The sequence below is a fragment of the Leopardus geoffroyi genome, chromosome B4, assembly GCF_018350155.1.
Source record: "Leopardus geoffroyi isolate Oge1 chromosome B4, O.geoffroyi_Oge1_pat1.0, whole genome shotgun sequence".
Taxonomy (NCBI): Eukaryota; Metazoa; Chordata; class Mammalia; order Carnivora; family Felidae; genus Leopardus; species Leopardus geoffroyi.
In genome coordinates, this window is record NC_059341.1 from 37,733,264 (window position 1) to 37,975,774 (window position 242,511).

General features: G+C 45.2%; 8 protein-coding genes, 2 long non-coding RNA genes and 1 other non-coding gene across 37 annotated transcripts; 6 read left to right on the plus strand and 5 right to left on the minus strand.

Moving 5' to 3' along the window:
• Positions 1–24,197: 24,197 nt before the first annotated feature.
• Positions 24,198–33,536, plus strand: FKBP4 (FKBP prolyl isomerase 4). Its single transcript, XM_045464290.1, has 10 exons — positions 24,198–24,543; positions 26,555–26,699; positions 27,172–27,314; positions 28,130–28,250; positions 28,794–28,950; positions 29,603–29,693; positions 29,786–29,869; positions 30,133–30,318; positions 30,872–31,111; positions 32,719–33,536. The coding sequence occupies exons 1-10, from the start codon at positions 24,439–24,441 to the stop codon at positions 32,824–32,826; spliced, it is 1,380 nt and encodes a 459-aa protein (XP_045320246.1). The 5' UTR covers positions 24,198–24,438; the 3' UTR covers positions 32,827–33,536.
• A 5,982-nt stretch (positions 33,537–39,518) lies between these two features.
• On the plus strand, positions 39,519–57,911 carry ITFG2 (integrin alpha FG-GAP repeat containing 2). 4 transcript variants are annotated; one of them, XM_045464292.1, is made up of 13 exons: positions 39,519–39,788; positions 44,883–44,978; positions 45,535–45,576; positions 45,763–45,934; positions 46,645–46,784; positions 47,253–47,401; positions 47,793–47,890; positions 48,070–48,123; positions 48,216–48,307; positions 49,042–49,159; positions 50,798–50,971; positions 51,063–51,222; positions 56,623–57,911. In XM_045464292.1, the coding sequence occupies exons 1-12, from the start codon at positions 39,693–39,695 to the stop codon at positions 51,164–51,166; spliced, it is 1,335 nt and encodes a 444-aa protein (XP_045320248.1). In that variant the 5' UTR covers positions 39,519–39,692; the 3' UTR covers positions 51,167–51,222; positions 56,623–57,911. The 4 variants fall into 4 exon arrangements, with proteins under 4 accessions (XP_045320248.1, XP_045320247.1, XP_045320251.1 ...); XM_045464291.1 differs by having other exon boundaries at positions 39,545–39,788; positions 45,733–45,934; XM_045464295.1 differs by having other exon boundaries at positions 39,599–39,835.
• On the minus strand, positions 52,306–60,562 carry NRIP2 (nuclear receptor interacting protein 2). 3 transcript variants are annotated; one of them, XM_045464296.1, is made up of 7 exons: positions 59,829–60,562; positions 56,055–56,207; positions 54,867–54,949; positions 54,392–54,513; positions 54,143–54,160; positions 53,630–53,804; positions 52,306–53,536 (listed from the first exon to the last, which is right to left on the minus strand). In XM_045464296.1, the coding sequence occupies exons 1-7, from the start codon at positions 60,078–60,080 to the stop codon at positions 53,434–53,436; spliced, it is 906 nt and encodes a 301-aa protein (XP_045320252.1). In that variant the 5' UTR covers positions 60,081–60,562; the 3' UTR covers positions 52,306–53,433. The 3 variants fall into 3 exon arrangements, 2 of the variants coding, with proteins under 2 accessions (XP_045320252.1, XP_045320253.1); XR_006708981.1 differs by having other exon boundaries at positions 53,423–53,536; positions 54,143–54,195; positions 59,829–60,559; XM_045464297.1 differs by lacking the exon at positions 52,306–53,536 and having other exon boundaries at positions 53,586–53,804; positions 54,143–54,195; positions 59,829–60,559.
• Positions 60,563–66,575: 6,013 nt separating this feature from the next.
• Positions 66,576–77,072, plus strand: LOC123592040. Of its 3 annotated transcripts, none has more exons than XR_006709566.1 (7): positions 66,576–66,674; positions 69,826–69,944; positions 71,271–71,349; positions 71,783–72,015; positions 75,852–75,979; positions 76,382–76,526; positions 76,961–77,072. It is a non-coding gene; the product is annotated as an uncharacterized LOC123592040 (long non-coding RNA). The 3 variants fall into 3 exon arrangements; XR_006709565.1 differs by having other exon boundaries at positions 66,584–66,674; positions 69,829–69,944; XR_006709567.1 differs by having other exon boundaries at positions 66,584–66,674; positions 69,829–69,944; positions 76,445–76,526.
• Positions 72,455–78,406, minus strand: TEX52 (testis expressed 52). The gene is made up of 3 exons (XM_045466839.1): positions 77,971–78,406; positions 76,359–76,909; positions 72,455–72,920 (listed from the first exon to the last, which is right to left on the minus strand). Exons 1-3 carry the CDS (start codon positions 78,103–78,105, stop codon positions 72,626–72,628), a joined length of 981 nt encoding a protein of 326 aa, XP_045322795.1. The 5' UTR covers positions 78,106–78,406; the 3' UTR covers positions 72,455–72,625.
• A 300-nt stretch (positions 78,407–78,706) lies between these two features.
• Positions 78,707–91,681, minus strand: FOXM1 (forkhead box M1). 6 transcript variants are annotated; one of them, XM_045466841.1, is made up of 10 exons: positions 91,493–91,681; positions 91,309–91,368; positions 87,978–88,526; positions 87,237–87,382; positions 85,944–86,135; positions 84,924–85,052; positions 84,203–84,247; positions 83,490–83,562; positions 83,167–83,342; positions 78,707–80,732 (listed from the first exon to the last, which is right to left on the minus strand). In XM_045466841.1, exons 3-10 carry the CDS (start codon positions 88,477–88,479, stop codon positions 79,707–79,709), a joined length of 2,289 nt encoding a protein of 762 aa, XP_045322797.1. In that variant the 5' UTR covers positions 88,480–88,526; positions 91,309–91,368; positions 91,493–91,681; the 3' UTR covers positions 78,707–79,706. The 6 variants fall into 6 exon arrangements, with proteins under 6 accessions (XP_045322797.1, XP_045322799.1, XP_045322796.1 ...); XM_045466843.1 differs by lacking the exons at positions 91,309–91,368; positions 91,493–91,681 and adding an exon at positions 90,572–90,836 and having other exon boundaries at positions 83,490–83,559; XM_045466840.1 differs by lacking the exons at positions 91,309–91,368; positions 91,493–91,681 and adding an exon at positions 90,572–90,759.
• On the plus strand, positions 90,840–98,303 carry RHNO1 (RAD9-HUS1-RAD1 interacting nuclear orphan 1). Of its 3 annotated transcripts, none has more exons than XM_045466867.1 (3): positions 90,840–90,937; positions 95,429–95,680; positions 96,961–98,303. In XM_045466867.1, exons 2-3 carry the CDS (start codon positions 95,513–95,515, stop codon positions 97,555–97,557), a joined length of 765 nt encoding a protein of 254 aa, XP_045322823.1. In that variant the 5' UTR covers positions 90,840–90,937; positions 95,429–95,512; the 3' UTR covers positions 97,558–98,303. The 3 variants fall into 3 exon arrangements, with proteins under 3 accessions (XP_045322823.1, XP_045322824.1, XP_045322825.1); XM_045466868.1 differs by having other exon boundaries at positions 90,875–90,937; positions 95,409–95,680; XM_045466869.1 differs by lacking the exon at positions 90,840–90,937 and adding an exon at positions 91,382–91,497.
• A 392-nt stretch (positions 98,304–98,695) lies between these two features.
• LOC123592046 lies at positions 98,696–99,044 on the minus strand. The gene is made up of 2 exons (XR_006709568.1): positions 98,931–99,044; positions 98,696–98,786 (listed from the first exon to the last, which is right to left on the minus strand). It is a non-coding gene; the product is annotated as an uncharacterized LOC123592046 (long non-coding RNA).
• A 290-nt stretch (positions 99,045–99,334) lies between these two features.
• Positions 99,335–164,855, plus strand: TULP3 (TUB like protein 3). Of its 6 annotated transcripts, XM_045466857.1 has the most exons (12): positions 99,403–99,535; positions 116,157–116,223; positions 133,118–133,169; positions 142,686–142,845; positions 143,508–143,684; positions 156,006–156,133; positions 156,766–156,963; positions 159,336–159,448; positions 159,974–160,088; positions 162,618–162,716; positions 163,118–163,289; positions 164,688–164,855. In XM_045466857.1, exons 3-12 carry the CDS (start codon positions 133,137–133,139, stop codon positions 164,819–164,821), a joined length of 1,329 nt encoding a protein of 442 aa, XP_045322813.1. In that variant the 5' UTR covers positions 99,403–99,535; positions 116,157–116,223; positions 133,118–133,136; the 3' UTR covers positions 164,822–164,855. The 6 variants fall into 6 exon arrangements, with proteins under 6 accessions (XP_045322817.1, XP_045322815.1, XP_045322814.1 ...); XM_045466859.1 differs by lacking the exon at positions 116,157–116,223 and having other exon boundaries at positions 99,344–99,535; positions 143,580–143,684; XM_045466858.1 differs by lacking the exon at positions 116,157–116,223 and having other exon boundaries at positions 99,344–99,535; positions 142,686–142,782.
• A 793-nt stretch (positions 164,856–165,648) lies between these two features.
• Positions 165,649–165,721, minus strand: TRNAK-UUU. The gene has a single exon. It is a non-coding gene; the product is annotated as a tRNA-Lys (tRNA).
• Positions 165,722–177,209: 11,488 nt separating this feature from the next.
• On the plus strand, positions 177,210–242,269 carry TEAD4 (TEA domain transcription factor 4). Of its 8 annotated transcripts, none has more exons than XM_045466851.1 (13): positions 177,240–177,346; positions 199,911–200,039; positions 204,714–204,968; positions 218,769–218,833; positions 219,305–219,367; positions 223,127–223,255; positions 224,346–224,389; positions 224,909–224,964; positions 227,400–227,587; positions 228,686–228,859; positions 240,777–240,917; positions 241,701–241,853; positions 241,975–242,269. In XM_045466851.1, exons 2-13 carry the CDS (start codon positions 199,985–199,987, stop codon positions 242,086–242,088), a joined length of 1,437 nt encoding a protein of 478 aa, XP_045322807.1. In that variant the 5' UTR covers positions 177,240–177,346; positions 199,911–199,984; the 3' UTR covers positions 242,089–242,269. The 8 variants fall into 8 exon arrangements, with proteins under 8 accessions (XP_045322804.1, XP_045322803.1, XP_045322807.1 ...); XM_045466850.1 differs by lacking the exon at positions 177,240–177,346 and adding an exon at positions 177,960–178,161; XM_045466855.1 differs by lacking the exons at positions 177,240–177,346; positions 199,911–200,039 and adding exons at positions 180,764–180,932; positions 181,243–181,351 and having other exon boundaries at positions 227,448–227,587.
• The last annotated feature ends 242 nt before the right edge of the window (positions 242,270–242,511 follow it).

Sequence of the window (242,511 nt, forward strand, 5' to 3'; positions counted from 1 at the left end):
CAGATCCTGGAGTCTACTTCAGATTCTGTGTCTCCCTCTCTCTCTGCCCTTCCCCTGCTCACACTCTGTCTTTCTCTCAAAAGTAAATAAATATTAACAAAAAATTGTTTTAATAATTTAAAAAATATTTTAAAAAATTTTTGTAGGAGCCCCTGGCTGGCTTAATTGGTGGAGCATGCAACTCTTGATCTCAGAATTGTGAGTTCAAGTCCCACATTGGGTGTAAAGATTACTTAAAATAAAATAAAACCTTTAAAAAGTAATAATAATTTTGTAAAATAATATTTAGTGACAATGTAAAACATTAATATTACATTAAGTTAAAAAAGACAGGCTACAAAAAGTATGTATCATACTGTTTTATATATATCCATATATATTCATATATATTACACATACACATATGTGTATACATATACACATATATACGTATATATTCATATATACATATATATGTATATATTCACATATATGTATATGTGTAATATATATGAATATATACGTATTTGTGTATATTATATAAACACACATGTAGTGGCACCTGAGCGGCTTAGTTGGTTGGGCGTCTGATTTCAGCTCAGGTCATGATCTCATGGGTTCGTGAATTCAAGCCCCACATCGGCCTCTCTGCTGTCAGCACAGAGCCTGCTTTGGATCCTCTGTCCCCCTCTCTCTCTGCCCCTCCCCCGCTTGCACTCTCTCAAAATAAAAAATTAAAAACACACACATATATTATACACACACACACACACACACACACACACACACACACATATATATACACAAACACATATGAGTCCACAGAAAAAACTGGAAGAGCTTACATCAAAATGGTAACATATCCAGATAGTAGATTTATAAAGAATTTTAATTTTCGGGGCGCCTGGGTGGCGCAGTCGGTTAAGCGTCCGACTTCAGCCAGGTCACGATCTCGCGGTCCGTGAGTTCGAGCCCCGCGTCAGGCTCTGGGCTGATGGCTCAGACCCTGGATGGAGCCTGTTTCCGATTCTGTGTCTCCCTCTCTCTGCCCCTCCCCCGTTCATGCTCTGTCTCTCTCTGTCCCAAAAATAAATAAACGTTGAAAAAAAAAATTTAAAAAAAAAAAAAAAAAGAATTTTAATTTTCTTCTAAGGACTTTTCTATAAATTCCATTCAGTTTAAATAAACATATGTTACTTTTCTCATCTAAAAAAATGTTATTTTTAAGTATGTTCTTTTGAAAATATAAACAGTTTGACAATTTAGAAAATGGTCTATTAAAAGCAAGGTTTATAGAAAAAGCCTAATTCAAGTGAGCTCAACAAAAATTTTTTGGCATTGTCTATATGATAGGTATTGTAAGGGTAATCAAGATAAATCTAACATGATTGCTGACCTCAAAGAACTTAGTAAAGAACACATGACAATTATAGGACAATACGTGCAATATTATAGGCATGTACAATGTTCTGAAAAAAATAGAGATGAGCACATAATTAATTCTGTAAGAGTTAGAGAAGCTTTAAGAAAGAATGGGCTGGTGAGTGTGGTTTCTCAGGATGAAACAGAGTAGAGGGGATGATATGGAGGGAGAAGGAACAAGATACACAAAAAGCCCTGAGGCATGAGACAACATGATAGGTAAAGGGAAGTACACACAGAACCCATCAAAAATGTATAATATCTCCAAATGATGTGTCATGTAGCTGTTAAAATTGATATCTTAAAGTACATTAATGAGTTCAATATTTGGTGGAAGTGTACAAAATGAAACTGAGGAGGAAAGACTTTGTTTGCCATGCTATGGCAATGGGGAATCTTTGAAGGGTTCACATACCAGAGGATCTGTGATTTAGAGAAATCACCCTTTGGGTAATGTGGAAGGTGGATTTGAGGAGGAGTGAGAAATAATAGTCACCTGATCTAAGGTAGTAGCAGTGGAGATGAAGAGAAAAGAACAGATTACAAAGATACTTTGGAGGTTAAAATAGGCAGAACTAGGCAGTTGATTAGAAAAGGCAACAGGAGGGGTGCCTGGCTGGTTCAGTTGGTTGAGTTTCTGAATTCGGCTCAAGTCATGATCTCACAGTCTGTGGGTTCAAGCCCCATGTCAGGCTCTGTGCTGACAACTCAGAGCCCGGAGCCTGCTTTGGATTCTGTGTCTCCCTCTCTCTCTGCCTCTCCCCCATTCGCACTCTTTATCTCTCTCAAAAATAAATAAACGTTTTTTTTTTTTAAAGAGAAAGAAAGAAAAGGCAAGAGGAAGGAGCACCTGGGTGGCTCGGTTGGTTAAGTGTCCCCACTCTTAATTTCAGCTCAGATCATGATCTCAAGGTTCATGAGATCGAGCCTTGTGTCAGGCTCTGCATTGACAGCATGGAGCCTGCTTGGGATTCTCTCTCTCTCTCTCTCTCTCTCTGTGCCTCCCCTGCCTGTGCATGCACAGGCATGGAAAATAAATAAACTTAAATAAATAAACTTATTTTGCACATGCATGCAAAATAAATAAGTAAACTTAAAAAAAAATAAAACGGAAAGGTGAGAGGAGGGGCCAAGGAGAAGCACTCCCAGGTTCAGACTTGAATAGGGTAAATGGAAAGGAAGAAGTAAAACAGTCTTACCCACAAATGACATGATCTTGTATATTGAAAATCCTAAGAGGCGCCTGGGTGGCACAGTCGGTTAAGCATCCGACTTCAGCTCAGGTCACGATCTCGCGATCCATGAGTTCAAGCCCCGCGTCGGGCTCTGGGCTGATGGCTCAGAGCCTGGAGCCTGCTTCCGATTCTGTGTCTCCCTCTCTCTCTGCCCCTCCCCCGTTCATGCTCTGTCTCTCTCTGTCTCAAAAATAAATAAACGTTAAAAAAAATTAAAAAAAAAAAAGAAAATCCTAAGAAATCCACTAAAAAAAAAAAAAAAAAAACAAACAAACTAGAATTAATAAGCCAGTTTGGCAAGTTCACAAAATCAATACACAAAAACCAACCGTATTTCTATACACTAGCAATGGACAATCTGAAAATGAAATTAATGAAATTAATCCATTCACAATAAGATAAAAAAGAATAAAATACTTAGGAATAAACTGAACAAAAGAAGCGTAAGACTTGTACAATGAAAACTATAAAACATTGCTGAAAGAAATTAAAGAAGACTTAAACAAATAGAAAGACATCCCATGTTCATGGATCAGAAGACTAAATATAATTGAGATGAATATTCTCCCCTAATTGTCTACAAATTCAACATAATCTCTATCAAAATCCCTGCTGTCTTTTTTGTGAAAACCGGCAAGCTAATCATAAAGTTCATATGGAAATGCAACGAATCCCAAAACAATCCTAAAAAGAAAGGTTGGGGCGCCTGGGTGGTTCAGTTGGTTAGTATCCAACTTTTGATTTTGGCTTAGATCATGATCTCACAGTTCATGGTAACCCCACATTGGGCTCTGCACTAACAGCACAAAGCCTGCGTGGGATTCTCTCTGTCCTCTCTTTTTGCCCCTCCCCCTGCTCATGCTCACTCACAAAATAAATAAATAAACATTTAAAGAAAGAAAGAAAGAAGAAGGGTTGGAAGACTTATACTTCTTGATTTCAAAACTTACTACAAAGATAATCAAGACAGTGTAGTACTGGCATAAATATAGACATACAGGTTAATGGAAATGGACTGAAAGTCCAGAAATAAACTCTTACATTTATAGTCAAGTGATTTTCTACAAAAGTACCAAAATTCAATGGGAAAGAAATCATATTTTCAACAAATGGTGCTGGGACAATTGGATAACCTCAGAGGAAAAATAATTTGGGCCCCTACCTCACACCATACACAAAAACTAGCTCAAATAGGTCACATCTAACCTAAATGTTAGAACAAAAACTTAGGAGAAAACATAGGAGTCAATTTCTGTGGTCTTGTAGTAGGCAAAAAGCAAAAGCACAAGGAGAAAACAAAATTGCAAATTAAAAACTTTGGCACTTCAAAAGACACATCAAGAAAGTGAAAAGATGATCCATAGAATGGGAGAACATATTTACAAATCATATAGATATATGTGACTTGTATCCTGAAGAACTCTTACAACTCAATAATAAATACATATAACTCAATTTAAAAATGGGCAAAGCATCTGAATATACGTTTCTCCAAAGAAGATATATTAGTGACCAATAAGCACATAAAAAAAAGCACTCAACCTCATTAGTCACTAGAAATCAAGAAGAAAATAAAAATAACTCCTTCTGACCAAAGATGAGACATTTTGCATATTAACAAAGTTAATAACTGCAATGTATTAAAATACATCAAATGCATTTAAATTCTGGAGTTCATAATGATTCTTAAAGGGGGAAAAAAGTGGCCACCTTTGAAGAGCATAATAAAAAAAAATTATTTTGAAAAATGGTAATAAAAATCAAGCAATTATTCAGGCTTTTCTATATAAATTGTACCACTGGGTAACAAAAACAGTTTATAAGGAGCAGTATCTCTTTCCAGAAGTATACCAACTAATAAAGGAAGAAGCAATGATATAATAATGCCAACATTTAAAAAAAACTTTTTTAATGTTTATTTATTTTTTGAGAGAGGGAGAGAGAGAGAGACAGAGTGTGAGCGGGGGAGGGGCAGAGAGAAAGAGAAACAGAATACAAAGCAGGTTCCAGGCTCTGAGCTGTCAGCACAGAGCCTGACACGGGGCTGGAACTCACAATCATGACCTGAGCGGAAGTTGGATGTTTAACCGACTGAGCCGCCCAGGCACCCTATGCCAACATTTTTCAATTCATAATTCATCAATAGCTGCTAACATACTAAAAAAAAAAAAAAGAAAAGACATCCAGATATGATTATCTCTGTTGCCCCCCGCATCTCTAACCAGAGTCTGATCAAGCCACCAGAACAAACTAATTTATAGTAAATACAAAGAACAGAGGGACATGTAAAATAACATCATGAGGCTATAATTAGCAAAATCCAAAATATGGGAAAAACAGTCCTTTTTCTTCAATAAATAAATCACAAGGGAGAAAAAAAGAGATGAAAGGGGAAATCAAAGTTCAAAAAAGCTAAGACAAATCAAACAATCATGAAGTGGGACTTTATTTGGATCCAGGTTCAAACAAACACATTATAAAAAAGATATATGAAACTGTAAATTTGGAGATAGCAGAATATTTGATGATATTGAAGAATAATTGTGTGGGGTGATTGGTGTGACAATGGTATTGTGCTTATGTTTTTTTAAAGAGACCTTATCTTTTACAGATACATACTGAATATTTATGGATGAAATTATGTAATGTCTGGGATTTGCTTCAAAATAATAAGCGAGGGGAAGAAATGGGTGGGAGTATATGTGAAACAAGAATGGCTATGAGCTAATAAACAGTACATTTAGTGATGGGTACAGGAAGGCTGACTACACTATTTTCTTGACTTCTGTATGATTAGAATTTTCCACAATAGAAAGTTTTTCTAAAAATCTACTTCATGACTTTGTAGTAATAATTATCTAGAGGGCTTATCACCATGGCTGACAGATAACCTCTAAACATTGTTTTTCACTTTTATATTCCCTTTCAATTAATTATTCACACCTAAAAGTACATTACTTAGACCAAGACCCATGGTTCATATGACTTTATCCACCTAGTAGTAATTTACTGAAGTTTCAAGTTTAGAATTAGGAAATGCCAACCTTCAGAGTCCCAAACCTACCCTACAACAGCAGAGGCAACAATCCCAAATGCCTCCCTATCACTACTAATAAATTATTGCTTTCCTCTCACCTTGTAGAAATACTTGCAATCATTCATTTAGTCATTATTTTTCATTAATTTATTATGCGTCCAGTATTAGGTGTAAGGATACAAATAAATACTAATACAGTAGACCCTTAGGGCACCTGGCTGGTTCAGTCAATAGAGCATGCGACTCTTGATCTAGGGGTGGTGAGTTTGAGCCCCGTGTTTGGCAGAGAGATTACTTTAAAAAAATACAGTAGCCCTTTGATTGAACGCTAGATGAATATTTTTGAGTGCCAAATGCATTCAAGAAACAGTGCTAAGTAACTGTAACAAATACACAACCTAACTCTCTCCTAAAAGGCAGCTCTACTGGGCACATAAAAATGAACAGAGATGGGAATGCAAGCTGGTGCAGCCACTCTGGAAAACAGTATGGAGGTTCCTCAAAAAACTAAAAATAGAACCACCCTATGACCCAGCAATTGCACTACTAGGCATTTATCCAAGGGATACAGGTGTGCTGTTTCAAAGGGACACATACACCCCCATGTTTATAGCAGTACTATCAACAATAGCCAAAGTATGGAAAGAGCCCAAATGTTCATCAATGGATGAATGGATAAAGAAGATGTGGTATGTGTGTGTGTGTGTGTATACACACACACACACACACACACACACACACACACACACACACACACACAATGGAGTATTACTCGGCAATCAAAAAGAATGAAATCTTGCCATTTGCAACTACATGGATGGAACTAGAGGGTATTATGCTAAGTGAAATTAGTCAGTCAGAGAAAGACAAAAATCACATGACTTCACTCATATGAGGACTTTAAGAGACAAAGCAGATGAACATAAGGGAAGGGAAACAAAAATAATATAAAAACAGGGAGGGGGACAAAACAGAAGAGACTCATGGAGAACAAACTGAGGGTTACAGGAGGGGTTGTGGGAGGGGGGATGGGTTAAATGGGTAAGGGGCAGTAAGGAATCTACTGAAATCATTGTTGCACCATATGCTAATTTGGATGTAAATTTTTTAAAAAATTAAAATAAAAAAATAGAAAATTAAAAAAAACTCTCAGTAAATTAGGAAAAGAAAAAGCTTTCTGATAAAGGGTATTTATGAAAAAATTATCACTGATGAGCACTGGAAAAATAAATAAACAAACAGAGATGTGGTACTCGCCCTCACATAGTTTAAAAACTGATAGAGCCCATGAGACAAGAACCCAAACAACCAAGAATAGAAAGCTGAATGTGATAAATGGTCGCAAAATGATTCAGTCACCAAAGTGGGAAGTGGTGAGTAGTTAAGGCTGGCGGGAGCATTTAAGTGTCTAGGTAGAGTTGGAAACTAAGGCTGGAACGGTACAATAGAGCCATTATGTGGAGTTAGGTTAAGGGATCTGAATTTTATTAGGCAGCAACAGAGAATTGTTTAATGTTACTGAGCAGGGCATGACACGCACAGAACTGTGACTTGGAACAATGCCTCTCGCAGCAAGTGGCAGAGCCCACAGACCACTCGTGGAAGACCAGTTCAAGCCTGAACTACATCTCCAGGCTCACAGCACACTCCCACATACATGTGAACAAGCTTAATGACTAACAGATTTATAGCACCTGAGATGCACTTGAAGCTTTTGGAGACCTCGCTCCAGAGTACAGCACCCAGACCAGCACTGAACTGCCTTGGAGAAAACTTCCAGCCACAGCCTAGAGCAAAGCTTAGCAAACTTTTTTCCATAAAACGGTCAGATAGTAAGTGTCTCAGGTTTTGCAGGCCATGTGGTCTCTGAGGCAACTACTCAACTCACTAACACAACCAATGACAACAATGTGTAGATGAAGGAGCTGAGTTGTGCTCTAATAACATAGGACTTGGCCCTTGAGCCATAGTTTGCCAACTCCTAGCCTAGAGTTTGGAGCCTCTTCCAGAACCCAAGTGACCAATCCAGTTACAGACCAACTCCAGCTCCTTCCAGAAAACTAGCGTCATTCATCAAAGACTAAGAAAGCTCCTTCAGAAGTACAATCCCTCTAGGCCTGAGAGTCCATCTGCCCACTGAAGAACCAGGGAAACTAATTCTCTGCCTAACCTTGTGATGGCTAAACCCCATCAGGCCCACACCACTGTTATCCTTGCTTACCCCCCAAGGATACAAGCCCCTCCAAACGTCTTACTCTCCCACATCTTCTTTGCCTTTGCTCTTACTGTCTCCTCTCCCTAGAAGGGATGCTCACCTCCTACTCAGCTCACATGTCAATGCCACCTCCTCAGAGAGGTTTTCCCTGGTCCCCCAACCTATTAAAGCTCCCCTAGCCACTCTCAATTACATTTCCATTTTCCATTGTTCATAGCACTTTGTACTATCTGAAATTATCTTATTTATTTTATGTCTCCTCCCACAAAAATGTAAGTTCCATGAGATTGGGAAACTTGCTCATCTTGATCGCTACTGTATTTCTGGCCTAGTACCTGGTCCTCAGTACCTACTTATTAAATAAAATGAACAAATAAATGAGTTGCCCTATTTGCTCTGTGCTTCTTCCCTCCAACTACCCCTCTGCCTCCACCCCTTCCAACTTCTCTCCAACGCCTTTGGAAAAGCCTCTGTATTACAAAAACTTCCTTCTCTCCTCAACTCTTTTTTTTTTAAAGTGTATTTTGAGAGAGAGAGAGAGAGAGAGAGAGAGAGAGAGAGCCCCAAGCAGGGATTCCACACTGACAGCGTGGAGCCTGACAAAGGGTCATGAGATCATGACCTGAGCTGAAATCAAAAGTCGGCCGCTTAACCGACTGAGCCAGGATATGGACCACCCAGGTGTCCATATCCTCAAATGGAAACCTGAGAACATGATTTTTCCTGCATGCTCTCAAGTGAAGGCTGCTTGTTTTCTCCTGTGCTGCACACCTTAGGGTCAGACACCACACATACCCCCCCCCTTTTTATTTCCAGTCTTGTTTAAACACTTTCTCTCCAGTCCCACCCCCACTGCCACCCACTCCCTCATTGGGTAAGTCTCTACTCATCCAGTTGAGCCCTGATGTCATTGCTCTAAAAACTCTGCCTGGGTACCTGGCCCACACTGCTGTCATCCAGATAATGTGCAACCCCCAGCCCCTGGAATGTTCTCACTTATGAGAGCATTTTTCATACTGTATTGCAACGATCAGCTTAAGGTATCTATCTCTTCCTTCACTCTGTCCCCCAGAACTAGGCCATAAGCTCTGTGGGGGAAGGAACTTATCATCGTGCCTGAATGTAATGGGCTATCCATAAACATTTATTAAGTGAAAGAAGTCGTGGGGCACCTGGGTGGCTCAGTCAGTTGGGTATCTGATTCTTGATTTTGGCTCAGGTCATGATCCCAAGGTCATAGGATCGAGCCCCGCATCAGGCTACATGATGAGCATAGAACCTACTTAAGATTCTCTCTCTTGGTTGGGGCACTTGAGTGGCTCAGTCAGTTAAACGTCCAATTTTGGCTCAGGTCATGATCTCACGGTTATGTGGGTCCAAACCCTGCACTGGGCTCTGTGCTTACAGCTCAGAGTCTGGAGCCGGCTTCAGATTCTGTGTCTCCCTCTCTCTTTCTGTCCCTCCCCACTCACACTCTGTCTCTCTCTCTTTCAAAAATAAGTAAACATTTTTTAAAAATTAAAACAAAAAAAAAAAGATTCTCTCTCTTGGGGCACCTAGGTGGCTCAGTCTGTTAAGCAGCCTACTCTTGATTTTGGCTCAGGTCATGATCTCGTGGTTCATGGGTTCGAGTCCCACATCTAGCTCTGTGGGATTTACTGTCCCTCTCTCTTCCTGTCCCCCACTAATGCACGCTCTCTCTATATAAAATAATAAATAAATAAATAAATAAATAAATAAATAAATAAATAAATAAAAGAAGTCATAAGCTATTCCAACAGTGAGAGAAACTAAACATGGTGAGACCTAACAGGAAGCCTCTGCCAGTGAGAAATGCTAAGGGTCTAGATTGGAGAAGTATGGCAGGAATGAAATGTAGAGTGGGACATGATGCCCCATACTTGTCAACGACATGCCATTTTTCTCACCAGATCTCTCCTCCTCCCTTCTGTTCATCTCATCAGCTGCCACCAGCACTCACCCCTGCCACTGAAGCCAGAGAAACCTGGGAGACATCTGCCCCCAACCCACTCCATCTAATCAGAGACCAAACCTCACGTCCAACTCTCCTTCCCCACCCCACTGCTTCCATCTTTGTTCAGAGCACCATCATCTCGCACCCCTGCCTGTTTCAGGTAAATCAGTCTTCAGGTCTGCCCTTCCTACAACCCTACAGTATCCCTCCTCTGCAGACCTGGAAGAGTGAACTTTTTAATTAACTATTTTTTATTTTTTATTAATTTTTATTTATTTTAAGAGAGAGAGTATGCACATACACACATAAGCAGGGGAGGGACAGTAGAAAGCGGGAGAGCGAGAACCCCAAGCAGCCTCCACACTGTCAGCACAGCACCTGACAGGGGCTCAATCTCATGAACCACGAGATCATGACCTGAGCTGAAATCAAGAGTTGGTCACTTACCCAACTGAGCCACCCAGGCACCCCTAAAACAGTGAACTTTTTTAAAGTGCAAATCTGAGTGTGTTATTCTCCTGATTAAACCCCTATGATGGCTTTCCATTTCCTTCATGGCTCTAGTTCAGGCTCCTTAGCATGGCAGCCAAGGATAGCACTGCATGATCCATCAGCTTCCAGAGGCTCTTCTTCTGCTCCCTCCCCAGCACCTTTTGCCCATAGTCAGTGTTATGCTCACCCTGGCTTCCCTGCCTGGGATGCCCTTCTTGGCTGTGTATGGACACATACATATGACTTCATTCTTTTATTTATTTATTTATTTATTTATTTATTTACTTACTTACTTATTTATTATTTTAGAGAGAGTGTGTGTGCATTAGTGGGGGAGAGGCAGAGAGAGAGGGACAGAGAATCCCAGAGAGTTAGACGTGGGGCTCGAACCCACAAACCATGAGATCATGACCTGAGCCAAAATCAAGAGCAGGCTGCTTAACTGACTGAACCACCCAGGTGCCCATCATCTTTCAAGACCTAGTTCAAGCATCTCCTCTAAGGAGGTGCTTTGTAATGTCTCCCCATCCTTCCTTGAGACACCGCAGTCCTCCAAGCAGCCTTCTGCCTTAGCACCTCACGCCATATCTGGCACTTTATGTGTTTCCATTGGCTTCTCCAGAGCAGGGTCCCATATCTTAGTCAGCTTTGCATCCCCAGTGCCCAGCACATAGTGGGCAGTCAGTAACCATCTGAAAACTGAATGGAATCCAAGGAAGCTCTGGAGTGATCACCTGGGTGATGGGGGAAATGATCTGCTGCCCTCTCCTGACAACGTGAGGCATTGTCCTAACCACAGACACCATCCAACCTTGCAAAAAAAAAAAAAAAAAAAAAAAAAATTGGAGGAGGAGTAAGCTGGAAAAGGGGAGGATGAAGAATAGAATTGGATTGAGGTGTTGGTGGGACACCTTTGTCTGCTCCCATACTGTCCCCATGTCCATGCAATCTAGGGTGCAAAAGCCAGGTCAGTGCTTCCAAAGGAGGGCATATCCTTAGAATGGGTCTGTCCCTGACACTGAACTGTAAACTCTAAATTATATTGTATTTGTTTTCCATTCTGTCCTGTTGTCATTGTTGTTGCTATTCCTGCTGTTTCCATTCATTTTAGTCGGCAATCACTAATTGTTTCCTCCATTGTTTTAAAACATGTTTTTTGGGGCGCCCGGGTGGCTGAGTTGGTTAAGCGTCCAACTTCAGCTCAGGTCATGATCTCACAGTTTGTGAGTTCGAGCCCAGCATCAGGCTCTGTGCTGACAGCTCAGAGCCTGTAGCTGCTTCAGATTCTGTGTCTCCCTCTCTCTCTCTGCCCCTCCCCCACTCGTGCTCTGTCTGTCTCATTCTCAAAAATAAATAATAAAACATTTTTAAAAATTAATAAATAAAACATGTGTTTTGTTCTTGTACATAGAAAGACTGAATTTGACCACTAGTTTCTCTTGATTTTAATTCAACTTCCCACTGGTCTAGTGTCTAGTGTTGTGTCTAGTGCTCTGGGTGTCTCTCCTTTCTGCCAAACTACAAACACCAGTTAGGATCCCCCACCCTTCACCCCTTCCCACAGCTTCAACAAGCCACGCGAAGTCATGGCAGGGGAGGGTGGCTTTCAGCAAGGAGAATCATTACCTTGCTCCTCTTGGGGCCATAGTCTTATTGCCTTCATTTTGACATGCGGAAAATTGTCTAACACCTAACATGAGAAATCGACTTGGTGAAGGAGCTTGAGACTGGAGACAGAAGTTGGTGAGTGATGTGTATACCCAGATAGGTAAAGACTCAGAGCAGCTAAGATAGCCACCTGCAGAGAAACATCACCTCTTACTCATCTTTGAGTCCTTAATGTTTACCACACAAGGTACTCAGTAAATATCTAATGTTTGTTGAAATATTGAAATGAGAGTACACACACACACACACACACACGAAAGAAAAAAAGGGACAAGGATGAGAGGCCCAACTTTTTATAGTGTGAATGATTAGAGCTGCCTGATAGATTTGCCCTAAATTTAGGGATTCACCCCACTAGAAAGGAAATGCCTTTTTCAATGAACAAATGATCTCTTCTGGGCTTCCAAAGAAGGCCTCCTCATCTCTTACTTAGTTCCGGTCCAATCATCCTACCCTTGAAGAGTTTACTGAACAACTTTGGAATGGCATCATAAACATTGTCTCCACATAAAACTGTACCTGCCCTCACGTGGTTTACAATATACTTGGTGAGACGTAGCGCAAATGAAGAAAATTGTTCCCTGTCCTCAGGAAGGGAACAATTGAGTCACCAATTCCTAAGTCATCTCACTGGAACACAAGGCGTCCATCTGCACCTGCCTTTTCAGAATAATTAGAGGACCCTATAATACATGATGAAATAGTCAACCAACAATCACTGGGCGCTGAAAACATGCACTGTAGAAAATAAGTAGAATTCAGGTGGAGCTACCAGGGAAAGCTTCCTGAAGGAGGCTGGGTTTGAACTCTCCTAGACTAGGTAGAAGTAGTAAAGAGAATGGAAAATTCCTTGTCCAGGGGTCTGGAGGCATCCTGGGTCTGAGGGACAGAAGTCTCATCAAAGCTCCAGAGGTGGGGAGACAGTGTAAGCCCGCCCGCGTTCTCAGCATGGAGTGTGCCACCAGGGCCAGAGAGAGAGGTGGAGAGGACAAGTGCATACCTCTCAAGATCCCAAATAGTGTGCTTTGGTGCCCTTTGAATATGGGCCCCCTCCAACAAAACCCATGCCTGTGCAGAGTGTAGTGAAGTGCTGGCCAGGCTGACAGCGCCACCTCAGAATGTCATCAGGGAGGCCTGCATTAGTTCAGAGACGACCGACGGGGTGGGGCATGCTAGGCAATCTGGAGAGCCAGAGTGTCTCAGACAGATGAGGTGGCCGTGACTCCCAGACCCCCCAACCTTCATGAACAGAGTCCCTTTGATTCGCAGAACTGTGTGACGCTGTTCTGGAATAACAGTCAACAGCATGCCAGGTTCGCCCTCCCACTAGGTGGAGTGAGAGAGGCTGAGTCATTTCTCCCCCTGCTCATTGCATCCCAGTCCAGCCAACACCCCCCCCCAAACTTCCAATGAACCGCCTAAACACTCCAATCCGAGTGGTCTCTTATCAGCGGAGGGCCAAATTCCTCTGCTTCCACCTAATAATCTCATCTCCCGCTCTCCGGCACACTCTACCCCATCCGAGGCCCATCTACTCTGTGCAGCAGGTGCTCATGTCCATTTTAGGGCAGCTCTCTCATACTGTTCTCACCTCCTGAACACCCTGCCCCCTCCACTCAGAACAGTATGGCAGAAACAAAATCAAGACTGGACACAGAAGCAAAGAAAAAGGCTCCGAATCGTTCCATAAACACTGAGTGCCGATACACCTCTGCTCTAGCAAATCACCGCAGATGTGGGACTTCAAACAACACAAAGTGGTTATCTTACAGTGCGAGGTCAGAGGTCCAAAATCAGTCTCACTGGGCTAAAATCAAGGTGTCAGCTGGGCCACATTCCTTCTGGAGGCTCCAGGGCGCCTAGGTGGCTCAGTCAGTTAAGCGTCAATTTCAGCTCAGGTCGTGATCTCACCGTTTGTGAGTTCAAGCCTCACATCAGGCTCTGGGCTGACAGTGTGGAGCCTGCTTGAGATTCTCTCTCTCCCTCTCTCTCTGCCCTCCCCCACTTGTGTGCATGCGCGCTCTCTCTCTCTCTCTCTCAAAATGAATAGTTAAAAAAAAATAAAAATAAAGCAGTGCCTGGGTGGCTCAATTGGTTAAGTCTCCAACTTCTGTTCAGGTCATGATCTCACAGTTCATAGGTTTGAGCCCCATGTTGGGGTCTGTGCTGACAGCTCAGAGCCTGGAGTCTGCTTTAGATTCTGTGTCTCCCTCTCTCTCTCTGCTCCTCCCCTACTCACACTCTGTCTCTCTGCCTCTGTCTTTGTCTCTCTCTCAAAAGTAAAAAACAACAACAACAAACAAACAAACATTTAAAAGAATTAAAAATAAATAAAAATAAAAATAGCATTTATAATAGCACCAAAACAAACAAAAAATTCCTAGGAATAAATCTAATAAAAGATGTGTGAGACCTCTATACTGAAAATAAAAACTCAAAACATTACTGAAATAAAAGTAAAGAATATCCAAATAAATGGAGGAATATATCATGTTCATGGGTTGGAAAACTCAGTATTAGATGTCAAATCTCCCTAATTTGATTTATAAATTCAATGAACTCTCAATCAAAATCCCAGCATTTTTTGAAGACATTGACAAGGTGACTATAAAATGTATATGAAAAAAATCAAAGAATAGAAAAACCAAGGCAATCTTGAAACAGAAGAACAAAACTGGAAGACCAGTACCACAAGATATGAAAACTTATTTTAAAGCTAGAGCAACTAAGATAGTGAGATATTGGCACAAGGATAGGTTAACAGACCAATGGAACAAAATAGAGTACACAAACAGATATAAATATATGGTCACATGTGACAGATGACAAAGGAGCTATAGAGCTACAGTAGTAATCAGGACAGCGCGGTATTGACAAAGGAAAAGACAAACAGATCAATGGAACACAACAGAGTGTGCAGAAACAGATCCACATAAATACAGTCAACTGATTTTTCACAAAGGAGCAAAGGAGATACAATGGAGCGAAGACCGTCTTTTCAACAAACGGCACCGGAGCAATTGAACACCCCGGTGCAAAAAAAACAATCCAGACACAGACCGTAACCCCTTCACAGAATTAACTCAAACTGGATCACAGACCTAAATGTCTATGGGCAGAACTACAAAACGCCTAGAAGGTAACACAGGAAAAAAAACCTAGATGACCTTGGTAATGGCAATGAGGTTTTAGATACAACACCAAAGTCACAATCCATGAAAGAAACAATGGATAAACTGGACTTCATTACAATTAAAAACTTCTGCTCTAAAAATCAATGTCAAGAGTATGGGAAGACAAGACACAGACAAGAAGGAAGTATTTGCAAAAGACACATCTGATAGCGGACTGCTGTCCAAAATATACAAAGAATTCTTAAGACTCAACAATAAGAAAACAAACAAATCTGATTTTTTTTAATGTTTATTTATTTTTGACAGAGAGACAGAGTATGAATGGGGGAGGGGCAGAGGGAGAGAGGGAGACACAGAATCTGAAGCAGGCTCCAGGCTCTGAGCTGCCAGCACAGAGCCCGATGTGGGGCTCGAACTAACGGACCACGAGATCATGACCTGAGCTGAAGTTGGATGCCCAACCGACTGAGCCACCCAGGCACCCCAAACAAATGTGATTTAAAAATGGGCCCCAAACCTTGACAGATATCTCACGGAAGATACACAGATGGCAAATAAGCATACAAAAGGGTGTTCTACATCATACACCACAGGGAAAAGAAAATTAAAATGACAAGAAAACACTACACACCTACTAGAATGGCCAAAATCCGTAACACTGACAAAACCAAATGCTGATCAGGATGTGAAGTATTAGGAAAGAGAGTTCCTAACTGTCACTGGTGGGAAGGCAAAACACCCACTTTGCAATATAGTTTAGCGGTTTCGTACAAAACCAAACATACTCTTATCATACAATGGTTTACCCAAAGACATCCAAAACTTATGTCCATACAAAAACCTGCACACAGGTGTTTGTAACAGCTTTATTCAGTTATTGGTATATGGTATGGTATATGGTACATACATGTCATTACAAATTTGTCCAAATCCATAGAATGTACCAGACCAAGAGGGAACCTGGGGTGCCTCGATGGCTCAGTCGGTTAAGTGCCCAACTCTTGATTTCAACTCAAGTCCATCTCGTGAGTTTGAGCCCCATGTCAGGCTATTTGCTAACAGTGCAGAATCAGCTTGAGATTCTCTCCCTCTCTTTCTGCCCCTCCCATGCTCATGCACTCTCTCTCTCTCCTCTCCCCTTTCTCTCTCTCTCAAAATAAATAAACTTAAAAAAAAAAAAAAAAGACCAAGAGTGAACCCTTATGTAAAGTATGGGCTTTGATTGGCGGTAATGTATTGATGCAGGTTCATTGATTTTAACAAATGTACTCCTCTGGTGGGGGGATGTTGATAATGGGGAGAGGCTATAGTGGGTGTGAGGGTAGAGTTCTAGGCGAAATCTCTGCGCCTTCTGCTCAGTTTTGCTTTGAACCTAAAACTGCTCTAAAAACTAAAGTCTATTAGAGAAAATCACCAAGCATAAAAAATACATTAGTAAACTGAACTTCATTAAAATTAAAATGTTCATCAAAACATACCATTATGTGGAGTGCCTGAGTGGCTCAGTCCGTTAAGCATCTGACTTCGGCTGAGGTCATGATCTCACAGTCCATGGGTTCGAGCCCCACATCGGGCTCTGCGCTGGCAATGGAACTTGGGATTCTCTCTCCTCCTCTCTCTCTCTGCCCTTCCCCACTCATGCTTTCTCTCTCTCAAAATAAATAAACTAAAAAAAAAAAAAAAAACACATATCATACCATTATGTGAGTGAAAAGTCACACTGCAGACCTAAAGATTATTGCAATATATCTGTCAAAGCAAATCATACCTATAATAAAGAAACTCCAAAATAACAAAAACATAGACAATGTAATCTTTTAAAATGGTCCAAAGATACAAACAGGTACCTCACAAAGATTTGAACGACCCATACAGATGGCCAATAAGTATATGAAAAGGTGTTCAATTTCATTGGCTATCAAGGAAATACAAATTACATAGCACTACTTCCCCCAGATAAGCTAAATTTAAAAGGACTGACAATACCATGTTTTGGCAAGAATGAGCAAGAACTAGAACTCTCAGACACTCTTGGTGGGAGTGTAACTTGATACCATGACTTCAGAAAATTGGCAGTATCCACCAAAGCTAAATATAAGGAAAACCCATGGCCCAGCAATTGTGTTTCTTAGGTATATACCAAACTGAAATGAGCACTTGTGTCTCCAAAAGTCATGTATAAGTATGTTCACACGGTGGCTGCGTGACTCAGTCGGTGAAGCGTCCGACTTTGACTTAGGTCATGATATTGCGATTTGCGAGTTCAAGCCCCACATTGGGCTCTCTGCAGTCAGCGTAGAGCCTCCTTCAGATCCTCTGTCCCCCTTTCTCTCTGCTCCCCCTCCCTCTCGCTCTCTCTCAAAAATAAATAAACGTTTAAAAAAAAAGAATGTTCATAGAAGCTTTGTACATAATAGCTCAAACCTGGAAACAACCCCAATATCATCAACAATTGAATGGGTAAGAAAATTGTGATACAGTCACAGGATCAAATATTATATAACAACAAAAGGTAATGAACTACTCCTGCCAACAAAAGGTAATGAACTACTCCTGCATATAACAAAATGGATGAATTTCACACACAATGTGGAATTAAGGAAGCCGGTCAAAAAAGTACATACTGTATGATTCCTTTTGAATGATGTCCAAACACAGAGAGAATTAATCTATGGTGATAGAGGTCAGAATAGTGGTTACTCCTACTCCTAGGGATGATTATTGCCCAAGCAGGGGACATGAGAGAGGCTGCTGGGGTGCTTAAATGCTCTATATCTTGATCTGGGTGGTAGTTAGGTGTATGTGTATATATATATATATATATATATATATATATATATATATATCTGTGTGTGTGTATACATTTATATAAATGTATATATACACACACGTGTGTGTATACATTTATATATATGTATATATACACACACGTGTGTGTATACATTTATATATATATATGTATATATATATACACACCTATATATATACATATATATATGGGTTCATATATATACATATATATGTATATATATACACATATATATGTAACAATTTATCAAGCTATACATTTACATATTTTTTAAGTAAATAGAGAATACTACCCATCTTTCAAGATCTTCCTTAAGTTCTAGCTCTTTCTGAGGCCTTCCCAGCATACTTTCCCCCTTACCAGATCTGGGCATTTTGCTCTCTGAAACAATGCCACACTGATTCGCCCTTGGTTTTGCTCTAACTTCTCTGTGTGAGCATCTCAAGGGTAGGGTACTTCTGTCGTAGACTCTAGGCACCCTACAAACCCTAGTGATGACCTTGGAACTCAATATGTGTGCAGTAAATAACTTTATACCAACTGGCCACTTATAGGAAGTAGTAGCAGCAAGCATTAGTGGGCACCAGTCTTGAGGAAGGGCTGAGGGATGTTCTCCATAACCCTATCTTTCCTTCCCATGGGAAAGAGAGGACAGTTGGGATGTCGAATAATTGATCAATGAAGGAGCAGACCAAGAACCCCTTTATAAAAGGATACCCTTCTCCCCAAAGGTGTGTGAGGCTCTCTTTGTCTGGTCTATCCCAGAATCTATGTGAGTATTTCCAACCTTGGTTAGGGTTCCCAGTATCATATGAAGTAATTAAACCTGAGGAAGCGAGCCCAAGGAAATACCAGAATAGTTTCCTGGAGGTGGCTAGTTGTGGAGAGAACCCAGGTGAAAGGTTAAAGACAGAGATGTTCTGAATACACATTCTCAATAAATGCTAAAGGAATAAACATTAAGCCAATATTTAACTAACTGGTAAAGCTATTACCAATATAGAACAAACTTCTGGGAAATAAGAATAAATCTGAACTTTCACATAAATTTTTTATTATTATTACAATTTAAACACTTTAATTTTTTTAAATGTTTGTTCAATTTTGAAAGGGAGAGGGTGAGTGTGAGTGGGGAGGGGCAGAGAGAGAATCCCAAGCAGGCTCTGTGCTATCAGCTCAGGGCCCGATGTGGGGCGCGAACTCACCAAACACGAGATCATGACCTGAGCCTAAGTCAACGCTTAACTGACTAAGCCACTCAGGTTCCCCCAGAACTTAATGTAAGCAGACCAACTATAGAAGTTTGACACTATACTGAAGGAAAAATAATTTCTTAATTTTTCAGTAATGACAGCTACTGGGTTGCTCCTTTGGTCACTACAGTGCACATTTATGATATTAAATATACATTTACTTTCAAATGAGGACAATAGAGGGCAAGATTGTATTTTTCCGAAATGAAAATCTCCATTTTAATTATGTTAATTAGACATGATGACAACCACGACAAACACCTGATCTTCAATCACACTCAAGTTTGGGAAACTAGAAATAATACCAAAGTACTTGGCTATATGACCCTCTGAAAAACAAGGCCGAAGCCATATTTCAGTGCATTCATAGATACAGGGGATGAAGACTGGCTACTTTTTATGACCTTAGGAGCAAAACAAAAAAATATATATTTATCTGTGGTGGGAAATTTTAGTTTTAAAAGGAAGAAAAAACTCTTTACTTAGCAGGATAACCACTAAATATCCTGTCCTCCTGTCCCCAGAGAGTTCAGATAATGGTGGAGCGCAAGGAAATATTAGGACCAAATCTTTACCATCACAGGATTCCAGGTCTCTTTGGAATGACACATTATCAGCACACAAAGATACTATGAGTTAGAATTAGGTAGATTCATAATTGAGTGTTAAAGAGCAAAAGGTACAGATACGATTTAACATCAGGAGAGAGCACTCCTCTGGAAATGACAGAGCAAACCCAGTGGCTCTCAACCTAAAGGCCAGAGCCAGGGTCCTCCAGGGCTTCTATTCCATGGTCCAGCAATCAACAGGCTGAATCAATAAAACGGGGCACTAGGGTTATTACGACTTACTTATTACCGTGTGCCACGCACTGCTTTGAGTACTTCACACATAATAATTCATTTACTCCTCCCAGGAAAACCACTGTGAGGTAGGGACTATCACGATTCCCAATTTAGAGCTCAGGAAAACTTGCCCAAGGACCCACGATGTGTTCAATGATGAAACCGAGATTTGAACCCAATCCAGAGCTCAAGAGCTTAACCTTTACACTATGCAGATCTCTCTTATGTGCAAACTTCACACAGACGTCTACCACTTTTCAAGTGTATGAAAATGGACCAGTAAATAAATAAGTAAATAAATGTATGCTTCATGAACTATGGAGCAGCTGTTTTGGTCAGTAGTATAGTTTGTATTTTCTCAGTCAAAAGACACCGAAAGTAGCAAGAAATGACGTAAGTCCTTAACATTTTTAGTATTACATTTTTTAAATATTCCAATATAGTTAACATACAGTGTTATATTAGTTTCAGGTGTACAATATAATGATTCAACAATTTTTTTTTAATGATTCAACAACTCTATACATTACTCTAAGAGTACTCAGCGTACTCTTAATCCCCTTCACCTATTTCACTTATTCTCCCAACCCACCTCCCCTCTGGTAACCATCAGTTTGTTCACTATAGGTAAGAGTCTCTTCTTTGTTTTTTTTTCTGAAATCCCACATATGAGTGAAATCATATGGCGTTTGTCTTTCTCTGACTTATTTCACTTAGCATTACACTCTCTAGATCCAGCCAGGTTGCTGATAATGGCAAGATTTCATTTTTTATGACTGAGTAATATTCCATTATGTGACTATACCACATCTCTACCCATTCATCTATCAATGGACACTTGGGTTGCTTCCATAATTTGACTATTGGAAATAATGCTACAATAAACATAGGGGTGCAAATATCTCTTCGAATTAGTGGTTTTGTATTCTTTGGGTAAATACCCAGTAGTGTTTGCTATTCTATTTTTAGCACAAATCATATTGGTGATATTCTAATCCTTAGGCTAAGTGGTATACTCCCAAGGTTCGTTATGTTGGTATGTTATATAAAGTGTGCATGTGTACATGTATAAACACACACACATACTCAACTCACATAATTTTAAGTGATTCATATGTGTATATATATATATATATATATATATATATATATTTTTTTTTTTTTTTTTTTTTAACATTTAACAGCATTGGCAGTCTAAGGTCAAAATAGCAACTTTAAAAAACAAGGGGGGTATTTGGGTACCTGGGTGGCTCAGTCGGTTGAGCATCCGACTTCAGCTCGGGTCATGATCTCATGGTTCGTGAGTTCAAGCCCCGTGTCGGGCTCTGTGCTGACAGCTCAGAGCCTGGAGTCTGCTTCAGATTCTGTGTCTCCCTCTCTCTCTGCCCCTACCCTGCTCACGTTCTGTCTCTGAAAAATGAATAAACCTTAAAAAAAATTTTTTTAAATAATGGGGTCTTTATGTCTGAAGGATGGGCCTAGCATTACAAAGATGAACCAGATAACTCAGGAAGGCTGATTTTGGTAATAACACAGCTTCTGACCACAGCATGAGTCATGTACAGTATAAAGTGGATTATTTAAAAAAAAAAAAAAAAAAAGTATGTTCTCTTCTTCAGCAAAAGGGGAAAATTTTGGAAGGGTTTTGAATGAGTGAATAATACCAGTGAAAATAATTACACTGTTAAACATCTTTAATGGGAGTACTAATTTAAATGGGCTAGGACAAACGGGTAAGTCAGGGGAGGGAAAGAACAAAACGTCTGCACACTTTCTACATTAAGTATGTGTAAGTTTTACAATCAGAAGAATATAATGTAAAGGACTGGGGGGAAAAATCTAGAAACAATAAGGCTCTGGTCTGGGAATTCAAAAATCCAATGCCTATTGCTTCTCCCTTCTCCTTTCCATTCCCTAGCTCCTCTAATACTCAAAAGGGGCCAGAACTTTCTCACTGGAAACCTGTCCCTCCTATCCTTCCCCTTTCCCTTCCACCCCATCGTTCTCCTCTCTAATAGACCTCTGTATTCTTAGCACTCTGCCCCCATCTCTACCATTACACTTATCACATAATGACCATTGTTTAGTAACCACCCACTTGAAGGCAGGCACTGTGCTAGACACCTGCCATGCGTTTCCTCTTTCCTAACCATCACAACTACTTCCATTGATCAATGTTACTATCCCTATAACCTGCCCCAAATCAGACAGTATGCCAGTGACCCAACTCTCTGCTTACTCCAAAGCACATGCTCTTTCTGTTATTATGTGTTCAGGCAATGGCAGGTGCATCTTAAGCACTCAATATGTACTGACAAGAACTAAAAGACGCAGACTTATGCTGTTTGCTTCCAATTAGGAAACAGATGCAAAAAGCCGTCCTCTAAAGGTGAACTTTTCTTTTCCATCCCAACTGGTTCTTCCAGATAATACCCAATGAACCTAGCATTAAAAGAAACTAGCACACGATGGGATAGCCCTGTGCATAAACCAACAGCAAGATAACTGCCAACCCAGCAAGCCAGCACCTTCCCCACCACCTCTGTCTCCTGGAGTTTTGGAGGACCTCCATTCACACTGTTATTTCCTCCTCTACTGAGGAAAAAAGAAAAAAAAAAATTTAACCCCCCCCCCATACCCTCCCGCTGAGGGTATCCCCAGTCATCTAATGAGAAATGTCTTAGTTGTGGCTAAAGTCATTTGCTGTAGGCATGCCTGGGTGGCTCAGTTCGTTAAGCGTCCGACTTCGGCTCAGGTCATGATCTCACCATTCCGGAGTTGAAGCCCCATATCTGACTCTGTGCTGACAGCTCAGAGCCTGGAGCCTGCTTCAGAGTCTATGTCTCCCTCCCTCTCTGCCTCTCCCACACACACCCCCCTCTAAAATAAATACACATTAAAGTCATTTGCTGTAAACTGCTGGAGAAGACGGTTTTATTTCTTCTGTATCCCCTTCCCCTCAAGTTCCATCAGAAAAGACTACAGTGAATTATCAAATTATGTTATGGTATTGAAATTTCATCTATAATAGGGCAAATTAAATTGCGTACCTAAATGGGAGAGCTTGCACAGGACCAGGCACATAGCAAGGACTCCAAAAAATAAATAAATATTATTGGAATACAAATTTATGCAGCCAATAACTGCTCACCAGGCACTATGTTAAACGGTTGAGTACTGAGCAAAACCGACTCTCCCTAGATGGATCTTTTTGTCAAAGGCTATTTAGCTCTGACTTGCCACACAAATGCTCGGTACTCCACAGGCAGTCGCTAAATACTTCGGAACCAAGTATTAAGAAAAGATTCCTTCCCACGGGCCTTTGATAAGATGGAATGACTTTTTTCGTGACTTGAAACCATTCTTATTTTTAAATATTAACCTAAACGGTCGTTTTATTATTGCCGGGTTAGGTCCCTTTAATATGTGCCCCATTTAAAGAGCCCTCAGCTCAGCGGGTCATTTCTTGCAGATCTGCTGCTTGTAGCATTTTAAAGAGCTGAAGGCGGCACGTGTTGCCGGCTCTGGGGCAATCAAGGCTGCTTTCCCCAATTCTGTGCACTGGGGTTACATCTTTTCACTCACTTTCTCCCCAATTCGTTAAGTATATACACCGAGTAAAGATGGAGAGATCATGCCGTCCGCGCTTACGACCGGCTTTTATAAAAATGCGCGTCTCGGGTCCGGGGGAGACGGACGCGCTGCCACTCACATCCGGCTACAAGGCTCTAAGCAAACCACGCTGCAAGATGCAATGTATAGGGCGGATCTGGGGCGGCTGGCAGGCTCGGTATTGGAGTGATGTAGGGGGATGGAGAAGGATCTGGAAGAATCCGGTTAGACCGGGAAACGGACGGGGGAGGGCCGGGGAAGGGCGCTGGGCCGGAGGGGAGCAGGAGTAGTGAGCGGGGGAACCCCCCAGAGTCCTAGAGTTTCAGGAGTGGGGGCAGGGGAGAGCCATGCAGCTAGGAGAAGGAATGACCCCCCCCCCGTAAAAAAAAAAAAATTAATATAAGCACCCTTAGTACTACAGCCCGAACGGGCTTAGACGCCGCCGTCTCTAGAAAGTTCTCCACCTCCTCCCCCTCCGTCCGTCGCTCCCGCCCCAGCTCCTCCCAGCCCCTCCCTCCGCGGCGGGGTGGGACCAATCGCTCCCCGCGGCCGCTCATTACCCACCTACTCCTGCTCCCGCGCCCGATCCGCCGCGGGCTGCGAGCGCGCCGGTAGCCAGAGGTACTCGAGCCTTCGATCGGTTCGCAGCTGGGTGGCCGCCGCGCTAGCGCCTTCCCGCCCGCACGCCCGTGCAGACAGGCCCGGACGAGAGGGCTTGGCTCGCGCCCAGTGCTCCCGGAGTAAACGGCGCACCGAGTGGCGATGACCGCCGAGGAGATGAAGGCGGCCGAGAGCGGGGCGCAGTCGGCGCCGCTGCCCCTCGAGGGGGTAGACATTAGCCCCAAGCAAGACGAAGGCGTGCTGAAGGTAGGGGGATGGGGGGCACGGCAGACGCCCATCGCAGCCGCCCTTCCCGCCGAGCCTGGGAGCCCCGGGCCGCCTCTGCAGCGTCCGGGCGGGTCGTTGAGCCGGGCCGGCGGCCGGTTGCATCGCCTTCCTGGATCTAGCTGCGTTGTTCGGACTGGGAGGGCAGCCGCACGCTCGCAGCGGGTGGCCGATGTGCGCGAGCCTCCCCACGGCCGTTCTTCGGCCCCCTAGGGGGGGCCCGCGATGCGGGTGAGGCCCCGGCCCCCCAGCCCTGCGGCGCCCGGGCCCGGGACTGCGGCGCCCGGGCCCGGGACTGCAGCGCCAACTCCGGCGTGCGCGGTGCAGCGCGGAGGGAGGGGCGGGGCCGCAACGCTGCACGCGAGCTGCAGCTAGGGGGCCCCGGGCGGCATGCACCCGGGCCCGCTCCGGCTCCTTTCCCTCCCCTCAGCTCTCCGCGACCCTGCGTCCCCGGCCAGGCCGCCCGCCGCAGCGGGAAGTCCCTGGCCGCCTTCGCTGGCGGTGCTGCGAGAGCTCGCCCACCCCACCCCCCGGGCAGTTAAACATTAGCTAGGACCTGAAGCGGGTCACCAGAGTTATTTCCTGGCCCAGAGGCCTTTGTACGACTTGGCGTCCTCGGCCTCGCCGTGAAAGAGGTTCTGGTGCCCTCCGTCCCCTTGGTTACCCTCTTCCTAAAGGCTGGGACTCAGCTAGGTCACCCGCTCGGCCATGCTGCCCCCTCCCCCCGGCCCCGGGAAAACCAGGGAGCAGTGCATGCCGGGACCTGTAGTTCCCCTCCCACCTCGCCCTCTGCCGTCTTGATTTGGGGCATGGGGTGTGGGGCCGGGAGGAGGTGCTTTGCTGGGAGCCTCGGAGGAGGGAAAGGGAGGGATCTGGCATTCGGGGAAGGGCATCTTGACCTGGGTCTGAACGACTGATGGTGCTTCAGAGCAGGTTTTGCAGAGTACAGGATGGCGAAATCAGCCTGGATTTCATACCTCCTCCTCAACCAGTGTTTCTTTTCATCCTGGCCTCCCACTGCTCAGTTCCACGTGTGTGTGTGTGTGTGAGAGAGAGAGAGACAGAGAGACAGACAGACCTGAGCAAAGCTAGAGATCTCGGCAAGCCCTTATCTGGTCCAGAAACGCTCCTGGTTTTGCCCCACATGTTCGAATCTTAAGCTGTTCTCCCAGTGGGCATGTGGCTTCCCCTTCTTTCCAGCATTCTGGTGATTTCTACAAGGTTATTCATCCCAGAAGGGCCATTTCCCCTTTTTTTCCTCCAGTCCTTCCCCTTTGCCTTTCTATTCCTCAAGTCATTTGTCCTTTTCCTTAGAAGGTATACCTACCCAGGTGATCCATGGAGTCTCCTTGTCACCTCTTTTAAGTGTTAAAGAAGAGGAGCAGAACTTAAGTTCCTGAGAAATGCTCTTAGCCCAGAAATAAAAGACTTAATTAGCCTACCAGTCAGGAATGGTGGTGTCCCAAGTCAGTTTAAGGGCCCGAGAGAGAGCCCCTGTGCTTATCAGTGACCTGGTATTTTAGGACTGCTGCTATCCTGTTCATTATTCATATTCTCATCCTTGTCTTATCTGCAAACCATATCTTGATCTGACGACCACTGGCATTTCTTTGCTGCTGCTGATAATCATCTTTAACTTTTTACCAATGTAATTCTCCAACCCTGATAGGGATTATTATTGCTAGTTTACAAATAAGGTCTAGAGAGTTGGACTTGTACAAGATCATACAGCAAAAACTTGAACCTCAGGTCTTTTGGCTCTAGTTTTCAAACCAAGTCGTTTTATGTTCCACCTCAAGTAAAATGGGGGGAGGGGGTGGGAGGTCAGTTGACTTCTAGCCAAACTCCATATCAGAATCATTTGAGGCTTAGTCCCTTGGCTTACAAGGAAGCAGACAATTCCTTCTGGGTTTCCATCAGAAGTATGCAGGTAGTGTGGGTGCCTCTTTCTGCCCCCATGCCTGGGTACTCACCTTCTCCCCCTTCCTCCCAGGTCATCAAGCGAGAGGGCATGGGCACAGAGTTGCCCATGATTGGGGACCGAGTCTTTGTCCACTACACTGGCTGGCTGTTAGATGGCACTAAGTTTGACTCCAGTCTGGACCGCAAGGACAAATTCTCCTTTGACCTGGGCAAAGGTAGGCATGGTTAGTGGGTTGGTAGCGTAGGCTCTGTGGAGTGTATAAGCTGTCACAAACAGAAACTATACTCTCAGAAGTTTAAGGAGGAATGGTTTGTTACACTCTGTTAATTTTTCTTCTGTTACTTTTTTTTTTTCTTCTCTTCTGTAACTACCGATCTCTGATCTCTATCTCACCTTCCCTGATCATCTCTGAACACCTCAGTTCCTGTTCAGGGATGGACTGCCTTATTCCTTAAACTCCTTTGTTCCAGAGTTGAGTGGGGGTTTTTTGTTTTGTTTTTCCTTTACTTTTCTCTTTTTAAGAGGTCTGAGACCTGACAGCACTTATTGCAACTAAGTTTTCTACTTTTCTAAGGAGTGTCTAGCCTCCCCTTGGGCGTGGTATAATAAAAGTCTTTTGGAGCCAGTGTTTGAGCCCAGAGTCGGATCCCTGCCAAAGAGGACCTGTTTGCTTTCTATACCTACAGGGGAGGTCATTAAGGCTTGGGACATTGCTGTAGCAACCATGAAGGTGGGAGAAGTGTGCCACATCACGTGCAAACCCGAATATGCCTACGGTTCAGCAGGCAGCCCTCCAAAAATCCCCCCCAATGCCACACTTGTGTTTGAGGTGAGTGTCCAGGAGCAGAGAGCAAGGCGAAGAACCAGCCTTATCTCTCCTGGGTCCTGGCTGCCCTCCAGCCCTTCCTGCCACTTGGAGACAATGTAGCCAAGACTAAGGGCCTGGCCTTAGAGGAGGAAGAGACAGGGAGAGGGCAGCTCACTCTGCTGTGCACATAGCATGCTGCTGCCAGAGAGCAGCAGCTGATGGAGGTCTCAGGTGGAGAGAGGTGGCCACAAACCCCTCTTCGGACCTGAAGCAGGGTGAGGGTTGAAGCATATTTAATGTCAGGAGCAGCGCCCAGAGATTGGTTATAATTTTGACTGGAAGAGGTCAGGAGGTCTATACATTCTAAATGACAGTATGGAATACCAGTGCTTTAGGATCAGAGGAGGGGAGGGATGCGCCCCGTGGGTCAAGGGGATGAGGAAAGCCTTCACTGAGAGGTGGAACTTCATTCATTCCGAGGATGGCTTAGCCCTCATTAGTGGATACTTGGAGAATGTTCAGAAGACTACTGAAAGATATTGGGTCATTTCCAATGCCTACCAGATTGGCCTTCTCAAGTAGCTGGATTAGGATAGGCTGGAACGTGGATAGGATAGGCTGGATCTTCTGAGGTCAACAAAAGCCGTGGGACGGGCCCACCCCTACCAGAGTTGAGACTAGAGCCCCCGGGACTTAGAACTTTTGCTAAGTGCCACTTTGTCCACTCCTGGTCTGGCAGTTACTAAGGACTGTTCTGAGTGAGGGAGAAGTTGCATCTCACTGCTGATGGAGTTAGTGCCCAAAGGAGTCGTGTTGCCTTATGTGTTGTCCCACAGGTGGAGCTCTTTGAGTTCAGGGGAGAGGACCTGACAGAAGAAGAAGATGGCGGAATCATCCGGAGAATACGGACTCGGGGTGAAGGCTATGCCAGGCCCAATGAGGGCGCTATCGTGGAGGGTGAGACAGTATAGTCTGGGATTTCCGTTCTGATTCTGGTACTTAGGCCCTGGGTGGTTCTGGGCAAGTCACTTCCTTTTTTTTTTTTTTTTTTTTTTTTTTTTTTTTTTTAATTTAATTTATTTATTTTTTTCAATGTTTATTTTTGAGGAAGAGACAGAAGATCGTGAGTGGGGGAGGGGCAGAGAGAGACAGAGGAGACAGACACTGAATCCAGAGCAGGCTCCAGGCTCTGAGCTATCAGCACAGAGCCTGACAGTGGGGCTCGAACCCACAAGCTGTGAGATAATAACCTGAGCCTAAGTCGGATGCTCAACCAACTGGGCCACCCACGCACCCCATGTCACTTCCTTTTCTGATCCTAATTTCTTGTCTGAGAGACGAGGGATTGGACCATTTCCTCTTAACGTCCCTCCAGCTCTGAGAACACGACAGACATCTTGGGGGCAGGAAGTGATGAGGTGATAGAGGGAAGCCAGTGGCATCCTTCCTCAATCCCCTGCCTGCTCACATCCCTGACACATTGCCTCTTTTTCATGCCAGTTACACTGGAAGGGTACTATAAGGACCAGATGTTCGACCGGCGGGAGCTCCGCTTTGAGGTTGGTGAGGGGGAGAGCCTGGACCTGCCTTGTGGGCTGGAGAAAGCCATTCAGCGCATGGAAAAAGGAGAACGTTCCATTGTGTACCTCAAGCCCAGGTGAGGAGTGGGTGCTTTGTATAACAGATGGGTGATCAAAAGTCCAAGATCCACATGTCCACAGTTAGTTGTGTAACTGGACACTTGTATCTTTTCCTCTGTGTGTGTTCACTACTCCCACAGCCTCAGTAGAGGGCCCTGCAACTCTGCACAGCAAACGTGATCTCCATATTTAGGAGCACGGTCACAGTTGTCCACATCTCAAATCAAAGGCTAACCTTTTCAGTCAAGGCTGCTCAAGATTCCCTCCTTTACCAATGTCAAAATTTTTATTTTCCATTAATGTTCTCCATCATTGTGATATTTATTAAAACAGCCTATTATGTGCCAGGTATAATGCTGAAAATTCCCAGGTATTCAAAGACCTTATTCCTGCCTTCTAGTGACTCATTGCTCAGTGATCTTTAGCAATTAGTAATTGAGTAATCATCCCAGTGTGTAGTGTGCGTGAGGAGGATGTGGAAGATGCTAAGAGACCAGCTAATTGTGTGAAGAGGTCAGGGAAGATTTTGCCAAACAGGAAACATTTGAACCAAGTCTCAAGGGATGGGAAGTTACTTTGCAGGAAACAGACAGGAAGCCTTTTCAGTAGGGAGCGGGTTAAGCATGGCAGCGGTGACCTAGATTTCTTTTGCCCCCTCCTTCCCCCCAGCTATGCTTTTGGCAGTGTTGGGAAGGAAAAATTCCAAATCCCACCAAATGCTGAGCTGAAATACGAAGTACACCTCAAGAGTTTCGAGAAGGTGAGCTTGCTCGAGGTCTTCTCTGTCCCGGAATCTGGTCGCAGTAGGTGGCCTTGAGGTAGCTCACAGCTTTGTTTCTGTCTTGGGGTTAGGCCAAGGAGTCTTGGGAGATGAACTCCGAGGAGAAGCTGGAACAGAGCACCATAGTGAAAGAGCGGGGCACTGTGTACTTCAAGGTGAGCCAGCATCTGGGGCCTGGGGGAAGGCCCCTCTGGGCCCATCCTTCCTCCTGATGCCTGAAGTCCTTTTCTGCCAGGGAGAGGATGGCGGCGGCGGGAATGCCTATAGTCTTCACCTAGTAGATCTGAGCTAGCTGCTCTTGCTGGAGGAGGAGGGGAGGCAGGACTTCTCATGCCCATACATCACTGATGTCTACAGAGTCTGACAGCCTGGTGCCCCTGAACCTGTGTCTATTGCCTAAGCCTCCCTCCCTCTCTAGGAAGGCAAGTACAAGCAAGCTTTACTGCAGTACAAGAAGATTGTATCCTGGCTGGAATACGAGTCGAGTTTCTCTAATGAGGACGCACAGAAGGCACAGGCCCTTCGCCTGGCCTCCCACCTCAACTTGGCCATGTGTCATCTGAAACTACAGGCCTTCTCGGCTGCCATCGAAAGCTGTAACAAGGTGAGGCCCTTTTAGAGAGGGCATGGGAGCAATGTTCACGGATTTGGCTGGGTGAGCTGCCAGCAGGTCTGAAACTTGGTCTCAGTGACTAGGGTAGGGGTAGGATAGTAGGTGGGCTAGTGGAAGCTCAGAGATGAAGGGCCCAGAGGCAAGGGCTCTTGGCTTTAGTGGTAGGAGAAGCAAGCACCTTGGCTTTAGTGGTAGGAGGCAGCTGACACAGGTAGAAGGTAACACTGGATGGGAAAACCTCTATGGCATTTTCTCGGCCCTGGTTCCTAGTCTGTCCCTCTTCTATACCTGCTTTATTCTAGAGAAAACGAAAATGTTGTCACGGGTCTTTCTCTTTCACCTAAAGCTCTGTTTTCCCTTTGCTTCTTGGACTAACTGGGATTCTTTCTTAAACCTTGGTTTGTTCATTTAGTGCCCCGAAACTCCTTTCTGGGGTGGAGCCAGCCATTTCCATTCTGCCTCATCCTGCGGAGTGAGGACTACCTTTGGAACCCAGTCTTGGCCACAGGCTGCAGGGACTGACGTCTCACTGTTGCTTCCTTAGGCCCTGGAACTGGACAGCAACAACGAGAAGGGCCTTTTCCGCCGGGGAGAGGCCCACCTGGCGGTGAATGACTTTGACTTGGCACGGGCTGACTTCCAGAAGGTCCTGCAGCTCTACCCCAGCAACAAAGCCGCCAAGGCCCAGCTGGCTATCTGCCAGCAGCGGATCCGCAAGCAGCTCGCTCGGGAGAAGAAGCTCTATGCCAACATGTTTGAGAGGCTAGCTGAGGAGGAGAGCAAGGTAAGGATTGGGACAGGGAACAGTTGGGATAGACAGAAGAGGCGGCTAGGCCTAACCCAAGTGCCGTGGCTGTTCATGCCTCTGGTTGTATGGGTCACTCCTGGAAACCAGAAGCTACCCTTGTCTCTGGAGGAAGAACATGTATGTTCCTTCAGCACAGAAACCTGTTGTGGGGGCCACACTTCCTCAGTGATCAGGGCTAAAAACCCACTCACAAGCCCCAGAGGTGGGGAGTTGGTTACTCTGTGTGTGCTTCCCAACCTGTACCTTTTTAAAGCCTAGGTTTTATCTGTTTGTCTATCCATCTGTCTGTCTGAAAGAGAGAACATGGCGGGGGCGGCGGGGAGCAGAGAAAAAGAGAGAGAATCTTAAGCAGGTTCCACACTCAGTGCATGACCCTGGGATCAAGACCCGAGCCGAAATCAACCAACTGAGCCACCCAGGCACCTGCTAAACCTAGGTTTTAAAAGCCCTATGTTTAAATAGATAATACAGTTACGTAGTTTTATTTAAACAGCACAGAGGCACCTGGTTGGCTGGTTAAACATCTGACTCTTGATTTCAGCTCAGGTCATGATTTCACAGTTGTGGGATCGAGCCGCACTTCAGGCTCTGCACGGGCATTGCCAAGCCTGCTTGGGATGCTCTCTCTCTCTCAAAATAAATAAACTTAAAAAAAAAAAAACAAAAAAACTTTAAACAGCACAAAAGAACATGTAGTAAAAAGACTGCCACCCCCAGAAGCAATTGATATTACCAGTGCTTAAATCATCCGTACATGCACAAGTAGACCGTTTTCTCCTTTTTCCCTAAATAAAAGGCCACATGTTCCACCTCTTTTCTACATTATGTTGTCTTCAGATCATATGTAGAAGATTGTTTTGTACCAACATAAAAAATAGCTTTCACGTTCTTCGCTGCACTTAACATGGTGTAGCATTGGACACATAACCTATATCTTCTTACCCAGTCTGATTAGTCTTCCAGTGTTCTAAACCAGCTCTGTCTGATAGGAATATAACGCAGTCTACACAGCGATTTTAAGTTTTCTGGTGGCTGTGTTAAAAAAGTGAACAGAAAAGATATAGCACTGGGTAAATTTTTTTTAATTGCATTTGTTGGGGGTTTTTTTTTCTTTTTTTTTTTTTTTTTTCCAGACTAAGTAAATCTCTTAAATATCCACTGTTCTGTTATACTTAAAACCCATCCATTTGAACTAGCTGTATTTGAAGCACTCAGTAGCCAATGTGGTAGTAACTGCCATGTTGGATGAGTACAGTTCTAAGTAGCACCATAGTGAACGATTTTGTAAATTTACAATTTCATGTGTGTGTGTGCCTTTAGGACATACCTGGAAAGGGAGTTGGCTGTGTTGGGGTAATTCTGTTGGAAGCTAGCATGTTTTTTTTTTTTTTTTAAGTTGGGATGAGTATTTGTGGTACAGACCCAACACAGTGTCAGCATGGTGGTAGGTGAATATAGCTGTGTCCCCAGATCAGTGCAAGCAAGTGGGAGTGGGGACATGAAGTAAAAGTCCCCTTTCTCATCAGAGGGATTGGGCCAAATGAGAACTGGAACTCATCCCCTTCCTGTCTTCCTTTCCGCAGGCCAAGGCAGCAGTAGCTGCAGGAAACCATCATGCTGACATGGAGATGAAGGATGACCAGAAGAATGATGTGGCAGGGAGCCAGCCTCAGGTGGAGACGGAAGCATAGCCTCTACCCAGCCCTACTCCTGCGGCTGCCTGCCTCCCCTGCTCCCTCCCCTCCTCCACCCTGTTAGTTTTGTAAAAACTGAAGAATTTTGAGTGAATTAGACCTTTATTTTTCTATCTGGTTAGATGGTGGCTTTGGGGGAAGGGGGAAAGGAGTAGGCTGGGGGATCGGTTTAGGTGATGTCACCCCCTCTTCCCTTCCCCCTTCCCCCATTACATGTGAACGAATGTCCATCCACACGCACACTCATCAGAACGTTAATTTATTTTGCTGCTTCTGTTTGCTATGTCCATTTTTCAAATGGTAGAAGGGAGTGAGTGGTAGGGATACTTGCGGGGTCTGATGTGAAACCAGGGTGGAGAGGGAGACTCCTGGGCAGCCATTTTCCTTGTCCTTCCCTCCTCCCGGTCTGTTCCCAAACATGTGGCCTCCATGTGGGTGCTAGGGGCATGGGGAAAACCACTGCTGTGCCCGCTACTGCTCTCTGTTCCCGTCCTCGCCCCAGATGGTATGGCTGAGATGTCTTCTGGTGTCCTGATGACCGCCTCTGCTGCCCCCCCCCCCCCCGGCCCAATATTTCCCTTTGGATCTGTTTCCCTTCTCAGCCAGGTTGTGTCCCCAACCCCCTCAGCCTTTTCTCTGCACGTTGCTGAAGGTCCAGGCTTGCCTCAAGTTCTGTGCTTGAGCAATAAAGTGGAAACGAAACCTGAGTGTCAGGCAACCTTTTTCTGTTTGGCCTCAGAGGGTGGGCATGGTGGCTGTGCAAGTGCAACAATGGAGGAGCATTCTTTGAGCATGGAGTGGTGCCCGCATACGGGGTCTCCTGGGTGCTGCCCAGACCACTGCCACCACCGCCACCCCACTCCCCACTCCACCCCCCACCCCCACAGCCTGGTGGGTTTTCATAGCTCTGCTTTTGTTCCCTAACACTTAGGAAAATATAAACATGTAAAATACTGGGACCAGTTGTGTGTGTTTTGGTTAGATTTGTCTACTTCTGCCTAAGTGATCTAGCAGAAAGCACAGCTTTCTTGGTTTCTCATCAAGGTAAAATTCCTGTTACCCATCCCTCCAGTTAGACCTTTTACACAATTAAGGTGAAGAACAGTAAAGCCAGGGAACGTGCGCTCAGGCCCGCTTTGCAGCTTCCTCCTTGACCTTAATAGAAAAAAGCTTATGCTTATGCTTCAAACTATGTGTTGACCTATGGCTCCTATAGCATGGGGCCCTCGGAGAAGCCAGGGGGCACAAATCTGTCTTCTCCAGATGATCTTGCTTGTAGGCTAGAGCCTCTGTCTATAGCCTTACCCTCTTCTCTCCAATGTATGCTAGCCTGCACAGTGGTGGAGGTAATCTGCCTACCTACATGCCTATACACTTCCTCCCAGAAGAAATTTCTCCAGGCTTTTCTATGGAAGATTCATTTCTGTGTGAAGATTTCACCCAAGTCCTACATCATGGTTGGTGCCAGAGCCAGAACTAATATTTGTTTTAGTCTCCTGAGTTCTCTTGCCGAGTTCACACAGTCCTGTGCCTCTGGGTCTTTTTGACATTTCAAGATCTGTCATGCCCCTATAGCCAACAACAGTAGCTAACTCACTAAGCACCTAGAACATAAGCCTAGCATTAAACCAGGAACCTCGTGTGAATTAACCTTTTTTTCTTTTAATGTTTTTGAGAGCAAGCGCACGTGTGCTTGCACGAGCAGGGGAGGGGGTGGGGGGGGGAATATAGGATCTGAAGTGGGCTATGCACTGACAGAAAGCCCCATGTGGGGTTTAAACCCATAAACCAGGAGATCATGACCTGAGCTGCAGTCAGACACTTGACTGAGCCACCCAAGTGCCCCTCATGTGAATTAACCTTAATCCTTGGCAAAAGAGTTAATGCCCCATTTTACATAAGAGGAAACCAAGGCTCAAGTTAAATAGAAAGGGGTCTGCCTGGAATAGCAGCTCTCTTGAACAAACCCAAACTCTTAAATATGAGGTTTACATGACCTTGGGCAAGTTGAGATTTCCTTATCTGCAAAAATAGAGGAGTGGATGAAATGCACTCCTGAGGTTCCTAATACCCCTGAATGGTTCTGTGGGATTCCGGGAATTTCAAACAATTGCACTTCTATGGAACTGGACAAGTCTTTTATGTAACATTAAAACTGTCTCGTGAAGATGTTAAGTGGCCAGAAGTCTTTAGGATTAAAAACAGACCCAGCACGTACTTACACTCTGCTCTGACCCACGTTCAAAGTTCATAACCTAGTCCATTGACCCTCACCAACCTTTAAAATCTTCCCATACGGAGACAATGTGCTTGAATAAAGGAAAACCAGTAGTGACCAGCACGGCTAGCTGTTCCTGCAGATTTGCAGTCTCTGGAAAATGTAAGATAGGGTTCATCTTGTCCTATTGCTGATCCTAATGTCAAGTTCTATACAGTTTATCTCCTGAGTATTTCCCATCTCCATTCCAGCAGCCCCTCTCCAACGTCACCATGCACCTCCAGCCCACTCTCCTGTCCTGCAAAAGGTTCCTCCTGTCTTGCATCCTCTCTTGCCCCAGGTGCACTTTACACTGCATCCAAATCCTACCTCTCCAACTGCTTAAAATCCTTTCCTATCCCATTTAGTCTGAAGGTTAGAAACTTTACTGTAGTCCACAGCCACTGTGGGGCCCAGCACAACCCTGCCAACCTCACACCAGCATCAGAGCACTGGACTCCTTCACTCTACACTGGCCACACCACCTGAAGAGTAGAAGGGGGAAATTGTGCATGTCATTTCACTTACAAGAGTGGAATCTCACATCTTACTCCTGTCTTCCATGTTTCTTCCATTCCCTTTCCAAGCGCAGATCATCTCAGAGCCTTGTAACCATTAAGCTGAAATGAAAGAGGCTAAGGGCAGTGCTGAATAAAGCCAAAGGAAAGATCTACGTAAGAGAACTTGTCCTCTTTCTGGAAATCATTATTGCTGACTTTATGGCTGTAGTTCCCCAGCTGCTTGCCAACCTCAGATAACTTGGATGCACCCACTATCCTCAACTATAAAATCTAAGGCTCATAATAAAACCTTGTTTAGCGTGTAATGACACAACACTAAATACACCAATTTGGGAGGCAAAGTAAGAATGAAAGATTCACAAAGTGGTTCTGAGGAGAGATGATCAAGAAAAAAAAAAACAATGCCAGGGCACCTGGGTGGCTCAGTAAGTTAAGTCTCCGACTCTTGGTTTCTGCTCAAGTCATGAGTTTGTGGGATAGAGCCCCCACAGCAGAGTTGTGGTCTGCACTGACATCATGGAGCCTGCTTAGGATTCTCTCTCTCCCTCTCTCTCTCTGCCTCTCCCCTGCTTGCTGTCCCTCTCTTTCAAAATAAACAAACATTAAAAATAATAATAGTAGGGGCGGGTGGCTACTGGGTGGCTCAGTCGGTTAAGTGTCCAACTTTGGCTCAGGTCATGATCTCACAGTTCACGAGTTCGAGCCCCACATCAGGCTCTGTGTTAACAGCTCAGAGCCTGGAGCCTGCTTTGGATTCTGTGTCTCCCTCTCTGCCCCTCCCCTGCTCATGCTCTGTCCCTCTCTCAAAAATAAATAAACATAAAATAATAATAATAATGCCTTCATGAACTTCCAGATTTCTTTGGCTAGAAGAGAGGACTGGCCATACCCCATCCCCCTCCCCCAAGACATGTGGGCTCCAGGGTCACCAGTCTCCTGTGCCCCTGTTAGGAGTGCTTCACACATAAAATTGTTGTTTGTATATATATATATATATATATATTTTTTTTTTTTTTTCTTAATTGAAGTGGAACTCACATAATATAAAATTAACCATTTTAATGTGAACAATTCAGTGGTATTTAGTCTAATTACAATGTTGTACAACTGCCACTTCTGTTTAGTTCTAAAACATTTTCATCATCCTTTGTGTTTGAAGCCCATGTCCTCATGTTTTGACTTCAGAGACCATGAAGGACCACTCTTCATCCTTAAGTGAATGGCCAGAAGAGTCTTTTAACAGGCAACAACTCTGGGGTGCCTGGCTGGCTCAGTTGGTAGAGCATGTGACTCTTGATCTCAGGGTTGTGACTGTGAGCCACCATGTTGGGTGTTGAGATTACTTAAAACATCAAAAAACAAAACAAAACAAAAACCAGACAACGCAGACAGGCTCTAGGATCAAAGCTTCCCAGAGTGGGTGGTCCCTTCTAACGGGCCAAACTTGTGAGGGAGGGGGTGGGACTCAAAAGGAGAGCAGCAAATAACAGCATTTCACTCAGAGCAGGGCTGCCCACACTGTTAATTCTACCTAATTTCTGGGTCAAGTCAGTCTGAGAAACAGGTTTCTGTCTTTGAGGACTTCTCAGAACCTTTAGTATGCTAAGGTGCACTGTAGATCATGAAGGAGAATGAGGAAGTCTCAAACTGAGCCCATTAGGAAGCCCTGGGCCCTGCCCCCCCAGGATGGTGAGTGACTCTGGACCTCACGTATAGAAAGCTGTGTAGAAAGTTTTAAAGGTCCTATTTCTTACCTGGCCTTCCTAAGCAGACAGAACTTGGACCCCTCTACTGGGGTCTACTCCTGGAGGAAGAAGTGGACAAAGAATCTCCCTAGAAATCCTTCCCACCTAACACCTCCCCCCCCACTCCCCACTCCCATAGCAGGTTTCTACTGAAGCTACCATTTGGCTGGTTGGTAAAGACTATGCCACTACCCACACAACTGTACCATGTCATCTAACCAGGAAGATGGCCTGGTTAGGCAGTTCTGGGGAGTAAGCCAAAACTGATACTGGAAGAGTGCTTGACTTTAAAAAGGCGAGCTCTAGATGGTGCCGGTGAAGACCCACCAACCATCCCCCTAGAAAGGGTCAAGAACATGTGTGCTCCTTGTGGAACCAGGGCTCTGTCCACATGGCTGTGCAACCCCTGTGTTCCACTTACTGTGAATATAACACAAGGCAGTTACAGTAATTGACACACAGTGGGGAGAGGGACTTGGTCCATGTCATATTTCCTGAAGACTTATCTTTCCTCCCTTTCTAAATTCATTTGGTTCTCTTGACAAAAGCTAAAAGGCATGGTATCCAAGTTGCCATGTAACATAATACCATAATGACATGACCTACAGGACAAACATTAGCAGGCACCCCTTGGCACAGAAAGGTCAAGAACAAGAAACTCAAGTAATGGAGAAGATAAAACTGAGGCACTGCAAAGTGCTGGGTCAGGGTATAATTTCAGAGAACTGGGTCAGGCCAGGGCACTTGGTGGCAGAAGCAGGGTGATCCTCATCTATTTTGTCCGGGTTATTTATGAATTTATTTATTTATTTTACAATTTCATTCAAAAGGCTGGAAGAAGAGAAAACAATGAAGAAATAACAGTGAGAAGAAACAGAACCCAAAACATTTTAACTTTACATTGAGAGGTAAACATTTTTAAATTGGCTTTTTATTTTCCTACCCCTTAAAACCAACAATGAAGCTTAAGGTTTCAGCTACAATGGGAGAAGGATAGAGACATGGTAGCCGGAGGTTGCATGCAGCCCCTCCGTAATTAGATAATATATTTAAAACATTAGGTACACCTGTGTGACACAGTACCTTTGAATAGACCCGGCCAACCCCACAGTATATGTATCACAAAAACAGAAACATGAATGTATCTGCAGTCCCCAGCGTTTGTCTAGACTGCCTCCTGTTTACCGTTTTGTTTGCTCTTCCTTGTTTTCATCTTACCTGGCTGTCAGATCCATTGGGACCTCTGGGACAAAATGTGTCATCCCCCTCTCACACTCCCAGGCAAAAATGTCCTGCTTTTCAGTGCCTTCTCCCATCATGCTCAGATATAGAAAGCAGGACCAGCCCCTGGTCCAACATCCCCAGGTGAGGTAGATATTATTTTTACAATGTTGGCTCCTGAAAAACCAGTGCATAATTAGCCTAGAGCTGCAGATCTGAACTTTAAAGTGTATTGAACAACTACAGAATTTTGCAAATAATACTTCTGATGCCCTGATTGATGAGGCACCCCAAAGAAAGACTTACTTAATCTTGTTGAACCTGTTTTTCTCATCCAAAAATACTGAATAATAATACAAGCTCTCAGGGTTGTTGTGCTCATTACGTGAAACAATATACATGAAATGTGCTTTACAGCAAGTGTAACTAAGGACCTTTCTAAGGACCACAAAAGCATATACACACCATTTAAAAAGTCATTTTCACGTGATAAGCCAGTATATAAAATATACATATATAAATATTTACAATTGAAACAAAGGTTTCACAAAAAGAATACTTACTACTCTAGAGTCACTTGGTATATTCTATTCTATTGTTTTTTTTTTTTTTTTTAAATGCTGGTTCAATTCACTACATTGTTTGCAGGGCTCCTAACAGGTAACTTATAGTTGTTTCAAAACAAAACAAAACAAAACAAAACACTGTTGGAAACCATACAGTTGTCAATTATTACGATTATTATGATTCCCTGGTTTAGTCTAATGGCCTGGAGACTTCAATGCTAGGGCAACAAAGGAAGAGGTCAAGGTTATTAGGTCTAACCCCGGACAGCCTGTTGCCTGGGGAACAGATCGCCCCCCCCCCCCATCAAGATTGCTCTACCCAGGCTAGGAGTGGCCCATGCCCCTGTCACTCACATCAGATAAGCCCGCCCCCAAGTTCAGAGGGCTAGGAAGACCCACCTCCTCTTTCAGGTTAAGCGAGAAAGGCCGCAATTGGAGGCTCGATCGGTGACGTGACTTTCCGCTTTGGCTGGCCTTCCGCTTGGGCTGCTCTCAGGAGGGGCTCGGGGAACATTTAGCGGGCCTCCCCGGTCGCTCGGCCCGTGCAAGTGCGATGAGGTCGGTTAGCTACGTGCAACGCGTGGCCCTGGAATTTAGCGGGAGCCTCTTCCCGCACGCGATCTGCCTCGGAGACGTCGATAACGATACGGTCAGTGCATGCGCACTGCGAGAGACGCGGCCCGGCTCTGCGCCAGGGTAGGGCGGGGCCGGGGAAATGGAGAAGCCGCCCTAGGCGTGCGGGGGGAGCGGAGCGCGTGCGCGGTGGGGCTGCGCGGTGACCTAAGGAGAACTTGGCAGATAGCTTACGTGCCTGGAAGTCAGGTCCGAATTGCACTGCTTCCCTGCCCTGGTGTTCTTTTAGGGACATAGATAACTGATCCTTTGCCTAAGTCAGTAACTGGTTCACAGTAGGAGCCTGGTAAACCGGTGGCCCGATATGCCGGCTCACTGCTTCTCTCCTTACGCAGGGGCATCACCTCAAATCACTTTGCCTTTCGAAGCCTCCATAGAAGCTTAAAACGCGCCTTTGCTGCTCTTACACGTGTCTCCTTGCGCCGGAACACACTGCTGTACTTTTCTGCTTCTCCACCCCACCACCCCATTCGTAATGCCGAGTTTCTGTAATGCCTGGTTTCTGTAATGCCTGCTGCATAGTACACCAAGCGTATGGCAACTTGAAAACGCTACACCTTGGTTGGATTACAAAAACAATTGACATCTACCATCTCCGCGGCTGTTCTTTTTCTCGTTGTTGAAATGCATTAATACAGATAAAGCAGGTAGAACTATGCCTGGCCCACAGTTAACACCAAGTGTTAGTGTTGTTAGTATTTGATTCTGTTTCTGCAAATGTTTATTCAAGTGCCCATTGTGTGCGCCAAGGACTCTGCTATATTCTGGGAATTCCAAAATGAACAAGACAGTCCCAGCCCTCAGCTAGCTCACAGTCAGGTAGGGTGATAGTCACCAGAACAACGAAATGTAAGGAGGTGCACTGATGAAAATATGTAGAGTTTTGAGGTGGAGCATCAGAGGGGATGGGGGCTGTTGCTGGTGTGAGACACTCTTAACAGACTCTTTTCATTCATTATTCCCTATTTTTAATGCAAAGCACCTTATTGCCATCCTCTCCTACCCTCTGCCCCACCTTCCTATTCTGCCGTCTTCTCATCCTCACGTCCCTAACTGTTCTGTGCTCTCTCCCCTGGGGGAAAAAAGGGCTAAAACATACCCCTGCCCCCAGCCTCCTTTGTGCTGTGATAGAGAAGATATTTTATGAAGCCTCTTTTGGCTCTACTCCCTGTAGGGAGGAAGGAGTTATTCTCATAAATTTGTATTGTTTTTTGGACTTTCACATTTCGTAATATGCCAAGCAGTACAATTTTATGAGAAAATCAAGAGAGGCATTTTCAAATAGTAAATTAACAGAGTGACTTTAGGCGTACATGATTTTCCGTGTTATCTGATGGTCTTCTTTGTTTAAAAGGGAAAAATACCTGCCTTTTTTCATAGCTTCATGGCATCAGCTTTTTTGGAAATTGTACTTTTCTGAGTAGATTGCACCAATACACTCAGTTCTACAATATTAGATATATTGTACTACTTTTTTTTTTTAACCCTGAGTTGTAAGCTCCATAAGGCTGGGGATTTATCTGCTTTTTCACTGCTATATTCCCAACACTTAGAATTGTGCCTGGCACATAGTAGGTACTCAGATGTTTGTTAAATAAATGAGGATTGTTATGGAAAGCAAATGTGATTATTTGTCTCAAAGCAATTTGAAGGGCTTTGCATGTTATTGATAAATATAATTGAAAGAAGGGCAAGTAGTTGAGATCGTTGCCTAGTGGTACATGTATCGTGGTACATTCAGCCTGCATGAGTGTGGATAGAAACACTGTTATTAGTTCAGCATTTGGGGCAGGAAAAAGACTTATTTCATCCTCATAAATCATTAGCCTAAAGTTCTTTGAAACTAATTTGTTTCCTGGTAAATTGTGGGGGAGGGGAAGCCAGGAATAGAATGCACACCCTGTAGGACTGCCCATGGAAGCCTGGCTACACCAGGGGAAAATCTCTAGAAGGCTATAGCAGATCAGAGATCTCTCCTCGTGCCTCCTTTAGTATTATATGGCGACTGTACCCTCTAGCTGGGGTTTCTTAGCGTCCGTGAGTGACCTCCAGAGGCCAGAGCCAGGATCAGCCACAGGGAAGCAGAACTGCTGGGAAGCATTATAGCTGCTGGGAAGCAGATGGGCTAGTTTGGAAATGTCCTCTTCCAGGAGGCCAGCCATTGCCTCAGTGTCATTGCTTGGTCTTGCTTGTCATTGCCTGGCTGGGCCACATCTACTTGGTCACTGCTCTTACCATACCCATGTCTGTGCCCTTGTTAAAACTGTAAGGTCCCCCTCAGTAGGGAGTCTGTGGCATTTATCTTTGTACCCCTAACTCACTATCTACCTTTACCTGGAAACTCCAGGGCTGACTGAGCATTCCCTTTCATTCTGATTTTTCTCTGTTTCTTAAAATCTTTTTTGTTAATTGTCTAGTAATTAAACATTTATCAGGGCACCTGGGTGGCTCAGTCAGTTGAGTGTCCAACTCTTGATTTCGGCTCAGGTCATGATCCCAGGGTCATGGAGTCAAGCCCTGTGCTGGGCTCCTCACTGAGCATGGAGCCTGCTCGGGATTCTCTCGCCCTCTGTCTCTCTGTCTCTGTCTCTCTGTGCACCTCTCCCCCACTCGCACTCTCTCTCTCTCAGATTAAATTAAATTTGGGGCACCTGGGTGGCTCAGTCAGATAAGTGTCTGATTTTAGCCCAGGTCATGAACTCATGCTTCATGAGTTCAAGCCCCATATTGGGCTCTCTGTGCTCAGCACAGAGCCCACTTCAGGTCCTCCATCCTACTCTCTCTGCTCCTTCCCTACATACGCTCTCTCTCAAAAATGAAAAAACAATTTTTTTAAAATCAAATTTAATTTAAAAGAAAAGCAAACATTTACTGAGGTGCTGGTATGGACTATGGCATTTGCTGAATGGATGTATAAAAAAAGAATAGATTGTGTGAAAGATACCAGGGTCCCTAGCCATGGAGGCCTTTTAACTAGAGGCTGAAAAACACCTGGTATTAGTGCTTGCTGTATGCCAGTCACTGGTTGGTTTGTTTGTTTGTTTGTTTTTTATTGTTTCTTCACTTTTGAGAGAGAGTAGGAGTGGGGCAGGGGCAGAGAGAGAGGGAGACACCGAATCTGAAACAGGCTGCAGGCTCTAAGCCGTCAGCACAGCGCCCATGAACTGTGAGATCATGACCTGAACCAAAGTCGGACACTTAACTGACTGAGCCACCCAGGTGCCCCTGCCAGTCACTGTTTTAAAGGCCTTCCTCTGTTAGCTCAGTTCTTAGAACAACTTTATTCAGTAAATACCCTTATGATCTTTGTTTTATAGATGACAAAATTTATGCATAGAGAGCTGGGTTCAAATCCAGGCAGCTGCACTGAGCCTCTGTGCTATGCAGCCTGCCCCCGGTGTGTCTGCCAAAGTCCTCTGGAGCAGCAGAAATGGAAACATCAGGTGGAGAGAGTTTAATGTCAATAAACTTGTTTTATGCTTCTGTGATCTAATATTCCCACCAGATACAATATAATAAATATAATATAATATAATTCCCATAACTATTAAAAAAATAAATCGATTCAAATCAAGTAAATCATTGATAAATCCCAATTCATTTTGAACTTTACTTGTGATCGGTTACGTCTTTGTTGCCTTTAGAATTAAATCTCTTGAGAATCTGATATTCACTCTATTTTGAGAATAGGAAGGGGGTGTTGGCTGCCCACCCCTCCACCCCTTCCCTCCCCACCACCCTCCCACTCCTCAACAGGGGAAATCAGAAAGCTACTTGTGGAAACAGGGTTTGGTGCTACCTTGTTATCACTGTTTACCCCTAGAAAGGCAGGCAGCCTTTGCCGAATGACTGGGAAATGGAGTACCCAAATACAAATAGGAAGAGACTCCCTTCAGGGAACCCCCCTCCTGAGAGCTGGGCCACCACTTGGGGGCGCCAGAAGCCCAGAGCACAGAGGAGGCTGACACCAGCAACCCCTTGGTGCTGTCCCCTCCAGCACCTCCATCCCCTGTATATATTCACTCATACACACCAAGTTCAAAAGGTCCCCTTTTCTTTGCAGCTGACTTGTGTTGGGGTTGGAGATGTTTGTAGAGGAAGGAGGGCCCCCAGAGCTGACCTTGTCTTTTTATTTGGCCCTTGATTAAGTACGTGGTCTGAAGTTCAATTTTCCAAAAGTTCAATGTTCTAGGTTGTTTTCAAAACGTGTCCCATTGGCAATGGACAGATTGGAAGAGCTGAAATCAGGCAAGCGGGTCATGGAGCTATTCACTTGTCAGACTTTTCTGGGAAGAGTCATAGATTCCGTGTTGCCCCATTCTGCTATCCTCCTCTGACACACACACACACACACACACACACACACACACACACACACACACCGACAGGGAAAAAAAGAAACTCTGGGAGGGGTGCCCGGTGGCTCACTCAGTTAATTTCGGCTCTTGATTGCAGCTCAGGCCATGATCTCATGGTTCGTGAGTTCAAGCCCACATCAGGCTTATCAGGCTCCACGCTGATAATGTGGAGCCTGATTGGGATTTTTCTCTCCCCCTCTCTCTACCCCTCTCCCGCTCAAGGCCACGCTTGCTGTCTCAAAATAAATAAACTTTAAAAAAAATTTTAAATATGAAATTTACCGTCAAATTGGTTTCAATACAACACCCAATGCTTATCCCTAAAATTAAAAAAATAAAATAAAATTGGGGCGCCTGGGTGGCGCAGTCGGTTAAGTGTCCGACTTCAGCCAGGTCACGATCTCGCGGTCCGTGAGTTCGAGCCCCGCGTCGGGCTCTGGGCTGATGGCTCAGAGCCTGGAGCCTGCTTCCGGTTCTGTGTCTCCCTCTCTCTCTGCCCCTCCCCCGTTCATGCTCTGTCTCTCTCTGTCCCAAAAATAAATAAATGTTGAAAAAAAAATTAAAAAAAATAAAAAATAAATAAAATAAAATAAACTGGAAAACTGTGGCTTTGTTGGTTGTAAAAGATTTTTACTAAAGTTGGTGAAGATACAAATTAAGGTCTTATGATGTCCCCAGGATGGGCCTAGAGAAAAGCTTCAGGTGGTTCCATAGGATCCCATCCTAACACTGTCTTCTCTCTCCGTTTGAAGTTAAATGAATTGGTGGTGGGGGACACCAGCGGGAAGCTGTTTGTGTATAAGAATGATGACAGCCGGCCGTGGCTCACCTGTTCCTGCCAGGGCATGGTCAGTATTCAACTTCCTGGGGCATAAGGGGCAGAAGGATCCTTTCTGTGCAGGGACTATCAAGGCTGAGCCATACAGAAACCCACCAGTGTGTCCCAGTTCACCAGCTATTCAGCCAGCCACTGCTTCAGGGTTCATTCCATTCAGGGAGGGAAGCCGCTGGGCACTGCGCCTCCAGCTGGTGGGTTGTTTTTTATCTTCTGTTTCCGCGTGGCTCTCAGTACTTTAAAAACTGCCAAGGTCATCTGATCTCATAAAGTATAGTACAAAATGGGGGTAATACTTTGCATAAGTCTAGAAATATGATAGACTGGTTGTATTAGATGTATCTTTTGTTTTGTCTTGTTCAGCCCAGACAGACTTAACTACTTGAGGTCTCCCTACTGCTCTAGGTAAACCAGACTTAGAGCACAAGAACGCGATTAACATGAACTATCCGTGTAGGTCATGTGGCACAACTTTTCAGCAAACGATGGTAGTTAGCAAACCCTCTCCTTGCTTCACTGAGATTAGAGAGTACTGGTCTCCTTCAGCATGTCTCCCCTTTTCTTTGCAGCTGACTTGTGTTGGGGTTGGAGATGTTTGTAATAAAGGAAAGGTAAGAACTCTAGGGGACGTTGGGACTTCGGTAGAACTCCAAGGCTTTGCCTAGATTGCTCCCCCTCTCCTGGTGGAAATCAGTTGAGAGTTAAAGGCTTTAGCCCTCACTTCTGTCCTTTAACGACCAGGCTTGTGCCCAAACTTCCCTCCCCAGCCATCCCTCCCATGCCTCTGCCTCTCCCAGAACCTGGTGGTGGCGGTGAGTGCTGAGGGATGGTTTCACCTGTGTGACCTGACACCTACCAAGGCCCTGGATGCTTCTGGGCACCACGAGACCCTAATGGGAGAGGAGCATCATCCAGTCTTCAAGCAGCACATCCCTGCCAACACCAAGGTCATGCTGATCAGCGACATCGGTGGGCATGGCTGTCTCCGCAGGCAGCCAGGGGAATAGGAGTCAATGGGTAGTAGAGCAGATGTCACGGGATTCAGGGAGGTAGTTAGTATTCATGGGTGCAATTATTATGCATTTTATGTTGAGTTACTAAGCTCCCATTATAAACTAGTTATCATTCTAAGCACTGTGATTGCAGCAGTGAATAAAATGGACAAAAATCACTGCCTTCTTGGACCTTTCCTAGGAAGGACAGAAAATAAACAGTGTAAAATATTGTAAGAAGATTAAATAGTATATTAGAATGTAGTAAGTGCCATGGAGAAAATAAACCACAGAAAGAGGCTAGGGAGTGTCAGGGTAGAGAAGTAGAGCTACCAATTCTAAATGGAGTTATCTGGAAAGTCCTTTCTGGGAAGGTGACATTTGATCAGACACTGAAAGTGGCAAGGGAGTGAGTCGTACAGATATAGGGCTGATGTTTCGGCCAGAAGCTGTCACGAAGGTGATGGTATGTGGCATGAATCAGGACACTCGAGTTTTGTGTCTGAGGGAAGAAGCACAGCACAAAGTGTGCGAGGGGACTAGCGCAGCTCTTGGGGTCTGAAGTTGTACCGGGTTTCGGCGCAAACGCTGGTGATGTTAGCAGGGGGCGGAGAGGACGTGTGTGTAGGATTCAAGCTGATGAACACGCATGTGGCTCCAAACTCGTCCTACTTTCTGGACCCACAGATGGAGATGGGTGTTGTGAGCTGGTGGTCGGTTACACGGACCGTGTGGTACGGGCTTTCCGCTGGGAAGATCTGGGTGAAGGCACTGAACATCCAACAGGGCAGCTGGTGTCACTCAAGAAGTGGACACTGGAGGGTCAGGTGAGAGGCTGAGCGGGGGGTGCTCAGGGAGCCCAGGGAGCAGGGAGGAAGCCCTCCTGTAGGGGCCCTCTTGAGAGAACAGTCGTGGGTCAGGGTTTAGAGTGGGAGGAAGGGAAAATCTTGTTGAGAGAAATCCAAAGAAGAGAGTTTCAAATCAGGGTCTTAGGGGAAAATTACTGATAAGAGGCAAAGAGCACCAGGCTAAGAGTTAAGAGTGTGCTTGAGGGTGTGATGTGCTTTGTGTCAGAGTGTGGACCCTGGTTGAGGCATGCACAGTGGAAAGCAGATGGGCTATGTGGAGACGATGGCCCGAGGCAGGAACCCTACAAACTCAAATTCTTCCTCCTGCTGTTGCCCCCCAAGCCTGGGATGCTGTTCCCAGGGCCCCTGCCCCACTTCTCTCCCATGCTCTCGGCAGGGTCCCATTTCTGTCCCCAGCCCCCTTTAAGGCCTTGTTCCCTGGTGCAGGTGGACAGTCTTTCAGTGACTCCAGGGCCCTTGGGTGTTCCTGAACTGATGGTGTCTCAGCCGGGCTGTGCTTACGCCATTCTCCTGTGTACCTGGAACAAGGACGCCGGGCCCCCTCCCACCTCTGAGGGGGCCCCGGAGGGCAGCAGGTAAGGGCGCAGACCTGTGGATGGTGTGGTTGTGTGGAATCTAGATGGGCTCCTGGATGCACTGGCAGTGGACAGGACTGCAGTGGGCAGAGCTGCTTCGGCTGGGTCCTGGCACAGCACCTTTGCCCCATTAAGAAAAATGATTTCAGGACCCAGGAAATCCTGGGCTTTAACCTCGTAGCACCTGGAAAAGATTCCAAGATTCTAACTTGGCAGCTCTGTACCTCTCTTTTCTACTCACCACATGGGCCAGACAGGGTCAGCAATAGATTTCCAGGCTGATTCACATCCTAGAAGCTCGTACAGAGATCGGGGCCACAAACGTCCTGCAGAACTAGGCCCATTTGGTCCCCACTTAGTATCCCTCCCACCCTACCCCACCCCCACACAGGGAGGCCCCGGCTGCCCGAGATGTCATGTTGCACCAGACTTCCGGCCGCATCCACAACAAGAATGTCTCCACCCACCTCATTGGCAACATCAAACGAGGTGAAGGTGGGGTGGGGACACAGGAGGGAGCTGAGGGGCAAGCATCAGTCCTGGGAGAGGGAAGATGCTGGGCCTTCCCTTCCTCCCTACCTTGGGCCGCCTCACACCCCACCCTGTGTGCTCTGACCTTGCCCTACCCTTCACATTTTCTTATTCCTGTCCTTCTGTCCCTCCTGCAGGCCACAACTCTGAGATGGGTGGCTCCGGCCTCTTTGCCCTCTGCACCCTGGATGGTGAGTTCCTGCTGGGGCAGGAGGCTGTGTGCCTGTGGGGTGTGCTCAGGGGTCCTTGTCCTGCCCACCCCGGCCTGCCTGTCACCCTGCAGGGACGCTGAAGCTCATGGAGGAAGCGGACAAGCTGCTGTGGTCGGTGCAGGTGGATCATCAGCTTTTTGCCCTAGAGAAACTGGATGTCACGGTGAGAAGAACATTCTTACCTTCTTCACGTGGAGAGATGTGATGCAAATGAGTCCATTCTCACTTCACAGTTCGCTCTCGATGTTTATCTAAGTCTCTTCAGACAGACTCTTAACTGCGTCTCAAGTGAGTCTTTTTCCTAACTTCTCAGGGCTTAGTACCATCTCTGCACCGCCGCGGAATCTCTCGGCGGCACCTTTTCCAGGAGTAATGGCTCCAAAGAGAAATAATTTATTAGGGTCCAGAAGTGAGTTTTTGGCCTCAACTCCAGATGTATGTTCTGTAATTTTGTTTCTCGTCTATCTATGAGCCTCTCTTTACCAAGGCTGCAGCCCCAGAATCTGCGACACGGGGGCATACTTTGCCGTTGTGCATGTGTGACGGTAGGAGAAAAGGCACGAGGCTTTGAAGTCGGTAGAACAGGCCTGGGTTTGAGTCCTGATTCTGTGCTGCCTCCCTTCTATGCTGTGTGACCACGAGTGAGCGACTTCATTTCTATAAGCTGAAGTTTCCTCCATATAAAATTGGGAATAATGGTGTCTCCTTCATCAGTTGTTTGGTGACTGGCGCATGGAGGAAGTTCAGTAAGAAACTTAGGGCTGCTTTCCTTCCCGGCTGTTGGTCACCCAGAACTAGGTCCACAAGTCCTTTATGTGCTATCCAGACCCATCGTTCGGGCTCTTCTATTTACCAGCTCCCTGCCACCCCTGCATCCTTGTCTCTGGCCTTTTTCAGGGCAATGGGCATGAGGAGGTGGTTGCCTGTGCCTGGGATGGACAGACGTATATCATTGATCACAACCGCACTGTCGTCCGCTTCCAAGTGGACGAGAATATCCGAGCCTTCTGTGCAGGTGGGACCCCACCCCATGGACCCTCTCTAACCACACTTGTCTGCCTCTCATTTCTACTCTCTCTGTGTCCCCTAACGTGCGTCTTCATAAACAAATGAGCTCTTCAGCACTTTTGTTAGAGGGTGATGGTGGGTACTGAATTACCGTCTGCACAGTTTTAAATAAGGAATGAGAGACAGTGACAGGTTCATCTCTCAATATCTTAAAGAATGGGATGAGTTCTTAGCATCTGCCCATCTGGGATGTGTGAAGGCATGGGAAAGTTCTCTCCCATCTGAGCATGTCAGAACTCTGTGAGGAGCATTCTCCCAGACAATTTGCATTTGTTACAAATCAGGGACTTGGAAAGCAGTCCTGGCTTTTTCAGGTGACATGGGGAGATCTTTGGTTGCTGAAATGGTAAGAATTGTACAGCGCTCTGGTGTACATACTCCAGTGACCCAGAAGGTTAAAATGCCTTTGAAGAAGGGACTGCCACCAAAGAGAAGCCTTAGTTTCTTTTCTTTTTCTTTCTTTTCTTTCTTCTCTTTTTCTTTTTTCTTTTTTCTCTTTCTTTCTTCCTTCCTTCCTTCCTTCCTTCCTTTCTTTCTTTCTTTCTTTCTTTCTTTCTTTCTTTCTTTCTTTCTTTCTCTTTCTTTCTTTCTTTCTTTCTTTTTCTTTCTTTCTTTCTTTCAGAGAGAGAAAGAGAGAGAGAGAGAGAGAGAGGGAATCCCAAGCAGGCTCTATGCTATCAGAGAGAGCTCACAAACTGTGAGATCATGACCTGAGCTGAAATTAAGAGTTGGGTCACTTAACCAACTGAGCAACCCAGGTGCCCAGCTTTAGTTTCTGATCGTGTTTTGCTAATCTACCCCTTGGACTACCAAGACTGTCCTTCATTCCTCCAAGGCTATCACTAAGATGGGAAAATCAGCAAAGCACTTTTGTGGGGCCATTCTGCCTGGTGAGTTTTTTTTCTTTTCTTTTTTTTTTAGTTTATTAAGCCATCTTACCATAACTCAACACCTATTTTTTTTTTTAATGTTTATTTATTTTTGAGAGAGAGACACAGTGCAAGCAGGGAAGGGGCAGAGAGAGAGGGAGACAGAATCTGAAGCAGGCTCCAGGCTCTGAGCTGCCAGCACAGAGCCCGACACGGGGCTGAGACTCACAAGCTGTGAGATTATGACCTGAGCCGAAGTCAGACGCTTAACCGACTGAGCCACCCAGGTGCCCCCCATGGTGTTTTTTCATATCTGAAATGGGGAGGTATTTTACCTATTTTACTGAGTTCCCAACACAAATGGATTAGAAAGAGGGCCTTTAGGGGCGTCTGGGTGGCTCAGTCGGTTAAGCATCTGACTTTGGCTCAAGTCATGATCTCACAGTTTGGGAGTTTGAGTCCCGCAACAGGCTTGGAGCCTGTAGCCTGCTTCAGATTCTGTGTCTCCCTCTCTCTCGCTCCTCCCCCACTCATGCTTTGTCTCTCAAAAATAAATAAACATTTTTTTAAAATTAAAAAAAAAGAGGGCCTCTAGCTTTCGGCTTGACGTCTGTGGGAGGGTCAAACTGCTGACTCCAAGGCCTGCATCTTGTTCTCTGCCCTTCCCCACTGGGACTCGAACTCTCTGACCTTTGTCTCACCCCCACACCCTGCAGGCCTGTATGCCTGCAAGGAGGGCCGCAACAGCCCCTGCCTCGTGTACGTCACGTTCAACCAGAAGATCTACGTGTACTGGGAGGTGCAGCTTGAGCGGATGGAGTCGACCAATCTGCTGAAGCTGCTGGAGGCTGAGCCAGAGTTCCAGAGCCTGCTGCAGGAGCTGGGCGTGGGTGAGTCCCAGGAGTGCTTCGGGCCCGAGAAGCCCCGTGCCAGGTGCCCAGGAGATCCACAGCCTCTGAACCGCCCCTTTCTTGCCCTCAGATCCTGATGACCTCCCAGCTGTCCGCGCCCTGCTTCACCAAACCCTCTACCATCCAGACCAGCCCCCACAGTGTGCTCCTGCAAGCCTCCACGATCCCACCTAGCTGGACTTGCCCTCTTAGCTGAAGAAGGAGCCTCCTGAACCAACCCACCCCCCAAGGTATCCATAGTGCTGGCAGGATTGGGAGTAGACATCACAGAGGAGTGTGGAAAGATGGCAGCAACCTTAGGGAAGCTGTGAACTATAGCCTTCATGGTCTCCTTGGTGAAAGAAGAGGCGAGTTGGCCCTCGGCCCTATTTCCTTATGTACCTCACCCAACACATCAGAATCATAGAACCCCAGCCTCATTCCGCATCATCTGGGACTGCCCCCTTCCTAGACCCCCCGCCCCCACTTCCAACTCTCATTGTGTGGAAAACAGACTTGTTCATGAGGAGGGAGCACAGATCCTTTGCGTGGCTCCGATGCCTATATAAGGAAACCAGGCTTCGGAGCCAGTAGGGCTATGAGATAAGGGCTCCCCGCATCCCAAGCTCCGTCTTCCATGGCACAGCTCCAAGTCACTGACATTAGGGATTATTAACAGGAATGGCACACTGTTTTGCTTTTGAAGCGGGGGTCTTTAATCATCTTACAGTCTGGTCTTAATTGTTCCCAGCAACCCTGAGATGATTGTCTTCTTTTTACCAAAGAAACTGGGCTAGCACTTTCTCATTTTGCCATGTTGCTTGTGCAACTTTGTGGGCCTTGCCCCCACATCCCCCCAAAACACCTTTAGAATCCAATGCGGGTTTATGATCCAGACCACAATCAGAATTCTGTCTTGGACCATTTATATTCCTTCTGCTCTCGATTCTGTGCACCGTCAGTTAGTGTTTTTCACGTTACAGGCTGCGATTCTTTGGTGGGTTGTGGTCAGCATTGTTTGAATAAACGAAATGGGGTAGAATAAAATAGAAGGAAAAATATCAGAGTGTCATACTCACAGCATAGGGAAGTATTGTTTTGTTATAACTGTACATGTGCATGTGCGTGTGTATGCTAACTGCTCTGTAAAATGTATTTCCCGCTGTGAGTTGTGTTCAGAGGAGTCAGAAAGCCATTGCTCTCAATTATATTAACCCAGCCAGATGGGTCAACCTGGGGAAAGCTCCACATTCACATCACCTTTCTGTAAGGGAACAAGGGCAGAGTTACCAATTCGGACTCGGAGCGACATGGAGGGAAACCAGAGAAGGACATGAGCATAGAGAAACAGGTGTTTATTCAAGTGGAGAAGCAGCTGGGCTGAAGGCCTGCCCCTGGGTCTGGGGTCTGCGGTTATAGAAGCAGCAGGAGGCAGGAAGGAACAGGCAGAGCCAGGAAAGCAGAGGTTATGGGGCAAGGCAGTGAGGGACCAGGGTACCCACATTACACGTGTGGTGGTGAGCCCCCTCCTCTTCTCTTGAGGTCAGGGGACTCAGCTGGGAAAGGCAAGACCAGATGTCACAGGGCAGCTGGTTCTCCTCTCATCTACCCCAGGCTCACAATCTTGTTCCCACCCCAAGGTCCTAGTTCCCTAGCTGAGGTTAGTTACACCACTGTCTTCCTCTCTCCTTCGTCCGTGACTTGAGAGACTCAAACCTGCCAGAAAGACGCTCAGGGTGTCTGGCTCCTTAAGGTTTGGGTTCCTCTCTTTACAGTGAAGATGAAAAGCCTCCTTGTTTTTGTGCTTTGGCTCAGAGCCTGGCAAGGGATCAAAATAAGATTCCAAAATAAAACAAGCTCAAGCTCAGGAGGCCAGAGATGAGGGGAAGGAAGAACGTCTAATGAGGTGAGTAGTTCTAGAAATAAGAAAGACTACTGGTTAGGTTCCAAGTCTGAGTACGGCCAGGCCCGGCCATCCTGTCCACCTTGTGGGGGCAGTTCCCAACAGGGCTCCTCGCCATCCCCCTGAAGTGTAAAAAAGCAAGTGGAGGAGGAGAGACACCTGGAGAAATGCTAGAGGTACACCCAAGGTTTCGCACAGGGAAATCAAATAATAACTGACTTCTGACATTTGCAACCCCAGGAAAGGTAACTGAGAAAGCTTCTGAAGCTCCTCTGCCAACTCGCCTTTCTACTGTACCGGAGTATTCTGTTTCCTGTTTCTTTCCCCACTCAGCTGTGAGCAGATGTGCGCAGAATCAGAAAGGCAGGCGGCAGCAGGGACAGGATCCCTGGTGGGTGAGATGTGGCAGTCTAGTTGCAAGAGGTACTAAGCCCCAGGAGGGGAAGGGAGAGGCATGGGAGTGAAGGCCACCGAGGGGTGTGTGGGGTGGATCCGGAGGCAGGTAAAGGACAGTACGGGCTGCAGCCTTTGACTTGGGCCAGTTCCTACCACGCCACGCTTACATCCTTTTCCACAGTCCTGATTTGGAGGGGAACGGGGAGGCCAGTCCCCTGAGATCATGGGCCCTCTTTCTGGAAGTCTTCTGGAGGATTGGGCAGTTGCTGAGAAGCAGAGAGGAATGTGGCTGACTGAGGCCAATGGGATGGCAGGGTCAGGGTGGTGACAGAAGGGACAGACGTGGTAGTCCCAGGTACCTGGCTCTAGTAATGCCCCATTCCCCAACATGGCTCTTCCCCGAGGCAAGGTCCTTCCCCCGGGGACTGACTGGTTCATCAGTCACTGGCCAGGCTCTTGGTACAGAGGCAGGAAGGGCAGCTCTGGGAAGGGGGCCCTCAGCCGCAGCACTCCATGCTCGAGGTCGATGCAGCACTGTGGGGGTGGGGGGAAATGTGTGCTTCTCTCAGCAGGTAGCCTCTCCCTCAGCCCTCCCCCCCCCCCACTTTCCACAGCCCCCAGCCCCCTGCTCCTTGCTCATCCCCCTATTTCCATTCACCTGGAACTCTGGGGTTGTGGGCAATGGGACCTGGTTCTTATGTTTCACTTGTGGGCAAATAAGGAACCTCTAAGGAAGCAAGGTGAAATCCCACAACTCTGAGTCATTCTCATCAGAAGCTGGCCCACGCTTCCTCACCTGTGCCTTTTACCTCTTTATCCCAGCCCTTTGGGTCAGGCCCGAAATGTGGGTCAAGCGCCCGCATCCTTCTTACCTTGAGAGAAAGCAGAGTCTGCAGTCCAAGACAGAATTCAGGACTCTCAACATCTGCAGGAATCGTTTGAAAACAGAAGAGGCTGGAGGGCACCCAGGGGTCACGGTGCCCTGTGAGCACTCACTCCTTGTCTGCCCTCCCCACCCCCAGCTCTGAGGATCTGGGCCCAGAGATTGGGGGCACCTCATATGGTGCCAGGAGAGGAAGGCGGAAGAGGAAGAAGAGGCTGTGAATGAAGGGAGGACTCACCCACAACCTGGGCTGAGCAGGCCACCGTCTCCTGGCCCAGCTGTAGCTCCAGCTGCTCCACCTGCATGGGGGGCCCAGGTGCCACGTCCCCACCTGGGGCTTTGAGGACCTTCTTCCCTAACCTGTGGTTGAGAAGCAAGGGTTATGGCCACCACAGCCCCCAACCCCAACGCCTTTGTCAGCTGACGCCCCTCCCCCTACACGTGGGTTCTCATCCAATCCCTTGCCCCCACGTGGGGTCTGAATCCTTGTCTTCTCTACCAGAGCCCCCATCCAATCTTTTTTTTTTTTTCCAATTATAGCTCTATCGGTATATAGTTCATATACCGCAAAAACTACCCTTTTATAAATGCAGAGGTTTTTAGTATATTCATAGAGTTATGCAACTACCACTACTATCTAATATCAGAATATTTTCATCACCCCCCCTAAAGAAACCCCATCCCCCATCCATTCTTTTAGGCCGCACTCTTACCCCAGGCGGCTGAGGCACCCAGCTGAGATCTGGTTGTGTTGGGTGCCTGTGTCCACGGCCACCCGAAGCTCCTGGTCTCGGCACTGAGAAAGAGGGTCGCGGGGAGTCAGTGAGAATGGATTGGGCTTGGATCCTTCACCTTTCCCAGCCCTTTGATGAGTCCCTCTCAAAAACGAGTGAAGGGAATGAACCAAGCCTTTCAGAGTGATCTTTATGGCACTCATGCAATTGAGGCAAAACTGGCTCTTAGATGGAGGACTCAAAAAAGGAAGTAGAGCTGTCTATGGGGAGATCATACACTTGGGAACCACTTGACCAGAAATGGAGATCTGTTTGTGTAGAGGAATTCTTGGGACGCCGGGGGCTTAGGTTAGAGAGGTCCAGGTGAGGGATACAGGAGGGGTGAGAAGACCAGACTGTCTCGCCGGGAAGTTCAGATGAGGGTAAGCGACAGGTTTACCACGGAAACAGACGGGTTCACTTTCTTCTGGATATATACAGACATTTGTGGGTACACTTGGACATCCCAAATGCATGTCATTTTCTCAATCCAGACTTCTGCTGAGCACCTGCTATGTGCCAGAGATGTTGCTGGAAGGTACATCAATGAATGCTGTGCTCGGGTGTAGGGGAAGTGACATGTAACTAATGCATGGTAGAAAGTTTTAAAGTCTATGAAAGGGTTGTCAATAAAGTGTCCTGGATATTGAGAGGGAGGGGAGGCTCTTTCTCCCCTGGGGAAATCAGAAAAGGTTTCAAAGAAGAGGTAACATTTGAGGCTTTAAAAGGTTCTAGAATGTGGCCAGAGACTGGAGAGCAGGAAGAGGAAATGCCACACAAAAGTGGTGGCAGAGGAGTGGTGGGTGTTCAGTACCGCTGGGGTGGTCAAATGGCTCTAGAGAGGACAAGGCTGTCATCAGGAAACACTGGCAAGTATTTACACATGCGCATTTGGAGATTACATTTGATAAAAGGGTTGGCATGGACACATGGAATTGCACGGAGGGAAGATGAGTTGAGGTAGAAAGTAGAGAATGTACAGGATCCCATTTTTAGGTCCAACCTCGGGGGAGAGGTGCTCTTTCTCCCTCCCTCCTTCCCTCACCACCCAGGGGAGGAAGGAGAGTGGTGGAAGTGAGCCGTTCACAGGATCATTCATGAAAGCCAGTGCCCTGGGAGGCCTCTCACCTTGCAGTTCACCAGAAGAGCAGGAATCTGTGTCTTGCTGGTCTTCCTCCTGCTCTCCTGGCTGTGAATCGGGGCCTGTGCGGGGGGAGACTCCCCCTGAAACCGACTCTGGTTTCCCTCCACCAGGCGTCTTTGGATCACACTATGCGGCTGCTGGCTCCGTCACAAAACAAAGAAGGCAGACAGGTCTAAACCCAAGTATCCAGGCCACTCAGCTCTCCCACCTTAGATCTCCCACGATGTTCAACCCAACCCCACCCCAGTCCCGCGTCTCACGGGAGTAAGAAAGGGGCAGGATCTTACCCAAGTCCCAGCCGTCACATCATTATAGCAGAGTGAACCCTCGTATCAAATCATACCGTTTTGCTGAGACCCCAATAGATTGCTCAGCAATGAAGAAATGAGAAAAGAACAGTCCATTCTAGGTTAGACCAACCTATTGACTGCCAAGACCTCTCAGGAGCTAGTATTATGCTTGGGGAACTTTTTGTCTCAGGTCTGCAACACATTTTTAACATTTTTTTCCCCTTTGTTTCCCCTTCTGACCTCATCCTTCAATGGGCTGCAGATCCCAGAGTTGATGTTGTGATGGAAGTCAGAGAAAAAAAGTCACATCTTCGAAACTAGGATGCTTGAACCATCCCTCGCCTGAAACCACCTTCACTCCATCTGGTCAATTTACTAAGTTCTGCCAGCTTTGTCTCCTGTATTTATAGAGTCCAACCCTGCTTTGTACTACTGCCTTTATTCAAGCCTCACCTCAGCTGTCCCGGATCACTGGACCACCTCCCTAAGTTCCTAAGAACTGGCCTCCAGTACTGCTGTCTCTCAGATACACCTGCTTGAAGCCAGTGATTATCTAAAACCCTTGCTACTCGGGTGCTTGAGTGGCTCTGTCGGTTAAGGGTCCAACTCTGGATTTCAGCTCAGGTCGTGATCTCACAGTTCATGAGTTCGAGCCCCATGTCAGACTGCACTGACGATGTGGAGCCTGCTTGGGATTCTTTCTCTCCCCCTCTCTCTACCCCTCCCCAGCTCAAGCTCACGCTCTCTCTCAGAATAAATGAATAAACTTAAGAAAAATAAAGCCCTTGCTACTCAAAGTGTGGTCCTCAGATATGTAGCTTTAACATCACTTGCCATCACTTGGAAGCTTGTTAGAAATGCAGAATCATGACCTACTGAATCAGAAGCTTCATTCTAACAAGATGCCCTGATGATTCGTGTGCATGTTAAAGTCTGAGAAGCAGAAAAGGAAAACAAAACTAACCATATTACTCCTGTTTAAACTCCCATCAAAACATGCCTGCTTCCTGTTGCACGATAAAGCCCAAACTTTCAGGGGATGCACAGCCCAGATGACCTGGTCACGGCCTCGTCCTGAGCCTTGTCCTTCACTCCGCCTATCTGCCCCCATTGACCCTACTTGTACCGCTTGTACCAGGCTGCTTGCTCCTGGCCTCCACACATTTGCTCCTGTTCAACCCCCTTCCTGAGACGACTCTCATTCTTCTGTGGGCCAGACTGGATGACTGGTTCAACGTACTTTGTTCCAGAGCTACTCTTTATTTGGGAGAGAGGTTTTTATCTAAGTCTGGAATTCCATGTGTGTCCTGTAATTAACACAGGGTTTACCTCCTCCAGGAAGCCCTCTCTGACCTCTTTGTACTCTTCATTCCACACGCCAGGCTGGGGCCAGCATCCCTTCTCTTAGCTCCCTTTGTCATGCTTCTCACAGTTGTTATTTGTGGCTTTTACTCTCCCATTAGCCTGGAGAGCCTGTGACATCAGATCTTTATACCCCAAGGCTTAGCTTAACATATAGTAGGCACTCAATAAATGCTTGTTGAAGAATGACTCTATCTGTCCAGGCTCCACACATCCTTCTCCACCTGCCCTTTCTTCTTGGGAACGTGGGATTGTTTTTCTACCCTTGATTTAATGAGCCCCTTGAGACTTGCTGCTCCCGCCAGCAAGGCTGCCAGCAGGAGACCCAGGTCTGGGAAAAGGGCAGTGAACTCCAGGGCAGGCCGGAAAGAGCAGCTCTGCGGTTCCCAGCTCTCCTCCCACCTTTCCCACGATGGACACAGCCTTCAGGCCCCCACTGCTGTGAGGTTTGCTCCAGAGTTATCCTAAGGAGGGAGACGGTGGGGTCCCCCCAACCTGTTGTGTCTTCCCTGCCAAAGCCACACAAGGTAACTGCTTGAGATCAATTTGGGACGTCCTGAGGCAGTGGGGTGAGGTGAAAAGCTCAGGACTTATCAGAAGGCTGGACCTGCCACGCTGGGATGGTAATGTTAACAGAGCCTCTAATCCAGGGCCAGATGGATGTAGGGTGGTCTCCAAACCATAGAGGCTCAGAGGTCCTAGCCACCGGGAGCCAAAGCACCAGCTTCCCTGCTGTCCCGTTTCTCCCTGTTTCTCAGCTGTGCTCTCTGTGTGTGTGCAAGAGCAGCCCCGAAGTTCCCTGAACTGAGATCTCGGTCTGGTCACTTTTCCTGTTTGGGAGCTGCTGGGATGAGGCTGGGAATCTGCTGGCCTCTGGGTTGGGTTCCTGGAGGAGGAACATTTCGTCTGAGAGGAATCTGGTAGGGCTGGGTCAGGAAAGGGAATGAGGGGCTGCATTGGCTGAGGCCCCTAGAGTTGACTTCGTGCCCTTCAGGTTGGAAGAGTGTCCTCCTCTCAGACCTTCTGATGAGGAAATGGGTGAGGGAACAGAGTGCTTCCAAGCAAAAGCCCTCCTTTCTTCTAGAAGAGCCACAGGCCACAGAGGGTTCCATTTTCTCTGGGCCCTACAGAGCTTATTTTCTCCCTCAAGCTAAATGGAGTCGTAGCTGGAGGAACAATCATACTCAGACCTTAGATAATGCTTTCTATTTTCCAGGCTCTTTTCTAAGCCCCTTATAGGCATTAGTTCGTGCAACTCCCACAGCAACGCCATGAGGGAGATACTACTAATTTCGTCCTCATTTAGCAGATGAAGAAACAGGTTCAGAGACATCAAGCAATTTGCCTAAGGTAGTAAGTGGCAGGGCCAGGATCTGAACCCAAGCAGCGTGGCTCCAAAGCCCATGCTCTTCACCACTGTCTCGGTGGGGGCGGGGGAGGGATGAGTGTACGCAGCTGCCCTGACCCACTCACCTCCTTGTTACACCCCCACCCCGTTCCCTCTGGAGCCCTGCTGCAGGGAGATGGAAAGAAAGAAGCCTGGAAGGGCCATTGCCCCTACGAGGAAGTAAGGGGGCACTCAGGGGGCTGGTGGCCCAGGCAAGAGCCATATGAGGCCCTGAGGCTCTGGAAAGGACAGAGGCCCTTAGTGCTTCCATTCTGGAGGGAAAAGGCAAATGGATGGTCAGAGCTGGTAGGAAGGAATCCGTTGTTTAGGGACAGGAGAGAAACCATAACCCTAAACTGGCCAGGACTCCAGGCCCTCCCAGCAGTAAATGACTGCTCCAGAAGGTTCCTGTGTCCTTGTAAGCCTCTTCTCCTAGAGAGCACAGTTCCTCATCACCCCCAAGATAAGTCTTGAGCTGTGTGAGAGAAGCTGACTGAGCAAGGAGACTAGGCCCCCCAGAGCCACCGAGCCACAGGAGCACCCCCAGTGAAGAGTCTGAGGATGGTCGGGGTGGGGCCCCTCCACCTGGGGACTACCTCTGCCCCACTCTCAGCAAGGAAGGGGGGATCTGAAGGTTAGGGTCTGCAGTTTCCGGCCCTCCGCCCCCTCCCCAGGATATAGGAAGAGAGAGGGGAAGGGTGGGGAGAGGGCTGCCTCACCAAGTCCTTGGAGGTGCCGAGCCTCTTGAGGCTGTCCAGGGGGAGCAGGTCGGCAGAGTCCTTGTGCAGGAACTGGGTGGCCTGTCTGAGCCGGCGCTGCTGGCTCAGGGGGGCTCGGTCGCGAAGCGCTGCCTCCTGTCCCCTCCTCCTGGAGTCTCCCTCCACTCTTCTGGCCTCCTGCCGGGTGGCCCCTGCGGGGCTCCCGGAGCTTGATGAGCAGGGCGGGGGCTGCTGAACCGTCCTCGTCTCCATCCCCTCTGCCCCGCCACCCGTGGCCCCGCCGCTTCCCGCCTCCCTCAGTTCCGGGTCGCAGCTCTCCTGACAGGAGGGTCTCCCCGGGGGACAGAGTAAATCAATAAATAACGTGCTGGAGCAGCCGCGTCAGACACCAATTTCCCCGAGATTGCAGTAGAGGGAGTGAGGCTCCGGCTGGAAAAACCCAGCACTCCAGGAGGAGGGGCGGGGGTGGGGGGGTGGGGGTGGTGGTAGGTTCTGCAGCGCGTCTAACTCTGGGGTCCTGGTGGGAGCGGTCGGTGGAAGGGGTGTGTGTGTGTGTGTGTGTGTGTGTGTGTGCGCGCGCGCGCGCGCGCGGGCGCCTGCAAGCACGAGGGGTGTGACGGTGTTGTAAACTGTCAGGGTGTCCGTGCCAGCTTGTTTGAAAGGCAGTGCGTGGGTGTTGGGAGGGAGTCAGCCTGCGTGTGGGATGCGGGCACGTGCTGCCCTGTGCGTGTGTCCTCCCGTCTCCTCTGGGGCTGCCCGGCTCTTTTCTCCCCTGGGGCCCTCTGCATTTCGGACTTGGGGGGCAGGCCAACAGCCAGGTTCAGAACAGAGACGGGCGGCCTCAAAATGGTCTTCCCCCCTCTCCTTGTCAACAGGAGAGGCTTCACCCTTCTGGGTCTCCACCTTTCGGATGTGGCGGATGTCAGAGTCTTATTTATTCTGGGTTCTGGATTCCAGGGGGGCAGCAAGAGCAGCTCTGAATCTCCCCACAAGCAGCGCCCCAGCATCTCCCTCTTCTTCTTCTTCTTTTTTAAAGTTTATTTATTTATTTATTTTGGGAGACAGAGACAGAGCACACAAGCGGGGGAGGGGCAGAGAGAAAGGGAGAGAATTCCAAACGGCTCTGCACTGCCATGTGGGGCCCAAACCCACCAACCGTGAGATCAAGGCCCTAGCTGAAGTCAAGAGCCGGTTGCTTAAGTGACTGAGCCACCCAGGCGCCCCTTCCTCTTCTTTATTTAAGGCTTCTGGAGTCCTGGCTCTTTAAAAAGTATTACAATTCAAACATGCAGAAAGTTGTAAAGAATAACCTTTACCTTTTGCTGGCCACCCCAGTTAAAAAAAATAACCAAACTATTGTAAATATAATCGAAACGCCCCTTGCACCACTCCTTCTCCCCAGATAACATCCTTTTCTCACTTTGGCATTTTAGCATTCCCACATTTGTTCACTCTTTATGCATGTACGTATATGTGTATCCGAAGCAACATATCATTTAGTTTTGCCTGACACATTATATATGACCTTCTGCAGCTTGTTCTTTTCTGCTCAATACTTTATTCGTGAGATTCATCCCTGAGCTATGCATTCTCTCTAACAGCTGTATGTTTTTCCTTTATATGAATACATCACACTTAGGAAATTTAGATTATTTTTCTACAAACAATGGTGTTTTGAACATTTTTACACTTGTGTCCTGGGCACACATATGAGCATTTCTCTAGAGGACATACCTAGGTGTGGAATGGCCAGGGCATCAGCTCACAGCTTTCCCCCTTTGGCATAATGCCACCTTGCCCTCCAGAGGATTTATACCAGGGTGCGCCCCAGGCAGCAGTGTCCGGGGGTTCCACGCCCTCCCCTTCCTCACCAGCACTTGGAATCAAACTTTTTTATAGCCCTGGCTCACCTGTCAGCAGATATCTCTCTCCAGCCTTTTATCTTCACCATCATCAAAAGGCATTGGTCAAGCACCTGTTTACTTGTGTTGGACACTTACAGGCTGGGAGCCCCGACTGAGCCCTGCTCCTTAGAGGCATAGTCTGATCCAGACATCCACAAAGCACACACACGTTCAGACAGACAAGATGTCCTCTGGCCTCCTGCAGACCCAGCCTTTTTCAGGTATTTTCACAGCCATGACAATTATATGAGGAAGAATTGCGTTGTGATCCCTGTTTACAGATGGGAAAAGTAGTTAAGGTGTACAGGTCAAATTGTGTCTCCCATAAATCTGTACGTTAAAGTCCCAACTCCCAGCACCTCAGAATGTGACCTTATTTGGAGACAGGGTCTTTAAAGACATAATCAAGCTAAGATAAGGTCACTAGGGTGGACCCTAATCCAATATGACCGTATCCTTGCTAAAAGGGGAAATTTGGACACAGAGGTACACACAGGAAGAATGCCATGTAAACATGAAGGCCGAGTGTGAGTGATGCATATATAAGCTAAGGGACACCAAAGGTTGCCAGCACCACCAGAAGCTGGGAGAAGGGCCTAGGCCAAATTCTTCCTCAGCACCCTCAGAAAGAACCAACCTTGCCAGCACCTTGATCTTGGACCTCTGGTCCCCAGAACTGTGAGACAATAATCTTCTATTGTTAAAGCCATCCAGTTTGTTATACTTTGTTATGGCACTCCTAGGAAGCTAATACTGAGACTTAGAAATCTCACCTAACATTCAGTTACTGTATGGCAGAGCCAGGAATCAGCCCCTTATGTTCTGTCTCCCAAGTCCTGCTCAGTGTCCACTATGCCGCAAAGAGAAGACTGACAGAGGTGAAAATCATGGAATGAAAACTAAGCTATAGTATGATTCCATTGATTGAGTTCTGGACCACCCACCACCTGGCTTCATTTAAACACAGTTTCAGTGGACTATTCCAGCCCCTTCCCATGCCTTGGCATCCTTTACCACCACACGTTTGCCTGGGATAGAGATCCAGGAGGGGCCACTGACATGTTGCACTGGTTCCTGTGATTGTTTCGATAGGATCAACTGTATGCATTGATAGATGAGTGAGTGGCCTACATACTATGATGCTGGGCAGGCCAACACTAAGAGGTATCTCCTTCAACTTTATTCTTGGCAATTCATTCTTTAGGTTTGAAAAATCCTTCAACATCTTCAAGAGTCCTTCATTAATCCATTTCTTGGAAAAGTAATGCTATCGATGAACAAGAATGAGATGATTCCAGAGCACTTAGCAAAGTTGCGTTAGGCCAGGCTGACGACATGGATGGGATGTCTCCAAACTCATTGGTGCACTTAGGTCTGCAGACAAAACCCGAGGGAGGAGTAAACATACCTGTGGTGTAGAATGGAGCCTTTGGAGTTTACAGTTTGGATGCAGTGAGGTTGGGGATGGCATCACCTCTTTTCCAGTTCTGACAAGGCTTTTGTTGCCTGGCGCTCAGAACCACTAGTGCTCAGGAAATGCCATTCTTTGGAATATAGCTGTGCAAAAAGAGTCAAATTGGTCCCTGTGTTCTGTGACCCAAACTAATACTGTCTCATTCATTATCTAGCACACCATCTTTGAGTGGGGCTAAGGGGTAAAAAAAACTCTCTTTTGCCTTTTTTGTATTCTTTGTTTCCTTTGTTTGTAAATTTGCTTTTCCTCAAATTATAGGGAGAATGAGAATGTTTTGGCAACGGAAAGCCGAGTTTTTTTAAGGAGCTAAAGAACTCCCTTTGATAAGATGATGAACCCAATGCAATCCACAGATCCAGTGAAATTCGTATCAAAACACCAGTAGTATTTTTCACAGAACTAGAACAAGCAATCCTAAAATTCGTACGGAACCACAAAAGACACTGAATAGCCAAAGCAAGCTTGAAAAAGAAAACCAAAGCTGGAGGCATCACAATTCCAGATTTCAAGTTATACTGCAAAGCTGTAGTAAACAAAACAGTATGGTACTGGCACAAAAATAGACACATAGATAAATGGAACAGAATAGAGAGAGCCCAGAAATAAACCCATGGTCAGTAAATCTACAACAAAGGAAACAACACACAATGGGGAAAAGACAGTCTCTTCAACAAATGGTGCTAGGAAAACTGGACAGCCACACGCAAAACAATGAAACTGGACCACGTTTTCACACCATCCACAAAAATAAGCTCAAAATGGATTAATGACATAAATGTAAGACTTGAAACCATTAAAATTTTAAAAGAAGACAAGGCAGTAAACTCATGGACATTGACCTTAACAATACTTTTATGGATCTGACTCCAAAGGTAATGGCAACAAAAGCAAAAATAAACAATTAGGAATACACCAAAATAAAAAGCTTCTGCATAGCAAAGGAAACCATCAATAAAACAAAAAGGCAACCTACTGAATAGACATTTTTCCAGAGACATACAGATGGCCAACAGACACATGAAAAGGTGCTTAACATCACTTATCATCAGGGAAATGCAAATAAGAACTATAATGAGATATCACCTCACACCTGTCAGAATGGCTAAAATCAACAATACGAGAACAACAGATGTTGTGAGGATGTGGAGAAAGGGGAACCCTCTTGCACTGTTTGTGGGAATGCAAACTGGTGCAGCCAGTCTGAAAACAGTATGGCATCTCCTCAAAAAACTAAAAATAGACCTATCATATGATCCAGTAATCCTACTTTTAGGTATTTACCCAAAGAAAATAAAAACACTAACTCAAGGGACATCAGTTAAGCATCTGACTCTTGATTTCAGCTCAGGCCATGATACCATTCATGAGTTTGAGCCCTGCATCGGGCTCTGTGCTGACAGTGTGGAGCCTGCTTGGGATCTGTCTCTCCCTCTCTCTCTCTGCCTCTCCACCACTTGCATGTTCACTCTCTCCCTCTCTCTCAAAGTAAATAAATAAACTTAAAAAAAACACTAACTCAAAAAGATATATGCACTCTATGTTTATTGCAGTGTTATTTATAATAGCCAAGATATGGAAGCAACCTAAATGTCCATCAATAGATGTATGGATAAAGATGTGGTATAAAATCTCACTACTGGGTATTTATGCACAGAAAATGAAAACACTAATTTGAAAAGATATATATACCCTTATACATATTACAACACTAACTACAATAGCCAAGATATGGAAGCAATCCAAGTGTCTACCCATAGATGAATAGATGAATAAAGATGTAGTACACACACACACACACACACACACACACACACACACACACACACACACTGGAATACTACTCAGCCATAAAAGGGATGAGATCTTGACATTTTCAGCCACATGGATGGACCAAGAGAGTAGTGTGCTAAATGAATTAAGTCAAAGGCAAATGTCACATGATTTCATCTATATGTGGAATCTAAAAAACAAAACAAAAGAATAAACAAAAAGCAGGAACAGACCCATAAATACAGAGAACAAACTGATGGTTGCCAGAGGGAAGGAATTAGGGGGATAGGCAAAACAGGTACAGGGGATTAAGAGGTGCAAACTTTTTTTAAATGTTTTATTTATTTTTTTGAGAGAGAGAGCACAAAGGGGAAGGGGCTGAAGGAGAGGAGGACAGAAGATCTGAAGCGGGCTCTGTGCTGACAGCAGCAAGCCCAATATGGGGCTTGAACTCACAAACCATGAGACAATGACCTGAGTTGAAGTCAGATGCTCAGCAGACTGAGCCACCCAGTCACCCCAAGAGATACACTTCTAACTATAAAAAATAATTCATGAGGGTGAAAATTATCTCCTAGGGAATATAGTCCATAATATTTTAAGACTTTGTAGGGTGACTGATGGTAACCACACTCACAATAGCAAGCACTGCATAATGTATATAATTGTCAAATCACTATGTAGTACACCTGGAACTAATAGTGTATGTCAACTATACTTTGGCTTAAAAAAATCTAGCCTCGTCTAACTCTAAAAAAAAAATGATGGTGGAGAGTGCCAGGGAATGTTCTGAGGTCACTTTGTATCCTTAGCTGGGTGTTCTGTGTCTTTGCCAATAACTTACCTCTGAAGGCAGTTTGTATCCTCAGCTGGGTGGTCTGTGTCTTTGCCAATAATTTACCTCACTCCCCTCCCCTGGTCATTTTTTTAGCTTATTTATTTTAAGTAATCTCTACATCCAACATGGGGCCTGAACCCACAATCAAGAGTCACACACTCTTCCAATGAGCCAGCCAGATGCTCATCCCCTGGTCATTTTTTTAACCTAAAGATTATAGACTTCAACAAACCAATTCATTAACAAGGGATAACTACATTGAGCTCTAATGATGAGACACAGGGGGAGAAAACTTCCAGGAGCACTATTCAGGAAGATTAAACCAGTCTTCTACAGTGAGGAACAGAGGAAGTGGAGATATTCCCTTCCAAGATACTTGGGAAATATCTGTAATTTCTCTCATTTATTTCATCTTGTGGTTCACATAGATGTTGAAGTGAATGGATCCAGATTCAGAAATTTCATGAGGAGAAAAATGGAAGTGTGAGATTTGGCTCCCTCACTGCACTGGTTCTCCTCTGAATTATAGCAAGTTTTCCTTTCATTCAGTCAAAAAATATTTATTGAGCACCTACTATGTGTCAGACACCGAGGTAGGCTCTGGGCCTAGGATGGTGAACCAAATGAAGGCCCCACCCTCATGGGGTTCACATTGTAATGTGGAAGGCAGACAAGGAACAACGACATTTATAATGTCAGGTTGTGGTAACTGCTGAAGAAAACTAGAGCAGGATGAGAGGAGAGAGAGTGATGGGGGTAGGGTGGTGGTGGATGACACTGTGCCAAGATGAGAACAAGGTGAAGGCTGTGCACATACCTGGAGGAAGGGTGTCTCAGACAGAGAACTCAGAATATTGCAGGTAAGATAAGGTAGGCTGAGACAGTGCTTGTCCCCACACACACCCCAGACAGGGTAGACTTACACCTGTCCATCCCTTCTGTCCAGCCTGGCTCCTCTGGTGACCAGTCACTTGCACCAGGAAGACTGACTGAGGTATGGAGCATTGTCTCCTGCCATAGAGAGAATAGAGCTACCTTGTCTACCCCAGGATGAACCCTTTTCCTTGCTCTGCTTGGCGCAGTGCTCTTCCCACTTGGGTTGACTAGCCGCCAAACCCCAAGTCCAACAGACCTGAGGAAGTTGGGATTCCCTCTACTGAAAGAGAACACAGAACACTGCTGTGTGGGTTCTAAGAACAGCCAGAGGGTGATGGGTCTTTGTATTTCTGGCAATGAGGAAGGCTGAGAGGGGCTCCTAAGTTAAGGCTTTCTTGACTTTTACCCTCAGAGGCTCTCAGGTCTCTAGAGAACTTTCTGCCTTCAGATAAAACCAGATCACACCTTATACTTGCCATGGGGTGTCAGACAACCCTTAGCAAGTCTAGATTTGTGCTGACCAATATAGCAGTCACCAGCTACATACAGTTATTGAGCACTTGAGGTGTGGTTAGGCTGAAGAGATCTTTGCTGTAAGTGTAAAATATACACCAGATTTTGAAAACAATACAAGATAACAATGTGAAATATCTCAACTATTTTTACATGGATTACATTATTTTATATTCATAATATTTCAGATCTATTGTATTAAATAAAATATAGTACATTATAAAAAATCAACTTCACTGGTTTATTTTTACTTTTTTTAATATGGCAACTAACAAATTTGAAGTTACATATACCGGTCTATTATATTTCTATTGGATGGCACTGGCCCAAATAGACTCACAGCTGGTTCCTTGAACCTGATCTAATCTATGCCAGCAACTCTCCACTGACTCAGGAAGTTCTTTATATCTAATCTAAATCCCTGTACCTATATTCAGAATCCCTGCCTTCCTGTCCAAGCCTTAGTAGAGATGGAGATGAACTGGTTCCCACCTTCCTTGTGATACACTTTCATGCCTCTGAATATCTTTATACCTCTTCTTGTAACCTTTTTTCTTCAAGGCTGACTAGTACCAATTCTTATCTCTGATGGTAGGGATGGGGAGGAGAGCTCATTTGGCACAGTGAAATCACCCAGACATTGCTCTGCCACATAAGGAAATTCCCAGAATATTCTTCATAGAATGGGTTATTCAGAGCTAGACAAACAGCTCCCTTGAGCCCATGGAAGGTTAAAGGCAGCCAGTTCTATTTCAGTCTTTATCCTCTGGCCCTGTCAGATCTGCTGAGGACAGGAATGAAGCTGTTTTCCAGAATTCTCCTGTCCAGCAAAGGTCCCAGGAGGTCATACCAGTTTTGAAATGTATCACCCTACCTCCACCCCAAAAACTACCAGGCTAAGACATTAGTTGAATGCATTGGGCAGCAGGACTCCAGTGGACACAGGAGGAAACATGTTGTTATTACCCCATCTAAGCAGGTGATGAGACACCAGAACAGCCTGTTGAGTTCCCCACCTGAATTTTTCAGCCTCAGAATCCAACTAATGCCCTAGGGGATCATTCAAGACCCTATTCTACTAATCCCCTCTTTCCTTTGCACCCATAGGATTTATTTGCCAACTCTTCTCACCGCCGGGGTCTTTGCCAAAATCTGGATCCTGCAAATACCCTTAGAGAATCTGACCAAGCTGCCCAAAGCCACCAAATATTCTGGACCTCTGAACTTCAGAGACGCCTGTTTTGCCTTTCGTCTGGCTTCAATACTTCTCTTCCTCCCTCTTGTGTTTATCTGCTTCCTTTCTTGCTACCATTTCCCTCCATTTCCCCCTTCCTCCTTGCCTAAGCTTTGGGCCTGCCCTTGGCACCCCTAGACATGACCTCCATTTCCTAGTGACATTCATGCTAACGAAGTCAGCGACTATTCTCTAAGAACCATATATGATACCTAGTGTCAGTGTTCAGTGGACATCCAGTGGGAGTGATGGTGGGCCGAGGGGAGCCACCCAGCAAAACCTTTGCCTCTGAACAATGGCAAGATGCAATAGCATTAGCTTACAAGCATGGAGGCATTTGTGAGGTTCTGTCCTGGGACCTGCAGAGTGTGTGTTGGCTTGAGACTACCATGAGATGGGGAACTGTATGAGTGGCCACAGAAAACCACTAAATATGAAAAATAGGAAGAAGCATTATTTACATTGTAAATAAATACATATATGTGGATCAGCAGACAGTACAAATAGGAGAGGGCTTGGAGGTGGAAGAGAAGCAAGAAGACAAAGGGCTTGGAGTAAGCAAGTCAGTGATGAGTAGAAATGACAGGGCAGAGGGCCCTGAGGAAGGTGGGAAGTGAATCTGGGGAAGCCTGGAGAGAGGATGTCTGATGTGTCACATTGGGGAGCAGCAATGGGGCTTTTTGAGGGATGGCAATTAGACAGGACAACACTGGCAGAGAGCCAGATGAAGAATGAAGACTGAAGATCATGGTTGGCAAAACCCCTGCATCTCCTTCAGGGGTTCCCAGCCCCACAGCCTCCAGCACTCACTGACCCCCAACCGTCCCTCAGGCCCTGGTAACTCAGGGACCTGAACTGGCCTTGGCCATCCAGCTCATGAGACTATACCTGGCTTACGGATAGGGTGGTTGAAGAAGGGGAGGTGTTGACCCGGAAGTGGCTCTGAGGCCTCTGTGCTGGGTGAGATTAATCAGTTTCCATGAGGCTGGTGGCATTCAGCAGGTCATAAGGTGTCCCATGGGGTTGGTGATATGTCGAGGGAGGGATGCTCACCCTGCTTCCCGTCAAAAGTTGTGGTAGGATAGTAGATCTCTAAGGCAGGTCTGGGTTACAGGAATCCCCCACTCCACCCCAACAGAAGCTTTCGAGGATGCCATATTTATTAGTGAATGTGGGGTTGGGGGATGAGGGGTGTTCATGGTTGCCAGCAGGTTGAGCTGGGGCTTGCCTTGGAAGAGACCCTAGGACCAGGAGGGTGTATGGATGCTATCATTGTCCCTCAGATCTCCACGGCCCACCGCATCAGGAATTTCCAGGGTGTTGCTTCTGCAGTTTAGGGTGGCCAGTGGACAAGAAGGCCTCTGATAATGCTGTGGTCTCCTTGCCAGCAGGAAAAAGACTGCTATCCAGAGAACAGAGCAAACAGCTGGTGGGAAGGGTGGAAGTCCTTCTGACATGAGGCTAGCAACCTCTTGAGTGGTCTTGGTCGGCGAAGGCAGGAGTCTGTGTAAGTGCACCTTACCATTCTGTTTTCCTGCACCTTCCAGGCCAGGGGGTAGGCAGCCTTCTCTGAAGAACGCCAATGGCCTACTTCCTCCCACCCCCCAAACCTTCATACCAACCTTCTAAGTTTCCCCAGGGCCTTTCATTGTGGAGGTGACAAAATCCATGCATCATGGGCAGAAGTAGAATAACGGAAGAGAGGCTGGATGAGAAAACAAGCCCCCGAGTCCCAGCAACCAACCTCCTTTCTACTGCCAGGAGGGGCAGGGACTGCTTGGCTTTGTGGCCCCGAGCAAGTCACTTGCCCATGGGCCTCGGTTGGCCACCAAAACACTGAGGGGATTCGACTTGTGTCCTCATGGCCTGCCCAGCTCTGACATGTTAGGATCCTAGGTGAGGGGACCTCCTGCTTTCCACCATTATTCCTAACCCAGAGTGGGGAGAATGGGCACATTCCCAGAGCTCTGGCAAGCCCCTGGAGTACTGAGAGAATTCTCCTTCACCCTTTGGCTCTGGTCGCCCCCACCCATCCCCCATACATATCAGGGGGAGAAGTGTTAAGGAGAAGAACTATTAATAGAACTTTAGATTTGGAACTAGAAGAAAATTTGGAAACTCACTATATCACACCCTATTTATTGTAATCATTTTAATTTTATTTTTAATATTTATTTACTTTTGAGAGAGAGAGAGAAAGAGAGAGAGAGAGAGTACAAGTGGGGGAGGGGCAGAGATAGAGGGAGACACAGAATCAGAAGCAGGCTCCAGGCTCTGAGCTGTCAGCACAGAACCCAACACGGGGCTCAAACTCACAGGAGCTGTGAGATCATGACCTGAGCAGAAGTCGGACGCTTAACCGGCTGAGCCACCCAGGCTCCCTGAGCAATTACCATTTTTAAAGTATACAATCCAGTGGCATTTTGTTCATTTGTGATGTTGCGCAACCACCACTTCTATTTAGTTCTGAAATATTTTCACCACCCTAAAAGAAAACCCTGTACCCACTGAGCAGTCAGTCCCCATTTCCCCCACCCCCAGCACTTGGCAATTCACCTTCTGTCTTTATGGATTTGCCGATTCTAGATATTTCATGTAAATAGAATCATACCATATACAGCCTTTTGTGTCTGGCTCCTTTCCCTCAGTGTGATATTGTCGAGGTTCGTCTACACTGTAGCAGGTATCAGTACTTCATTCCTTTTTATGACTGAATAATAGCCCATCCATTGTTTTCATCCCATGAGTGATTGGTTGATAACTTCGTTTATGGAGGGCCTCCAATGTTCAGACACTTCGCGGGTACTTCACTTATTTTATTTATTCCCCTTAGTTGTACCCTCGTAGCTCCCACTGAGCCATGGCTCCCACTGTGCCGAGGAAGAAACTGAAAGCCTGAGGTCATATAGCTGGTCAGTGCTTAAACCAGGGCGAGAACCCTGGTGGGGTTTTGATTCGCAGGTACCTAGGGGGCTCGAGAAAAGTGGGTGAGAGGGCAGTGGCCAGAAGGCCAGGAGAATCCCAGCCAAGGAAGATGACCAACTTGGGGTATCATAGGGGCAAGAGGAGGTGAGGTAGGCTCCCACCATACAACTTCTCCCCTTCCAGCCACCTCCCTGCTGCCCCTTCCCATACCCAATCTCCACCCCAGCTGGGGTCAGCACATTTCTGACCAACCCGATTTGCCTGTCTCTACTCTAGGCCTTTTGTCTCTGGCCCCCCATGACAAAAGCTGAGGCATTTGGGGTCAACCACAACATAGGCCCAAGGCCCTGACATTATGTTCTGGGGTGACTACTATTTTGCCTTGAATCTCCACTTTGTTGTACTCTTGTTCCTCCACAGAGACCTGGTCAGCCTTCCTCAGACCTGACTTTTCCATCTTCCAGAACCAGCCTTGGCCTGACCTCTGCTCCCCCAGACTCTGCATGGGAACTGCAACCCAGCAGAGTTGCTTCTGGTCTCTGTCCAACATTAAAATGGTCTAGGGAGGTGTGGAATTGAGGTTATTTTGTCTAAGAAGCTTCCTGTACCCTGACCAATCCCAGTTTTGTTCCAAATGGATTATGGGAGTAAAGGTAATTTCTTATTCACATTTCTTTATATTTAAAAAAAAAATTTTTTTTTTCAACGTTTATTTATTTTTGGGACAGAGAGAGACAGAGCATGAACGGGGGAGGGGCAGAGAGGGAGACACAGAATCGGAAACAGGCTCCAGGCTCTGAGCCATCAGCCCAGAGCCTGACGCGGGGCTCGAACTCACGGACCGCGAGATTGTGACCTGGCTGAAGTCGGACGCTTAACCGACTGCGCCACCCAGGCGCCCCTTCTTATTCACATTTCTTACAGTGCCTTTCCCCCCACCCAACACACACACACACACACACACACACACACACACACACACCTTCTTCCTCCCCACTCCTCATTCTGTCCCTAAAAACTGTATCCTCCTCTGCTCTCTCTGCTCTACCTGATTCAATCCTCCCACCTGCTATGAGAGCATCCTCCAAGGAAGACAGATAATCATTTAGAGTTTAAGTAGAGTCTCTAGAAGCCTGGGGGACAGAGGTGGCCTGCAGCTGGAGGGATGGTGCAGAGGTTCTGTTCTGCAGAAGCTTCTTGTTGAAGGTGCATTGGCTGAGAACACTATAGCCCACAGTGGTCCCTGCCCAGCTGGAGGCTTTTCTAGCTCTGTCCAGGTCTTCTCTTGGTCTTCCTCACTAAGGTTTTACCAGGTTGTGCCTTGGAGAGTTGATAGAGGGGCAAGGCAACCCGGTTCTCTATCAGGGTTTGGTAATTCCTCAGGAGGTCCTGGCTCAGGGGTGCACTAGGCAGGAAGGCCAGTTTTAGCGCCTTCTCCTGGTAATGAGGCAGAGGGTTTGGGCAGGGCCAGCCCCTGGCAAAATCATTGGGAAGTGGGTTGGGCATGAGCTGGAGGCCTCCAGGCTCAAACCTTCCACCAGCTGAGATGTGCCGGTACCTGTTGGGGGAAAGGGGTGTGGAGAGAACAAAGAGGTCAAAAGAGGGATGCAGGCATGGTGGAAGAAGAAGGAAAAGTTTGATGCTTTTTTCATAGCTTACTCAAAGTTTATTTTCACAATGCTACAAAGGTAAGCCCCCCAATTTATAATTCTTCATGTTCCTCTTGAAAAAAAAATTTTTGAAAAGCCTTAGTATTAAATATCAAATCATGCTTAAAAATTCTATGGACTTGGGAAGCCTGGCTGGCTCAGCTGGTAGAGCATCCGACTTTTGATCTCAGGGTTGTGAGTTCGAGCCTTACACTGGATGTAGAGAATACTTTTAAAAATTCTGTAGGCTTTTTAAAAAATCTGAATCATTTCAACTTATGACAATGATAAAATGCTAACCAATCATGATCCCAAACTGAAATCATTCAAAATAAGAAAGAATCATCATTGGGATCCTGTTAGATTTTTGATGGTGGCAAAGGGTGACCAACTGTTGTCATTGATGTGAGTGCCACAAGAAAATAATGCATTTGTATTCTGAAAGTATATTTGTCGTGCGCATCCTGAGACTGAGGCATAAAGCCATGTTTTGCCAATATGTTTCTATTAAGCTAACACAAGCTAACGAATGATCAGGTTGTAGGGAATCACTTCTGTCTCTCCTCCTGATTGGATATTGGCCTATCCAGATAGCATGCACCCTGTGTGTGTGTTTGGTGTTAAGATGGTGAAATTATGTTGTTTAGATGGTCAGTCTCCTATCCTTTTTACATATTGTATCTCATTATCCAGATTCTGTCTTTCAGTCCCACTTCCTCTGCTAACACAGTGCCAGCAGGAAGAAGAGAGAATGAAATGCAAGGGCCCCTTCTCATCTGGTGAACTTGATGATGTCTCAGAGCCCTTCCTGCTCTGACCTGCTGCCATATGACACCTGATCTGATGGCTCCCTCTTCTACAGGCCTGTAGTGTTAGGTTCAACTGAAAGAAATGGACCTTTTAAAAAACATAGTTGAATAGTGGCAAATTTCCTGTTTCAACATGCTTTGCACCTCGTCCAGTAGATGTCCTCCTGTTTACTGTCTTTGGTTTACATCAGACATTCTCAGGCCCGGCTGCACATTAGAATCACTCCTAGGAGCCTTTTGCAAATTCCGGTGCTCAAGCTGCACACCCCCCAGGCCAAGTAAATTAGAATCTCATGGGTGGGTCTCACACATTTTTTTAAAAGACCCAGGTGATTGTATGTACCATCAACCAGAGTTGATGTATGTATAAATGGGTTTATGTATATGTACAAATGTTCTATTTATGTATAAATGTTTTATTTCTCAACATCATGGGTTTATGTATAAATGTTCTATTTCTCAGCAATATCATGAGTTTATGTATAAATGTTCTATTTCTCACCAATATCATGGACTTCTTGAAGCTTAGACCTGTCTGAAGTCCTTTCTGGGTCTCTCATGTTCAAAATGTCCTTGGTCGCTGATCTAGAGACATTTTTAACTATATTTTAATGCCTTAGAGAACTGCTCGAAAGGAATAACAGGACTGGATGGGCCTTTCTTCCCAACATCCTGTCTGGTTCCCACCTGGTGAATTTGTACACATTCTTCAAGGTCCACGTAGCTCAGGTACCACGTCCTCCATGAACAGCAAAACCTTGCCTGGGACTCTTTCATTCCTGGCTCCAGGGACTGGGCCTCCAGCAGCAAACAGAGGGAAACAAGGATCCTTCTCTCACGGGGACAGTGTACTAATGACACGATTTACTGAGCCCCCTTCTCTACACCAGGCACTGTGCCTTTTTGTCTTCTAACAACCCAGCAAGGTACCAGGTACATCTCCAATCCAGACTTGAGGAAGTCAGGTTTAAAGAAAGTCAAGTTTCTTTGTTGTATAGCAAGTTTGGGATTGAGCTGGGGAGACTGCAACCTAAGATGTGTTTGGCTCTTGAACCCACAAGGCTTCCACCATCACACACAGGTTTCCTGTTTGCCGAGCATTGTGCTAAGCTCTTTATATGGATAATTGTATTTCTCTTATGCTGTCTTTATAGAACATTATATCACATCAGGAGTAGCTGTGAACTTGTTTGATTCCCCAGGTAGACAGGAGGGGAAGTGGAGCACAGAGGTTAAGAACACAGTTCTGAAACTGAGCTCTCTAGGTTCCAATCCCAGCTCTGCCACTTACTGGCCATATGAACTTGGGTGAAATAAGTGACCTTTCCATTTCAGATGCCCCCTCTGTAAAATGGGGTTGATAGTAATAGTTTCTATCTGGGGTAGTGGGAGGGTATAAGTAATATAACTCAAGTGATTAGAACATCTGGCGCTATTATTTCACTGAAGTTTATTTTTATTTTTTGAGGAGTGATCTAAGTCTTATCACCTTTGTATCCCTAGTGTTAGCACATACTAGCAACCAATAATCTGTACTGCGAGGGCTGCAGAGAGAAGCCAAGGTCCTGAATAATCTTCTCTCAAAATCACCAACTGTTGGCATTAAAAAAAAAAAAAATCAAAAATCTCCACAGCCTCCCCTCCAACCCTTTAGTGCTTCTGTTAATGCCCTTGGGATTGGAATTTGAGATATTCTGTCCGTATTCCCCACCCCATTTCCTGCCTCTTATCCCCTTGACTAGACTGGAGATTTGTGTGTGCTCCCACAGTGGCAGGGAGGGAGGGCTGTTGGGTACTCCAGTAACTCCTTCCACACTGCTGTCTCTTCTCGGACCAGTCAACCCTCTACCCCCTTCTTTCTACCTTTCTGAGGGCTTCCTACCCTTCCAGCCTTTACCTGGTTTCCCCACAAAGCCTTCCTGGGGGAATGCTCCAGCCCACAGCACCTCCTCGTTCTTCTGAATTTCTGTAGTAACATGTTTTTTTGTATAGTGCTCTCATATATTTATTACCCATTTTCTCTTCACTGAGGTTGGAAGACATGGTGTTTACTGTCCCCATTTTATCAAGGATGGAATTGAGTCTGGAAAAACGAAACAATTTGCCTAGTCTGGACTTTAACCTAAACCTCTGACTCCAGATCTCAGGACTTTCCACTAGTAATTGATGTTCTTACCACACTCTCTATCCGTGTCACATTTTGGGCACGTAGCACGCGTGGGCTTGAATGGTCAGCTGCCTTTCCATGTATGTAGGTAGGTCTCTGCCTTTCATAAGCTCCCTGTAGGAAGGGACTGGATGACATCTCTCTGTACTGCCAGGGCCTAGCAGGTGTTAAGCACCTAGTTGTATCCCCTGCATTCTAGTTAAACGGTTAAGCCTCTCCCTTGGCTGTCCCCTCTCTTGCTCCCATACCTTCCTTCCAGCTACACTCAGAACAGAGTTTAGTTGTCAGATGCCCAAAGGCGTGAAGGTCAGAGTACCAAGGTAGGCGTCATCAGAAAACAGGAATCAGAGAGAGGAAGGAGCTCTTCTTACTTCTTGAACTTCTTTGAGGGCAGGATGTTGCCCTTGGCGTCGAGGGGAGGTGCCCTTGCTTCACTCCTCAGCTTGAGTTTCTCCAGCTCCCTCAGTTCCTGCACCGTCCTGATGGTCACCTGGTTCTTCCTGTTGTCGTCCGCGAAGATGGGAGTACAGCAGATGAAGGTCAGAAAGCTGTTGGGACCCATCCAGGAGGGAGGAGGGATGGGAGGCTCCGCTGGGGGGCGGCCGTGGGCCCCGGAGTCCGTCAGCCAGCGCCACACGTTGCTGTCGTAGGGCCTGTCGGGCCTGGTGGGAAAGGTGGCTGGCAAACGGCCCACATCGAGCCATGTGTGAAAGCCCCACGTGTGCGGCGCCGCGTCCTTCCAAGGGCGGATCAGTCGGCGGCGCACCTCGGATTTCGTTTCGGTGCAAGGCGGCGGCTTCAGGGCCAGCCGGTGGTAGGCCTGCCGAGTGAAGCCAGGCCACTCCCCGGGCTCACTGGGGAGGAGGAACTCACGCCGGGCCAGCGGTTGGTGGGTCAGGAGGGGCTCTCGGGCGTGGGCCATCTAGGGAGAGACAAAAGGGTGCCGGGGGGACCACTCGGCCTCTCTTTCCAGGAGCAGCCGCAGAGACAACAAGCTGCCGGCCTCCTCGGACCCCGGACTCTCATCAGGACACGGTGGCCTGGCCGGAACCCTTCTCTCCGCGCCTGCCCTGCCGTCAGAAGTTATGTCCGTTCTGTAGGATTCCTCAGCTTTCGCTCTCTCCGTCTGTTGGGTTTTGATTTCCCTCCTCTCCACTCTTTACTCCACATCCTCCGCGCTCTGGCTCTCCCGCGCCCCTGCCTGGAGCTGGTGCTCCTAAGCCTGAGGATACTGAGGGGTGGGGGTGGGGGTGGGGTGGGGGGTGGAGTGAGGGGTAGTGCCCATTACCGGGCAACGCGCATAGAAGGAAGAGCTTTCTCGGGAGAATGCAGCCCAGGTGCTCTTCTCTCCCGGACTTGACCTGTTACTGTCATTGGTGCATTTCCCTTACTTCTCATCCAAATACAAGCAAGTATGGAAAACATCTAGAAGGCTGCCTCCTTCCCTTTTCTGTGTCCCACCTCCCGTGAAATAAACAGTAGCAAATATGTATTGACACTGTGCTAAATACACCTACAACTCAGTTAACCCTATAACCCTGTGAGCAGGTGTTGTTACTGTCCTATCTCAAAGATGCAAAAAGCAAGACACAATGAGGGCAAATAGCTCACCCACGTGGCAGAGCTGGGACTCGAGCCATCTGTCTGCACTGCTTATCATATATGCTCTTCTAAAGTGCTTCTCCCTCCTTTCCACCCTAGGACTTTATTGATCCTAAAAGCTCACCTGTCTCTTGGGCCCACTCCTCTGTCATTTCCACAGCATCACCCTAGTAGGTGGGGCTGGGAGGTGTAATAACCAGGCACCTCCTTTCCTCTGTTCTGAGCTCTGTGTTCACAATAGTACAGGATTAAGAGAGGAAGTAAGTGGAGAGCTCTGGGCCAATCTACTGACCAGAGGAAAGTATGGCCCATCCCAGGGGGCGGCCTTAGTCCAGCAGGGTGCAGACAGATAGGCTGTGGAGATGGGGCCCCACCTCCTACCTGCAAGAAAGGTTCTTGGACATGGAGTGGATTATTCCGCCCTCTGGGTTGTCTCTGTGGGCTACTGGCCATTCCTCTTCTGGGCCTGACTGCAAGGAGGAGCAGCTTGGTAAGGGAAGACTTTCCTGGCAGCATTGTTTGCTGTTGGGGGTTGCTATGGTGATGTTTCTTGGATGGTGTCGCAGGAGGAGGCCCTTACCTCTCCCTGGGAGCACTCATCAGTCCCCTGGGCCCTGGCTGCCTTTCAGGCGAGACAGGCATGGGATAGGACTCCTAAGTTTTGATTGCAAAAGATGGTAACCAGAGGGGCTTCTGGGAAGGGCTTGCCTAGAAGGGCAGGAAGAGAAAAGAAGCAGAGCCAGCTGATTTCCAGGCCCTGGATTAGGGTGGAGGTGGCCATGAGGCATCTAAAACTGTGCTCATCCTTCCCTAATCCTGCAGGAGGGGAGGGTCCTGCCCCTCTGCAGGCCTTTCCCTTACAGGGATCTCTAAAAGGCCTAAGTTAACCATCAGTTTCAGGGGTTCTAAAGAGAAAGCTGGCAGTTTCTGTGCTAAAAATGTGTGCCCGTGCAGTGTGGGAGGCAGTCCAGGCCAAAGCCCTTAGCATTCTCCCTCACCTGCTTCTTCTCAGCTTCAGGCCTTACCTCTTCTTTGTCACCACCATGTCCAATATTTCTCACGTTCTTCTCCAACCCCTCCTTACGCCTCAGGGACCAGACACCGATGCACCAGAGACCACACTTCCACCCTGGATTTTATTGAGTTATGGTAGTGTTCTTGAGCTGGCTCACATGCATGTGGTCAGCTGGGGCCTAGGGTGGCTCTTTGCAAAGCTGAGGTGTGAGTGAGCTAAGGAAGCTAGGCAGGGCAGGACAGGGCCCTTTTAGTCTTCTCAAGCCTTGGGCCAAGTTCTTGGCAATGCTAGTCTCTCTGGCATGATTAGGGATATTATCAGAGAAACATCTCTTGGGAGCACATCTGGACACCCATTCTTTGCTTCAGATGCATCCATTCCCCCGCCCCCAATTCAACTCTTGACCCATTACGAGACCTTTTTACCTTTTACCAGGATTTCTTTGTGCAGGAAAGCTGACTTGGAAATGTGGGAAGGTGGGAGGGAGGGGCAATAAGAGGGACCCTAGGAAGCAGATCTGCTTGTCTGGGTGCCTACAGTAAAGAGCCCTTGAGGCAAGTACCCCAGGCCTGGAAGAAACCATGCACTGCAGGTCCTCCCTTCTCTGGGAATTAAAAGCAAGGAACAGAAGCAAACTGAAACCCCTTGTCACTTTACCCACCTTCTGGCAGTCTCTAGATAATGATCTAAGGAAATAAGCTTATATTTATAATTAGAGGTTAAATTGGAGAATATACACTATTTACAAGGAGCAGGGAAGGTGGGGGACTGCTGGGCACAGGCACAGTTTGGGGGGGGTTCCTAATCTCTTTCACCCTTTCTTTTGCTGTTCTCACCCTTCAGCTCCTAGCAGGGAGAGTGAGGAGTCAGATTTTCTCGGGGAGCATCAGGTGGCCCAGGGACCAGTCACCAGGCCCTCGCGGCTTGCAGAGGGCCCAGTGGCGGCCACGGCGTGACATCTGCCTTGGCATAAGCAGGCAAAGTGGAGCTAGAGGAGCGGACGGTCCCTGCCTGCTGTCCTCACTCAGAGGGCTTGGATGGCCCAGGTGCACGAGCTCCTGGAAGTGCGGAAGGCTTGGGCAGCAAGGGTAAGGTCAGGCCTCTACCGCAGCTCGGGAATGAACTGAGCCCAGTTGATGCTGTCAGGGCCCAGAGGGTCCTCCTCCAGGCCAGGGAAGCTGATGTCCAGGAGGACCTTGCTGAGGCTGTCATTCATTGTGTCCAGAACCAGGCCTTCCGTCAGAGAACGGTTGGCTGAAAGGCTGGCAACCTGTGACCCGGGGGACCCCGGCTTGGGGACTTCCATATCTGAGGGGGAAGGGCTGCTGAAGGGGTCAGAGGTGAGGTCAAAGGGCTCTGAATTGAGGAGCTCTCGGGGTGAGTCAAAGAGTGGGATACTTTTCAGCGGGGTGGTGCTAAAATCCGTTAGCCCCAGGGAATCAGGCAGGGGGCCAAAGGCAGCCTGGGGGGCTTGTACCGGACTGAAATCCAGGCCCCCTACTTTGGCTGGGGGTGTGAGCCTCCAGGATTCAGGGGTCATGGGGAGGGCAGACTTGCTCGGGGTGGAGGAGATGGGCGGTGTCTCCTTAATGGGTGTCTTAAAGGGTCCTCCCTCCTCCTGGCAGGAGCCAAGCCGGGAGGTGGGCTCGGAGGACACTGCGGGCAAAGTGAGCTCTGTGGCTCGCTGGGAAGCCCTGGGGCCCTCGGAGAAGAGTAGCTCAGGCTCATCCAGACAGGGAGGCAGGAGGTGCTGTTTTCTGCGAGACCGACTCATCTCCCGTCCCTCCCTGCGTTTGATCACGAGCATTTCCGAGACACACCGGGCTGGGGACTTGAGCCCGCTGTAGGACTTCTTGGGCCTCGGGGTGGGAGAGTGGGACGAACCCTCCCAGGAGTGCGACAGTTCCTCTTTAACAGATGGGCATGGTGAAGGCCACTCCTCCAAGGGCGGGCTCTCTACTTTGATGGGTCTCCCCAAGAGTGGCATTTCCTCCCCGGGCTGGATTTCTTCCTCCTTGATGGACTGAACTGGAAGCAGAGGAGACAGCCTTTCTCCAAGCAGGAATTTGTCCTCTTGCACAGGCCCTGCGGTGGGCAGAGGGGCCACCCCATCATCAGCTAGCAGCACCTGCAAGCGAAGCAGGGATATGGTGAGACAGAGCTCTCCAGGCCTTGAGATTCAACCCGGTCACCAGGCGGGACACAAGATCCTGGCTAAAGCAAGCCACATGCTGGTGCTGTTCCTCTTTTTTGTCTTTTTAAAGTTTTACAGACTATTAAATAGGAGAATATAGGATGAAGGCGGTGGTTCAATTCCGGGGAGTAAAAGTGCATTTAATATGGTGCTGGTATAATTAGTACCCATCAGAGAGAAAATAAAATTGGATGCCTGTTTCATACCATGTACAAAGACTTAAATAGAAGAAGTAAAACCATACAAATCCTGAAAGAGAATCTAGGAGACTACATGTACAATCTGAGGGTGGGTGCGACCTTCTTAAGCAAGACTGGAAACCCAGAAGCTGTAAAAGAGAAGAGAGACATATTTGACTACATAAAAACTTAAAATCTTACTGTGGCAAGAGATTCCATAAACAAAGAAACAAACAACAGAAGTAAAAGAAGTATCTTCAGCATAAAAGACTGAAGTTAGTATTTTAATAACAAAGAATTTTCACATATTATCAAAACCCCATAGAAAGATGGGCCAAGCCATAAATAAGTATCTGATAGTGAACAATTCCAAGTGACCCAACATAATTAGAAGGTACTCACACTTACCGATAAGCAACGAAAGATAAAATGAAACAAGGAGATATCATTTATATATAGCAGATGGGCAAATATTTAAAAGACTATACCGACTGCTGGCAAAGATATAGGTCTTGTCATATATTGCTGGTAGAAATGTAAAATACTGTATATGATTTTGGAAAACAATATCTAGCAATATTTAATAAAATTGGTAACACGTTTCCACTCAGGAATTTTGTGCCTGGTTTTCTATCCCATGGAAATACAAGCACTTATAAGAAAGATACTTGCAAAGATATTTACTGCAGTGTTGTTTATAGGGCAAAAAAAAACTAGAAGCAAAATGTACCCATAAAAGTGGAATGGCTGGAAAATTTTTGGCATAGCCACACAGTGGAATGTTAGGTGGCCATTAAAAAACAATGAATTAGAGCTAATGCCAAGTGAATTAGAAGAATTTCCATGTGGCAGAAAAGTGCAACGAGATCCCGTTTTTAATGTTCTGCGTGTTGTATGTGCCTATATAAAATGGCTATGGCAAGATGTATGTATGGTACACAGAGAGCACGGATGAATTATAAAAGCAAGCATACTAAATTGTCAACGGGGGGGATGTCAGCAGCAGGGATGTGGGTGAAGTAAAAAAGACTGCATTAAAACAAGAACAGTATATGTGCTACAGTCATATGGATACATTTAGGTAAAATGACTTATGGTAGTATGTATAATTTTATGTATATTTAAAAAGTATTTTTTAAATAAAAAAAAATAGGGGCACCTGCGTGGCTCAGTTGGTGGAGTCTGACTCTTGATTTCAGGTCAGGTCACGATCTCACGGTTTGTGAGATCAAGCCCTGAGTCAGGCTCCACGCTGACAGCACAGAGCCTGCTTGGGATCCTCAGTCTTCCTCTCTCTCTGTTCCTCCCACGCTCGCACATGCATTCTCTCTCTCTCTCTCTCTCTCTCTCTCTCTCTCTCTCAAAATAAAGTTAAAAAAAATAAAAAAAACAAAAACAAAACTAAAGCAAAGCCAAGTCTCTCTGAACTCCAGAGCCCATGCTGTTGCCATCTCAGTGGAGGAGGCAGGGAGGGCCTTTTCTTCTGCTCTATTAAAGGAGAGCTCTTGCTCACAAATCCTTCTCTATGTCCACACTTGATAGCCCATCAAGATATGGCTCCTCACCTTCTCCTCAAGCTAGACCACTGATGCTCAGCCAGGGGCCATATATGCACTCTTCCGCTCCCTATGGGATATTTGGCAATGTCCAGACACATTTTAGTGGGGAGAGACACGGGGTGCTGCTAAAGATCCCTCAGCACACAGGACCACGCCTGTCTACCCCCAACAAAGAATGATCCATCCCTAAATGTCAATAGTACCAAGGATGAAAACCTGACCCAATCATTCTGCTGTTACTAGGTATAAACTGGCATCTCCTGCCTCCATGGCACTGCCAATTAGAATGCTCTTGCTACACCTGTTTATCCAAATGTACGTCTTTCTAAAACCTACTTCCTGTGTGAACTCTTCCTTACCCAAGCCAGCCCATCTATCATCATCCCCCTGGTCTGAATTCTTATAAACTCATTAGGTATTCATGGGTCTTCTGACACCACTCATATTGTAATCCAAGTTCTTTTTTAGCTCTTCTAATGCTCTTGAATTTTCCTTTGTATTTATGCCTTGTCTACCCATATAGATTTATAAACTTCTCAAGGAACACTTAGCAGAGTGCTTTGCAAACTAGAGGTCCAACACTTTTAATTGACTGCGGTCTCTCCTTGGAGAAAAACCGAAGCCACTCACCTTGGGGGCAATACGGACCCGCTTGCTATGGCGGGCAAGCTCTGAGCTCATGAGTGAAGCTGCCAGGGGCAATGGCACCTTTACTGAGGGCTGCAACACCAGCGACTGGTTCACCGGGAACTGGATAGGTACCAGGTATGAGCTGACCCGTGGCAGCAGTGGTTTCATCTTCCGCCCTAAGAGGAAACAGGGGAGATCAGGAGCAGGGGTCCAGGGATAAACCCCTTCTCAATCCCAGGAGCTTTGCTCTCCTTCTCTGGGCTCAGACTCAAAACACGCCCCCAGAGCAAGGACTAGCCTGATGCCCACTCTCCCATACTAACGTGCGCCCAGTGGGAGTTCAGTTTTGATGGTCACGTTCCGGCGGAGCTCAGGATTGGGTCGTTTCTGCTGCTGCTTGTGGCAGATGGGGAGAGAAAGAAACCTGGGTTAATAAGGCAGGGGGAGAAGGCAGGAGAACCCACCAGCTGCTCTGGGACTGTGCACCGAGCTAACCGATGGCCCAGAAAGAAAAGGCCGTCTGGGGCAGATGCAGGTGAGCACTGTCTCCAAAGCCTGGTTAGTGGGAAGAGGTGGACGGCACACAGATCTATGATGGCAGGACAGTCCTACCACCTCATCTGGTGTCCTCACCACCCCCGGGGGATGCTAACGCGTGTTGTTCTAGGAGCGACAAAGAAAAGCCAGGTAGAAAAGGAAGAGAGAAAACTGCCACCTGCCAGGCCCATGCCATGCACTTGTGGTTGCCATCTCGCACGAAGCCCGTGGCATGTCCTGCTGCCACACCCCGCTCTGCTCAGTGAACCTTCGTCATGCCCAAAATGTGGGGTGTGGGGAGGGGAGGGAAGTGGGCAGAAGCTGGTGGGGGAATGAGGTGGCGGTATAAATTTCCTTACTCCCAGAAGCTCAGGGGTGCTCTGCCTTCAGGGCTGGAAGTCACATAGCCCCAGGCTCCCTTCCCCTGTCCACTAAAGTCATGCTGAGCAGTGAAAGGAAAACAAGGCCAAGCCCCGAGCCAGGAGGAAAAGAATCTTACTGATTCCAAGTGCTCAGGCGATTGTGGAGACCCTGGGTCCAGTGGCTGGTGGCGGTCAGGCATTGTGGGAAAGAAATGAAATGAAGTTACCACCAGCGTGGCCAATCTGACCAGGTCGGGAAAAACAGCTATTTCTGTTTGATACTGAGGGCCACCCGGGACAACTTCCCCTCCCAGGAGAACAGTTAGAGCTGATAGCGGCCTTATGGGCACCCTGAAATCCCCAAACAATCATTTCTGAAAAGAGGTTCTGATGGCTCAATTTCTGGTCTCCAGGCTAAAGAAGGGCTCTTTTAAAATGGTTTTCCAGACTTTCTCTGTAAGAATCACCAAAGATGCCTGTTAAAAATATGTATTCCTGGCCCTGTTCCAGACCCACTGAGTCAGAAGCCCCCAGGGAGGGACCTGGGAAGCTGTATTTTTTTTAACAGGCGGCAGGCAATTCTTATCTGCAAGGCAGTTAGGGAAACACTGCTCAGAGTAGTCCTCTGTTTGGATCAAAACGGTCTCCTCCACGGCCTGGTCTGGCACAGAAGTGTGTCATTTGGTATCTGTCAACTGTACTGAATTCAGCTAGTTTTATACAGCTCATCTCTGGGCTGGCTGGCTTTTAACTCGGCCCTGGCCAGGTAAGATCATCACAAGGAGGACTTGTTTCCTTTTGAGATGGATATTATGATGACCAACTCTGGCCCTATTGAGATGAAGCCAGGACACTCACCTTAAATACCTGGTCCAATGTCAAATAGCGATTGGCACTGGGGTGGATAGTCCAAAAGGAGACTTTGCCATTGGCAGATGTCTCCCGAACAAACATGTCATGGAGAGAAAGGTTGTGGCGGATGGAATTCTGGAAGGAGAGAAAGACAACTAGTTACCAGCTACTTCAGCTTCTGAATTATCACCTTTGATGTTTCCTGAGGCTGAAAGCAGCCTCAGGCCTCCCCCACTGTGGCCAGCAGGATCCTCATGATCTTGCCTATTGGCGACTCTCTCCCCTGCCGCTCCACACTGCAGAGTTGGCAAGCTGGGCCATCAAGCCATCAGTCCATAAAGCCATCAGCTGGTGATAAAGGAAAGGACTGGATGGCTGTCAGCAGCAAGGAACGGGTACGGAGGCTATGAAGCAATCAGTAGCAAGACAAGTAAGTAAAGCAACTAAGAAACTAGGAAATTTCTTTGAGGTAAGACAGTGCAGTTAAGAATTCTACTGTGGAGGAAACAAAACAAAAAACCCTTGCTTGGAGTTGCCCACCTGTCAGAAAATCAACACTGTAGCTCTGACAGTGTGGAGTGAGCTACAGCAACTCCAAGGGACCTCAGTGTTCCCACAAGTACAATGAAGAGAAAGTCCCTGCCTTCTGGAGATGACATGTGACATTATAGGAGGTGAATCTCAGGTCACAAGGCTCAAAGACAGCATTTTTTCATTGCTACTTAGTCACTCCAGCTGCCTTTCAATGTAGTGCAAAAGTAGGCTTAGTGTTACACTGGAGAGACTCCATTTAGGTAGGGACCAATGAAGTGCTTTGCAGAGCTGTTGTTGACCATTTTTTGCCTGGATTCAGCAGGATCAAGTCACAGTCTAAAAGATACAATTGTTTATAATTCCAGCTTCCTTTGCATTTAACTGCTTCTCAGAGTACCAGACACAGAACTGCTGCACATCTGTGTAGACAAACTGCGGGGTCAGAGTGACCTTGACTTTGGTTGCTATGGGTTGTCATGGGTTGTTATGTACCTTCCAGCCTGGCTTGGCAATGTGCTTAAAATAGGGGAAGTGGTCCTCAATCCAAGTATAGATGTCTTTCAAGGTCATGCGTTTCCTCTCGGTGCTATTGATGGCGAATTGTATCATGGCCATGTAAGAATACGGTGGCCGCTCAGATACAGAGTCCTGCCAGGAAGTTGATGCTCCCGGGGGCTCCTCAACCTGAGGGTTATGAGAAGCCAAAGGCAAGGAGAAAAAGGAATGACATGGAAGAGTTCATAAGACCTCCCCGGGGCCCCTTAAGAACATTCCCTAGAGAAAACTTTAACCTGCAGAATTATACTAGAAACCAACTCATCTGAGACCACTATTCCATAGAATCAAATTTTAGGATTAGGAACGGTAGCGATGTCCCTAGACAATGTGGAGCCATTTCTCTGTCACTGTTCATTTTGTCGAATATACTGTCCAATAATAAGTGGAAGTCCAGTACCCATCTTTCAGACCTGGGAGGTCAGGAGACCAAGGTCTTCGTCTGCATTCTACTAATGTGATGTGAATAAAACTGTCTCTTTTCAGTGTTTCTATGAGAGACATATTCCCAAGAGCATGGGACAGACAAACGTCTGCAAAACACACATCTGGCTAAGTCTTAGGCAAAGAGCTGATCATTTACATTTTAAAAAACGGAGCTCTAACTTTAGAAAGTGCACAAGTTTGAAGCAAACAGCTGAGTTTTTACTTATGCACACATCCATGCAAATTTTCACTTTCATAAATGTTGTTGAATGAATGATTTAAGGATGTATGCAACAATGTGGTAACTGTGAAAAACAAGCCTGGGCCAAATCAAATTTGATTGCTGGGGAAGTATTTAAAATTCACACCTCAGTCACTTTATTTGCTATTTACTGTATCTTCTAATAAATCTATCTTGTTAAAAATGCTCCATTCCTTTCATGCTGTTGGGGGTGTCTCTTTAAAGTTCAAGTGGCTTTCCACACTAAGATCTCTTCATCATTTCCTGAATACCTACTAAGTACCTGCTAAGGGCAGAGTACTAAACTTCGTGTTAATGGAATACAGAGTGAGCCAGGGGAATCTGCCCTCAAGGAAATTTCAGAGACCGGGCAAAAAAAAAAAAAAAAGATTCCAGGCAGAAAGGTAGGTAGCTCAAAAGTTATGCAGAATCACAGTAAGTGAAGTGCTAATACCGGAACCTGGAAATTCTCCTCCACAGGCCACTTGATCCATTTCCCTTCTTAGAAATTTCCTGCATTGGCCCTGACTTCCCTGGTGAGTGACAGAACTGTTCACCTTTACCTGACTCTGCTCCAGGTGACGATTCTCCTTTTCCTCCGTCTCTTGCTTGATGCTGCTGGAGCCCAGTCCATCAGAACTCACCTTTCTGAGCCACTGGATGTTGGTCAAGCTGTTGTCGAGAGTGCAGCCTGCTGCCTCACCGCCAGCTAGAGGGGAAACAATCCGAGATGCCACTTAGCTGCCCGGTCCACTGCCTGGCAGGCCCACTGAAATCGGTGGTTAGGGAGCAGCTCTCTAAGACCTCTACCCTTAGGGACAGGGAACACATGCTCAATCTAATGTGGCCCTCAGATACTCTGCCCCATTATGGATTTCAGGAGAAATTCAGGAGCATTGCTCCAGCTGCATTTCAGTGAGCCTTACGATCAGTCAAGGTAACCTTACAAAAGAGTTACTGGGTATTGGCACAAAGAAAGTCACTTTTCCTCCTCATGCTTCAGTTTTCTCCTTTATTAAAATGGAGAAAGATTCTTATTTCCTTATATGGTCAATGGGAAAGATAACTAAAAAAAATAAACATCCTTTTCTAATATGAAGAAAGTAGTAGAAATGCTAAATTATACTTGGGGCACTTTCGATGGTGCCCAAAGGATCTGGGTCAAGGATTCGAGATGAAGAAAGACAAGACGTTCCCCTGGTTCAGGCTAGGTGCCTGTTAGGTATCAATGTGACGGACTGCGGTCCTTGCTACCAGAAAGGAAAGGCTGGGCTCCTCACTCCTTTGCCTTGCAGGCCACGTACCACAGCTCTCCCATCTCTGCCCAGGTAGGGCTCCAGGTGGTCTAGGTAGATTCACATCCCTAGTTGCAGGCTTTGGTCCCAGGGTCTCAGTGACCACTTCTGTCCTCCTGGGATCATTGCTGGTTTGGGCTTGAGGCTGGTGTCCTGAAGGGTGCGTGGGGGCTCCCCCAAAGCTGATGAGGATGAATTTGTTGGGCCCACTGCTGCCACTCTCTTTTCCTTTGGCGGTCAATGCTGTGATGATGCTCTGGATATTGGCATTGTTAGGGATGGCCACCACTTGGGTGTTGGGCATGGTGGGGTGGTTAATAATCTTGATCCCAGCTGGAAACTTGCAAGAGTTGGAGTCTGCCGCCCCCTTGGAGGCCTGTGCTTGACCAGGCTCTTGCTGGGCAGGGGGCCTCTTAGGTTCCTCTCCTGATGTTTCACCTGGGGCATTCTGAACAGGAAGGGGCAGCCTCCGTCTTTTCAGAATCAGTGGCCGACGGGGGCTGGTTTTCATTATGAATCTGTGCTTTCACTCTCCATTGAGAATCACAAGTATAGACCCTGGAAAGTGCAAGGAACAGCAGGATGTCAGAGATTTGTTAGGCTGAGAAGGAGGTTCTGTTAGAGAAAGGCGTTTTCCTCTTTCCATGATGAAAAACATGAGCCCATGTGCCCAGGTTAATGATCTCTGGGCCTCATAAAGGCCTCAAACAACGAGGAGATGAGTTGTACGACAAAACAAGGCTAAAACTGAAGCACTTCAAAAGGGGAAAGTGGGATTGGGTTGAATGTAGGTCAACATGGCCAAAAGTCTTCTGGAAGCTTAAGAATGTTTGGCTACAGAAACGAGTGGGACAGTTACAAAAATGTGGAAGTTTCTATCACTGTCTCCTATAATACAGATCACTTGTAGTGACTGTAGGGACAGGAATGCTGGAATAGGAGGACATTGGCAATTTTAGGAGTCCTGACAAAACTCTGCTCCCATAATCTATTTTACGGTTGATAAAGCCGGTATATGTTTATAGCATCTTAGTTATAAATAAAAGAATCAGTGCCCATAGAGGAAAGGAGGGGAAGCGAGGGGAGGGGAGGGGAGGGGAGAGAAAGGCAGATTGTAATCTTGCTCTCATGCCATCACCTCCTTCACAAAATCTCAAGACGAAACTGCTCTATTCAAGGCCCATGGTGTTATTCATTTCCCAGGCCATTATCCTTGCATTTATAAAAAGTTCATCTTTCTTTCACAATTTACGATTTATTTATTTATTATGTATTTATTGTACTTTTATTTTTTATTGAGATAGAATTGACACATAACATATTAGTTTCAGGTGCACAACATAATGATTCGATATTTGTGTGTATTCTGAAATGATCACCACAGTAAGTCCAGTTAACATCCATCACCACACACAGTTACAATTTTTTTTCTTGTGATGAGAAATTTTAAGGTCTACTCTCTTAGCAACTTTCAAATATACAATATAGTATTATTAAGTATATAACCACCATGTTGTACCAATTTACAAATTATTTATATAGTGACATTTTAGTACTTGCATGTGCTTATTCATATTTTAACTTTCTAAGCATGTTACTGTATTGCTTAATTTCTCTTCCAGAACTAAGACTATAATCCATTATCTCCTGACTGATAGAATGCGCTATCATCAATATGTTAAGGTGATTTTGCAATGTTAAGGAAAATAGATACACAGGATACTCTGCTATCATGTAACATTGTGCAATCCTATTTAGAGGCACTTTGACAGAGGAATGGGTTGTTTTAGGACATCTATCTCCCTGAAAATGACTGTGACACCCCTATGACATTTGCTGTCTGCTTAGAGCTCATAGGCCCTCTCCGCTCTGCCCCCGTCCCTTTCCTTTATAACCAGGTTTCCTCTACTTTAAAATCTCAGTTTTACTTCTACCTCCTATCTCTTCAGGCCTCCCTCTCCCCCCTGCCAAACAGTAGATACTATTATTCCTTCCCCATTCCCAAAAGATATCTTCCTGGTCTAAGGCTTAATTTTGCCTCCTACTCTCTGACCAGTCTTTTCTTATCATTGCCAACACTTTATCTAACCTAGGGGACTTCCAGACTGACCCCTCCGACACCACTGCCCATCCGGACCAGAGAAATCTTGCAGATTCTAAGGATCCAGGAGAAGGGCCCTGGAAAAGGGTGGAGCGGAGGCAGTGTTGCTTAGTGGTGAGAGCGCCTGGGAGCAGGGGAGGATGTGGACAGGTTTGTCTTTGACTTAATGCAGAATAAAGCCAGTCTTCATCCCAGCCAGTCTGCCTAGAAAGGTAGGCCACCCCAGCAGCCCTCTCAAGGTTGTGGGCAGGGTGCGGAGGTCAAACTTCCAGGGAAGGCCAAAAGGTGCTTTGAGAAAGGAGTGAGGACTAGGCCAGGAGGTTGGATGCAGAAAAAGTTTGCACCCTCTCTCAGCCCTGGTTTCCGTGTGGCCCCAAACCTCCACTCGGGTCGCGTGCCCTGCTACTAGACCCCCTGACCTCGGCGCCCGGGCCCGGGCTCCCGGGCTCCCTGCCTCTGCCCGGGCCGGGCCTCAGACTCCATTCCTCCGCCCCCCGCTCACCTCCCGACTGCAGCCGCCGCCGCTGCTGGGCTGTGGCTCCAAGGGCGGGCTCCGAGCTCCTCCAACCTGGGGGCCGAGCCAGGGGCCCGGACAGGGACTCGCGCCAGGCCGGCCGGGTCCCCGGCGGTGCGGGAGGGGTGGGGAATCCCGGGGGATCCCGGGAGGGGAGGGGTCCCGGGCCGGGGGGCCGGGGGTGGGGTCGGGCACCGGAGCTTTCAGTTTGTTCCGCTGTTTGAAATTGGCGCCGGCGGAGCGTTGCGGTCACGTGACGGAGCGTCGCCAATCGGCGGCCGCCCTTGTCTCCGCGTTCCGGGCTCGAACGTCGCGGCGGCGGAGGGGAGCTGAGGCCGGGAAGCCGCCGGGCGGGTAAGGCCGGACGACTACCGGCTCGTGGGGAGGGAGCGGCCGTGGGCGGCCCGGAGGGCTCAGGGGGGCTCCCGCGGCGGGGGGCGGGCGGGGACGGCCGGGGCCCTCGGCCTGCGCTCCCTCGCGTGTTCCCAGTCCCTACCCTGATCCCGCCCCCGACGCCGCTCCTCCCGCCTCCCTCTGGCCTTTTCCAAAATCTCTGAGGCCTTGGCTTCCCCGTCAGGGGACACCGTACTCCATTCACCTAACGATCGGCTAGCTATCTCGACTAGTCGCCTAGCCTATCATCTCATTTCAGCTTCCAACATCTTAAATTCCATACCATAAAGCTCTTTGACTAATGTAGTCAAGAAATTTTGTTGAGCACCTACTATGTGCCAGGACCTGCTAGGATACAGTGGCCGCGGAGATTCTTTTCTTACCCTGGGTACCTGTAATGGGAAGAGAGAACAGAACAGACGGTTTTGAAGAATCAAATAAGCAAACGGAGAATTACAGCTGTGAAGGGATAAATTAGAGGTCACTGATAACTGAGTATCTACAATAAGATCTTACCTTAGGTAGGTCAGGAAAGGCTTTTCCGAACTGAAGCTTGTTGGGAGATCTGATGTCTTTGTGCAAAGAAAGGAGTGAAACCCTCAAAGCAAAAGGATTAAGGTGTGCAAGGAGGTGGTGGGAGGAAGATTGGTAGGTACAAAGGCTGAAGACCATCTGAGGAGTCTGAGCTAAGAGGCCTGAGTGGAGTGTGGTGTGAGATGAAGCTGGAGCCACAGAAGTAGGACCTTAGCCGTAACTAGGGGAATTTGGTCCTTATCCAGAAATCAAACATTTTAAGCAGAAGTGAGTCAAGATCAGATGACGCATTTTCAGGGCATTTTGGAGTGGATTAGGGTAGACCACTTAGGCTATTACAATACTCCGGATCAGAATTGTTGGAATTGAAGGGTGGTGGGGAGAGAAAGAGAGTGACAGGGGAGAAAGGGGCATTATTGAAGACCTACTTAAGAGGTAAAATCGTCAGGGCTTGGTGCTATTGGATGGGGAGACAGGAGGGAAATGTCAAGGTTTCTGGCTGCATCACTACATGAACGGTGATACCATTCCCTGAGCAAGGGCCTTGGAAGGTAATCACCTGTGGAGCGGATGCAGGGGAAATGATCACGAATTCAGTTTTAAACGTATTGGGTTTTGAGGTGCATTTGAGTCCTCTGGTTGCTGTCAAGTAGGCAGCAGGTATATGGGTCCTGAGCGTGGAGAACTCTAGGCTGAATATATAAATACTTAAGTCACCTACTTTTAGGTGCGAACCGATTGCCTAAGAAAGGTGTAGAGTAAGGAATGCTCTGAGGCACAGCCAGAGGGCAAGGTTAGATAGTGAAGGGACTGATCTGTGATTGTCACATAAAGAGGATGGATACGGATCTATATAGGTTTGTATGTTTGGTTTCTGGAAAGTGAGAATATTTTCTTTGGTGTCTCCCGGCTTCCTTGGAAGTAGGAAGTAAGGTCATTTGTTAAGAGAGAAGGGAAATGCCACTTGGGTGGCTCAGTTAAGCACCCGACTCTTGATTTTGGCTCAGGTCATGATCTCATGGTTCCTGGGATTAAACCCCCTGATGGGGCCCTTGAGTGCAGAGCCTCTTTGAGGACTCTCTCTCTCCTCTCTCTCTGCCCCTACCCCCTCTCGTGCTCTCTCTCTCAAAATAAATAAGCATTTATTATTATTATTTTTTTTAAAGAGAATGGGAGTTCTGAAGTTTTAAGAAAGTGGAAACATCTTTTTTTTTTAATGTTTATTTTAATTTTTAACAGAGAAAGACAGAGCATGAGCAGGGGAGGGGCAGAGAGAGAGGGAGACACAGAATCCGAAGCAGGCTCCAGGCTCCAAGCTGTTAGCACAGAGCCTGACGCGGGGCTCGAACTCACCGCGAGATCATGACCTGAGCCAAAGTAGGATGCTCAACCGACTGAGCCACCTAAGTGCCCCTGAAAGTGGAAACATCTTAGGATAATCATTGCGGATAATGAGCTGATGAAGGAAACATAATAGGGTTGCTGTTGAGCACTGTAGTGTCCATTGCAGGCTGGCTAACGTCACCACTTTTGACTGGAGCCATTGCTATTGCTGTCAACTCTCCCCTGAACTCCTGTAGCAACTCTTTAGGTTGTCCTGCTGCCTTTCTCCACGCCCGCACTCCCCAACACACCTTTTCTCACAAACCACCTCACGTTATCTTTGAAAAGTATAAATCACATTATGTCCCTTACCTGTCCAGGGCCTTGTGGACACTCTAGGAATAATTCCATCACTCTAGGAATAATTCAATCTGGAGTCCTTAACCTTGCCTGTGAACCCATTCACATCTGTTACTGCTCTCCAGTTCAGCCATGCTGACCTTACTGTTTCTTGAACAAATCAGACATATTCTCACCTTGTGATTTTTGGATTTACTGTTCTCGAAGCCTGTAGTATTCTTCACTCTGCCTTTCTATTGATTGCTTATTCTCCTTTTTTCATTTCAGGTATTTGCTCAAATATCACCTTTTTTTTGTTGTTGTTAAAGTTTATTTATTTTGAGAGAAACAGACAGTGCAAACAGGGGAGGGACAGAGAGAGATGGGGAGAGAGAGAATCCTAAGCAGGTTCCGCACCGTCACCACAGAACCCGATGCAGGGCTTGAACTCACTAAGCTGTGAGGTCATGACCTGAGCTGAAACCAAGAGTTGGACGCTTAACTGACTGAGCCACCCAGGCACCTCTCAAATATCACCTTTTCAGTTACCTTCCCTGACAACCCTGTCTAAAGGAGCACTAAGTAGGCTCAACCCCTTATCCTGTTTGACTTTTCTCCATAGTCACTTCCCAACTAGGATGTAAGCACCATGAGGGCGGGATTTCATTTTGTTCTCTGGCATATATTTCCAGCACCAGGAGCACTGTTGGTACTCAGTAAATATTTGTTGAGTGGCTGAATGAATGAACAAGTAGATGTGTGTATTACCTGTGTTCTCCCTAAAAATGTTTAGCTGCTGAGGTAGAGAGTTTGTTCTTCCTTTTTTCTTTCCCTATATTTCCACGGCCTAGTGACATAAATCAGAGCAGGTTACTTTTGATTGTTGGCTGTATGAATGCATCACGAATGGCCAGTCTGCCCTATTGCCAGACTTTCTAGGATGCCCGGCTGTTCCTCCCATTCACTGCTCTGTTGAATTCAAACATCTTTCCCACTCTTCCACTGATGAAGTTCTTATTAAAGTTGATCTGGTTACTAGAGTCCGTGGACACTTTTTTTAGACTTTTTATTACTCTGTGGGTCCTCTTGATCCTTAATCCTGCCTCTGTCTCTAGCCTCCCATCTCCACTGACACAGCCCAGATTCAGGCCTCATCGTTTCTCACTTAAGTAACATAGCAAAACCTCCTAAACTGGTCCCTGTATTTCCAGGGTACTTCTCTCCTTTCCCACAGTTGCCAGGATGATCTGTCTAAAAGACAACAACCAACTGTGACATTTATGAAACTGCTGAAAAAATTGAACATGTCTGGATATGTAATAATGTTAAAGAATACGTATATGTAAGGTTTATTCATGGGAATGGTACAAAGACTGGGAATGTCATATTTTCTTCAAAATAATACAGGTGTAGGGAGGTGGATAAAGGGTGTGGATGCATCCAGATTGGCTATGGGTTAATGGTTGTTGGAGGCTCATTATATTATTCATTCTGCTTTTGTGTATGTTCAAAATTATCTGGAGTAAAAAGTTAAAGAAAAAAATCCAGGTGTGATCACATCCTTCTGCTTGAAAATCTTCGGTGATTCCTTAGGCTAACGTCTAAACTCCTGTGGCACTCCTGGCTTTTCTTATCTGACCCTGACACCAGGTCTAGCCTCTCAGTTCCTATATTCATCTTTTCATACCTGTGTCTGGCTACATAGTCTGCAATACCCTGAATTCACAGTGCCCTTTCAAGTCTCTGGGCCTTTGTATGTGCTGCTCCGCAGCCCAGAGGGCCTTGCCCTCTCAGCTTTTTGGCTTTCTGTAGCCCTTTCATACTAGGTCAGATATCATCCTCTCTAGAAAGTCTAAAAGCCTCCTCTGGGATGAGTGGAAGCATTCTCCTCATTATTGTAATTGTCTCTCTCCCCCTGCTGGACTCTTCAGCTCATTGAAGAAAGGGACAGTCTCACCTATGAGTCCCTACAAGTACTTGGCACTTGATAAATGCTTGTAGAATCAATGGTTCTTCATCTTTAAATTCCCAGCACGCAGCATGGCACTCAACACGTGCTTGGTCAATTGTTCATTGACTGAATGTTGTTGAATGTGAACTACCGTGTTTTTACTTGGTGTAGGAATAGGAAGCTGTGCCGTCCAAAGTATTGAGGTAGGAATGGTGGTTGATAGAACTGGCTGGCAGAGTATGAGGAAGAGCTGGGGACGGAATCATCGGAATTATTTTTTCCCAGCTTTTGTTTCTTCTCTGCAGGCATGGGTTGGAATCGGAGCCTGTACCCCGACCTGACTACAGCTAGCATGATGTGGTTATTAACCGCTCTTCATTCACCTATTGATGCCTCCCAGAAAAAAACGCCGCCAAGGGTTCCAGAAAGCCCAGCTGCTATTCCAACAACCACCACTGGAGGGCCCCAAACACCACTATGGATCTGCACAGCTTCCCATCACTCACACTAGACAGGTGGCCAGCAAGCCCATTGACCACAACACCATCACTTCCTGGGTAGGCCATGGGATTCTAACTTTGACTTTTGCTCATTTAGGCTTCTCAGGATGCTGACTCTTCTGCCCCTTGAACCAGGGCCTCCAAAGAATAAGATTTATGGGGCAGGGACAAGGAGGCAATGTACTCTTTTTGTCATCAGCCATCTTCTCTGGTATATATCTTTTCTAAGTTCAAGCTGAGGGCTGGTTGGAATTGGAGTCTTTCCCCCCACATTCTTCTTAAAGAGTTCAGTATAAAAGTTTCATTAACCAGTAGCTGGGTGAAAAAGCCAGACAAATGGCAGAATGAGTAAACAATGAGATTATTCCCTGAGCTTCATGTGAGAGGTAAAATATTTAGCTAGGCACTATATTTAGTGTTTCATAGAAAATGGCGTGTCCTATTTTTTGTTTTTAAATATTTGTTTATTTTTGAGAGAGAGAGAGAGAGAGTATGAGTAGGGGAGGGGCAGAGAGAGAGGGGGACAGAGAATCTGAAGCCGGCACTGTGCTGACAGCAGTGAGCCTGATTGGGGCTCAGACTCACAAACTGTGAAATCCTGTCCTGACCCAAAGTTGGATGCTCAACCGACTGAGCCACCCAGGTGCACCGTGGCATGTTGTGTTTTGACAGTTTCGAAGCGCTGGGAAGAGAACAGAACTACTATATTTCAGGGAGGTGGTATAGCCAAGGGCCAGACAAAAGCAAAAATCTCCACGTAAGAGTGCTTGATTAATAAAACTTGTTCAGGATTGCCTGGAAGAACCATAATACTTGCTTCGGAATTGTAGAAGAAACTGAAATGCTAGAATTCTGTGGATGAGAAGAGGAGTGAGCATTTATTGAGAACTCATCACGTGCCAGGTCTTAGGCCAGTTGCTGTCCATATGTGATCTACTCCCTATTCTTGCATCCATCCATTCACTTTCCTGGGGGCCTTCTTGGTGCCAGGCACTCTGCTGGGTGCTGGGGATCAAAGGCGAAGAACACCGCCCGTCTCTGCCCTCAAGGTTTAAAGATAATTAAGCAAATTGCAGCCATGTGGTGTGATAACGTGAAGGTGGCATTGTCCCCTTTCTTACACATGAGGAAATGGAAAACCAGATCGAGTAACTTGCCCACACCTCCTATCCCTTTCTCTTAATGTCCCATTAGACAGATGTTTTGTTTTGTGTCCATTACTATAATGGGCCCCCATTTAGATTCTGGTCTTTGGATGTAGTTTCCTCCTTCAGGTTCATACCTGGTACCTAGCCCTCCTCACTTCTTTTTGGTTTTTGTTTTTGATTCTTACTTAGGTTTCACCTCAGTTTGATACAACAGGAGAAAGCTGGTTCCCAATGAACCAGAAACACCATCACCGAAACCAGGCAAGACTTTCAAGTCGAAAATCCATCACCTCCAAGTTTCCACATCTAACATTTGAGAGCCCCCCGTCTTCCAGTTCAGCCACACTTGGGATCCCCTTAACCAGGGAGTGCGCCAATCAGTCAGAAAAGTACATTTCTGGAAGGCCCTTAGTTCCAGTGCTCAGTCCTCAAAGCTGTGGGGAGCTGTCCACACATACACTTCAAAACTTACCTTACGTGTTCATTCCACCTGATATTCAGACCCCAGAGTCTTCGTTTGTGAAGGAGGGGCCCATTCCCCCAGATCAGAGGGAAGATAGCCTTCCAAGTGGCTCCTTTCACACCAGTACTCCCAAGACCCCAGGGCCTGGGCCTGTTCTAGTTAAAGACACTCCTGAGGAGAAGTATGGGATCAAGGTCACATGGAGGAGACGACGCCACTTGTTTACTTACCTCAGGGAGAGAGGGAAGCTGAATAAAAACCAATTTCTTGTGAAAAATTCACTGGATTTCTCAGACAGCAGCAATCTCAAGAAATTTTCATAGAGTTGCTAAATTACTTTTCTGGCTCACAGAAGTGTATGTCAGAAGAATAAAATGCAAATACTGCCAATAACATCAACAGAAAAAAGATAGTTTAACTAGAGACTTGGAGTCATAAGGGAATTTGATTCCCAGCTTTGCTTTTTAAAATGTCTTTTCCTAAAAAGTTTTTAGTGTCATAAACAGTTCACTTTAAATTTTTCTTCTATTAACTGTTTAAAATTTTAAAGTATCTTATAGTAACTGTTTAAAATGTTTGTAAATAAATGGTTGCAGAAAGGTTTTAGAGAACCCTGCTCTTGATTACTGGTCATGCAGCAATACTGCCTTCTCCACAAAAGGTCTTCATTGTTTTTTTAAGCCACTAATTAATCCTCTAATCGCCCCATTCAACCTAATTCATTCCACATTTTTGAGTACCAACTCTTGTGTCAGGCTCAGCGGCAGCTTCCTTTGTGGCATGGTGGATGGAAAAATCAAAGCAACCTTTTTAGAGCTGAGCAACCTTTTTAGACCTCTGCAACCTTGCTCATCTGCTAAAAAGTCAGGATGAGGAAAGGTGCCAAGCCCTGTGTTAGTGAATACAGTGGGATCAGGGGCAAAAAAAAGGGGACAGAGATGTTACTTAAGCTTGCTGTGTTTTGGTTATATTTCCATTCAAACAAATCTGAAAATACCACACAGGGTGGGAAAATGATTTCTTGTAATGATTGTTTAAAATATGTAATTAAACATGGAAACTTTTCAGAAAGACTGCTTACCATAACTAATGCGAAACTACCCAAAAACTGCCTCCATTGCCCTTTTGCCAACACGGATAGCGTCTCCTTCAACTGCAGCCATTCAGCTTTAAGAACCTATTCTGTTCAGCCCGAGCTAAACAAGCAGGGATTATTTCGTTTTATTTTATAGATGGGGATCTGAAGCCCAGATAATGAACTGTGTTTAGGGTCACACAGTGAGTGGAGGCTGACACATCAAGGCGATGCTCTGCTCTCCCAGCTTGTGCCAAGTCCTGTGCCTCTTAAGCGAACCCGATGTGGAAACAGCTGACCTCGCAATGCTATAAAATGCGATAACTTTTACCAGGATATTTTGTAGAGGTTATAATGATATGTGTAAGTTGGTGGTGAGAAGGAGGTGACGGTTGGCGACAACGTTTATTGGAAACGAGAGTACATATTTAGATAGCGGATCTCACGGGATGTGGATGTTTGAAGATCGTTCATAGGCTGTAGAGAAAGATAAATGGGAAAGGTTCCTAGAGTCTGTAGAGTCGGTCTAGCAATGCTTTAAAAGTTTGGGCTGGAGGAAGGGGGCCTGAAGTTTTGTTCAATTGGAGTGAGAGACCAGGTAACTATGAAAGATGCATTTACCCGGGAATGACTGCCGTAGTGGGTACAAGTGTGGTTCCCGGAAGGCTCTGGTGTCAGGGGAGGGGCTGGACTGTGACGGAGTCGGCGGACGTCTATGAGTCCTAACATTACATAGACCTCTGGAAGCGCTCTGGGTGGTCTTCGGGTAGACACTGCTGGGATGTGGGGAAGCCGCTCCGTGGGTGGCGGTTAGGGGGATGGGCCACTCCTCCGACAAAGTGACTTCGCAGCTGGAAGCCAACACTGCTGAAGCGAACACATCCCTCCACCCTCGGCCCCTTCCCCGTGCCGCGGTCCGTGGACCCAGCCCTACTGGCGCGTCACCAGAGCTCCCGCGCAGGCGCCTTTAACTCCTAGTGCCTCCGCCCCTTAGAAACCCTCCCGCATCTGGGGGCGGCAGCAATAGCCAATGAGAGAAGAGCGGTGGACACGAGGGCCAATAGGCGGTGGCGACAGTGCAGAGTGTGGTTGCCAGGGGGCGGGGCCCGAATGCCTGCCAGGCTTGCCACCCTAGCAGCGGAGTCGGGGATTGTGGACGTGGTCGCCACTTCCTGAGCTGCGGGGATGGAGGCGTCGCGCTGCCGACTCGGACCCCGCGGGGACAGGTCCGAGAGGGGTGGTGGCTGGTTTCGTCTCGAGCGGGGCGGAAGAATGGAGTGAGACTGTGGCGCTCCTCTCTGGGAGCTCTGAAGAGAGAAGGCGGTGGGCTTGGGTTGGGGAGGTAGGGACAGATTTGGCGGCAGGAGGCGAATCCCCTATCCCCTACTCGACGGTGGAGGATCCCCTTTTTATCGGTGGGCGGTAGGAGGCAGCGGTTCTGCAGCCGGTACTGAGGGCAAAGACTTTGTGTTCTGGTCCCTGCTTGGGAAACTCTTGGAGTTTTGGTTACGAGCTCGCCTTGCTCTCTGTGGGCCTCGCTTACTCAAAATGTTCGGTATTATTGCTTCTCACGCACTGCCGAGCAGTGTCATCATAATTGAAGTGGATGAAGTCTTTTCTCGGGGTGTCGCAGGGGAAGGCTGTGGGTGATATTTAATCATTTGCTCTAATGCCATTGTTTTTGGCAGGCGGTGCTGAATTCTAGAACAGAGTCCGAGAACTGAAAGTGCAAAACTGTTCTTTAGCTTCTATCTATCTGCTTTACAGTAATTCTTATTTAGGATTGTTCGTCTTATTTGTCATCTACCATACCCCTTGTTTGTGCTTCTTTTTCTCTGCGGTGCCGTTTTTTCCTGCCTCCGCCAGGGGGAGAGCCTGGGAAATACAACAATCTGAAATCTCAGTCTGTCAATTTCTTGTTAGCTAGGTTAATGAAAAGTTAACAGGCAGCGGCATGAAATCATTGGCTTCGAACTTTGGTATTGTCTGAGGATTGAAATCATACACGCCAACTGTATTCCCCGCTTTTTATTCCATTACCAAAGCAAATAAAGATGTAGCGTGTAATGATTTAGTCTGATGTTTAGATTAGTAGATATTTAAGCAATTCTAAATCATTTAAAAAGTCACGAAGGAGGCGTTGGGGATAGAGAACGCCCATTTTCCTCTTTTATCTTTTTATTTACGTGATAGCTGCTCTCTGAGAAATTTCTTTGCTACGCTTTCTTTTTCTCAAGATGAGAGAAAAATAACCCACGTTTTCGGACATAAATATGGAAGTGCTAGGAGGAGGTAGAGCTAAAAATCAGCGTCTTCGTTGAATTCAGATGGTATTTGTTTACTTGTGGGCATTCAGTAAATTAATTAAATGAATTTACGGAAGTAAATTTCATGGGTACCAGATGTTGATCTATGACTCATGATTTTGGGGGGAAAAAAGGAATTGACTTAGAAACCGAGACCATGAGGCAAAATGGTTTTTAATTTATTGGACCTGAAGTTTAAAGGGATAATTTTAAAGTTTCCCTCCTTTTTCTTCCCAAAGAAAACAGCTCTTTAATTTAAAAGCAGACATCAAAGGAGAGTGAGTCACCAAATGTGTCTCCTGCCCTAGGTAATTTTAAGTGCAGTTTCTATCACTACTTAACTCAGTTGTTGCTGAGAGGGAGTGGAACATCTCTTCTATTTTGGCTTCAGGTTGTGTGTTTAATGGTTTCAATGAGTTTTTGGTATTAATACATTTCAGTGTGAAGTATAACATCTGACTTTTAAATTTCCTGTGTTTTTTTTTTCTTTGAATTATGTGACTGTTTTCCCATGAAACAGGTTTCTTTTTTTTTTTCTAATTTTTTTTAATGTTCATTTATTTTTGAAAAGAGAGAGAGAGACACAGTGTGAGCAAGGGAGGAGCAGAGAGACAGGGAGACACAGAATCTGAAGCACGCTCCAGGCTCCAAGCTGTTAGCACAGAGCCCAATGCAGGGCTGGAACCCACGAGCTGTGAGATCATGACCTGACCTGAAGTTGGATGCCCAACTGACCAAGCCACCCAGGCCCCCCCCCTTTTATTTTTAAAATTTTTTAACGATTTCTTTTCAACAAAATGGAAAAATTACTAACCCCAAATATTTCCTATTTCTGAAATATTTAGTGAAAATTGGAGATGGAATTTGAAACAACACTCAGGACCTTTGGTGAAGCTAGGCATTTTATAGTCTAGATTCCTTGGAGATGCTTGTGGTTGGTTGGTGCTAGAACTTGAGCTCTTTCTGGCCTTTTATTCCTGATAGATAATTGAAGGTATGGTGAGAGATTTCTTGGTGTGATGTGACCTTGCAGCCCTGTTGATTTAGAAAGTCATCTGTGGTTTATCCACACGCCATGCTTTCTCTTTAGAAATATGAACAGTAGTAGCTGGAGGTTATGTATCATCCAGGCTTGGTATCCTCTCTCATGTTCTTTCTTTTTTAAATGTTTCATCGGATCAACTACTTGTTGACAAATAAAGAGACTTAGGGTTTAAAGATACTCAGATTATCCAATACAGGACTGCAGTATGTTTGGTAAATACTAAAAGCTCCCAATATCAATCATGAATGTATTTTTCCAAATGTGAAAGCTAAATACAGACTTAGAAAGGAGAGAATAATCCCTGCAGTAAATTCTCTTTTTTCTAAGATCCTTCTGTTCCAAGCAAACAATTCAGACAGTTTTTGGAATAGTTTTTATTTCTGATTTCTCTTATTTTTTCCTATGGAAACTCTGCTGTTTTTCCTGCATTTGTGCCTGTTGAAAGAAAATGGTAACGTTTCTGCTTACTAAGGGGAAAAGTATGCTTGAAATTAACTCAGAGGAGGAGTTGAAGTTGCTTGCTTGAGGATTTTAGGACTAGAAGGGGACTTGATAATTCGCCTAGATCTCCTGTTTGAGAATAGTGGATTATGGCTTCTTTAAAACTAGAATTTCTTGCAGTCTGCTTTTGCTTTATTTTCTCTGAATCAATTCACTAGAAATAAGCTCTTTGTTCTACTGAATCTGTTCTGCCTCATCAGACATCCTTACTGTTAGTAATAATGAAAGCTGCAAAATTTTCCTGGCCTGGTTACAACTTAAATCCACTTATGCTTGAGAGAAGACGCCCTATCCACATGCCGATTGATGTGCTGTCTTTATTCACTTACTTTAATACCTGGTATGAGGCTTGATAATGAAGATTGCCATGTCTGTCTCTGCCTTAGAACTTCTGTGAAAACACGAATGATTAGCATTGTGTCATATGCGTCACCAGAACCCCCTGGAAGACCACAGTTCTGAAGAGGGTTAGAGTAATGCTTTTATTTTTTATAAGATGGCATTTGCTGTTTGACCGCATGGTATTGTGGGAGGCACTGGAAACTTCCTCTGGGTTCCTGAGTTCTAATCCCAGCCTTTTCTCTCTGTAGCAGTGTGATGTTGAGCCGCACATCTCCTTCTTTGGCTTCAGTTTTCTCCTCTGGAAAATGAGGCTTCCTTGGATGCCCTAAGTGATTTATAACGAATTAATAAATAGCAAATATATATATATATTTAACAGCACATGGCTCAAATTTCAAAAGGTACAAAATGATTTTCAGTGAAAAATGTGTCTTTTCTTATTGTCTTCATGTCACCTAGTTCATTGATGGGCGTCTTATGAGAACTTTCAAAGATATTATATTAAAAAATCTTCAAATATTCTTTCCCCACTGCTAATACTGGATGATTTTGAGTTTTAGGGTAAAATATAATTAACTAAACTCAGATTTCTACTTTCATCATGGGCAAGATGTATTTTTAGAATATGAACTATAGCAGGGCGCCTGGGTGGCTCAGTCGGTTAAGCATCTGATTCTTGATTTTAGCTCAGGTCATGATCTCACAGTTTGTGGGATTGAGCCCTGGGTTGGTGGAGCCTGCTTGGAATTCTCTCTCCCTCTCTCTCTGCCCCTCCCCTGCTTGCACACACACTCTCTCTCTCTCTCTCTCTCTCTCAAAATAAATAAATGAAAGCACTAAAATAAAATTTTAAAAAATGACCACATTAAAAAAAAAAGAATATGAACTATATAGTTACTGCAAGTTTTAATTTTTTTCCTGTAGTAATTAAAGTATGGAAAATAGAACTGTAAGAAGAAAACAAAGATTATTTTTCAGTCTTCAGGAAGAATAAATCATTGCTATTCAGCTTTTCAGGAAGAAACTTCAATAAATCTGCAGTTTGCCTTTGATTTTAGGTTTTATTTTATTTTATTTTTTTTATTTATTTATTTTTTTCAACGTTTATTTATTTTTGGGACAGAGAGAGACAGAGCATGAACGGGGGAGGGGCAGAGAGAGAGGGAGACACAGAATCGGAAACAGGCTCCAGGCTCTGAGCCATCAGCCCAGAGCCTGACGCGGGGCTCGAACTCACGGACCGCGAGATCGTAACCTGGCTGAAGTCGGACGCTTAACTGACTGCGCCACCCAGGCGCCCCAATTTTAGGTTTTAGAATGAAACAAATTTAATAGAGGATTGACCTGTTTCCCTATTCTAACAGTTTAATTTTGTTACAGCAATGCCATATGAGCCAGAGACAAAGTAGAAAAGAGTGTTTTGGCTGAGTAAAGTTCTTAAGCTGTGCATTAAGGGAAGATCTGTCAAGATAAAATTATCAGTAATAAGGGCTTACATTTGGGTAGCTTTTGCAGCCTTCATAGTGTTTCACTCATTTGATCTCTTTTGAGCTTCATAGCCCTGAAGAAAGCAGGGCTGTCGTTGTTATCTTCATTTTATAGATGGGGAAGTTTAGGCTCAGAAAGGATGTGATGTACCTAAGGTCACATGACCAGTAAATGATGTAGCCAAAGGTAAAATTCAGAAGTAAAATCCAGGCTTTTGATTTCTTCTTCTTTTTTTTAATATTTTAATTTATTTTTGAGAGGGAGCAAGCATGGAAGGGACAGAGAGAGGGGGAGAAAGGATCAGAAGCAGGCTCTGTGCTGACAGCAGCAAGCCTGATGCAGGGCTGGAACCCATGATCTGTGAGATCATGACTTGAGCTGAAGTCAGCCACTCAATCTGAGCCACCCAGGTGCCCCTGAGGGAAGTCTCCTCTTCCCTCCCCACCCTCCATCCCCCACCACTTTTCAAAATATCTATTCCAAATATTCTGGATGCCATTTTTACATATAAATGATAACAACAGATACTGATTACATTCTGATTATTTTTAGGATGAACAGTTGAAATCATGTTTTAGTGAAGTACAAATGAGTATTAATTTCATCCATTGTAAAGGGAATAGAAATACTTCTTTGGTATTGTTAGACACGCGCGCGCGCGCGCACACACACACACACACACACACACACACACACACACAAATGCACTTTCATCTCTACCCAAGAAATAGAAGGGAAATAAGTAACATTCCTGAAGAGAGAAATGTAACCCCTGAGGAAAGGAGAATCAGGCAAAAGGTAGAATGAACTTAGATTCTGAGTAACATGCCTTTTTAAATCTAGAAAGAAGAAATGAAGTTTTTTGACTTCTGAATCAAATTATGCAATTAAAATAACCTTTCTGATTGGTTCACTCGAAAGAATGTTGTTGCTTTTGTTCTGTGGAACATGCAAACGGAGAGGGTTCATTCTGAAGTAATTTTCCTTGCTGCATATTTGGGGACAAACTGATGATTTAATCAGCTGCCAACTTTTCCTTCTCGTTGCCTCTATCCCCAAACAATTCCCCCTTCTTTCTGAAGGAAAGAAATGGGCCCCACTAAATGGGCCTCTTAGGAAATGGATTTTCATTCCCTAGGTTCAATTAAGTTAGTTCCAGATTGTGGCAGTCATTCAAGTAGAAGACAGCTGAGACTAGAATACTAACATTCGTCCTCAGAGGAGGAAGGATAGCTTTCAAAGGAGTCTTTTCTAGCAGTTCTAATTTGACCTTTACATACCTTTCCCCGGAAGCAATGTTTTGTTAGAGCCAGAGGTATTCTTGGTGTCTCAGTACATGTGAAAATATGGCCTTCCAATATTAACATTTGGGATTTGGGATTTGGACAAGGCGAATCTATTTGTCAGTTGACTTAGAGAAAATTACTTTATTGATAGCTCTTGCCCCAACTACCTGTCACCGTAATCAGTTCAGACCATGAAATCTGATGACTCTTTTTCACTTGTATATACTATAATCCATTCCTCCCATGGGTTTCTTCAGCGTGCATACACTGGGTTGGAAATTCTGCTACCTAACAATTCAAATGAACTGGCATTTTGACTGAAAAGATTCTTGGCAGACTTATTGAAATACCATGGTAGTGAAATTCCAGACTCTGCTGACCGTTTGAGTGTGTGTGGTTGGGGTGTGGGTTAGCATGCTGAGTTGTTCCACTTTTTGACCGTTTTGAATAATACTGCTATGAACATTAGTGTCCAAGTCTTTGTGTGGACATATATTTTTATTTCTTCTGCATATATACTTAAGTCGAGTTATTGGGTTATATGGTAACTCTATGTTCTACAACTTGAGGGGCTATCAGACTTGTTTTCCCAAAAGGCTGCAGCATTTTACATTCCCACCAGCAGTGTGTTAGGGTTCCAATGTCTCTACATCCTCAGCATTACTTGTTATTGCTATCTTTTTGATTATAGCTATCCTAGTGGATGTGAAGTAGCATCTCATTGTGCTTTTTTGGATTTGCATTTCTCTAATGATGAATAATGTTGAGCATTTTTTTGTGTGCTTATTGGTCATTCCTATATTTTTAGAGAAATATCTGTTCATTTACTTTGTAAACTTTTAAATTGGGTTTTCTTTTTATTACTTAGTTGTAAGAGTTCTTTATATGTATTCTGGATGTGATTCCCTATCAAATAAATGATTTACAGATATTACCTCTTGGTCAGTGGATTGCCTTTTCACTTTCTTTTTTAAAAAAATTTTTTAGGGGCACCTGGGTGGCTCAGTCAGTTAAGCATCTGACTTCGGCCCAGGTCGTGGTGTCACAGTTCGTGAGTTCAAGCCCCCCATCAGGCTCTGTGCTGACAGCTCGGAGCCTGGATCCTGCTTTAGATTCTCATTCTCCCTCTTTCTCTGCCCCTCCCCCGCTCATGCTCTGTCTCTCTCTCTCTGTCTCTCTCTCTGTCTCTCTCCCTCCCTCAGAAATAAAAGATTTTTAAAAATTTTTAAAAAATAACTGCTTCCAGCTTTTCTGATATAGAATAATGATCTCAGACTGAGTAATCTTGGTCTGCTATGTGCTAGACATATTGTCCCATCTAAGCACATAACTAAGAGGAAATTTAAATGAGAAAACCAAAGAATAGAGCAGAAGTCTTTATCATCTCTGGTAATGTGTAAAGCCAGTAGGGTAGGTACTATTTTATTAAGTCTGTGAAAAGTTCATACACAGTTTTAAACTAAAAATAAAGGTTTTTTTTTTTCACTAAAAATGATTTTAAGTTTACAGTAACTTCTGTTCAGAATATTTCTCATGGTTAGGCAGGGTAACTTAGTGATCCTTTCTCAGTTTCTTAATTATTTTCCATAGCCATACAACTATAAAATGGGGACAGTAGTATCTAATTTTTACCTACTTTGGAAAGTCCAAAAGTAAGAGATAATGAATTAGAATATTTCTTTAAGGCATACATAAAAGGAGTTTTTTCATCTAACTTTAAAATTAATTTATTTATAAACATGTTTCACGTCTTCCATGTTCTAGACATCATGTGCCATTGCCAATGTTGAGTAATGTTAGAAAGTACTGGTGTTCATTAAGTTTCTTTTGTAATTTTGCTTTTCTTTTGAGTGTTCGAAGTGGTCTCTCAAAAGTCATAAAAGAAATTACTGTGGGTGTCACTTAGCTTAGCAGAGGCACTGTTTTGGCAGTTGCTCTGTTGTGGTGAAAACAAGAGAATTCCCAGGGAAGTGTAGAGTGCGTCTCCTGACAGCACAGCCATAGCATAAACACCCTATAATTGACACTGATGTGGATAAATTTAGCTTCAGTACTCACAAGCTTGCACTTGAACCAGAAGTATGCACACATTCCCTTAACAGATCTCTCCTAAAAGCGTCAACTGTATTGCTAACACAGCACGGTGCTCCTGTGGTTGTTCTGGGGGTTCATGTTGCTAACTGGGATAATGGCATCAGTTTTGATTTCTAGTTGAAAAAAAATCAACAAAAATTCTCAGGGTCATGAGTTCAAGTCCCACATTGGGCATAGAGCTTACTTTAAAAAAAAAAAAAATTAGGGCTGACTGGCTGGCTCAGTCAGTAAAGCATGCAACTCTTTATCTTGGGGTTGTGAGTTTAAGACCCACATTGAATGTAGAGATTACTTAAAAAATAAAAATAAATAACAACATTTACAGTCTTTTTTTTTTTTTTTCATTTTAAAATGCAGCCATTTAAGAGCCTTCAAGCATATTTTGAGTGAACACATGTAGCAATTAGTGGAGATCAGACCAGTGTGCTTATAATTGAGACATGGGGTTGAGTAATACATAGCAGAACATTGCTGGATCCTATATTAATTTCAACCATTTATAGTTTCAAATTGTTTTATTCTTAGTTACACCTAATGAGCTAAGAAGTTGACTTAATAGGGTTACCTCGGTGGCTCAGTCAGGTTGTGATCTCACGGTTTGTGAGTTCAAGCCCTGCGTCAGGCTCTCTGCTGTTAGTACAGAACTCGCTTCAGATCCTATGTCTGCCTCTTTCTCTGCGTCTTCCTCGCTTGTGCATACATGTGCTCTCTCAAAAGTAAATAAACATTAAAAAAAAAAAGTTGACTTAATATATATTTTTAAAATGCCTTTACATGGTACTATTACAGAAAAATTCAGCTTTTTCCTTTCCAGGTAGGGGAAAACCCAGTCCTTTCCTACTGTGTGTTTCTTCCCTGTTGTGTCTTTTCAGCTACTCACACAGAACACTTCTGACATTTCTGATCCCCAAATGTGGGGGGTTTTGTCCGTACAACAAGCAATTTCCCTGTGATACCAGGTGGGTTCCCTACAATTCAACTAAATTCTGACACTGTCTACCCAAGGTAGTGTCTGATCCCACAGATTTAAAGGCTGGGTCCCACAAGACTGTCCCCCCCACCCCTAGTTTCAGATGTCATTCACAAGCCCCGGTTATCACCTGTGCTTCTGACCAACTGGCTGTAGACTGTATGTTCCAAAGACCTCTTCCTTGGGTTCAATTAATTTTCTAGAACAGCTCACAGAACTCAGGGAAACACTTAACATTTACCGGCTTATTAAAGGATATGATAAAGGATGTGGAAGAACAGCCAGATCAAGAGATACGTAGGGCAAGGCCTGGGAGGGTCCCAAGTGCAGGAACTTCTGTCCCCGTGGAGTTGGGGTGTATCACCCTCCCAGTGTGGATGTGTTTGCCAACCTGGAAGCTCTCCAAACTCTCTACTTGTGGAATTTAATGGAGGCTTCATCAGATAGGCATTATCAGTCATGAATTCCATTCTCAGCCCTTCCTCTTCAAGAGAATGAGTAGCCGAGCTGAAAATTTCAAGCTTCTTATCAGGGCTTGATCTTTCCAAGCTTCTTGCCAGGTGATCTGCCCTTCACAGGTACAAAATTCAAAAGGAGGAAAAGAGCACATAATGAAAAGTAAGAATACTTCCCATCCCCTACCTGTTTAGTTTTCCTCCCTGAAGGCAACACTGAAACCAGCTTACTGTGTATCCTTCCACAGATATTTTCTGCATTTCAGATGAAATATCTGTATATATATTTTTCTTTCATAAATGATGGTAAATACTCCCCAATTTTCTGCACCTTGCCTTTTTCAATTAATAAAACATTCTTGGAAATTGTTCCAAGTTAGTATCCCTATGTTTCTATATATTTCCGTATTTTATTTATATCAGTGCTTTTTTTTTTTTTAACAGCTGCATGGTATTGATTGTATGGATATGGTATACTTAATCTAATTAGTCCCTACAGATGAACATTAGATTGTGCTATCTTTTGCTGTTACAAATAGTGCTGCAAAGTCATGTAAAGTTTATAATCATACTGGACAGTTGGCTAAAGTTGGGAAATAATAAGTTAATAAGGAGCATATATTTCCCTAAAGATGAGTTTCTCTAAGAGTATAAGTTGAATTCATTAGTGATCAGAAATTTTACATTTCATACCAACATATTTTTTAATATTTCAAAAACTAATGTTAGAACATATGTGATCATTATCCACAGCTGAGCTTATTTGTTGAGCTTATTTGTTAAAGAAATAATGGAACTGTGGGAGCTATTGGAAGGTTCGAGTCGGGGAGGGAAAGAGTGGGAACTTGTATTTGTTACTTTTTTCTTCTTACTTCATTGACACTAGGGGCCCGGGGTAGCTCAGTCGTTGAGCGTCCGACTTCGGCTCAGGTCATGATCTCGTGGTCTGTGTGTTCGAGCCCCGCGTCGGGCTCTGTGCTGAGGCTCAGAGCCTGGAGCCTGCTTCAGATTCTGTGTCTCCCTCTCTCTCTGACCCTCCCCCATTCATGCTCTGTGTCTCTCTGTCTCAAAAATAAATAAACATTTAAAAAAAATTACTTCATTGACACTATGATAATTCCTTATGGAAGGTTCAGAGTAAAAATCACTGCTCCCTCTTTGATGCATTATATTAACAGAGGCCACACATTTTATTTGTAGCTGCTTGAATTTATTGAGTGCCCATTATTCTTTTATAAGTAGTAGGCCATTTTATTTTAACACAAAAATTTTCTTTAACATTTAATAATGTTAGTGTCATTAACTATATCTTTAACTCTTAACAAAACACATAGGCAAGTTAGAGATTCAGAAAATAATACAGATTTAATGTGTGCTTCCTATGTACCTGACACTATTCTAATCATTTTCTACTTACTATTTTGTCTAAATTTTATATAGTCATATGAGATAAAAATTATTATTATCCTTATGGTGTGCATGAGGTGGGCAGAGGTGAAATAACATCAGAGGTAGTAAGGAGCCATGATATTAAAAAGCCAGGGAATCTGGAGTCTGGATCCAGAGCCTGTCCTTAGTTTATTCTTCTGTAAAGCTGATTGACTTTACTTTCATTCTTAAATGTTTTATGAGATCGTTATTATTATCCCTTTTATTAGGGAAGGAAAATGTAGAAAAGTAAGATTGTTTGCTTCCATGTTTATGGAAGGCCTAAGGTTAGTGCTTTCAATTTAAGAGTATTGATAGGTGGGGCGCCTGGGTGGCTCAGTCAGTTGAGCATCTGGTTGAGCATCTGACTTCGACTCACGTCATGATGTCACAGTTCTGAGTTCAAACCCCACGTTAGGCTCAGCTGACACCTCAGAGCCTGGGTGGGGCCTGCTTCGGATTCTGTGCCTCCCTGTCTCTTTGTGCCCCTTCTCTGCTCGTGCTCTGTCTCCTTGTATCTCAAAAATAAATAAATGTTCAAAAAATTAAAAAAAAAAAGAGTATTGATAGGTAAAGATCCTAGGGGGAAGATGATAGGTTTTTCCTCCTGGACTTTGAATAGCATAGCTGTTGAGCAATCACTGGTTTGACTATGGCTAAGACAGCAATTTATATGTTTAAACAGATTGTTCTTGTCCTTTCTGTTTATCTGTCAACTAAGAAGCTTTTTTATATTTACACTAACAAAACAATTCACAAGGAAGGGTGTGTGGCTTAAAAATATAATAGAATTGAGGTAGCAGGAAACAAGAAATGATCATTCACTCTGCTCTGTAAAGAGGAATTGTATTATGTTTCCATGACAGCTCCAGAAGGAACTTTCCAGGAGTCATGAGAATTATGGTCTGTGAATTTCACTGGTTTTTAAATTCAACTTTGGGATTCTTGTAAATCTATTGCAGTCTTGAAACGCCCTTTCTCTTTGGTATTTTGTCATTTGATGTCCCATACAAAGGGGTAAAATTCAGTATGATGTTGATCATTGAAAGAATTGGTCAAGGGGCACCTGGGTGGCTCAGTCAGTTAAACGTCTGACTTTGGCTCAGGTCATGATCTCAGTGGTTGGTGAGTTCGAGCCCCACATTGGGCTCTGTGCTGGCATCTCAGAGCCTGGAGCCTTCAGGTTCTGTGTGTCTCCCCGCCCTCCGTCCCTCTCTCTGCCCCTCCCCCGCGCTGTCTCTCTCTCAAAAATAAATAAACATAAAAATTAAAAAAAAAAAAAAAGAAATAAAGAATTGGTCAGGAAAAAAGAGAAGGAAGCCTCAAGAAACAAAGACCAGGCACTACATTTGGGGGAAAAAGGGATCTCTTCATTGGTGTTAGTAAAGGTCTGATATTTATTAAAGTAAATACTTGCGGAGCAACTCTAGGGATGTGGGTAAAATGGGGATTTGGGGGTGGATACGGCAGCGGGGAGGGAATGCTTCCCTGTTCCCTTTTCATTGACTTTCCTAGTCCCTGATTCATCTACATCTTTTCAGAAGTTTATCAATTCACATCCATATTCACATTTAAAAATGTTTATCATATGCATATAAAACAATGAAAATAACATATATAGTTCATTAAAATTATTCTGATTTCTTTGTTACAAATGCTGTGTATAATCTCACAGGTACACATGCCAAAATTGCTTGGCAGTGGGAAATAAGGAAGCTAAGGATGTCACAATATGACAAAATATTATGACTCAGTGATTGGGAATAAATGTATTAAAATATCAGGTGCTTTCATTTGAAAGGCATATGGGAAATTTAGACTTTTCAAAGGAGTTCTAAAGGAAAAAAATTTTAGAGAGAATTGTATTTTGAAAGGGTCTAAAAATATGGAGTACAAAACCTTACTTTGCATTGGTTGATGGTATCATTGAAGGTAATGCCAAGAGGGTAAAAGGCAGTATCAATTCTCCTAAAGAAAATTACCTGTTTATGAATGTTTCTATATATCCATATTTTTTCTTAGATCTCAATTCTGTGTCCTTTCTAAAAGAAAGTTTGAATTAGAGATGGCAGTTGTAACTGACCTATCAATTTGTGTCAGATCCAGTTTTAGGTGTCCTAGTATTCTTGGTTACAAATAAAATGTAAAGTAAAATATTCTTTCATATAAGGGTTGAGAGCATAAGCTTTGGAACTAGGCTTCCTGGGTTTGGATCCTAGCACTCTCATTTACTGATTGTGGGACCACATAATTTAGCTGTGCCTCAGTTTCTCCAACTGTAAAATAAAGGTTGAATTACTTTTTGAAAGGTTGAATTACAACAAAATAGCCTATACTGTACTCAGATCTCAGATCTCTCAGAGCCAATTAAAAATCCCAGGAGAGTCTGATTACTTCAGCCTTTATCAGGTGTGTATTCCAGTCTGTCAGTTTATGGCCGTGGAAACAGGCCTATACAGAATAATAAGCCATATAAACATGTTCCAGACGTCCAGTCTTGTCAGAAATAGGGGATTATTTTGGTCAAGGCAGGAACTTAAAAGCACAGTATTGATACTATCATTGTTTTTAATTAATAGATTTTACTTTTTAGTGCAGTTTTATATTTATAGAAAAATAAAGGGAAGTACAGAGAGTTCCCATATAGCCCCTCACCCACTCACCCCATTTCCACTGTTATTAACATTTTGCATTAGTGTGATACATTTTTTATAATTGATGAGCCAATATTGATATGTTATTATTAACTAAAGTCTGTAGTTTACATTAGGGTTCACTCTTTGTATTGTGCATCCTGTGAGTTTTGACAAACGTATAATGGCATGTATCTACCATTACAGTATCATAAGAATAGTTTCACTGCCCTAAAAATCCTCTGTACTCTACTTACTCATCTCTCCACTGATCTTTTTGTTGTTATTTATTTTATTTTTTAAAATTCAAGTATAGTTAACATACAGTGTTGTGTTAGTTTCAGATATACAATATACTGATTCAGCAATTCTATACATTTCTCAGTGCTCATCAAGATGTGTATACTTAATCTCCTTATTTTTTTTCATCCATACCCCTACTCACCTCCCCTCTGGCAACCACCAGTTGGTTCTCTGCATTTAAGAGTCTGGTTTTTTTGTTTGTTTCTTTTGTTGTTGTTGTTGTTGTTCATTTGTTTTGATTCTTAAATTCCACATAAGAATGGGATCATATGGTATTTGTCTTTCTCTGGCTGACTTCACTTAGCGTTATACCCTCTAGGTCTGTTTTTACTATCTCTGTAGTGTTGCCTTTTCCAGAATTTCATGTGGTTGGAATCATAAAGTATATACAGTTTTTTTAGATTGGTGTCTTTTAGCGGTGCCTGGGTGGCTCAGTTGGTTAAGCATCCGACTTCAGCTCAGGTCATGATCTCACAGTTTGTGGGTTCGAACCCCGTGTTGGGCTCTGTGCTGACAGCTCAGAGCCTGCAGCCTGCTTTGGATTCTGTGTTTCCATCTCTCTCTACCCCTTTCCTGCTTGCTCTCTATCTCTCTGTGCCTCTCAAAAATAAAGAAATGTAATAACAAAAAAAAATATTGGTGTCTTTCACTTATCACTAGACCTCCATGTCTTTTTTTTTCTGTGGCTTGATAGCTCATTTCCTTTTATCACTGAATAATAATCTATTGTGTGGATATACCACAGTTTGTCCATTCACCTATTGAAGGACATCTTGGTTGCTTCCAGTTTTTGGCAATTATGAATAAAGCTACTGTAACCACAATGAAAATATTCATGTGCAAGTTTTTGTGTGGACAAAAGTTTACCACTCATTTGGGTAAATACTAAGAGCACAATTGCTGGATCGTATGATGAGAGTAGGTTTAGTTTTGTTAGAAACTACCAAACTGCCTTCCAACGCTGCTGTGCCATTTTGTATGCCCACCAGCAATAAACGAGATTTCTCATTGCCCCACATCTTTGCCAGCATTTGGTGTTGTCAGTGTTTTGGATTTTAGCCATTACAAAATAGGGATGCAGTGGCAACTCATTGTTTTGTTTTTGTTAATTTGCCATTCCCTAACGGCATAAGATATGGAACATCTTTTCATATGCTTATTTGACATCTGTATATCTTCTTCGGCAAGGAGTCTGTTTAGATCATTTGCCCATTTTTTAATTGGGTTGTTTTCTTATTGATGAGTTTTAAGAGTTCTCTGTATATTTTGGATATGACTCCTTTATCAGATATGTGTTTTGTAAATATTTTCTCTCAGTTGGCATTATTTTTCACCTCTCCTGGCCTCTGCTTTTCTATGGTGATTTCCTAGTTGGCAGGGCTACACAATGCCTTATACTGTTGGTTAGCGAGGCTCCATATCACCAGCAAGTGGTGATACTAACATTAGGCTTCCTAGCAAAATCCTCACATATGTATCACAGGATATATAGGAAGTTGTAAACTTCCTTTTTCTAATATTCGCCCCCTCCCCGATATAACAGAACAAGAAAAAAGGAAAGGTTACTCCCAATTCTAATATCTCCTCTTTTTCCTGCGTTCTCTTCACTTTTCCATATGGGAAGTAGTAAACTTGATGATCTTTTGAGGCTACCACAACAATTTGCCACCTTTAAAATTTATTTTCATATATTCTTAGCTAGTTAAATAAGAAATCCATATTTTTGTGTTTCTTTTATTAGTAAGATGGAGGTTTTGAAAGATTGTGGGAAATAACTCACTTTGTCAATAGCAGAGTAGAAAAGAGGCTCTCTTCTCTCTCTTCTCTCTACTCACTATTCTGTTGTCACATCCATTAGAATTACTGTTACTGTTACATTAACACCCTGTCCTTGCTGTAAATGCTGATGCTGTCTGGAGTGGACTGTATTGCCATTGTAGCCTCTGGTACTTTTTTTAAGCACGAACTTTGGTACTTCAGGTGAGTTTATAAAGATACACGGGTAGGGTTGTCTGGGTGACTCAGTTGGTTAAGCATTCGACTTTTGATTTCGGCTCAGGTCATAATCTCACAGTTTCACACGTTCAAGTCCTGCATTGGGCTTTGTGCTGACCCTGCAGAGCCTGCTTGGGATTCTCTCTCTCTCTCTGTCTCTCCCCTGCTCATGCTCTCTCCGTCTCTCTCAAAATAATTAAATTAATTAAAAAAAAAAAAGGATATATGGATAGTTCCCCAATTTATAGCCGTATTTATGTTCCAAATGTTAGTATGAATTGGTTGTTTGGCATTTAGGATGTTTTCCTATAGAAAAATCTTTCAAATGAAATTGGATTTCCAGAGCAATACATAAAAGTAAATATAACTCAACTCAAGTTTATGAAACCATTACGTGATTGGGGCACCTGGGTGGCTCAGTTGGTTAAGCTTTTGACTCTTGGTTTCAGCTCAGGTCATGATCTCATCGTTCTGTGGGTTCAAGCCCCACATCAGGCTCTGTGCTGGCAGCACGGAGCCTGCTTGGGATTCTCTGTCTCCCTCTCTCTCTCCTCTTTCCACCCTTGCTCTGTCTCTCTCGAAATAAATAAATAAACTTAAAAACCCAGTTGATTATTTATTTACCATGGTTTGAGGCCTTTCTGAGCTTGACTAGAAACCTAAACATTAATTATAAGAATTTTTATGTAGGGGCACCTGAGTGGCTCAGTCGGTTAAGTGTCCAACTTCAGCTCAGGTCATGATCTCATGGTTCCTGGGTTTGGGCCCTGCATCGGCTCTGTGCTGACAGCTTGGAACCTGGAGTCTGCTTTGGATTCTCTGTCTGTCTGTCTCTCTCAAAAATAAATAAACATTAAAAAAATTTTTTTTGAGAATTTTTATGGAGAAAATTGTTCTATAATTGACTTAGATCATGGTAGATAAAGGCATATTGTTCATTTTTTACATTACTCATCTAGGATTACCTACTCTGAGAATGATTTTGTCATTTGTATGTATAGATGTTCCAAAGTTGAGGATGCCTGTCTAATCGCCTAAGGGGAGGAAATGCAACTAAACTTCTACTGGGTAGATTGTACCTATGTTAATGTATTTTTCACAGGGTATTGCAACCATCCAACTATATTTGGTATTCTCATCAGACTTTGACTAGTCAGTACTCAGTAGACTGGTCTCACCAGACTCACTGGTCTTCTTTCCTCTGTATCACCAGGGTACTCTATGGTCTTTTTTATATTATGCTCAGTATTGTCAGAATTAAACAGTGAATTCACTGTACTGGCCTGTGGCCTACCTTCGGAGCAGTGAACAAAGTGGATGCTTTAGCAGCCAGTTTCCAAAGCACTTTTATGTATGTCTGCATATACTTTCCACACATAACTATCTGATACTTACAAACAACGTGAGGTAGATATTACTGTCCACATTTCATAATTGAGGCAACTAGGGCTTAGGTGTATGAACTGATTGTTGAAGATTAAACAGTGAGGAAGTACCAGAATCAGAATTTGAACCCAGATTTTCAGACTTCAAACACTAAGCTTTTACTACTATTATCCTTCAAAACCATTGATTTTTATTCTCCTCAAATATAAGATGTGGAAAACATCAGGATTATTTTGGATAATCTGGGCTATTTGGCCATTGTGGTGTCATGGAGCATTGCTTGAATTAAAAAGCAATGCAGTATTATTTTAAAAATGAGAAAATAATGACACTTTAAAGAGCTGCTGGTTGTACCTGTTACATTTTTTCTCCCTACAGTAGCCTTGGCTTTTATTTTATTTACTAATTTTTAGCATTCAGGTTTAAAATTTTTATGTAATAAAATCTATCAGTTGTTTCCTTGATACTTTCTGGGCTTTATGTCTTGCTGTGACTTTTCTATAGTTCACACTATAAAAACATTAGCCTATATTTTCTCAAATTTATGTTTAGTGTTTTTTTCTTTTTTTATTGTGTTAATATATACATAGCATAAAATTTACCATTAAGCTTTTCTCTTTTTTTGCCATTAACCATTTTTAAGTGTGCTGTTCACTGGAATTATATTCATTCACGTTCTTGTGCAACCACCCCCGGCCCCCCTCCATCACCAGAACTCTGTTCATCTTGTAAAACTGAATGAAACTCTATCTGTAAGACAGTACCTTCTCATTCTCCCCTCCCCCCCCCCACACCCCACCCCCAGCCCCTGGCAACCACTATTCTTTCTGTCTCTATAATTTAGACTATTCTAGATAACTGCTATAAATGGAGTCATATAGTATTTGTCTTTCTATAACTTTGTGTAGCATGTGTCAGAATTTCCTTCCTTTTTAAGGCTGTATAATATCCCACTGTTTGTATATGCCACATTTTGCTTATCCGTTCGAATGTTGATGGCCACTTGGGTTGCATCTGCACTTTAGCTATTGTGAATAATACTGCTGTGAACATGAATGTACAAATATCTCTTTAAGACCCTGCTTCTTTAGGGTAAATACTGAGAAGTGGAATTGCTGGTTTACATGGTAATTCTGTTTTTAATGTTTTGAGGAATATCTGTACTGTTTTCCACCTTGGCTGTACCATTTTACATTTCTACAAGTGGTGTACAAGGGTTCTGAGTTTTTCACATCCTTGCCAACTTTTGTTTTCTGCTTTTTGGATAGTAGTCCTCCTCATATGTAGGAAGTGGTATCTCATTGTAGTTTTGATTTGAATTTCCCTAATGATCTGTGCTGTTGAAGATCTTTTCATGTGCTTATTGGCCATTTGTATATCTTTGTAGAAATGTCTTGCCCATTTTTGAATTAGACTGTTGAGTTGTTGTTGGTAATTGTTGACATTTAGGAGTTCTCTATATATTTTTGGTAATAATCCCTTATCATATATATAATTTGCCAATGTTATCTCCTATTCTGTGGGATGCCTTTTTATTCTGTGTATAGTCTCTTTTGACATACAAATTAAAAAATTTGTCATGAAGTCCATTTTGTCTATTCTTTTGTTACCTGTGCCCTTGGTGTCACATCCAAGGAGTCATTGCCAAGTCCAATGTTGTGAAGATTTTGTCCTGTTCTAAGAATTATTGTTTTAGGTCTTATGTTTAGGCTCTTGATCTTTTTAAGTTAATATTTGTATGTGGTGTTAGGTAAGGTCCAAATTTATTATTATTATTATTATTTGCATTTGGATATTAAGTTTTCCAGCACCATTTGTTGAAAGACTATCCTTTCTCCACTAGAATGGTCTTGACACCCTTGTCAAAATCATTTGACTATATATTTGAGGGTTTATTTCTGGGATCTCTATTCTATTCCTTTGGTCTGTATGTGTCTTCTAGCAATACCACACTAGTTAGCTTTGTGTAGTAAGTTTTGAAATCAGGAAATGTGAATCCTCCAGTTTTGTTCTTCTTTTTCAGGATTATTTTGACTATTCAAAGCCTCTTGAGATTCTTTATTAATTTTAGAATGGGTTTTTCTATTTCTGAAAAAAACATCATTGTGATTTTGACAGGGATTACTTTGGGTAATATTGACATTTGAACTATACTGTCTTCCAACCAATGAACATGGGATGCATTTCCATTTATTTATGTCTCCTTTAATTTCTTTCAGCAATGTTTTGTAGTTTTATTTGTACAAATCCTTCACCTCTTTGGTTAAGTTAATTCCTAAATATTTTATTCTTTTTGATGCTGTTGTAAATGGAATTATTTTTATAATTTCCTTTTAGGTTGCTTATTGTTTGTGTATAGAAATGTAATTGATTTGTGTGTGTTGACTTTGTATCCTGCTACTTTGCTGAGTTCACTTATTAGGTCTAACAGGGTCTCTTTTGTGTGAGGTCTTTAGAATACTCGGTGTTTAAGATCATATCATCTGCAAACAGAAGTAATTTTACTTATTTCATTACAGTTTGGATGCCTTTTATTTCTTTTTCTTGCCTAATTGCTTTGGTTAGAACTTTCAGTACCATGTTGAATAAAAGTGATGAAAGGGGCATCCTTGCCTTGTCCCAGATCTTAGAGGAAATGCTTTCACCATTGTGTATTGTTTGCTGTAGATTTTCATGTATGGCTTTTAGTATATGGAGGTAGTTTCCTTCTATTTTTATTCTGTTGAGTGTTTTTATCTTGAAAGGATCTTGAATTTTGTCAAATGCTTTTTATACATCAATTTTTTTTTTTACTTTATTGATGTGTTCCTGTTTTTGAAAAGCAGGGTGATGGAAAGAACAGGGAATTTGGTGTCTGACATATTTGCATTAAAATTTGCTTTGTTTTTTCTAATTTATATGACCTTAAGCTTGGCTTAGTGAGTAACTTAATCTCCTGGGCCACCGTTTTTTCACCTATAAAATAATATCAACCTTCATGGTTCAGATGAATAGTAAATAAGGTTTATATGTATAAAGCCCCTTAGCACTCTCCCTAGCAAATAGTAGAACCTCTGTCTTACCCTTTACCCCAGTGACATGTGATTATTATTATTGTATTTCTGTTGTTGATAGGCTTTTGTTATACTTGGCATTGGTTGGGCATTGGTTAAAATTATAGACAGGTTTTTTTTTACTTTTATTTTAAGGAGAATTGTGAAGTTATAGTAGACTTAATAAGAACCAGATGGCTAAGTAAATTTAAAACTATTTTTAAAGGTAAAGTTAAAATATCTATGGTGTTAGGATACATATGGTCAAGGTATTTTTTTTTTATACCTGTAAACAGGTTATCTAAATGTGGACTACCAAGAAAGATAATTTTCACTTTATGTGTGATCTGCAGTGCACTGCTGGTGGAATGTGAATTGATGTAGTTTGTTTGGGAAGCTATTTGGCAATAAAACTAGTCATAGCTTTTGACCAGTCTTCTCATTCCACAAAGGATTTAGATCCACCCTGTAACTTAGTAAGCCTATTTCTGGGAATCTGTGTCAAGAAAAAACCTTGAGGAAGAAAAAAAAAGAAGAAGAAACCTTGAGGGGTGCCTGGGTGGCTCAGTCGGTTGAGCATCCGACTCTTGGTCTCAGCTCAGGTCTTGATCTCAAGGTTGTGAGTTCAAGCCCTGCCTTGGGCTCTGTTTTGGGCATGAAGCCTACTTAAAAAAGGAGAAAGAAATTTTGAAATGCAGATATAAACTGTACATTTTATTTATTTATTTATTTATTTATTTATTATTGAAGTATAATCTATATACAGTAAAATACACATTTTAAGTGTACAGCTCAATGACTATTTTACCTATGTAGATATAGAACATTTCTGTCACCCAGAAAGTTTCCTTTGCCCTCTTTCTGGTTATACTCTACCTGTCACCTCACAATGGTAACCACTGCTCTGACTTCTATCACCATATATGCTTTTGCTGGTTCTTGAACTTAATATAAGTGAAATCATGCAGTGTATACTCTTTTGTGCAGGGCTGTTTTCAATCAGCCATAATGTTTTTGAGATTTAACGATGTTGTTGTGTATATTACCAGTTTGTTCTTTTTATTGCTGAGTAGTGTTCCATTAAATGAATATGCTACAATTTGCTTATTTGTTCTCCTGTTCATAGATATATGATTCTAGTTTTTGGCTTTATGAACATTCATGTATAGGTCGTTTTGAGGATGTATCTGCTAATTTCTCCTGGATACATACCTGTAACACTTATTGTTATTAAATTTAAAACAACATAAGTATCCAACAATGGAGAATAGATTGGTGTAGATCAGCATGTAATCCTGACTACAATAATGGTCAGTGGAAGAGGACGAAAAATACGGGTGTGAAAGTATTGTGAAGGCTGAGGTGAATTCCTTGTTCATTCCTGTATCCTTAGTGCCTACCTCTCAGTGCCTGATATGTAGGACATGCTTAATATTTGCTGACTGAATTTAATGAAAGGAGACTAAGCAGCAGCTAGGTAAGGGAGGAACCAAGGAGTTTTCAAGAAAACAAGGGAGGAACGTGTTTCAGTAAGGAGCCTGTGGTTATTTTTGTCAAATACTTTAGGCAAATCAAGGAGGAATGAAGGGTGAAAACAAAGTGTTATTTTTGGCAATCAGAGAAAGAGTTTCAGGAAAATGAGAGAATAGAGCCAGGCTGCAGCGAGTTGAGAAGTGAATTATAGTTAAAAAAGTGACAGTGAGTGTTGATAATCCTGAAGTTATTTAATGATGATGGGAAGTGGAGATAGATTCATAGCTTTATAGATAGATAAGGTCTAGGAAGGTATCTTTTTAAAGAAAGATTGTGAGCTGAGGAAAGCCACTACTAGAGATTGAAAGACGGAGGATACAGGAGCAATATGCATTGTTAATTCTGGGGAAACGGGACAGAATCAATTCACCAGTATCAGAGTTCACTTTAGGGAGAAGAACATCTTCCTCTGTGATAGGAAGAGAAAGTGTGTTTTTATGAGTAAGGTTGGAGAAGATGATGAAAATTTGCTTCTCAAATTGTTACCTCACCTAAGTAAAGAGGAGCTATGTGGCCCTTGGGCCCTCTTGGGAGAAGAATAACAGAATGGCTGAAAGCTAATTCACATGGTATGTTTCATTCTCCAACTTACATGCTTTTAAAAAATTTTTTTTAAGTTTATTTATTTAAGTAATCTCTACACCCAACGTGGGGCTCCGATTCCTGACCCTGAAATCAAGAATTGCCTGCTTTTCCAACTGAGCCAGCCAGGCGCGCCTCCAATTTACATGCTTATTTATTGTGTGAATTTTTGTGGCAAGCCTGACCTTAGATCTTTATGTCCAAATATTTATAAAATGTCTGAAGTATGTGCATGGGAACACATTTAATATATTGGAGATATATTTAATATGTTGGAGATTTTTCATCATGATAGTTTGCAAAAGCTTAAAATATATGGTTTGCATTGATTTAACACTCTATTGATACTCATACTGTAGTTGGAACTGGATTGTGAATTATTTACTTGTTTAATTCCCTTTGTAGGTGGATTTAAAAAATAGCTTTATTGAGGTATAATTGATATACGTCAAACCCCACATTTAAACTGTATGTGTTCATGAGTTTTGACATATGTATACACCTGTGAAACCATCACTACAGTCAAGATAATGAACCCCAAAAGTTTCCTTTTGCCCTATTATAATCCAATTCTTCTCACTCTCAGAAACCCACTCCTTTTTGTCACTACTGATTTAGTATCTTTTAGAATTTTATGTAAATGTCATCTTATAGTATATTTTCTTTTTTGTACTTAGCAGAATGATGTTGATACTCATCCATTTTGTTTGTGTGTCAATAGCTTTTTCCTATTTATTTCCAAACGGCATCCCACATTAAATTTGTGTATCTTTTCATCTGATGAGGGACATTTGGGTTGTTTACACTTTTTGGCTATTGCAAATAAAGCTGCTATGAACATGAATATGTAGATATTTTTTGTGGACATATGCTTTCATTTCTTAGGTAGATTTCAGAGTGGAGTGGTTGGATTAATAGTTGGTATAATTTGACTTTTGTTTTTAATGTTTATTTATTTTTGAGAGAGAAAGAGAGAGTGCAAGCAGGGGAGGGACAGAGAGAGAGGGGACAGAGGATCCGAAGCAGATTCTGTGCTGATAGCATAGAGCCTGATATGGGACTTGAACTCACGAGCCAGGATATCAAGACCTGAGCCGAAGTCGAATACTTAACCGACTGAGCCACCCAGTTTGGCGTTTGCTGTTTTAAAAAATTACCTGGAAGTGGTTGCACATTTTGCACACAAATACTGGTTGACCAGCAATGTGGCTTCAAGGTGCTCTACGTCTTCACCAACGCGTGGTATGGTCTGTCTTTTAATTTTTAGCTTTTCCAGTGGTTATGTATTGATATCTCATTTTGGGTTTTTTTTTTTTTTTTTAAGTTTATTTCTGAGAGAGAGACAGTGAGAGTGAGCAGCAGAGGAACAGAAAGAGAGAGGGAGAGAGAGAATCCCAAGCAGGCTCCATGCTGTCAGTGCAAAGCCCATTGTGGGCCTCCAGCTCATGAACCGTGAGATCACAAGATCATGACCCAAGCAGAAACGAAGAGTTGGGGACTTAACCAACTGAACCACCCAGGCGCCCCAATCTCATTGTGGTTTTAATATGCATTTTCCTAATGATTATTCATATTGATCATCTTTCCAAATACTTATTGACCATTTGTAGATCTTATTTTATGAAATGAATGTTGAAACATTTGTCCAATTTTTAATTGGGTTGTCTTCTGAGTAAACTGGTAAGACTACCTTTGATTTTAAATATAAATCCTTTGTTGGATATGTATTTTGCAAAAATTTTCTCCTCATCTGAGCCTTGTCCTTTAATTTTCATAACAATATCTTTTTGTACAACAAAAGCCACAGATGAAGAGAACATATTTTTTATTGAGGTATAATTGACATATAACATTATATTAGTTTCAGGTGTACAACATAATGATTCAATATTTGTATATATTGTGAAATGAACACCACAGTGAGTCTAGTTAATGTTCATAACTATAGTTATAAAATTTTTTTCTTGTGATGAAAGCTTTAACGATCTCCCTTGGCAACTTTCAAATATTCAATACTTTATTATTAACTATACCCTAAATCTCCATCACTTATTTTGTAACTGGTTTATTTTATAACCTTTTGACCTCCTTCACCCATTTTGCCTAGCCCCCACCCGCTTCTGGTGACCACCAATCTGTAAGCTTGGTTCCACAGATAAGTGAGATACAATATTTGTCTTTTCTCTGATTTACTTCACTTAGCATAATGCCCTCAAGGTTCATCTATGTTGTTGCAAGTGGCAAGATTTCATTCTTATTATGGTTGGATAATATTCCATATTACATCTTTATTCATTCATCCATTGATGGACACTTATGTTACTTCCATGTCTCGGCTGTTGTAAATAATGCTGCAGTGAACATGGGGGTGCAGATATCTTTTCAAGTTAGGATTTTCGTTTTCTTCAGATAAATGCTAGAAATAGACTTACTGGATCATATGGAAGCTCTATTTTTAATTTTTTTGAGGAACCTTCATACTGTCTTCCATAGTGGCTGTACCAATTTACACTTTCACTAACAGTGTACAGGTTCCCTTTTCTCCACATCCTCAACGACACTAGTTTTTTTTGATAATAGCCATTCTGACAGATGTGAGGTGATATCTCATTGTGGTTTTGATTTGCATTTCCCTGATGGTTAGTGATATTGAGCACCTTTTTATGTATCTGTTGGTCATCTGTCTGTCTTTGGAAAAGTGTCTGTTCAGATCCTCTGCCTATTTTCAAATTGGATTGTTGGGGGGAGGTTGCTATTGATTTGTATGAGTTCTTTATATATTTTGGGTTTTAACGCCTTATCAGATATATGATTTGCAAATATTTTCTCCCATTTGGTAGGTTACCTGTTGATTTGGTTTATAGTTTCCTTTCTGTGCAGAAACTTTTTAGTTTGATGTACTCTCTCTAAAAGTTTCCTTTTAAAAAATATATTTTTTTTACATTTTATTTATTTTTAGAGAGAGAGACAGAGCACAAGTGGGGGAGGAGCAGAGAGAGAGGGAGGCACAGAATCCGAAGCAGGCTCCAGGCTCTGAGCTGTCAGCACAGCACCCAGTGCGGGGCTCGAACTCACAAACCATGAGATCATGACCTGAACCGAAGTCAAATGCTTAACCGACTGAGCCACCCAGGCGCCCGTAAAAGTTTCTTTTTGATGAAGACTAATTTGTTGATTTTATTGATTTTTAGTATGTGTATTTAAGTGAAAGGCATAATAAAAATGTACAGTTTTTCTCCCAGAAGTAGGAGTCAGATCTTTTATTAAGTATGAATAATGGACTAGATTTAAGAATTAAAAAATTACATTGCTTTATGTAGTTATTTGTCTTCAGGTAAACCTTTTTTTCTTCATTTTTCCTGTAATATCATCTAATAGTTCGTTGTCACACATAGTACATTTATTTCTGATTGAGTTGAACCAGATTTTCATAAATTGCTTTATTGTAACTTCACACAGGCAGCTAATTACTAACAATTTACAATTATGAATTCCTCTAACTAAAATGAATAAATTGCCTTCGAAGTTGTCTCCTTTATCAATCCCCATTGGCATTTATTGAATTTATGTAATAAAGCAGGGTAAGCCTTTCCTTGTTTCTTAACTAATTCCTGAGACTAAAAATGATCATTTGTGATGTTATGAAGCAATATTGCAATCAGTAAAGGAAGTACTCACTCAAGTTACTATTAGAAGAGCCGTGGACTGTTCATAGCCTTCATTTTTGCAAGTCTTAGCCTGCTGTGTTCCTGGCAAGAATGGTGTTTACTCCCTCCGGCACCACAGAAGGAGCTGTTTAGCCACCTGCATCCCTGGCCAAATTGCAGCGAAGTGCTGATTACAGCATCCTTATTATCTGGCACCGTGTAGGAGACGGCAAGAAGCACTCCCTGACTGTATTGCAGCAATGGATTTTGTGTTAGAAAAAATTATCCTTTTTTTTTTTTTGTATGCGTAGAGAACTTGACAGGAATGCTAAAAGTGTAATCATAGAATCTAGCATGTCATTGATACATTATTAAATGCTTCAAACTATTTGGCAACATGGTCTGTTGGGTACAGCTCTAGACTAGCAATTCAGTGAATAACATTTTCAGGTGGGCTCTTGAGTGTCTCAGATATTTGATCTTGGGCAAATTTCTTTATTGTTCATACCATCTCCATTCCTTAGAAATACTATGCATGTAAATTAGACCCTCGACTAAGGGGCATGTGGATTTTTTTTTTTTTTTTAATTATTTTTAGGGAGGAGGAGAGGCAGAGACAGAGGGAGAGAGAATCCCAAGCAAGCTCCTCACTGTCAGCATGGAGGCCAATGCGGGGCTCAATGTGGGGCTCAAACTCACAAACCATGATGAGATCCTAACCTGAGCTGAAATCAAGAGTCAGACACTCAACTGGCTGAGCCACCACGTGCCCCGGGGCATGTGGATTTTTAAGTGTACACATTTAGGAAAATGTCTGGTTTTTTGTTTTTTCCCCTCAAGTTTCTTATTTTGAAAAAATTTTAATATACTGAAATCAAGCAAGGAAAATAAACCGATAACCTATGACTTTTACCTAGAGTCATTACTTATTAACATTATCTCTTAATATCTCACTTTTAAAAATCTTTTAAATGAGACTTAAAAAACAGTTGTAAAAACGTAAGAGAATTCCCTGGCTGAGCTTCCCCTAATGTTAATATCTTACATAATCATAGTAAATTATCAAAACCAGGACATTAATACTGATTCAGTACCATTAGCTAATCCACAGGTCTTCTTGGAGTTTTACCAGTTTTCCCACTAATGTCTCTTAATAATTTGGGATCCAAATCCAGGATCCTGTAGTCTACTTAGTCATCATATCTCTTTAGTGTTCTCCAACTTGCTTAGTATCTCAGTCTTTCTTTGTCTTTCTTTTTTTTTTTTTTTTTAGTGTTTATTTATTTTGAGAAAGAGATGGTAAGCAAGCGAGTGGAGGTGGGGCAGAGAAAGAGGGAGAGAGAATCTCAAGCAGGATCTGCACTGACAGTGGAGCCCCGACATGGGACTTCATCCCATGAACTGCAAGATCATGACCTGAGCTGAAATCAAGAGTCAAACACTCAACTGACTGAGCCACCCAGGTGCCCCTTTGCCTTTCCTTTTTTAAAAATCAAAGTATAGTTGACATACAGTGTTACATTAGTTTCAGGTGTTCAACATAGTGATTCAGCAAGTCTATACTTTATGCCATGCTCACCATAAGTGTACCTACCATATGTTGGCATACAAGGCTATTCTAGTATCATTGACTACATGCCCTATGCTGTACCTTTTATCTTTGTGACTTCTTCATCACAATTGGAAGCTCGTACCTCCCATTCTCCTTCATCCCTTCTGATCTTGACAGTTTCGAAGAGTACTGGCCTTTTATTTTGTAGTGTGTTTCTCAGTTTGGGCTCCTCTGTTGTTTCCTCATGATTAAATTAAGGCTGTGCACTTCTGGCAAGAGTGCCACAAAAAAATGATGCTGTACCTTTCTCAGCACATCATATCAGGAGGAGCGTGATGTTGCTGTGTCTTCTTACTGGTGATGTTAATCTTAATCATTTAGTTAACGTGATGTCTTCCAGGTTTCTCCATTATAAAGTTACTCTTTTTCCCTTTGCAATCAGTAATTATCCTGTGGACAGATACTTTGAGACTATGCAAATATCTAGTTCCCATCATACTTACACCTACTAATTTTAGTGTCCATTTATGGTTCTTGTCTGCAATGGTTATTACTGTGTTTGCCTTTGGTGACTTTCTATTTCCATCATTCCTTTTATCTTTTTTTTATTAGAAAATTTTTTAACATCTATTTATTACTGAGAGACAGAGAGAGACAGAGCATGAGCATGGGAGGGGCAGAGAGAGGAGACACAGAATCCGAAGCAGGCTCCAGGCTCTGAGCTGTCAGCACAGAGCCTGACGCAGGGCTCGAACTCACAAACCAGGAGATCATGACCTGAGCTGAAGTCGGATGCTTAACCCACTGAGCCACCCAGGTGCCTCCCTTTTATCTTTTTTAATTGGATTTTTTTTCTGTAAGGAAGAGGTGTACCTTCTTCATTTATTTATTCATTCATTCATTGATTCATATCATTATGGACTCATGGATACTCAGAGAAATGTGGCTCCCCCCATCCATACTACCCTGTTCCATTATTATTTCCACCTTATTCCCATGCCTACATGGCCACAATACTATTATCACATTAATACGCTAATACTCTTATTTAAAGCACAGTTCAGAGTCAAATATCCTTAGTGCACCCATAATAGTCTTTACTGTGTGTATGTTATGATTAATATTCAAAGATTATATGTTATATTTTCTTGCCAGAAATCTCTTAAGTCTCTACACTTTAATCTAGAAAAAAATTTTTTTTGGTCTCTCTTAATAAGGATGTTTTTCTCAAGAATTCTGAGAGTTGTCTTGCAGAATTTCCCTCCATTTGGTTTGTTTCCTCTTGAATAGATTTAGGACAAACATTGTTGGCAGGAATATTGCATACGTGATATTGTTTTCTTCTCGATACATCACATCAGGAAATACCTTATGTCAGTCTGTCCCATCATTGCTGAATCTGTTCATTTGGTTAAGGTGATATCTGCTAGATTTTCTCATTGTAAGGTTACCTTTCCCTCTTTGTAACTAATATAATCTGTGGGGAGATACTTGAGATTGTGTTGAATATCTTATTTTACTCAATGGTTGTAGGATCCATCAATGTTTCTTGCAAGAGTCAATTATTAATATGGTGGTTATAAAATGGTGACATTCTACTTCCATTATTCATTCTATATTTATTAGTTGGTTATTCTGTAAAGATCTTTGTTGTGCCATTTATTTAGAATTAGTATAGACTCATGAATTTTTTAATAATAACAGCTTTATTGAATGAAATATAATTCATATACCATACGATACAGCCATTTAAATTATACACACTTCAGTGCTTATTGGTATATTCATAGAAATGTGCAATCATCACCACAGTGAATTTTAGGACATTTTCATCCCATGCCCTTTAGCTATCATCCCTCAACTTTGATCCCCACAAGGCCCTAAGCAATCACTTACGTACTTTCTGCCTCTATGCATTTGCCTATTCTGGACATTTCATAAAAACAGCATTATATAATATGTGGTCTTTTGTTGATTGGCTTCTTTCATGTAGCACAATGCTTTCAAGCTCTTCTACTTATGGCGGAATAAATCCCATTGTATAGATAAATCAGATTTTGTTTACCTATTTATTAGTTGATGGACCCTTGAGATGTTTCTACTTTTGGGCCCTTGTGAATAATGCTGCTATAAAAAATTGTATGCAAACAGCCATGTAAATATACTTAACACTGCTGAACTGTCCACTTAAAAATGGTTAAGGTATTACATTTTATGATACATGTTTTTACCACAATAAAAAATTTATGGAATGTCCATATTTTAGAATACTAACCATTTAATATTATATTTCAAAAACCTATATAACATAAAAGATGCTTATGATATAATCTTGAGTTAAAATGATATAAAAATCATAAATTTTATTTCAAATATATAAAAATTACTAGAAATATTTGTAAAGATATTTTCTTGTTAGCAGGGATTATTATCTCATGATGGTAGGATTATGAAGAGACTATTTCTTTTTCTTTATAAATTTTTACAAAATCTATAAGATGAATATGCTTTATTTTTACAACCAATGAAGAAAAAAACTAGAAAGAAAAAAATCATACAAAAAGAGTTTGTTACCAGCAATCTTCTTGTAACACATATATTATCTCAAAAATCCTTTCAATTAAAGAAATAATAGGGTGAATAGGTGAAGGGCATTAAGGGGCATTAAGCTTCCAGTTATAAAATAAGTCATGAGGATGAAAAGTATGGCACAGGAAATATAGTCAATAATATTGTAATCATGTTTCAAGGTGACAGATATGGTGACTACACTTATTGTGGTGAGCATTGTGTGTGTGTATGTATAATGCACATAAATATAATGGAGAGTAGTTCAAGAGAATGGCGTTCTGTGGGTATTATTCTATGCTGCACTTCAATGTTGGATCTATGTTGTTTTTATAAGATGTGTATTTAGGGTTTTCCCTGTTTGTATCCAGTAAATAGGAAATTTTCCATGAGAAAAATGGGAGGAAATATAGTACGTAATTCCATTTCTTTTACACTGTAGGAATTCTTCTTGTTTTATGTTGATTTATGAACCAGGCTTGGTTAGGCCTGCCATTAAACAACTTTGTTTTAAAGGAAGGCGAGAGTATTGAAGGAAAAATGCAAATTTAGTAAGATCATGTTCCAGTTTAGACCAGAAATTCTAGTTCAGATTAATGTAAGTATATAAAATATGTTATTTCTGGTAAATTACAATTTAAAACTAGAGCTCAAAGGAAGCATAGCTCTTGATGTATAGGAGGTATCTAAATGTTATAATTATATAGCATATTTTTAGTGCTTCTTTTGTTAAGGTCAAAACAAAACCTGTTCAGCTTGCTCAGGCTTGATGAAAGGAATTACGTGGTGTCAAGATTGGCATTGAAGATACACCTGGTTTCCTCACTCTTAGCGTCTTTAACAGAAGTGTTTGAGGACTTTAGATGTGTGTGAGAATTTAGCATGAGTGAGATTTTAGCTGTGTGTGTGTGTGTGTGTGTGTGTGTGTGTGTGTGTGTGTGTGTGTAGAGGTGGGGTTGGGGGTGGGATAGGATGATTTATTTTCTATGCCAGGGGGTTTTGCAATTCTAGTTTAGTGTTGAAGGCAAAGTGAGTTAGAGGAGAAGCAGGATTCATAGCAGTAGCTGTTGAAAATACCAGCACGTAACAGTGCATTTTTTTTTACCATGTTACCTGTTCCTGTGTATTCATACTTTTTTCCCTATATATCCTAATATTCTTAATTTTTTGTCTTAGTTGCTTTATAGAGTTTTTCAAATTTATACTACTATCCACTAAATACTAATAATATTCTAGTACTGTAGTCATAAAGCTAGGATTTAAAAATATGTGAATGAATATTCAAAATATTAAGGAAAACAGGAACATGTCTAGGAGAATTGTCAGGGACCTACAAAGTCAAGGCCTGAATACATCATATCTGAAATTTTTGTTTGTTTGCTTGTCCCTCCCTCTTTTGAACTGGGATAAAGGAGATGATTTATTTTAAATACCCAACAGGTTTTTAAGCATATAGTTTAGAAGGAAATTAATAGAGGGAAACTGTCAGAGAACCAGGATGTCATCTAAATCTAAGGGGTTATGAAATATGCTTACAGGTTCAGGCTGTAAGCTTGGGTGGCTCAGTCGATTAAGTGTCCGGCTTCAGCTCAGGTCGTGATCTCACTGTTGGGCTCGAGCCCTGCGTCAGCGCAGAGCCTGCTTGAGATCCTCTGTCTCCTTCTGTCTCTGCCCCTTCCCTGCTCACGCATGTGCTCTCTCTCTTTCTCTCTCAAAAATAAACATTAAAAAAAATCTGCTTACAGGTTAGTAGGCAGGAGGAGTCTTGGAGATAGTACACAAATTCCAAGTTGTTATGCATTATTAAAATGCATGAAACCTTCTAAAATGTGTGAAGGTAGTGGTAAACCACTAAGGTGTGGGTAGATGCTTTGGTATTTTTACCTCAAATGCAGAAAAGCCATGCTTCCCTTGGTAACCATGGAATTTATCTTCTCAAATAGATTCTGATAGTAAGGTCCAGAAAAAATTATAATTAAATAATAATTACTATTATTATAAATAATAATAACTGAGAACCACTTCTGCCTTGTTTTATTCTCTACTGTTTCCAAGAATTCTGAGTCACAAAATAAAATCTTAAGTTAGAAAATTTTCAAAAATAGAAATGGCTTCAGAGAGAGTTTTTTTAAAAGTTCAAAAGCATTTGGTTTATCAGTTGAAAACAGTCATTGGATTCCATTTTTGTTGTTGTTTTCTTCCATCAAACAAATCTGTCTCCTAGTGGTGTTAAGTCTTGTCTGTTCAACTGTACTTATAGTCTCCTTCCATAACTGGCATCATATTTTATTAATGGCAAACTTGCAAAGTAAGTTAAATGACTTGCCTAAATCTTTTTATGTTTATTTTTATTTTTGAGTAAGAAAGAGTGCAAGCTGGGAAGGGGTGGCGGGGGGCGGGGGGGGGGGGGTTGTGGACAGAGGATCCGAAGTGGGCTCTGCTCTAATAGCAGTGAGCCTGGAGGAGCCCAATGCAGGGCTCGATGTGGGGCTTGAACTTACGAACCATGAGATCATGACCTGTGCCAAAGTCGGACACTCAACCAGCTGAGCCACCCAGGTGCCCAACTTGCCTAGATCTTAAGGAAATCAGTAGGCTGTAGTCAGATGCTATACACAGTTGTTGGGGCTGGGGGGAAATTCCCCCTACTAATCTTGGTTCTTTGGGCTGGTCTAACAATTAAAATGACCCAAAATAGATTAATGGGAAGAAAAATTAATTTTGTACATATGGAGGTCTCATAGATATGGAACCTAAGAAATGACCAAAGCAGGCAGTTTATATACCTTTTAGAGAAAGAAACAATAAATTTGTGAAGAAATGACAAGACAAAGAACCTTAGTCTTGGCTACTAATTAGTGAAGAACTTAAGCAGAGTTTGTGTACATTGACTTCTAGGCCTTGAATTCTCTATCTCTGGTGATAAATGTTTTTTTACCTCCTGGTACAGGAAGAGTACCTTTCACATGGGAAATTGACTTCCTGCTTCTGGGGGACAGAAAGGAGGGTCAGAATGTGCTTGCATTGGCTGTTTCTCAAGTAAACTTTAATTCAGAATTATCAGTGTGCTACTTTGACGTATTTGGGGCAGCCTGCCACAATCCCCATCTAGTCTAATTCTTCATTTCCTAGAACTAGCTCCAAAAAAGAAGAAAAATATATTGGATTTTTAGGTGGAATTTAGACTCTGGAAAGAGACCTGGATTAGAGTCTGTTTCTGCTGTTTAACCTTATGCATAGCCCTCTAAGTCTGTTTCTCCATGTTCAAAGTGTGAAGAATAATAGTGCCTAATTTGTAGGATTGTTTTGAGGAATAAATAAAATAATGCATGTCAGATACTTAGCACTGTGTCTGGGCTATAGTTAGTACCCAACATACGGTTTAAAAAAAAAATTCCTGCATGCATGTGAGTCTATGTTCTACATCTTTTTTTTTTTTTTTCTTTTTACTCTTTGGGTACTTCAGTCTCCTGAGGTTTTCCATAGAATAAGCATGGCAAGTCCTCCTGAAGCCAGTGTCAGGTAACATCTAGAAACTTTCCCTAAGGCAGAATCATTTGGCTGAAAATAGCCCAGGGGAGTAGATACATGGAGAATACAAAATTGACATGTTTTTAACAGAATTTTCTCTTTACATGCTTTTTTTTTTCCTTTTTAAATAGTGCCTTTGAAGATGAGACAATGAAGCTTCGACAGCTGAAACTAGATAATCAGGTGAGCAAATCAGGAGTCTCCCTCCTGTTTTGAAATAAGTGAACAGCTGTACTGACCATGATGATGATGCATCTGCTGATGCAGAGTCTTGAACTCTGAAGTCTTGGCAGGGTCATGGAAAGAAGACAGGAAAGGGAAAGGTTCTGATGTTGTAACTAAGTAGTGCTGAACCAAGGCCCTGGACTCTGGCAAGACCCAACTGCCTTCAGGAGCACAGCGATAAAACTGGCCTTGGATTTATAGTCACTGGAAATTCCTTGGCACCTTTCCTAAGAATTAGAAGAATGTTAACATTGTACTTCTGTATAGTAATTTGGTCCTGCCGCCTTAAATATGTCTCTACATTGTACTTTCATTGAACTACAAGAATGAACTACAATTTCACGGAATTTTATTCAATTTCATTGAACTACAATGTTTTTCTCATTCTCAAATACAGATCTGAGCATGCTGCTGTGCCTGTTTAAAACCCCGATTGCTTACAGCACAGTTTTCTTCACAGCACTGGTCCCAATGTTCAGTTACACATTCATTCCTTTCTTCAGTGATTTGATTTATGTTTGTTTCCTCCACTAGGCTAAGCTCCATGAGAATAGGAGTCAAGTCTGTTTATGATGACCAGAAGTTCCCAGCATAGGGCTGGGCACATAATAATCCTTCGTTAAATATTTGAAGGAAGGAAGGAATAAATGGACACTTGTGTGTTGTTATATGCTATGATCATCATTGTTAGTCAGCTTAGAACCTATGCCCAACATATTTTGCTTTCATTTGAGCATGTTTTCTAATTTAGGACATTCTATAGCTCTAGTCTTCCCATGTAGTGTCTAGACTCTAGGTGACTAAACATACCTCTAAAGTTTTGCCTTATTTATGTTAATGTTGCAATTAATAATGGGACTTCTAGTGTAATAAGTTGCTTTAAAGGTGGACTCATTAAAAACTGGGGAAGAGGTCTCTTTGGGGCATGTGGGGATGTGCAGGCCTACTCTCCATAGGGCAAGGCCCCTGTGGGTTGGAACGTCACGCTGGCCCCAGGAACGGCACTGGTGCTTGTGCTCATGTGTGGCCACCCCTGAATGGCACCTTCTGAGTCTTTCATGGTGATAGCAGAAACTGTCATCACATTCCACTGACACTCAAGTCACCAAATGTTGGGGTCTAGTCTCCTCACGTGCAGCTGGAAGGGAAATGTTGCCCAGTGGTCTTCAGAGACCCCCTGTATGCAAGCCTGTGCCACCATAGGAGACATTTGGCTTCTAGGTGGCCGTGGTGGCCTCCATCATCAGCTGTGCCATCATCCTGCTCAGGCCCTAGCCCTCCTCACATGCTGCATCGTGAAGTATGCAGAGAGGAGCAGCCACGGTGCTTGGACAGGGTGGCCTGGCTGTGGCTCCACCCATCTAGTTCTGTCACCTTCAAGGTCTAAATAGCAACAGAGGCCTATCTGGAGCCACCTGGCTAGGCACAGGACAACCACAGCTTCTCCACCCCTGGCAAGGGCCCTGGAGGGCTGGCTGGCAGGGACAAGTACTACTGGGCCTAGCGCTCTGGGCCCCAGCTGCCCTGGGCTCTCCCTGCACCCAGGTGAACACACGACAGAGCTTGCCTGTCCCTGGGCCATTGTGGGAGTGCTTGTGCAGCCTGGTGTTCAGAGCCCACCCTCCACGTGGGGAGGGCCAAGTGAACCCCAACAGCCTGGCACCTGTATCTTGGCATGTGTCGGTGAAATCCACTTTGGGGCTTAGGGATCCCCAGGGCAGGTGGGCTTGGAAGGCTGGGGACCCCAACATGAGTGACCTGTCCTGAGGGAGCCTGGCTGTAGCACTTTTATAAGTAGGCTTCCTTGAAACCACTGCTGAGGTTAATATACCAGCTGTATCCTCTCTCCAACCTGCTTCCTTTAAAGAGACACAGGGACATCTTAAGCAAGTCTAGTTTTGCACAGCCAAGCAGGAAAATGGCAAAAACCTTCTCAGCAATTACAGGTGGTTGTCTCAGCATTTTCCTCTGCGAGGCAGGCTGCCTCTAAACAGAGACCCATCTAGTGTTGTGCACACATCTGTAAAGTTGCCGGGTAAAGGGTGTGAAATAAACAATCCTTTCGAATACTGGGAAAACATAAACTAAAACTAGGAAGGAAACTAATCTAACTGGGATCATGGGGAAAATTCTGATTATATATATATATTTCTACTTATACTTACTTCCCCACCACACACAAAAGAGATTGAAATACTTGAGATGGGCCCTTTAGTTTCTATATTCCATTGCATAGCAAACTCTATTTAGGGAGATGTGCCCATAAAATTGTAGATCTTTGTTTGATTTATTTTTATAAGGCTAACTGGTACATACTGTGCTAGCATCTAAAATCTATGGTCATCTATGAAATAACATAGTAGATGGAAGTTTTTGAATTTTGCAGTTTTTGAATTTTGTATAGAGATATATTTTCTTTTATTTTAAAAGTATGGATTCCGGTAATACAGAAAAGATATTTCATGAACAGTCTCTCCCTCTCTATATGGCTTAGTTCTTTACCAGAGGCTGTCACTAACTTCTAATGTATCTTTCCAGAGGTGGTCAATGAATATCAAGGCATAAAATTTTGTAGGAGTATTTTAAAATTCAAAAAAATGTCGAGGCCTGATGTCAAATGGTGTTAAATAGTGTGCGAGAATACTGTAAGGGGCCTGAAATCCTGTCTTGGGCATAAGAAGGAGGTTGCTCAGCAGGGGGCAAGGGAATTTCCACAAATGCAAACTGAGTGTTCAAATGGCCTGTAACAAAGGCAGCACTACAGAATGAATAAAACATAGGGCTGGGAATCAGAAGCCTTTGGTTCTAGTTTTTAGTCTGCCATTAATTAGCTATGTGATCTTAGAGAAGATTCTTTTTAATACTTTTTTAGTGTTTGTTCATTTTTGAGAGAAAGAGAGAGACAGAGCATGAGCAGGGGAGGGGCAGAAAGAGGGAGACACAGAATCTGAAGCAGGCTCCAGGCTCTGAGCCGTCAACACAGAGCTTGACACGGAGCTCAAACTCACGAACTGTGAGATCATGACCTGAGCTGAAGTCGGACCCTTAACCAACTGAGCCACCCAGGTGCTCCTGATTTTAGGTAAGATTCTTAAACTCTGGGGCCCACTATTTCATCTGTAGAGTGGGGTCAGACTGGATAACAGAATGTTAGATAGGATCTTAGACTAAGTTAGAGCTGAGATGGAAGTACATTGAGGAAGGCTAGGTTGCTGCTCGGTCTGGGCCTCGCAGGCTGGTAGGATCTTGATGGCTCATAGTCCAGGGCCTGCCAACCTACCCGAGGTATACCATGCTCTCCCATCCATGACAGTGGTTTACTGTGGCAGTGATTATCAGTGGAGGTGGGAGAGCCTAGGGAACCTTATTCTCCCCACTCCTGCCTGAAGTATACAGTAGATTAACCTCTTAGGAGTCCTGCTTTGGGAATGTTCCCATGGTTGAGTCATTGGTCATGAATTTTGTAGGATGAGAGATAGTTTGATAAGAGCAGCCAGAGGTCATAAGTCTCATGAGGATTGGTTCATACTAACCAATTTCATAAGTGATGAGCCTAAACCAGGGGATTAATTTATTAATTTCTAATGAACTATATATCAGAATCAGCTGGTCATCACATTCCTATCTGTGGGAGGTTTGCAATTATTAAAGTGGCCTGGTAAGTTTGAAATCAGAGCAAGTGGAGTCTGTAAAATGATATCTACAGTAAATATCATTGTGTGAAGGTATAATTAATTCATCTCTACTAAAGGGATACACCTGCCAGCAGAATGAGATATGTGAGTATCTGGCCAGGCCACTCGCTGCCTTGTATAGTATGAGACACACAAGGTAACTCTTGCTCTAAGTTTTATCCTACCTTATTTCCACACTGACCATTTTCCTTCTCTTAACGCATTCTTTCATCATCCATGTTTCAGCAGTACTGAGCAGGTTTGCTTCTTTCATATCTGTCTTTTTTTCCCTGATAGTATAATCTTAGTATTTAATGTTTGAAAATCCTAGATTCACAGATAATTTACACATGGCTGTTTTTTGTCTTATATAGGTTTTTGAACAGCTTTATTGAGGTCTAATTCACACACGGTAAATATACACCCAGTTGAAGTGTACACATGAAGGTTGCCTGGGTGGCTCAGTCAGTTGATCATCTGGCTCTTGATCTTGGCTCAGGTCATGAGCTCACGGTTTGTGGGTTCAAGCCCCGTGTTGAGCTCTGTGCTGGTGGTATGGAGCTGCTTGGGTTCTCTTTCTCTCCTGCTCTCTCTGCCCTTCCCCCACTCACACACACCCTCTCTCTCTCAAAATAAATAAACTTTGGGGCGCCTGGGTGGCGCAGTCGGTTAAGCGTCCGACTTCAGCCAGGTCACGATCTCGCGGTCCGGGAGTTCGAGCCCCGCGTCGGGCTCTGGGCTGATGGCTCAGAGCCTGGAGCCTGTTTCCGATTCTGTGTCTCCCTCTCTCTCTGCCCCTCCCCCGTTCATGCTCTGCCTCTCTCTGTCCCAAAAATAAATAAATGTTGAAAAAAAAAAAAATTAAAAAAAATAAAAATAAAAATAAATAAACTTTGAGAAAAAAGTGTACAAATGATTTTTAGACCTCATATAAAATGGAATCATATAATATGTAGTCATTTGTGTCTGGCCCCTTTACTTAGGAAAATGTTCATCCATGTTGTCACATGTATCACTGCTGCAGTCCTTTTTATTGTTGAATAACATTCCTAGTTGTGGATGTGATACTCCACCTTTCATTTATCTATTCATCAGATGATGGACATTTGCATTATTTTCACTCTTGGGCTATTACAAATAATGCTGCTCTGAACCTGTGTCTAAGTTTCTGTACAGACATGCTTTCATCTCTCTTGTCTGATATACCTGGGGTAATAGGAGTGAGGGAGTTCCTGGGTCATATGGTAACTCTGTTTAACATGTTAAGGAATGGCCAGACTGTCTTCAAAAGTCACTGAACCATTTTACACATGTCTGGGGCCTCCAGCATCTCCACATCCTTGTCAGTACTTATTATTTTCTGTCTTTGATTACAGCCATTTTAGTGGGTATGAAGTGGTATCTCATTGTAGTCTTGAGTTGCATTTTCCTAATGACTACTGATGTTGAGCATTAAAATGCACTTAGTGGCTCTTTGTATGTCCTCTTTGGAGACATGGAGAAATGGAGAAAACCCATTTTTAAATTGGGTTATTGTCTTTTTGTTGTTAAATTATAAGAGTTCTTTATATAGTCTAGGTCTAAGTTCCTTATCAGAAGTATCATTTGTGAATATTTTCTGCAATTTTTACTTAATGGTATTGGTTTCAGCATAAAGTTTTCATTTATTTTTTCTCCTGTCTCTTGCACTTTTGGTGTCATATCTAAGAAACCATTGCTTACCCAAGATTTACCAAGATTTGCTCTTATGTTTTCTTCTAAGAGTCTTACACTTCCTATGATTTGCTTTGAGATAATTTTTATATATGGTGTAAGATGAGAGTCCAACTTTTATTCTTTTGCATGTGGATATCCAGTTGTCCCAGTACCATTTATTGAAAAGGTATTCTTTCTCATTGAGTATATTTTGTTTTTATTTTTACTTGTTTCTCTAGGGTACTCACTTTTTTTTTCAGGGTATGTGAACTCCTTAGCTGGCTACAGATTGTAAAGATTTTTAGATTCCTCCAGGGATGTTACTCAGCCACGGATGCACATTAGGTGGAGAACATTTATGCCATCTGGTGGACAAGGGATTGAAGTACAACATAGTCCTTTTTGGTCAGGTTGCTCATCTGTTTTTTCCTATCATTATAACAGATGTGGTCATTCGTGCACTGAATTGATATTTCAAGAAGCGTGATTTAGGGATGCCTGGGTGGATCAGTTGGTTGAGCATCTGACTCTTGATTTTGGCTCAGGTCATGATCCCAGGGTCGTGGGATTTAGTTCTGTATTGGGCTCTGTGCTGAGCATGGAGCCTGCTTAGGATTCTTTGACTCTCTCCCTTAGCCCTACTCACTCATTTCTCTCTCTCTCTCTCTCTCTCTCTCTCTCTCTCTCTCTCTTTAAAATAAAAAAAAAGAAAGAAGTGTGATTTAAAAATTTTAGTCTCGGGGCACCTGGGTGGCTCAGTCGGTTAAGCGTCTGACTTCAACTCAGGTCACGATCTCGCGGTCCGTGAGTTCGAGCCCCGCGTCCGGCTCTGGGCTGATGGCTCAGAGCCTGGAGCCTGCTTCCGATTCTGTGTCTCCCTCTCTCTCTGCCCCTCCCCCGTTCATGCTCTGTCTCTCTCTGTCTCAAAAATAAATAAACGTTAAAAAAAAAATTAAGAAAAAAAAATTTTAGTCTCGTCTTCTTTTGATCTCACTTTGTGTGCTAGGGAGATTAGTTATGTTTAGCCAAACTGTTAGATTGCAGGCAACCATTCTGATATTGCTGGTTGCCCCTTGTGGGCAGCCAGTCTATTCCAGAAGTGTCATACTGTAACCAGCCCATCACTTCTAGGGAGTCTTTCTGGAAAATTGAGAATCAGTGAAGTCAGACTCTTACTAATTTGAGGCTTGCCTGAGCTTTATTATTTTATTGCATGAAGCCATTTGATGGAATCCCCCCCTCCATCTAATCTCCTTTATTTCCTCATTTATTTTGGAATTACCATCCAATATTTTGCTCCCGGGGAGTGATAATAGGACATACCACTGCATTCTGGAAAAGATGGATTCTTTGAGTTATTGTTCAGTTTCCAAGGGAATTGGGAAATTTAAAGGTTTGGCTTATGTGACACTGAAGGTCCTGAAAGCAACGTATTTTAATTGCATATAGGGTATCAATCAGTCACCTGTGGCTCTCTTCCTGACTACCCATCCTTCTTTTAATATTGTAAAGAATCCTTTGTTTATGCAGCCTCATTTACAGCTTTTTAAGGAAAAATGAACTCAAATCAAATGTGAGTTGACATTGTTGCATTGAAGCTCAATTAACACCTACTATCTCCCTCCTCCAAACTGTGTGAGGATGATTAGAATGCTAAATCAAGAGACACTTTTCACCAAAATAGCAATTTGCCCGCCAATATTTTATGATTTTTTTCTCGTTTAAACATTTGGACAATAGTAGGTTATATTCAGTGCTATCATGTAGTAGTGGTGGCTACTACAATCTACAGTTGGTGTATTTCCCTCAAGTTGCTGATCTAAATAAGTGTGACTGGTGTTGAAGTTGATAGAGAAAGGCTTCACCAGATACACTGGTAGAATCTGTGGCCAGGAGTCTGGTCTGCCCTTTACAGGTCTAAAAACTGGGTTTTGTCAGTGAACCTAATATAACCAGGTCCTTTGGCACAAACTCACACTGGTCAAACTCGCGACAGTCAGGTATGAAACCAGACACCAATTTATTAATATACAATGGGAACTCCAGCTCTTCCAGTGTATATTCATCTCTGCTGCTCATGCTTCCCTGCTCTGGGAACATGATACCTAAGAAATTAATTGAAAATTAGAATGCTGGTTGGTAAGAAGGGAATTTGAGGAAATGAAATTAGTAGTCCCAAGGGACATTTCACCAAGGCCAAGAAGAAGCCCTTATATGGTTTCCTGTCCACAAACAGACTAAGGTCTCCCAGGAAATTGGATACTCTTGGCTACCAGATTCAACATTTCTCTGTCTTGGGACAGGTTGGATAACCTCTATCAAATTCTTGGTCTTTGGCTGCTCTTTTCTGGACCACCAGCAGAATACCCCTTTCCTGTAGAGCATTTTTTCTTTACATATGTTAACAGAATGGATTGGCTGTGGCTTGCATCTTTGCTTCATCAATTGTTGCCAGTTATGAGACTATATGAGACTATATGAGACTAGATAACTGTGGCCACATAGATGCGGCAGTTTCTCATGTCTGTTATGTTTCGTGTCCCATCTCTTCAGCCGGCTTACTTCCGATCCACTACGTAAGACTTCTCAGTTGCTAGAAGCAGCTCATTAGGGCCTCTTATGTATTTAGTGTTCCTTTTACATTAAGGTCCATCTATTCATATCAATTCATGAGTCTCAAAATAATCTGAGAAACCTCAGTTATTCCTTCCCAGCTTGCTCTAACCTTTATTCATTCTTGATGGAATAGTCCATTTTGGCACATTATCTTCGCTCCCTAGTCTTTTTTCTTATTCACGGGGTTGGGTAAAGAGTAGTTCTGTTTCTTCTGTGTCCTCTGAATTTATCTACAAGCTTTCATCAGCCCAGTTGAGGGAAAACATACATCCTTTTCTACTGATTGTCACCCCGTGGAGTAACTCTTCTTCTCGTGGCACTTTTTAAAAGCAGTATCAGTGAAAAAAAGTAAATAGACAGCTTTCTGCCTAAGAAACAATAAAGTAGGTTATAATATCTTTGCTTTAAAATCATGGTTTAGTTTTTTTAGCTTGGGGCTTAGCACTTTCCTATTCTGAGATATCCCAGATCCATAATAATTTCCAGGTATTATAATCTCTTATTTGTCAAAGCTTAAAAATAATATATGTGCTAGTATCTTCCTTTTCATCATGTTGGGTTTTTTTCTCAGAGTTTCTCATGCTTTTTTCCTGACTTTCCTTGCTACCATATTCTCTATCACTTTTATCCATAAAATTGATTGCTTTCTATTTAGAATGTCCCGACTGAAAGTTTTCTTCCCCCTCTTTATCCTTGGTTCTGATTTGTTTTATTTCTAATTATGTAAAAATGAGCAAGAAAGGAAAAGCCACTGCTCCATAGTTGATTAAAATATGGAAATAATTTGAAGTTTAGAGGATACGAAGTTTTATGTTTTTTCAATTATAAAAGTTAGAAAATTTAGAAAATACAAAAACTAGAAAAAGGAAAAAAAATCCATAATCTACCACCCAAAGAAATCACCATTACTATGTTTCTTTATCTTTTCTCCTATGCACATTTATGTATTTTAAACTTGTGATCGTGCTTTGATAATAATATGATAATTACTATAAATATTTTATATTTATTTATTTTTGAGAAACAGAGTGAGACAAAGCATGAGCGGGTAAGGGGCAGAGAGAGAAGGAGACACAGAATCTGAAGTAGGCTCCGGGCTCTGAGCAAGTGGTCAGCACAGAGCCTGATGCAGGGCTCAAACCCACAAACTGTGAGATCATGACCTGAGCCGAAGTCGGATGCTCAACCAACTGTCACCCAGGTGCCCCATAATTACTATAAATATTTTAAATAGACTTGGATCACCGCCTCAGCTTGGCTAGAAATGCATTTGTATCATTTTAAATAGATCTTTAAAGGTGTTTGGTAAATATATAGTAAACAAAATGAGTGACTCATTGTCCTTCTCTGTGCCTCAGTGTTGCCATGTCTCAAGCAGGAGAAATTAATTCACAAGAGGTTTGTGAGGATTAGTGAAAAACTGTAAATGTTCGAAGCAGCTAGGTCCTGTCATAACTCTTCTGGCTATAATCTCACAATTTTTTCCTAGAGAGCACTGCTGGAGAAGAAGCAGAGAAAAAAGCGCCTTGAGCCACTCATGGTACAGCCAAATCCAGAAGCAAGGCTACGTCGATCAAAGCCAAGAGGTAGCGAGGAGCAAACTCCTTTGGTGGAACCTCATACCCCACAGAATGATGTCATCCTACATGGTGTGTGTTTAGGCAGCACCTCTTCCCACTAGGGTATAGTTTTCACAAACCTAGGAGAAGGCAGGAGGATTTTCAGATGGACCAGAGGGACAATTATTAGCATCATTACTAGGTACCTTCATAAATCTTTTAATTACATTCTGGATCTTTGAGTTAAAATAAAAGCCATAGATTAATCAGTGGAAGATACGTTGAAGTTCGTGTCCACCCTAGAACTGTTGCTTTCATTGCCAAATGAATTAGTCCAGAATGGCCTATTTGAGGAAGGGATTGTCTTGATTGTTGCATCATGACAGAGTTAACCATGAAGCCAGGAGTAGTAGAGACCATCCATTCTTCCAATAGATAGGACTCAACGGACCATGTGAGATGGTGAGCTATTGACTTGGACAGGATCTGAACTTTGGAGGACCTACTTTGTTTTCATGGTCTCGTTCTTTAGTTTCTAAAGCATACAACCAAGTACATTTTATTTAGTGACAGTCACAATGTTAATAACTTGAACACCAGTCCTGAGTTACTTTATTAACAAATATCTGTGTGAATGTTAAGGAAGGAGAAGCGAAATGGTTTGGTGGTTCTTAATTCGATCACATACACCAAAACCACCAGCTGAATAATGGATAATATTTTCCTCTTTTTTCCTTTCTTTTGGACCATAGGCATTGATGGTCCAGCTGCCTTTTTGAAGCCAGATGCTCAAGATTTGGAAACCAAACTTCATGTTCTTTCAGTAGGCTCTTCTGCTACAGAAGAGGATACCGAAGGAAGTGTTGATGGGGAAAGCACTATGGATACTGCGCCTAAGCCAGATCTCCAGGAGATTCTCCAAAAACATGGTGAGGATTGGTAATGATTGTAAGGCAGTCAATCACCTTAGCCACGTATAACTTTTCCTTTTCTTTTTTTCATTGTTGGTTAACAATCTACATGATTCAAAACTGCTTGGGGGCGAATGGGTGGCTCAGTTGGTTAAGTGTCTGACTCTTGATTTCAGCTCAGGTCATGATCCCAGGGCCATGGGATCAAGCCCCACGTTGGGCTCTGTGCTGATGGTCATCAGCCTGCTTGGGATCCTTTCTGCCCCTCCCCTGCTTATGCTCGCTCACTCTCTCTCTCAAAATAAATAAATAAACATTAAAAAAAAATTGCTTGGAATGTGGCTTCTGGCTTCACAGAGGTAATATCTGAGAACTGACCATTGTCAACCATAGTATTTATCCTGTTGCTTGAGAAAAATAAAATAATTAAATATATATTAGAAGCATTAGCTACTATATGTGACTATTTCTTTTTGATATTTTATTTTTAAGATTTTATTTATTTTTAGAGTAGCAACAAAAATTTATTTAAAAAAATTTTTTTTCACATATAATTTATTGTCAAATTGGTTTCCATGCAACACCCAGTGTTGGTTTCCATACAACACCCAACAGGTGCCCTCCTCAATGCCCATCACCCACTTTCCCCTCTCCCCCACCCCTCATTAACCCTCAGTTTGTTCTCAGTATTTAAGAGACTCTTATGGATTGCCTCCTTCCCTCTCTATAACTATTTTTTCTCCCCTCCCCTCCCCTCCCCCATGATCTTCTGTTAAATTTCTCAGGATCCACATAAGAGTGAAAACATATGTTAAATCTTTCTCTGCCTAACTTATTTCACTTAGCATAATACTCTCCAGTTCCATCCACATTGCTACAAATGGCCAGATTTCATTCTTTCTCATTGCCAAGTAGTATTCCATTATATATATAAACCACATCTTCTTTATCCATTCATCAGTTGATGGACATTTAGGCTCTTTCCATAATTTGGCTATTGTTGAAAGTGCTGCTATAAACATTGGGGTACAAGTGCCCCTATGCATCAGCACTCTTGTATCCCTTAGGTAAATTCCTAGCAGTGCTATTGCCGGGTCATAGGGTATATCTCTTTTTAATTTTTTGAGGAACCTCCACATTGTTTTCCAGAGTGGCTGCACCAGTTTCTATTCCCACCAACAGTACAAGAGGGTTCCCATTTCTCCACATCCTCTTCAGCATCTGTAGTCTCCTGATTTGTTCATTTTAACCACTCTGACGGGTGTGAGGTGGTATCTCATTATGGTTTTGATTTGTATTTCCCTGATGAGTAATGACGTTGAGCATCTTTTCATTAGCCCGTTGGCCATCTGGATGTCTTCTTTAGAAAAGTGTCTATTCATGTCTTCTGCCCATTTCTTCACTGGATTGTTTTTTGGGTGTGAAGTTTGGTGAGTTCTTTATAGATTTTGGATAATAACCCTTTATCTGTTATGTCATTTGCAAATATCTTTTCCCATTCCATCAGTTGCCTTTTATTTTTGTTGATTGTTTCCTTTGCAGTGCAGAAGCTTTTTGTCTTGATGAGATCCCAATAGTTCATTTTTGCTTTTAATTCCCTTGCCTTTGGAGATGTGTCGAGTAAGAAATTGATGTGGCTGAGGTCACAGAGGTTTTTTCCTGCTTTCTCCTCTAGGGTTTTGATGGTTTCCTGTCTCACATTCAGGTCCTTCATCCATTTTGAGTTCATTTTTGTGTATGGTGTAAGAAAGTGGTCTAGTTTCACTCTTCTGCATGTTGCTGTCAAGTTCTCCCAGCACCATTTGTTAAAGAGGCTGTCTTTTTTCCATTGGATATTCTGTCCTGCTTTGTCAAAAATTAGTTGGCCATACATTTGTGGGTCCAATTCTGGAGTCTCTATTCTATTCCATTGGTCTATGTGTCTGTCTTTGTGTCAAAACCATACTGTCTTGATGATTACAGCTTTGTAGTAGAGGCTAAAGGCTGGGATTGCGATGCCTCCTGCTTTCATTTTCTTTTTCAATATTACTTTGGCTATTCAGGGTCTTTTGTGGTTCCATACAAATTTTAGGATTGCTTGTTCTAGCTTCGAGAAGAATGCCAGTGCAATTTTGATTGGGATTGCATTGAATGTGTAGATTGCTTTGGGTAGTATTGACATTTTAACAATATTTATTCTTCCAATCCATGAGTATGGAATATTTTTCCATTTCTTTGTATCTTTTTCAATTTCCTTCATAAGCTTTCTATAGTTTTCAGCATACAGATCTTTTACATCTTTGGTTAGGTTTATTCCTAGATATTTTATGATTTCTGGTGCAATTGTGAATGGGATCAGTTTCTTTATTTGTCTTTCTGTTGCTTCATTATCAGTGTATAAAAATGCAACTGATTTCTGTACATTAATTTTGTATCCTGCGACTTTGCCGAATTCATGTATCAGTTCTAGCAGACTTTTGGTGGAGTCTATCGGGTTTTCCATGCATAGTATCATGTCATCTGCAAAAAGTGAAAGCTTGACTTCATCTTTGTCAATTTTGATGCCTTTGATTTCATTTTGTTGTCTGATTGCTGATGCTAGAACTTCCAACACTATGTTAAACAACAGCGGTGAGAGTGGACATCCCTGTCGCGTTCCTGATCTCAGGGGGAAAGCTCTCAGTTTTTCCCCATTGAGGATGATATTAGCTGTGGGCTTTTCATAAATGGCTTTTATGATGTTTAAGTATGTTCCTTCTATCCCGACTTTCTTGAGGGTCTTTATTGAGAAAGGATGCTGTATTTTGTTAAATGCTTTTTCTGTATCAATTGACAGGATCATATGGTTCTTTTGTTTTATTCATGTGATGTATCACATTGATTGATTTGCGAATGTTGAACCAGCCCTGCAGCCCAGGAATGAATCCCATTTGATCATGGTGAATAATTCTTATATGTGTTGAATTCGATTTGCTAGTATCTTGTTGAGAATTTTTGCATTCATCTTCATCAGGGAGATTGGCCTGTAGTTCTCTTTTTTTGCTGGGTCTCTGGTTTGGGAATCAAAGTAATGCTGGCTTCATAGAATGAGTCTGGAAGTTTTCATTCCCTTTCTATTTTTTGGAACAGCTTGAGAAGGATAGGTATTATCTCTGCTTTAAATGTCTGGTAGAATTCCCCAGGGAAGCCATCTGGTCCTGGACTATTATTTGTTGGGAGATTTTTGATAACTGATTCAATTTCTTCACTAGTTATGGGTCTGTTCAAATTTTCTATTTATTCCTGTTTGAGTTTTGGAAGTGTGGAATTTTTTTTCGTTTATTTATTTTTAAGAGACAGAGTGTGAGCGGGGGAGGGGCAGAGAGAGAAGGAGACACAGAATCTGAAGCAGGCTTCAGGCTCTGAGCTGTCAGCACAGAGCCCTACACAGGGCTTGAACTCACAAACCATAGGATCATGACCTGAGCTGAAGTCGGACACTTAACCAACTGAGCCACCCAGGTGCCCCTTTAAAATTTTTTTTTAATATTTATTTTTGAAAGAGAGAGACAGAATATGAGTGGGAGAGGGGCAGAGACACACACACTCACACACACACACACACAGAATCCGAAGCAGGATCAAGGCTCTGAGCTGTCAACACAGTGCCGGATGCAGGACTTGAGCCTGCGAACTGTAAGATCATGACCTGAGCTGAAGCTGGACACTTAGCCAGCTGAGCCACCCAGGCTCCCTTTAAGATATTATTTTTAAGTAATCTCTACACCCAGTGTTGGGTTCGAACTCACAACCCCGAGATCAAGAATTGCATGCTCTACTGACGGAGCCAGCCAGGCAACATGACATTTTATTTGTAGTTCCCACTCCCTTCTTTTGACAAAGTTGCCACTCAGCACCCCTACTTGGCCTCCATTTCAGTTTATATTGATCTAGTGATAAGGGGAAAAACAGGTAACAGCTGAGCAGAAATACAAATTGTATCAAAATATCCTTAAGCTAATACTTTACTAGAGCTAATACTTTTACTAGAGGCTACTTTCTGCTAGTTGGAGTTATCATTTCCGTGGATATTCCCATACATTTTGGAGATCTCTTGTAGTTTATTTTCCTTCTTAGAAAAATAATTTTATAGTGGAAGGAATTAAGTGTCCTTTTTTCTGCTAAGAAGACTGAAATCGGTATGAATACATGTTTATCAGGTCCCTACTTTGTAATAGATGGACATCGTAGGTCCTGGGATGTGTGAAGCAGGAGATTCTACCACACAGTAGTAGAACAGATGTACACGCAAACAAATTCACATACTCATCTAAGAAACATGTATTGAGTATATACTATATATTAGGCATTGTTCTAGACACTTGGGCTACAATAGTAAACGAGGTTCCTGTCCTCCTGACGTGTGTATTCTAATTGAGGCATCATGTACATAAATAGCCAACGGAGCATTGAGAGGGGTACCTAACCCAGAGCTGAAGGTTTGGAAAGCTTCCCAGAGAAAATGATGTCCAAGCTAGAGCATGATGCAGGAAGAGGTACTGGCCAGTTCAGTATGGCTAGAGCAGAGTATGAGGGGATAAGATGTGGGCGGAGGGATTAGAGAGGTGAGCCTGGAGGAGGGGTAAGTGGGCTCTGATCATATAGACCAGACTTATGTTCATATAAGCTGAGTTCTTTCTATAAAAATGGAATTTGCAAACATAGTACTAATGGAAGACATCCATATGATGGTGAGATCTGAAGAGTTTTACGCCTTTTTGCTACAAAAGAGAAAAAGGGTTAACATTTTAGAAAACAAAAGAAAAAATCCCCTTCACAAACTGAAGAATTTTTTAAATAATAGCCTTATTGAGATATACTTAACATGCCATACTATTGACCCATTTTTTTTTTTAATTTTTTTTTCAACATTTATTTATTTTTGGGACAGAGAGAGACAGAGCATGAACGGGGGAGGGTCAGAGAGAGAGAGGGAGACACACAGAATCGGAAACAGGCTCCAGGCTCTGAGCCATCATGAGCCATCAGCGCAGAGCCTGACGCGGGGCTCGAACTCACGGACCGTGAGATCGTGACCTGGCTGAAGTCGGACGCTTAACTGACTGCGCCACCCAGGCGCCCCTATTGACCCATTTAAAGTGAACAGTGGGTATGGAGGGGGAAGATGGCAGTGGATTTGGAGTACCCTAGGCTCACTTCGCCCTTTGAACACAACTAGATAACTATGAAATCATCCTGAATACTCCAGAAATGGACCTGAAGACTGGCAGAACATACTTCACAACTAAAGGTAGACAAGAGGCCATATTCAAGAAGTTAGGAAGTATGGAGATAAAGTTTGGGAAGGAAATGAATCGTGGCTGCTACAGTGGGGAGGGAGCTGTAGTTGCAGAGAGAGACAGACTAACACAGAGGGAAGCGCATGGAGAAAATAAATCCCCATAGTGATTGATTTAGAAAGTGAGAGGGGCTGAATTGCGTGTTTTTGCAACCAGTGGGGCTTAAAGCCTAGAGTTCTAAATGTCAGCTGGCTTGGCTCAGGGAGAGCCCAGAGGGCACTGCACTGCTCTTGGAGAGAAGGCAGGCAAACAACCTGTGGACATAGAGTATGGAAGCAGTGATCTGAAGAGAGTCTAGGACACACAGTGGGGAGGTTAGTTGCTCATCTTGGAGCATGCCCCAGAGAGACAGCATTCACAGAGAGACCCCCTCCAGGAACAAAGGAACTGGCAGGCACCAATTCTCTCCCCCATCCCTCAGCAAAAGCACACAGCCACCTGCAGGAACCAGTGCAGCGCTGACACTCACTACCTAACTTGCTTACACTAAGCCCCACCTGCCCCCATGCTTGGGTGGAATTGCCTTGCTCAGTCATGCATGCCTCAGTCCTGGCATGACAAGTCTCCTCCCCCAGAAGACCAGCCCAAACCCTGCCCACACCATATCTCCCTGACCAGAAGTTTGGTGAGGCTTCGATTCCAGTAGTGGTGGCAACAGGACTCATTTCACAAGCAGACCAGAGCGTATCTAGTTAAGACGCATCTCGTTCAGGCCAGGGACCAAACACTGCCCACAACAGGAGCCTCTTCAGAGGACTGGCCAGAGGATAAAGTGGCTAAGACACAACAGTGGGGCACATGTAGGACACATTTGAGACACTCCTAGAGGCACCAGGCCCTGGGGAAGAGGGGGCGGTACACTGCAGGGCACTAGAGGATCTCTTCTTCATAAAGCCATTACCTTCAAGAACAGGAGACATCGATGACTTTCCTAACACAGAGAAACAGGCACAGAGATTTAGACAAAATGAGAAGACAGGAATTTGTCCCAAATGAAAGAACAGAACAAGGCCAAGCAAGAGATCTAAGTGAAATAGGTGTAAGTAACATGCCTGATGGAGAATTTAAAGCAATGATCATAAGAATATTCACTGGACTTGAGAAAAGAGTGGAGGACATCAGTGAGACCATTAACACAGAGATAAGGAATAGCATAGCAGATATAAAGGGCTCAATAAATGAAATGAGAAACATGCTTGTTGGAATGAAAAGCAGGCTAGAAGAAGCAGAGGAACAAATTAATGACCTAGAAGACAGAATAAACAAAAGAGAGAAAAAAGAATTATGCAGAATGAGAATAGACTTGGGAACTCAGTAACTCCATCAAACATAATAACATTTGTATTATAGGAGTCCCAGAAGAAGAAGAAAGAGGGAAAGGGGCAGAGAATTTATCTGAAGAAATAATGGCTGAAAACTTCCCTAATCTGGGGAAGGAAATAAATATCTAGACCCAGGAAGCACAAAGATCCCCCAACAAAAAGCAGATCTACACCAAGATATGTTGTAATTAAAATGGCAAATATATTGGGGCGCCTGGGTGGCTTGGTTGGTTAAGCGTCCGACTTCGGCTCAGGTCATGATCTCATGGTCCGTGAGTTCGAGCCCTGCATCGGGCTCTGTGCTGACAGCTCAGAGCCTGGAGCCTGTGTCAGATTCTGTGTCTCCCTCTCTCTCTGCTCCTCCCCTGTTCATGCTCTGTCTCTCTCTGTCTCAAAAATAAATAAACGTTAAAAAAAATTGTTTTAATTAAAAAAATGGCAAATATAGTGATAACAAAAATATGTTAAAAGCCACAAGACAAAAACAGTTGCATACAAAGGAAACCCCATAAGGATATTCAGTGAATTTTTCAGCAGAAACTTTCCAAGCCAGAAAAGAGTGGCATGAATGGGAAAAACCTACAGCCAAGAATACTGTATCCAGCAAGGCTATCATTCAGAATAGAAGGAGAGATAGAGTTTCCCAGAAAAACAAAAACTAAAGTAGCTCATGACCACTAAACCAGCCATGCAAGAAATATTAAAGAGGACTCCTTGAATGGAAAGGAAAGACCAAAAATGACAACATTAAGGTAGGAAACATTTGAAAGCAGTAAAAATGAATTTTTCTGTAAAAAATCAGTCAAGGAACTCACAAAATAAAATGATGTAAAATATAACATCATATACCTAGAGTGGGGAAGAGAGGAGTAAGGAATGGGTTCAAACTTAAATGATCATCAACTTAATATAGACTATATAGGCTGCTACATGCAGAAGAGGTTATATGCAAACCTAATACTAACCACAAATCAAAAACCACTAATAAATATGCAAAGAATAAAGAGAAAGAAATCCAAATATATTATTAAAAACCCCAGCACCAGGAAAGAAAGACAAGAAAGGATCAGAGAAAATCTTCAGAAACAACCACATAGCAAGTAATAAAATGGCAATGAAGACAAATCTATCAATAATTACTTCGAATATAAATAGTAAACACTCCAATCAAAAGACAGGGTGACAGAATAGATTAAAAAAAAAAAAAGGCCTATCCATATGCTGTTTAAAGAGACTCGTTTTATACCTAAAGGTACCTGCAGATTGAAAGTGAGGGAATGGAGAAACATTTATCATGCAAATGGATGTCAAAAGAAAGCCAGAGTAGCAATACTTATTTAGACAAAATAAAGGCTATAGGGCCTGGGTGGCTCAGTTGGTTAAGCATCCGAATCTTGATTTCAGCCCAGGTCATGACCTCACTTTTAATGAGATCGAGTGCTGCATCAAGCTTTGTGCTAACAGTGCAGAGCCTGCTTGGGATTCATTCTCCCTCTCTCACTCTCCCTCTCTCTGTCTCTGTCCCTCCCCCACTCATATGTGCTCTCTCAAATAAATACATTTTTTAAAAATCCTTTAAAAAAAAGACTGTAACAAGACAAAAGAAGGACACTATATAATCATAAAGGGGACAGTACAACAAGAAAATAATAACAATTGTAGGGGTGCCTGGGTGGCTCAGTCAGTTGAGTGTCCAACTCTTGATTTCAGCATAGGTCATGATCCTAGGGTCGTGTGATTGAGCCCTATGTTGGGCTCCATGCTGAGCGTAGAGTCTGCTTAAGATTCTGTCTCCCTCTCCCCCTGTCCCCTGCTTGTGCTCCCTCTCTGTAAAATTAAAAAAAAAAAAAAAAAAAGGATATAACAATTGTAAATATGCACCCACATTGGAGTACCCAAATATATACAACAGTTAACAACAAACATAGAGGAACTAATCAATAGTAATACAATACTAGTAGGGGACTTTAACACCCCACTTATATCAATAGACAGATCATCCAAACAAAATCAATAAGGAAACAATGACTTTGAATGACACAATGTACCAGATGGGTTTCACAGATGTATTCAAAACATTCCATCCTAAAACAGCAGAATACACATTCTTTTCAAGTGTACATAGAATATTCTCCAGAATAGATCACATATTAGGCCACAAAACAAACCCCAACAAATTCAAAAAGATTGAAGTCATACCATGCATTTCTTTTCTTTAGAGAGGGAGAGGTTCAAAACCTTTGGGATGCAGCAAAAACCATTCCAAGAGAGAAGTATATAGCAATACAGGACTACCTCAAGAAGCAAGAAAAGTATCAAATAACCTAACCTTATACCTAAAGGAGCTAGAAAAAGAACAACAAACAAAGCCTAATAACCATCACAAGGAAAGAAATAATAAAGATTAGAGCAGAAATAAATGATACAGAAATTAAAAAAAATAATAGAACAGATCAATGAAACCAGGAGCTGGTTCTTTGAAAAAAGTCAATAAAATTGATAAACCTCCAGCCAGACTTATCAAGAAAAAAAAGACAAAGAATTCAAATAAATGAGAGGAGAAATAGCAACCAACCCCACAGAAATACAATTAGAATATTATGAAAAACTATATGCCAACTAATTGGACAGAAAAGTGGGTACATTCCTAGAAACATATAACCTACCAAAACTGAAACAGGAAGAAATAGAAAATTTGAACAGATTGGTTACCAGAAAATAAATAGCATCAGTAATTTAAAAAAACTCCCCAACAAACAAAAGTCCAGGACCAGATGGTTTCAGAAGCGAATTCTACCAAACATTTAAAGAAGAGTTAATGCCTATTCTTCTCAAACTATTCCAAAAAATAGAAGAGGAAGGAAAACTTACAAATTCATTCTATGAGACCAGCATTACCCTGGTTCCAAAACCAGATAAAGATATCACAAAAAAAGAAAACTACAGGGGCGCCTGGGTGGCGCAGTCGGTTAAGCGTCCGACTTCAGCCAGGTCACGATCTCGCGGTCCGTGAGTTCGAGCCCCGCGTCAGGCTCTGGGCTGATGGCTCAGAGCCTGGAGCCTGTTTCCAATTCTGTGTCTCCCTCTCTCTCTGCCCCTCCCCCGTTCATGCTCTGTCTCTCTCTGTCCCAAAAAATAAATAAACGTTGAAAAAAAAAATTAAAAAAAAGAAAACTACAGGCCAGTATCTCCAATGAACATGGGTGCAAAGATCCTCAACAAAATACTAGCAAACCAAATCCAACACCACCTTAAAAAATTATCCACCACAATCAAGTGGAATTTATTCCTAGGTTGCAAGGGTGGCTCAATATTTGCAAATCAATCCACATCACATCAATAAGAGAAACAATAAGAACCATATGATCATTTCAATAGATGCAGAAAACTCTCAACATGATAAAAACTCTCAACAAAGTAGGTTTAGAGGGAACATACCTAAACATAATAAAGGCCATATATGAAAAACCTATAGCTAACATCATCTTTAATGGGGAAAAACTGAGAGCTTTTCCCCCAAGGTCAGGAACAAGACAAGGATATCCACTCACCACTTTTATTCAACATACCACTGAAAGTATGCGAACTGAATAGATCATAGTTGTCCATCCTCTGAGATGGTTGAATGTAAGCAGAAATGGTTTGAGAAAAAAGCCACACTGCTTATTTTTAAGTCTACTTGTAAATTCATAATTTGGATATGAGGGATAACTATCCTAAAGAGAAAAGGGAATTTAGTTTCAGTCTTGGCTCTGCGTCTTTCTCTTGGGCAAATGATTCTTCCTCAGCCTGATATTATCACATATAAATTTGAGTACTATACTTCTCTTACAACACACATCACACTTTATTTTATGTCTGTGTTCCTCCCTAGATATGATCTATAAACAAGAAACAAAACAAGAAAGACTACCAGTATCTCCTCTTTGAACTCATATAAATGTGAGGATAAAATGAGAAAATAGTTTTTAATCAAATAGTTTTTAATTTTTCATAAAAGATGCTTCATAAAAAAATAAAAATAAATGGAATACTACGTGGCAAAGAGAAAGAATGAAATATGGCCTTTTGTAGCAACGTGGATGGAACTGAAGAGTGTTATGCTAAGTGAAATAAGTCATACAGAGAAAGACAGATACCATGTGTTTTCACTTTTATGTGGATCCTGAGAAACTTAACTGAAGACCATGGGGGAGAGGAAGAAAAAAAAAAATTAGAGAGGGAGGGAGCCAAAACATAAGACACTCTTAAAAACAGAGAAAAACTGAGGGTTGATGGGGGGGTGAGAGGGAGGGGAGGGTGGGTGAGGGGTATTGAGGAGGGCACCTGTTGGGATGAGCACTAAGTGTTGTATGGAAACCAATTTGACAATAAATTTCATCTTAACAAAAAATAAAATTAAAAAATTAAAATTAAAAAAATGCTTCATAAATCTAAGGCATTTCAAACATTCCCAACTCAAATTAGTTAACTAGACTTAGACATGAACAAAATTCTGGAAAACGAAAAAGTAACTGGTGTAGTAGAGAACAATAGATTATTTATTTATATATATTTTTTATTTATATTTTAATTTTTTTAAGTTTATTTATTTTTGAGAGAGAGACAGAGGGCAAGCGGGAGAGGGGCAGGGAGAGAGGGAGACACAGAACCTGAAGCAGGCTCCAGGCTCTCAGCTGTCAGCACAGAGCCCAACATGGGGCTTGAACCCACGGACCGCGAGATCATGACCTGAGCCGAAGTTGGACGCTTAACTGACTGAGCCACCCAGACGCCCCTCTTTTATTTACTTTTTAACGTTTATTTATTATTGAGAGACAAAGAGAGACAGAGCATGAGCAGGGGAGGGGCAGAGAGAGAGGGAGACACAGAATCTGAAGCAGGCTCCAGGCTCTGAGCTGTCAGCACAGAGCCCAACGCAGGGCTTGAACTCACAAACTGCGAGATCATGACCTGAGCTGAAGTCGGACGCTTAACCAACTGAGCCACACAGGTGCCCCTAGATCATTGAATTTTTAAAACTGTGGTAAAATACACATAACATAAAATTTATTATTTTACCCATTTTTAAGTGTACAGGTCAGTGACATTAAGTACAGTCACATTGTTGTGCAACTATCACCACCATCCATCTCCAGAACTTTTTCGTCTTCCCATAAAACTCTATATCATTAAATAATAACTCCCATTCTTCTATGCCCTGCATCCCAGGTAACCACTATTCTACTTTCTGTCTCTATGAGTTTGACTACTCTAGATTTCTCATATAAGTGGAATCATAAAATATTTGTCCTTTTTTTTTTTAATATTTGTCCTTTTGTGACTGGCATATTTCACTTAGCAGTGAGCATCTTTTCATGGGCTTATTGGCCACTTACATATCTTTTTTGAAGAAATGTCTATTCATGTTCTTTACCTATTTCTGAATTGGGTTGTTTGTTTTGCTATTGTTGTAGGAGTGCTTTATGTATTCTGGATATTAATTCTGTATCAGATACATGACAACAGTGAAAACGGAAAACAAGGGATAGATCTGAGTGAGAATATGAAGAAAGAGCTGTCAAAATTTGGATAAAATAGCTACATTTTAAGTCAGAATAGCTGGGATGTTTTAAGCAAGAAAATTAAAATTATTTTGATTTGAAGATTTAGTTTTTAAACCAGTGTTGGCAGTTTTGACAGTTCTTCCTTTCTTCCAGGTATCTCAGGTAGTTTGAACTTTGATGAAGAGGAGACTGATGGGGAAGAAGAAGGAAAGAAATTATGTCATTCGCCATATTCAGATGCAGAGAGACCCAATTCTGCATCCAGCCAGAAGTCAACCACAGTACGTAGTTCTGAAACTTCTTCCTTTGGAACTTATTTAACTATTTCCCAAATGCATCTCTAATATTTAAACAGGATTACTGAATGAGGGTTCCTTCAAAAGATTTTTAAAAATGTTTTATTTTTGAGAGAGAGAAAGAGAGAGTGCATGCACATGCGCATGTAGGAAATGGGCAGAGAAGGGGAGGGGCAGAGAAGGGGAGGGACAGAGGACTCAAAGTGGGCTCTATGCTAAGAGTGGAGAGCCTGATGCGGGGCTTGAACTTATGAACCATGAGATCATGACCTGAGCCTGTCAGATGTTTAACCAACTGAGCCACCCAGGTGCCCCTCTTTCAAAAGATTTAAGCTCAAATTTAGTCTTAAAGTTCATGACCCCCCCCCCCCCCCCCCCCGCTAAATTTCTTGTGTCTCAAGCCAGCTATTGTGAAGTTATATCCCATTTTTGTACTTGGCTCCTTCATTATTCCCAATATTCATATGCCTATTTCACTTCTCAGAGTTTCCCTTTATTTTGTCAGAAGACTAGAGACATAGGGATAAGTCACTAAATTATTTTGTATGTTGTTTCTTGACAAGAATAACAAGTTTTCTGATCCAACCTCTATCGCTCACGTGTGGCTGTTCTTTCAGGATACAGGAGCTTATGGTACTGCAGCCCAACAAAGTGATAACCAGCTGGGAGAAGTGGAGAATTTGGAGGACTTTGCATATAGTCCTGCCCCTCGGGGTATTACAGTAAAGTGCCGGATAACCAGGGATAAAAAAGGAATGGATCGGGGTCTCTTCCCCACTTACTATATGCACTTGGAAAAAGATGAAAATCGGAAGGTATGAGAAATGATTCTTTAAAAAAAATTTTTTTTTTTTCTGTTTAGGGGTGCCTGGGTGGCTTAGTTGGTTAAGTGAATGACTTTGGCTCAGGTCCTGATCTCAGAGTCCTGCATTAGACTTGGTGCTGTCAGCCTGTCAGCATGGAGCCCACTTTGGATCCTCTGTCCCCCTCTCTTTCTGCCCCTCCCCCGCTCACGCTGTCTCAAAAAATAAATAAAACACTAAAAACATTTTTTTAAATAATTTTCTTTTATTTATTTGGGAGAGTGAGTGTGGGAGAGAGGGACAGGGGGGAGAGTGAGAGAGAGAGAGAGAGAGAGAGAGAGAGAGAGAGAGAGAATCCCAAGCAGACTCCACACTCAGCACAGAGCCTGACATGGGCTCAATCCCATGACTCCAGGATCATGACCTGAGCCAAAACCAAGAGCTGGACGCTCAACCTACTTAGCCACCTGGGCACCCTGAGAATTGATTCTTTGTTTTTTAAATATGAAATTTATTGTCAAATTGGTTTCCATACAACACCCAGTGCTCATCCCAACAGGTGCCCTCCTCAATGCCCATCACTCACTTTCCCCTCCCTCCCACCCCCCATCAACCCTGTTTATTCTCAGTTTTTAAGAGTCTCTTATGGTTTGCCTCCCTCCCTCTCTAATTTTTTTTTCCTTCCTCTCCCCCATGGTCTTCTGTTAAGTTTCTCAGGATCCACATAAGAGTGAAAACATATGGTATCTGTCTTTCTCTGTATGACTTATTTCACTTAGCATAACACTCTTCAGTTCCATCCATGTTGCTACAAAAGGCCATATTTCATTCTTTCTCATTGCCAGGTAGTATTCCATTGTGTATATAAACCATAATTTCTTTATCCATTCATCAGTTGATGGACATTTAGTCTCTTTCCATAATTTGGCTATTGTTGAGAGTGCTGCTATAAACATTGGGGTACATGTGCCCCTATGCATCAGGACTCCTGTATCCCTTGGGTAAATTCCTAGCAGTGCTATTGCCGGGTCATAGGGTAGATCTATTTTTAATTTTTTGAGGAACCTCCACACTGTTTTCCAGTTTGCATTCCCACCAACAGTGCAAGAGGGTTCCCATTTCTTCACATCCTCTCCAGCATCTATAGTCTCCTGATTTGTTCATTTTAGCCACCCTAAGAATTGATTCTTAAGACAAACCTTGAAATAGAGGGGAAGAATGTTGTGGGAATAGATTGTTGAAGGGCCTTAGGATAGAGGAACAGCACTGGTAACAGACTAAGTCATCTGGAAGCAGATTGTACTTCCTAACTCCCAGGTGCTGTGTTCTGTCTTCAAAGAAGAGCTCATAGTCTCATAGGCAAAATCTGTTCCACCCCAGAGAAAAAAGTTTTATCCAGAATATAAGAAAGTAAAGGAGAATATTTGAATGTAATTATTTGCACCTCTATCCAACTTTTTGGCAGGGGGAGGGTGTTACTGTGTGCTCTTTGGTTTTTATTTTAATTATGGTAGAACATGACATTGTGGAAGAAAGAGCAAGCTTTAGGGGATAGGAGGAAGTGGAAATACGGAACAGCATGCAAGTGAAATGTCTTATTTCTCACTTTAGGAATTCTAATTTACTTTAAATACAAATTTGAGGCAATTTAATACTTGCTAATGAACAATGTATTTTGTATTGCTGCTGCCAGGTCTAAGTGGATGATTTTAACAGCACAGAAATGAGATGATGATTTATATCATTGTTGTTATAACCACTATTTATTGTTTATGCTGTACCAGGCATGTGCTAAATGCTTCATGTATATAATATCTCCTATAATCCTTATCACAATCTTGTGAGATAGGATTTCTTATCCCTGCTTCATAGATGAGTAACTGGGGCATAGAGAGTGACATACCCGCCTCAAGTCACACTAATACGTGGCAGAGCCAGACTCAAACCTGTGTTTGATTTCAAAGTCCCTTCCTTAGCTACTGCCATTCTCCTGCTTCCCTGTCATTGTCCAAGTCTAGTGGGATTTAGGAAGGATGCATAAATACGACAGTATTCATATCACTGAAGATACAAAAAGGCATATGAGGAAAGCAGCTGCAGTAAAGAATTGGAAGGATGGGATGGGGCACCTGGGTGGCTCAGTCGGTTAAGTGCCTGACTTCAGCCCAGGTCAGGATCTCATGGTTCATGAGCTCGAGCCCTGCATCAGGTTTGGTGCTGACAACGCGGAGCCTGCTTGGAATCCTCTGTCTCCCTCTCTCCCTGCCCCTTCCCCACTCATGCTGTCTCTCTCTCAAAAATAAATAAACTTAAAAAAAAAAAAAAAGGAATAAGCCACGGTGGTTCTCTTGACATTTTTGGCTGACATTTTTCTCTTTTTCCAGATATTTCTTCTTGCAGGTAGAAAGCGGAAAAAGAGCAAAACATCCAACTATCTTATCTCCACTGATCCAACAGATTTATCTCGTGAAGGGGAAAGTTACATTGGCAAACTCAGGTGAGTGCAGCCTTGTTTTACTGATCTATTCTTTCTGATACTTTTATTCCTGTTGTTTTAGAACAATTTCTTTTTTTCTTTTTTTTTTTTTAAATGTTTATTCATTTTTGAGAGAGAGAGAGTATGAGCAGGGGAGGGGCAGAGAGAGAGGGGACAGAGGATCCCAAGCAGGCTCTGAGCTGACAGCAGAGAGCCTGATGCAGGGCTCGAACTCAATGAACTGTGAGATTGTGACATGAGCCGAAGTCGGACACTCAAGAGACTGAGCCACCCAGGTGACCCAAAACAATCCATATCTTCTTTGCAATGAGCATGTACTGATGTTGTAATCTTAAAAAAACATAGAAGTTAACAGAAAATCTAAGTCCCTTCCTTATTTAATGAGTGATCTTTGAAAAAGTAGTGATGAACATTTGGAGAACAGGCAAATGGACTTCCACTCTGTTACATACCTGTCCTAGATTTGTATTTGTGTAGGAGCAAAAATATAGATCATTAATGGCGACTTTTTCCTCTTGATTCTAGATCCAACCTCATGGGGACCAAGTTTACAGTTTACGATCACGGTGTCAGCCCAGCCAAGGCCCAGGGTCTGGTAGAGAAGGCCTATACCCGGCAGGAGCTGGCAGCCATCTGTTACGTACGTGCCAGTCTCGGAACGCACTCTTTTCCTGAGTCTTTTCCTTAATCTCCTGGGTGTCCTGCTGGCCCTTCAAACCTAACCAATACTGAACTCACTATCTTCCCTCCCAAGCTTGTTTCTATCTCTATGATCCCCCTTTTCTGTTGCTGGTATCGTTTTTCCTGTGTATTCATTTTAATTATTTATGAATTACCAAGTTTGGTTGTTTTTAATTTTTTAAAAACATTTCTTGTCTGCTCTTTTATTTCCTAATGCCATTGTATTAACTCAGTCCTTTATTATCTCTTACCCACTGGCCAGAGGTTACAACAAAGTAAAAACTGATCTCTCCTTACTTTTAGTGTTTCCCTGATTCACTCTGTACTGCTGCCAGATGGATCTTTCTAAAACACAGTGCCAGTAAATCCTGTGGTTCTCTTGCTTCACAGCATTTAGTGACTACCCACTGCATACAGAATAAAGCCCTAATGCTTTGGCCTTTCCTCCAGACTCTTCTAACAGCCCTGGCCCTGTCCTGTTCCCATAATGGGAGACATAACAGCCCCCTGTCATTGCCTAGCTGCACCATGTGATCTTTCCTTACCCAAGAGCCTCTCCTTTCCCCCTCCTTGTCCTTTGTCTAACCAACTGATGCCATCGGAGAAGTCTTTTCTGACCATTTGATAGAGTTGACCTTTGTATGTATACATCCCCATGGTCCCTGTGCTTCCTCTAGTAACTCACACATTATACTTGTTACTGCTTGTGCCACACGAACCTTCTCTTGTAAACTCTTATTCTCTGCTACATCCCCACTAGCACAGGGCCCGGTGCATGGTAAGCACTCAAAAGTCATTGAGTAAAAGAAAATAAGAAGCAATTAACCTGACTTAACCTGTTGCTTTGATCCCAAAGTCACAACTTTTTCATAAATTGGAATTAATCTCATCATTTCCCATGAAATGTTGTGAAACTAAATGGCTAACTTAATATTTTTATAATGTATAGTGTTTTTTTCTCCTAGCTTCATTTCTCCATTACATGTTTTAACTATGCATAACTTCCAAATATATGTATGTACACGTGTACATGTATATATGTATAGGTATACATACAAACGTGTATATTTACCTTTTTAATGTGCTTATTTTATTCATATATAATCTGCCTGGCCTGACAGGCATTTAAGGTTTTTTAGGTTTTTTTTTTTTTCATTTTTAGTTTTCATTTTATTTATTTTAGAGAGAAAGTATGTGTTTAGAGAGAAAGCGGGAGAGAGAGTTAGAGGGAGAGAGAAAGAATCCCAAGCAGGCTGTACCCTCAGCCACCCAGGTGCTCCTAAGTTTGTTTTTTTTTAATTGACGTGTAATTGGCATATTAGTTTCATACGTATAATGTAATGATTTTATATATATGTATATATTGCAAAATGATCATCACATTCAGTTAATAAGTTTAGTTATTAAGTTTAGTTAATATCCATCACCACGCATGGTTACAGCTGTTTTTCTTATAAGAACTTTTAAGATCTACTCTCTTAGCAACTTGCAAATATACAGTATAGTATTATAATCATTATTTTTTATTTATATAGGTGACACATAATGTTACATTAATTTCAGGTATACAACTTAGTGAATGACAAGTTTATACATTATGCTATGTTCACAACAAATGTGGCTACCATCTGTCCTGAATATATGGCTATTACAATACCACTGATTATATTCCTAATGTGGATACAGGCATTTGAAGTTTTTACTTCCTGGTACATTCCCTATATAATTTAAGCTGTAATTCTCATTGTATATCATATGTCCTCATTGGGAAATAAATATTTATTGATGATGACAAAATTAAAAAATAAAATATTTTTTAGTTTATTTATTTATTTTGAGAGAGAGAGACAGTGGGTTAGGGGCAGAGAGAGAGAAGTCCAAACAGGCTCTGTACTGTCAGCACAGAGCTTGATGTGGGGCCTGAACTCACAACTGTGACATCATGACCTTAGCTGAAACCAAGGGCTGGATGCTTAACTGACTGAGGCACTCAGGCACCCCCAAAATTAGTTTTTTTAAGTTTATTTATTTATTTTGAGAGAGAGCATGTGCTCATGAATGAGGGAGGGGCAGAGAGAGAGGGAGAGAGAATCCCTAGCTGGCTCTGCACTGGATCTCACTACTGTGAGATTATAAGCGGAGCTGAAATCAAGAGTCAGACATTTAACTGACTGAGCCACCCAGGCGCCCCTGTGTTGAGGACAAAATTGGAAAGTGCTCACAGTTGTCTCAAGTTTCACTTAAGAGTAAAGAGAATAAAGTTTCAAGCCAATAGAATCTGTTTTAAATTCAAGTGTTCAAATTAGGTTTAAAAGGAGGTACAGTATTACCTTCCTTGTTTTGACTCTCTGTCTCTTTGTTCACCTACAGTAAAGTAATAAAATAGTTTTTAGTGTTTTTGACATCATCACTGGACATTTTACATGCCCAAGAAAGTCATGTGTTTTTCCTTTCCGTTTTCAAATTCCTGCCTTATTCTGTCTTCCAGGAAACAAATGTACTTGGATTTAAAGGTCCTAGGAAAATGTCTGTGATCATTCCAGGAATGAATATGAATCATGAACGGATCCCATTTCGGCCACGAAATGTAAGTAAGAACGTATTTAATCAACAAAGGAACCTCAAAGACAAGAATACAGTACAGATGAGATCAATACAAAAAAGTATTGATTCTTACAGAATCCCAAAGTGGAGTGTGGCTCATACCGTTCTTCACTAGAGTGATCAGTCCCGAACCTCAGGATGAGGGCCGTTGCAGCAGAATTGCGAAAGTGGTTGATTTGAAACCACTTGGTCTGCCAAGAGCAATGCTAGATAATCTACCACAATTTTTAAAAGCTGCCTTCACTGTGGGCTTTCTTTGTTTCTGTTGTACCCTTTCTGCAATGGAGGAAATACTCTCCTACTCTACCTTCTACTTCACAGAGCTGAAAGTGAATGATTTCCTGTGGTTCTCAGTACAAAGCAGTGATTTTTCTCTTCAAACAGGACCACGAGAGCTTGCTTTCCAAATGGCAGAACAAAACCATGGAAAACTTGATTGAACTGCACAACAAGTCCCCAGTCTGGAATGACGACACACAGTCTTATGTCCTGAACTTCCATGGCCGGGTCACTCAGGCATCTGTGAAGAACTTTCAGATAGTCCACGAGAATGACCGTGAGCCTACAGGAAGGGTTGGGTGGGAATAGGAGGAAAGATGCTCTTACACGGTGGGGAAATGAGCACTTCCTATCATTGACAGGAAGTTCTGCCCAGGGGAGAATTATTGTTATTATTAGTTAAATGTTTATTTATTTTTGAGAGAGATAGCATGAGCTGGGGAGGGGCAGAGAGAGAGGGGAGACAGAGGATCTGAAGTGGGCTCCGTGCTGACAGCAGCAAGCCTGATGCAGGGCTCAAACTCACAACCCATGAGATCATGACTTCAGCTAAAGTTGGTTGCTTAACCGCCTGAGCCACCCAGGTGCCCCCCCCCCACTCCCAGGGGAAAATTATTTAAGAAAGAAATGATTTCTTTGGAAAGATTGAAGTGTAGTTTAAAATAAAACTTCTTGGGGCGCCTGGGTGGCGCAGTCGGTTAAGCGTCCGACTTCAGCCAGGTCACGATCTCGCGGTCCGTGAGTTCGAGCCCCGCGTCAGGCACTGGGTTGATGGCTCAGAGCCTGGAGCCTGTTTCTGATTCTGTGTCTCCCTCTCTCTCTGCCCCTCCCCCGTTCATGCTCTGTCTCTCTCTGTCCCAAAAATAAATAAACGTTGAAAAAAAAAAAAATTTTTAAAATAAAACTTCTTTTAAAAAAAAAAAATGTTTATTTTTGAGAGAGAGCGCACGAGAGAGAATCTCAAGCAGGCTCTGTGTGCTGACAGCTTGGAGTCCTGTGTGGGGCTCAATCTCATGAACCTTGAGGTCATGACCCGAGATGAAATCAACAGTCAGAAGATGCTTAACCGATGGAGCCACCCAGGCAGCCCTTTAGAGTAAAACTTCTGAACCACTGTTTGGGAAGCAGATGCAAATGACCCTCATTCAAACTCTGGTCCGTGGAGCTTATACTGTTCCCTCCTCTTGTCCTGTCATGCTAGTCATGAGTGGTCTCCTGCTCTCTGTATTTGAGAGGAATAGTAATAGAAGCTTGGCTCATGGTTAGCAGATACTCTTGTCAATGCCTCTTTCCATCCTTCTCAAAGTTTCCCATTTTTTTTTTTTTAATTTTTTTTTTTCAACGTTTATTTATTTTTGGGACAGAGAGAGACAGAGCATGAACGGGGGAGGGGCAGAGAGAGAGGGAGACACAGAATCAGAAACAGGCTCCAGGCTCTGAGCCATCAGCCCAGAGCCTGACGCGGGGCTTGAACTCACGGACCGCGAGATCATGACCTGGCTGAAGTCGGACGCTTAACCGACTGCGCCACCCAGGCGCCCCAAAGTTTCCCATTTTAAAGAGACTTGGTGATTAACTTATGGATTTGAAGGATTTTTTTCCCTGTATCTTTCATAGGCTTTTCCCCAGTACAGCCCCACTATTTTCTAATGTCCTAATTTCTTTCTTTTCCTAGCTGACTACATAGTCATGCAGTTTGGACGTGTGGCAGATGATGTGTTCACCCTGGACTACAACTACCCATTGTGTGCACTTCAGGCCTTTGCCATTGGACTTTCCAGCTTTGACAGCAAGCTAGCATGTGAATAAGAGAAAGAAAAAGGGCTGAGTTTTCTCACTCACAGCTTTGAGTCACTTCCTTTGCTTTTGCCCCAGGACTGAAGAGTGACTGCCTGCCCCTTTGGGAGTAATCCCTGTATGTATGTATGTGTACATACACGTGTGCATGTGTACATAGGTACATGTGCATACACATGCGTATATGTACACATGCACCCAACTTCTCTGGGTTTCACGGACCTGGTCAGGGATCACAGCTTAACGTGGGGGACAGACTGTTCAAAGCACAGAGAGCTTCTTGTTCAGGGCACATTGGCGACTCCGGAAGTTATTGCCCAACAGATTCTGTGCCCTCAAGAGTCCGATTTCCTGTGCTTGGAAATGTACAGCTAGAATCAGGTTCTAATGAGTAAATACTTGGGTCTTTTTTCTTGAAGACCTTTCCTGAGTGGGATAGTTCCCTAAATTGCCTTCGGTCTTCAGTCTGCAAACTGTTTTTGTAAATGGTCAGAGAGGCTCTCACAGCTGCTCAGTTCTGTTGTTGTATTGCAAACATAGCCATGGCCAGCTCATAAACGAATGAGTGCAGCTGTGTTCCACTGAAACATCATTAACAAAAACAGGCAGCAGGCCAGATTTGGCCTGTGGGCCATAGTTTGCTGACCCCTGCTCCAGGTATATTTCTGTAAGTTACCTGGGCATCTTCCAGAATGGGCCCGTGGTCATGACACCGTATGAGTGGGAAATGCATATCTCTGGGAAGCAATGGTCCCATAAATTGGATCTGAAAAGGCTACATCCATATAGCTTTTACCTGTTTTTTATTTTTCTATTTTTTATTTTTTAAATAAGTTTTACGCCCAACGTGAGGCTTAAACTCATGACCCTGAGATCAAAAGTCACATGCTCTACCGACTAAGCCAGCCAGGTACCCCTTAAAAATTTATTTAAAAAAATTTTTTTTCAAATAAGTATTATGCCCAACGTGGGACTTAAAAATTTTTTTATTTTACCTTTTGTTGTTGTTATTAAGTAAGCCTTGCTTTTACCTTGTTTTGGTGACAGTGGTTTCCAGAGCATCATTTACCCTCAGAACTGGGAAAACCCCCCATCAGTGATCATTTTGAGTCCACACAGGTGGCTTAATTCTGCTGTCCTACCTGAAGTACCCATGGGGGAAGCCAGTGCCAGCCACTTTACCCTCCCTATGGGAAGAAGTTCTGCTCACTAGGAAATAAATCGGGCATTGCACTGCCTTTATCAGAGGGAGTGTGGTATTTCTTTGGTGGGGCTAGCTTACTTTCCCCCTGGGGCTTGGAAGGCACTGATGTCACAGTCCCCCTCTTCCCTTTCTTCCCTCAGAGTAGGTCGGCCAGCAGCAATCTCAAAGTGGCTGTGGCCAAACTTGTTGTGATCAGGGATGTGAGAAACGTATGCAGTTGTCTTAATTTCAGTTTAGGCTGAAAGCATAAAGTCTAGGGGTGACTTAGTCTAGTTAAGACAGGGTGATTTGACAGTTGCCTTCATTTCCAATCCAGGAGTGCTTCCTACAGCTCTATTACATGGAGCCATTAGTATAAAGGGACACACACACACCTATAGACCATGTAAGAGGTAAGAGAACATTATATCTTGAAACTTGTTGTTGTCATTGTGCAGAGAGGTGGCAGGGAGGCTTTGGTGAGGACCAGCTAGCTGACTCTGAGCTCTGTGGACCTTGTTAGGTGGAGCTTTGGGCCTCTCTTCTTAACCTAAATATTGTCAGCTCCCTAAAGCCTGGCTCATTGGTAGAGATCACACTCCTGTCACTTTTCCTCACAGATCATAAGAGTTTTGCCAAGTCTTTCAGATTGTTAGCACCTCCCAACAAACCATATGACTCTGCTTGCTACCAGTTCACCAGTCTCAGAATGCATCTGAATCTTGAGAATCCAAGAACTTTGTGAGTTCTACATTCAGCATTGTTCAACTCCCAGTGTGCACTGAGCTGTTGGCCAGCGTGGGGCAAGGGATCAGTGGCTGTTGGTCCATCATATTTCCTTTCTGTGGATTTCCTTTTCGTCCCCGCTTCCTGTTGTTCCTTGCTCCACATCAAATAGCAATGGGAAGGAAAGAGATGTGGGAGATGAAAAGACTCTTTACTCATCCCCCGCTGGCAAATCCTATCTGCTTGGTTTTGACATGGCTGGTTTCCATCTCAGGCATGCTTCCTATCAAGTGCCTCATTCATAGAAGTGCCCTAAAGCCCTTCAGGCCTCTGGCACCACCATCCTGATGGACTGTCCGATCAACCCTTGTTGAAAACAGAAAGCTGTTCACTTCTCTCCAGTTGTGTATATGACAGTGTCTGGGGAAAGGGAGCCTGATGGGACTACTGGATCTAATCCTGCTTCCTCCTCTCTGTTCAGCTCAGAGACATCTATCCCCCAGCTCCTTGTACTTTCTGCTTAAGCGTGCAGCTGATTGGTTTTACATAAATCATATTTATACCTTTTGTATGCTACAGAAATAAAGATAATTTATATAAAAATGTGTCACCGTCTTCTTTGCAAAGTCCTATCCCTTACAGAGTTCTTGCAGTCATGTTCTATAATGATCATTTTCTTTGTTTTTAAGTTTATTTATTTTGAGAGAGAAGGCATGGGTGGGGGAGGGGCAGAGAGCGAGGGAAACAGAGATTCCCAAGCAGGTTCCACACTCAGCCCAGAACCTGATGTGGAGCTCGATCCCACAAACCATGAGATCGTGACCTGAGCCGAGATCAAGATTTGGATGCTTAACCAACTGAGCCACCCAGGCGCCCCTGTAATAATCGTTTTCATCATGTAAATCAGCTCATCCCAGGACAGCAGGAGTCTGCAGACTCAGAAGTTTGTATTCTAGAGACTGTCTAGACTCATCATATTCATGACACCAAGAATTTTCTAGATAGATGATGGAGCCAAAAACTGAACAAAGAGGGGGCCACAGAAGGGTGGGATTTTATATTGTTGTAGATAACCTGCACCAGTCGGCCTCCTGGATCTTCTTCATTGGTACTGCTTACTGATTCAGCAGCAAAACAAATTAAATATCTAAAACCGAAATAGACCCTATCTCTTGCCTCTGCACGTTCACATTTTAGAGCCACCTTATAGAGACAATTTGAAAAAAAATGTGCTCACAAATCTTTACCAGGCCTTCCTGCTCTTATCAGTGTCATAGTGAAAATGAGTCATGTGGAAGGAAGCAGGAAGTGCCTAAAAATTAGGAGGAGAACTGGAGTCAGAATTTAATTCTTAGAGCTTGGTTTTTCTTTTTCACATGGTTCTTTTTGGTTAAAGTGCATGGCTAGCTAAACATCATTTGTGACACAATTTTGTGTACTTTTCAGTGACCAGGAATAATATCAATGGTCACTGACATGAAAGATATTAGCAAGTGTTTTTTAAAAATCTAAAACAGGCCTTTAAAAGGTTATTTTTTCTTAAGTTGTATTTATTTAGAGAGAGAGAGAGGAAGAGAGAGAGAATCCCAAGCAGGGTCCGCACTGTCAGCACAGGGCCCAAAGCAGGGCTCAAACTCACAAACCACGAGATCATGACCTGACTGAGCTGAAGTTGGACACTTAACTGACTGAGCCACCCAGGTGCCCCCAAAAGGTTCTTTTTAATCAGAAGTTTAGTAGATCACACAACTAGCATCAATTCACTTCCTTTAGATAGCATTACAGGTACAGAAATGAAGGGATGGTTTGATTGAGGCCAAATCCCAGGGTTCTGGCCCCCTTTCTGCCAATGATTTGCCATGTGCCCCTTTCCTCATCTATAGATTGAGAGATTTTGATATGATCTTCAATTCTTGCGTATGGTTCCTCCCACTCATCTGGCAACAGTGTGGAGGTCCATCTACTTGTGTTTTGAATTGAACTCTGGTTACCTCCTGGACAGCTTTATGCCTTTCGTAGCTGATGATACTTCTGAGAGGAGTGCCAGATACCCCAGGAAAGGACCATGGATGCTTAAACTAAGGAACTGGAGAGGGGAGATTCTCAATGTGTCTTTGGTGAGAGATTTTGAAATGGCAGGGGTACATGATGTGGGAGAGACAGGGTCGGGTGCTAAGGAAGTGCAAAACCTCAGAACTGCTTTTCCCTAACCACTGGAGACATCTTGCTCCACTGAGAAAACCTGGGGTGTTGCAAATTGCCCTTTCCCTCAGCCTCCAGATCCCCCTCTAGATAGAATGGCTCCTGCCTGTGTACTCATGCCATATGTCTAATAGCTGCTTTACTCCCATCTATAGCCCTCCTTTCATCTTCCCAGCTAGGGGCTTGCCAAGGACTGGCCAGATCCTGTCCCACCCCCTCAGACATTTCTTGACCAATTGCATAATGGATTGTTTTGCCTCTTCTTCCCGCTTTTCACCTAGCTATCCTGGTCAATGTACATTCCTTAAAAGTCTCACACACTCTTCTCATCCACCAAAAGCCAGGGAAACCACAATAAATGGAGGATTTGCCATTGATGCTCAGAACTTAGGCAAGCCTTAAACCACAGATGGGTTCATGGCACCACCTACTGACCAAGGATGTACATTACAAGTACATTAAAATGACTGACTAAAACTGATTCTGTAATCCAGAAGAGGAAGTTACAAAGGGCTCAGTGACTGTAACGACTAGTCCCTATTACCACATATTTACTAAGCACCCTTGTGATACGGTGTGAGTCTTTTAAAGGTTTGAGAACAGTAATATTTCCGGAGTTTAGAAGCCGTAGAGGTATTCCAGGTAAAATGCCCAGGAGCGGGGTGGGGCGGGTGGGCCGGTGCCTGGGTGGCTCAGTCAGTTAAGCGTCTGACTTAAGCTCAGGTCATGATCTCGCGGTTTGTGAGTTTGAGCCCCATGTCAGGCTCTGTGCTGACAGCTCAGAACCTGGAGCCTGCTTCAGATTCTGTGTCTCCCTCTCTCGCTGCCCCTCCCCTGCTTGTGCTCTCTCTTTGTCTCTCAAAAATGAATAAGTGTAAAAAAAAATTTTTTTAAATGCCCAGGATTTGGCACATAAGTATCAATATCACTTATATTAATATCCTTTCAAAGTGGAGCAATACATTCCAGATAATTCTGCTAGCCATGCAGTTATACAAAATGGTTTATATGCACTCATAGATTGCATATAGTCTATGCATCATAGACTATAGATGGTTTTCTAGGGACTATGAGGAGAGGAAAGAAAAACACAGTTTAACTGGGAAACTAAACATCCAGGTTCAAGTCTCAGCCCTGATCCTACCTTACATTCCTTTCTTTGTACCCATCTCTCCATTTCTACTTGAAGGAACAGCCTAGGCAAACAAACAAACAAACAAACAAACAAAAACCCTGATGTTAATGGAAATTTTGGAAACACTTCAAATATGAAATGGGCCTCCAACGTTTTTTACAGCTCTGCCTAGTCTTTTGGTCCATCGGGCCCAAGCTCCTTTGCATGTTACCTTCTAGGGCTATGGCCCAGGCATCTGGAGGGCAAGAAAAGAATAAGCCCCAGAAAGCGCAAAGGTGGCAGGGGCCCATGTGGGAGTGGGGTTTTTTCTGGCCTATTACCACCTTTTATCAAACATTTTCGTTTAATATAGTGGTTTTCAAGCCTCAGAGTGTTAACATCTAGTTAAGTACTTACTATCTACCTAGATTCTGTCCCTTATCATGATTTTCAAAGATTCAAAGAATAATCCAGTAGTTCTCTTTATTCTGTAGTCTGGGGACAGTAAGACTAGGGAGGAAGAATGGTCCGAGAGAGAGTGGCAGGTAGAGGAGGGCTAGGATTTAGATTAAGATTTTAAAAATGAGGTGATGGGAATGCAAGCTGGTGCAGCCACCCTGGAAAACAGTGTGTAGGTTCCTCAAGAAACCAAAAATAGAACTAGCCTACGACCCAGCAATTGCACTACTAGGCATTTATCCACGGGATACAGGTGTGCTGTTTCGAAGGGACACATGCACCCCCATGTTTATAGCAGCACTATCAACAATAGCCAAAGTATGGAAAGAGCCCAAATGTCCATCGAGGGATGAATGGATAAAGAAGATGTGGTATATACATACAATGCAGTATTACTCGGCAATCAAAAAGAATGTAATCTTGCCATTCGCAACTACGTGGATGGAACTGGAGGGTATTATGCTAAGTGAAATTAGTCAGAGAAAGACAAAAATCATATGACTTCACTCATATGAGGACTTTAAGAGAGAAAACATATGAACGTAAGGGAAGGGAAACAAAATTAATATAAAAACAGGGAGGAGGACAAAACAGAAGAGACTCATAAATATGGAGAACAAACTGAGGGTTATGGGAGGGGTTATAGGAGGGGGGACGGGCTAAATGGGTAAGGGGTACTAAGGAATCTACTCCTGAAATCATTGTTGCACTATATACTAACTAATTTGGATGTAAATTTAAAAAAATAAAAAATAAAATTAAGAAAAATGAGGTGAATATGCAATTTCTAGGGCACAAATACACTTAAGGACAAAATACATACATATGATAGAAATATGACCTTAAAAAATATGTCCTGATTTTGTCTTTAGTCAATTTTATGTTCTATATCAGATATATAGAGACACAAATTTTAAATATTAATAATTTCATATGGCCCAAAAGAAACTTTAAACACTATAGTTAAAAAAAATAAAAATTACAATTAAAGCCTTTTCCCATATCTGTCCCCTTTTTCCCTTGCCCTGCCTTCCTCCTGTAGTTAACTATTTTTAATTTCCCTCTAGTGTATCTTTATGCAAAAATAAATGCATTTGTGGGTGCCTGGGTGGTTCAGTTGGTTGAGCATCTGACTTCGGCTCAAGTCCTGATCTCACAGCTCATGAGTTCAAGCCCTGTGTCAGGCTCTGTGCTGACAGCTCAGAGCCTGGAGCCTGCTTCAGGTTCTGTGTCTCCCTCTCTCTCTCTGCCCATTCACTGCTCATGCTCTGTCTCTCTCTCCCAAAAATAAATGAACATTAAAAAAAATTTTTTTAAACCCCGCATTTGTAATTCCCCAATCTTTGTGCACAAAAGGTAGCATACTATATACTCAGTTCGATAGCTTGCTTTTTTTTACTTAACCCTGGAGATAATTCCAGATCAGTAAATGCAGGCCTTATACTTGTTTGTGCACCACAGTATTTCACTGTGGGAAGTACCACAGTGTTTTCAACTAATCCCCTATACATGGACAATTTGCACATTAAGAAATTTTATCAGGGGAGGAGGTGAAAAAAGAAATTTTATCAACGTGTTTTGAATATAAGCAGTGTTCCAGGGACCATGTTACCTATTGTAATCTTCTTCTTTTTCACTCTCCATACTCAGTAACTACTACAACGTTACCCCTTTACACTTGGTGCCTCCCACAGCCCTGAATTCTCCCCTTTGCTCTGCAAGTGTCCCCTGACTGCTTACTGAGCATCTCCTTGAGGGTGGTCCATGGCTATGCTGGCCAACACCATAGCCACTTGTCCTGTTCAGTTATTCAAATTTAACATAATCAAAATAAAAGTCAGTTCTTCGGTCAGACTAGCTACATTTCAAGTTCTCAGTGGCCGCAAGTGGCTAGTGACCACCCCATCAGACAGGGCACATACAGAACACTTCACTGTTGCAGAAAGTTCTGTTGGAGAGCACGGGTGCACAGAAATCTCAACCTCAGGTCTAAAGGTCACTCTCTACCCTTCTGCCATGTGGAAGTTGCTCCTCTTGTACCTCCCTCGTTAGACTGTCAGCATCTGGAGGGATGATGAACTTTCCTCTGTTTCTCCTTAGTGCTTACCTAGCACAGTGCCAAGGACATCATCCATGTTCAATAAATGTGGAGTGAAAACATGAGTGACGAGGACACCGAGGCTCCTGGTCTAAGTATGCCCAAGGTCACAATCAGGATGTGCCTCAGCTGTTGAACCCAGATTATTTAGCTCCCTGGGTAAGGTTATAAGACATGACTTATGTTAACTTTCATTTCAAGATACTGAATCAATAGCTACCGAAAATGAAAATTTTAGCTGAATAACACTGGAGAAAGCTTTTATTTCCTTTTGATTTTTTTTTTTCCTGGAAGTTTTGGATATCTGATCCTAAAGATCCCTTGGGAACCTCAGAGAAACTCTCTCACTTGAGAATTGGGTGGGGAAGGCCCCAACCTCTGGTCTCTGGGAACCAATGGTTTGTTTTGGTCTGTAAATACACTGTATTGGTTTGCCAAGACTGCCATAGCAAAATACCACAGACTGGGTGGCTTAAACAGAAATTTATTCCTCGAGGTTTGGGAGGGAGGCTAGGAGACAAAGATCAAGGGGTTGGCATGTTTGGTTTTTCCTGAGGCTTCTGCCCTTGGCCTACAGTTGGCTATCTTCATCTTGTGTCTGCACGTGGTCCCTCTGTGCTTTGTCTGTGTCCTTCCTAATCTCTCTTCTCATAAGGACACCAGTCAGATGGGATTAGGGCCCACCCTAAAGACTTCTTTTTTAACTTAATCACCTCTTTAAAGACATTATCTCCAAACCACTCACATTTTGAATCCTGGGGATTAGGGCTTCAACATGTGAATCTGGGGGAGGCACAATTCAGCCCATAAGTGTACATTGTTTCCTAGATAGACCCAGAGTCCATTCTCTTCCACATTTCTCTTTGACAAGAGATAGCAACGAATATTATGTTTATCAAATTATAGGCTACTTTTATTCTATTGAAAGAGAAAGACTCCAAACACCTTTGCTAAAGGTGTGCTTTGTTCTCCAAAACACAAGATGCAGTCCAGCTGATATGGAATGAAAAGTCTTCTTCAGGGAAAGCAAATAGAGGTGTAGTATGGAGAAGTGAAAAAAGAAAAAGAAACTGAGTCATGGATACCACAACCACGGTAGGGGTCAGCCACGTGATAGTGTTGAAGGGGGGCGAGGGTATGCTTTGAAGATATCCGAAAAACAGTAGAGATGCCTCTTACCTAAAGGCGTGGGAACAATCTTTTCCTGGTCAACTTCTTATGAGGCCATTAAATCCAGTAGTGGGTGTTTTTTAAAAAAAAAACATGTGGAGAAGTTAGGGAAGGGTTCTAGTCCCATTTTTCTCCCTGATTATAAAATTTGTTGTATATAGAAGAAAGAAGAATAAAGAAAATAAAATATAGAATAAAGAAGAAAATAAAAAATGCTTGAAACTAATGTAACATTGTGTGTCAAGTCTTCTTCAGTAAAAAAAATAAAGAATAAAAATGAGAAAATTAAAAAAAGATCCTGTTTATCTTTAACCTGTCATTCTCCAACACTTTTCAATTTAGTTTTCAAAGACAGGATCATCCCACATATACTGCTCTTAGAATCCATGTTTCCATTCATTATATCATGACCAATGTTTGTCTAGATTATTTTTAAAAATCTTGTTATTAATAACTGAAAAGAATTCCATCACATAGATGTGGTTGAATTTGTTTAACACATATAGATAATTTGTTTAACCATGACCATGTGGGTTGGAAAAACAAAATTTATTAAAGGAGTGGAAATAATACCAAACAACATGTGATAATAGTAATTAATAAAATTTTTTACTATAATTTTGGAGTACAGACAACACAAATAGCCTTCCCACGTGAAAACCAGCTCTGACCACACCCCTGCCCTCCTCTTTCTGCGCTACTGAACATCAAGCCCTGGGTGAGAGCCATTTGTAGGACCAGGTAGAGTGGCCTGGATTGCTAAGAAGTGAGGTGAGCTGTGGATTATATGGTGTCATTTGAGGGGAGTCACATGCATCTCTTCTAGCTTGATCCAGACAGATGCAATACTTCCACCAACAGATTCATTCCTGAGGGTCAGTGAAAGAGGGTCCTGTCCCTTAAGAAATGTACATACCCTTGGTAAGGGCAGGGCATGTATGTAAAATCACTGCTAGTCTTGAATCTTTGGAATTTCCATGTCTGAGAACTTTCTTCTACCTAAAGGGACCATAAAAGCTTGGGAAGTGGGATTCCTGAAGACACAGAGCTCCCTAGCCTGTAAGGGTGTGGACTAGGAGGCTGAGGTCCTGAAGGCACACTATTCCAGCCTGGATCACTTAGGGTCTTGGATAGTTAAGATTTGGGGGTAATAAGCCAGTCTGAGCTCTGAATTTCCTCTCAGCAATCTGGGTTGGATGTGATACTCCAAGGTTGCTTTATTGTCTCCATTCTGGACTCTGTCCTGTCTTCCTCTAAACCCTCTGAAACTTGGCTGGACTCAGCTCCCAACTAACCTATTTCTTCTTGTGTTTGAATTGTTATCTCGGTGAATGGCACCACCAATTGTTCAGTTGACAAAGCTTAGTGATTCTGGTTTCCTCTCTCACCCTCACAGCCAGCCTAGTTACCAATTCTTGTTGATTTTGCCTTTGGGCTGTTTCTAAGAGCCTTTCCCTCATCCTTAAACTCAGGAGCATTGCCTGAGTTTAGGGTATCCTGACTCTCCAATCCGGCCAGACATTGTTGCCAGAGGGGTCTTTCTAATGGTACTGATCGTGTCACACCTTTGTCTAAAGGGCCTTTCTGATGCCCAAACTCTTCAGCATGGTATATAATGATCTTCACAACCTGACACCCACTTATTTGTAACCTCTTCTTCCAGCACACCAGTTTTCCTAAACACCCCGTGTGTACATGCTCCTATACCTTTGTGGGTTTTCCACCCTCGAGTTGGTACGTTCTCATTTACCCTTTAAGAGCTGGAGCAAATGTAACACCTATAACTTGGAATTCACTGTTCCTTCCCTTGGGCTTCCATTGAGCTCTGTATAATTGCCTTCTTACCTGGACTGTGAACTTCTTGAGGGCAGGGACCTGAATCTGCACTTAGCATGGTGCTCAAAGTCAATAGACATTCAACAAATAATTATTCCATTAGAGAGCCAGTGTTTACAGTTTGTACTTCCCTTGGTGCCTAATATTGTCTTGTATGGCAGTCCTTTTAAACATATGAGGTGTGACCAAGCCGTGATGTGACTCATTACTTAATAAGCATACCAGAATTTATGGAACCAAATGAGAGCTGCTTAGCTGCTTCCTTCAAAGTCTTCATCCTGTGAGGCTGGATACTTAGTCCTGCCATGCTTTCATTGTTCAAAACACCTCTGGAACACCTCTCTTGGAAACAACTTCGGCATTTGTAGCACTTTCTTTTCAATCTCCTCCGTGGTAGCTTTTTGTTTGTTTCCACTTATTAAACATTTATTATGTGCTTATCTATCCCAGGCACCAAACTGGTGCTGGGTGAAAGATAAGATAAATCAGACATTCACTCTGTCTTCAAAGAAGTTTCTGTTTGGTAAGGGAGATAACATCTGGGCAAACACTGCAATACAAGCTTAAGTGATAATGTTCCCCAGAGGTTGGATCTGATTTTTGGAAGAAGCCAAAAGTCCTTTGGTTTCAACCTTCCAACAAGGTGAGTGACAGAGGTATGTGATAACACACGGCCTTAAACCAATGTCAAACAGGAGCCCAACTCTTTTCCAGTACCCCTCTCCCCAACAAGAGACTAAACTATCTGGCATGTTTGTTTCAAACCCAGACTCCCACTTTGTGGTAATGCTCTTCTATATATGGAGTCTTCTCAGCTAAATTATAAGCTCTTCGAGGGCAGGTGCTTAAGTCGTATTTTCATTTTTGTTCTCACAGCATCTGGTGGCCACATAATACATGTTGGATAAAGATTCATTCAGTTACTGAGCCCAAAAGGTGGCTCCCCGCGCCACACGTACTTCACATCGAATATCCTCTCCCCATGTGCTTTGCTCTTGGTAGTGACAGATCTGCCAGGGCCACGGGACAACGACCGAAAGGACCAATGCAAGGGAGAGCGCGCGTGGGGGCACTGGCGGCGGATCTGGGACTACAGCCCGGGAGTTCCTGCTTCCTGGTTCCCCGGAGCGAGTGTCCTTTGGTGGGAGCCGCGGGGAAGGGAGCAGCCCTTCCTGCGCGTCGGGCGCCCGCCCCTCCCCCGGCCTCCCAGGGACTTGTGCGGAGAGGCGCCAGCCGGCAACCGGGGACGCCGAGGGTGGCGGGGCCAGCTACAGGACCCCCCATCCCGGTTACGGGGAAGGTTTTCAGCTCCTGGGAAAGGCAGTCGGAGACTCGGCCAGGAAAGGCAGGAACCGGGGGACTCGGGGAGGAGGAACAGAGTCGCAGCGGAGAGATCCAAGGGAAAGTCTGGGTGCCGGGGAGCGGCGGGGGCCGGGTCGCGGCGGGGGCCGGGTCCCAGCGGAGGGGTCCGCGCTGCAGCCGCCCGGCCGCCCCGCCGCGCGCGCCCCTCCCCTCCTCTGCCGGCCCCGCCCCCGCCTGGCTCCCCCCTCCCCCCCACCACCCAGTCTCCTCCCCGAGGGGCCGGGGGCAGGGCCGCCCCTCCCTCCGGGTCCCTCCCTCCCTCAGCTGCGCGCATCTCATACCAGCCCTCATTCCGCACATTCCAGGCTTCCTCCTTTCAAACTCCAGGCCAGGGGGCGGGCAGGGCCCGAGCTCCCGGCTCCCGCCGCCCGCGGCCGCGTCCCCCAGGTGAGTGGCGCCCGCCCCGCCGCCGCCCCGCCGCGCGCCCCCACCCCTCCGCCCCGCCGGCCCCCTCGGCCGCGTGCGCCGCCGCTCTTTTCTTCCCCCCCTCGCCCTTCCCGCCCCGGACCTCCCGGCCCGGCCCGCGCCCCCGCTGCCCTCCCTTCCGCCGCCGGCCCCCGAGCTGCCTTCCTCTCTCCCGTTGACTCACTCCTCCAGGAATAGGGAGCTCCCGTGCTTTCCCGTCAGTCCCATTCTGGGAAAACTCCTCCCTCGGCGCGCTCCGCTCCGCTCGGCTCAGCTCGGCTCGGCGCGCCAGCCCCCCGGCGGCGGCGAAGCGCGTGCGGGCCGGCGCGGGGTGGGCTCCGGCCGCCGCCCGCCCTCCTCCCTGCCCGGCCGGTGGCCCGGGCCGCCGCGGGGCCGCGCGCGCTGACCCCTGTCGTCCCGCAGCGCCGTCGCCGCCCTCGGGACCTCGGGGAGGAGTTGGCGCGCGCTGCGGACCCCGTGGAGCCGGCTTAGCGCCTCCGCCCTCCCCCCCTCCCCGCACCTTGGGACCGGTAAGGGTGCGGCGCGGCGCGGGGACTCCAGGACCTCGCCCGAGGGCCGGCGTCGGCGGTGCGTGAGGAGCTCTCCCGGCACGTGGAGGCGGCGCGGAGCTCGGGCCGGGCCGGGCCGGGGGTGGATGCTCGGGGCTCGCGGGAAGGGGGTCCCGGAAGCCGAAAGGCCCAGAAGCAGAACCGAGAGCAGCGGCGGTCGGAGAGACCCAGCACCCATGCCTCTTTTCTGCCGGGCCCTTTTCCGACTTGGAAGAGCGAGCCCTGGAGGTAGTGTATTGGCCGGTTTAAGTGCTGAGGCTTTGCGAAAGAAGAGAGCCCTGCGCAGGGTCCCCAGCTCCCCGGGACTTGAGAAGCTTGTTGTATTCTGTGGTGGGGACTAGCTCCAGGGAGGAGAACTCCCAGACCCGAAGCGCACGTTTCCCAGGGACACGGCCTCCGTGCACACGTGTGGAGAGGGGATCCCGGGCACACACGGTGGCTGTCGGATGATTTCATGTGACCGCCTGACTGTCCCGTCTCCCTAGGTTTGGGTGTAGGTGAGGGTGATATCTGTTCACATGTGACTCACCTTGTTTGTGTTGAACGTGAGTGTATTTACACTTGAGAGCAGTGCTGCCTATCTGGAAGTCTGAGTGTCTCTGAGCCCTTGTGCAATGCTACGTCTCTGCGTGTGTATTTTTCTGCGAGGATGTTGGTTCTGGGCATGACTGTTCTTCCTCCCTGCATGGCCGTGGGGAAGAGAGTTTGTCTCTGGTGAGGTGTGCAGGGATAATTGGACCGTGGTGCTCGGGAATGCGGTCCGCGGGCTGCATGCGCCCTGGACTGGGCAGAGCTGGAAGGAAGCTGTGCACACCCGCCTCTTCCAGGCAGCTGTCTTTCTGAGGGAGAGTGGGTGCTGTTCTTGCCTGAAACACTTCACAGAGCAAGATGGTAGAAGGCTAAAGGAAGTGGAGATATTTGTCTTTCCCTGATGGGACAGGTTGTTGACAGAACTGGGGATGTTCGTGGGGGAGGATCCCCCCGCCCCCAGAGGAAACCGTTTTGAATCTTGAAGGGTGTGTAGCCCCTGCTTTTCAAGTTGGCCCCAAGGACAAAGAAGAATGGATGTATACCAGCCTGAACTACTTTGTGCTGGTCCAGCTCTCCTTGGAGCTCCCCAGCAGTCAGATGGAAGAATCCTAGTTCTTTACAACTTGCTAGACCATTCTGCACTTGGCTGTGGGAAGGGAGAGGGGTAACTGCAGGCATGCTTTGGTACCAACCTGGGAGGGAAGGGCTGCCTCTGACTTGCTAGTTGACTTGCTAGGGAAGATCCTTCTGGGTGTCTCAGTTTCCCCACCCCTTCTTTTATGCTTTGCTTCCCCCCCCCCCCCCAACTCCAGTTGGGATTTACCCATTTGAAATATCTTAGAGGTGGGAGCTGGGTGGGGAGGGAGCCACAGATGTCCGGGAGATTGGCAGAAGTGACACAGCATGTGATGGTGTTGGGAGGAGGGGCACAGGCAGACCTGGAATCAGAGTTCTTTCTTCATTCCTACAACAAGGTGATGGGGGGCATAATGTTGAGGATTTCTTGGAAGGAAGGAACAAGATCCTCTCAGAAGGGTGGGGGCTGGTTGCTGCTCCTCCATGCACCTTGAGGATGCAGATGTTTTGGTGGGAGCCACCTCACCCTCTCACCTGACCAGGTGTGTGATTGGGGCTTTGAGGGCACCGGGTCTAAAGGTAGCATTGATGGAATAGAAAGGGTACAGACTTGGGGCTGGACATACCTGGGTGCAAATCCCGACAGTCACAACTGTTAAGGCCCTCAGGCTTAGTTTCCTGATGAGTAATATGGGAGGGTGGGTTAATTAATATCTATCTAAAACGTTTGTTGTGAAAATTCATTGTTTGCTAAGTGTCTAGCACAGTGCATGGCATATTGCAGACTCCAGTGTTTCCTAAGCTTATTTCAGCATGGAACCTCTTTTTTCCCAAGAACTTCTCTGAATACCCTTTGACAAACCTTGCCCTGTTCATTTGTGTTTACTCAGCAAACATGAACTGAACGTTTACCATAGACCAGGCCCTGTGTGATGTTCGTCATCCTTAGGAACCAAGGTAGCTAGTGGCCCAGGTGGAGGTGGGGGCAGGGCTTTGTCACAGGGGCACAGGGTCTCCAACTCCTTTGTTCTTTTTTTTTTTTTTTTGATGTTTATTTATTTTTGAGAAGGGGGAGGAGGGGCAGAGAGAGAGGGAGACACAGACTCTGAAGCAGCTCCAGGCTCGGAGTTGTCAGTGCAGGTCCTGATGCAGGGCTCGAACTCATGAACTGTGAGATCATGAGCTGAGCAGAAGTCAGATGCTTAACCAGCTGAGCTACCCAGGCAGTCCTCCAACACCTTTGTTCTAATTTCAGTTTTGCCTTGACCTCAGGGTGAATCTGCTGAACATTACTGGATACTCTAATGTTAGCCTCTAACTCCCTCATTTTAAAGATGGGGAAACCGAGGCCCCTAGTAGGACAGTAACTTGCCTAAGATTGCACAACTGGTGAGTCACAGAGCTGGGACTAGAGTCCATTTTGTTTCCACTTTGCATTCTGTCTCCTGCTCTGTGGCTCCCAATGCTCAGACCCCCTAGCCACTTCATCTAACAGGTGTGGAGGCTGGAACAGTCTGGCTTGGCAATGTCTCCCATCCTGTGGCTCAGATAGGAAGCAGAAATTCTCCCCTCCTTCCCAGCAGAAAGCACAGAACTGTAGAATCTGAGAATGCCAACTTCGGAAGGGACCCTCAAAGGGTCTTTAAATGCACCCTCCTTTTTCCTCTCTGGTCTGTACATTACTCAGCCAGGTGGAGAAGGGTCTTCTTATCTTTCTAGATCTTCTGGGATGCAAGTGTTGCAACTTCCCTCTGCCTCCATTCTGGAGTCTTGTACTGGTGACTGTCACACAGCAATACCTGTTGCCTAATCCGTGGCTCCTCTCCTCCTTCTCAGTGGAAGTGGAGGACACGGGTCACCAGCTCTGCTCCATTGCCTTTCCTGTAGTTGAGGTCAGTCTGGGGGCAGTGGGAAATTCAGGGCTTGTGAGGGTGGCTTTACCTTGTCTGTCTTGCTTTGCCCCCCATGACCCTTTGTTGGCAGGGGTTCGGAGGACAGCTCCCTTTAAAGCTCTGAAATTGGAGCTGAACAGCTGCTCTCCTGCCCCCCCCTTCCCCCCCCCGGGGGTTCAACCAGTTCAGGGGCCCAGGTGGAGGTGGGGGCAGGGCTTTGTCACTGGGCAGTGCGGTCTCCAACTCTGGAGCTTTTCCTGAACTCTTCTGAAATGACAGTTCTTCCCTTGCTTTTGGTTTTTCCATTTAGATATTAGGGAGATTCGAGTCACCTCCTGGGTGATATGGTCCTGGAGCCTTCAGCTGCTAGCACTGGATCTTTGGGAACATTTCCACTGGAACTCCAGTCCCTAAGATAGGTACCGTGCCCTCCTATCTGTAATACAGGCCCTTGGAAAGGCCGGAGGATGGGTCCTGGCTCCCTGTGGTGTGGGCCAGCGCCCTCGCTGAGCTGAGGGTAGGCGGGCCCCCATGGGTGGGGACCCAGCTTCCTTTGACCCAAACTTCATGGGAACAATGGACTTCAGAGGAGTCACCAGGGGCAGGAAATAGGAGCTGTGCTAAGGCAGGGTGACCCTCCTGCAGGATGGGGTTGCATATCCGGCCGAAAGGAAAGGCAGGGTGTTGGGGGCAGTGCAGAGGGCACTGGGTAGGGCTGATGACACATAGGGTGGGCCTCTCCTTCCAAGGGGGCCCTTGACTCAGAGTGAAACCTGAGCTACTTAGAGCCCATTATTTGATGGAGCCGTCTGCTTTGTGTCTTACCAGCAAAGGTATTGTGGTGTCAGTGTCAGCTCATGCCAAGCTGACCCCTGCCAGAACCATGAACTCCCCTTCCCTTCAAGCACTTCAGAGGTCTGCGTGAATTGTCCTGGCTTGAATAAAAGGCTAGTTTTGTTTCTTCCTGGCTGGTCTCCATCTTGGCTTTGAGCCTTGAGTAATAGTCGACGAGGGAGGCAATTTGTTCAGTAGGCAGTGCTCTGGGTGGGGAGGCAACAGGCCTGGGTCAGCTGGACAACATAAAGGGATTTTTTTTTTTTTTTAGCCATCTTCAGAGCAAGAAGACAACCAGGACAGGCAGGGGGAGATTCCTGCTTGAAGCAGGTGGTGGAATGTTCTTGGAGGCACAACACACTTATCTTGCCTTTATCTCTGTAAAGGAAGAACAGAGTTGGCAAGAGGGCTAAGGCAGGCTTTGGGAGAAGTGAGAGACTGCGCTGAGTTGCCTTTTGTGAATTCAGGTGGCCAGGTTCTTACAGATCAGGTTTTGGGGTCCTGATAGCAGCTGCAGGAGTGACCACAGAATCACTCTAGGATCTGGGAGGAGCCCTGACAAATGGGAGCGGGGAGGTAAGGGTAGCAACATAATAAATGTTGTCCTGTTTTATTTCTTCAATGTGGCAAGATGGGGATCCAGGAAATGGCAGGCCGGTAAGCTTCTTATTGATGTGGGGCCTTCAAAAATGACATTGAGATAACTACTAGCCCACATGGGTCACCCTACCAAGTCTTGGAAAACAATCTAGTTTAGGTGGAAGAACGTTTAGTAAAGACTTTGAGTCTAATGAGGTTTCTTGGGTTCAAGAGAAATAAATAGGATCTGGTTGATGCAGCAGTAAGATGGATTTGTAACTGGTTGAAAGGCTGTCCAGGCTACTCATACTGAGCTCTTGTCACCATGGAGTGGGCAGTCTCTAGTGATATGCCACAGAGCTCTCGTTTTGGTTTTGTCCCCTGTCAGTTCTGTGCGTGTCTAGGATAGCAGGAGTATTGGATGACAGAACCAGGATTCAAAGTCATCTTAATTAACTAAATGCTAAGATTAAGCAGAAATAGGAAATGAAGAACCATGTTTTTTTCTGTTAAAATTAATACACACTCATTGTAGACAACTTTTATAAATTAAACAAGAAAAATTGGTACATAATGCCACAACTCAGGTGAGCACAGTTAATATTTTGGTATATGTCCCTTCAAATTTGTGTTCATGCAAATCTGTGTATTTTAACATAATTGCAGTTATACTCTATCCTGGTTTTTTTCCTACTGAATACTATGTAGTGAGTAATATCCCCTATCATAAATAATTTAAAGCTATAATTGTAAGGATCTGGATAATATTACCTCATGAATACACTTTAATTTCTTTAACTGCACACTCCTGAACATTTTTAAAAATTGTGTTCAATTTTTAGCCATTAAAAATTACTTGACGTTGAGTGATGTTAAATAGGTACACTTATCTCAAGATGAACTCTAATAGATATAAATGTAAAATCCTGCATTTAAGGTCAGAGCATCAATTCTATATATATATATATATATATATATATATATATATATATATAGAATAGGAATTTACTGTCAATTCTTGTGGAAAAAAACTTGGGGTTTTGGTTGATGAAGCAGGGGAAGGAAAATGAGCATTTATTTTATTTATTAAAAATTTTTTTGTTTAGGGGCACCTGGATGGCTCAGTTGGTTGGGTGTCCGACTTCAGCTGGGGTCATGATCTCACAGTTTGTGGGTTTGTGCCCCGTGTTGCGCTCTGTGCTGACAGCTCAGAGAAGCCTGGAGCCTGCTTCAGATTGTGTTTCCCTCTCTCTCTGTTCCTACCCCCGCTCTTACTCTCTCTTTCTCTCTCTCTCTCTCAAAAATAAAGATTTAAAAAAATTTAAAAATAATATTTTTTTTTGTTTTAAATTTTAATTTAATTGATTTTTTTTTTAATTTTTTTTTTCAACGTTTATTTATTTTTGGGGGGACAGAGAGAGACAGAGCATGAACGGGGGAGGGGCAGAGAGAGAGGGAGACACAGAATCGGAAACAGGCTCCAGGCTCTGAGCCATCAGCCCAGAGCCCGACGCGGGACTCGAACTCACGGACCGCGAGATCGTGACCTGGCTGAAGTCGGACGCTTAACCGACTGCGCCACCCAGGCGCCCCTTAATTGATTTTTTTAATTTACATCCAAGTTAGCGTATAGTGCAACAGTGATTTCAGGAGTAGATTCCTTAATGCCCTTTACCCATTTAGCCCATCCCCCCTCCCACAATCCCTCCAGTAACCCTCTGTTTATTCTCCATATTTAAGAGTCTCTTATGTTTTTGTTTCCCTCCCTGTTTTTTATTATTTTTGCTTCTCTTCCCTTATGTTCATCTGTTTTGTATCTTAAAGTCCTCATATGAGTGAAGTCCTATGATATTTGTCTTTCTCTGACTAATTTCGCTTAGCATAGTACCCTCTAGTTCCATCTACATAGTTGCAAATGGCAAGATTTCATTCTTTTTGATTGCCGAATAATAGTCCATTGTATACATATATGCCACATCTTCTTTATCCATTCATCCATCGATGGACATTTGGGCTCTTGCCATACTTTGGCTATTGTTGATAGTGCTGCTATCAATGTTGGGGTGCATGTGTCCCTTTGAAACAGCACACCTGTATCCCTTGGATAAATACCTAGTAGTGCAATTGTTGGGTCGTAGAGTAGTTCTGTTTTTAATTTTTTGAGGAACCTCCCTACCGTTTTCCAGAATGGTTGCACCAGTTTGCATTCCCACCAGCAGGGCAAAAGAGATCCTTTTTCTCTGCATTCTCGCCAACATCTGTTGTTGCCTGAGTTGTTAATGTTAGCCATTCTGACAAGTTAAAAAAAGAATTTTTTAATGTTTATTTTTGAGTGAGAGACCGACCGCGAGCAGGGGAGGGGCAAAGAGGGAGACAGAATCCAAAGCAGGCTCCAGGCTCCAGGCTCTGAGCTGTCAGCACAGAGCCCAACATGAAGCTTGAACCCACGCACTGTGAGATCATGACCTGAGCCAAAGTTGGATGCTTAACCAACTGAATCACCCAGGTGCCCCGGGATATGAGCATTTATTAAGTGCCTACCAGGTGCCAAGCTTTGTTCTAGACATTTCTGTCTACATCACTTCATTTAATTTTCATGGCAGCCCTGTAAGATAGGGTTTGCTGATTTGTTTTTGTTTTTTTTTTTTAATTTTTAAATTTTTATTTTTAAGTAATCTCTACACCCAACATGAGGCTTGAACTCACAACGCCAAGATCAAGAATCACAGGCTCTACTGACTGAGCCAACCAAGTGCCCCGTTTTGTTTTTTTTGTTTGTTTGTTTTTTTAATTTTTTTTAACGTTTTATTTATTTTTGAGACAGAGAGAGACAGAGCATGAACGGGGGAGGGGCAGAGAGAGAGGGAGACACAGAATCGGAAGCAGGCTCCAGGCTCTGAGCCATCAGCCCAGAGCCCGACGCGGGGCTCGAACTCACGGACTGCGAGATCGTGGCCTGAGCTGAAGTCCGACGCTTAACCGACTGAGCCACCCAGGCGCCCCTGTTTTTTTTCAATGTTTATTTAGTTTTGAGAGAGAGAGAGAGAGAGAGAAAGAGCGTGAGCAGGGGAGGGGCAGAGAGAGAGAGCAAGAGAGAGAATCCCAAGCAGGCTGTACATTGTTAGCTTGGAGCCCGAGGTGGGGTTCGAACTCATGAACTGTCAGATGATGATTTAAGCAACAATCAAGAGTCGGACCCATAACCGACTGAGCCACCCAGGTGCCCCGTGGTTTTTTTTTTACCTTTGCTTTAACAAAAGAGGAGAAAAGTTACCTAGAGATTAATGCTGGGGTTGGAGTTTGAACCCAGGTCAGCCTGACTCTTCCTGTCACCCGTTAAACCCTGAGCCTGTGGGCTAGTGGGGTCGGGGGCTCTGCATCAAGGAAAACCATAGTCTGCTAGGCTCTGTGATGCTCTGGTCACACTGAGAGCCATGTCTGGTTTTGGAGGGTAGATACACCCCAATCTATTCAGTATTGAGCTTGTAGATATTGTGAGTGTCTTGGTGAAGGGGGGGTTGGAACCTGTGCAGTCCTCAGCGTGCTGTCATTTCTCATTGCCAGAAGTTAGTCCCTCTTTGCAGTAATAGCAGATCAGGTCCAAGGGATCGGAAGTCGGTTTCACTCTAGTACTACATAGACCTGTGTGGAATTTTATAATGTAGAACGATATAGGTAGAACTTGCTAGGGCTTCTTTGGAGGAAGTTTCTCCAGTGGGTGGGAGATTGCACCAGATGACCTCTAGGGCTTCTGTTTCCCCCATATGGTCCTGGGCCTCAGTTTCTCTGCATGCAGCAGGTGGGGATTGCCCTGGCGATGAAGGAGATATTTTCCCACCTTGACCTTCTGGGATCCCTGCTGGAGGGAGGTAAAGATAAGCTGTCTCCAAAGCTGGAAGCAAGGCTGAGAAATGTGAGGTGGTAATGTCCAGTCCCAGCAATTTGAGGAGACCAAATGAGGAGATGTGGGAGTTATTGCCTGGCTCCCCATCACCTTTGTACAAGCTGAATGAGCAGGTGTTAGGGACAGGCTGCACCCCTGAGGCTGGGGCAGGGGAAGATGAGTACAGCATGGGGTAGTGGCCATAAGCACAGACTCCAGACCCGTCCTGCCTGATAGAAATACAATGTAAGCCAGATATGTCATTTTATGTTCTCTTAGAGCCACTTTTACAAAGTAAAAAGAAATTGGTAAAATGAATTTTAATAATATATTTTATTAAACAATTGTGTCTAGGGGCAGCTGGGTGGTTCAGATGGTTAAGCGCTCAACTTTGGCTCAGGTCATGATCTCATGGTGTGTGGGTTTGAGTGCTGTGTCGGGCTCTGTGCTGACAGCTCAGCCTGCAGCCTGCTTCCGATTCTGTGTCTCCCTCTCTGTGTTCTCCCCTACTTGCACTCGGTCTCTCTCTCTCAAAAATAAATAAACATTAATTTAAAAAAAATTTTTAAACAGCTGTATCTAAAATACTACCGCTTAAATGTACCATCAATAGTGAAAAAATGTTCATGAGAAGTTCACATTTTTTTCATACAAACTGTTTGGATTCCAGCATGCATTTTACACTTAATAGTGCATCTCAATTTGGACTAGCTGCTGTTCAAGTGCTGAATGGCCATGTGTGGCTAGTGGTTCGTGTTTAGACAGTATAGCATTACAGCCAGCCTGCCTGGGTTTGAATCCCTTTTCTGCCACTTATCAAGCTATGTGGCCTTGGACAAGTTATCTAACTGCACAGTAGCTTATTCTCCTCTTCTGCAAAATGAGGAAAATAATATTAATAGGACCAACCTCTTGCTGACGTGAAGATTACATTAGTTAATATTTGTAATATACTTAGTTTTTTTTCCTGGCATATACTAAACACCATCTAAGTGTTTATCAAATAAATGACCCATAAATGGTCCTTAAACTCTGGAGGGAGAGGTCTGTGATACGCTGGGAAAAACCCAGTCGTGGAGAGTCCCTGTACGTTACTGGTAGGCTGTGCCTATATCTGGTAGTTCTACAAAATGAAATTGCCTTCAGATCAGATGGACCTAATCTACTATTGCTGAAGAGAGGGCCCGCCTTCTGGAAGTGAGAAGAAATGGCAGCACCCGTATAAGATAGGCTCCAATCCTTTGACAGGTATGTCCCGAGCAGCTGTCCTGCTTGGGGCTTGGAAATGTGCTGCGTGACATGGAAGAAACAGAAGGATCCTCCGAAATGCTTCGTCGTAGATTGCGTGACCTCATGTTGGAATGGGGGGTGAGGTCACTTCCAGCACTTGGAGGTTGAAGCAGTAGTCTTGCTGCTTATGCAAGAGAGGAAGCAGAGCTGTATTAGTGGCTTCCGATACCCTCCTCAGGACTCTGCCAGCCCCAACACTGCCTGCTTACCTCTCTTGGCATCAGCCCCCTCTGCCTGCACCTGCCCCCAGCCAGCCCGCAGTGGTCACAGAGCACCCACAGTGTGCCTGGCACTGTGCCAGGGGCAGTGGGGGAAATGTGGAATGGAAGACCTGGTCTGTGTCCTCAAGGGGCTTGCAATCCTGCATGGGAGACGGACTGCATAGCAAACACTGAACACCTGCAAGATTAAAGAAGGGCTAGTTAGAAGCTCAGACTAGCGCTGAGGGGGTGTCTTGTAAAGGTGATTCATTCTGATGGGGCTGGGAGGAGTCAGGGAAGGCTTCTCAGAGGAGGAGGCACTTGAGCTGACTTTGAAGGATGGGTAGGGTTGCACGCTGTGTGTGTGTGAGAGAGAGAGAGAAACAGGGACAAAGAGAGAAATATAGGTGAGAGGACAGGAAAAGTAGTGATTTCAGGGTCATGGTCATGAAATAATCAGAGGAGAGGAGACAGTGGAGTTTTATAAGTGAGGTGGGTTTGAGCCAGGTCCTCTGGGCAGAGTAAGGAGGACTTTTTAAAAATTTATTTTTAAATTCACATACAGCAAAATTTACTCTTCATGGTATACAGTTCTGTGGGTTTTGACAAATGCAAGGCATGGGATTCCCCACCACAGTCAAGATACAGAAGGGCTCCATCTCCAAAAGGTGCCCTCACACTACCACCCTTTGTGGGCTGTCCATCTGTCTCCCCCTCCCCCGCCATGCCCATCCCCTGAGAACATGGATCTGTCCACTCCTGTCATTGTGCCTTTTCAAGAATATCAGATGGATAACCAGACAGTATGGAGCTTTGGGGTCTGTTTCTTTCACTCAGCATAATGCCTTGATTCATCCGGTTGTGTGTATCAATAGTTTGTTCCGTTTTATTGTTGTGTAGTATTCCATTTTATAGCTACACTGCAGTGTGTTTATCCATTCACTGGCGGAAGGACTTTTCGGTTGTTTCCAGCCTTTGTTGATTTTGAGTAAAGCTGTTGTCAACATTTCTATACAGGTTTTTGTGTGAACACAGGCTTTCATTTCTCTTTCTTAAACACCTAGGAGTGGGATTGTTGGGTCATGTGGTAGCATACATGCAGTGGTTTAAGAAACTGGCAAACTGCCAAAGTGTATATACCCTTTGCATTTCTATCAGCAAAGCAGGAGAGTTCTGTTTCTCTGTATCTTCAGCAGCGTTTGGTCTTGTTGACTTTCTTATTGTTTTTGTCTTTTTGACATTCTGATAGGTGTAGTGGTAGCTCAGCACGGTTTTAATTTGCATTTCCTTAATAACTAATGATGTTGAACGTTTTTTTGTGTTTTTAATTTGCCATTTATGTAACTTCTTTGATGAAACGTCTACCAAATCTTTTGCCTATTTTTCCTCTTGATGGTTATGTTTTGAGAGTTCTTTAATATTCTGGATACAAGTCCCTTGTCAGATGTGTGACTTACAAATTTTTGGAGAAAATTCATTTAAGGAGAGAATCTCCAAAAGAAGATGGTGCATGTTAGAGACTCTGAAAGCAAGGAAAGAGTTGGTGCCCTGAGCCTTGGCCTTTCTTCAGAGGCAAAGGTGGGGCCCAGGGGGATAGAGGGCGGGGAACACCTACAGAATGACTTAGGAAGAGGAAAGGAGGAAGGAACAGGGCCTTCTATGAAGTTCTGTTCCTGGCTTAGCACCTGCAGTAGAGTATACTTTGAATAGGAGGTGCACGTAGCTTCTTAGTTTGCTAGGACCTTCCCTGACTGGCTGCTATGCCTGGTCTACTCCTCATTGCCCCGGCTCAAGCTTGGCCGGTTCCATCCAGAACAACAACTGCTTGTGCCCAGTCTGGGTACCAACCATTTACATGGCCTTGTTTCCAAACTGGATGACCACTGCATTCTGGAATGGGAGGTGGAATGATTGTTGGGCCTGCAGGGGTAAGCCACTGGGTAGCTGTGTGGCTGGTGCAAGAGAGAATCAGCACAGTGAGTTTTCTGGGTTAGGCTGGGTCCTCGGTGATGGTGACCTCAGCCTAAGATCTGAGGGCTTTGGGCCATTAGAATCTCCAGAGCATTGTGATTGTCATCTCTGTTCCTGTCCAGGCGGGGTAGCTCTGAGACAGAACATTTCTGTGAAAGACGACCAATGGTAGCATAGGTGCTGCCTCCTGCCTCTTGGCCAAGTCCAGTCCAGCATGTCCCCTGCTCTTGTGTCTTGGCAGCTATGGCACTGTCCAGATGCTAGAGCCTTCATTCTTCCCAGGGGTAGGCCTTTTCCAGAGGCCTACAGGTGGAGAATGGGGCAGAGCTGAAGATGGGTCCTGCTTTCCTGTGGCTGCTAAGGCTGGCTGCCTGGTTACCTCTATGGCCCTATAGGCTCCCTGCGGCTCCCTGATGCTCTGGACCTTGGAGGGCTGTTCCTCAGCACTGAGAGCTCCTGCGTGGGCGGGGTGTGCACCTAGAGCCCCCACCCATGGTGCCTTGTGCTGCTTGGGGGCCCAGTGTGGGCACACCCTCGGGTCCTGGCAGGGTGAGGTATGGCATGTCTGTCTTTGGCAAAGCAGCTGATTGGGGCAAACCCACCCAAGGCTGGGGAAAGCAAGCATTTGTTGAGCAGCACACTGGGCTCATGTAAAGACATTGGTTCTGTCAGTGCCCAGGGAGAGTCACTGTTTCATGGGATTCAGTGGCCAGTCTGTTAGGCAAAGACTCTCCAGCTCTGGGATCTACTTTGAGATCTGAATCTATCCTTCCTTCCTTCCTTCCTTCCTTCCTTCCTTCCTTCCTTCCTTCCTTCCTTCCTTCCTTTCTTTCTTGTTTACTTATTTTTGAGAGAGAGAGAGAGAGAAAGATAGGGCATGAACAGGGGAGGGGCAGAGAGAGAGGGAGACACAGAATCTGAAGCAGGCTCCAGGCTCTGAGCTGTCAGTCAGCACAGAGCCCAACGTGGGGCTCAAACTCATGAACCGCAAGATCATGACCTAAGCGGAAGCTGGACCCTTAACCGACTGAGCCACCCAGGCTCCCTGATCTGAATTTTCGTAGGCCTATCTAAGGTGAAGTCAGCTAGTTTGGTTCAGTACTTTTGCCTCTCCAGAACTTTCATAACTTTTGCTTTATTTTAGAATCCAGAAGGGACGCCTGGGTGGCTCAGTCGGTTAAGGGTCCGACTTTGGTTCAGGTCATGATCTCGCGGTTTGTGAGTTTAAGCCCCGTGTCGGGCTCTGGGCTGACAGCTTGGAGCCTGGAGCCCGCTTCGGATTCTGTGTCTCCTCCTCTCTCTGCCCCTCCCATGTTCATGCTCTGTCTCTCTCTGTCTCTTAATAATAAATAAACATTTTTAAAAAAAAATCCTGAAGAAAGGCCCCAAGGAGAAAAAAGTGCAAGCCTTACTCTCCTTATCTTTAAAAAAAAAAAGGGGGGGGGTGCCTGGGTGGCTCAGTTGGTTCAGGGTCCAACTCAATTTTGGCTCTGGTTACGATCTTATGGTTTGTGAGAGCTTGAGCCTTGTGTCAGTCTCCGTGCTGACAGTGCAGAGCCTGCTTGGGATTCTCTCTCTCCCTCTCTCTCTCTGTCTGCCCCACTTCTGCTTGCTCGTTCTCTCTCTCAAATAAATATACTGAAAACAATAAAAAATAAATTAATAGCCTAACCTCTCCCATTCCTTTATTAGTATTATTATTATTATTTAAAAATTTTTTTAAGTTTATTTATTTATTTTGAGAGAGAGAGAGAGAGTAGGGGAGGGGCAGAGAGAGAGAATCCCAAGCAGGCTCCATGCTGTCAGCACAGAGCCCAGTGCGGAGCTTGAACTTGCCAATGACAAGATCATAACATGAACTGAAACCAAGAGTCAGATGCTCAACCGACTGAGCCACCCAGGCGCCCCTGTGTGTTTTTTTGTTTTTTTTTTTTTTTTTTGAGCAGTTTCGGGATTACAGAAAAATTGAGCAGAAAGTACAGTTTCTTCCCTTCTCACCTACTTACTCCTATTATTGACATCTTGCACTGGTGCAACATATTTTTTACGTTGATGAACCGGTACTGATATGTTATTATTAACTCAAGTCCGTAGTTTACATTGGGGCTCACTGTTTGTGTTGTGCTTTCTCTGGGTTTTGACAGGTGAATGTCCTCTCTCCACTATTATAGAATTCTACAGAAGAGTTTCACTGCCCTAAAAACTTCAGTGCTCCGCATATCCCTCAGTGTTGCCTTTTCCAGAATGTCATGTGGTTGTGATCGTGCAGTATGTGTGTAGCCTTTTCAGATTGGCTTTTGCTTAGCAATACACCTTTAAGGTTCCTCCATGTCTTTTAGTCACTTGATAGTTCATTTCTTTTTATCACTGAATGATATTCCGCTTTCTTTCCTCACCTTTTCTTTGTGTGAGTGGGGACACCGAGGTCCAGATAGGGGAAGCGAATCTGTGGCAAGGCTGAGCTCGGAGCGAGGTTGGTTTACCTTCCTTTGAGACCTGTTTGGCGGGGGGCCTTCTGTGCAGGCACTGTTGCCGGGACCGAAAGCCCCATCACCGCATCACCAGACTCTTTAGTGGCTCTGGGGCCAGCACTGGGGTGGAGTGGGGTGGGGAGTGGGGGGCCGTGGACACCCACTTGCTGTGACCCACTTCGTGGATGTGTTAGGGCCAGGTCCATAGACACCCACGTTCCTGGCTGCTTGGAAGGGATGGATGGGGCAGTGTCCCAGGTTGAGTTCCTGGGAAGCTGGATCCGTGTTCTCATTTACCCTGCTTGCCCCTCCTGAGGTTAAGGGTTCTGAGCACAGACTCTGTGCTGCCCAATGGGGCTGATGGCTTGGGGCTACGTCCGTATATTTACTGCTGCCCCTCCCTGTTGAGGCTCCTCCCACCGACCTGCTCCCTCTTCACCCTTACCTCTTCTTCTACCCCTCATTCCTCCTGCTTCTCTTCTGTCCACTGTGTCCCAGAGAAAATTCCTTCTCCCTGGTTCTTGCCCCCCTCCACCATCCTGCCAAGAACCCCGAATGTTTGAGGAGCCCTGTCGAGAGCAGCTTCTGTGCCTGCACATCGTGGATACAATTGAACTTAATCCTCACAACAGTCCCATGAGGAGATGACATTATTACCTCTGGCATGTATTCAGGGGGACGGACTCAGAGAGGTTGAGTAGCCTGCTCAAGGCCCAGCCAGGATCTGAGCCGGGCCTCTGACTCCAGAGCCCAAGCAGGCACCCCTCTCCTGGCCTGGTGGGTTGGCTCTCAGTGACTGGTTCCTTCCGATGCATGCTTACACTGCTGGGGTGGTGGGGTCCTCCTTTGTCCTTTTTCTCACCTCTCCCCACTCCTGTCCTGTCAGGGAACAAGGTGTGATCAGTGACCTTCACACTGAAAGGTCATTGAGGGTGGTGGTGGTTCACACACAGTGTGCTGTGTTTCAGCTTCTTTACCTGTTATGTCTCAGTCCTTCATCTCTGCCAGGCCAGTCTTCTCATCCCTGTTTGAGAGATCAGGAAACAGAAGCTTTGGGGAGGTTAAAGAAGTTCCTGATCGGCTGCACAGCTGGTAGGATTTTCATTCAGCTTGTACCACTCTGAAGCTGCTCACAGTGGACCAGGCTCGTGTCATGCTTTCCCCAGGGCCTTGTGTGTGTCAGCAGAGGAAGAGGAACTCCTTAGAGCTAGGGAGGCTGCTCCTGGGGTGCAATTGGGACACCCAGGTTTTGTGCAGTTTTATTATTTTTATGATAAAAATATTATTATATGTATGTATTACTTCGGACATCCAGTAAGCCCTGGCCAGCCTTCTAAAGTCACATTGGGGCCAGTTTTTTTCAGCTGAGTATATGGCTCAGTTCAGGCCATGTAGGCCCATTTCTCCACTGGATTGTTTTCTCCTCTTCTGTTCCTTCTCCTTCTTTTCATCCGCAGGGACTCCCCACCCATGATCCAAACACTGCTGTCTTTGTCTCTTTCATTTCTAGCTATAACTAGGCCCTTTTCCTGTGTTTCCCATATTTTAGGCCCATATCTCCTGAAGTGTCTCCTGATCCCCTTTTCTGTCCTCATCTTTTTCCCTTCTGTCTCCTGGTGCACTTAAAAGGATTGCTGTAAAATCATTGGAAGCATAGAATTGTCATTCTGTGACTGGCTTGTGTGACTTAACATAATGTCAGGGTTCATCCATGTTGTAGCCTGTGTCAGTACTTCATTCCTCTTTTTAGGCTGAATAATATTCCATTGTATGGATATGCCACATTTTGTTTGTCCCTTTGTCTTTTGATGCTCATTTGGGTGGTTTCTACCTTTTGATGTTTCTGTCTCCACTAGATGTGGTATTCCCAAGGCCTTGAGCTCAGCATCTATTAAAATCCTATCCCCACCCCCTAAGATACTCATCTATAATTGTTTAATCTGTTACCCTCCATGGGTACACCTGATTCTTATTAGGTCCCTATGAGCATCTAGTACAATGTTTTCAACTGATGAATTCATAACCCTTGTTTTATGTGTGTTTCTGTTCAAAGACACCTTATTGAATATGTGTCACAGATTTGGGATGCCTGGGTGGCTCAGTCAGTTAAGTGTCTGACTTTAGCCCAGGTCATGATCTCACGGTTCGTGAGTTTGAGCCTGGTGTCGGGCTCTGTACTGACAGCTCAGAGCTGGAGCCTGCTTCAGATTCTGTGTGTCCCTCTCTTTCTGCCCCTCTCCTGCTCATGCTGTCTTTCTCAAAAATAAATAAACAATAAAAAAATATATGTTACCAATTTACTACCATTGAAGTCACAGCCAACAGCATTATTAGTCAACCTGAACGAAGCTTATCAGACTCACATGTCTTCTCCGTAGGGCACATGGCAGCCTTCTTGTACATAGGAATGCTAGCCAGCGCTGCAGCACTGCTCTTGGGGGCCATTTTAAACTGTGAAATCAGTAACAAAAAGCATAAAATTGCGAAAAAAGTGGCACTGAATAGACGGTGAAAAGGACACTTGAGTACACTGTGAGAGCTGGAGCCGGAAAGCAGAGTACAGCCTTGGTTGACCTCAGGTGGGAGAGTGTATGATGGTAACTCACATTTTTGGCTGTGCAGAGTGTGTACATTTCTCCAAATAACCACAGAAGCGCTACAAGTATTGATGTAGGAGTTATAGATTTTAGTACGTAGGTGGATTTGCAATACAGAATTTGTGAATGTTCTGTGAATAATCAGGAGCTTCACAGGGAACTCTGGACCCCTGCACCCACTAGGCTGAAGGATGTTGAGGGCAGGACCATGTCAGTTGTGACCTTGTACTCAAGGCCTGGCATATAGTAGTTGTTCAATATATAGTTTTAAATGAATGAATGAAAGACTCAAAGGACTAAATCCCTTATGGGGAGGTGTTGGGCATGAAAATAGGAGGGAACGATCTTTTTGGCTGGGGAACCTGCTTATCCACATGTGGGTCACCTGCTGCCCTCCTTCCTAGGAACCAACTTTCTCTCCTCTTTGAGAGGCATCCAGATGATGGGCATAGCAGTTTTACTTGTGTGGCAAGAAAGCATGGGGCTGAGGCTTGGTTCTAGTCCCGGTTTTAATGAGCCATGGGGCCTTTTGGCAAGTTGTTTTACCTCATAGGGCCTTAGTCCCTGTATCTGTAAAATGGAGGGCAACTTTCTCTTTTGGGGTTTTTCTCACACACACAAACCTTGGGATGCCTGCATCTCCCACCTGGGACCTTTGCCAGAGGCTGTGGGGGCTGTGGGGCCCGTATGCCTCCAGCTCCCCTTACCTGGTCAGTCCTGGAGCTGGTACCTGTCCCTGATACGCTTTACAACTAACTTAAATCCCGCATGGTGTAGAATCAGCATCCCGTTGTTCACAGAACTGTTGGCAAAGAGGTTCAAGCAGCATTGCAGTGGGCAAGAGGCAGTTTGCTGAGGGGAAGGGACTGAGCCTTGCCACTTGGAGCTTTGGGGTTTGGGCATAGCACTGCACCTGGGGGGCCTCAGCATCATCATCTGAAATGAGCGGTACTAGCCTCCTCAAAGGGGTGTTGGGAGGATTGGAGGAGATATTATAGTCAAGTGCTTAGCCCCGTGCCAGGCACAGAATGGGTATGTAAAAATGGTACCTTCTAGTCTTAATATGAAAATAGTTCTCTCTTCGGTGAGCAGAATGTCAGTCCCTCAGTGTCCCGGTGCTTCCTTGACTGCTCGCCCTCTCTGCCACGAGTGTTGGGCCACCTGAACCTGTCCTGCAGTTCATCTGCCCAGTGCATGGGGGCTGTGCACTAGGGGAGGAGGCAGCACTGTGTGTTGGGGAAGTGGGCCTCCCTACTATGGCCTAGCCCTGCCTGGAGGCTGGGTTCCCTCTTCTTCCATCTCTCAGCCTCTGCAGTTGCAACTAAGCAGCCAGTCTTTTAGGCACTTTGGGGGCTGTAAATTTGCCCTGCTCCTCAGACATCGCCGACTGGTAAAGAAGACCTCAACTAGAATCAGGACAGAGACCTCTGAGGAGGCCCAGTGAGTAGTTCGGACCTGCACTACTTTGTGGGTGGGACCCGGGGCCGAGGCAGGTCCTGGCTTGAGCTGTGTGCCTTGTACCTGATTCCTCCGAAGCCACTCACCCTCTGTAGCACTCAGCCTCCCTCCCCCATCTAAGTTCCCTGAGGGCCCGAACCCATTTCTCCAGAGTTGAGTCCCCAAAATAGGTACGCAGGTGGTTTTTAAAAAATGTATTTTTCTTTTTAAAAAATTCACCTTTGTTGAGGTGTAAGTGACTTAAAATTGTAAGATATGTTAAGTGTGCATTGTGGTGACCTGATATTCATACACATTGTGAAAGGATCCCCCCTCATCTGCTTAATTATCACATCTGTCACCTCATGTCTTTCTTTTTGGTGAGAACATTTAAGCTGTATTCTCAGCAATTTTCAATGATACGATACAGTGTTATCGGCAGTAGTCACCCCATTCTACACTAGATCCTCAGACCTTATTCAGCTTGTAGTTGAACCACCTCCCCCCACTTCTCCTACCCTCAGCAGATGGTTATTAATGGACTGGTGTCAGGAAGGAGGCCCACCCTAAGCAGGAAGTCATTGTGAGTAAACTTGGGGTTCAGGGGTTGCTGAGGAGACCAAGGGGGCTGGAGGGGAGAGTGGGGATGAGTCTGGCATCCGCTGTTCCTGATTTCCCTTCCTGTTCTTACTAAGAAATGAGGTCAGGGCAGTGAAGACTTAGAGATCTACTGCAACCCCCCAAATCAGGGAGCTTGCACAGAGCTCTGCATCTTGTACTTGTGGTTCAGTGTGTGTAGCACTGTTTGGCACTCGTACGGTTGGGCCTAGTCTCCAGAGTCTAGTCCAGTGGGAATAGCCAACGTAATGATGGGAGGGCTCATTCTTGTCTCTGCTCTGAAATGTATTGATACAAAAGATCCACACTGCATCCAACGTAGATGTTCTATAACCACAACTATGGTGGATTGAACAAAGCACCTGAGGTTCAGAGACATAACTCCACTGGCCTCGGTTACCAAGCCTTGCAGATAAGCCCACCAGCCTGAAGAAGGTCTCATGCTCTCAGATTGAGGCAGAAGCTGCTAACTACTTTAGCAGCTCCCTCTGCTTCCTCTAACTTTATACTTCTGACACTCATATAGTGGGAGATGGGATGGTTCTCCTGGAAAGAAATCCCATTTTCTCTTTCCTCTCAGCTTATTTAAAGAGTCATTGGGATAAAGGTGGCCATTCTTTCCAGGGGCCCCAGGAGAGCATCAGAGTAAGAGCTGAGGCAGGTGTGCTGGGTGTCAGGGCCCACGGGTCATGAGGACCCTGATGGAGCTGAAGCCTTTAGCTTGGATCCCAGAGCTCTTGGAATCTGAGTCGGGAGACAAGGGGCAGAGAGAACCGTTTCTACCCTCATAATTGGGCAGGGAACTCAGGGCCCCTCTGAATTGTTTCTCCTTTACTCTGGATGATACCAGGCAAGTGTCATAAACTTTGAGTTTCAGTCTCCATCACTTCCGATTTGGGGTCGGGAGCACAGGGAGGAGGTTATAACATGCATTGACCTTCAACAAGTTAGAGATACTATGATAAAAGGAAACGAGTGGGAGATTTGTTCTTGACTGAGGAAAGGGAATCAGTGGGATAACTGGTACTACCTAAAGTAGGGTGACATCTATCTAAATTCCCAACACTGAGCCAGGAGAGTTGGGGGAGGTGCTAATGTATAAGAAATAATTATGTGCTCAGGTAGCTCACAGACCAGTGGGGAAGTAGGTGAACACAGATCAGGCACTGTCCCGTGTTGAGTTGCATCTTGGGGGTTCTGCAGGCTAGGGGGAGAAGGGTAGAGCTTAGTGGTCCCTGATGGCCATGGAAGGGTACTGAAGGGGTGGGCTTTTGAGCAGGAGATGGAGATTTTGATTGAGGATATGGCCCTGGAGCAGGCAGGGGACAGGACCAAAGGGGATGAGGTCTGGTTCTTCAACTTTCTCAGAGCAAGCCATTTGCCCTCCCTGAGGCTTCGTTTCTCCATTTATAACCTGGGGATCCTGATCCCCTTCTTCTCCTGAAAGTGTTTTTGGGGAGTTTATTCTTCTCATTATTAAAAAGATCTTAATAAAAGCCTGTGAGTTCTAATTCTCCTGAAAATTCCTGAGTAACTGGCATCTGTGGTCCCTAGGGTGGAGCTGAGTGTTTGGGCCTGGAGCTGGCATTGGGTGGGCCATCTGGTGGGCTTTTGGGTGGGGCTGGGGGCAGAACCAGAGGCCTCCAGGCCAGGCCCTGGAAGCTAAGCCAAGGATTATTTTTATTCCTCTGTTCATGGCACATGGCCCAGGCATAACTGTGCCATCTGTCCTCCCCTCTTGCTCTCGTCCTGGCAGGCCCATGGGGTCATTGTGGAGGGTTTGGGGAAGGAGGGGGAGTGGGGCTCCTTCTCTGGACTGGTGTTGGCTTACCCTCCATTCTACTAGCTGCAGGGCCTAGGCTGTGTGGGAGGTTTGCCTGGTGAGGGAAGGCAGCTGCCAGGCCTGGGGCCGTGGGCGGTGAGGCTGGGAGAGGCCAGCCAGTGAGAGCTATGGCCTGGGGGCAGCAGGGCCACACAGGGCTGGGAGCAACGCCATTTCAGTCACAAATCCCGGGGCTTGGGGCCTTGGGTGACCCCCTGCCTTGCTTCCCCTGGGATGGACCCAATCTTGGGAACACAAAACGCAGGTCCTCAGAAACCTCACTTGTGGGGCAGTATCTGACAGGACTCTCTGGTTTTCCCCAGGTCTGGTGGTCCACTGGGCTGCCCTGGGCCCAACTAATACAGGGGCTGAACATGCTTACTTCACCTGGCTGGTCTAGCTCAGCTGTGGTGAAAGAGGGCCCAGAGACCCCGGTCTCTACTCCTCAGAAAGGTTTACATAGTATCAGGGAGGTTGGGCCTCCCTCTTTTCCTTCTCTCCTTTCTGGACTTCATAGCACCCTCCATCTGGCTTGGGGTAACCATTTGGGTTTAGTGCCAGGTCCCAGAAGAGAATCCAGGCTGAAGTTAGGACATACAAGACTTTAAGTATTAATATTATTTATTTATTAACATTAATCAATACTAGCTGAAGGTATATGTATCTGTTAGGTCCATTTAGGACTTTAGACCTTCCACGTGAGGCATTATTTGTAGCTTAGATAATGATGGTGACAATATAGCTCTTACTGAGCACTGACTCTACGTCATGCCCCATGCTAGTTAACATCAGATCTTGTTGACCAGCATATGGGATATCTCTCCGTGGCAGGTCAGTTCTCCAGCCTTCTCTGAGCAAAGCCACAGGTGAAAGTCTGCATGGTAGGAGTGGTCCCAGAAGAAGTGGAGGACCTGGGCAGCGAATGTGAGCCACAGGCACTGTAGGACAGAAAGGACCTTAGATCCCAATCTAAGAAATGGACGAATTTGACAATGGTCACACGGTTGCTTATAACACTGGAACTAGAACCAGTCTCTTGATGCCCAGACATCACACTTTCATTTTACAAACCTCCAAAATAAATCCCAAAGGGATTAACCTACAACTGAAGCTCTCCCCCTGGTGTGCCAAAGTCCGGACATACTGATATTTTTTTGGTTTCCTGACACTAAACACAGAACAGTTCATTTTCCCCACAGGGAAATCATTACTTCACAAAAAACACTTAGCAAATCTCTACTCATTTATTCATTCTTTTGTTCTCCGCATTGTGCAGTGTGCTGAGGACTTAGAGAAAGACAACCATCCCCACCCTCGTGGAGTCTGACGTATGGTGGAGGCCGATCATTCATGGGAGATGGAGGGGTCAGATATGTAAAGCACGGGGACCTGCTGGAGCTCAGAGGTGGGTGCCTAATCCAGACTTGAGATCTGGGTCATCCTCCCAGAGGAAATGACATTTTCGCTGGACCTTAAAGATGCGTAGGAGTTAGGTGAGGGAGGGATGGGGAGGAAGGCTGCAGGCAGCCCTTCCAGGTATAAAGAGCTTATTATGTTAATTGAGTGTGGGAGTTAGGGCCGGGTGCAAAGAAGAGAGTGTAGAGGACCGTGTAGGTGCATGGAAGGTATGGCAGGAGAGCAGGAATTAGTTGATGAAGGGCCTTATAAAATCCTATTGTGGAACATATCATTTTATGTAAGATTATGGGAAAGCCATTGAAAGATTTTAAGTAGAGGAATCACATGATCAGATTTGTATTGTAGAAAAATCACTGTGGCTGCAGTGACAGATTATGGAGTCTACATGGGGTTGGCACAGTCATCCAGGTGAGCACTAGCAGAAGCTTGGATTAGGGCTTGAGATAGAAAGAGATGTGGCTTCAAGAAGACTTTTAGGAGATAGGATGTGGTTGTTAATTATTTATGGAGATAAGAGGGAAAAGTCAATACATTCTTAGATTTCTGGCCTCTGGGTGGATGGCGGTGTCATTTCTTGAGAGACACAGAGGAGGAGGAGGAGGAGGACCAGGACTCACTGGCAAGCTGAAAATTTGGTTTTGGACATGCTGTGTTTGAGGAGCTTCAGAGAAGGCTGATTAGGACTGCCTGGTAAGCAGTTGCCATATATGCCCAAACTCAGGAAGGACATACAGATTTGGGAATCAAAAATATACAGTGGGAATGTAAGCTGTGGGTGGGGATCCCCCAGGGGGGTATGTATGGGATTTTGAAAGGAGAGGTCAGGTCAGAACCCTGCGGAAAACATGTAGGGAATGGGTCTGGCAAAATATGAGACCGAAGAGAAGAAAGGAAGGGTGAAGACAGTGAGTTAAGACAACTTGAGAATGGTCTTTGTTCTTCCATGTATTTTGAGATCAGCTTGTTAAGTTTTGTGGAAGACCTTGTGGAATTTTTTTTTTTTTTAATATTTTATTTGCTTTTGAGAGAGAGAGAGAGAGAGGCAGAGTACAAGCGGGGAGGGGTAAAGAGAGAGGGAGACACAGAATCTGAAGCAAGCCTCTGGTTCTGAGCTGTCAGTACAGAGCCCGACACGGGGCTTGAACCCACGAGCTGTGAGATCATGACCTGAGCTGAAGTCGGATGCTCAACCGACTGAGCCACCCAGGTGCCCTGAGACCTTGTGGAATTTTTAATCATAATTTCATTGAAATTATTTTTTTGGTAAAGATTCAACATCTTTATGATATTTTCCCATCCAGGAGCACAATTTTCCTCTCCATTTACTTAGGCATTTTATGTCTTTCAAAACCATTATGATTTCCTTTGTCTCACCTATTGTTAGATTTATCAGTAGGTAAATTACTACTTTGGTTTCTAAATGGAATATTTATTTATTTTTCTTAAAAAATTTTTTAAAATTATTTTTGAGAGAGAGAGAGAGAGTGCAAGCTGGGGAGGGGCAGAGAGCGAGACATACACAGAATCCAAAGCAGGCTCTGGGCTCTGAGCTGTCAGCACAGAGCCCCATGTGGGGCTTGAACTCACAAACTGTGAGATCATGACCTGAGCCAAAGTCAGACGCTTAACCGACTGAGCCACCCAGGCTCCCCTCTAGACAGAATATTTTTAGAAATTAGTAAGATATGCCATCTTACTTCTGGTATCAAAGAATGTAATTGTAATTTGTGAAATCCCTTCAGTCTTCTATTGTAATTCCTTATAATAACGACAGTTTACTTCCTTTTTTCCAATCTTGAGATCTGTCTTGTCTTACTGTGTTGGCTAGGACTCTAGTACAGTGTAAGTATAAATGTTGAAAGTGATATCTTATTTCTGAATTTAAGGTAATGCTTCTAGTGTTTAATCAGTAAGTGTTGTGCACGTTAAAGTTCTGGTCACCAGTTCCAATGTGCATGTGTGTGAGTGGGGTTGGGGGGTGAGGACGTTCCTACACTAATCAACAAGTCTCTAGCACCAGTTGGGTGTCCTACAATTCAATTCTGACACTGTCTACCTGGAGGTAGCATCATATCCCACAGGTTAATGGCTTATCTCATAAGACTGCCCCCCCAACCCCAGATACCAGTGGCAAGCCCAGGTTATCACTGGTTATACATTGGAAGTTCTAGTAACCCCTCCTTGAGTTCAACTGATTTGCTAGAGTGGCTCATAGAATTCAGAGAAACACTTTACTCACTAGATTACTGGTTTATTACAAAAAATATGTAACTCAGGAAGAGTCAAGTGAAACAGATACATAGGGCAAGGTGGGGGGGAAGGCATAGAACTTCCATAACCTCTACAAGTATGTGCCATTCTCCCCAAATCTCCATGTGTTCACCAACTCAGAAACTCTCGGAAGCCCCTCCTTTTTTGTTTTTATGGAGGCTTCATTACATAGGCACAATTGATTAAATTATTGGCCATTGGCAATTAATACAACCTCTAGTCCCTTTCCCTTCCCTGTACTTTGCAAAAGGGGTGGTGGTGTGGGACTGAAGGTTCCAACCCTCTAATTACATGGTTAGTTCTCCTGACCACCAGCCTTCATCCTTAGATAGATGCATTCCAAAAGTCACCACATTCACATAATAAGACACCTTTATCATTCTCATCTCTTTGGAAATTCCAGGGGGGTTTAGAAGCTCTGTGCTAGAAACTGGGACAAAGACCAGATACACATTTCTTATTATAAATCACAACATCACAGTAGGGTTTTGGAAGGTGCCATTTGTCACATTTAAGGAAGTTTCCTTGTTTATAGAGTTTACTATTAAGTATTTTTTATTGTGACTGGGTCTGGAGTTTTAGCAAATGCATCTTCAGAATGTATGGTTCAGAAACATGGTTTTTCTTGCATGTACATATATACACGTGTGTGTATTGCATGACCAAACGTAGCCACCATCATTGTTGTTATTGTTTTTATATAGTTAATATTGTTTAGATTCATTTTTATTTTACCATAACTTTGCTCACCTCTTCCATGTGTGTCATGCCTTCTTTTCCTAGAAGCTCCCTTTAAAAAAATACCTCCTTTACTGTTTTGTTTTTTTTTTAAGTGAGGGTCTGTTAGTAGTAAATTCTCTCCATCTTTGTCTAAAAATGCTTTTTTTTAAATGTTTACTCTCGAATGATATTTTGGTTGGGCTTTTAATTCTGGGTTAACAGTTATTTTTCTGTCAACAGTTTAGAGACATTAACTTGGGTCCTCCTGTGCTACTGTTGAGAAGTCCACTATCTGTATATACAATTAATATCATAGTCCTTCCTTTGTAGGTGATTTGTCTTTTTTCACTCTGGATGCTTTTAAGATCTATTCTTTGTTTTTGGTAGTCTGCAGTGTCCTTACAGTATGTGTTCATTTTATTTTAATTTATCCTGGTTAGGATTCAGTATGGTTCCTTAATTGGAGGATTCATGTATTTCATTATTTCTGAAAAATTTCCTTGCCATTATCTTTTCAAATGTTGTTCTACTTCAATTTCTGTATTCTCTCTTTCTGGAATGCTAATTGGAGGTATGTTGAAGTGCCTTATTTTGTTCTCCTTTGCTCTTTATCATCATTACAAAAATACATTTCCCAGTAATATCTTAAGATATTTTTTCCAGGTTCTTCTTTCTCTGGCTGTATCTAATGTGCTGTTAATCTCAGTTAAGCCATTGAGTTTTTTTAATATATATATTTTAACATTTATTTATTTTTGAGAGACAGAGTGAAACAGACAGGAGTGGGGAAGCGGGGGGGGGGGGGCGGGGAGGGGTGCACAGAATCCAAAGCAGGATCCAGGCTCTGAGCTGTCAGCACAGAGCCCGACGCGGGGCTTGAACTTACGAACTGTGAGACCATGACCTGAGCCGTAGCAGGACAATTAATCGACTGAGCCATCCAGGTGCCCCAAACGATTGAGTTTTAACTTCAGTGACTAAAATATATATTTGGTTCTTTTTCCGGTCTGCTTTGTGTTTTTTGATTGTGTCTAATTCTTTCTCATGTTTCCAATTCCTTATTTAAGTCGATAATTATTTGAAATACCATTATATAATAGTTTTTATCTGATAGTCCAGTTATCTCTAGTTCTTGGGGCTCTAATTCTATTGAATCTTGATCATGGTAGATTGTTTCCTCTTTCTTCTATGTTGTAATTTTAGATTTTGAGAACCTCTTTAGCAAGATTTTATCTTTGGGAATTTTCTGCAGTATGGGTTAAGACTATCTTTTTAACCTAGGGTTTAGGCAGACAGACAGTCTTGTCATATTTTGTCAGTATTCTGTCTTTTTGCTGAAGATTGAGATTTAGTTCTGAGTTCCAACCTCCCTGTATCTGTCAGGTCATCCCAGGTGCCTGGGATGTTTGTGCTCACTTTACAGGGTGGGAAGCTTAGGTCTACAGAGGGGACATGACCTGCCCCAGATTCCAGGTCTCTTGATGCTCCCAGATCTTTCAGTTCATTCATTCCTTATCCCCTGGGTCCCTGGCCTTATTCCCTCTGAGCTCCTGTGCTGTGGGTGGCCAAGCAAGGAAGGGCAACTGATCCTGGGGCTTGGCACTCTCCTGGGTGCCCCATCCCACGGACATGTGTTCTTCCACCAAAGCGGAGGTTTCTGCCTAAACAGGTCCAACGGGTGCTCCTCCAAGCGGAGCCTTGGAGGGCAAGGCCGGCACCATTACCTCCAACGAGTGGAGCCCTCCTAACTCCCCTGAGGGGAGCAACGTCTCTGGGGGCAGCCAGGCATTGGACAAGCCCATCGACAATGATGCGGAGGGTGTATGGAGTCCGGACATCGAGCAGAGCTTCCAGGAGGCTCTGGCCATCTACCCGCCTTGCGGCCGCCGCAAAATCATCCTCTCGGATGAGGGCAAGATGTACGGTAAGGAGCCTGTTGGGGTGGGGTGGTGGGCCCCTGCCCTCGTGATACAGCTCTGGAAATAGGGCCCGGCAAGGGGCCAGGCACAGCAACCTTGGGGTTCTTCAAGTAATGCACGGGGGAATGACCGCTAGGGCATTTATCAGGTGGACGCTGCTTCCACTGACCTGGGTTCCCAAAGTGTGGGAGGGTGTGTGAGAAGAAGCCTTAGAGTGGGAGCGAAGCTGTGGTAGAAGGCTTGGGAAAGGAGAAGAATAACCCCCTCCCGCCAGAGCAGGCTGGGAAAATCCCATAAGCTGTTCCCCAGGCAAATGCTTCATGAGCTCCCAGCTCCCTACCTTGACTGTGAAGGGAGGTTAGGAAGGTGGTTATTGGACTCACTCATTCCCTCATTCATGCACTCAGTCGTGAGGCTTCTGTGTGCCAAGCCTAAGCGGGGAAGATCTGGACCCTGCTCACAATATGGTGGGGGTAGGTGAGGTGAGCACACACATGTCTGTGCAACATGACAGATGTGGAGTGTTCCAGGAGAGAGTCAAGCAGAGTGCTGTAGACCTTTCCCTCAGGAAAGGTCCCATTGAGCTCAGAGTGATCTGGAAAGGCTTGATCTTTGTGAGTGGCTGAGGATTCAGAACATTCAGAGATACTTTATGTCCAATAGCCCTGTGGGAAGGACCAAGCAGTCTGCCTGGGGCTGTGCTGACTTTCGGATGGAAGAGAGGTTATGTGGAAAAGTAAAACAAAACCAAAAACTGAATAGCTGTTGGAAGGCCCAGGTCAGGCTTTCATTCCCAGTGGAAAGTCTCCCAGGACCCCCAGCTTGAAACACTGGTCTTGGGCAGGCGGTGGGAGGATTTCTGTAACTGGTTGGCACCCTTGACAACAGAGGGCCCTGCCCTGGCTCCCAACAAAATGGTTCTAGGCCAGGTACCCACCCCCAGAAGTTTACATTCAGGTTCTCTCTCCCCCATCCAACGCTGGTGCCCCTCCCTCCAACACAGTAAAGGGCGCTCTGTGAGGGGTTCTTGGGAGCTAGCTGTATTCACCTCAGAGGGCTGCTGTGAAAAATGACCACAAACTGGTGGTTTAACACAGCAGAAATGTATTCTCTCACAGTTAAGGGATCCAGAGGTCTGAAGTCAAGGTGTCTGTAGGGTTGGTTCCTCTTGGAGGCTCTGAGGCAGGATCTGTTCCAGCCTCTCTCTTAGCTCCTGGGTCGCTCACAATCCATGGCCTTCCTTAGCTTGTAGCTGCATCACTCCAGTCCGTGACTCTGTTGTCCCACGACTGTCTTCCCTGTGTGTCCTGTCCTCTTGTAAGGATACTAGTCACACCTAATCCAGTGTACATCTTAGTACATCTGTAAAGATCCTGTTTCCAAATAAGGTCACATTCTGAGGTTCTGGGTGGACAAGAATTCTGGGGGGACACTATTCAACTGAGCTCAACTGGACTGAACATGGGTCCTGTGTGTTACTGCCTTGGGGAATATAGGGCTCTCACAGCACCTGGTACTCACTCTTTACCTGCAGCTTTACCTACAAGGCCAGAGTGATTCCTCTCTTTCTTTAACTTGTTGGGAAAGCAAGGTGGGCAAGGTGGACCCTGGATCTCGTCCTCGGGCACCAGTTACAAGTTCTAACTGCTCATCTCTCCTCACCAGCCCCACCGCTGTGGCTTTGCTGGATCCCTACAGAGTCTGTCTTACTTCTCTGTAGGTGTCCATGCCCTGCATCGTCCTCCCCACACCCTGTACCACCCCTGCTCTAACCACTTCCTGCTCTAGTAGTTGCTTCTTATTTTTCGCCCCTTGGGAAGCCTCATGGAGAAGACGGTGGATGTGTTTGGAACACCTGTTGGGTGCTAGATGTGGGATCAAGCGCTTTACATAGTTTCTTCCCATAGAGCTGGAGAGGAATGGAGAACTGATGTTCTAGGCTCTTTCTACTACTTTAGTGGAGAATGGGATGGGTATTGATCAAGAGCTGAGGTGTGAAGGTATGAAGGGGTTGGGGGGAAGGGGAGGGCAAACTGTTTAGCTTGAGAGTTGTCAGGGTCTCTTGTGGGGAAACCGTGATGTGTGCCTGGGACAAGCACAAGTTTCCTGGCAAACACAAGCGGCTAAGAGGCATTCAGGAAAGGGCAAGAGCTGAGGGTACCTATGGAGATGGCAGAATGTGGAAGAATCAGCAGACATTTATTTGGGTGCCACTGTGGACCAGACTTTGAATGCTGAGATGTTTCTTTGTGTGTGTGTGTGCATGTATGGTAAAATATATATAACATAAAGTATATTCTTTTAACCATTTGTAAGTGTACAGTTCAGTGGCAGAAAGTGGATTCACATTGTGGTGCGGCCACCAGCCCCATCCATCTCCAGAACTTCATCTTCCTAACTGAAGCTTCGTACCCACTAAACACTACATCCCATCCCTTCCTCCCCCCAGCCCCTGACAACCACCGTTCTGCTCTCTGTCTCTATGGATGTTACTGCTCTGGGCACCTCTGAGAAGTGGAATCATATGGTGTTGTTTGTTTGCCCTTGTGTGACTGCCTTAGTTCAGTCAGCGTAATGTCCTCAAGGCTCCTCCACGTTGCAGCCTATGTCAGAACTTCCTTTTCAAGGCCAGATAACGTTCCACCGTATGGATAGACCACAGTTTGTTTATCTGTTCACCTGGTGGTGGATGTCTGGGGGGGGGGGGGGCGGGCGGTGCTTAGTTTTATTTAGTGGTTGTGGGTAGATATTTCTCTCCCCATTTCACATGTAAAGGAATTGGGTTAAGAGACTTTGTTATCAGTCAGCAGATGATTGTAACTGAGCCAGTTTGGGAAGTGCAAGCCTGCGGGCCTCTGGCAGGCCTTGGGTTGGAATTGTTTGGCTGGAGGGGAGCTGTTAAGTGGTGGGGAAACAGGCTGAAAATGGTGTTTGGCAAACTGCCCTGGCCATGTTGGTGTCCCTTTTGTGGTTCTCCTCCTGTGCAGAGAGACCAGGAGAGGGATCACACAGGGGAGGACCTGGGAGGGAGGGAGGGGAGGGGTGCAGGGTCCCGGAGCCTCTTAGTTGTGCCAAGGAAGATAGAGGCTCTCAGTGGTCTCTGATACCCTTTATCGCTTCAATCTTTTCAAGGAGAGGAGGGAGGAATTATAATCTCTGGTTGCAGATGCAGAGATAGATAGAACCTCAGAGAGGCCAAGAGTTTCTCCCAGAGTCTCTCAGGTAGTAAGTGCGAGAGCCACGGGTAGAACCAGTTCCCCTACCCCCAAGCGCAGTGCTCCCCCATCACCCTGAATGGCCTTTGTGTGTTCTGTGAAGCCTGCCCCGCCTGCTCCTCTCCTCCCTGCACCACCTCCCCCTTCTGTTTGGCCCCGGGCTCCAGGTGGGTCAGGCTCTGGGCAGGGGCACTATGAGTCTGATGACTCACTCAGCCCCCACAGCACCTGTCCTCCCTGACTACAGATCCTGCTGGGGTCCAGACACTGGCTTATCCCCATCTCCTCTTACCAGGCATGGGGGCTGAGCCAGGGCAGGACCTCGCAGGGAGTCGATGAAGGGGCCCTCACTCAGCAGAGGCTGCCGTCCAGCTGGGAGGTATATATAGCTCTGAGCTCAGCCCCGTGTGTGTGTGTGTGTGTGTGTGTGTGTGTGTGTGTGTGTGTGATGGGACCCGGGAGGTGGAGGAAGAGGGACAGGCTGCCAAGCTGACTCAGACGTCACCTTACTCTGGCTGCTCTCCTGCATCTTCTCATCTTCCCATCTTCCCTTGGGGACCCTCTCTTGTCATCCCCCAGTGCCTGAGCCCCTGAGAGTCCTGCTCCGTACACACCCCGCTTCCCACATTCAGAGGCCATCAGTTGTTTTCCAGGTGGGCCAGCCCAGTGGGGCACAGGGTGGGAGCTGAGGATCATCAGAGTGATTCCAGGGCGCCCAGAGGAGGAGTCTAGAGCTAGAGGCTCTGAGGACAGGAATTAGGCCTGCTCCCAGCTCTGGCCCCAGTGCAGCCGAGCAGGACACTGAGGAGGGCCAGGCAGACATGTGGATAGCACGCAGAGCTGCAGCACAGATTAGCGCCTGTGACTTCTGAGCTGAGCCTCCCACATTTGCAGACAGGCTCCCGGGGCCGCTAGCCGTCTTCGCTCATGACTGCCTTCATTTGTGCCCCGTCACTGTGTGACCCTCGCCCTGGCATCGCCATGCTGGTCACTCTGACCTCCTTTGGCCAGCCTGGCCTCTGGCCCCGTGGGCAGGTGGTGGGGAGATGAGCATGGGGCAACTTGTCACCCCCATCTGCCCGCACACTCTGTCTTTCCCCCCTCGCAGCTCTGCCCTGGTCCCCGCTGTCTTGCCATCTCTGCCTTGCCTGCAAGAGGGCTGGCTGGCCAGCTGTGTCTTCTCTGTGTGTCCATTCCTTCCTGCCCACCATGCTTTTGAATCTCTGAGCTCTCCTGGCCTCTCTTCCCTCTTTCTGCTTCTCCTCTCCTTGCTTTCTCCATTGTCTCACTGGGTGCCCTGTGGCCCAGGCTTCTTGTTCTTGTTACCACCTGGGCAGCTCCTCTTGAACAAGCTCCCACTGCCCTGAGCCAGGCCTGGGCTGAGGGCTGCAGCCTCTGTTGTCCACAACTGCATGGGACAGTGGAGGGGCAGGAGAAACATCTTTAGAAAGTAATCTCATGGCACTTATGTTGTGTATAGTGTTACTCAGGAGGCTAGGCTATCTTAGAAGTTTTCTGGAAGGAAGTGTAGTGTGAGCAGGGTAGAGGAGGGAGGTGCTCAGGGAAGGGGGAAGACAGTGAGCACCCACCCAGAGGAGGGACTCTGTGTGGTGGTTTTGGTGGGCGTTGTAGGCAGGTGCTGCGATGACCACTGTCAGAGGTGAAGAGACCCTGTTTTGGATAACTCACACAAGCTAAGGAGAGGCAGAGTAGGGACTAGGCCCAGGTCAAGGCTCTGGTCACTGAGGTGATGGGACAGCGGTCAGTGCCCTCATCTGACCTTCTGCCCCCTGCCACCACCATGTTCCTTGGATCCTCCACTGCCCTTTGCTCTGTTGCTCTGTGGTTTCTGGCTCCTTCCATGCCCCCCCCCCCCCCACCTCTGGTTTACAATGCTAACTTCATGCTTCTGGAGGCCTGATGATGTGACCCTCAGTTCAAACTTGCACTGGTGTGGCCTTGGGCTGGTGGTCTAATCTTTCTCAGCCTCAGTTCCTCATTTTGTACAACCGAGGAGTGATGACAGTAATGCCACCTTTTTGTTTGGTTTGGTTACATTCATTTATTTTATTGTGGAAAGATATACATCACATAAAATTTACCATTGTGACCATTTTAAGGTACAGTTCAGTGGCATTAAATTCGTTCACATTGTTGCTGCCATCCCTGTCATCTGTCTCTAGAACCTTCTCATCCATCCCAAACTGAAACTGTAGCCATTAAACACTAACTCCCCAACCCCTTCCCCCAGCCGTAGGTAACCTCTGTTCTGTTTTCTGTCCATATGAATTTGCCTATTCTTGGTACCTCGTGGAAGTAGAATCAATCATACAATATTTGTCCTGTTGTGACTGGCTTTTTCTGCTTAGCACAGTGTCTTTAGGGTTCACCCTTGTTGTAGCCTGTGTCATAGCTCTATTATTTTTTTTATAGCTGAATGATACTCCGTTGCACAGATACACCACATTTTATATATCCATTTACCTCTTGATGGACAGTAAGTTGTTTCCACCTTTCAGCTGTTGTGAGTAGTGCTGCTCTGAACATGGGTGTGCAGGTATCTGAGTCCCTACTTGCAATTCCTGTGGGTATAGACCTAGAGATGGAATTGCTGGGTTGAATGGTAATTGGAGGTCACTTGTTGAGGAAGCGCCAAACTGTCTTCCAGTGGCTGCACCATTTTCTGTCATTCCAGTGGTACACAGGGGCTCCAATTTCTTCACGTCTTTGCCAACACTTGTTATTTTCCGTTTGTTTGTTTTTTTAATGGTCATCCTTGTGGGTGTGAAATGGCATCTTGTTCTATTTTGCATTTCCCTAATGATTAGTGATGTTGAGCATCTTTTCGTGTGCTCATTGGAAGAAGACATCACCTTTTAGTGTTACCGCAGGGATGGGAGCCCATGGAGGTGCCCAGAGAGCAGCAGTGGGGTGTAGAGCTGAATGGGACATGTCCTCTGCCCTCAAGGAGCTTGAATGTTAGTGAGGGAGGAAGACAGGCGCTCCAGTGACTTTAGAGAAAGGCACAGACCCCTGTGCACCCGGACTTGGAGGTGGGAGTGGGCACACCCACTTGGGTGGGGATCAGGGAAGGCTTCTTGGGGCGGCAGCCTTGAAGGCCGAGTAGGATTTCACCAGAAGCCTCAGAGCCCTCCAGGGACAACGGTGGTAATAGCTCTGATGTCAGGCCTAATCACTGCCTTCTCAGGCTTCCAGGCTTCGGGCAGAAGTTTCTTCTCCACAAATAGCCTCCTCCTCCAGCTGCAGGTGTTTATAGCTTCAGCCGATCCCTGGACAGAGAGGCCCCCAGGCCATCGGGATTAGGGCTGGTTGTGGAGGAAGGTTGGCCTCCCCGCACCGCCCCCCCCCCCCCCCCCATCAGTCCCAAGCTGCCAGGGTGAAATGGAGAGCTCATAAGAGGCTCCCTCCCGTGAGAGGCCTCTGGTGAACCAAAACACTACACGTGCAGATCTGTCTCCTCTTGGGTGGGAGGCTCTGTGCCCAGGTTCTCAACTTTTCCAATTTTGAAAACTAAAACCTTTTAGTATAATGGGGCCTTATGAACAACCTGAACAACAACAGCTGACCTTACTGACCTTACTGACCTTCTGCTAGGTGGTAGGTGCTTCACTTCCTTTGTGCCATTTAATACCCTTATGGCCCAGACAGAGGGCTGGTGCAGAGAGAGGAGGCAATACAGAGGAAATGAGATGCAGAAATGGCCTGTTCCAGACAGGGTTGTGCAAACGGGATAACGATTTCAGTGGTAGTGTGTGTTCAAGGAAAAGCCTGGCGTGGCTGGAAGGTACGTGTGACACTGTATGTGGGGTTGGGAGGAAGTGGTGGTGATATGTGGACCCTGCATTGAGAACGCCCCACCCTCAGCCTGTAGTTAGGCCAAGGCTGACCTTTGTCCATCGGCTGTCCTCACCCATGGTGGGATGGGGCTGTGGACATGAGGTGGGGGCTGTTGGACACATGTCCCCTGACAGATGGGCCACAGTCTGGCGGAGGTGTCCTTTCCAGCCCCACCCAGGCCCTCTCTTGGGTTGGCCAAGGCCACCTGCCACACTGTAATGCCCAGCTGCCCCCACCGAGGTCCAAGCTGGCCTCTAGCTGCCCCAGCATGTGGTCTCTGAACTGGAGGGGAGAAGAAAGGCCTGGGTTTTAGCAGCAAGTGGCAGAGCTGGGACAAGGATGCAGGTCTCTTTCTCTCCCACTAACTCATCTGGATTTTGTACTAGTTTCTTTCGGCCCTTGCTCTTTGCTGACCTTGGCTGTAGTTTCAGGGCTCTGCCTCTGAACACATGCTCCCTACTTCTTTCCGCTTCTGCCTTTGACTCTGTGGCTTCCTGACGTCTACATCATCCAAAGCACATTGGTTTCTATCAGCTGTGGGTACCACTGTCCATAAGAGAATGAAAACAGGTGGGCAGGCTTTTGGGTTCAAATAGTCGGCTCTTCCTCCAGCACCTGGGTCAGGTGAGGGGCAGTCAGACATCATCAAGGACTTATTTCATGCAGAGCCCCAGAGAATCGGGGGATCAATCCAGAGGGAGGAGCACAGTGGTCTTGCAGAGGAAGCTCCCAGCTTGGCGAAGGGAGGGCAGTCATTGTATCATAGTCATGAAGCCTTAGAAATGTATGTTCTCATGGCACCTGGAACACTAACAAACTATGTGACTTTCAGTAAATCACTTCCCTTGCTTGGGCCACAGAGTTGTCTTCCTTAGGCTACACTGGACCTGTGGGATCTCCAGGTCCAACCCTTCAGAGAGACGGCCCTCAATCCCATGTGAAATAGAAGTAATTCTGTGCAATACTGAAGAGACAGATTATAGAACCAGATTGCATGGATTTCAGTCTTAACTACCTGTTGGCCTGTGACCCTGAACAGCTTTCCAAACCTCTCTGTACCTCGATTTCCCTGTCTGTTAAATGTGACAGTAGTAGCAGCTGCATAGAGTTGACATGAGGATTGACAAGGAGCATGCAAATAAAACTCCCAGTACACATCATGTATTTGCACAGGTACTAGCTCATATAAGTGCTCAATAAATAAATGTTCACTATCGTAGCTCTTGTTACAAGAGGGAAAGAAGCTGTAGAAACTCCCCATGTATGTGTAAAGCCTGGATTAGATGCCAGCTGGCCTGGAGGCAGAATGGCCAGGGTGACCTCCAAAGCACCCTGGTGGCAGGAAGGAAGCTGTTTGACCCCTCTTGGCTCAACACACCCACAGAAGCCCAGCACTTCACTCCCACCCAGGGGGAGCTCTCGACTCCTGGCATTGCCTCTGATAAGCAGAACAAGGCTGGGTGGAATAATGGTCTGAGATGAGCTGGTAAGGGAGGAGAGGATGCTGTTCCAGAGAAAGAGAGGGAAGATGCACAAGTTGGTAAAAGACAGCTGAGCCAGCCCAGACCCCTTGGGTTTGGCTCCCATGGCCCCCACTGCTTAGCCCAGGGCCAGGATGGCCTGTCTGGTTCCTGAACTCTGTAGCTGAGGGCAGAGGCAGTTGTGGGGCTAGGAGGGGCTCTGTCTTCGTGACCTGGGGCTCTCACAGGAGGCGAGCCATCTGTAATGTCTGGAGTAAGGGTCTTGGCCACTGGAGGACACAGGCCTCCTCCCTAGCTGCTGCTGCTGCTTGACATGTACTGTAGAGGATGTGCCACTGCGTAAAGGGCCAGGACGCTGGCCCGGTGTTGGAGGCGAGTTCCCATTAACTGAGCAGCACCTTCTTGGTGCCAGGTGCTCACTGTACCGCCCGCAGTGGTTGCACCAGTGCTCAAACCCAGGCAGCTGGTCCTAGATCTGCTGGTAGACAATCTGGGTGAGATTTTCTGACTTCAGTTTTCTCCTTTGGTAATAGGTGTAATTGCTGGCCTTTCTACAGGCAGTAGGGAGGTTTACTGTGAAGTTGATGGGGCTAACGCTTCAAGACCATCACTAGTAATGTGATGTCCCTAAACCTTTTATTATTCTTTTTTTTTTTTTTTAATTTATTTTTTTTCAACGTTTATTTATTTTTGGGACAGAGAGAGACAGAGCATGAACGGGGGAGGGGCAGAGAGAGAGGGAGACACAGAATCGGAAACAGGCTCCAGGCTCTGAGCCATCAGCCCAGAGCCCGACGTGGGGCTCGAACTCACGGACCGCGAGATCGTGACCTGGTTGAAGTCGGACGCTCAACCGACTGCGCCACCCAGGCGCCCCCTTATTATTCTTTTTTTAACGTTTATTCATTTTTGAGGGTGAGAGAGAGGGAGGGAGGGAGGGAACGGGGGAGGGGCAGAGAGCGAGAGGGAGACACGGAATCCGAAGCAGGCTCCAGGCTCCCAGCTGTGAGCACAGAGCCTGATGAGGGGCTCGAACTCATGAGGGGCTTGAACTCATGAACCGTGAGATCATTCATGACCTGAGCCAGTGAGATGCTCAACCAACTGAGCCACCCACGCACCTCTAAGCTTTTTATTTTTTATTTATTTTTTATTTTTTATTTAAAAAAAATTTTTTTTTTTTCAACGTTTATTTATTTTTGGGACAGAGAGAGACAGAGCATGAACGGGGGAGGGGCAGAGAGAGAGGGAGACACAGAATCGGAAACAGGCTCCAGGCTCTGAGCCATCAGCCCAGAGCCTGACGCGGGGCTCGAACTCACAGACCGCGAGATCGTGACCTGGCTGAAGTCGGACGCTTAACCGACTGCGCCACCCAGGCGCCCCTAAGCTTTTTATTTTTAATTTAAATTTGGAAAGTAGTTTTATTGGAATATAATTGCCATACAGTGAACTATACATACATATTTGAAGTGGATAATTTGGTTGAGTTTTGACAGACATATGCATCTATGAAACCAATTACTATCATCAAGAGAATAAACATACCCATCTTAACCTAAAATAATCTTAGCCTAATTTTGGTTTATATTTTAAATTCTTTTTCTCAATGAGAGCCTTCCAATTTTTAGATGCTTTAGGCTCCCCCCAAATCTGGATTTGTTCCTGCATGGAGAGGGTCAAATGAGACCGGGATAAGAAATCACTTTAAAAATTATGTTGGACTAATCAGAAGTAAAAGGGTATTTGCTTTTCTATAACTTGTACCTTACCTATAGAAGGCTAAAGAGCCTTGTGGGACATTTGGCCAGTATCATATCACTATTTAACATTATCCCTTATCATTCATTTAACAAATGTTTGTGGGAACCTGCTACAGAAAACTGCAGGCAGTGTTCTAGGTGTTGGGTGTGAATCCCTGTTCTCAGGAGCTTTCCTTCTGCTGGAAGTGGGGAGGAGGTAGGCAGTGCTCTGAGTAAGTAGGCAGATCACATGGCATGTGAGAAGGTGCTATGAGAACAGTAAAGACAGTAGGCAGTCCAAGGTGGGTAGGCGGGGGCTGACCTCAGTTTTCAGGGGAGTGTTCAGGGAAGTGGTCTCTAAGGCAATGGCATCTGAGCAAAGAAGGTGTCAAGGGTGTGAAGGTGAGGTTGTGGGCCACATGTGACTGGGCTGAGAACAGGGCACATAAAGGCTTTCAGATGGGCATGGGTCAGGCAGGTCTTAGGAACAGCCAGGAGACCGAGTAGCAGGTGACATAAGTTCAGGGAGGGGCTGAGCTGGGGATGGAGTGAACAGATCCTGTGGGTCTCTCTAGGCCATTGTAGGGGCTTGGACACTTATAATCTGAGGGAGATGGGAAGCCACTGGAGGGTGTTTGAGCCACAGGATTGCTGTGGCTGCTGTGTTGAGAATAGGCTGATCAGGGGATCCAGGTAGAAGGCTATTCTAACAGTTGAGGCCAGGGAGGATGGGAGCTTAGACCATGGAGGGTGAGGTGGTGAGAAGTGTCTAGATTCCGGTTATACAATTGACCTTTGAACAATGTTGGGGTTAGAGATGCTACCCTCCCCCCAGACACAGTAGAAAATCCACGTATAACTTGAACTCCCCCAGAACTTAACTACTAACAGCCTGCTATTGACCAGAGCCTTATCAATAATATAAAGTCGATTAACACATATTTTGTATGTTATATGTATTCACTATATCCTTATAGTAAAGTAAGCTAGAGAAAGGAAAATGTTATTTAAAAAATCCTAAGGAAGAGAAAATACATATGGTACTGTGCTGTATTTATTGAGAATAATTCATGTGTAAGTGGACTTGTGCCGTTCAAACCCATGTTCTTCAAGGGTCGGCTGTCAAGATTTGCTGATATACCCTTTATTTGACAAACAGGGCCAGATTTTGGAGATGCCGACCTGAATGGGGATGTGTGGTCTCTTGCTCTGAGGTGTTGAGAATCTAACAGAAAAGACAGACAGAACTGATAGGTTGCTCCCTGCACACAAGGTGTGGGCTAGAGGAGCAGCACGGGAACACAATGGTCTCTGATGCCATTCAGACGACTGCCCCCTGCCTTTCCCACCACCCGCCCTGGGACTCTCCAACTTGCCCTTCTCAAGAGCATGTCCTCCAGCACTGCAGTCAGCTTCCTGGCTCTCAGGAACTTTCTCTCTCCCCTTGCTCTTCTCCTTGTTCCCAGGCTGGTCTCTGAACTACACTACTCCCACAGGCCTGTTTGTTTTACGGGAAAGGAAACTGAGCCAAAGTTAAGGTCTGTTTCCTAAGTCTATAAAAATTTGGTTGGAATAATCTTGAGAAAATACCCTAAAAGGGCCTGTTCTATTTATTTATTTATTTATTTATTTATTTATTTATTTATTTATTTAATTGTATTTAATTTTATTTTTATTAAATTTTTTTTAATGTTTATTTTTGACAGAGAGAGAGAGTATGAGCGGGGGAGGGGCAGAGAGAGAGAGAGACACAGAATCTAAAGCAGGCTGCAGGCTCTGAGCTGTCAGCACAGAACCCGATGCGGAGCTCAAGCCCACAAACCGCGAGATCATGACCTGAGCCAAAGTCGGACGCTCAACCGACTGAGACACCCAGGCGCACCTAAAAGGGCCTGTTTTAAGAAGAGAAGTCTGGGTAAAGGTCCATGGAGGAATAAAATCCCATTGGCCACGGTCCCATAGCTCATTTGTGGAACCACTGGGCTAGCATCTGGCTCCCCAAATCCCAGTTCTGTGACCCGTGTATAGTCACCACTGGTGATGACTTAGACTCTCTGGCAAGTGATAATAGCACTTCATAGCTGCAACATGAGTGTCTCAAGTTAGACATGGGGCAGGACTGTTGAACTTTATTCAGACATTTGTTTAAAGGAGCCTTTGGAATACCTCTCCCTGGAGAGCTTTGAGAAGAGCCATCTTGCTGGATCCCTGTTTTAGGTGCAGACCAGCCGGCAGGTGATATCCTCAGGGTCTGATCCTCCCTCCCTTCTTTCCCTGACACAGACAGTCCAGTGCTCAGGCCAGCTAGTCTTTCTGGCAGATGAGACCTCTTCAGGGTGGCCTCTTAATTCAGCGTTGGCAGTGGGGAAAGGTCAGCTGGGGGGCCAGCTTGGCCTTGGCTGTGCTCTCTGCTTACAGCAGGGTGGCCGACAGCCTATTCATCACCACCACCCCACCCCCACCCCCTGCACCCGTAGTCTCCTTACTCATAGTCACAGTCCTCCAGGCTCAACAAGGGCCAGCAGGACAGGGCAGGCTGTCGGCTGTGCCCTCTGGCCCCAGAGCTGGACCAGGGAGGTGGTAGCTCCTGCTGAAATCCCTTTGCCCTCCCTCTCCCCAGCCCAATGCCCTTCTTTATGGTTTAATCCTACCCAGTGGTCAAGGTCCAGCTGAAGGCTCACCTGACCCAACCTGAACTGACCCCTTGTGCTCTGAACACACTGTGTGTTCCCTGTCTGTGGCACGCACTGGAGTTACAGCATGGGCACACGTCTCTCCTCAGCTAGGTGGCAGTTTCTTTGAAGACGGAACCTCTTTTCATAATTGCATTTATAGTAGTAGAGGACACAGGTGGCTCCTCACAGTTTTCTGAGATCCCTTAGATGCAGCTTTAGCCCCTAGCAGGGTGGGCCCATGGCGCACACTCAGTATTACTTGTTGACTGGTTAGAGCCATGGAGCTGGAGTTGTGGTCTGCCTGGGTTTTCTTTGAGTTAAGCGCTTCAGACCTCCTCTCTGGGGACCCTCGGTGTCTCAGCACGTATGTCCCCCATCCCCGCTGCTGCTCGCAGACCAGACAAGACATCTTGTAAGGCCCTGCTCGTATGGAGGTGGTGGAAGCCGCGGGGACTGCATGGGGGATGGCCAAAGCCCAGGCGCTTCCCTGCAGCCTCTCAAGTGTGCAGAAGGCCCCAGGAGGAGGCAGGACTGTCAGCCTGCTGTAGAGTGGAGGGGAGGAGGTGGCCTCTGAGAGGGCTCCCCAAGTTTGTGTGGGGCCCACAGCCCTGTCACCTCCTTGCTCTCAGGTTACCAGTCTCCCACCAAGGCCTCAGCTTCCTCTTGCTGCTGGGAGATCCGTGGGATCCAAGGAGGGCAGGAGGGAACCTGTAGAATCCTCACCCCAAGTACCTAGTCAAGGTGGCCAGAGGATGAGGGAAGAGATCTCCCAGATCGTCCTGTGTGCCTGCCTTTTGTCCTTCTTCTGCTGAGAAGCTGTTGGTGTCTCTGTAGGTCGGAATGAGCTGATTGCCCGCTACATCAAGCTCCGGACAGGCAAGACCCGCACCAGGAAGCAGGTGGGCCCTGAAAGATGAGTGTGGGTCCCAGGGGCAGGTACCCCAGTTCCAGCCTGCTCCCATGGTGGGCCAGGGCCTCTGTAGGCCCCAGTGTGGATTCCTGGTGGGGCTGGTTCAGAGAGGTTGTGTCTTTTTGGTGTGCCACAGTAAGTTCAGTTTCCCTGTGGTTCCTGTTGCTATCAACTGGGAGGAAATCCCTCACCTTACAGGGGAGTCAGCAGCCCCCTCCCCTCTCCAGGACACCAGAAGAACAGAGGACAAAGTACTGGCACTATACTTGTATTTATTGCCAAAGTCTGGATTAGCTGGATATGGAGGGACTGAAGGCCCACCATTGACTGGCCATTTCATTCATTCATTCCACAGATGTGGATTGAGGCTGAGGAGGGCAGTGCTGAGGGTCAGGGAGCCAGAATGGGGAGCACAGGCCTTCTGGGAGGTAGGGACAGGAGTCTTCTCTTCCTGCTGCAGGTCTCCAGCCACATCCAGGTGCTGGCCCGTCGCAAAGCCCGCGAGATCCAGGCCAAGCTAAAGGTAAGGCAAACAGCAGCAGTGGGAGGGAGGACCTAGGGCATGGGTGGGGCCAGCTTCCTAGAAGTTGGAGCTCCTTTTCCAGCAGGAAAAGTCTTCCCTTGGGTTCAGGGGCTGGCTGTTTGTATGCAGAGCCAGCATGCTTGTTGGTGTTAAGAAGACTGGGATTTAGCCTATAATCGTGCTCCTGTCTATATAGGGAATGACACTTGACTTCAGAGCCGTGTGTGTATGTGTGTGTGTGTGTGTGTGTGTGTGTGTGTGTGTGTGTGTGTGTGTGTAAGTATGTGTGACCACCAGGCTCTAGAGCATCCCCCCTCCCTGGACAGAGTACTTCCCAGATCACAGTGGGATTGTCCTCCATACCCCCTTCCTTGAGGACGTCCTTGAGCCACTGGCCCCTTATTTGCCATCTGCTGAGCCTACAGGGTGGTCAGGCTTGGGAGGCACTGCTGTGGGTGGTGGGGTGGGGGTGGGTTGTACTGTGGGAGCTGGTGGAATTCCTTCCTGCACTCTGCTCTCTGAGATGGGCAGTTCTCTCCCCTCCCCAGGTCAGCCCTACCTTACAGGGCTATGCCCCACAGGACTCCCCCTGGGGCACTCTGTTCCCCACAGGACTTAGGCCTTCTGGTCGCTGGAGCCAGGGGACCCTTTTGGTGAATGGCAAGAGGGAGTGAGTCCCCACCCCACCATAGACAAGCTCGTAGCAGAGTTTGCCCAGCTACTTGGCAGGAAGAGCTAACATCTGAGGGAATCAGACTGAGTCCAGCAGTTAACACACTTTTTTTTAAGCAGCCGGGTCCCCCCTTTCCCCCCCAAACAAAATATCACCCCAATATGTTATCAACGGGGCTACTCCAGTCAAAGCTAGGTTAGTGAGGAATAGGCCAGAGACCCTGCTCCCATCTGCTTCTGATGCTCTGTGGCTCTTGAACCCCAAAGTAGCTCATAACCCAGTTAAAAACCCCTGAACTAGAGGAGCTTGAAGGTCCCGTGTGGCTTCAGTTGTCCGTGATCCTGACATGGGAGGCTCCAAATGAGTGGTGGGAACTCCCAGGAAGCCGCACCCCGCTGCCCACTCAGCCCAGCTGTCCCCAGCCCCCACAGCTGCAGCCCGGCACCTCGTTCCTTTGTCCCTGGGACAGCTGGCTGGGCCTCAGCTGTCACTCCCTCTCAAGCCAGCACACGTACCCTCAGACACCCTTGGGTCCTGGAGTCCAACTTGAGCCCCACTTTCCCTCTCTGGTCTGCCTTTCACTGGGACCCTGGCAGGGGGCCAGAATGGAGACAAGACTTTACAATGTTCTGTTTACAGCCATCCAGGGAAACTTTTAATTCCCTTGGGGACCATCTATATGGGCACATTTGCTTCAAGGAATCGCACCTACCTTTGTCCACATGCTGTAACTTGGAGGCCAGGGAGAGCCTTCGTAGACCACTGGATGGGCATCAAGGGGAGCCATGAGCCCCTTAAATAATATGCAAATCTTTATATGAGTTTTCTTGGGGAGACTGGTTTGAGGATTTTGTCATATTCTCAAAGGGGTCTGTGACCTAACATAATCCCTGGTGGACAGACTTCTATTAGATAGAAATCCTCCAGGACCCGGGATTTGGTGTAGCATGCTCTGCCCTTGTACCATGTGAACTTGGATGAGTCACTGACCTTCCTCAAGCTCCATTTGGTTTAAAATGTAAAATGACAGAGTTAAGCAAGTTGACGTCTGAGGTCCTCTCCAGCCCCAAAATTCAGTGACTCCCTGGCCCTATAGCCTGGCCATTTGATGTCACTCCTCATAATGTCCTTCCTACTTCCCCCTGATTCCTGTCCCACCCTGGTAAGGACGTGGTTTCCTGAGTCCCAGTCATTTGTTTAGATCAGCTATCCGGGAAGGGACGTAAGTGGCAGACATTGAGCGGATGGAGCTCTCTGGCTTCATAATGTAGTTGTTAACCACAGAGGTCTGCAAGCTTTGGGAGGGTATGGCTTGCTGCATCATACATGTCCTCCTGGAGGGAGAGGCCTGAGCCAGCTGGCCTGGGCGTGTTTGACTTCTTCCTCCTGAACAGTGCAAGTGTCCTTGGGAAGAGGCCACCTTATGCTGATTAGCTCCCTCTTTGGTTATCAGGGAGCCTCTGAGAGCAAGGCCCAAGTTTGACCCCAAAAGGACAGTGGTTTGAGGATGACCCGTCCACTCAGAAGGGTTTCCTGTGTGTTCTGTGGTGTGCGCTGGGTGCTGGCAAATATCAGTGTCCATCCTCCTCACTCCCTGCCCCAGTGTCCTCCACCCCCCTGCTCCAGCCCTGCAGAGGCCCAGAGGTAAATTGATAATGCCAACCGGGGCCAAACTCTCAGGCCAACCATCACCACTGTCAACACCGTAGTCACATAAATTCTCTGAGCCTCGGTTTCTTCATCTTAAAATGGGGATCCTACTGGTGCTATTGGCCTCACAGGAGTGCTGTGATGTTCAGAGTCCACGTGTGGGTCACCTTGTGCCAAGTGAGTGCAGATGGTCCTGGAGAGGCTGAGTGGAGGGGCCTTTGGAATCCTGCCCCAGAATCACGAGGTGTTGGGATGCTGTCGGGGGCCACCAAGGTGGTGCCCGCCTCACAAGGCTATGGTGGGGACTCAGTGAAACTGTCATAGAATGGCACCTGTAGGCTGCAGGGACCTCCATCGCTTCTCCGGGATGACTCGGTTATGACTCAGGACAGATCTGGGTCTACCAACTTCATTACCAAATAACAGCTAATTTATTTTCTCTGTTTAAAAATATTCATCGTAAAGATAGAATTTCTAATCTGAGCTCCTGAGTTGACATAATCCAATCTTTTGGCCTCAATTAAGCTATACACGCTGAATAATACTTGCCATTCCAGTCTATAAATGTGGTCTTATTTTGGACAAAAACACAGTTCCCATCAGGCTTTTTGAAATACAGAAATCTCAGTACTGAAATACGGTCTCATCACTTTTGAAGACCTGTGGGATTAGGACACTCAGGATGGGAACTGCTGGCTTACACACATATAAAAATTGTTACTACTATTATTATCATCATCACTAATGTCATTAAGTGCCTGTTTGTTCCTCACATATGCTTCCCTGAGTACTTCTTTGTTCAGAGCTGGTGCAGGGTGAACCCGTTTTTGGGGCCTTTGGACCCAGGGAGGGCAGACCGTACATGTTTACATCCTGACATGGAAAAGTCTGGGGGTGACTTGGGTGTCCACAGTGCAAGGGGAGACCCCTGGGGCAGGCCTGAGACAGGTGGGGCCACAGGAGATCGCCCCATGCCTCTAGACAGTTCATGTGACCGAGGATTACCCCTCCTGTCCATTCAAGGAGGGCTCTGACATATTTATGTATCATCTACTATGAGCCAGGTACCATGCCAGCTGCCAGTGGTGTGGAGGCGAGCAAGGACTAAAAAGCTCCTGTTCTCAGAGTATCCCCATGGAGACACCGCCTGGCAGATGGTCTCCAAAAGGCCCTTTAAGCTCTAATAAAATAGGCTGGACACGTATTTTGCCCCTTTGACAGATGAGGAAACTGATCAGAGAAACCAAGTGACCTGCACTTAGTCACAAACAAAGTTAATAGCACTGCAGGGGCGTAAGCTTCAGCCCTCAGGGCCTTGTCCAGGGCTCTGGCCACTGGCGATAGGACAGCTTCCCTGAGCACAAGCCCGGACCCCGCCTTGCCCTTGCCTGCCCTAGTGACCACTGCTGAGGCCCTCCCTTCCAATGTCTCCCCAGGACCAGGCAGCTAAGGACAAGGCCCTGCAGAGCATGGCTCCCATGTCGCCCGCCCAGGCCATCTCCGCCACAGCCTTCCACAGTAAAATGGCCCTCGCCCGGGGCCCAGGCCACCCAGCAGTCTCAGGGGTAAGTGGGGCTGCCTGGAGCCAGAGGCCACACCAGCCCCTCGTTCTCACTCCTCCCCCTCCTGAGGAGCCAGAGGCACTGGCCAGGCCACATTTCTCTCACTTGAGTCCTCCCAGGCCAGGAGAGCCAGGGGGAAGGAGGGACCAAGGGCCAAGGGGCCACGCTGAGGCACAGCTCTGCTGACATCGGCACCACCTTCTCGGGGGCCTTGACGGTGACACAGCAGACCTCCCACAAGGGGCAAAGCAGCTCCCATTAGCTGACCAACCAAGGAGCTCTACAGAGTTGGCCCGATTGACAGGTGAGGGGGCTGACGCCTGAGTCTTTGGTGTAACACCAGCATGCCCCTGAGCAGCTCTCCACCACTTGGCCCTGTCCCGGCTCCCCCTCCCCTCCGCTCCTCAGCACTGTTCCCTTTCCAGTCGGAGAGCTGATGTTCAGGAACAAACGCTTGTTTGGGTTTTAAATTTCTTGGCCACGGCCAGCTTGGTCACCCTTTCAGAATGATCTAGAAAGGCTCCTCCTTTCTAGGGCTGTGTCCTCACAAGGTTTGCTTGGCTATAGGGTCTACATGGGTCTTCACCATGCACCCATAACACTGCCCTAGGTGTGTAGGGAAGGACCTCACCCCATGCTCGGTGAGCCTCTCGTCCAGGAGTTTTCAAAGTGTGCTCCAGAGACTGCTAGTCCGTCAGAATATTGCATAGATAGGGAACAAAATAATTTTGTGCATAAGGAAGTTTGGGACGCTTACAACTAAATAGGTTTCTTGACCTTGGACTGTTCAGGCCTTATGTGCTGCTACGCACTGTGGGCCTCTAAGGGAGGAATACAGTTGCTGTAATTCTAAACCTGGGGTTTCTCTCAAGGAGCACCTTCTTGGCAGAGTGTGTCTAGAGACTAGAGCTCCTTGAAACACACTTTGGGACACTGCTGTAACCTAGCCCAGTGTAGCAGTGCTGACTCTCCTTACTGCCCACTGGGTCTAGGCCCCCAACCCTGCCTTCCAGATGAGGCCCCTGCTCGGTCTTCCCACACCATGGCCCTGGTGCATGGGGCTGTGCTGACTCTGTGCTTTTTGCCTCCTCAGTTTTGGCAAGGAGCTTTGCCGAGCCAAGCTGGAACATCCCATGAGTGAGTATGGCCTGCTACCAGTTGCTCTCTGAACTGAACTTGAGCCTGTGAACTTGTGCTGTTGAGCCTGGCTCCCAGTATGGGACAGGGTGGCAGTCTGGGGGCAGCCTTTCAAGGAGGGGCTTGAGCTTTGGGATCAGGCTGTCCTGCTTTTTAGGCAATAGCTCAGTCTGTGGTGTGGACACGCTAGGGTGGCATTTGCTGAAACTCCAGTCTGTCCAGTGTGAAACAAGGCCAGAGCTTGGGACCCTGAGGGAGAGGGGCTAGGAAGCAGACCTCTGGCTGGCTTGGGAGGGAAGGAAGGAGGGAGGAATGGATTTTCCCAGCAGACATGCTGCTTCTGTGGGTCATCCATGAAACTTGAGGGGCTTGGCAGGGGAGGGAGCAGGTGGCCAGAGCCCATTAAGGCCACTTATGCTCAGACCACTGGGGCCAGCCACACACAGCGTTGGACACTGCCAGAGACTCCTGGGCTGCAACCTGCCCAGGGCTTACACCTCCTCTCTCCTGTCTCCATAGTGTGAAACCTTTCTCTCAACAAACCTACGCTGTCCAGACTTCGCTGACTCTGCCAGGTGGGTCGGCAGCGCACAGCTCCCGTGCACCTCACACACCTGCAGCTCCTGCCCTCCAGGTCCCGGCCCCCCGACAGCTGGATGCCTCATGCCCCTGTTACATGCTGCCCTGGCGTGTGCTCAGTCTCCTGGCCCCACCCCATTCTGTGCTCCTGCCACGCACACCTCTGCCGTGCACCAAGCCCGCCATGCCTCTCGGGTTGTTTGATATACTCAGGGCTTCCAAGGGTGCACACGGGTCAGAGGGGACGGTCCTTGTGCCCCAGGGCAGCTGTCCCCCGGCCATCTTTCTATGCTGCATGTGTGTCCTGTGCAGCTTGGCTCCTGGGATGGCTTCCCTCTTGGTGATGCTAAGATGTCTCCTTCAAAATGGGAGGTCCAAGGAGAGTGTGGCTTTGTTGCCTGGAGCCACTTGTGAGCAGAGGGAACACTCCTGGGCAGAGGCCTGGAGCATGGGTAGGGCCCCTCCCTCTCACTGCTCAGGTAACCTGCCCTGTCTTTGCTGCTTTCTCATGGAGGTCCCTTACCTCCTTCCTCTCTGAAGGGCAAGACAGGATCCTTCCCCTTAACCAACTTTTCTGGCTCGGGGAATGACTCCCTGCTGACCTTCTGGCCTGGCTGGTTCTGTTCTGAGAGCAGCCCACCACCCTCCTGGTGTCCCTATTGCTACTTTCTCCCAGCACAAGCGATCCACCCTCCTGGTGTCCCTATTGCTACTTTCTCCCAGCACGAGCGATCCACCCTCCTGTGTGTCCCCTCCTCTCCCTGGCCTCACTGTCTTGGTTCAGGCCCACCTACTCTTGCCTGGATTACTGCAGCAGCCTCTTAACCTGACACCGGTTTTATCTCGCTTCCCCTCTTCACCCTGTAATTTACCCCAGGGACCTTTATAAAGCATCAATCCCACCATGTGGTTCCTAGGCTTAAACTCCAATCCTTAAATAAATAAATAAATAAATAAATAAATAAATAAATAAATAGATAGATAGATAGATACATAGATACATAGATACATAGATAGATAGATAAATAATAAATAATGAGCAAACAAACAAACTCCAATCCTGGCTCCCTGGTGCCTTCTGGGTACAATCTAAACTCTGTAGTAGGACTTGCATGGACCTCCTTGGTAACTTAGCTTTCTCTCCTCTCCCTCCTTCCCTCCATGCCCCCAGCCCTGCCCTGCCTCTGGGCTGTTGCTCAGGCCTCCTGGAAGCTCCTCTGCCCTGCCCCCACCCAGTTTAGGCATCCTGAGCGCTCTGCACCCCCATCTGACACTTGACACTCTATTGCCAGTATCTGGGGTTGGGGGGCAACGTTTGTGGCTGACTGGTCTGTGTCTTCTGTGTATCCAGTCATGTCTGGCACATAGCACTTGTTCAGTGTCCAGCATGGCCCTCCTCCCACCCCTGTGTTTCTTCTCTGTCTCCTTCCTTGAATGCTCCCGAGTTACCCACCTCAGCATGTGGGGCTTCCCAGCCTGGAAAGCTGGTGTCTGGAGTTCTGTCTCACTGCTTTCTCATGTCCCGTCAGTCACTAAGGCCCAGGATGTGCCTCCTCTATCCCTTACTCTTCCCTCCACTACACTGCTTTCATTCAGGCCGTCATTTTTCCACTGGGAAAACATCCCTGGGACCAATCCTCTGACCGCCTCACCCCTGCCCAGTCCTTCCCTCACACTGAGTAGGATCTTTCAGAAATGCATGTCTGATCAGTTCACTGTCCTCCCTAAAATCCTCTGTCCCTCTCAGACTCTCAGGCTAAAATTCATGCTGCTTAGCCCAGTACCCCCGTCCGGCTCATCTCTTGTCTTCGTTTCCTGCCACTGGCACAAACCCACCCACTCTCCAGTTCCTCTGAGGACGGGGCTTCTCACAGCCCCTAGTTTGCCTCTGCCGTGTCCTCTGCTTGGAGCACCCTTTCCCCTTTCTCCCCTCCTGCCTGTACTTACTATTTCCTTCAAGCATCACTTTCTTGGGAAAAACCTTCCCTGCCCACCCCCAAGTGCATACTTTGTCAATTCTTATCACACTCATTACTTCTGTTATTAGCAAACCTGTAAGGAATGCCAGGCACTGTTCTAGGAGCTGGAGAGACTGCAGTGAACAGATCCGGAAACTTCCAGTTCTCACGGGGCTTCCATCACTATAAAGCAGTCAGTGTGTCTGGTTATCTTTGACCGGACCAGAAGCTCCTCCACAAGAACGTAGTTGTGCTGCTCGGAAGCCCTCAGCCCAGCTGGCATCCCGGCCCCTCCACGCGGCATCCATTTTCTCTTGAGGACAGTTCTGTATGGGGGGCCCAAGGGGCCTAACTTGTACCGGGCCAGGCACTCCCCTCCACCACCCCTGCCGGGGGGGGTCCCATTTAGGGGAGGCAGGAGATGATTCCCTTGCCAGCACAGGGTCTCACGGCTGGGCCTGGGATCCTCGCAGAGGCTGAGGTGTGGACCCGTCCCCATGTGCCTTTCCTGCTGCATGCAGGGTTTGAGTCTCCTGCAGGACCCGCCCCATCGCCCTCAGCACCCCCGGCACCCCCATGGCAGGGCCGCAGTGTGGCCAGCTCCAAGCTCTGGATGTTGGAGTTCTCTGCCTTCCTGGAGCAGCAGCAGGACCCTGATACGGTAGGTCCTGGCCTGGGTCTGGCTGGCTCTCCCACCCTCTCCTGTTCCCAGAGGTTCTTGCTCCCATGTCTTTCCAGCTCTTTTCCCACCCACTTCTGGCTTCCTGCCCTGGCCTTCTGCCCCACTCCACTTCTGGGTTTTACTTAGATGTCCTGTTGCTTCCCAGTCTTCCCTTCCATTGGCCCTCCCCCTTTCCTTCATCCTCCCTCCCTCTTCTTTCCTCACTTCACCTCCCTCTTTCCCTGACACTGTTGATGCTCCCACCCCAAAGCCGTCCCCTGGTTTCTTTTTCTATCCCGGTTCTCCTGGCCTCTCCCTCTGCTGCTCCCTCTCTGATCTGTACTCTTCCCTCCATGCTCTCTGCCCTCCCACCCAGCACCGCCCCCCCTTTCCCCTGTGGCTCTGAGGAGCCTCCTGTGTCTGACCCATATCTTTGGGACGGTAGCAGAGAGAGGAGCCCCATCCCCACCCTGTCTCCTTCAGGGTCCCGTGTCCCTGGTGACCAGCGTTACCTGCAAAGGTCAGAGGAGGAGGAGGAGCTAGAGAAGGCTGGGCTGACAGGGTGCCAAAGCCTGGGGGACTTCACAGACCATTTCACACTGATGTTTTCAAACTTGTTTTTTCAGCTGAGGCACCCATTAATCATACTCTTACTCAGAAGCCCAGTGGGTACAACAGAAGAAGTAGACTTTGGTTGTAGCCAGGTGCCTGTAAGGGACACAGAGGCAGCCTAGCCCCCATCTATAGGGTGGAGCACCGTTTGAAAACAGCTTATCTAGGTCAGTGGTCTGACGTGACAGATGAGATAACTGAGGCCCAAAGATAGAAAATGCCCACATAGCCAGGGCAAGAATGATACACATAACTGCAATTTATTGAGTACTGACTAGGTGCAGGCACAGCACCAAATGCTTTATACGCGTTACCTTTGCTTTACATTTGATCCTTTTACTGTCTCCATTTAACCAGTTGGGAAACTGAGGCCCAGAGAAGTGAAGTCACGTGCTCTAGGTGGCATGGCTGTGATCTGAGCTCTGGGCTGCTGTGTCTGCCCTGATACCTTCTACCTGTCCCTGAAACCAGCTGTTCTCTCCACAGTATAACAAGCACCTGTTTGTACACATTGGCCAGTCAAGCCCAAGCTACAGTGACCCCTACCTCGAAGCCGTGGACATCCGCCAGATCTATGACAAATTCCCAGAGAAAAAGGGGGGACTCAAGGAGCTCTTTGAACGGGGACCTTCCAATGCCTTTTTTCTTGTGAAATTCTGGGTAAGCCCTTTGATAAACTCTTCCTTCCAGTCCCTAGTACGTTGATGATAACGAGGAGAAGGGAGGAAGAGTGAGCATAAGGTGCCATTTCCATGAGTGGAAACCCGGAGAAGGCAGGGCCAGTGCAGAGTGGGGAAGCAAGCACAAAACGGCCACACAGTGGCGGGAGGCTGAGACAGGGAGCCAGCCAGTGGTGCTGGAGGGCCGAGCTAGCAGAATCAGTCTCTCTTCTGAGAGGTGGTGATGGCATCCGGGTCTGGCCAGGAAATGCAGCCTCTAGGGGGCTATAGCGCTGCAAACAGACCTCAGGAGACACTGAAGGGGGCATAGACAAAGAGCCAACGTGGAATGTTTGCCAACTCCTGAGCTGGTTTCAGGGCTGGAACAGAGCAGCTCTTGGGCTGGGCAGGGCTTGGAGAAGTAGGCCGTAGGATTAGGATAGGTCACCCCAAGAGGAATACCTACCCAGCTTGTCAAACAGCTGAGCCCATAGGCTTTGCCTCTGCTGCCTTCCCTGCCTCACCCCTGGACGGGTTCTGTGTTGGGAGAGCCCCCTGCTTTTGAAACATCTCCTCTAAGACTAGGAGGTGTAGTACCTGTGCTGGGAGCTTACCTTCTGGGGGCCCAGTATACGCAGAAAAGGGGTGCAGGGAAGAGAGTCAGACAAGTGCACACTAAGCCAGTGGTGAGGAAGTGCAGAAGTCCTTCGGGCATGCTGATTGGAGCCTTTGAACAGTTTCAGAGTATTTTACATATAATTCCAGGTGGCTTAAAGGCCCCTGGCTGGGAATCTCCAGCCTGGGCTTCTATAATCAAACCCATGGGCCTGGCTATCTTCAGAAGAGACAGTGCTAGAACTGAGACTCGGGGCCCTGGAGCTTTAGGGTGCTTGGCTTTTACACACTGCAGGCTTGCTGTATGAGCAGAATGGAAATTGGACCTGGGCCTTTAGGGATGGGCCAGATCTATCAGGATCTGAGCCTGGCAAGGGCTGGTACAGCCTGGGGGAGGCATAAGGAAGTGGGCTCTAGAGGGGAAATCATGGGTACAGGTGTGTGAGAGGGAATAATAGATAATAAGACTGGAAAGGGGAGTTGGATCCTGAAGGTCTTGGTCATACAAGGTCTGGGTTTTAATCTATCCTGGGATGAAAAATAGGTTATATTTTCTTTCACTTTATCTTATTTTTAAATCAGTGAATATTAACTAATACCAAAGGCTTATAGTGAGAAGTGTCAGATTTTTGTCCCACTCCTCCCCAACCCCAATCCCGATCCCCAGAGGCAGTTGATGTAAATTTTCGCTTGTTTATTCTAGGTTTTATCTCCTGAGTTCAAAGTCCTACCTTTATATTGCTATACCTTGATATCACAACTAAGACATTTTGTATTTATTCCAGTACTGTAGAAAAGCATCAGCAATGTTATATCACTTTCCCCCTCATCACCTCAGTACTATCATATACAGTAAGTTGTATAATTTAATAAAAGCAATAAAATGTTTACATTTTTGACCATGCAAAATGACTACCAGAGAGCCAAGAATAATGCTTATGATGTAACTATGTGTTATGATCACGTTTTATTTTTTGTACAATTTTCTTGTTTTTTTCTTACAAATAAATGGCTTTCTTACTTGCATATTTCTAAATAAACCTATTATTAAAATTTTACAAATCGTTCCATCATAACCATCATATAAATTTTTTTTTTTATTAAGTTTTTCCCCAAATGCTCAAACCTATCAGATCATTTATCAGTTTACCCTTTCTCCTGGAGATTTTCCTCCCGGGTGCCTCTGTTCTGCTCCAATCTGAACTGGTTATTCTCTACACCTAGACTGCTTCCACTTTTCTCCTGTATTGAATCTAAGGCTTTCCAGATCTCCTGTTTCTCTCTGTTTGGTGTCCCACTTATTTTGCTGGAAAACATTCTCTAGTACCTCCCTAAGAAAAAAATGTGTGATAGATAAATATTCTAAGTCTTTGCCTGTTTGAATGCCTGTTTTGGGGGACCAGATCAATAGTTTGGGTAGAGAAACTAGGTCATAAATCATTTTCCCAGAAAGGATTTGCAAGAATCATTTTTCAATGTGTTGCTCCATTGTCTTCAAACACTAGTAGTCTCATTATATCCTAATTCTCTATCCTTTGTTGTGCCACTGGGTTTCGTTTTTGTTTTTTATCTCTGAAAAATTTGCATTTTCCTTTCTATCCCTTATGTACTTAAGTTTCACATTCATGAGCTTTGGGCTGTCTGTGTTTTTACTTTCTAATTTTTAAGCCAGGCACTTTCAGTTGTGACATTAGTATTTCTCAATTTCGGGAAATTTACTTATATTGTTTCTTTCCCTCCGTTTGCTCTGTGTTCTTTACCAAGAACCCCTGTTAGTCTAATGCTGGATTTCTTGGACCTATCCTCTATAAGTTTTATAATTTTTTTGTTGATTTTTCCAATTCATCTTCTTGGAGATTTCCTTAACTTTATCTTCTAATTCTTCTAAATTAGTTAAGAGTGTATCTGAGTGTATAGTTCATAAAACCCAAAGTAACAGTGGCATAAAGATGTAGTTTATTTTTCTTTCATGTAAAGTAAGTCGAGATGGACTGTCTAGGCTGGTCCAGCAGCTCCTTGAAATCACTGGGGCCTGTCTCCTTTCCAACTGTCTGCCATACACAGTGCATGCCTTCTGTCCTCAAGATCATGGCTTTTGGAGTTCCAGCCATCATATTTATCTTCCAGTTCCAGCCATCAGGAAGGAAGAAGCCAACTTCGTTTCCTCTATGGAGCCTTCTTGGAAGTTCCACACAGCACCTAATTACGTTGTATGGTTGCACCTAGCTGCAAAGGAGCCAGGGAAATGTACTCTTTTGGTGGAGTAAACTGCCATTCTCAATAAAATTAGGGTTCTGTGACTGTAGAAGAAGATGGATGAGTCTTTCAGTTGCTAGTGTGTCATAGTTCAGTTGGTGGCATTTTCCTATCTTAGTCATTCCAAAGATCTTGGCACATTGCACAGTTAGTGGTAGATTAGATCAATGGAATATGGTTGCATTCTCTGCACCACCTTCTGTCAGATATTTAACTTTGACCATGACATTTTTAAGAGTTCCTTTTTGTTCTTTGAGTACATCCTGATCTTGTTTCATGACTACAGTTTTTCTCTTCCTTTCTGGGGATACAAAGTTAGAATCATTTTTTAAGTTTCTTCGCCTTTCTTTGTGTCCTTTTAATCCCTTTTTCTATCTGTTTTGATGTCTGTATTTTAAGTTGGACAGTTTCCTAAAATGGTCATATTTTTTGGTCATATATATTTTTTTTAATTTTTTTTAACATTTATTTATTTTTGAGACAGAGAAAGACAGAGCATGAAACGGGGGAGGGTCAGAGAGAGAGGGAGGCACAGAATCTGAAACAGGCTCCAGGCTCTGAGCGGTCAGCACAGGGCCCGACGCGGGGCTCGAACCCACAGACAGGGAGATCGTGACCTGAGCCGAAGTCAGATGCTCAACCGACTGAGCCACCCAGGCGCCCCTGGTCCATATTTTTTTAATAGCTTTCTTGTCATATAATTCACCTGCCATAAAATTCACTGACTTAAAATGTATAGTTCAGTGTTTTCTAGTATATTCACGGAGTTGTGCAGCCAGTCAATTTTAGAACATTTTCATCACCTAGAATAAGCCCCATACTCTTTAGCTACCACCTCCTATGCTCAGTCTCCCAGCCTTAGGCAACCACTAATGTTGTCATTATAGCTTTGACTTTTCTGGACATTTCATATAAATGGAATCATACAATATGTGATCCTTTGTGATTGGCTTCTTTCACTTAACATAATGTTTTCAAGGTTCAGCTGTGTTATAGCATGAATCAGTACTTGGTTCCATTTTATGGCTCACTTAGACTCCGTTGCATGGATATACCAAATTTCGTTTATCTGTTCATCAGTTGGTGAACTTTTGTGTTGTTTCCAACTTTTATGAATAATGCTGCTGTGAACTTCATGACAAGTTTTTGTGTGGCCGTAGGTTTTCATTTCTCTTGGGTAGACACTTGTGGAATTGTTGAGTCATATGGCAACTCTTTGCCTTTTTGAGGAGCTGCCAGACAGTCCCCCAAAGCAGCTGCACCATTTTACATTCCCCCCAGTAGTTGTATGAGGGTCCCAGTTCCTCCAGACCCATGCTGACAATTGATATTTTCTGTGATTATACTCATCCTAGTGGGTATGAAGTGGGATTCCTTGTGGTTTTGATTTGCATTTCTCTGTGCTTGTCATTTTTGTATCCTCTTTGGAGAAATGTTTTTTGAGCTCCTTTGCCCATTTTTAAATTGGATTGTCTTTTATTATGGAGTCATGAGTTTATATATTATACATAGAAGTCCCTTATTAGACGTGCGGTTTGGAGATTTGTCTCCCAGTCTGTCAGCTCTCTTTTCACATTCTTGATAGTGTCCTTTGGAGCACAGAGGGTATTCATTTTGATGAAGTCTGAAGTTCTTTTGTTGTTTACGCCATGCCCATATTTAATAGTTATTGGGAGCTCTGTGTGCAAGGTCGGACTTGACATCTGTTTTTTTTTTTGTTTTTTGTTTTTTTTTAGGAAATCAATAAATGTCAGTATGTTTGTCAGACCTTTTTTTCTTGAGGTGGCTCAGTTTCTCCATAGAAGACTCCTTGAGTTGTGCCCCTGGAAGGGGTATACGTGGTCACTGCATCCGAGGCGTGAGGCAGCAGGAAGGGCTGGGGGGCGCCAAACATTTCTTATGCGGGTTTCACTTAATTATGTCTTCCCTGTTCGGGCCTGCCCAGGGTCCCTGAAGCCCAAAGCCCTCCTGTTTAACTTCTGAAGATGATTATTCCCTGGTCTTTTGCTGAAGGGTGAGAGAGGTGGCCCGGAGGCCTAACCATCCTTGGTACTGCCTTTCAGTCAGTTCCTTGTGTAGAAGCCTGTCCCTCCCCTGCCCCCACTGTCCTGGTCCCTCCAGGCCAGAGCCACTGAGGCCTTCTCTCAGGAACACCAGCTCACTTCTTATCTCTAAGCCCTCTGTAGGTGCTTTAGGTTATAATTCCTTTTGCTTCCTTTGCCCCCCAGGGCTCCTTCTAGCTCTGGCCAGCCTTTAGTCTTGAGTTTGCTGAACTTTCTTGTGGTGTGGTCTTGCCTCCATGCTGGGTTGAGAAGATCTAGAAGGAGAAGGTTCTGGATTGATGGGCAATGACTGCCATGGGTGAAGGCAGTGGGGGAAGATAGTGGCACACTTGAGAAAGATTTGCTATCCCTTCTCTTTAGTAATAAGGAATCATTGAAGGGTTTTGAACAGGTGGGAAGTGGCCAGAGTTGTCCTGAGTTGAATAATTAGCCATCCAGACTGGAAGCCAATAGGGTAGGTCAGGCAGGCGTGTCAGCCTCTTCAGGACCTCAGCCAGAGAGGCTGACATAGCAGGTTGTCCTCCCTTTTTTTTTTTTTTTTTCTTTTCTTTTGTGAGAGAGGGAGAGGGTGCAAGTGAGCAAGGGGCAGAGAGAGAGAGAGAGAATCCTACAAGGGGCAGAGAGTGGGAGAAAGAGAAGCAGGGCTCACCCAAAGTAGGGCTCATGCTCACCGATGCAGGGCTTGAACTTTCAAACTGTGAGATCATAACCAGAGTGAGGTGAAGTCAGATGCTCAACTGACTGAGCCACCCAGGGACCCATTCTCCTTTTTTTCAGGAGGGGCTTAGTCCACCTCACTTCCCTTTTTCCTTTCCCTACTCTCCCTTCCAACTATGACATGGAAATTGGGGCCAAGAGGCTTTGCCATGGGCTACCATTAGCACTGTCACTGTACAGGCAACTCCTGTTCCTGCTGTGTGTCTAGGGAGGCTTCTGGTCTTCTCTTTGGCGAAGGCTGCACCCTCTCTTGAGTCTTCCTCCCCCAGGCCCCCACATCAGTCCAGGCTTAGCCTTGACTTGGAAGAAGGAGCTTGGGAAGGTGATTTGTAGCTCCTTCTCAGCACTGGCTCAGTCACCCTGGGGTTGCAATTTTGGATCAAGAGGAAGGCCTAGTTGGCAGGAAGCATTTATGGGAACAGTACCCTGGAGGAGTGAATGATATATTTGGGGCCTTTTCACTAGTTCCTGTCTTTTAGTCATAATATTCTGTATTTTTCTAGCCACCATCCAGACTGAGGACCATCCTCAGCCTCCCATCTCACAAAGGCAGGGGAGAACTGAGGCATAGAGTAAGCAGGGGCCTGGCTTTAAGACACCCAGCCAGGGTGAGCCTCTTTTCCTTTGGTCGTTCTCGTGATCTACATGTTGTAAGGTAGGTCAGGGCAGTCGGTGGACAATCATACCAGGCACTATTCATCACTTTACATATATCAGCATGTTCCATCCTGGCTGCAACCCCAAAGGCAGGTTCAGTTGATAGCCTTACTCTATAGAGGGGAAGCCGAGGCACAGAGAGGTGAAATGGCTTGCCAGGGTCACGAGGATTCACACCCACTGTGTCTCCAGGGTGTGTGCTCGGAACCATGACACTGAGCTGCCTGACCTTATAGAGTGCCTGGGGTGTACCCTGCTCAGGGTCCTGTGCTCCCCCTCTTCCCATTGGAGAAGGCTCTGGATTGCCTAAGAAAGTATCCGCAAGGCCCTGAGGGACAGCAGAGAATGGCGGTGTGGAGATGGCAGACTTAACTGCGCATTTCTTGTAGAGTTGGGCACTTAGGCCTCTTGAGTTTTCTAGAGTCCAGACTGCCCTTTCAGAAAATGAAGAAGATTGTCCTGCCAGAGGTGAGAGTTGGGCGGGTAGGGAAAAGGATTTAGAGTGTTCTTGTCCAACCTTGTGGGCTTGTGACCCACATCCCCTCCTTCTGATGTTTTGGGGGAGGTAGGAGGCAGGGATTGATGGGGGAAGGGAGGGGGTGGAAATTGATCCAGCAGGTTCCCCTGTGGCCTCTGCGCTGTGCCCGTGGCTGTGCACATAGCCCCCACTGTGTGGACCTGACATGGACCTTGTCTTCCAAGAGCTCACCTTCCAAGTGGGAGAATCCAGAGCAGATCTCAGGGTCCCGGGACAGTAACCAGGATATAGGGGAGCATGGTGGGCCACCAGTGGGGCCCTTCCAGTGTGCCACGGGAGAACAGGGGGGCAGCAGTGGGGCCCAGCTAGGCTGTAGAGGCTCTTGTCTCCATTCTGCCGCTTGAGAACTGTGATGACCTAAGCAGATCTCAGCCTCCTTGGGCCTGTTTCTCTGAACAGTCAGCAGTTTTGTTCTTGAGGGCCTGCAGGAGGCTGTCTCTCTGAGGACCACGATGTGTGAGGGGTCTGCTGGCAGTGAAGGGAGGCTGTGTGCCTGCCTTGCCCCTGCCCCTTGCCTGAGCCCCTAGAGCCAGGCCCTCTCTGAAGGCCAGACACTTGGTCAGGGTGAGGACGGGTGAAATCGGAGATGGGGGCATGGTGGCAGCCAGGGCACCTTGGCAGCCATCTGGTCCCTCCTGGGTGGGGAGGGCAGAGCCACCAGGGAGTACAAATCTGTGATGGGGGAAAATAAATGCTCCTGTTTGCTAACCATGAGACTTTTGGTCAGCCATGGGGTCCTCACAGCCAGCTCTGGCGTTCCCAGCCATCTGGAACTCTCTTCTCCTGCCCACTTGCCTGGCCGCTCCCTCCCCTGCTGTAAGCTGCTGTGAGACCAACCACACACAGTTAGGAGAGCTGAGCAGACAAGGAAACAAAGCCCCCTCCCCCAAAGCCTCCCTTTCTTCTCCAGCCTGGCAGTGTTCTTCTGGTCCAGCCCAGGCCTTGACTGTGCATGCTGGGGAGCTGATCAGGGTCTGCTTGGAGGAGGACTTTAATACCCCCAACCCAGCCTCCTAGCCCACCCCCCATTGAAAGTTACTGTTCTTTGATGGGATTGCGGTATTAGTTCCTAGGCTCATGGCTGCCGGGACAAATCATTTCCAGCTGGAGCTGGCATCTGGGTGCAGGAGGGGTTGAGTTGTGAGGCTGCGCTCTGTTGGATGGGACATGTACGGTCTAGAGCAGGGACTAAGAAGCTGAATCCCTCCCTCCTTCCCCACAACACATGAGACCAGCCGAGGCCACCTCTGTCCTTGGGGCAGGGGAGAGAGGACTCTTAGACACTGATGGTTGTTAACACCAGTCTGTAAATTGAAAATGTTGGGCAGAGGTGAGCTGAGGCCTTGGAGGGAGGCGAGTACCCCAGACTGGTTTGCATCCCAGCCTGCTGCTCCCTTTGGGCCCTGACATTTCTCTCAGGCACATACCAGCACATGACAATGAATCTGAGCCCCTCTGGCCCCCACTCCTGGGCTGCGGCTGTCTCGGCTCATCTGTCAGTCACCCGATCCCCCACACCTGTTCCAGGCCCCGCCTGGGCTGCCCACCCGCATCACAGCTATGAATAGGGTGAAGGGAGGGGAGCATGGGGGCACTCAGAGGGCAGGAGGGCGAGGGGGGGCAGTCTTCCTCTTAGGCTGAGAAAGGTAAGCCATGCTTATTAGAGTAAGGGGGAATGTAAGGGTGGACAGGAAGTGCCTGAAGTGTGGCTGCAGGAGGGGGTGGGGTAGTAACTAGGAGGATGGGGCACTGAGGGCTAGAGGGGGTGCTGAGAGTGGGTTGTCTGTGTCCCCGGCTGCCTCTCCAGGATCCGTGCAGCATAATCACAGGGCAGGTCCCGGGGCAGACTTTGGATGGTCATTGGCGGGATGTTTATCTCTCTCCCACTACCTCCTTAGCTCTCTCCCTCTTTCTCTCTCCTCTCTACCACTCAAAACACCATCACATTTATCCTACTTGCTGTCCTATGAGTTCCAAATTCCTTGACAGCAGAGACAATGTCTCAGCCTCTCTGAGCCCTACCCCCCTTGGCTGTGCTGGAGGCAGGGAGCAGGATAAAGTGGGTGACCGAGAGATGGAAGGGCCAGGTGAGTGGGGGGCTCTGACCAAGACCTGGGGCGGAGGAGGGTGCGGAGGTTGCAGGGGGAGGTCGGCAGGGGTGGGGTGGGGTGGGAGGTGTGGGGCTCATCTCTCTCCCCGCTCAGTGCCACCGAAAGGTGAGAGGTTGAACAGCCACACGTGGCCTTTGTTACAGGCACACCTCACACCAGGTATGGTCCAAACCCTGGGAGAGCTTAGTCCTTGCTGGCAGGGCGCCTACCATCTGGAAGGGGCCACGGCCATGCAAACAGATCCTACCAGCACAAGGTGATGAAGGGCATGTCATGTCCAGGGCACTGCAGGGGTGCTAGGCAGCCATGACCTTTGTGTGCTGGGAAGAACCAGGGAGGGATTGGACCAGTCCTGCCCAGCCGTGGTGCACAGCATTCTTTTAGATGACATATGAATAAATATTTCTTCTTTAGTAGTCATGCTGTTGTTATTACATGTATCAGAAAAAATAGAATCCCTGACTGATTTCATGGGTATTATTGCTTACTTAGCATGGAGTTAGGGAACGAGTTGATTTAAGAGAAACCAGTAGGGGCATGGTAAGGCCTGTGGTAGGTGGGACATACGTACACCGTTAATCAAGAGGAGGCTGGCAGGGGCTATAGTCTGAGTGCTACTATCTTATGCCCTGGCCTTGCCACTTGGCTGGCACCTATCATCCCGTATTCGGGTGCCTGCCCTCCCGGGCAGCCGGGCTTCCTGCCAGCTCTTTTTCACACTTCTGCCCTGCGCTAAAAGCTACAGCATACTTTGAGCAAACTGTTCCTTTTTAAAGAAGTCTGGCAAACTTCGTCTCCCAGGAGGAGCATGTGACTTAGCAGGGAAAATAGAGAGCTGGATTTTGAGCCCAGTTCACCTTATACTTAACTGTAAAGCTTTGGGCCAGTCCCAGCTGCCGTCAGTGTGCAGCCCACCGAGGCCTGGTCCACCCCGGCCAGGACTCGGGCCCTCTCTCTTGCCGGGCCCCATCCCCACCACAGAGTACTAAGACAGGCCAGCCCGGGGGCGGGACGGGGGGTGTTCACAACACTGCTGTTTATTTCAGAGGCTGAGCATTGACTTGAATGTAGCCGTAATTCCTTTTTTTCCTGTCTTCCCAGTGGCCTCATTAAAACCATCACAGACTACACTCAACATATGCCATTCTATTCAACATGAAAACACCCTTTTTTCTTTTTCTCATCATAAAAGGAACACATCCACATTCTGTTCCATAACCATAACCTGCTTTTTTTTTTCACTTAACAATTGTTGTAGTCAATTCACAATAGTAAATACAGGTCCTTCTCAACAGTTTTTGTGGCTACATAATATTTCTATTGTGCCATAAGACATTTAATGCCCTCCACCAGTCTAGAGAATGTTCTTGTTCTTGGAAAATTTCTTTCCCCAAAGTAGAGAAAAATAATGACTGAGCTTCCCCTAATGGCCAGTAACAGAACTGCCTGTGCCTGGCTCTAAATGGTGCCAGAGGCTTCCTGGGGTTCTGGGGATCCCCTTATTTTGTGCGGAAGAGTCCTTGGTGTCAGGATCTAGACACCAAGGGTCTAGAGCTTCTACTGCATCCGCAGGGCTCACTCTGAGTCCAGCGTGGCAGTGATTTCAGATTAGTGTGTAGGCGGGACGAGAGGCTCCACCCTCAGAATGAACCTTTTTAAATCTGTGCATTTGTTCTGGGTCCTAAGTGGCTCTGTTAGCACCCCTGGTTCGGATGGAATGATTTGATGTGGGGCCTAAGTTCTGGGGATAGGGACCCCCAAGTGGTTCAGGGCTTCTGAAATACAGTTCCTGCCTCAGAGTCTCCAAGGCACTGAATTATCTCATCCAGTGTCTCCCTCCCTGTCCTGTAACTCTGCCAGATTTGGGTAAGCACTGGAGTTGGAGCCTGAAGACCTGGGACCCATCCCTTGTCAGCTGTGTGGTGTTGGGCGGGGCCTATGGTCAGGGAGCCTCACTGATCAGACTGAGGCCGAGATCCGTGTGTGAAATCAGGAATCTTACTCCACCTTTTCTAATCAACCCAACATCAAGCAGATGCTTCAGGCTCTGCTTTCAGGAGGGGAGGAAAAGCTGTGTGTTGGAGAACAGCAAGAAGCTGATCTAGAGGACCAGAGGCTCACAAGCCAGGCTGGAGAGTGAGAGCAGTGTTCTCTGATGGCAAGGGGCTCGGTGAGAGGGTTTTAACTATGGGGTGATGCAATCAGACTTGTTTTTTGGAGAGAACTCTGAGAAGTTAGAGAATGAACCAGAGGGAAGAAGACTGGTGTTGGGATTAGTCTGGAGGCTGAAACAGAGATGTAAGAAGGTCAAGGGTAGCTAGACTCAGTAATGCTGTAGAGATGGGTGAGAGGCCAACCCCCAGAGCCATTTCCAAAAGAGCATTGGCAGGGTCCAGTGGCCAGCTGGACTGGAGGATGAGACATAGTCAAGTCCCAGCTTCTCCTCCATGTACCAGCACCCCCTCCCACTCTCCGCTCTGCCAGTCTCCCATTCTGGCTTTCTGTTCCCACGCTTACTTCACCATTAGGATGGACTCTGGAGAGGATCTGATAAATTCATACTAAAATAGAAATGACTGATATAGATTCAGATGTTTGCAGTTTAACAAGAGCAGAGCCTTAGACAATAGGACTTGAAGTCCTAAGGACAAAATTGGGGGCCCCACCTGCTGGGTGTGTTGGTGCCTAAATGGGTAGCAGAGGCCTGAAACTAACACAGGTGCCAGTGTTCTCTTTTTCCATTGTTTAGGCAACACAACCTGATCTTATACCAAGCCTGGATATGGAGAAAGGTGGAAGCTTTCCAAGATCCTACTGTCCAAGTTCTTTTTAGGCCCTCCTGATGTTTTCCCTGGCCCTAGAACCTGGACTGTGGCCCCAGGCTTCTTTCTGACTCCACCCCTGGTGGAGCCCCTGCTGACTCACCTGTCTACTGCTTGTCTTCCCTGTGTCTTCCTCCAGGCAGACCTCAACACCAACATCGAGGATGAAGGCAGCTCCTTCTACGGAGTCTCCAGCCAATATGAGAGTCCGGAGAACATGATAATCACTTGCTCCACCAAGGTCTGCTCCTTTGGCAAGCAGGTGGTAGAGAAAGTGGAGGTAGGAGCCCTCCCCATACGTTTGTTAAACCAGGCCCCTTGCTGCTTCAGGTTGGCCTTCATCCCTGCCCGCCCCCCCCCCCCCACCCCTTTCCCCAGATTTGTGTGAGTCAGTGAGCTCTTCCCCTCATAAATAAGTCTGTTACCTATTGGCAACCCACCTCATGTCAAACACAGATGCCGGGCTGGCACCAGGGAAGAGACAGCGCCCCCCATCCCAGGGCTTGTCAGCCCTGGCTGCACCTTTGGTCATCTGGGGACTTTGGAAACACACCAGTGCCTGAACCTCACTCCACAGCAATAGTAGTTTATAAGATGCTCTTCCAGTTATTTTTAAATAAAATTTTATTTTAAGATAATTATGGTTCCACACGCAATGCAATCGTAACCCCATGTACCCTTCATCGGGCAACATCTTGCATAACTAGAGCATAATATTGGCCACCAGAAAATTGACATTGATGCAGCCCAGCAATCCGGTTCGGGTGTCACCTGTTTACATGCTGTCATTTGTGCACGTTAGCGTGTGTTAGTGTGCAGTCAGGACTGAGTCATCGCTCTGTCCCATCTCGCCTAGTGCCGCTACACTCAATGCTCCTTCCTCCCTTACCTGGCCTGCCTATCACTGAGGGAGGAGGGGGGCTCTGTTCTCAAGGGCCTCCAGGCCTCCTGCCTTTTCTTCCTACTTGAGAGTGAGTGGGTCATGGCTTCCCTGTGGAGTTGGGCCTGGGCTGGAGGTGGTCCAAAGAGATTCTAAACGTCCGCTGCTCCCTGGGTCCTGCAGACCGAGTATGCCCGCTATGAGAATGGCCACTACTCATACCGCATTCATCGGTCCCCACTCTGCGAGTACATGATCAATTTCATCCATAAGCTGAAGCACCTGCCTGAGAAATACATGATGAACAGCGTGCTGGAGAACTTCACCATCCTGCAGGTGTGTGTGTGTGGAGGGGACAGGGGCCCCGCACATGTGGGGCGGGAGCGGATCGGTAGGTAGAGCAAATGGCATGCCCTCATTTGGGGCTCACCTTTTTCATCTTTTTCATCACTTGCAGGTGGTCACCAACAGAGACACGCAGGAGACCTTGCTGTGCGTTGCTTATGTCTTTGAGGTGTCAGCCAGCGAGCACGGGGCTCAGCACCATATCTACCGGCTGGTGAAAGAATAAGAGACTCAGGGAGCAGGGAGGGGGGAAGTGACATCGTGTGTGCAGGGACATGGGGAGGGGATCTGTGGGGGCGGCCCCTGAAGTGCCAGGAGAGCTGAGAGGTCATGACTCTTCCTATCCAGGAACAAACTGTGCCTGAACCTGCAATGCCCAATCCCAAATAAACCCAAGATGGTGTGTATTTTCAGAGGACCTGATCTGGCTGTATGAGCCTCGGGAGGGACTGTGGGAGAAGGGGAACCGACTGGGAAGCAGGCCAGAAGCAGTTCCCGAAATCCCCAGTGGACTCAGCCAGGAACGTCGCCAGATGCTGAAGCTCAAGATAGGATGGCTGCTCTGCTGCTATCGAGCCCTGCACTGTGCTGCTGGCCACCCTGGGAGGCCTGAGGATAGGCTTGTGGGTTCTGTGCATATCCATGGGTG

Coding starts and splice junctions, on each gene's coding strand:
- FKBP4 (XM_045464290.1), top strand. CDS start 24,439: ATGACCGCCGAGGAGATGAAGGCGGCCGAGAGCGGGGCGCAGTCGGCG. Junction 28,251..28,793: donor TGAGGGCGCTATCGTGGAGG/GTGAGACAGTAT, acceptor TTTTCATGCCAG/TTACACTGGAAGGGTACTAT. Junction 29,694..29,785: donor ACCTCAAGAGTTTCGAGAAG/GTGAGCTTGCTC, acceptor TCTTGGGGTTAG/GCCAAGGAGTCTTGGGAGAT.
- ITFG2 (XM_045464291.1), top strand. CDS start 39,693: ATGAGGTCGGTTAGCTACGTGCAACGCGTGGCCCTGGAATTTAGCGGG. Junction 48,308..49,041: donor TAGAGAAACTGGATGTCACG/GTGAGAAGAACA, acceptor GGCCTTTTTCAG/GGCAATGGGCATGAGGAGGT. Junction 49,160..50,797: donor TATCCGAGCCTTCTGTGCAG/GTGGGACCCCAC, acceptor CACACCCTGCAG/GCCTGTATGCCTGCAAGGAG.
- NRIP2 (XM_045464296.1), bottom strand. CDS start 60,080: ATGGAGACGAGGACGGTTCAGCAGCCCCCGCCCTGCTCATCAAGCTCC. Junction 56,208..59,828: donor TCGGCACCTCCAAGGACTTG/GTGAGGCAGCCC, acceptor TGACGGAGCCAG/CAGCCGCATAGTGTGATCCA. Junction 53,537..53,629: donor TGGGGCATTACTAGAGCCAG/GTACCTGGGACT, acceptor TCTGCTTCTCAG/CAACTGCCCAATCCTCCAGA.
- TEX52 (XM_045466839.1), bottom strand. CDS start 78,105: ATGCTGCCAGGAAAGTCTTCCCTTACCAAGCTGCTCCTCCTTGCAGTC. Junction 76,910..77,970: donor TCCAAGAACCTTTCTTGCAG/GTAGGAGGTGGG, acceptor GTCTCTCCCTAG/ATGGCCCACGCCCGAGAGCC. Junction 72,921..76,358: donor CCCTCAAAGAAGTTCAAGAA/GTAAGAAGAGCT, acceptor TTCCCCCAACAG/GTACCGGCACATCTCAGCTG.
- FOXM1 (XM_045466841.1), bottom strand. CDS start 88,479: ATGAAAACCAGCCCCCGTCGGCCACTGATTCTGAAAAGACGGAGGCTG. Junction 87,383..87,977: donor GCAGAGATGGGAGAGCTGTG/GTACGTGGCCTG, acceptor TTTCCCCTCTAG/CTGGCGGTGAGGCAGCAGGC. Junction 85,053..85,943: donor TTGCCAAGCCAGGCTGGAAG/GTACATAACAAC, acceptor CTCTCCTTCCAG/AATTCCATCCGCCACAACCT.
- RHNO1 (XM_045466867.1), top strand. CDS start 95,513: ATGCCTCCCAGAAAAAAACGCCGCCAAGGGTTCCAGAAAGCCCAGCTG. Junction 95,681..96,960: donor ACAACACCATCACTTCCTGG/GTAGGCCATGGG, acceptor ATTCTTACTTAG/GTTTCACCTCAGTTTGATAC.
- TULP3 (XM_045466856.1), top strand. CDS start 99,495: ATGGAGGCGTCGCGCTGCCGACTCGGACCCCGCGGGGACAG. Junction 159,449..159,973: donor AGTTACATTGGCAAACTCAG/GTGAGTGCAGCC, acceptor TCTTGATTCTAG/ATCCAACCTCATGGGGACCA. Junction 160,089..162,617: donor AGCTGGCAGCCATCTGTTAC/GTACGTGCCAGT, acceptor TCTGTCTTCCAG/GAAACAAATGTACTTGGATT.
- TEAD4 (XM_045466849.1), top strand. CDS start 178,020: ATGCTCGGGGCTCGCGGGAAGGGGGTCCCGGAAGCCGAAAGGCCCAGA. Junction 178,162..204,713: donor TGGAAGAGCGAGCCCTGGAG/GTAGTGTATTGG, acceptor CTGCCTAAACAG/GTCCAACGGGTGCTCCTCCA. Junction 218,834..219,304: donor AGACCCGCACCAGGAAGCAG/GTGGGCCCTGAA, acceptor TTCCTGCTGCAG/GTCTCCAGCCACATCCAGGT.